Source organism: Notolabrus celidotus, chromosome 5 (assembly GCF_009762535.1).
Source record: "Notolabrus celidotus isolate fNotCel1 chromosome 5, fNotCel1.pri, whole genome shotgun sequence".
In the NCBI taxonomy this organism is placed as follows: Eukaryota; Metazoa; Chordata; class Actinopteri; order Labriformes; family Labridae; genus Notolabrus; species Notolabrus celidotus.
This window is the reverse complement of record NC_048276.1, coordinates 30,374,018-30,662,375: the sequence shown is the minus strand read 5'-3', so window position 1 is coordinate 30,662,375 and position 288,358 is coordinate 30,374,018. Positions and strand designations below refer to the sequence as shown.

The 288,358-nt window shown below is 41.2% G+C and overlaps 6 protein-coding genes and 2 long non-coding RNA genes across 13 annotated transcripts; 4 read left to right on the top strand and 4 right to left on the bottom strand.

Annotated features, from left to right (window-relative positions):
* The first annotated feature begins 45,174 nt into the window (after positions 1-45,174).
* On the top strand, positions 45,175-57,630 carry sap30l (sap30-like). Its single transcript, XM_034683169.1, has 4 exons — positions 45,175-45,925; positions 48,158-48,280; positions 48,637-48,735; positions 55,505-57,630. The coding sequence occupies exons 1-4, from the start codon at positions 45,740-45,742 to the stop codon at positions 55,634-55,636; spliced, it is 540 nt and encodes a 179-aa protein (XP_034539060.1). The 5' UTR covers positions 45,175-45,739; the 3' UTR covers positions 55,637-57,630.
* Positions 57,631-59,217: 1,587 nt separating this feature from the next.
* Positions 59,218-63,805, bottom strand: LOC117812422 (heart- and neural crest derivatives-expressed protein 1-like). Of its 2 annotated transcripts, none has more exons than XM_034683166.1 (2): positions 61,742-63,805; positions 59,218-60,602 (listed from the first exon to the last, which is right to left on the bottom strand). In XM_034683166.1, the coding sequence occupies exons 1-2, from the start codon at positions 62,234-62,236 to the stop codon at positions 60,507-60,509; spliced, it is 591 nt and encodes a 196-aa protein (XP_034539057.1). In that variant the 5' UTR covers positions 62,237-63,805; the 3' UTR covers positions 59,218-60,506. The 2 variants fall into 2 exon arrangements, with proteins under 2 accessions (XP_034539057.1, XP_034539058.1); XM_034683167.1 differs by having other exon boundaries at positions 61,757-63,805.
* Positions 63,806-129,805: 66,000 nt separating this feature from the next.
* Positions 129,806-135,025, bottom strand: ponzr2 (plac8 onzin related protein 2). Its single transcript, XM_034683171.1, has 4 exons — positions 134,905-135,025; positions 131,834-131,950; positions 130,818-130,975; positions 129,806-130,691 (listed from the first exon to the last, which is right to left on the bottom strand). Exons 2-4 carry the CDS (start codon positions 131,940-131,942, stop codon positions 130,569-130,571), a joined length of 390 nt encoding a protein of 129 aa, XP_034539062.1. The 5' UTR covers positions 131,943-131,950; positions 134,905-135,025; the 3' UTR covers positions 129,806-130,568.
* A 9,590-nt stretch (positions 135,026-144,615) lies between these two features.
* On the top strand, positions 144,616-146,954 carry LOC117812441. The gene is made up of 4 exons (XR_004631215.1): positions 144,616-144,722; positions 144,818-144,900; positions 145,740-145,857; positions 146,222-146,954. It is a non-coding gene; the product is annotated as an uncharacterized LOC117812441 (long non-coding RNA).
* Positions 146,955-148,659: 1,705 nt separating this feature from the next.
* Positions 148,660-156,568, bottom strand: rbm41 (RNA binding motif protein 41). Its single transcript, XM_034683147.1, has 7 exons — positions 156,458-156,568; positions 154,590-154,706; positions 153,226-153,427; positions 152,363-152,567; positions 151,240-151,736; positions 149,911-150,058; positions 148,660-148,917 (listed from the first exon to the last, which is right to left on the bottom strand). The coding sequence occupies exons 1-7, from the start codon at positions 156,463-156,465 to the stop codon at positions 148,799-148,801; spliced, it is 1,296 nt and encodes a 431-aa protein (XP_034539038.1). The 5' UTR covers positions 156,466-156,568; the 3' UTR covers positions 148,660-148,798.
* Positions 156,569-157,164: 596 nt separating this feature from the next.
* Positions 157,165-244,631, top strand: klf8 (Kruppel-like factor 8). 2 transcript variants are annotated; one of them, XM_034683142.1, is made up of 7 exons: positions 157,165-157,665; positions 198,168-198,509; positions 222,986-223,261; positions 223,352-223,586; positions 233,274-233,385; positions 237,761-237,900; positions 238,463-244,631. In XM_034683142.1, the coding sequence occupies exons 1-7, from the start codon at positions 157,639-157,641 to the stop codon at positions 238,642-238,644; spliced, it is 1,314 nt and encodes a 437-aa protein (XP_034539033.1). In that variant the 5' UTR covers positions 157,165-157,638; the 3' UTR covers positions 238,645-244,631. The 2 variants fall into 2 exon arrangements, with proteins under 2 accessions (XP_034539033.1, XP_034539034.1); XM_034683143.1 differs by having other exon boundaries at positions 157,297-157,665; positions 222,989-223,261.
* Positions 244,632-251,623: 6,992 nt separating this feature from the next.
* LOC117812436 lies at positions 251,624-253,713 on the top strand. 3 transcript variants are annotated; one of them, XR_004631209.1, is made up of 5 exons: positions 251,624-252,226; positions 253,013-253,071; positions 253,143-253,208; positions 253,332-253,610; positions 253,691-253,713. It is a non-coding gene; the product is annotated as an uncharacterized LOC117812436 (long non-coding RNA). The 3 variants fall into 3 exon arrangements; XR_004631207.1 differs by having other exon boundaries at positions 253,332-253,713; XR_004631208.1 differs by lacking the exon at positions 251,624-252,226 and adding an exon at positions 252,908-252,921 and having other exon boundaries at positions 253,332-253,713.
* A 2,575-nt stretch (positions 253,714-256,288) lies between these two features.
* klf5l (Kruppel-like factor 5 like) lies at positions 256,289-285,333 on the bottom strand. 2 transcript variants are annotated; one of them, XM_034683144.1, is made up of 5 exons: positions 285,262-285,333; positions 285,001-285,163; positions 271,215-272,142; positions 270,233-270,292; positions 256,289-259,391 (listed from the first exon to the last, which is right to left on the bottom strand). In XM_034683144.1, the coding sequence occupies exons 2-5, from the start codon at positions 285,139-285,141 to the stop codon at positions 259,213-259,215; spliced, it is 1,308 nt and encodes a 435-aa protein (XP_034539035.1). In that variant the 5' UTR covers positions 285,142-285,163; positions 285,262-285,333; the 3' UTR covers positions 256,289-259,212. The 2 variants fall into 2 exon arrangements, with proteins under 2 accessions (XP_034539035.1, XP_034539036.1); XM_034683145.1 differs by lacking the exons at positions 285,001-285,163; positions 285,262-285,333 and adding an exon at positions 284,727-284,992.
* Positions 285,334-288,358: the final 3,025 nt, after the last annotated feature.

Here is a 288,358-nt window from a genome sequence, read left to right as displayed (position 1 = left end):
TACAGTGTCAGGACTGAACAGAAATAACAACTCTGCAGTCATTACTGTGTTTGCAGGATCATCTTTTGCATTTGGCACTTAAGCTTATCTCAAACTGAGATGCAGAAACATCTTAATTCACACTGTGTCAGTGACTCATACATTGTACAATCGATTGTGCTGAAAATCAGTGTGCTGCTGGGGAAGGAACATGTACGTGCTCCGTCTGAGAATAGTCCAAAAAACAAAAGTGCTTTCTGAGAGAAAAATAGAGCGCTGACAACCTTCTATATAGAGTGCAGAACTTATGGCCAATTTCCACCAGTTTCGTGTCTGGTCCCTCTCCGATCCGTCACAGCACAGGACTTGATAGGTTTCTATTCTAGTTAATTTGTTAACTTCCACTGGATCCACTCAGTTGCATTCTGGCTGCGTCTCTGATTCAGCAGGTTGGAGCCCTCTGGAGACCGGATCAGATACAAAAGACTTCAATTTTTGCTGGATAAGGGAGCATGACGCATCAATCTCAGGCACCAAAACAATATTAAAACATCTGGTCAAGAGGCCAGAGGTTTTCAGAGGAAGATAAAGACAACATGGATGAGGAGAGGAATCGGATATTGATTACTGCAGTAATTACCGCGGGAAAACCTTGATCACATGAGTCCAGCAATCCGGCTGTCCTTTTCTGTGCTGCATTCTGAAAACACAACTGGTGGGTGTTGACAGATAACCGAGAGCATGGAGCCGGACTGCAGCGGACCGGACACGGATCTGGTAGAAGTCCCATGTTAGATGCACTATTCTACGCAGATGCAGATGCAGATGCAGATGCAGATGCAGATGCAGATGCAGATGCAGATGCAGATGCAGATGCAGTTGCAGTTGCAGTTGCAGTTGCAGTATAGTGCTTTGGTTTCTTCAGAGAAACTAAATTACATGGTAGATCTGACCCTATCTGCAGAGGTTGATAGCTTTGCTTCTGTTTTGGCACCTCACTGTAGATCCCCACCCTTCAAAAGTTTGTCTTTCTGTTTGTTGCATTAAGAAATCTGTGTCAATAACCACTGAATTGTTGAGGTGTCTTGATTGGTTTCATGAGTCTCTATTAGCTTCACCTTTTTAATCAAACAAAACAATGAAAATCAATATTGTTTTGTTACATTATGTAAAAGTTTCTTGTGCAACATTCAATAAACATTTCTTCTCATTCTACCGTTCTAAAAAAGGACTGATGCAGACAAAAGCAAATGTATTCCCTCTCATTATCCGTCATAATTTTGCTGTATTGATTGATATGAGCCTGCTTCTTGTGCAAATGGATCTCCATGCTGTGTAGCTAAATGAGCCCCCTGAATTTTTCATTAATAATTTCCGCCTTGATTATTTCTGCACAGGAGGCAGAAAAAGCATGTGGAAGACACTAATGAAAATCATAGATTCACACAGGACCGTATCCTCAGATGAGCTCAGTGTTTGATGGTACTTCAGGTAACTTTGTGTGGAGGCATTTCTTTATAGGGTCAGAGTCGGGTTAGCCTGCTCCTCCTGATCCACCCACGGACCAAACATATGCAGAGAAGGTGAGCGAGTGAGTCAAACACAGCCGTGTGTTACAAACCTGGAGGCGTGGAGGTTAAAGCTGCAGGCGTTCACCGGGCAGGGAGGGTTTAATGAGAGATGTCTTCACTTTACATTATAGAAAAGGCAGGATTATTGGTGCATGGTATTGGTGCATGGACCAGCCTAGTCTGCATAATTTATAGCTCCCTTCTTTACGATATCCATGGTTAAATCATCAAAGTACAGATAGATGCAGTGAGCATGGATGTTATTTATGTTCAATGCTATGTTACAACTAGTCTGTTGCACTCAGCATGTTATTATTTAGTCAGAGTTGAATTTGTCTAATAAGAAATTAGACCTGATGTTAAAGAGATTTGCATTGCCTCTCTCTGAGTTCAAAGGTTTTATGCTGCCTTTAGTAGAGACTTGTGAAGTTATAAAGTCGTGTGCATGATACAGATATCAGGCAACATGGACGCCAAAAGATCAGTTGTCCTCCTTGCTGTAAATGTGGAAATGCTAAGTTTATTATTTTCTCTTTGTGCTGAAATTCTGCATGGAGGAACAAAAGAAGAAACAACAAAGTTAACACTCTAGATTATCTGTTGTCGAAGCTCCTTTCAGTCCTGTACGTGGCTAACGTTAATCAAACTACGTTCTACAAGCTGCCCTCTCTGTATTCACTGTAACATTAGCAAACTTAGCTCCTCTAACTACAGACCCTATCAGTTACATAATAATATAACATATTTATGTGAAACTGGATTCCAGGGGCTCCATCATTCCTGGCTACATCACCAGACACGTCACAGCTCGTGAACTTGATGCCTTCCCAAAAATGTGGCTTACACCCAAGCGGCAACCTCCGGTCTCAAACTATGAAGCCCATACGGAAGTGTTATAAACTGCAGTTCTTCGAGAATCCGCTTGAGGCTGGCTGCAGAAACACCAGAAACCACATACACACCAATTCAAAAAAGATGATCCTTGCAGCAGAAATAAACATGAAATCTACATAGCTAATCTCTCTATCGGCACACACTGTACAGGGGTGAATTTTTTTCTAACGCGACAGTTCCGAAGATATTAAGATTACCAGTTTTTGCCCAAATAAGTGCAAAATAAATGACTGACTTGACTCCTGGTCAGGAACACATATCTGTTGGCTAAGAGGCTCAAACTCCGCCCCTGTATGTCACACTCTGCCTGGTTGAGTTCCCCATTTCCAATATGGCCGCCGATTGGCTTCAAAACAGCGCTTCAGAAACAGATGGGTGACATCACGGATACTACGTCCATATTTTATACAGTCTATGCTTACACCTGACTTCTTCCAAGCCACTTTCATCAGTCAAAATAGAATTTAAACCTATCAGCTCCGGTGCTGTGACGGACCAGGGCGGACTGGACACGGACCTGCTGGAATTTGGCCGTTACAATGTCGTCAACAAATGAGAAGAGGCCAAGGCCTTCAAAATGGAGAAAAAGCTAAATCTTTGAGCTTTTAAGAGTCATTTCAGAATGTACTGGGCAGCAGAATTGTCAGATTTTATTTTCTTAATGATCCACTCACTGGTACCTGAAGCAGCAGTCTTAAGCGTGGTTAAATAGCTACCTTTAGTCTCCACAGTGTCTAAAAGTAAAGACATCCTCTATAGTTTTTAAGAATCACACGAGGACAGGAGGATTCTCTCTGAATGCCCTCCCACGTAAATTGTCCATTACCTTTTCACCTCATGTTTCAGTCATTCAGACCAAATATTATCCGCTGTGCCGATGACACTGCTCATCCATCATACTCTGAAAAACATATTAGCTTATGTTTTTGACTTGTGCCCCGGTATGAATTATTCAATGAGCTATTCATTATCGTGACGGGACCTGCACGCAGAGGACGAGTCCCATCTGAGATGCAGCCTTCTCTTCCTTCCTCTGAGCAGTTTGGAAAGCTTTCAGAATAATTACATTGTGGTTTTAGGGAGCTGTGGTTCTCTTTCTACCTCACTGTATGAAGCAACAAGAGAACTGCCATGATTGATCCAGACACAGGTTGTCTCAGTTTGCTGCCAAGACTGGATCGGACCACAAAGGAGGGAATAAATAAGCTGAATATTAGAAACTGAACTGTTTGATCTGAAACTGATTGTCCAGTTTGTCATAAAGCTTCTGGACATTAAGATCTGTTAGAGTTTGATATAAGCACCTGGCAGACAGGTTTATGTCATTCTTGAGGACAGTGAAGCTTCACTGTGGGCAGTGTGGGGATCACACTCAGGTATTGAGAGCTACCAACTAAGACAGATGACAGACCTTATTTAGATCTGGCCCTCGTATACTTACACCACTGCCATGATCACAACAGATCATTAATCTCAGTCCTTTTTCCCAGAGCCAGTGTCCAGCAGCGTACAGATAAACTGCACCAGCATGCATTTCTCAGCGTCTTCAAGCTCTGGAACAACAAAACTAAGGATTATAATTTCAGTTATCATAGTTCATCTCAGAGCTGGTAGGACATGTGATCGACAGGTTACAGAGAAGCAGGTGTGTTAATGTGATGTCACGAAAGGACCTGACTACTCCACGAGGCATGTGATTATGCAGCCTTGAAAGTTAAGCTGTAAAAGTTAACAAGTATGTTAAGATTATCAAAGGCTGGAGTGTCCAACAAAAGATTCAGTGGTTTTGTCTCTTGCATCCAACACACAGCAACCGTAAGTCCTTCTATGTCTTTGATAGAAGGAAGAAGACCTTGTGTTTTTTCCCTCCTGACTTTAAAGACTAAGATTGTATCCATGAGACCAGGGTTTATGTCCTACATGAAACAGATTCAACCTTGTGCTATAGATTCTATATTTTGTAGGTGACGCTACCTAGCCTTATACTTATAATTTTCTCAACCAAAACTTAAAAGGACAGTGTGTAGAAACAGATATTTAGTGATATCTAGCAGCCAGATTCCAGATTGGAATGCTCTCTTGCTCAATCCTCCTATTGGTGAAGCAATGGCGGCCTTGGAGGACAGGAAGCTCCTATGATACATGATAAGTATGATCCTCCATTAGTCAAGTTTCAACATTAAAAACCATCTCTTATTCATCTTCCAACAGGTGCATTTCGTGCAGCTACTCACTAAATACAAAAACTCTCATGTTACTTGTTTGTCCGTTCTGTGCTGCTGCAGAAACTTGACGGTGCAAGAAAGCAGACTCCATGGAAGGAGACCTGCTCCTATGTAGATCAAGCGCCAAACTCCAGCCGCGAGAATTGAAGCCAGAAGTGTTATGCAGAAGTGTTAAAAACTGCAGTTCTTCGAGTGTCCACTTGAGGCTGGCTCCGGAAGTACTGGAAACCACATACACACAAATTCAAAAGAGCCAAACTTAACAGCAGAAATAAGCATGCTGCATGCAGCAGCTCATGTTAAAGTCCTAGTGCATGCATGCTTCATTTGTCATATACACTTAGGTAGCAGGATTATAAAAGTGAAAACCTTTTCGTAAACAAGGTGTAATATAAACATTTTCTGTCTTTTAAATGCTATTCCTGCACCATTAAACACAGATGCGTGCAAGAATCCAGTCCACTGTTTTCAACAGTTTTGATCTCTGCAAATAATATTTTTAGAGTCCTTTTTTACAGCAAAACTCTGAAACACACTTGTTTAAAATTAATATTTGTAAGCAATGCTCAGAATGGTGCAGATGACTTTTCTTGTTCTAAATCTCTTTTGTGTGTTTCCCTGTGTTGTTAAGAATGAGGCTCAAAGAAATCACACATATATCAAAGTAGGTGTTAATCTGTCAATACTTTCTCTCTGCATACATCAGCCCTGTCCCTGTCTGTCATCATTAACCTCTACAATGATGACATCCCATGATTCAGGATACTATGCTACAAGAATCCAGATTGCATTTAACGAAGAAGAAGGAACATTTGGAGACAGACAGTTCCACTCCACGCTCTGAGAGCAGAAAGTCAGGACACACAAATCGAAAAAAATCGACACTACGTAGTGTCTCATTGTGTTCCCCGTCCCCCTCACTCACCCTCTCCACTGTAACAATGTCAGTCACTCAGAGTAAAATGAAAATCTTTGCGACTGAAATTGGATTTGCAATGATGAAGGTCATTTTGCCGGGAACAAAGAGCAGACTAATTCACAAAATAAGGATTGATTCTGATTGTTCTGCAGCTCTTTTCTTCAGCCTCCTGCTCGGCACTACAGCCAGAAGACTGCGTCATCCAAACATGTAGAATTACTGTCAGATATTGCTCTGAGTAATAAAGTACAGTATGTCATTGATTTCCCCTTCAAGGAGCATAAACTGGCTTCAAACTTAGATCCACAAAATAACTCTTAGCTCTCTACATTATGCATAGTTCACAAGCCTTCATGAGTCCATATTCAATAAGATTTCTCTAATGACACTTCAGTTTGATGGCTTCATTTTCCAATGCTTCTGTTGTATTCACTCGATACAGAGTGGAAAGTTAATCATGCTGTTTTCTTCAGGAGGGCCTTCAGCTTCTGGGTCTGAAGGTTCTGCTTTTACAGTTCAGCTTTATAAAGTGTCAGTGCACAGCCAGAGGGTATGAACATGTATTATCTGTACTGTTAATGACACTTAAGAGTACATTCACATGATAATATACTTCCCCAGCAAGGAACCCGTCCTCCAGAGCTCCCAGGAATGACAAATAAATGGATAAGAGGGCAGAAAGACATAATGAGAAAAGGGTTGGATGAAGAGCTGCAGCATGCAAGAATAAAAAGGGAGAAGAAGGATATGTTTGAGCGCGGTTGAGACCTGGTCCTACACCTGAAACTGTAACCACATACAAACCAATTAAAAAAAGCTGATTTTTACAGCAGAAATAAACATGTTTACAGCCTGGTTCAAAAAACGAGTGTATACTGGATAGCTGATTTCTCGATCGGCACACACTGTACCGGGGGTGGATTTTTCCATAACGGGGCAATTTCAAAGATATTAAGATTACGAGTTCTCCATAATGAGAGGCACAGCTGACTTGATTGACAGGCGGGAACACTGTAGCTGTTGGCTAGGAAACTCAAAGCCCGCCTCTTTACATCACACTAGCTTGACAGCAGTTATGTTGAGTTCAACATTTCCAATATGGCTGCCGCCAATGATTGGCCTCAAAACAGCGCTTCAGAAACAGATGGGTGACCTCACGAACACTACGTCCATTATTTATACAGTCTATGACATTAACTCATATATGTTTGCTATTCCTGTGCAAAAGTATATCCATTGAAACGTCTGTCCATGCATGAGGTGATAAGCAATCACACCAGCATGTGAAATTACCAGGCATAGACCAAATGTGCCATTTGTATCAACTCCTTTGCAATTATGTGCCATGCACACTTTAACACTCAACACTTAAACTCCAATTGTCACTTTAACCTGGTTTGACAAAGTTCTACAGCCACCTTCTGTTGTGTTATACCTTATGTTATACATGGTGTATGTGGTCTCTACTTGGGTCTGGTTTCATGTACATGCTTTCATTACATTCATATATATTTATAGATGTATTAATCACAAGTTGTGAAGGACAGGCTTGCTGGGAATTGTTCATGTGTAGAGCCAGTGATTATCTGCATGAATTTTAGCAAGCTGATATAAAAGCAGCGCCGAAAGGGAAGGAGAAGAGACAACGGGATGAAAGTTCAGACTCAAACTCAATACTCAAACAGTATTGTCACACACTTTGATGAGTGCAGGATAAACTTCTAACATGTGAGTACAGCTTTCTTTTGTATGGGATGGAGTTTAAATCTACAGCAGTTTAGTTGTTATGTTGCATGTTTGGAAACGTGCACCTGCTGTATTTCTGATCATATTTGCATGCCATGCTATTTATGACAATAGTTAAGGGTTGTGCATGTAACTGTATCATGGGTTGTCATCCATAATGTGTGTGCATAAAGCTCCTGTGCTTTTCTTTTGGCTGCGTTTTGTGCTTTTAACACACAGTGTAAGCTACTCTTTGACCCCCTTGTTTCAGATGTTTGGAGATCAGGCTATGGTGGTTTAAAGCAGGCTGTAACCCTCGAAAGATCAGTGTGTCGCTACCATAGCACGAAAAAATGAACGTGGTGTCCATGACTTCATCCATCTTTTCCTGAGCGCTGTTTTGAAGTCAATCATCAGCAGGTGTCTAATTGGAAATGCTGAACACAACCTAACTTCTTCCGAGCTAGTGAGTCAAGTAAGCCATGTCCTTATTTGGGCAAAACTTGTAAGTTTAATATCTTCAGAAATAATTAGTTATAATAAATTCAACCCCGTACAGTGTGTGCTGACCATTTTTTGAACCAGATTGTAAACATGTTTATTTTTGCTGTAATCGTCTTTTTTAAATGTGTGTGTATGTGGGTTTAGGGTGTTTCTCAACCAGCCTCAAGTGGACGCTTGACGAACTGCAGTTTTTAGCGCTTCCACATTACCTTCATTTTTTAAGACCGGAGGTTGCCACTTGGTTGCAAACGGCTGCTATCCGTGGTTCTGATCATTGGCCGGTTTGAATGAGAGTTGTGATTGAGTCTGCACCGTAGCAAACATTGTGTGCTTCAAAGATGTTTGGAGTGGTTGTGTGTCCCTGCTAGATGTGCACACAATTGTGTTCTTCTTGTTACCCTACTGCTCCATACCCATAAAGACAGAAACATTTTCCCTTTGTTATTAATCCTGACTTAATGTGCTATAAAATTAAATTTACTTTACAGAGAGCTTTCCTCTGATAGTCTATTGTGAATTATGTAATTTCTAATGAATCAATCCTCTGCTGGTGCAACCAAACATTTATTATAATTGAATTAGCACTAAATTACTCCAAGTGGTAATCTAATGTTGAACATCTATGTTTTCTCTTTACGTTATACCTTCTTTCCTTGAGCTGACTGATGTTTTCTTCAAAGATTAAAGCCTGCTGCTTTTATAAACTCCATTACTGACCCTCTTCTTCCCCCCAGGCCACCCTGTGATGATTTGCAGCTGCTTTCTTTCTTCCTAAATGTCATTAAAGAAGGGCAGTGGTGGGAGCAACCAGGAGAATGATACAGACTGGTCCCGGAGGGTTTTTTAAAAAGGCCTCTCTTTTCTTCCTCCTACGTCTGTCTTTCAGCCTCTGGGATTTAGCTCACCCAGCCCGGCACTGGCACCGAATACTCAAAACAGAGCACAGCTCACAGGGTAAATAGTTACTGAGGCAGCGATAAGGAATATTACGGATCTGCTCTGGGCCTTGCAGCCACAGTGGAAAGTGATACAGCCAGGCAGCATTAGATGTTTGGCTTTAAAACTGGAATATACTCAAACAATGGTAAAGGGAGGAGCTAGGAGACGGATAAAGAAGTGGAGAGAGGCAGGAGATGAAAATGTGAGATGAAAAAAGAAGGAGGGTGTGGAAGAATATAGCAAGAACAGGCTCGAGAGGTAGGAGAGGAGAAGACAGTTGTTTTGTTTAAGATATTTAAGACGGCTGCCAGAGCATGAAATGCAAAACAAGTTCCCCTGCATGCCGACAGTAAATGTGAAGAGTAAAAGGAGTACAGGTGGTTAAGCGAGGGAGTTTTTCTGCCTGAACTCACACCCCCAACACAACCAGCATCTTCACAAATACACAACAGCTTTATTTATTAATGCTTAGCTGCCTGTGAGCCAGCAGAAAACTTCAACAAGGCCATATAGGTCTGACAACAACTATAATAAACTGAATAAACTTTCAATTTGACTCACTGCGTCACTACTAAATGACTCCATGCAGTGGCACTAATGGCATTATTGAGGGGAACAGCTGGTTATTGACCACAGAAGAAGTTGACAAAGGCTAAATACCAGAAGAAGACAGCGGGATGTCAGACAGAGGAGAAAGGGAGCTAGAAATGCGCTAACCGCTCTTAAAACAAAAAAAGAGAACAAGCTGTTGCAGCTCTGAGACCGGCTGAGATGAGAGGAAAGATGGCAGAAGTCTGCAGAGAGAGTTTTTTCACAGCGTCGAGACTTACAGCGGAGCTCAAATGGAAGAAGTTTTACTGAAGACTACAGAGGAATGGATGCTGACTTCCCGGTGAATAAGATTACCTGTTACAGGTACAGTCACACAGGTTAACATAAAATACATAAATGTTTTAAAGATTGAACATGTGAAGTGAATTTACAGACCAAAAACATGAACATTGTTTATCTCAGTGAAACCAAACCCGAGTGCAGTGAATAAATACATTAACCCCGCACTTTACCTTTAAATGAACAGTATTTATTCTCTGGTTAATTAGATATGGTGATTTTTTTTGCAATATATTGATTATTGCAGTATCACGATATTATCATTATCATTGTCCAAGTGTCACGTAGCGTTGATCACCTAGCAATTTCCACCACTAGTTGGGAACGCACATTTTATTTTAGTTGAATTAAATTGTTTCCTTGGAAAGAAACTCGCCAGGCGTGCATGGCAGTGCAGTCCAAAAACGATGCTTTCTTGCACACTGTTAATGTGCGCAGGTGGTTATTGTAATTTATTTGATATTATTCTAAGGTTAGAAATGTGTGACCGAGCATAGTTAATAGGTGGTTTAAATATTTGACCACAGCTCTGACCTTAATGCTCCCTAGAATATTTTAAAATGAAGCTTCGTAGCAGTTCTCCGGCTGATCACGAGTAAAACCAAACTGTACATAAATAGAAAACGTCCTACAACAAATAAACAAGCAGACAATATTAGGCTGCAACAAAATGAATAACAAACATGAGCATGAAGCATACAAATCAAGAAGAGGAAGTCTGTGTAAAAGACAGAAAATAGGGGGGAAATATTCAATATTCTCTGTTTTCAGAAAAAACTATTTTCCCTTTTTATTAAATGGCAAGGACAGCATGTCACAGACATTGGCTCACCCCCATACACTCCCCTGCAGGCGTGTGGTCTCTAAATAAAAAGTTTTAGAGCTCTACTTAGGAGTTCCGTTTGGATAATCAAATCCCTTTTGTTTATTCATTTTCCAAATATAATTTTCTGCTAAAAGAGGCGTATATCCATGAAATATGCATGATCCCTCTGAAGGAAGACAGGGGCTGAGAAAGAAAATAAACACAAGCACAGTCAACACAACATCCCTGATTCTGTCGGTAACCTTGGAAATTAACAATTGAATAAAGGTTGTTAATTAGATGAGTAAATGATCTAATTTTACCAGAGAAATCTTCCTTTTCTTTCCTTATTTAAGCTGCCTACCCTTACAATTCCTTCCCTCTCTACTCAAAAGATTTATTCTCTCTTCACAAGAGCTCAAAACGTATTCAGGTGTCCGTCCAGTACCCATTCTTCAGTGCTACCTTGAACTGGATGTGACTCGGTACTTCACCACAAGCTGATAGAAACCTGCTCAGGAGGTGCACACAACAGAAGGAAAGTCTGAAATAAAACCATAGAATGCTATTTCTGTGGACTTTGTGGGGATACTGCCGGCTTCTGAAAAGCTGACACTGACCCATATAGCCTGATGCACAGCTGGGAGTGAAACTGCATTGTTGGCTTAACTTTGTATGAAGAAGCAGCTGAAGGAGTATTAAAAGCTGGAGGAGTAGGAGAGAGATAAAGAGGGCAAATTTAGAGTCAGAATGAAAGGTGCTGAAATTAGAGTTCTAGTTGGAGGACTTGAATAAGCTAAAGGGATTAGGGAGGAGGAGTTGGGCTTTCAAAGTAATAATGATACTATTAAGACCATGACGCTAATAACTTTATGACATTATCTGCAGCCTTATGAGCACTTGTGTACCTGAAGGTTTTATGAGGGAGTTTTTTCTGGCATGTTACCTTCACTGCCAGTTACCTTTTGGTACTTTGATTTTAAAAGGAACCCCGACTGTGGGGACTAATAGGCATAAATCTGCTTTAATGTTTGTCTCATACTAGTTGTCTCATGCTGCTAGTTATAAATGGAGACTGAAGCCAAATGCTGTGCCGTCAGTTTTCGTTCATAAACAGACAAAATGCCCTCGGGAAAAGAGGGAAGTCTACTCGAGGAAACGCCATAGGCAGGAGACGCTAGATGTGCTCCTGCGGGGATGTCAACATCCCGCACCTGCAGATGTAGCCTCTGATGGCGAACCATCGGGTACGACCACGACCACGACCACTACCACGACCACTACCACGATCACACGACGTCAGCTACATGCGTAGGCTCCTGCGTAGGTACGGGAGCTGCCCGGACCCCCGGCGCAGGCTACGGCTTTGATTCGACGCAGAAGTATAAATCAGCCTTTACTCTTGTCTGAGTTAAAGAAAAAAAACTAGGCTGTAAACAGGTTATCTTCTGCTGTAAAATCGGACACTTTAGTACGGGTTTTAACTGAGTTCAATTGGTTTTTGGAACCAGCCTCAAGGGGACGCTTGGGAAATTGCAGTTTTTGCACTTCCTTTTCACATTTTCAACACCACAAGATGCAGCTTGGATTAAACACATACTTTTAAGGCCAACAATGTAACGTTCCTGAATCATGCAATCCTAGACACGCATGTTTGTCCTGTAGGATGCTCACTACATGTCGACATGTGGTAAAGAAATTGGCATTACATGGTTTGAAATTTATATTGATTTTGCAAAAAGATCACATTTACAGATCACGATAAGATGAGTTCCGGGCAGAATGAGCTGAAAAACAGGCCTCACCACCAGTGATGGGAAAGAGTCAACAAGTGACCGACACAAATGGGTAGGGCTCTTGTGAATGGTAGAAACTCAATTTTAGTAATGACATATCAGGCCATGAATCAGGATTATATATAGATTATATCTTCTGACTCCAAGAATAACTTCAGATCAAATTTTGAGGAGCGTAATATATTACTACTTCATCCAGATGTACAGATAAAGAGTGAAATGCACGTTCAAGGGTTACTGAAATCATTGCCCCTGGCATAGTAGCCCTGATACTGTCTGTTCCTAAGCAGGACACCAATAATGGGACAACATGCAATATTGATCTTGTTAGAATGAATTATGTCCTCATCTTTGGGACATCTAGCTCCACTGAGCTATTGACCGCAGAGTGCCTGACCAGGTCGACCTCAATTTGTGAAACGATTGTTAAAACATAACTTTTATATGCCTGATTAAAATCACAAGAACCTCTGGTTGTCAGGACAAGTTGGTATCACTCAATTACAAGGTGATAGGCGAAGATTCCACTCTGGAACCCATTTTCAAAAGTGCGTTTTCAGTCTCCCAAAATGCAGTTTCCATGTTTATAACGCCTAAACACAACAATATGTAACCATTTTCTACTGGAAAAAATTCTGTTAACTGGGCCTGTGTTTCACGATCTTCTCACAACTGCTGTAGTCAATTTGTACAACTATGAGTGACATCCTTTACACCTGGGTCTATCAAAAGGTGGGGTTCTTTGTGTGTGTTTACTGCACTTATTCAACCCTCTTCTTGTCTCACATTTATTCAACTTCCTTACACTTGGACAGTTTACCAATCCACCTAAATGTTCACTGCCAATCTGCCAATCAGGAGCTAGCTGGGCCACTCCAGCTTTGAACTGAAGGAGCACGGGACTGAACTGCAGATCTTTTGATTCACTGAAAAAGTGATCTATCTACTGTTTTCTAGTCTTCTGACCACTCAAAGCGCTTACTTATGGACACAATCAGAAATAAGCTCGGGTCAGTTAAAAAATCGGAAGTCCTTATGAGAGGAGGATCTCTTCCGATATAATCCATATTTTGTTGTGGGTATCGCTGTCATATTTCGGTGTATCTAGCTGCTCAGTACGGGCTTTTCTTAGCTGCGTCCATTCTGAAATGTACTTCCTGACCCCCATTTGAATTCCACACGCCACTGGCATCACGTGATTGCAAACAACCAATTTGCACAGGCGTTGCTGTCTCCCTCAATATGGCTATCTGACTGGTAACATAACAACAGAGATGTGTTTGTGCTGTAGACTCTGCTGAGTTTGTCAAAGCTTCTCCAGTCCAGGTTATCAGTTTTCAAGCGGAGTCTTAGGTTTCTTTTTAGACCTATCGCTCTGGTGAAGAACACTTGCACAGGCGTGTAGTGTTCTACAAAGTTATATCACCATCTACTGGCATGTGTAGTCGTTTTTTTGCACTCTGATCATTTCCAAAGCAATGTCAGGAAGATTATTTCTTTCCAGTCCCCTGACTTTCACTCCTCTGTGCACCTGGCCGGTGTGAAAAACTACAACTTGTTCAAAATGCTGCTGCCAGAGTTTGAAAACTAAAAGAAAAAATACATCATAACTCCTCTTTTTAAAACCCTGCACTGGTTACCTGTCTCTTTTAGAATTGATTTTAAAGTACTTTTAATTGTTTTTAAAGCTCTTAAAGCTGGGGTTGGTAATCAGATTTAGATACACTTTTTGTTATACTGGTTAAAATGATCTTTATGTCCTGATGGCAATCAATACATAATGTGTTCTTAAAAAAGAGCGAAGAAAAGCTGCTATCTACAGCCAGCGTAAACCTGTGAAAACACCAACCAATCAGCCTTTTTTGGGTGCCAAAATTTTAAACCATTCAAATCCTGTCTTGCCGTTCTGCCCACCTCCTGCGCGTACATTTCCCCGGCGTGCACTCCATGTCCCCGTCTCCTGCCGCTGCTTCCCCTGACTCTATTTTACTGCCCCTCTCGCTCGACCTCGGACCTTCTCCCCTCTGACCCGATGAGGTGCTTTGCTCAGGACTGTAGTCCGGATCAGTCCGTCCGGACGCTGTAGTGATGACGAGCCGATTCGTGAACATTCGTTTAGTTTTAATAACCGGTCACTGTCAGCCGTGATCACGCCAACCAACAAAGCAACAATCAATGTTTGAATGAATGAAGAACTTCTCCTCTTGTCTCTCCTCACTCCACCTCGCACTCTCTACACCTCTCCTGATGCCTTCACTAACCGTCAACACTGTAGGAATTAAGAGCATCTACACTGAACACGTTTAACAAACAGTAGAGTTGTTACAGTATTATATGTGTTATAACTTTTCTCCTGATATCGTGTCACTGGTACAACTGGATAATGCTAGAATGACAGTTGTAAGTACTAACAGCAGCCATGTTTGTTTGTGTTTTTAACTTTCACTATGATAATGTTTTGGTGAGGACCGGTTTTGAATCAGTCACCATCATATGGTCGCAAGTCAGCGGCGCTCGTGCATGTGAGCGGGGGGGCGTTGTTTTGGAGGAGCTCTGAGGGAGGAGGGGAGGGGTTAGACGGAGTCCTGAGGAAATGCTACATTCAAATTCATGCTAGTTTTCCGAGACTGCCAACCCCAGCTTTAACATCCTTGCTCCTCCATACATCACTGATCTTCATTTTATGTTCCACCATGATCACTGAGGTCCTGGAATGCTTCCCTTTTAAATGTTCCTCATTTGTCCTTCACAAGCGCTGGCCAGAGAGCTTTCTGTTTTTATGTACCAAAACTATGAAACTCTCAGCCTCTGGACATTAAGACGGCGAGATCTCTAGATCTTTTTAAAGGTTAACTAAAGACTTACCTTTAAATCTGGCTTTTAATTTCCTTTTAGCTCTGGACTGCATTATTACTATTGTGACCAATGTTTTAACATCATTTTTATTTATTTTATTTTATTCTATCTTATTATATAATATTTTATTTTAGATTTATTTTTCTGATATTCATCTGATTTGCTGTTGTTTTCTGTCTCTGTTCTTTAGTGAAGCATCCTTGAATGTATGAAAGGTGCTATATAAATAAAAATGAGTTGAGTTGAGTTGAGTTGAGTTGAGTTGAGTTGAGTTGAGTTGAGTTGAGTTGAGTTGAGTTGGCCAATTATTGCTGAAAGTTGATTGGTCTGATGGTGGATTGTTCTGGAAATGTACAACTCTTCATCATAAAATGCTGCAAATAACCCAGCATTAATAAGTAAAGAGGAATGTGGTTTCCTAAGGTGTACAGCAGTCTAACTAACTCAGAGAATACCGACTCATTAATACAATAACTTCAAACTGCAGAAACATCAGCCAAAGGCAGCATTAAGAGTGTTTTAATTCAGCCTGCTCAACCTTCAAGACAGAACAAGTGTTGCAGATCTATCAGTCAGCTCAGCAAAAGCGAAGCGAGGGTGACGTGTTCCTGACATCCAGGTGTTAACCATGTCACATCAGTCTTAACCCGGTGGCACTGATTCACCCTCTGTCATTCAGTGATGGACAATATAGCGAGTGTGTCACTCCCAGGCAGACAGACTGGCAAGAGAGGAAGATAATCACCATCCATAGTTTTTCCTCTTTGTCCTCCAGAGAGACAGACGGAGACTAAGAGAAAGAGACAGGGGTGAATTGAAATAGTTAAAGGAATTAATAATGAGGGAAGTGAAGGGGAATAACTGAGGAGGACAGGGAGGAGACGCCAGTGCTAAGTGCAGAGGTGGTAAGTTTCATCACCAGTTATTAAAAGAGCCACATATTATCCAGGTCAGGGCAGCAGAGAGCTCCACACAGATAGGCTGGGAGTCCTGTGGGCCCTTTTAGATTTAAATGTGCTGCTCACAGGTGGAAGGAGACAAAGAGGGAAAGGAATCAGAGGTGATGTGGGAGAGGGCATGCCAGACCTCGATAGCTAATGTCAGGAGACGATGGAGAAGATTGAAGGCTGAGGTCAGGAGAGAGAAGGAGACTGACAGCTGCTAATGCTGTTTGTTTGCTGGGAGGTACGCCTAGGGGGAAACTTGACGCAAGCTGGAGCTGCAGATTGCTTTAGAAAGTTTGATTAGCAGCTGCTGTAGTGGCAGTGTGATGATTGGCTTGGAAGGAGTTGGAGGTCAAGTTTGGAGTTGAAAGGTTGATTTAAACTTTGGGAAGATCCCAAACTAGTCTTGGTAATCTAAAAAATAATCTATGCACCTTATAGGCGACTGTATTTGGTCCTGGGGAGGCTGAAGAAGCCTTGCTCTACTTCCTGTCACCTTGGTGGCCAAACATCCATAGGTTACTCTTTATCTCTAAACAGTGTGTCAGAGGAAGGCCTGTCTCTTCCTCCCTGCATCTGAGTAGGACCATGTCTTTTTCCACTGATATTTTAAGTGCCTCTTTTCCTTCACTAGTTAGAATCTAAAAGATAACTCACACTGGTATGTAAGAAGGACTACAGTGTTTTAGGGTATCCAAAAGAGAAAGTGATAAAGATGTGAAGACTTCAATTGCTTTCAAGAAAGTCCATAGGTTGCAGTGTCCTCATGTTAGGTAGTTGAGCTCAGCAGAGGTAGAGGTAGCATGGACAAACTCCCCAAAACCAACTGCCAAGACTCACATCACTCCCCCCGCTGGTCATTTATCGTTTCTGATTGAGGAGTATTTTTAATCAAAGCACCAAACCACAAGATATCTACTAAACAGTACACCTCTGTTTTCTTTAAATGCATTACGGATGCATAATGAGGGATAATGACTATTATTAAGTGGTGCTGCTAGATCTTCCTTACTGTGTATCCAGCATGCTTCAGCAGCAAAGTGGTCTCTTGCTTCTTCAAGCACCATCATCTGGGTGATGTACCATAATGCGATGAAATGCCTCTCAGCATTCCTACAGGTGTAGTAGTTGCACTGGTGTGTAGGATGCAGCTTACTTTTAAGATGACAAAACAGGCATTAAAAGTGCGTCACACTGAATTTTATTGTATGGATATGTAGTCCGCTGCAGGACTTTAGCTAACTGAGTAGCTTTCATCCTGGCCAAACCTCTGGGTCGGGTGCCCCATAAGGTCTGTCTACCAAAATGGAGTGATAGTCAGGACATGAGGAAGCAGCTCTACTGCTAAACTTAAGCGGCCCTGGTGCTTTCAGAGAGCATGACTAGCTCTCTGCAGTGGTCTAAAGCCTGGTTTATACTTTGATGAATCGACGGCGTAGCATATAGCCCCTGTACCTACGCAGAGGCCTATGCATGTATCTAACACGCACCTCCTTCAAAATGTAACTACGCGTTGAATCGTTGCAGACCACAAGCCCTGTGATTGGTCTGGTCGACAGCATTGTATTTCCTGCATTTACAGCACTTTCGGAATCACTTAACATCAGCAGTGCATTGCATCTCCTCCAACGTCTGGACCCATTGCTGTATGATAAACAGCAACATGTACTGTATCAGCTCTAAATTAACATAATACTTCCAGAATTGCTGTGAAAAAGTAATCAGAGAACGAAGCAGGGCTGAAAATAGGCGACCCGACTATCAGAAAGACCACACTGACCTCTAGCGTTTCGGCAGAGTATTGCTGCGTCACATGTACGCACAAGTATTTGGTGCTCATGTCTGTGTCAGCCACTGCTGGGTAGGATCATTTCAGAAGAATAAACCAGGCTTAAAGCAGACGGGGTAATGTGGTTTTAAGCGGCTACCTGTCCTATGGAGGTGCAGAAAGCTCCTGCTGTTTATGAATTTTAAATTCATAGAGAATCTTTAGCTATGAGAGCTGATTTATCCATAGTTGGGTGAGACCACGTTCTTCCGAGAAAGTCCCCCCCCCCCCCCATCTTCAGTGTTCCCATCATCTGACGTCATTGTGACAGCTGTTGAATGGAGACTTGCAGCTCTACATGTGGTCACTGGTCAAGCCCATTGCTGTATCCTTGAGTCACTGGCTCCAGTGATTTGATATTCGATCACATGTTGTTGCTCTGGTTCCGTGAATAGATTCCTGCAACAGGACATAAAATAGGACATTTACTCCTGCACATTGCTTTGCCTTTCAAAGTGCATCCCCTGACAGCTCTGCAGTGTATGGGCAAAATCACAGCAGACTGTGATGGAAATATTAAAGCAGAACTGTTTCATAGCCATTAATCTGCAGAGAGAGAGAAGGAAGGAAGTCTACAGAGCAAAGAGGAGAAAAAAGAAAGGTTGATAGTGTGCAGTATACTACGGAAAAGCAGACACCCTCCTTCCAGGTAGCGGGCTCATGGACTGAAGAGGAAAATATTGTTTTGGTTCAGACTGTGTGATTGAGGTTTGCCAGCTCTCAGAGCCTAACATACAAACTGGACTGCTTATTTCAACACACAAGCCCAGAGCTGAATGGATGCTATTTACCCAAGTGCCAAACAGGAGAGTCAAAGTAAACAAGCCTCCAGTGAACAGACAGACTAAGCCAGACCATTTTCCTCCCTCTGGAGTAAGAGCTGAAGCACCAGCTCCAAAAGCTTTTTGGTTAGGATTAATGCTTACAAATTATTGTTTCATCTTTTCAGTGTGTGAAATTTGTTTTGAGATTTTTCTTTTTACTCATGGGATGTCATTGTCACAGTTTCATGATGTTTCAGCTTTCATGTGTTTTTTTGTGTGTTTTGTTAAGAGAGGAAGGTACAGAGGGGAGAAAATAACCCAAAATAAATATCAAGATCTTTCAACATTCACACTACTTTCCCTAAATATGTTTTTTTTTTTTTCATGAACAGTCTTGGATTGTTGATTCAACGAAACCTACTTTCTATTCTGAGGTCAGAGGCACCTTAAAATGCCTTGTTTAGTCTGTCGGTTAGAAAAGCAGGTTTGTTACAGAGGTTGAAACACCCTCATGCTCTTTGAAGTTACATTTTCACTCCTGCACTTTAACCCATGTTCAAAGAATAAATACATTTCAAATTGTAGCTGCAGCCATAGATTTTGACCCACGTTGGAGTGAGGTTTGGGGGACAAGGAAACCAAATTCTGGCTCCATGTGTCTTGGCTCTCTGACAACCCTGCTGCTGTCCAAGATGCTGGAGTCTGCAGCCATCTGCTCAAGCAGCGAAGTGACCTGCACCCAGTGGATGCTGGATCACAACCAATACAATACACAGATCAAACTGATGGGCTTTCAGAGGCAGAACAGGCATTCAACAAGATGGCAGAGGTTTATTTCCTGTTCATTTCATCATGCAAGAATAGTCTAATAAATCTTCACTTCTTTTAAATAAAAGGAGGAATAAGCTTTTAAATTGGCAAATCCTCAAAGAAAAGAAAAGTCTAAATATTTGAGAAAAATCTCTTCCTTCCTCAGTCGCTTTTCTCAAAAATACTGAAAGAAAAACATGTCAATAAAATAAATTAGTCTAACCTCATTATCTGCTGAACCACACACAAGAAAAGGTTTTGTTCCGTTGACCTAACCTGGCGTGACACACCAAAATTAGATACACCGGACCAATCATCCTTTTTTGGAAATAGGGTGAGTTCAGATGACAACACAGGAGCACCTCTTCAGCCTTTTCATAAACAACCAAGATGGAAGCTTTCGCCGACGGAGGTCCAATAAATTCGCTATTTTGGCCATTTTAAATGAACCGGAGTATTTGTTTTTAAGTGCACACTTCTGCATGTGATTGTTGCTTGTTTTATTTAACTTGGTTCTGGTTTCTTCTTTATTATCATTACTTTTAATTTGACCCCTTATATATTTCTGTACTTATTCAGGAGTTTAGAAAGACAAGTGTATTCGTCCCATCACGTTTTGGAAACCTGATTGCTGCTGGGTCGGCAGGTTTCTGTTTTTAGTACTTATTTTTTTTTACAGTTGGTAGACCTTTAAAATGTTCAGTTGACCCAGTTTAACCTACAGGACTTTCTGACAGCTCAGAGCATGCTGCCAGAGAGAAAATAAATTCCTCTAGTGAAAAAAGGGGTCAAGTGTCTCCTGACATAGATACAGAAGAAAAGAAACAGTGAGAAACATCTGTCAGGCAGCCAAGAATCAGAGTCTGTCATGGGGAGGATGAAAGAAATCATTCTGTGTGCTTTCAAGAGTTTGACAGAAGTGAGTATGACTTATGACAAGCTACACACTTATTATGTGTTTACATTAAGATACGCTGCTATGGGCAGCTTTTGTTAGTGACTTCCGAAAGTCAGCACATGAAAAAAAAAATCTGAGCTGTGACTGGGAAACATTCAGTTGAGTTCATCATCTACAGTACATAATATTTTTAAAAGATTCAGAGAGTCTGGAAACATCTCTTTACAAAAGAGATAAGGACCAAAACCAAGACTGGATGAACCAGACCCTCAATCCCTCAGGCAGCACTGCATTAAAAACAGACATGACTCTGTAGTGGAAGTCATTGCATAAAAACAGATAAGACTCACCACAAAGTTCAAAATTCAGCATCCCTAATGGTACGGGGATGCATAAGTGTCCATGGCATGGATAGCTTACACATCTTAGAAAGCACCATTAATGCTGAATACAGGTTTTGGAGTAATGTATGCTGCCATCCAGACAATGTCTTTTCAGGGAAGACCTTTGATAATACAACCTGTGATGTGACAAACTGACAGGAAAAAAAAAAAGCATGACAAACATAAATACCATTTCTTCTTGCATTACAGCGTTGCATAAAATCCGCTCTGGTGGAGACTTCTTCAACTTGCTTGAAATAGAGACTTTTAAACAAATGAAATATTAACAATTCCTTGCAGCATTAAAGTATAACATTTTAAAAGCATTGCTCTGTTATGCATTAAAGGGTGAAACACAGCTGCTGTTAGCTAACTTAAAATAATAATCCCAACATTAGGCAGCTTTGTCTTCTTTTAAATGTAAATTGTAACGAGGCTCAGCATTTCGTCAAACACTTAACAATGGCAGTTACCTGCAGGAGTACCTGTTTGCCAAAAATAACTGACCTGTCACTTTTACATTTCTGTGCTCCCTTTTTCACAAGATGAGGCTGCTAACATTTACACTCTAATTGCTTCATAGTGAAGATGGCGCCTTACTTAAAAATGTGATATTTGAACATGGTAATGTTGCTAAAAGATGTGAAATGTACTCAAAATTGCTCATGGCATCTAATTTGCCCCCTTTAAATTCTCTCTCGCAAGCCATGTGTGTATACTCCTGGGTTTAAGATAAAAGCAGTCAAGATAAGAAAAGAGAGTGAAAAGAAAATTAGGATAAAGCTTAATGACACAAAGGATAAAGGAAGAGCTCTCTCTGTGTGAAGGTTTTTTCTCGCAGCAGCCGAGAACAAACAGCAGTGGGAATTTAACTCCCAGGAAAGCTGTCGTAATCACTCAACACTAATAACCAGGAAATGAAAGTGGACACTACATTAACCCAGCGCTGCAGTGGAACGCTCAGTTGCTCTCTGTCAAATTACCACATTAGTCCTAATGGTCACGGAGCGTTCAGCTCGGACTCAGACATCGAACTACAGGAGGAGGAGTCAATATCACCTGTGTGGTCCAATCCAATACGTCAGCTCACCTGTGGCTGCATCTGAGAAACTGAAAACCCCCTCTCGTCAGAAACCTGCTTTTGTCACGGATGATTTAGCTTCTCTGTGCAGCATGATGTTCATGTAGCGTTTCATTTGCTGAGGGATGAATGTTTCTGGCAGAGTTGCATGAGAAGATTAATAACTCTACTTTCAGGACATTACATAAATGACTACATGCACCAGCAGGTCGGTATATCTTGGCACTACGAGTGGAATCAGGGGGAATCAGCCGGCCTGGTTCAATCAAACAAAATCTTCCCACCACAACCTCTGAAGCTTCTTTATTGATACATGGTGTTTCTTCTTCTAAATCTCTTTGGGGATTGACTGACTGGTGAACTGATCCATTGTTTGATGAGGAGCTGATAATGTGCCAATAACTTCCTGTAGTCCCAAATGTAATTTTATACCAACAAGATCAACAGCATTTTTAATTGACAAATAAATAAAAAATAATATACATGATGTTAAAGAGCGTACTTTATCTTAAAAAAGGATATTTGTAAAAATGAATTGCATGAATGGATACACTTAAAATTTGTACCAGCCTATTAACAATTACACTTTATTTTATCTTGAAAAATCTAGATGAACAGCAAACACACTGAGCAATTAACCAGAGCTTGTTTTTTCTTACCTAAAAACAATGTCTTTATTTGAATTTTGGAAGTTGCATAAAATGGAACGTTTGGGTAAGAATGATGCTTTAAATTGTGCTTGAACTTTATCAATCAATCAATCTTTATTTATATGGTGCTAATTCACAACAAATGACCTCTGAAGACTCTTTACAAACAGAGCAGGTCTAGACTGTACTCTATGTTCTATTATTAACAAAGACCCTACGTCAAGACAGGATAAGATCCAGTTTCATCTTACAGACAGGACTCAGTCTGATCTCATCTTAATCCAGCACTTTGCAGCATTTAGCAAGTTACAGTGGCAAGGACAAACTTCCTATAACAAGCAGAAACCACCAGCAGAACCAGACTCATGTTAGGCACACATCAGCTGAGGCTGTGATAGCCGCTACAGAGCAATAAGACCCCTGTGAATACTGTAAGATCAGGAGTATGAGTCGTACCGCTGTAAATAAGATGCAGTCTGTTTTGGTTCACAATGTGAAGTTTCTCTGCAGCTCTATCTAGAACCATCTATATTTGCGATCCTGCTACCCATACAGTAGTTGAGTTCAACAGTAGTAGCTTTGGTATTTGTTAGTTGTACAGACAAACCTGCTGCAAAGACTGACTCTACCTCCCTCTGCTGGTCACTTATTGTAATAAATTAAGGAGTCTTTAAAGTCAAACCAGCCCTGCACAAAGTGTATCTCCTTAACAACATACCATGCTTTCTTAAATGCATGATGATGACCTAGTTAGGGAAAAAGGTGTTAAAAGTGATACTGCTGGACTCATCCACCTTTCTATACATCCAGCATGCTTTGTGTCATGAAGTGGTCGCTTGCTGCTTGTTGTAACGCAGTGAAATACCTCTCTCTGCATGTTATTTGCTCCATACAGGGACTTAAACCAGCAACCTTCTGGCTCCCAAGTCAAGTCCCTATAAAGAGAGAGATACTGGCAACCCCACTAAAAGTCAATATCCAAGTAAGAGTCATCATTGGTGTATTGTAACCAACAGTTATTTTAACCTTACTAAGCAGGTTTATTTTTTTATACTCAGTCTAAAAATTCCCTTTGGGGTCTTCTTAAAACAGCCTCTATTGAAAGTAACAAACATATGACCTATTGTAATCCTCTGGACCTACTCCATCTTTGACCTGAACAGATCATTGATAGGCAGACAGAGTGGCTTCAGCAGACTCTCAGTCAGAGCTGCAGCTTGTGTGAAGAAACCCAGGAGGAAAAAAATCTCCAACAAACTGAATTTTTCTTCTGTTTCTCTCCTGAGGTGTTTTATCTTGCCTCGCTTTCTCTCCAGTGATCAAATGAAATATTTATCTTTTATGACTGACTGAGCTCCTTATTGTAACTGACTTTCACACTTTGAGACTGAACCACCAGAAACTTCATCTAATTTTTTCATTCTGCAGACGTAGCAGAGCTGTGCACACACAGGTGCCTTTATACTTTTTATTTATCTGATGAAACTCAGCTGAACACAGCAAAAGCAAAAACATTGACAGAACGGTCGTCTGTTCTGAAGTTTTTGGATCAAATTGGTGTCATTTAGGACTTTCCTTCTTTAACAAGACACAGGAGATGTGTTGGAGAATGGTTGAATTTACCAGTTGATATGGGGAAATGTGAAATCTGTCTTTTTGTTGCACTTGTATAGTCTTGTCGGTTTTGGCCTTGATCTATTCGACCTGTCAGAAAATCTAGGGGTTCAGTGTTGCAAGCCCAAATCTATCTGGATGGGACCCGGTGAAAACTTTTACAGTGATGTCTGCAGACTATTTCTGGATTCCTCTGTTGAATTTTTCAAACTAGGACATTTGGTGCTGTCAAACACTCAATGGCTTCTCTTACCTGCTATGCTGATGACACCACGCTGGTCTTCTCATTTCCCTTAAATGACACCCAGGTGAATGCATTGCTGCTTGCCTGACAGATATCTTAGAGAGGATGTCAAGGCACCAGAGATATCAGAACAACTATGAGTTTGTCTTCCCTCAGGGGGAAAGATCCAAGATCCAGAGATATGACATTGTTGACACTAGGATGATAATACCCAAAGGCAGAAAGATAACTGTGTGTTATTCTGCAAACTGTGCTTTTTGAATTACATAAGGATCACTCTGGATGGAGGCTGGCCAAGTTAAGGGCTTCAAACTGTCAGGTGAGAAGACTTTCCAACCACTTGCATTGTCTGTTGAATCTCTAGACTTTTCAATGTTCATCAATCACAGGATTACTTCTGAAAGCTGTGGTAGGTCTCCTCTGCTTAACAGTAAACAGACCTGCTTCTTTAAAGTGAGCGCTGTGTTGTAGAACCTTGAAACTGACCATGAAAACCACAGACTCACTGGGTAAATGTTTGCTGAGATAATAAATAAACTGAGAGGTTAGGCTCAATTTCTTATCAGCTTTTGGACAAACAAACTATTTTTTTTTACAAATGTTATAATAACAATAATTAAAATAATAATAATAATAATAATAATAATAATAATAATAATAATAATAATAAAACATTTCCATCACACCTTTAAAGAAGTGTAGAAAATTCTACCAAGGCAAAATAAACTTAAAAAAAATACAACACAAAAGTTTAACAACAATGAATTAAAATTAAAAATAATACAGTGATGAAACAGTAGACCAATAATTTTTTTTTTGAGGTTTTAAAGGACAATAAAAATGTATTAATAAAAAGATGACATCACATCAGAGAAAATAGAAAAAGGTAGATTAAGAACATTGAAATAATAATGAAAAATGTAATAATAAAACAATAATTAATCAAATCAATCAAATCTAATTAATTAGTTAAATAAAATAAAATAAATTAAAAAGGTGAAGTCACATAAAAGCAAGTCTTTAAAAGTGAGTCTTAAACAGATAAAAGATGTCACTGACTCTGAAGCCTTATCTTCTCAGGGAGGTTATTTTATGATATTCCTCCTACTGGCCCAAAAAATGATGAGGGTACTTTAGTCAAATGATCCTAATATAATTTATTTAAATTGTGCTTTCTTGTTATTAGACAGTGGTTACAACTGCAGCCTGATTGCATAATGGAAAAGACTAGCTTGCTAATAGGGCATGTTATGCACAAGCAGGGGAAGAGCCAGGACATTAAGACCAGGGCGACCAAACTGAGGCACTGACTTTTGCAGGAGTGGCATGAAGTATAAGTGCATGCATCAATTAATTAGATTTTCCCCCCTTTTTATCTGACCATAAACACCTTAACTTCTTACATCTAAATATCAAACGGATGTTTTATTCCTGTGTGTATTTAAAACTTCTAAAAGTAAAACACAAAGAAAAGGGGGGCATTAAAGTCTTCTTAGCTCAAATCTTCAAGGACTCAAAAAGGTGCAAAAAAAGAGTTTCATTGATCACCAATGAAAAACACAATTGACAGGTCGCAACATTAATAATATTCATATTTCTCTTCTGATGACTATTCTAGTTCTCTGTGTGTTTGGTGATGTTAAGTGGAGTGTCCACTCGCATGCTGTAGGAATCTTCATAAAGTTAAGGCTGTGCAAAGTTGAAGTTTGCTTCATCTTTCTAATGTCCTCTAATTAAATCATTTTCTCAAGTAGAGTAACATACAAAGTTATGGTAAAAGTACAGACTTGTTAAGGTCTTCGGATGCTTTGCGTTCAGATGTCGTGGAGAGATGTCACAGCAGTAACGGCTTGCCGCATTCATCCATACCGACTATGCAGATACATTTGGTATTCTCTCATCAAATTTCTGTAAAAAGATGCTACACTTGAATAAATTCTAATTTTTGCGCTTCTCCTTTTTTTTTTTTTTTTTTTTTTTAAAAGAAAAAGCTTCTTCGAAGAACTTTTGGTTTGTGTTGATTTTGGCGCCCTTTGTGAACAAAACCATAGCTCTTATTTCCTTTCTGATACCGTTTTTACACTTAGTGGTGTTTCAACAAAAAAACAACCTGCTATATTTGACAGTTAAATCTGTACGACCCATGAAGAAGCTCTGCAGAGTGGCTGTTTCAGCAGCATGCAGTTAATCATTGTAGCTGACACCTGCCATACAACTAGCAGTTTCAGACCTTGTAAACAGTCCGTCGTTGTGCTGATGGTCTTGTTTGCTCTTGTTGTTCAAAAAGAGACTGTAATATTAATTTCAGTCTGTTTCATAAGCAGCTTACAACTTCTCACAGGAGCTTTAACATCCTGCATGTTTACCTTTAAGCTTCTAAAAATAGAAGTGATTGAATATCAGAGGAGCAAACAGTGACATTGTTAAGTTCCTGACTCGACTGTCCCCATAGCTCAATGACAGTCACAGACCCTGAGCCAATATTCCTTCTTTCATACATAAATGTCAGCCAGGAAAAATGAGACTTTCTTAGACTGAAGGATGAACTTATTCAACCTTATTGTTTATCTAAATACCATCAAGGCAAAGAGCGAGGAGAATAAGAAGAGAGCAGGGGTTCAAAGTTTGAGGAAAGCATTCCCAGACAAACTCTGGTGCAAACTTTGTGTGACTTTTGCTGTCTGTCTGGTCAGGATTTAGATCTGACACTTTATAGCTAATCACTACCCTGACAGACATGTCAGACACAAGATAAAACTCTGTCTTCTTAACACAGGGATTAACACAGTGGGATCATTGATTTTTGTGGCTCTTTGAATGATTTCAAGTTGTTAAAACACTCAACCCTTCAGGCTTCATGAGGCAGCTGAAGGGATTTTCATGCCCGAGAGGATGTTCACACTGCTGGCTGAAGGTCATGTTTCTCCTCCAATTTCATTTCAAGTTTTGAAGATTTGTAAATAGACTCTAAGTCATCTTAGATTGAAAGAAATCAGAATATAGCTAATGAGGTGATTCTCTACGAGTTAATGGTAAATCAACTCTTTCCGATTTCAAACTAACCGTACAATTTGGTCTAAAAAACAAACTTTTAATAACAGAGGGAGGTATTCAATTGTGTTACGGTATTTTACCCAGAAGAAGCAAGAGACTGCTTCAATGCACAAAGCATGTACAGTAGGCTGGGCTTAACTACTGTTCTGGTAGCTGGCAGGAAGGTAAGTTGGTACTAGAAAGAGCTTCACATCTGCAAAGAAACCACAGAATGCAATGGAAGTCTCCACCCAGGAACCAAGCAACCTCTGGCTTTGAGAAAGGAAAACAGATTCAGGAGTGCAGTTCCATAGTGTCCACTTGAGGCCGGCTCCAGAAGTACCGTAAGCCACATACACACCCATTCAAAAAAGCTGATGTTTACAGCAAACATAAACATGTTTACAGCCTGGTTTAAAAACCTGTTTTGGCCTGAATAGCTAAATAAAACCAGCACACACTGTACGGGGTTGAATTTTTATATCATTTGTTATTTTTTAAGATATTAAGGTGACACGTTTTGCATAATTAGGGGCATGACTGACTTGATTGTTGGCAGGAGCACTGTAGCTGTTTGTGTGGAGGCTAAAGGCCCACCTCAACTCCACTTCTTTGCCTTTTGTTATGTTTACCAAAAGTTAGGTTGAGTCAGCATTTCCAACAACGATGGACTTCAAAACTCTGCTTCAGAACCCAATATGTGACGTCACTGAGTGTATCCATGTATGTCCATGTATTTTTCAGTCTATGCCAGGAAAACAGTTTAAACCTTTTTCCCTCTCTGAGCCCTCCAAGAACAGACAGCAGATTACAAGACCATGCAACATGATTTTATGGAAATTCAATTTGGAAAAATCTGACTGAGGGCATGATGATGTAAGGTTGTCTCTACTTTTCATGAACTGAAACAGAGGTAGCAGTTATGAAGCACAGAGCGGCTGCACCAAGGTAAATCCCCCCCACATTTAGAGGTTGCAGGGTTCATCCATAATTCATGCTCAAGGATGCTGAACAGATTGAATTGTCACAACTCAGGCTGGTACAGACGAGGAGAACGAGAGAGGAACGAGCTGCTCTTCCTGTCTGTCTGTCTGTCTGTCTGTCTGTCTGTCTGTCTGTCTGTAAGTCTGTCTGTCTGTCTGTCTGGCTTAGCATTCAGAGCAGGAACAGTGTGTGGAGAAATGAGAGGAAGAGATGCTGGTATGTGATATGACCATGTTTGGGCAGACGTGAGATTGGTAAGACAGCTTCAAATCTCTGAGTCAAAAGATAGTCGACCAGCGTAAACCTGTTGGGCAGTTTCATCAGGGTTGAGCTGAGGCCGACCTTTCTCCTCCCTGTGAAGAGGGCCCGATGATAGAATAAGCTGCAGTGACATACATCTTTAACCCAGCAGGTTGCATCTGAGACTCACTTCAAAAAGTACTTGAAACTTTCACCTTCCAAGAGTACCCACTTAATAGCTTGCTCTTTTGCTCTGTTTGTATCTCTCCATTCTTCTGTAACTCTTCACAATGCACCTGTAGCTACTTCTAATGATCCATTAGCCTTGGACATGCAGCTGAGTGTTGAAGTACTTCTTCTGGAGGGTTTTCCCCTAATACTGATGTTTTGACTGTATTGTATTTGTACATCCTTCAGAAGAAAAGCACCTACAGTACAGTGATTTCATTCACTACTTGCTGGCCCCAAATCTAAAAATAAAATAAAGTAGTTCTTCTAACCGAAATACTCAACATTTTAGAATCTTAGAATGGGAGTAACCTGCTCCATACAGAAAACATTGGTTGTATTTGGATGCTTAGAACTAAATATAGGTCTCTTTGTGGAAAGCAACTAATGACACAGGCCTTGTTCAATGATACAAATGATGAATGAGCCAAAATATGTTCTACAGAGATTACAAAGTTGTAGTTTCCAATGAGCAATTACATTGTTTCTGTGTAAGACCATGTGAAAGGGGGGTGTAATGGGGTGATTCAAATCAGAGAGATGAAAAATTGACTGTGATACCTTTTTTAAACAGAAGAGGGCACTCTCTTTCTTTTCTCTCGACGCCCTTTTTCAACGCCCTTTTTTGTTTATTTCATTACATAAAACAGGGCAAAATCATAATAATATGGGGGGGCTGTGGCTCAGTGGGTAGAGTCGGTGCTGCTCTGGCAGTCACATGCCGAAGTGTCTTTGAGCAAGACACTGAACCCCAAATTGCTCCTGCTGTTGTTCAGTGGTGTATGAATGTTTATGAATGAGATTAACTAATACTGATGGTCCCTTACTATAGCAGCCTCTGCCATCAGTGAGTGAATGGGTGAATATGACAACGAGTAATGTAAAAGAGCTTTGAGTGGTCAGAAAGACTAGAAAAGCACTATATAAGTACAAGTCTATTTACCAATAAGTGAGTAAGCAGAGTTGTACTCATATAGCACTTTTGAAACACTGGGCTTCACAAGCAAAGAAATTAAAACAAATTCCAAACCAATACAAAAAGCTCAGCCCTCGATCTTCCTGCTGTTTGTTGGTTGTCGTACAAAGGAGGATGACAAACCTAATTTACCTACCGGTAAAAAAACAAAGTAACCTTGAAACCTCGGTTCAAAAAACACTTCCTGGTTTGCAGCTTATTTATTTTTTTGTACACAATGTACAAGAGTTGAGTTGTTTTATAAGGCTTCATTTGTGTAAGTAGGGGCATGGCTGAGTTGACAGACAGATGCTTCATCTGTTGAGTGAGCATTTCCAACATCCATAGACTGTATAAAATAATGGACGTAGTATCCGTGACGTCACCCATCTGTTCCTGAGAGCTGTTTTGAAGCCAATCGTAGTCTGGAGCCATATTGGAAATGCTGAACTCAACCAAACTGCTAGTGTGAGGTAAAGAGGCGGGTTTTGAGCCTCCTCACTAACAGCTACAGTGTTCCCGCCTGTCAATGAAGTCAGATGTGCCTCTCATAATGGAAAACTCATGATTTTAATATTTTTGAAATTGCTGCATTCTGAAAAAAATCACGCCCTGTACAGCGTGTGCCGATCGAGAAATGAGCTATCCAGACTACACTCGGGGTCACATCCTAGACTTGGTTATCTCCAAGGGTCTAAACATTTCCAAGGTTCTGGTATCTGATGTTGCTCTCTCTGATCACTGCTGTGTTTTCTTTAAAAGTGATTTATCTGTGAACACTAATGTTCAAACTGAGGTAATCTCAAAACATTACTTTACTGAAAGCACCAGGCTTTTTATTTATTCAGGCTTTCTCTTCCACAAACCCCCCTCTCCATGTTCTCTGCAAATGACCTTGTAGAAGATTTCACTTTTAAAATTACAAATATTATTGATTTCATTGCACCAACTAAAGTAAAAGTGGTCTCCAATAAGAAAAAATCTCCTTGGAGGAATACCATGCAAGTCAAACTGGAAAAAAAGGAATGTCGGAAAGCTGAGCGCAGGTGGCGAAAAACAAAGCTTCAGGTTCATTATGACATTTATAAAGAAAGACTTCACATCTTTAATCTACAGCTGAAAAAGTCAAGGCAGATCTTCTCAGACATTACCTCAGGGATCCATTCTTGGGCCTCTGCTATTCAACATCTACATGCTTTCTTGAGGTCAGATAATAAAAAACAACAAAATTAAATATCACAGCTGTGCAGACCACACATTTACATCACCATATCACCAGGGGATTATAGTCCCATACAAACGCTGAGTAGATGCATCGAACAAATCAATGACTGGGCGTGCCAGAATTTTCTTCAGTTAAACAAATAAAAAACTGAATTTGGAGCCAAGGAAGAAAGGTTAAAGGTTACTGCTCAGCTTAAATCTGCAATGATGAAATGTTCAAACCAAGCCAGAAACCTTGGTGTAATCATAGACTCAGACCTTAATTTCAGCAGCCACATTAAGACAATTACAAAGTCAGCCTACTATCACCTTAAGAATATATCAAGGATTAAAGGACTTATGTCTCAGCAGGATGCAGAAAAACTTGTCCATGCATTTATCATTAGCAGACTAGACTACTGTAACGGTGTCTTTACAGGACTCCCTAAAAAGTCCATCAGATGGCTGCAGCTCATACAGAATGCTGCTGCTCGAGTCCTAACAAGGACCAAGAAAGTAGACAACCTCACTCCAGTTCTTAGATCCCTACACTGGCTTCCTGTCTGTCAGAGAATAGACTTTAAAATCCTGCTGATGGTTTATAAAGCACTGAATGGTTTAGGCCCAAAATACATTGCTGATCTGCTGCTACTGTGTGAACCATCTTGACCTCTGAGGTCATCAGGTGCTGGTTTGCTTTCAGTCCCGAGAGTCAGAACGAAACATGGTGAAGCAGCATTTAGACATTATGCTCAACATATCTGGAACACACTCCCTGAAAGCTGTAGGTCTGCTCCAGCTCTCACCTCTTTTAAATCAAAGACTAAGTCGTTTTTATTTGCCACTGCCTTCTTAGCTTATTTTAACTCACTTTAAAAGCTCATTTTAAATTTACTTTTAATATATATTTCTAATTTTCCTTTTCTTTTCTGTTTTATTATATTTGTCATTTTAATTGTGTTCTTTTATGCTTGTCTGAATGCTTCCAATGCTTTTAATGTTTTAATGTAAAGCACATTGAGTTGCCCTCGTGTATGAAATGTGTTATACAAAGAAAGTTGCCTTGATGAGCTGAACTGGCCTTGAAGACCTTTTACTTTCTGATTATTCACAGTAAAGGTTTCATCCAGCCTGTCTACATATGGGGGTCATTTTGGAACCCACGCAGGCTGTGTTCATCTTTCTACTTGTTCAAGAAAAGTGTTAGCGCAGGTCAAAGGTTATGCTGAGTGAAATAAGCATTCATTCAATGTGAAGAAAAGTACCTTTAGATCTGAGATGTATTTGGACTGGTGAAGAATAGCTAATAAAAGCAGAGTCAGAGGCCAAGTTGATTATCATTTTAAAAATCAACAAGTCTTCTTTTCTCTCTTAAGGGTTCATTCAGTCTGACATTTCTGTATCTTCTCTCTCCATGCTGATAGAGTTTGGATGGTAAAGCCTCTTCATGCATGTTTTATTTTGGATATAGAGCTTTAATAATGCAGTTGACTTGATTGCGTTTCAAAGAGTTATGCAGAAACTTGTGCAAAAAGTAATGTGTGTGTGTTTTAGCGACATGAAAATGCGCCCATAACTCAGATATATTTGTGGAAACTGTGTCCTGGAGAGGCATTATCAAGCTGCAGAGCAAATAATCTGAATCACTGATACCGCACACTGCTGCCATCGCCTTGCATTATCCATCTGCATATGTGTATGCACCATCTGTCTGCACAGTTACCCTTTCCAAATGCCACAAAAGGTCAGGAAGCAATAAGTCAAAGTGCCGCCATGCCTGGCGAGAGCGCCTGATTTTACACTCTTTCTTATGCATCATTGGTGCATTAGGCAGAAAACAGTAAACATAACACAGAAATTGATCTGGAATTAATCATTAAGTTGTTTGCTGTTTTCTTGTCACTGGTTTGATTTAAGAGGCCGGCTGCTGCACTCCTCGACATTTTAATGTACAGCACTTTGAGCTGCAGAGAGGTCTTTGGGGCTCGAGTGGGTACCAGACTGTTATTGATGGTCTCTGTTTGTTTTTTATATTTCAATCGATACAGGGCCGGTGTTTCTCGATGAGTGATGAAGCCTGTGGTCGGGGCATTATCGCTTCCTGCTGATGCACTACAACTCAAACAGAGGGCCTGACTGGTCAAAAAAACAAAAGTGTTTTGATAAAATACACCGAATAATTCCTCTTAAGTGACTCAAAATGCCCAAAATGACTCATATTTATGCTCTGTGATTACATTTGTCTTCTTTTTGATCTCCTTAAAATGTTGTTGCTTGCAGCTGCAGCGATAATCAGAAGGGTCTTGGTGATTGAATCAGTACTATAGCTTCACCAACCTGGTTCCATCTACCTTCAGTTTGAAGAGGACTTTGTCTGTGTCCTTGAAACCTGGAAATGTTTGACTCTATTGGTTTGAGCAGGTAAGCAGTATGAGTTGTTGACATTGCACTGACTCCTAATTCTCAAGCCTGTCACTATGATACATGATCCATTATAATGGTCCAACCTGCTTAAAGATGTGTTGTAATAGAAGACTCACTCACCTTCAGCCCAAGAGGATGAATGAAGCGGGATGAGGCGGTGACTCCTGGTCAAAGGAGCAATCGTAAATGCCTGAAACATGCACAGACAGAAGCCATCTATGATATTTTTTACATGTCATGAAATAACTTTGTTCAGTAGTTTCTTTTTTTGCATTTGATTTAATATTTTTATCTTTTGTGAGTTGATTTTGTTTGTTTTATTGGTTGATTTCATAGAATACTTCTACAGTGAGTAACATTAAAGCTGGGGTTGGTAGTCAGATTTAGGTACACTTTTTGTATACTGGTTAAAATGATCTTTATGTCCCGATGGTAATCAATACATAATGTGTTCTTAAAAAAGAGCGAAAAAAAGCTGCTATCTACAGCCGGAGTAAACTAGGGAAAACACCAACCAATCCCTGCTATAAGAAGCCAAATTAAGACACCAATCAAATCCCGTCCTGCCGTTCTGCCCGCCTCCTGCGCGTATATTTCCCCGGCGTGCACTCCGAGTCGTCCCCTGCCTCTGCTTCCCCTGACTCCACTGACTGCCCCACCTCGCTCAACCTGTAGGGCTGCACTGTAGGAATTAAGAACATCTACACTGAACACGTTTAACAAACAGTAGAGCTGTTACAGTATTATATGTGTTATAACTTTTCTCCTGATATCGTGTCACCAGTACAACTGGATAATGCTAGCATGACAGTTGTGAGTGCTAACAGCAGCCATGTTTGTTTGTGTTTTTAACTTTCACTCTGATAATGTTTTGGTGAGGACCGGTTTTGAATCAGTCACGATCATATGGTTGTGAATCAGTGGCGCTCGTGCATGTGAGCGGGGGCGTCGTTTTGGAGGAGCTCCGAGGGGAGGGGGGGAGGGGTTAGACGGAGTCCTGAAGACATGCTACATTCAAATTCATGCTAGTTTTCCGAGACTACCAACCCCAGCTTTAAGCTAACCTAAGTTAAAGGGTTACATGACATATTTTTTATGTTCTATAAATTGATTTGACTTTGTGTAAAATATTTTATAGCCTGAATTTTTTTTTTGGTTTGATTAAATATTTGTAGTGTTTCGTGAAATGTTTTTGGCACTCAGTGAAAATTTTCTGCAGTTGACCTTCAGGGCCACCGTAAGATTGAAGAAGGATGTTTTCCCTGTGAGTGCAGACATGCTGTCAGACTTGGCCTTGAAAAAATCTTCAGGATAAGTTTCCTTTTTTCTTCTGCAGGTTTTTAATCAACATAATTCTACAAAGCATCACATAAGGTGTAATAATAGGCAATTGCCAAATGATTCCAGTTGAAATGCTCTAAATAATCCGTCTTGCTCTTTAAATGATGTGTGTCTGGTTTTGGATCTTATTTAGGCGCACAGGTTTATGCAGCACATTTGCAGAATAAATCTCCATTATTCAGCTTTGCTTTTCTCACAAATACTGTGTACTTTTTCCAGTTTCGAAAATTAATTTTGACAGCTTTATCTCTGCCCTGGCTGTCTGCTGTCTTTGCTGGGAGAAGATTTATACTTTATTGTTTCTCAGTCTGTTTGTCTTCCTCCGAGCAGATCTGTCTTCATCACCGGATGAGTAGCTGAGGTAATGGATTAGACCTGGAGAGACGAAATTGGTTTCTTTCTGTAATGTTGGCAGTGTCCTCTCCGCTCTTCATGCAACTCTTCATATTTCTCTGTGTTTTTCATTTGTCGAGGTTCATTTTCCACAACCTTTGTGACAAACACAGAACAGAGCTGATGCACAATGATGTTTATCTTGATCTCAGGGTCTACATTGAACATACCGATCAGTGAATCAGTTTGTTTTTCTACGTCTTATCTCTCAGTATGTTCGGCACTCCCCTGTTTTTTTCAGTCAGTGTAAAATTAAGGACAGTGTCCTAAACAGTAACTGTTGTCCTCAATATTTGACCGTGTTTAAAATCTCCTTTTCACATAGGTGCTACATATTAGGATGGTGCAACCTTATTCTTCTTCTTTTAAATCCTAAACCTAATTTTTCTATGGACTTAATTTGTACTAAAGTATGTGGTCTTTTACTTGCTTTTTTAAAAAGCTATGAAAAGTAGAATTTCTGTAGTTAAACTGGATTAATTGTATTTTTAATCAAAAGTTTAAAATCCCATTAAATTGGATTTCAAATCAGTTTTTAGGTCCGTTTAACAATGTAAGCAATACAAGAAAACCTTTTCCATGCAGCACTCATGTCTGCAATGTAAAAGCCGTCTTTTTTGGTGTATGAAATACCCAAAAGAAGTGCCTGTTTTCCTTCAGTGTCATTTCTTCAGTACACAGTACTGCATAGTACATTACACTGAGGGCCTGTTTCACAAAGGATTGTCGCTTTTGAGCACGCGATTCTTTGTGAATCTCTGCATCTGAGCCGAAAAAAGACTAATACACGATTGTGCAATGGGATAAATACTCCACAAACTGTCATGAGTTGCTTTTGTTTTTGTGTTGTATTTTCCTTGTTGTTCTCTTTCTTAGATTTCCAGTTTATTTTGTAAGTGGTTAATTTTACTTCCTGTGTATTCCCTCCTTTTTGATTGTCTTCGCCTGTGCCTTGTTGGTCTCACCTGTGTCCCCTTACACACTACTCTGTGTGTATTTAGTCTCTGGCTGTTTTCGAAACCATCTACTATACTAGTAGTACTTACTGATTTGGCCAAAATTCAGAATGTAGTATGTGAACAAGAGCAAAATCTGCAGTACGCCAAAACTACCCGGATGTCGTACTGATCAGTGAATATTTCTCAGTACGGATCGGACCAGTCCCCCTCACGTAGTGTTTCCCACAATGCACAACGCTAATGTTCTGACACTCAGTTTTTAGGTGCTGTGAAAATATTTCAATTCCATATAAACCACTTCTTAACTTTTTAAATTATAAGTGGATGCTAAAGAAGCAGTTTTGTTATCAGCTTGGCCGTTGTTCACGTCCACTTTCTGAAACCAGAAATTCGGCGACGCCTGATCCAGCATACTGCAGAACAGATCCAACAGAACAGTGATACAACATACTACCTACAAATAGACTTTGTAGTATGCAGTAGGTACTGCATACTACATTCATAGGTATGTAGTAGACCGTTTCCAAAACAGCCTCTGTGTTTCCTCCCTTCTGTGTCAGTTCATTGGGATGTGTCATGTCAAGTCTCACACTGTCTTCTTGTGTTCCTGTTTCCAGTGTTTTTTGTTTGAAGTACGTTTAGTTTAATCTCAGTTTTGGTTGATTGAATCCTTTATATTTTTGTATCTGCAATTTGGGTCTTCCTTTTTTTCCCCCTAATCCACACAAACTGTACTGCAGAGCAGACTTCACAGTGGAGCTCTGTGCTGTAGAGGGTGGAGATGCTTACAGCTCATCTCTGTCACAATAAAACACAATCTGTCAAACTTTGCAGACCTGTGCTCAGAAATAAAGCAGATTCAAACTGTGCTCCAGTCTTTTTGTGAAGACCAGGTATGGATCTTGATGTTGAGACAGCTCATCAGACCCCCTCCTGTAAATGTTCCCCACACAGAGCAGACCCATGGGTCCGTTCATGTCCCACACAGTGTCAGAAAATAAGACAGTGGTGGAAGTTTTCAATTCCCCATGTGACAGGCAGGATAATTGGCTTTCAGTCAGATTCACCCGTCCGGAGGAGCTGTGTCACATCTGCTGAAGAGGACGCAGAAAAGTGGGCAAAACTCATACAAGGAAGACGAGGATGGGTTGACATTTTTTGAGGCCTGAAGAATTATTTTAAAACTTTGGAGTCCTGAAAGTGGTGGTCAGCAGCACAGGGGGAAAGTAATTATATCGCAGGAGAAAATTACCTTTCACTCATTCTAATCCAAAATATCTTTATTGGTTGTTTTTTTTGCACAGACAAGGACAATGTTGGTTCTGTGAAGAATAAAAGTAGAAACAGAGTTCTGTGACTGATGTTACAAAACAAATTAACAACAGTAGCATTGAAATCCCACCCATCCCAGAACATTGATCACTCCACTCACACCCCATATTCACACCAACATTAATTGAGGGTAGACAAACAAAGAAACAAGCAGTACCAAGTGAATTGGAAATCAAGATCATACAAATATAGGTAATCATTACCTGATAGCAGGCTAGTGCATTGGGCAAGTCACTTTAGGCTTTAGAGGCAGAGACAGAGTGCATAGACACAAGAGTGACACAGAGGAATTATGTTTTTTAATAAATAGAAAAATAGGTAAATAAATGAAATATAAAAGCAAAATAAATAGATCAATAAAATGCAATGATTTTTTGGATGGGTTTAGGCATATTTTCTGTGGTAGAGATTCCAAAGAGGGCAGTAGGGGGCTCATAGTCCCTTCTACTCATTCTTACATTTGAATAAAGTCTCAGACTTCTATCATGACAGTAAGATAAGACTGCAATGACTTCAACAGACAACTTGAAGCTGATCCTGCAAAATATTTATTCTCTTTAAGGGTGACACAGTTTAGCATAAGGTTGTTTCTTTTTTTCTAAATAAAAATGTATATTTGTGGGTCTTATCCAGCTTGCCATAAGGAGTTGGCATACATCTGAATGTCTTCCTAACCTCTTTGACTACCTGGTGGGTTTTGCTTTGTCCAGTTAAAGCATCAGTCACTTCAGTCAGAAACAACTGCAACACGATGCATACATAAACAGAAACATCTCTCAAAGTGCTTGGACAAATCCTGTTTGAATGATTCTTTGCATCTCATCCTGTAGAGGGCTTTTTCCCTACCAAGCCTTCAGGAGTAACCATAAAGAAACACTCTTATAAACCTTCAAACAGGTCACACACTCCTTTATTTTCACCACTTCACTTTGAGCATTCGCAGTCTTCAGTCTGAGAGCAGCAGTCTTCTCTGTGTGACATTTACAGCAGATAAATCACACAGAAAGCTGAGGCCTTCATCTCAAATCCAAACCATCCTCTCCTTAAAGCAGTTTGACATTTTGACTCCACAAGGGGTCACAGATAAGGCTTCACAAAAATGACAAGTGCAAACCTTTTCTTATTTAAAGTGCCCAATGGTTTCAGAAGAGCTAGGCTTTTCATCTCTCTGCTCTCTTCTCCTCCTGTTGCTGCTTTTGTTGTTTTTTAATGCAAGTTTTATCTCATTTAAACAGAAGACGTCAGTCGTCTGTGTTTGTGTTTTCTTCTGTGTTTGTGTTTTTATGATGGTTTGGTGAGATAAGAATTGATCCTTGCCCTGTTGGAGATTTGAACTAAATGAAGGTTTTTTGACAAATAACCTTTTTGAGACCACTTTACTGAGGAATGAGTCGAGGATAGGGGGCAGTTTATGGTAAACTTGCATACAAATGTACTTAGACTTTGCAACCAGTTGAGGTTCCCTCTGGTGGTCACTGGGTAGAATGCATGGTTTAATATTGTGGGCCTGAAGAGCAAAACACAACAACATTACAGAAAACATAACAATATTTCCGAAAACACAACAACGTTTCACAAAAGTCGACAACATTACAGAAAACACAACATCTTTTTACAAAACATAACAACATGTTGCCTATCCTCAACACCATGGGGCTTCTTCTGGAAGTCTTTACATTCCACCATTTGGATATATTACTTCAAAAGCACAGTTCAAACTCAAGTGTGAAGAAAGTGTTTCATTTCCATCTCCCATGGACAGTCCTCGCTCCAGGATTCAAACCCAGGACCCTTACATTGAAAGGCAGCAGCCCTGACCACCACACCCCAGGGCAACTTTGCAGTGCTTGCCTCTTTAGGTCTCTTTTTAATATTATTTTTTGTGCTCTAGTTTAAAAGCACAGCTCATGGACATGTGAGGAAAGTGTTTTATTTCCATCTCCCATTTGCAACACATAGTTGGTTTTGAACCCACAACCATCAGATTGAAAGCTACTGTAGCTGGTCTATCCTCAACACCACAGCGCTTGGATGAACTTCATTTTGTAGGTCTTTTCTTTCCATTGTATATATTGTACTTCAAAAGAACATTTCTTATTACAGGGTGAGGAAACTGTTTTAATTCCATATCCCATGGGCAGTGCATTCAATGGGAACAAGTGATGGGGAATGCTTGAAGGAAACGACGCCTGGTCACAGGAGGAGGAGGCCTCAGTGCTGACTGTCTTTGCTATGAGAGTCACTGTAACGACACATCACAAGGTCACATTGGGCTCACCAACCTGATGATAAAACTTCTTCTGACTCTTTAGCTCACTGTTTACTGTAGTCTTCATCTGGTTTGCACGCCGCTCATAAAGAATCTCGCTAATTCACTTGTAAACCACTGAATGTCGTGCTGTTGACTGCTACTGGCAAACAATATTGATCTCCCAGAAGCTCCCTTTATCTCTTCAATGTGCAAACATCTTCTCTGTTATTGTGTAAGTTGTTTCTTCTACAATTTCAGACATTTTTATATTCGTGTTGCTCTTGTAGTTTCACATCAGTCACATAACACACATCATCACTCCACTCACTAGCAGCGAATGCTCCTGACTTCAACCTGCTGCGTTCTCACTCTGCCTCACCAGACTTCTTCAGAAGTTCCGATCAGAAGCCTTTATTGTCATTGTAGCTACAACAAAATTAATGTTTACACTCAAATCCGATGATGCACTAACTCACTCAAGGACAAAAACAGTACACAAATTCAATCATTCAATACCGACAAGACATTCCATAAAACCATTTTAAGAAGTAAAGTGTTGCAGTGTAATAAATAAGTAAAATGTAAGGTGTCTATGTGCAGCATAGTGCGTAGTGTGTACTAGCAGCGATAGTCCTTGTTTGTTTTTTCTTTGTTCAGTGTGCTGATGGTTGTTTGGAAAGAAACTGTCTCTGTGTCTGGTGGTACGGAATTTGGCAGTTCTGAGGCATCTGCCAGATGGTAAAAGTTCAAAGAAGGGGAGACCAGGGTGGGAGGGGTCTGCAATGATCTTTTTTGCTCTGTTGGTGTAGCGTGCAGTGGCAAGTTCGTCCAGAGGGGGCAGGGGGGCATCCAGTGATCTTTTCTGCGGACCTAATGATTCTTTGCAGAGCCTTCTTGTCCGCAGCGGTGCAGCCTGCATAACACACTGTGATACAGTAGGTTATGACACTTTCTTGCTAAAATTTCCCTAGGATGTTAGCCAGGATGCATGAACAAGTTTGAGCATCTTCAGCCTGAAAGTGAAGTCTTTTAGTCATCACAATTTCCTTTCTCTTGAACGTCCCTCCAGGAAGCAGTTACTCGTAAAATAACCTGGATGGATGTGATGGGTGCCCTCATTTTGATTTCCTTTGCACAGTTTGTGTCTTTCTTCATAATCCCTCCTTCATATCTCAGATCCCGGGGGGGCTGCTCATCCAAGCTCATAATCATTTCCTCTCTAGATAAACTCCTTGGGAACTTTTCGTGCCCATCCAGACGTCTCCCAGAACCTCCTGTGGATACTTTCCTTTCTTTTTATGGCTTTAATAATTTCGGTGAAAATTGCACTAAAACACTCTATTTTACTAAATGTTAATCTCATAATCACTTCACCTGACAAAACACAAGCTTTGGATGGCTTTAACAAGCAGTGATTTATTCACGGCTGAGGAAATATTGCTTTTCAGCGTGGCCCATTTCCCTCAGTCCCATGGGGTGTCATATAATGCTCAAGTTGTCGCACCGGGTCTGAGCGAGAGAGAGAGAGAGATAAAGAGAGGGAGAGAGAGAGGTGCATGGACAACTTTGAATACATTCAGAGACCACTTTACATCTTATTGCCTCTTAGAGACGTTTCCCTGATGACATAAACCTCCAAATTGCAAAGTGAAAAACCTGTTAATGTTTCTGCGCTCCATCATCCGCCACTTTTAAAGTCAATCAGTCAGCACACAATCAGTATTCCCTCACGCTCAGGAGTCATACATGGGTGAGAAGAGACACCAGGCTATTACGCTCCCTCTGTCTCCTGTCAAAGAGATCCATTAAAGAGTCTTTATTGGGCCTGGGACCATTACCAACAAAGAAGGTAATCCAATCGTCTTTAATATTTTTATAGTGTCCTCTACTGCACGGCTGTATTACATCCTCATCCTCTCTCAGCTATTAGGTGAGCATGATGAGGCAGAGAGTTTGCACATGAGAGCAAACACCACATTAGACAAATGACAACAAACAAAGAGCATCATTAGTAAACCCACATAACACAGACTACTCTTCGTAAAGCTTGCTCTCTCTCTCTCTCTCTCTCTCTCTCTCTCTCTCTCTCTCTCTCTCTCTCTCTCTCTCTCTCTCTCTCTCTCTCTCTCTGTCTGTCTGGCTCGCTGAAATTGCTCACTGGCTGTTCCCCAAATTAACTCGAACAACTCAACATGTGGTCATTGAGGTCTGCAGAAACAGCCTCCACTTCTGGTTTTAGGCTTTCCACATAATGTTAGGTCCATGCTCCAGAGATTTGCTCCCATGCTGCTACAGGAGTGAGTGTGAGGCTGGACAGATTCAGGTTCATTTAGATTCAAGATTCTGATTCACCAACTGACTTGAATCTTGTCCAACATTCATGCTCCTTAAATATTCCTAGACCACAGATTGGGGAGCTGTTTCCAGTTCAAGCGTTGAGATTCAAACTGCTATGCTAACACATTGCCTGTTTGCAAAACATGACACTATAAAGTTCTGCACTACAACCACAATACTTTGAAACTTCTCACTAAAAATGAAATTGAAAATAATATATCAGGCTTGTTCCTTTAAGTTCATAGTTGTTCTTATAGAAAAGGAAATGGAGTGTGACTCTTCAAAATAAAATATTGCAACATATACTTTGGTTAAGGGTCAGATACCAGCAAGGGGTGCCCCTCAGAGACTTTGGGCCCCATTATAAGATAGCAGATTTGGCCAACAACTCTGCTACTGCAGATACTCCATGCTCATGCTCTCTTTAAATTGTTCTAACTTTTCTCCTATACGACCTACCTGGATACCAGAACCATCAGACCATGAATTGTGTCAAGCCCATTTCTGAAAGAATACTTTCAGTGTTCATATATCACATGCTTTTTTATACCCTCCACCAAGGAAAAAAGGCACTTGTTATGGAGAGCTCTAATCTGCCTGTAAGAAGTAATCTCTTGAGGTAGCTTTCTATTAGAAAAACACACAGACAACGAAGCCCCCACAGGCAAATTGTGTTTTTAGTCTGCAGGAACACAAAATAGTCTTGAATTGAATATAATTACCCTGAGGCTTGAATTCTTTGACAGAAAACCTGAAAAACGAACTTGGGTGTGTAATGAAAGACTCTACTTAAATGGATTAAGATAATTATGTGTCACTCTTCTCTTCATACGCACATCTTAAGACGCCCTACTTTGCAGGAACACAATGCCAAACTGCCACCCAAAGGTATTACTTCACATGTCACCAAAACTGTGGAAACACAGATAATTTTAGAAACTGTATAAAAGGTACAGTGTGTGAAGCGAGGGCCGGCTCGTGGCATAGGCAGTATAGGCAAATGCTATGGGCGCTGGCCATCCATAGGGGGCGCTGCTAAATGAGTGGGGAAGAAAATATGATGGTAATGGGAAAAACAATATTGTTTTATCTAATTTAATTTTGGATTAAATTGCAGAATGATGCCAGTAAACATTTAGAAGCTTGTGATTCAATTTTGGTTTTAAAAATAATGGTATTCAAATCAGTTTTTGAAGTATTTAAGTGTTAATGATTTATTTCTTTTTGTTTTGTTGTTGTTGTTTTCCTTACACTTTGGAAGCTGTTAGCTTAATTACATAAAAAATGTAGGCGCGGCTTAAATAAGCATTTTACCTCTGCTTTTTCAGTCATCCCTTAATACATTACTGTTGCTTTGTTGCAAGTGTCTGGACTGTGAAAATGATTGTGTTATATAATGACTGAATACATTCTACTACTATTACATTATGCATTTTGAAATTGTATAATTATTTTCCTACTAAATAGCAGTGTTATTACCACTTTATCAATGTTCGTTTAGAGGTCATTTTATTTTAAAAAAAGGAAACCTGTAACACATAAAGCTGGATGTCAGTTGTCTTTCAGTGTATGTGATGTGATTGTTGGAGTTGGTTATAATACAAGGGGCACCAGTTAAAATATTGCCTAGGGCACCAAGTCGGTTAGGGCCAGTGGTGGACAAAGTACACAGCTTCATTACTTAAGTCAAAGTATCGATACTCCAGGTCAAATATTACTCCAATACAAGTGTACTGGAGCGCTTGCTTTTAAAAACACTTAAGTATTCAAAGTACTTCATAAAAAATCTCAAAAATTTGTATTTTCACAAAGCATGAGTGCAGTCAAGAATACATAGAAGTACATTATGTTACATTATGTTGATCTACTTGAATTACTTGAAATCTCTAAAAACTATACCATGGAATAAAAACAGCAACTAAGTTACTCCAAGCACAGACAACTTAGTTTGAAATGTTCATCTGGAATGAAACAAATGTTACACAGCTCAACACGCTTTCTCAGGTTGGACAGTGAATGTTTGTATGTTTGGGCAGAGTGGGAAACAGGGAGAACATTTCAAACGATACGTATCATCCTTCATTTCAAAAAACTCTAACATGGGCTGAAGATATGGCCGTGGGTGCTCAGGTGGAGAATTATAGTCATCATTACCACCTCGAAATGAACTGCCTGATCTGAGTGAAACTTGCTCTGTGTTTGCTCCACGTTCAACCGTGGAGATGCACGATATACAGGTACGACTAAACCACTGAGACAAACAGAACTACACAAACACATTTAACTGTCTTAGGGATCAGATTTCAGAAAAGAGAAGGAAATTCATGAGCTGGCCTCAGAGCAAAAGTAGTGAGTATCTAGAGCATTGATAGAAATGTAGTGGAGTAAGAAATACATTTAATGTCTTTAGAATGTAGTGGAGTCAAAAGTACAATAATTGTCTTCTGATTGTAGTGGAGTAAAAGTACCCCCAAAAAATAATACTCAAGTAAAGTACAGATACTCAAAAAAATGTACTTATAAGCACTGTACTCAAGTAAATTTACTTTGTTACTGTCCACAACTGGTTAGGGCCGACTACGTGTGAAGGAATTTTAAGGTCATCTCACTAGTTTTAAATCATTTGTGAAGCCTTGTCTCCCCCATGTGGTTAAAAAAGGAGCATAAAAAAGGAGCAGATATGCTGCAGTGTCAACAGATCAGTGCTCATTCATAGGGACTCCTCTTTGTTAACATCAGGCTGGAGGAAACAAAAACAAAACAAGTGTATTATGTAAATTACATTTAAAAGGCTGGTTGGTAAATGAATGGATGAGGTCTCATTAAAACAGTGTCTTTTCAGTCATAAGCTTGGCCCATGTGTCGAGGTTTTAGTTTGGTGTCAAGACTGGTTGAAGGTGGGTTTCCCGTGCAGCATTCATTGAACAGGTGGTCAAGCTAATGTGATTATTTATGAGTTATATATCTTGAAAGCTACTTCAAATCGCTCATCCACTATGGCTAAGTTTCTAATGTATGTTTAAACGCCCTTTTAACCAGCGACGAGGCCACCTTTTTAACTGCTATTCATCGTGCAAAACATGACACTGTGATACCGGAAGTGCCACGAGAAAAAAATAGTTTTTTTTTTACAGCCAATGAAATGAACCTATATGAACGCTAAGCCCGCCTTCGCATCAAATTGGCCAATCGGAGTGCGGTACGGGAACTTCCGCCTGGGAGACTGAGCATGTCCATTGTACGAGGTGTTCTGAAAGAGTACCGCGATTGTTGAGGGTCCAAGCCGTGAAATACGTGATTTTTACAAAGTAGTGTGAACACCTGAAGCCGGTTTCTGCGTTTCTAGCACGGGGACGTAACCGTTATTGTTATATGACGAAGTAACCAGGAGGTATCGGTTTGTTCGGGGGACAAACAGCGACGGTGCACCAAAGGAATTCGTTCATTAGCGGTGTTGCTAACACTGGACGAAGCGTAGGTTAGCAGCATCTGTTTGTCTGTTGTGAACTGGATATCAGACGGAGAATGAACTCAGTTGGTGGCCTATGAGTTTGGAAGAAGGTCGCAGAAGTGAGGAGACAACATCACGACCTAGCTAGTCGCTTAGCCTAGCTAGCTTGCCAGCCGTTGTCTTTCACAGCGCAGCGCCTGAACAACAGACTTTAAAAGCCAACCTAACATCGCTTTGTTGGTGTTTTTGTTTTTTGCTACTGCGCAAGAAGACTCAGGCTTCGCCGGGATGAATGGGTTCAGCACCGAGGAGGACAGCCACGACGGACCGCCTGCCCCTCCGTTCTACGGGCAGAGCTGCTGTCTGATCGAGGACGGGGAGCGATGCGGCCGCTCGGCTGGTAACGCCTCCTTCAGCAAGAGGATCCAGAAGAGCATATCGCAGAAGAAGCTCAAACTGGACATCGACAAGAGTGTAAGTGAAATTAAAACGTTTTTAGTCTGTTTGAGTGCTTTATGGTGACTGAAAGTTGGCTTCAGGGGGGAAAGTTCAGAAGCTGTCAGCTGTAATGGCGTTGACTAGATAGCTCGGTAGTTAGTAACAGGACATAATCACACTTTAATGCAGCTTCAAAATGTTGTTACTCTTGTGCCAATCTTGGTTCAGTTGTACTGTTTAAAACCAAAATGTGTCCTGAGCCGGAGTGTTCAGTCGAAACGTGCTACCTATGCCAAGCGGCTCGTTTCATGATTGCGCATGCGCGGGACCAAAATCCGGAGAGCCACAGTTCAATCCAATGCAACCTACTTCAAACCATAGACTGAAAACTCTCATTTTCATTGCGTATTTTAACTTATAAACATGTAGATATTTGCATACACTCTTTAATGTGTTACTGTACTTCTAAAGCTCACCTTTAACACACAGTTTAAATAAAACGGGATGAAAAACAAACCTCATGCTCTGTGCTATCTTAGCCAATGTTAACTCTGCTTTTCTACTCGATATATTACCCTCCAGAGAGACCATTCTCCAAACATTTCAGACACCTGTCTCACAAAGTACCCCGGTTTGAGATTTAGAAACGCAAGTAAATGTTTCACGTTAGATTGGGCAGCATTTATCGACAGAACACCGGTGGTTTAAATGTCAGGCTATTGCTGTCTGTGTGAACTACCATGGCGACGTGCAAGACAACAGAGTCCCTCCCAAACCAGTGCTGCGTTCATGTGCTCCTCGGACGGTCCACTGACTCGAGTTGGGGGAGTCGTAGTACGGAAACGGCATGGACAGAGAAGATAAAATGATTAGTGCATTGATGCTAGAAGTAAATCAAGTTACATCTGTTACATCTCGACATCATATCAAATTAATAATAACTAGATTTTTAATGTAAAGTCAAATGTAGCCAGCTTTCACCTTCATCCACCATGTGTCAGCATAAAACCACCCTCTAGGTATTATTCGAACTTTTGGAATCTTTCTATGAACTTTATGAAGAAGGAACTTGCTTTCTCCGATGTTTTTGAACACCACTTGAATGAGGGGCAGCTCTCATTTCAACAGTTTCCTTAAACAGGCCTCCGCTATTCTTCGTAAGATGGCTGTTGCCAGGGAAGCTGACTGTGTTGCCCAACCACAGTCATGCTAACTTGATCCGCCTCATTCCAAGTAAAATGCAGCTGAACGTTGAATAAAAAGATCCTGATCCTCATGCTGGATCTTTATGTACTTTTCCTGTGTGTAAACCTGTGTTTTCAGAGCCTTCGTTTTTACACCACGCTAACACAATGACAAAGTGTTACACTCTGAGTCAAATCCAGCTTGGTGATCTGTCCATAAGTCACTGTAAATGATGTTGTGTTCAGGTTTCTTCCTGCTAAACCATGATTCTTCTTAACCGTGCCTCCAGCCTGGGGGAGGGAGACACTCCTGCTGTGTGCCTTGTACCTGATGAGTACTTAGCACAATAGTTTGCATACACAATGCACAAAGCCTCAGAGGAACCAGGGGGTCTTTATGGTCCTACAGCTCATCGTCCCCTGGGGCCTTCATGCAAACAGCAGTGTCACCCACAAGAGTCTTCTTACACGCTGAAACCAGAGCTTTTAATCTGCTCTGAGATTCCCAGAAAACATGTTTGGCTTCTTGGTAAACTGCAGCGTGCGTTTGTTTTCTGTGTTTGTTTTGTGGTTTGGCCTTTAGTTTTCCAAGTATGTTAGGCGTGGGACTCCTGATAGGTCACATGTTGTATGTTTTGCCCAGAGGAGCTAATGCACATGAGGTCACATGAGGACAGGACGCCTTCAACTGTAGCAGAACATGTACACCAAAGAGCGTTAGATGTTTAAGTTAATGCAGAAAACCTGCGCTCAGAACTTTATCAAATCTGATTCTATTTAAAGTGCTACAAACATATTTATGGGAAGTATGGAGGTCTTCACTGGACTGATTGTCTTGTGTTATTGATGCCTGCTCAAGTCATAGCCTTTCTTGTTTTATAACATCTGATCTTGGCAAAGGCTGCAGCTTTGAAGACATCAATTAAAAACTGAGTTAGAATTTAAACTCTGTTGAAGTTTGGTCATACTGGAGCAAAGGAAACGTGCTTGGGAAGGATTTCATTCATACAACTATTCACAACATAGTCGTAATTTTGTTGACAGACGGTCTAATGATGCTTTTTGACGTCTTCTGTCTCTATAGGTGCGACACCTCTACATCTGTGACTTCCACAAGAACTTCATCCAGAGCGTCCGCAACAAGAGAAAGAGGAAGACCAGTGATGACGGAGGAGAGTCCCCGGATCATGATGTGGAGGTGCCCGAGGTAATACAGCCTGACATGTTACTCATTTTACAACACAGAGGTCAACGTAGATGCACGGTTTATAAAGGTGTAGAAAGTTATTTCACAGAGGAACGAAAGAAACTGGATGAAAACAATATTGAAGTTTATCATTCTCCCTCCTTTTGAGATAGTTTGATTTAACCTTATTGAGCTGTGCTTGTTTGTGTAGTTTATTCCTTCAGTGACCCATTTTCTAAGTTTAATCTCCTTTAAAAGCTGAGTAGAGTCCAAAGTAAATCATTGACATGTCTCCAAAATAGAGGCGATATGGCGGCACGTTATCATTCTCTCTTGGTTGACTTACTCACTGATTGTTACCTCTGTTGATCTTTCAGGTCGACCTTTTCCAGCTGCAAGTGAACACATTGAGACGCTACAAGCGACACTACAAGCTGCAGACCAGACCAGGACTCAACAAGGCCCAGCTTGCAGAGGTAAAAGCACACAGAGAAGTGATTGCGTGAGGAACTGTTGTGCATGTAGTCCAAACTATGAAGACCAAGGTCCTAGTTTTGTCTTTGGTAGAGTCCCTTGTCCCTAAAGGCTGGTTTATACTTCTGCGTCGCCCCTACGCAGCAGAGGCTGACGCGGGCGGGAGCTCTACATACTGGTGCGTCGATGTGTCCGTGTCACGGAGCAACACTCCACTGAAACGCTTGAGGGCAGTGTGGTCTCTCTGATAGTCAGGTCGTCTGTTTCCGGGCCCACTACGATCTGTTTACTTTTTCACAAAGGTTCCGACGTGTTACGTTGATTTACAGCTGACACATGTTGCTGTTTATTATACAGACATGATAACATGGAAGAACAGAGAAGAGACATAGGAGGAGATGAAATACACGGCCGATATGCGGGTAACTCGGAAGTGCTGTAAAGCGGGAAATACAATGCCACCGAGTGGACCAATCACAGGGCTTGCATTCTGCGTCGATTCAGCGCATAGTTACATTTTGGAGGAGGTGCTGGTCAGCTACGTGCGTAGGCCTCTGCGTAGGCACAGGAGCTACGTGGACCTAAGGCTCCTGCTCTGGAGTCTAACATGTTAGATAAGTTGGAAAAGGTCAGAACAGGGTTTGCTGAATGACCCTGATTAGTGAAGCCTAAACTTTAGGGGCTACCACATAGCTTGAACCACCAAAAGAGCATGAGATAAAAAAAAAGAAGAAGACAGAGACGGAGCTTCATTTCAAACTTAAACTTTAATCCAATAGAAAGAAAGATTCATTATAAACCTACTTGTTGCTGCAGGCAGTGACAAACCACTGCCCAGGTTTGATCCCTCCGTCCTGTACCTCTGACAGACACTGATTAAAAGGTCTCTGACAGACATCAGACACCTTTTATACCTAAAGTTTTTAGACTTTCTACGAAATGAAGGCGACAGTATTCATCCTCTTTGTGACTTATCTAGAAGAGAAGTTTGTCCTGATTAGGGATGCAAATGACTTATTCTCCGTGATCGATCTTTGAAAACGTTAACGATCAATTATTGATTTACCTTTAAAGAAAACTTTGATGTTTCCTGTGACAAAAACAACACCAAATGCATTTTTATTTCCACAGCAACACATTGCATTGAAGAGCTACGAATCATATAAATGCGTGCAAAAAGTTAACATGCTAAATATCAACGTGTGGAGCAGGCTCATAAAAATGATCTCAGCTGACAAACAGTCATATAAGGTGAAGGCTCAGACTACAGCATGTGGATTTACTGCAACAAGAGAACTGAACAGAAACACGTTTCAGACTCGTAGTGTCCAGGAGCACAACCGGGTCAGGGCAGCAGAAATTCACATCAGCTGAAAGTTATTTTATGTTGTGCATGTAGAGCAACGTTTTGCTGCTCGCCTCAGTTGTTTTCTAGTGTTGTATTTGTGGAAGCTTCCTTTTGTTGTCCTGACATTAACTCAGAATTGGTCATCTGTGCTGAAGACGAATCCCTCTGCTGTCCACTCTCTTACTGAGACTGAAACAAGTGTTTCACATTCCTAGGAGTGACACTGAAAACCTCCCAGTGTGGAGAACATCAGGACCTGAATGTCCTGAAGAAGTTTGATTTGTGAAAGGTTTTTTTGGAGTTCAGTGCATGGGGGATTTGAGTATCACCTGCACACAACCTGGCTAGTTTGAAACATAAACAAGGTGTGGACCAATGCAGGAGCAAATACATCTTCAAATCTGTCCTCTAGCGTGGATTATGTGAGTCAGCAGTCGGTGCGGGAGGGAAGGCAACTGACTTAAAAGATCTCACAGACTCTGAAAACAAACACACAGATCTGTCTGTGCATTGTGCCAACATGCAAATACATCTGTGTTTGACTTCTGCCCCCTGAGGCCTGTTTACCTTCTACCATGCAGATAAAAACATTCTTCATTGTTCAGTTGATGTTTACATGTAGGTAACTGTTCACAACACACATGATCATTAATGTAGTTCATTTAGAAGCAGCCCTCCTTTCTTATCTCTGCTTCTGTCAGCGTCTCTGCAGAAATGTCCCGTACGTGTTCTGATCACAGTGTGCATCACAAAAACAAACACAGACACCACAGTGACTTCTTCTTCCAGGCTCATGCAGCCCTGGTTGTCGAGGAAGACACGCATGTGGTGCTGAAGACACTTCTCTAGCTTCATCTCCTCTGAGACTGAGCATGGAGCTTTTTGATCCGTCTCATCATGGTGTCTGCGCTCTTTGATCTTTCATCCATGGTGCAAATTGCTGGAAGTATGGAGGGAGTTCTGCCTCTCTGTTCGTTCAGTTTTTACCCCTGATATAGATCCACTTCAGGTCAGACTACATCACATGTATCTCAAACTCCCGCCAGTAGATGGTGCAAGTTAACCTACTTTGTGTCAGGTCAACTTAACTTTCACTGCAAACTGTAAGAAGTCACTGACTCTTGAAGTTCCATGCGTACCAAAATCAATCAGCCACAAAGCACTTCTTAACTTTTTGGGGCAAAAATCCCCAAAAGTGTGAGGATGAAGATGACGAACAGCCGGCACCACCAGAACTCACACAGGTGGAAGCTGCTGCATTACGTCTGCTGCCCTCTTCATCCTCTCTCCCTGGCTTGGTTGGAGTTTGGAGGCCACTTTGAAAGATAGAAAGAGGAACTTGAATGGCTGGGTTCATTGAAAGGATGATGACCAACACTCTGTGAACTAGGGATGTCAATTTTAAGTATTCTACAGTCTTATAAAGTGAAGGCCTAGGCTACTATTTGTGGTTTTGCTGTAACAAGAGAACTGTACAGAAACATACCTCAGTGTCACAGTTCTAGTTTTCTGTCTCCTCGTTCTTATTGAGAAGAATAAACATGTGCACTCAGTCAGGTGTCAGCCAAGAGCACAACCGGGTCATAATCAGTCCAGCGGCAGAGAAGCCCAGATTGATCTGATGTTGCTGTTCTGCAAACGTAGCATACCACCAATTCCCACCAGTCTTCTTCCAAAGGTAGGGAAATGTCCTGTTTAAAGTTGTAAACCTTCGTGTCCGTGTCGTTGTAGGCAGCAGTTGCGTATTGATCTTCTTTAAAAAGAGACCTGACGCACAGTCGCGGCCGCCAGCTGGAGTGTCTCAGCTGATTCACATCGAACGAAACGTGCTTTAAACTTAAAACACCTTCCTGATAGCTGAATGTTATATGAGACCACATGATGTTTGTTCCACGTGAAATTGAAAATTGAAAACAAAAATGCCTGTGTCGATGAAGTTCTTGACATACAGTTAATTGATACTCGATTAATTGTGTGAACATTAAATGACAGAATCAGTAAACATGGAAAGTGTGGGACGCATTTCAAATGAAGAAGTGTTAAAAAGAGGACGAGACATTATTGAACAGGGCACAGAAAACACTGCAGCACAGAGCCAGTGAGTGAAGAGCAAAGATGAGCTGTGCATGCAGTGTCGACACCGTCTGCAAGAATGACTCGATTCAAACTCCTGCAGATATAAATAATAGTCTGACATCCATCAGTAAAAAAGACTGCGAGGTGAAAACATGAACCAAGCGGGAGAATAGACACGTAGATTCAGCTTTACTGTGTTAAAGATGGTTGTATTCTTGTTCTCAGACAGAATCAGTGGTCATTTTGTCCATCACGGTTTCAAGGAGGAAAAAAAAGAGCTTGATGGAGCAGTTTTTATTCCTTAAGGATCTTTTGAATTCGCCCTCTGTCGTTCTTATTGCCTCACACTGAGCTGCTCTCATTGCCTGCCTCTCTTTCCTCTCTGCCCCTGGCCCCGTGTTCCTCATTTACTGTGATATACGCAGTGTCACAGCTCCTACTCCTCACTAATTGGTGGAGGGGAGATTGTTAGGCTAATTTGCTAAATGGACAGGTGGACCCGGTGCAGCTGGCTGGACCTTAGTCCTTACAAATCCCTCCTGTGTGCAGAGGTCTCAGTCAGCGGGGGGAGGACCGGGGCCAGGTCGGATGTGACTCGGCTGTAAGTTGAATGTTTCCCCAGGCTGTTAGTCAGGTTCAGGCCCTCGTATTAATGAGCCTCCCACGTCATTAATAAAGAACCAGTCAACAGCCCGCAACCAGTTACAGCTGTCCCAGCACGTTCAGGAGGAACGGGCTGCAGAGCGGCTGCACGCTGAACTCAACACAGAGAGTCTTTCTCTGAATCTTTTCCATTTCCATGTCTTCAAAGTCAAACTTCCTCCTTTAGAAACACAGTGATGTTTTTAAAAACCTTTCAGCTGCGTGTCCTCCATCAAACACTTCAGAACACTCTCAAAGTTTCTCTCTCGGGTGTTCTGTGAGACTCTTTGGGTGTAAATGTGAGAATGAGTTAGTGTAGAGACAAATCTAGTATGGTTATACTTTCCAGCAGACTTTAGCAGAGCTATGCTGCATGGTTCAACAGGACATTTACTAACAGCTCACAGGGTTACACAGACACGGTGTGGAAGAGTCTCTCTCTCTCTCTCTCTCTCTCTCTCTCTCTCTCTCTCTCTCTCTCTCTCTCTCTCTCTCTCTCTCTCTCTTTTTTATGCTCTCTCTCTTTTTATGCTCTCTGTTGAGGAAATGTCTTAAAACTTCTGAACTTGGACTCATGGTTACCAGAGCCAAGACCTTGGTCAAAAGAAAACTCACATCGTTGTTAACGTGTTGTTGTTGAGGATAAATTGCAGGGCTAGTTTATTTATAAAGCACCATTCATACAAAGAGCAGTTCAAAGTGCTTTACAGAGTTAAAAACAAAACAATAACATAGTAAACAGTGTTGGGTTTTATAATTTATTTAAGTGAGGAGGGAATATTAGAAATGATCAACCCTTCACTGCTCTGAAGTCCGTTGCTTGCAGAATCTTACCCGCAATTTACACATGATGCGTTGCGTTGTGGCTGCGCCGCGAGTTTGCTCCGTCTGACGGCTTGCGCCCTGCTACACAGGACGCATGTTTGGAGCGTAGCGCCAGCTCAGAGCAGGCAGGATCAGCAGGGTTCAGTATACAGAGAACCATATACAACAACAGGTCACAGAGCCTTTCTGTGGTTGAATTTCTGCTCATTTTGGACAGTATTCCATTACTTTTGTGCTTCTATCATCACTGAGTATGCTGCAGAACTATAATCTTTTGTTTGTGCGCTGCGCATCCGTAACGTGACGCTGCGCATCCTGATCTCGTCTTAACCTAAATTAACTCTTTAATCGTTGGATTCATCTCAGAACTTCTTCCCAAGGATTAAGACTCACACATCGAATCTTTTCTGTTTCGAGTCGCTTCCTGATGCTGGCCCAGACCTCTTGACAGCCCCGCAGGGTGCCCGTATGCCCAACAGCTTCATTCCAAAAAGGCTGTACCTTATCAGAAAACCACCAAATTACCAAAAAGGTGACAGATGTTGACTCAGGACTCACAGTCAGCTTACGAGCCACTACCTCTCTGTGGCCACCCGTCATTAGACTGCTGTCAGATTCAGGATTAGAGAAGAGAGTCATAGGATAAGGGACATGAGACTGCTGTCAGGTCTGTCTGCTGTCAGGTGTAGGGCTGGGCGATATTGAAAATTATGTTGTCACGATAAAATATGTCATATCAGTCGATATTGATAATTATCACAATAAATATCAAATATTTCTCTTTCTCTTTCTCTTTCTCTTTCTCTTTCTCTTTCTCTTTCTCTTTCTCTTTCTCTGCCCTGCCCTGCCCTGCCCTGCCCTGCCTGAGGAACCCTCCAAAATATGTCATAAGGAGCCATCTTGGCCGTGTTATGATTCCTCAATTATTCCAACAATAATAATAAAAATAATTATAATTTCATTTTATCTTTTACAGATGACTACAGATTATTTACAGAAATATAAAATACAAATATGAAGATTTAAAGAGGAAAGATGTTCAGCTCTATGATGTGTGTATGTACAGTACAGGTCTGATGTGTGTATGTACAGGTCTGTGATGTATGTACGTACAGGTCTGTGATGTGTGTACGTACAGCTCTGTGGTGTGTGTATATATAGGTCTGTGCTGTGTGTAGGTCTAATTAGATGATGGTGGAGGGATGTTCACGGGGTTTGGAGCTGTTGGGCGCTCTCTTCCGCTCGCAGCAGCTGTAGCATGCTGCAGTGTTTGCACATTGTGGTACCTCACCCAGCAGATACTTCATTTGACAAACAACACAAACTGATGTAAATTCTTTGTGCGTGTCTGTGATTAGTGGGAAGAATGTGTCTCTGATGTCCTGGTATAGAGGACAGGTGGTTAAAAAGTAGAGCATGAGTCCACCTCATGCTGGGTGCAGTGGGTACAGACTCTGTCTTCTTTGGGGAGCCAGGTCTGTCGGTGGCATCCTCTCTCAATGGCGAGGTTGTGTTCACTGAGTCTGTGCATGGTCAAAGATTTCCTCAGCTTTGGATCCGTCACAGTGCTCAGATATTCTGCCACACGGTTGATTTTGTCCAATGTGTTAAATAGTTTTCTTTTTGTTTTTGAATCATTTGGTTGATTCTGATTGGGTTTCTGTCTGAGGGCTCTGCTTGGGAGTATAGTCCTAGAACCAGGTGTCTGAGGGGGCAGCTCTCTGACAACTCTCTTGAGGTCAGGGCTTTGTAATGGAGTGTGTCAGGGTCACTATTCTTTAAATGGTTGTAAAATTTAAAAGCTCTCTTTTGAATTTTGATGATTAAAGGGTATCGTCCTAATTCTGCTCTCTCTCTCTCTCTCTCTCTCTCCTCCGCAGACTGTGAGTCGTCACTTCAGGAACATCCCAGTGAACGAGAAGGAGACGCTGACTTACTTTATCTACATGGTGAAGAGCAGCAAGAGCCGCTTGGACCAGAAGGGCGACGGCGGCAGCAAACCGCTGGACTAACCCACCAAACAACAACAGCAACAACAACCACAACCACAGCAGCAGTAGCTCCAAAACAAACCAACAGAGTCAACAAAAACAGAGACAAAAACAACAACAGCAGCTCACCAAACCTGGACTCCACTCAATGCAACCAAAACCAGCTCCTCCTGCGTCCCCATCACTGTCCTGTGACTCACGATGTCCTCAGAGGACGCTTCCCCCGGCTGGAGGAAGTTCAGGGTTGAAACTCTGATACGCCTCCACAGAAACAACGCAGGTCCCTATAGACTGCAGAGGACCAGGACTCTCTCTGCGGGGTTCTGCATCCTCATGCTGTAATGTTACTGTCGATATGTACAATAAGAAAGTGTCTGATCTGAGGTTGAATGCAATGTTCAATATGGCTGCCTTAAGAGTGAAGAAGACGAGTGGAGGTGTTCTGCCGATATGACTGTTAACACTTTGAGCCCGAGGGATGCTTGTGCCAAACGGAAAGCGTTTTGGAGCCGAATGATCCGGACTGTTTTTGTTATTTTTATAGTGAGTGAATGAGTTCTTGGAAGGGGGGGGGGGGGGGGGGGTTGCCTTTGCTGAAGTTTAGCACATCAGGAGTCAAAACCTTTATTCTCAATGATTCAAACACAAATGCAATCCAGTCCCAGTCGCCCAATCCTACCTGGGCGTGATGCGTTCAAAGACTGATGCTGGTGAATGATGTAGCTTTTGGACATGACCCACTGTTTTCTGTGCGTGTGAACACACATTTTTTTATTTTTCTTGTAGCTCATTTTCTTTTCATCTCCATCCCTTCTTTCTTTAGTGCAGCCTTAGGTTGTACAAAGTCCCGTCTCTGTTGTTTTCCTGGCTGAAGAGGAGCGTGTGTGTGTGTGTGTGTGTGTGTGTGTGTGTGTGTGTGTGTGTGTGTGTGTGTGTGTGTGTGTGTGTGTGTGTGTGTGTGTGTGTGTGTGTGTGTGTGTGTGTGTGTGTGTGTGTGTGTGTGTGTGTGTGTGTGTGGTGGGGGGGGGGGGGGGTTAAGAGTAATAGCTGGTGTCATTTTTATATTTAAGAGCAGCATCCATATCTTAACTTTTAATTTGATGTTGCCATACCTGGATGTATTTAAAGATGCTGCGTTCACACACGGCCCTGTCGACTGTGCTGTCGTTTCTTTTGAATGTGTGATCAGTTAGGAAGTTGCCCTCGATGCCTTGTTCTCATCATGGCTCATAAAATTCATTTTATTGGAAGTTTTCTAAAGAGGTCTTAGAAATAGATTCAGATGTTTAAGCCTGATTTCACGCTGGTCTGAGTTTCTTTGAAGAAAGTTGCAACAAGAATCTAATTTGGTGCCAAAAGAGGCAATGTGTCGACCTTCTTCTCTCCTTTTTCAAACTGAATGCAATGTCCCTTCTTTTATTTATTATTCTATTTGTAAGAAATGAGTCAATTTCTCCGAGTCCAAACCTCCACAGTTCTCAGTTTGTGAAGCAGACAAACAGGGCTTACTGTTCTTTATCATTTGTTGGATTGTCCCTTTTTTTTCAAAGTCATAAGCCCCGATGAGAAACAGCCAATGATGATATGAATCATGCAATATGAAGACTCAGATCAACAACGCGCTCCTGAAACCTGCTGGAGACTTATAATGGCTTTGCATCACTTTGAATTCCTCCTCGTGTTCTCTTTTAAATGACATCACGGTTTCACACTCTGCGGGGGCTATGTGTCGTTGTTAGCTCTGCCTCCTCCTCCTCCTCCTCTTCCTCAGTCACACAGTATTTCAGTTTGTCGACTTTTAACAGGGTTATTGTTTTCTTTTGTAGTCGGTTATATTTCAGTTGTGCTTGTAGGTTTTGTTAGCATCATGTAGATAACACCCAATTTTATTAACAGATAGGCCACGCCACATTAACCTTACTGTTGTATTAGAATAACAAAACATATTTAAAGATGGCTGCTTATTGCTCATAATGAAAATTATAATAATAAATGTATTGTACAGAAGGAAGAAACTGTTGTTGTCCTTGTGCTTGATTATTTTTTTCTGCAGTTTTTAACACAAGAAGTAGAAACATATTTATTCTTAATTTATATAATAATAATAATTAAATTTTTAGGTTGTTAAACTTTAAATATAAGGAAAAAGAAAAAGGGAAATTGAAGCTTTGCTCTTTTTATGCTGTGCTTTTTTCAGTACCAGTGTTTGTCCACTAGGCGTCACTGCCTAATTGTATTATTTGCCTCCTGCACTCGGCAGAGCAGCACAGATCGGCGCTTGGAAACATGGAAAACAAACCAGCGTAAATGAGGCAAGTTGCGTTTGGTTTATCTCTTTACGTACTGAAAACCTTCTCTTTCAGGCAGAATATAATTAGTCTTACTCAACCGCTCTCTATCATTTCTCAAACACCTTTCTCTAATGAGTTAGGTGTAAAAAAAAAAATGCAACAAGACGAGTCCTCTGTATGTCCTTTAATGCAGGGGTTCCCAAACTTTTCATCCCCTGACCCCCAAAATACAAGTGCTAAAGACTTACGACCCCCACTGTCCCTCAAAGTGTTTTAATGTGGCTTCATTTAGCTGGTCTGCAGAAAATTAACCTACTTGTATGAGAATGTCACATAGTCATCTGGCAAAAAGAATGGCAGCAAACTCATCACATTTTCTATTTTCAAGGTTTTATTTCAAAGTAAGCTGCTATTTTTTTCGATATTTTTTTACTATAATGAGTTAAATTTATTATTTGAGATAACTTAAAAAAAACACATTCTAGAAGACAGATTTGTGATTTGCGACCCCCACTTTAGGAACCCCTGCTTTAATGCAATTTGACTTTAAATTTGTTAAAGATTAATCTAATATAACAATGACATGTTACATTTGGTAAAGGAAATTTGATTGTTTTAATGGTGTCCTACAGCTTATGATTAATAAATTAAAGTGGCGTTTACTGAACGTTAGGACTTTTCTGATTTCGAATACGAGTAATAATCAAATGACTCCTTCATGAAGACTTCACTTTCAATTAAAGGTAAGATAGAATATGTTTGGAATATCAGCCAAAAATAAATACAAATGTATTTCTTGCTTATTATCGCTTACAATTTAAATTATATAGGCCAATTAAATCCGTACAATATCACACATTCAATCGAAATAAATCCGAGGAAGCGATCCAAAAATTAATTTTGGTCGTGGTTGTTTGTCTAGTTGAGTCGAGGTAAAGTAAAAATTGCGGTAACAGAATGTGCCCCCAAGATTGGGTTCAGCATAGAAATATTACCACAGGCCTACATGAATGATCAATGCGGTGTTTTATGTTTCTCATATCACTGATTGTTTTATTTTAGAGTTGAGAGTCCTCTCTCTGACTGTTACCGTTACATTCCCCCCAAAGAAAACAAGTATATATTGAGGGACAGCAATAGTAATAATAATAATGATTAGAATTAGAATTAGGCTATGCTAATGAGTATAATATTTGTTATTATTATGATAAGCCTAATTTATATTTAAAAATAATAATAAAGGAGAATAAAACCAAACACTTTCACGACAGCTGGAGTGTTTAAAATAATTCATTTATTTACTGAACTATATATAACTTCACATCCAATGTACACTTTCACCCACACTCCGCACAGAAACAATAACGCACACTTTAATCCTTCTTTACTTTCTCGACATGTCCGTGTGAAAGCTGCTGCTGTGCGTAAACTTAACATTCATGTCTCAGTCTGTGTTCGTCTCCTCAGAGCGGACAGTGACTTCAGTTTGAGGTAGATTCAAAGAATTCAATAATATCCCACAAGAAACATCAACAACAGACGGGGCAGGCGCACTGCATGGCGCAGGGACCCTCACGAGCCGGACTGTGCCACAACCAGCGGGATGAGACTTTGACTAAAACAAGTGTCCCTGCAGAGAAAAAAAAAGTCTGTCCTCTGTTCTTATTTATTTATTAAATCTAATATTCCAATATTTATTATTAGAGCTTATGACATCCCAGTACTATAAACAGCCTTTGTATTTTTGTTTTTTGTACATTTTGTAATACAATCTCTTGATCAGGTAGCCTATGAAATGAGAATTATTAGAATTATTAGAATTAAAGCACGCGAGACTGAGTCAGAAAAATAAAATAAAACATCTCAGTTGAGGGAAAACTAAGTCTTTATGATTGTTCCGTGTCTTATATCTTCTAAACCCGTGCGCTTTAAACGTAAACACACGGCCATCTGTTTAAAGTTAATTTAAAATGATTCAAATTCCCTGATTTGACACACACATGTCAATAAAACACGTGATCAGGTACCTCACACTGGATATCAACAGATACGTTGTTTCCTCTGTGGCTTCTGCTGCTGCTGATTGTGGTAATGCAACATTTAGTAAATAATCCCGCGCCTGAAGAAACAACAGAGCTTAAATCAAGTCAGTGACTCCTCCCTGCCCCACACTTTCAGCACTTTGCAGTTACTCTAATTTTTCAATTTTCTACTCCATCAAATGTGGAAAACAAGACCTCTCGACGCCAGAGAAAACACATTTTTAGAGGAGACAGATGTTCGCTGCTCCGTGGCAACATCTGGACTACAGTACCGAGGGGCGCAGAAATACCACAAATATCAAAACACATACAGGCAGATATGCGCGCAATGTTTGAAGCCTCACGAGGACAAAGAAGACCAACCAAGGGGCCACGATGATGTCGTCCTTCTCCGCTCACCTTGTCTTCATGTTGTCCTTTCATTCTCTCCTTTTTGCGCATCGTTGCACGTGCACAGCAGTGTGTTTGGGTTCAGTCACTCAGTGGTTTTTTATCTGATTTGAGTCTCGGAGAAAGAGGAGGACGAGGAGGAGGGAGAGGAGGAGGAGGAGAGGGGGGTCACTGGTTGAGCTCCAGAGCCCAGACCTGCTGCGGCCACCCGGTCCGGCCCTTCACCTTCTTCTCGGCTCCTATAGACTCCTGAAGGCCGTCAGTCTATGACACCAAACACACATCATCATCAGCATCATCATCATCATCATCATCACCATCATCATCATGAACAACAACATAAACAGTATCAGCAGCAGCACGGGGGCTAAATTACAGAATCCTCTAACTCAAAGTTAGGCTCAATCACAGACTGAATATTTCACAATTTCCCGTGAAACACACTGATTATTGGTTCTCCTCTCGCGCTCCGATAACGCTGAATTTCTTATGAAATCTGGCTCAGGCTTTCGCAGAGTGAGTTATCCTAAACTTTACCAAAATAATCACAACACGCCATGTTTTCCAAAAGGCAGACTGGCCTTTGTTATAGCCTGTGTAAAATTAAATAAGTACATAAATAAAGTATCGTCAAATACATTTTGCCTATATAAATAATGTTTAGTTAATTTGGTTACATATGACTTTTTGTGTCATTTATAGGCTGGGTCAAATCAGCCAAGTGTGTCAGCTTTGGTTTTTTAACGTATTTACCGTTTTACACTTCTACAAGAGAGGGAAATTGTATACTTTAAAAAAAATAATACAAATGCGCATTGATAAATGTACAACAAGTTGCCATAATAAAGTCAAAATTTGGGACCTTGAAAATATAAAGTGTATGTAGAATAAAAACATATTATAAATAGCCTACACCAAAAAGCTAACCCCATTACCTTTAAATATAGGCCTATGGCTTTTTATTTAATTATTATAAACAACATTTTTTAAAGGGGATATTTATGTATTTATTTGGAGTATATAGCTCCGGTGGTATTGATATAGCCACATGAACAACGAACGATGAAACACCATTTAATGGCAGAGACGGTACTTTAACAACAGTGACATTTGGATGTATTGTGCAAAATACAATACATCTGTATTTAACTTTCTAGTTAAGTTGCATTTGGCTGATATTAAAGCAACATTTAAAAAATCTAACAAATAAAAAGAAATCATATTCTGACGTTACAAATAAAGTAAAGTTATAAAATGTTCTTATATCCTCCTCCACGCTGACATATTGTCCTTCAATTCAAACCCCTCACTTTAAAATAATAATAATAATTTCAACACGAGCTACCTCCCTGTGTCTGAGTTGAAGTTGAAGTTATTGTGAAAAGACATAAAGAGTTCTCTACCGTCAGGTCACCTACCGGCTCCCGTTTCCTCTTCAGATCCCTGTTTTCGAATTTCTTAATCTCGGCCTTGAAGCCCTCCGTCTCTCCGGAGTCTTTGGCCAGCACGTCCATCAGGTAGGCGATGTAACTGGTCGCCAGGCGTAAAGTTTTAATTTTAGACAGTTTTGTGTCCGCGGGGACGTTGGGGATACACTCCCTCAGCTCTGCGAAGGCTGTGTTTATGCTCTCCGTCCTCCGGCGCTCCTTCTTCGGCCCCGACGTCCTCCTCTTCCCCATCCCGGCCTGCAGACCCTCCAGCCGGGCGTCATGAGTCGCTCCGGGCGGTCCGAGCTCCGCGGCGGGGTAGGGCGCCTGGATCTGAAAGTCCGGGGGCATCTCGCCGTGGTTCACCACCCAGCTCTGGAAGTAGGGTGCATCCTGGTGACACCGCTGGACGAACGGGAAGGGCTCGTGCATCAGGTGGTGGTGATGCTGGTAGCCCCCGATCAGGTTCATGATGAGCTGGAGAACTGAAGAGTTCGTTTCCGGGATGTCCTTCGCCCTTTCGTTTTCTCCGCTGCTGCTGCTCCAAAAAGGTCTCTGCGCGTGAATGTGCAGCCAACAGAACTCATTCAAGACTGTAATATGTATCCACTCACACGCATTAACGAGTCAAACGGAACAAAGCTATAGACATTTACATCGTCGTTATTCTGACAGCGACTTCTGCCGAGGCGAAACAGGCCGCAAAAACTCAATAATCCCAGAGAAGAGATCTCGGCGATGTTTGATGCTCCACTTGTGTTTCTTTCTGCGATCGTTTCCCGGAGAAGGTGCTCTGATTCGCCAGAGAAATTTGACCCCACAGTAGGTGTGAGGCCCCCAGGTTTATATGGTTTGGATGTCAGCGTGGAAAGAAGGCAGCCAATAGAGGAGAGCGGCCGAGATGGGAGGAGTGTCCGGAGAGGTTTGCAATAACATGCGCCATGGTGCCATACGCTCACAGCACTGCATAAGGAGAAAATATCTTACTGTATGAGCTGGTTGCTTGCTACTCAGACATGCACACAGGAAAAAAACCGTTTTTAACTGTCAGAGGTTTGCTGCAAAAATTAGCTCAATAAGTAAGTTTGTTTGGCCTCTTTATTTCATGGAGAGGTTTTACGCATAGAATTTACGCACCCGTACATGGCCATGGCTATTTTTATGTATGATTTTCAAAATGCAGCAAGACAATTCTTATCTTGTTTAATTTAATTTCCAGCTCGTGGGCGATAATGCAAAAAAAAAGAAAAAAGAATAGGCTATATAAACACACAGCAGCAGGGCTTACAATTAACAACTGTGTCTATTTTATTAAAGTTGCGCAAATTTTAAAAAGGTAAACCTTTTGATACAATTATACCTTTCTCTATATGGTTATTCAAAGACATTTTAATTGTCCCACTGTATGCAGGAGTTAATACAAAAGATTAAGAACAAGAACCCTTAAAAAGTAGTCATTTTAACGGATTGAAAGTCTCTTGGTATAAGACGAACACGAAATCAAGGAATTCACAAAACGTTCAAATCAGTAACATTACAAAACATCTAAAATCTGATATCAGTGTTAGTGTTCTTAATTCTCAACATCTGACGCAGTTTGTTAGTTTTCCTGCTCCATGCTTTTTGCTTGTTTGAAGATTTAAGACGAATTTTATAAATATTTTCCTGAACGCGTAATGCTCGTTTTGTGCGCATTTTATCAGATTCCTTTCTTTTCCAATAAAAACAGAAGGGATGTGTCAGTGTGCTCTGCGAAGTGTAAATTAACAGATTGATGAATTATTTGGTATGTTTGGGACGGACACAGACTGCGGCCTGTTGGCATTAAAGCCTCAGCAGTATACTTTTAAGAAAGGGGGGCCGTTATCAGCGCATTAATTCCCCACAGCTCCTCATACTAAACACGTCATCTTATCTCCATCGCCTAAAAACATTATCCCATTACATTACATGACCTTGACGCGATTTAGAAACCATTTACGGCGGGGTCTTATCTAAATACAGCCATAAATCAGGAGGTGTCACCCTGCTGCATGCAGGCTTACATGTATTCCATAAAAGCTCTCCTGCTCTGCTCTGTGTTTACAGCTCGGCCCTGCGCTGCATATTTCACCGTCAGCCCGAGTTACAATAAATAATCATCAGTCACAACTTTATGTCCCTGATTTTACACGCATGTACAGACTCTGCACGGAAATATTCCCAATATAGTCCTACAGAGTGGACATGCAGAGTGCGTCATGCTCCAACATGTTACCTATACCTCTCCCTCTTTAAAACCCTGTATGTTCCTTCTTTCAGGTTCCAGTGACAGTACTTTAATTTTTTGATTCTCATAATTTTACCACCAGTTAATCGCACTCTTATCTTTACTTTACACATATCTCTGTTATTGTTTGACCAGATGATGTCTGAAATATGTTTTTATTTAATATGGAGACGACGCATTGAACTATACTGACTGTGTAATATTTGTCGCGCTGTTTTGTGCACGCTGGTTAACGTTTTAACACCAGCTATGAGTTTCTTTTTTCACATTAGGTTCAGATTTTTACAGTAAAACATATGATTGAGTCATAAAATGCACCACTAAAAAGGTTACACCACATGCGGCTGCTACAGCACGTGAAGCAGCTTTCACTTTAATGCATCATTAATTTCACACTCTGAAGGGAGCAGCTCATGATAATGAGACATTTTTTTTTGATGCTGAAATACCCTGCATGAGTTTTGGACTTCACCCTGCGAGCAGGGCCGGAGTATTTTATAACGGATTAATAATCATCTGTAATTAAAGCTCGTAATGTACAGCAAAATAATGAAATGACAGAAATTATATTTAAAAATCAACGTTTAAAGAAAACACAAAAATGACCCAAATGAGTGTTTTAATTGAATTTTATCAAATGAAATATAGTTATTGTGCAGCTGCATAGGTTTCAAAAAGCTTTTAGCCAGTAATATTTGACTATTGTGTTGTTAATGTTACTGAGAAGGTGCCTGATGTTGTTGTAGTGCTTATGTATTGTTGTGGAGCTGCTTTTTTGATGCACTGTTTGTTAACAGAGCTGTGGTCTCTGTCTCCTGCCCGGGCACTACAGAGGTAAATTAGCTCACAGCTAACTCTGGTAGAGCTACATGGCTGTACTCTGTCCCTATCAGAATAAACAATTAGAATAAAACTGATAAAATAAACAGATTAGAGACAAAACACACAAGAAAACAGATCTGTAATAAAATATGTTTGGATAATGCAAAGAAGATATCCATAAAGATGACACAGAGTTAAAAGAGGCAACATGCAGAGAGAGTAACTAATGCAGAAATATAAAGAAGTTTATTGCACATTCTTAAATTGATATCCTAATAATTAATAATCACCTTTCTTCTATTATGTTTTTAAATATGCATGGCTACTCCCTGTTTGCTGTAAGCTTTGCTGCTTTGCTGCTTTGCTGCAGGCTGTCATGGTGAGGACACTTTTTGAACCTTGATGAGTTTCTCTTGGTGAATAAATAACAAGAAATGACATCAATCTACAAACCCTGAGCTACGCACACTGTTTGTGTTTGTATCCGCTGTTATATCTTTCTTTTTCTTACATTCAAAGAGAGCTTTTGCACTTTTTTGGTTCAACTGATATCATAATATCTCCATGTCCTTCAGCTCTGCTATAACTTCCTTGTAACTATCCACATGATGCATTATAAAAGCCTGACACTCAAAACTCCTGATCTTAAACTCTGGATTGAAATCATTTCAATATGCAGAATTCAGCAAGTTAATAAAAAAGCATGTGAGCTGCTGGACTGGAGTTCTAACTTTTGTTTAGTGTGCAGGAGGAGGGGGATGGGGGCACAAACCCTTCTGCATCTTCCAGAATAATCAAACTTCATTCATGTGTTTTGCAAAATTAAACGTAAAGTGCTTCATGAGCAGCTGAGAGGTTGATAATGAGACACAGCACAGATGCACGTGTTCAATCCAGCAGTCATATTTCTTTTTACATATTTTCATGAGAAGCTGGTGCTGCCTCTGAGCAGAGCCGAGTCACATCCTCCTCTCTGCCACTCGGCTGTCAGCATGAAAAACACCATGCAGCCTCCTGAAAGAAAACCTGACACTGTTGATTAAGACGTCCACTACACAGAGATGAAATACAATACTGCTCATACTCCTCCCATCCCCCTCTCTCTCTTTCTGCCCCTCTATCACTTTCTCCTCTTCTTTATTCTTTCTCTCTGTGCATCACTTTGCACCAAACCTTTAACCAGGACCTTTCCTCTTTTTGATCTTTCCTCTTGTCTTGCTATCGCTGAGGTGCTGAGAGACCTGGGCAGCACTAATAGTCTCTTCATATTTGCTTTTAAACCCCAATAACCTGCAGTCATATCTCTCTCTCTCTCTCTCTCTCTCTCTCTCTCTCTCTCTCTCTCTCTCTCTCTCTCTCTCTCTCTCTCTCTCTCTGTTTCCCTGCCCTGCCAGAGGAAACCTCCAAAATAGGTCATAAGGAGCCATCTTGGCCGTGTTATGATTCCTCCTCATAATTGTTTGTGTCATCACGTAGATTTTTCAATAGACACTGCTTCCCTCCTCTTCAGAGTGCTTACCCTCAACTCCACATTTCCAAACAAATATCCAGGCTGATTCAAAGGCGAGCTCGATCAGCACGCTGCAGAGCACACTCAGCCTGCGGTGCTGCCATACATACACTCTCACAGTATATATAGAAACATACATCCACCTCTGGCTTTGCATGCATCCACACACACACGCAATGTTAATCAAACCCATTGGGAACAATTAGACATGGTGGCTACAATGTATTCTGGGAAATGTGGGCAGACTGGGTTGTGCTGTGGCTGTCCAGGAGTTTTTTATGCAGAGACCAAGTGTGCATGGTGGGAGAAAAAAAAAATCCACTCAGACTCGTCTGAGAGTGCAGTTCATGATGCAATAGAAAAATACCTTTTTTATTTGATGCAGGTTGATGCTAAGAAGTTATATGCACAAGAAATTTGAGTTTGTGCTGCAGAGAAGAAGACTTTAATAGAAAAGTAAAAAAAAGATGGAAAAAATAAAACATGTAATGTGTACAAAAGATGTAGAGAAAAGCTGCAGGGTGGTGCAGAAATCTTGCAGTATACAATCTTTAAAAAGTTGTTCCGTATAATAAATCTCTAAGTTTATGTCAGGGTCATATTCCTCTTAGAAGTGTCTGATTTTCTTCAACTTCTTCCCATTCATCTCAAAAAGTTCTGAATCTTAAATCTTTCTGGGCTTGAATCATGCTGGTGGTCATTTTTAGTATTCTCCATAATCTACTGGATCTCTCAATGAAGAATGGTCTCTCAGACTAACAGGGCATTGCTTCTGGAAAAGGATGCTGCCTTCGAGTCAGTTTCCACCTCTAGGGATATGTTTTAGATGTTCATATTTATACTTCAAAACCTGAACAATAATGACTCAAGAACAGTCGCCCTCATGTCTGAAAGAAATCATGCTAGAGTGCCCTCTTGGATTGTATAAAACATTATAAAACAAAATGCCCCCCAGAGCCCCTCAAATGTATAAAACATGTTTTAAAGTACCCTCTGGATGCAATTCTATTGAACTTAATGTAGAAAAAAGCTCAGGGATACCTTACAGTCAAATAATCGTTGAAAAAGTGCTCTCTAGGTTACTCTTTGTTGAATTGAATACACAAATGTACCCTCTGGATGCCCCTCTGCTGAATTAAATGTAAAAATGTACCCTCTGGATGCCCATGTAGTTTATTATGATATGTTATGTTATTTTTTTAATATAGTCAATGATATTTAAATATATAAATAGTATTGTGTTTTCCTTTTCCATAATTCAATTTCCACCACAATTGGTGACAAAGATACTCACCCTCTTGTTACTGCTGCATCAATAAATTTCAGTTCACCCTAAGTTAGGGGTTTGAAAGGAGGTGCCCTTTTTCAACAGCCTGAGTATGCCCCTGCTCCAGAATGAGAAAGAAATGTAGTCTTTTTGTGCGATTTAGACAAACAATAAAGCTTTAAATTGAATCTGTCCTGTCAGCTTTATATAATTAATTTCACTGCACCACATTTGGCACCATGTTTATCATTGAGCTGCTCCTGTTTGTATCAGAGGTTCCTCTAAGCGAGGTTTGCATGCATCAGTCGTTTTATGGAGGTCCTAGCTAATTTATTTTTAATATAAAGTATCATCATGGTTGTTTGGCTGCTGTGTTTTTGCATGTGTGCGGCTGTGCATGATGTTTAACCATGTAGAGGGACGGTGAAGGTCTATGGTTGTTTTGGGTCTGTGGGCTGAGCTAGCACACATCATTTGATCTGAGTAACAGGCCAAGTGTTCTTTCCTCCTTTGTGAATCTGAAGAGAACTGTTTTCGAGGTAAATCTTTTCATTTAATGAAGTTTAGTCAAATGTGATAAAGTTCTGGGCCTGAGTGGACGTCTGTCAGGCTGCTGCTCAAACAGAGACTTGAGAGGAGACAGTTTATGTTTGTCATTTGGGAGCTTTACCAGACCATTTACTTTTACTACAGCCACTCCACTCCAATTTTCTCCTTCAGCTATCTCTCACTTTCTACTCCGTCTCACTATCTGCACACACAGAGTCCTGAAGCTGCTTTCTTCTTCTCTTATATAACGGTTTATGGTGTCATCCTCTCTCTGCTCTCCGTGGTCGTCTGTGTGTCAGGGCTCCGCAGACTGTCCTACAGCTGCAGTGATTCTGCCGTCCTCAGCCCATAAAGATAAGAGCAGGACGGCTGGAATGTGGAGCGGAGAGGTGACGGAGACGCGATGAAGGGACGTAAACGGACATAAACTCAGACACTTTCTTTAACAACCTTTTAGCTTCTTCTGTTTATCTCAACGGTCATTTGGACACCGTGTTGAACTGTAATCATCAGAGTCTTTTTATACTGTTTAATGTCACTTATATAACTCCAGCTGTTAGAAAGCTGCACTGATTCACCTGGTGTTTGTTTGGAAGAAACCCAAATGTCCTGTGAGGAGTTTAAAATGAACTGATACCTCTTTATGAGCTACAAAGCAAACCAGAACATCAGCATGAAGACTGATTGATTTATTATGAATGCCCGAAGGTGCTGCTGCAGAAACAATGTTTCTACATTTTCCTCTGCACAGATTTTTCACATTTGACTGTTAAAAGAAAGCAGAGCGCAGGTTTAGCCTCACGCACCACCCAAAGGCCCAAAGATCACATCCATCCAGTCTTGGTTTTGGTCCTTGTCCCTTTTGTATAGAGGTGTCTCCAGACTCTCTGAATCATTTAATGATATTATGAACTGTAGATGATGAAGTCCACTAATTCTTTGTCATTTTACTCTGAGGAACATTATTCTGAAACTGCTGAACTATTTGCTCATGCAGTGTCTCACAAAGGGGTGAACCTCTTACCATCTTTCCTACTGAGAGACTCAGCCTCTCTGTAGTGTCCTTGTTATACCCAGTCATGTGACTAACCTGTTGATCATTAACCTCATTAGTTGGACGATGTTCCTCCAGGTGTTTTTTTTTTTAATTTTAGCATTTCACAACTATTTATCTGTTTTGTTTGTCTCAACTTTTTTTAAATGTGTCCCTGTCATCAAAATTGAAGTAAACATACTTTAGCATTAACATTAAACATTAACATTTTTCAGTTACTTTGAATGTTTTCACTAAAGGGTTTAACACTAGAAGGGCCAGAATTCCATTTCTACTAGAAAGGCCACGAGAGGTCATTTTGACTGCCAGATTGCAAATTGTATTATTTGTTATGATAAGTAACCAATATAGAGAATGATGTGTTTATTGTTTAAGGATATATACAATACCAGTGAAAAGTTTCGACACACCTTCTCATTCAATGTTTTTATCTATTCTAATTATTTTCGACATTGTAGAATAATACTGAAGACATCAAAACTATGAAATAATCTGGTTTTGCCATAATCTGGATTACAACAGTAGTCAAATAGGGCTATCCATTGTGTACTAACCTTACCTCTGAACAACACAACTGATGGTCTCAAACACATTAAGAAGGCAAGTCATTCTACAAATGAACTCTTGACAAGGCTCATGTTAATTAGAAACCATTCCAGGAGACCACTTCATGAAGCAGACTGAGAGAATACCAAGAGTGTGCAAAGCTGTCATGAAGGAAAAAGGGGTCTACTTTAAAGAATCTAAAATCTAAAACATATTCTGCTTTGTTTAACACTTTTTTGTTAATTAAATAATTCCATATATATGTTCTTTCATAGTGGTGATGTCTTCAGTATTAATCTACATTTTTTTAAATAATTAAAATAAATACAATGAGACTGGAATGAGACGTTTTTTTTCCAAACTTTTGACTGGTAGTGAATATTTATATGAAACTTTCCTCTGCTGAGTCACTTTTATTTGTTTCTTATTCAGAAAGATCGTCGGGCTGCACTGTCCAATTCCTGGAACATCTGTCAGGCTTCCTCAGCAGTCGTCTCTCTCTTTGAGCTTCTCTTTGCCATAATTGCCAAAATAGAGTCGTCTACTCTTCTCAGTTTCAATCCAAACCTTTCAAATGCTCTGTACACTAACTCATGGCTGGTCTCTCAGTTTTATAGAGACAATGATAATTGCAAAGCAACCAAGAGGCATATACCCAGGGTGAAAATACATAAATCTAATCGCAACAGTCATTATGACTGCCTGGGGCCGAAGTAGGTAAAAATAATCATATAATTGTTGTCTTTTGTGCAATTTGTATAAATTACATTTTAAATACGTAAACACACAACTTTAGGAAAAGTCAGGAAGCGTCAGCACTGTAATCTTTATTCTAACAAAGTTACATGATATACAAATGTGAAAACAGTCAAAATGACCCCCATGACAGTTCTAGAGAGTTAAATGAGTCAGTTCTTATTTCTAGTTTAGAGTCCTCCTTTTGTTTTCCTTATTTGTTGTTCTGAGCAGCACTCACTAATGTGTTTCAGTCTCCTCTCTCTGTTACCGGCATGACTTTTACTTATTCTGTAATAAATAGCTTTAATTACCTAAAACAGCTAGTTTTATGCTACTTTCCTTCCCCTTGACGAGCTGGGTTGACACACTTCCAACCAAAAATATCTGTTTTCCTCACCATCTTGCAGTGTCCTAGTTTCTTTTGCATTTGGGGTTGTACTTTTCTGAGCACAATTTAAAAGAAATATTATTCATCATGTAAAATTGAGCAGTAGGATTTTTTTAAATATTAGTGTAGACCTTTTTAAGTCATAAGATAGAGTGGTTTTTGCAGACCCCAAAAATTGAGCAGAAAAATACAATTCAGGCATCAAGAGTGTCTAACAAGCTCTGTTTATCCATGATCATCCTCACTTTATATACTTACACAGGTCAGAAGCATTAGACCAAGCCTTCCCCTCCACACACACACACACACACACACACACACACACACACACACTCACAGCCAGGTCCTGTGGCCTGCTGGACCACCGGCAGGTCGGCTCTAATGATTTCACAGCAGCAGATTTAACAGAGGGAGGCTGCTCTGTGTCAGACGAGCCCAGAGGGTTTAGAGAGGCTGACAGTCAAAACACGGACATAAAGGTTTGACCCCGAGAAACGCCGAGGTGGAGACGGTTCAGGGACTCACTCCTCTAAAAGCACTTTAACACCAACAGAGGCTGAAACGTTGAGCCGAATGTTCCACTGAGAGGGACTGAGGTTTAATAACGTCATTTCATCAACATCCTCTCTGACTTACTGAACAGTGAAACGCACAAAATGCATGATGGCATTAGCTGTTATTTCTTTTAAAGCTAACGTTTTTGTCTCTCCTAATATTATTATCATTACTACTATATTGTACTATATTTCATATTCAAACATGTCCATGCACTGAATGTTTCTTATTCATTTATGAGCTCCACGTTTGCACGGCTGATTCTATCATCTCTGCAGCTCTGTAATATTCTGCTGCTTGTCCTGATCTCCCCTTCAAAGCAGCCTGTAATCCCGAAGGATGTTGTGGTTAAACAGAGTTTAATTATAGAAACAGAAATACAAATTTCATTCACAGTTATTGTTTTATAACAAAACATTACTTGTGTTGAATATTTTTTTCCATGTTAGGAATTGTTGATTGGTTTTTATTGAATAATGCCGGACTGTAAGTAAACTTAGTCAAGAGGAGGAATCAGAACTAATCCTTGAATGAAAGACAACAGCAAGAGGCTGAAATAAAAGTGCTGATCAAAATAACAACTACACACTTTCTTTCTTCCTGCAGAGATTTAGTTTTACCTTTCATCTGTTTTGTCTGTAAGTGTGCATGCGCTCATTTAAAAACTGCTTTCCAGCTGCAGGGAACACAACGTCTAATAAAGACTTCAGCCTGCAGTTCTCATTATGTGGTTTCCTTTCCAATCCAGTCCAGTCCAAATGTATTTATAAATCATTTAAAAACAACGTAAGCTGACCAAAGTGATGTACAGTTAGAGCATTAAAAAACAACAAAAGAAAAACACATCAGACTGATTTTTGAAGATGATAAAAAAAATTTAAATGTTAAAACAAGCATGCTGGGATGCTCTGATTTTGGAACCACTGTAACTGTAATTACTGCAATGCAAACAAAACTAAAGGATCTCTAAAAAAGTCATCTTTAATATAAGCTGTGATCTCATAGGTTACAAAAATACCACATTTTAAAACTAGACCAACCATGTCTGTATCTGGTGTAATATGATTGTAGATAATAAAAGCATGGTGCCTGAGCTGGAGTCGTAGTGTACTGTAATCATGACGCAGTTTAATCAGAGTTAAAAAGTGAACAAAATATAAGATGACATGATGTTAAATTATTTTCTGTCTTAATCTGAATACAGTGGCTCATTTCACTTCATTGTTTTACCACTAATATTTTACTATTGAGGTGTTATTGTTCACTTAAAAAGGAGATTCTATATATAAAGTCAGAGGATCAGAGGATGGTCTTGGGGAAGAAGTCTTAGTCTATGTCAGTGTTTTTTGCATTAAACAATTTGTGAAGGACAATAAAAAAAGAGAGAAAGAAAAATTAATAAATAACTGTTGTGCAGGCCCAAGTGTTACCGCTCAGTCTGTCAGTGTTAACAGTCCTCTCTGCAGTCACGCAGAGCTGAGTGTCTTTAAAAGTACAGCATGTAGAGATGGGAATATTCAGCAATGTGTAGCAGTCAGATTCTAGATTGAAACGCTCCCTTGCTCACTCCTCTTGTCGGTGAAGAGACGGTGGCCTTAGAGGGAAAGCAGCTCCAGTATATCGTGATAAGTACGATCCGCAATTAATCAAAAAATGTCTATCAGTACAAATTATTTTGCACACAACAACCACTCTCTTCTTCTTCTAAGTGGTGCATTACACGCAGTCGCTCACAAAATACAAAAACACATATTGTACTAGTTTTCCTTTCTGTGCTGCTGTAGAAACATGGTGAGCAAGATGGCGGACCTGATATGTAGATATAAACGGGTCATTCTAAGTAATCAAAAACAAAATGATTTTAAATGCAGATGATTATATATCCATTTAAACATACTTATGAATATTATATTCCATTTCTACCAAGTCTTTTCGGATGAATGTCGTTAAATACTCCACTCTGTACCTTCAGCTTACACTGCACTGTAAGTTTTATGCATATATTATAATATCATCTAATCTTATTTGAACTTGTGTGTTTTTTATCTTCTCTGTTTTTGATGATGTCTCATGATGTGCTGATCCGCCTTCTGTGCTGAAAAGTGCTGTATGAAAATAAATAAAGCTGCCTTGCCTTTTTAGCCTAAATTATAGCCATTATTTGTTATTACTTACTGTCATCTATTAGATCTTATTACAGTAAAAGTACAAATCCTTGCAATAAATTAAAAAAATAAATCTGTAAATGCAAAATTTGAAAAGTTGAATTAAATCGTCAGAACGAGCCCTTTAGAAACGATTAAAGGCGATATTTAAGGCAGGCGTCCCTGTAAATAAATGCATCTTTCATTTTATCATATGTAAAGAAATGCACGTGTGTGTGATTGCTGTTGTGTGTAAACACTGTGTTGGTGTTGGGGTCATTGTGCCCGCTAACATAATTGCCCCACAGGCTCTTAATAGCGGAGGCAGCTAGTTAAAGTCCCCGCTTGTCCATTCATACTCAGCTCTCTCTCCGGCTCTCTCTCCTGCTCATTAAAACAATGAATGGGCCACAGATGTGGAGTCGCCCATTAGTCCTCTACCTGGAAGGAGCTTTGGGAGAGGTGAAGGTGGAAGAGAAGTTAAACACCAGGGTGAGCGCTTCGTTTCCCCATCAAGGCCACCCAGGCTTCAAGTGTTCTCATTCGCAGTGCTGCAAGAAGACGTGTTCAGGCTCCGACAGATGTTACCTGCTGTGTGGAGGGAGAGGAACTTTGGACGTCCTTAAAGATGGACTGATAGGTATTTTATGACACACTGAAATACTCACAGGAATCTGATTGTTCTGCTTCCAAAGTCCTGCATCAATCTTTGGCTGACTAAAAGATCCTTCACACCTGGTTCTGCTCACGGATCGATGTATAGAGCACTGACTTGGTGTGTTATTTAACCACAAGCGCAGGGCGGCTGAGTTCTGTTAAATCCACAGGGTTTCCTCTGTATCCGCAGACAGGTATGAGGCCCTTCACATCCATTGTTTGATCTTGGTATGTTTCTTTCTCGGTTGGAATAAAGGCAACGCTGAACAACTAAGGGGAATTTTAAAGTTACAACCAACAGTCATATTTTATTGTTGCAACATTTTGGAATTTCCTTTTTCTGTGTACATATGTCACCCCCCATGGACAAAGACCTCCATCTAGATAGACTCTTAGCTTCTGCCTCTGTGTTGCTTTATAGCTTCAGTGAAGTTAGTTTAAAGAACAGTGGCTGTGGTTGTGGTCAGGAGCCAATGACAGAAATCAACAAACTTTCACCAAAATCACCAAATGATGCAATCCTCAATCAGCCACATGTGTGATGTCGGGTGTTCGAGACATTACTTAAGGCATGTATGAAAGGTAATGCATTCAAGGGAAGTAACCAAACTAAGACCAAAGTGCTGACGTTTGAAATACAAGTCATGTGGTGAAAAGGAGGCTGCATGGTGGTGAGGTGGTTAGGGCTGTTGCGTCACAGCCTAAAAGGTTCCTGGTTCCAATCTCAAACTGAGCAGGAACCTTTCTGTGTGCAGTGTGCTTAATAACCCTTTTCTTGTTAGGTTAAATTTGGCTGGCAACCTGTCCAAGGTGTTATCCCTTCAGCCCCTGTGATTCCAAATGGAATAGCTGTAGGGATAACACACTTGTGCCAAATGAGACATCAGGAGCTAAAGACCTGTGTCTCTGTGCGAGTTGGTGAACTTGCACAAAGACGTCCTCTCGCCTCCGTTAGGAAGACACGGATTGGCCTGCACGGAGGCTGAATTTCAACCTGATCCAACACCTTTCTGATGGACTGAAACACTGCCAGCTTCATGTTCCAACATTTTGTTGGATCTCATTAATGTCTCTGGGCTGAATGGGATGAAATCCCTAAAGTCATTAAAACATCTGCTGGAAAGTCTCTAATCAGATGATACGAAGCTGAAATAGCAGAAGTCTGTCATATGTGGCTGAAGGGAGTGACTGAATACTTTCAGCCATGAATGGTTTGAACTAATACTTTACCTCCAGACTCTTGAATCATCTCCTCTACAGAGTCGACACATCTGTATGGCACCATGATATTACATGGCAGCTACTCTGGTCAAAGACCAACTGATCCAATCTGCACCATCACCTGCACCATGGTCACTGTAGTTCTTTAGTCCGCTAGCTTTGTGACTACGTGACCAAAGACACTTATTTAACATGTCTCCTCAGACATATTGCTTAATTTCAATTACCCTCTGGCCTTTTTTGGAAACCTCAGAAAACCCAGTACTGAGGCATGGCTACTCATCAGTGTCAGCCCTGGTAAGAGTCTGCTTCCTGAGGAGGAGCTATGAAGCTCAACAAAAGCGGTCGCCATGTTGGAAATGTTGACTCAACTTGACATTCAATCTAGAATAAGCTGAGGCAAGCTTTCCACCTCAAGAGATGTCAGCCCAGCTACTAGCTGTGTGCCGTTTAAGAACAATTCTCAGCCTTACATTGGACTTCCACCAGATACGTGTCCGGTCCGTTTCCGATCCACTGCAGTCTCGCTCCGTTCTCTCTTGTCCATCAACACCCACCGGCTGCGTTTTCAGAACGGAGAGCACGGAGCAGGACCGTCGGACAGCTGGAGTCATGTGACCAAAGTTACTGAATCAACGATTATGCGACTCCTCTCCTCAGCCTTATTGCCTTTATCGTCCTCTGAAAACCTCTGACCTGTTGACTCCAGGTCTGGCTCCGCTCATTATGACGGTTTGTTGTTGAACAGAGTTTTTTATTCTAAAAATTATTATTAATTATTATTATTCATGCTCCTGTCGTGCTCGATCTGCTCTGTTGAGATTGATGCGTTGTGTTCTGGCATCCAGCAAAAATAGAAGTCTTGCAATCTTGCGAGTCTGAACGCAACAGAACGGATCCAGTGGAAGTTAAAACACTGACTAGAATAGTAACCTATCAGATCAGGTGCTGTGACGGATTGGAGATGGACCGGACAACAATTTGGTGGAATTTAGTCATTAATATAACCAAAACAGATGCAAAACTAAAAAGTCATCCCCAAACTGTTTTTACATATAAAGAAATGAGGCATATTAATAATATTTTTTCATTTTATGCCATATTTTGCAACTTGGTTTTTAGAGTGTCATCATTTCGAAAGTAATGTAAACATCAAGAATCTGATATTTGAAATTCAAAGAGACGTTGAGGCATCAATGCAAAGGAAACACGAATGGATCAAGACGCTGAAATGATTGTGGACAATCATAAACATATCTCCTCCAAACTTCAGAACATTTTAAATCAAAGTTCAAAAGTTCAGAACAGCCCAGAGTAGAACCCAGCTCAATTTAACCTCATTCTTATGCCAGTTTAATGATGTGAAATAAAGTTCTGATGTGCAAACCGAAGACATTTTGTGGTAGCATCAACAATAAGAAATATCTCTCTCACTAAAACAGGACTGAAGTGTTGTCTCCTTGTGCGAGTCCAGCAGCAGAGTGTCTCAGCTGTGTTGAAACTGCCTCCTATCTACAAAGAGCCTAAAATAGCCCCTCAGCTCTGTGTCCCAGCTACATCAGGCCTCATGATAGTGTCAGATCAGCCCGAGGAATGCAGCGACAAGCTCTCACACTCAGATTGGATGCTTATCACAGCAACGTGAGCTCTGATTGGATGCTTATCATAACCATATCCTGTTGTCAGCTGACGGAATGACCTTTACACTATCAGCGCGGGATGCCATCGCAGGGCGAGGCTGGACTTTCCCTCATTCTATTTTCACACCTTTTCCAGACCTTCGAGCCAAAACGTATTATTAGATCTGCAGCTGCATCATACAACAGGCCTTCAGAGTAACCTTAATGGAACCTGGAGACATGATTACACGCTCAGCTGTAGTTTCACGGCATTACAGATAAAAGTCTGTGAGTTTGTCTAAAACCTAAAATATAGGAGGTGCAAAATCCAAATCCAAATCCAGTGACGGAAGACTGTAGATAAAACACGGGATGGAAAACTCAAAATATGGAAATGGGCTGCACATGTTGCAAAGTCAAAGACACACAAATCTAAAATATAACCATGACAGAAACACGCTGCAGTTCCAGCAGGGTCATTTTCCCAGCTGTTTTAATCTTAAGACAAAAATGCCTTTTTGTATTAGTCCCTTTGTAGGCTTTTTGTCCTTTATAGTTTTAGTGTAGTTTAAGTCAACTTAAACTCAAAACATTAAAGTCTAGATTAGTGATAAACTGTTGTTTCGATCATTACCCTCAGTCAAAACACTATCTCTCTTTAAAATCATTCATGTTACCCATCAGGAGTTGGTGTCAGGGTTCTATGAAGTGTTTAAATCTGCAACATTTAACCCTCTTAACACCTTTACTTGTGTAATACCTGGATTTCTCATTTCTTTATTTATGTTTTATTTTTAGTGACATATACAGTATACATAGACACGCTGAGAACATCCATCCAATGCAAGTATAGTGTTTAGCTGATTCTAATTTGCAACATCTGTCCCTAGAAAGGCTCTGAGAGTAAAATATTAAAATAGCAATTAAAAAGAAAATGTAGAAGTACAGCTAGATACAATGAAACACACATTGGTAATTACAAAAGATACAGAAAAACAGACATGAGTGCCGGTTTGATGCTGAATTAACTGCAATTAAAGTTTGCAGTGAGTTTCAAATGATCAGGAAGAGTTTCAGGATTTTATTCCTTAAACAAAGAGGGCTGCCTGAACTTAAGATGTTCTACAGAATGCAACTTTACAGTCACCACTGAAAGCTGCTCTGGTGGATCTGCTGCAGCTCTGTAGTCTCTGTATGTGTCCGCAGAAAGGTTGGATCATTTAGTTTTGGACTCTCCCACAATGCAACGCTGCTGTGCTGTCCCTGCTGAGGTAGGCAACGTGTTACTCAGATAAAAGTGGAAGAGAAATGATCCTTTCCTTCTGTGGACACTGTGGCTATGTTTATCTTCTTCACTTGAAGTGTGATGAGTATGTATGTGTATCCGTGATGATGTATTGCATTGTGCATCACAAAGGTCCCCTAATGTGCCAGGGACAGGTGTGCTCAACAGACTTTCAGTTCACTGATGACTCAGTTGATCAAACCTGTTAAACTTCCTACTAAATATGCTTTCTAACATCTCTCCAAACTAGGATAACTGGAGGCTCTGACACTGAGATGTTAACAGTGTAAAAGTGCAAACATCAAATATCAAACTAACGTCACCCTGGCAGCTGGTTGTGTCTTCGTCACGGACATGCATCCTCAGAAAACCATCCATGTAGACGAGAAAGATGCATAGCAGCAGTGTGAGTTTGTTAGTGCAGCACACGTGTTGCAGATACGTGATGAAGCTAACACTGCAGCCCTCAACTCACCCAGCCTGTTGCAGGAGTGCATCACTTGTGTTTTGAAGATGCACAGTGGGGAAAGTATCATGTTTTTTTATGTCCACCTCTAACATTGTGTCCCATCTCGTCTCATTAGCAAAAACTAAACATGTATTCAACACAGTTTTCGTCATGAAAAACAAGGCTGTTGGCAATGTAGCAGAGTAGCTTCAACGTCCAGGAAATAAATCCTTTACCCACACAAATATGAACACGAGAGCTGAGCATTCGGCGGAACGTCTAAAGTGAATGTTTTCACTTTTTTAAAGTCACAAAAGATGTTTCTTCTTTGAAATACTGGACAGATAATGATTCTGCTCTAAATTACACCTCTGACAGAGAAGGCCAGAGAATCGTCAGTGTAATTCTGCTGCTGGGACATAAATCTGAGCATGAGTGCTTTGTGGCCGCTCAGGTCAGTCCTCCTGTGGGAAAAGAGAGATGAGAGGCTCAGGGTCAATCTGGGCTAAGCCCTGCTGGTGCCAGTGGACCCCCCGGTTCCCCCGACAGAGCCGCACCAGCGCTGACATCAGACCAGGTCAAATACTGTCGAAGAAACGGAGCTGGTGATCGTTTCAGCGAGTCACGACGAGGTAGTGACATCAGGTATGTTGTTAAACCCTGCACAGTGGGAGAAGACAGTTTGATATTTAGAGGTGGAGGAAAGAGCGATGAGCACCTAAACCTCAGAGGAAATGAATCTTAACATAAAGGTCTGTACCTGATATTTAAACTTTAGTGGAAAACTTTATTTGAAATTATTTATTTTTGACAGACACACAGTATAATAGAGTATCCTGTTTTGATACGACATAGGCTAAATGTTTTGTTTGTTTATTTGCAGATTATCTCAGAGTAAAATATTCTGTAGATCTGAAACCTCAGATTATATCTTCACATTTGGTATGAAGTTGTCCCTCTAAATCAAACAGGAAAAAGAAACACGGATCACTGCAGAAGTGAAACAACATATTCATAAATCAGCAAATATTTTAATAATTGATCAATCTTTTGAATCCTTTTCTTGCAAAAATGCCAAAAATGAAGCACCTCCAGCTTCTGTAATTCAAAAGGTTTGATATTCATTCTTATGTTAGAGAAGCTGCTGGATGTAGGCAAATTAATTTCACTATGCCTGGACTTTAACAAAACGTGACAAAAAGAACTTTGAAAAAACATGGAGGAATATGTGAACCTTTTTTTGCACTTTCATTAAGAAGTGATCAATTAACAAATAATGACTGCTGACGACTCAGTAAGAAATATATAAATCTTAGTTGCAGCTTTATCAATACGCACACCTCGATTACCACAATGCATTGCAGCCGTGAGGTGACTCCAGCTTGATACTAATTGGACAAACTTGTGGCTGTTTGCTCTGGACAGTTAAAGCTATGTAATCACATGCTACATCCATCAGTGACTTGTGATCTGTTCCATCCTGCAGCTTACTTGCAGAGCACACAGTATGACTGTGGCCTTTTAATGACTTTGTTTTGATCGTAGTCTTCATTTATGCCATCTTAAACTATTCAAATGCTTTCTTCTGGACGTCTGCACAGGCATGACAGACCCTTTGACAGATCTCTTCAGCTCTTGAAATTTTGACAAACCTGTTCCAAACACAACGGCTGAAAGGGTCAACCAATACACTAACGCAGCAGAGGCGACCTAACAGAGCGGAGTCTAGTAAAACTGAGTGCAGAGTTTTGGCTCGATCCCGCCGCTCTCTCGCTCTCGGCACCATTTTCCCATTCCCCGGCTTTTCCATGTCGACTTCGCTCTGCGGCCTCGCTCCTGAGGAAAAACAGACGCCTCCTCTGCCTCCGCACTCCTCCTCCTCCCCCACTGCCGGCTTTCTTCTCTTCCCCCCTGTTGCCCCTTGGGCTTTTCTTTATGGCAGGGCTTCTAACACATGACCTCTGCCATGCATTAGACTGCATGTACACGTCCATATGCCACAAAATAAAACAGGAACAGTATGTGATAAACTACGAGAACGGGCTTTTCAATGTGCATTTTGTTGCTGAAATCTCTCTGTGAGGTGAGTCCAGCTCCCCAAACCCTCGGCTCTGCCAGTTTCCAGCAGCGATAAAAGCATTTTGATTTATCCCCTGCGAAACACATTTGTAGTGTAATCCAATCAAACAGCAGCCTCAGAGAGCAAGAAATCATCTCTACCTTGTGGACATTTTCATTCAGTTCTTTCTCTGACTCCACCAGCACTGCCTCGTCTGGACCATCACCTCTGTGAGTCGTCCTGCTGGCCACCGCCTTATGCAGTGTGACAAGCTGTAATTTGGTGTACACATTTACCTCATTTGCATGAGAAGCACTTACGCAGCCTGCCACCGAGCTGAACGAATTACTCCAGCGGTTATTCTCAGTCTAAATAACGGAGGCTAAATAATGAGCGATGCTGGGAAGTGAGGGAGTTGTTCATTACAACAGAGCAGCTTTTAGTTAAATGTGGGCCTCCGCCGTCACTCCGACCATGACTTGCACGTGAGCGGCGTCGGTGTTTAGATGATGCTGTCATTTTGACTTTTTCCTAGCGTCACTATTGTTTAAGAAATAGCCACAAATACATGAAGTCTATCAGATATATAGTCACATATTACCCGTCTCATACACGTCAGCATAGACTGCAAACTAAAATGTTGTTTACGTCATGCCTGCAACATGCCTGAAGTTGAACATACAGTCACATGTTCTGCTTGGGTGGTGGTCGGGTGATGGATACATCAAACAAAGACTTTAATCACGGAGACCAAATATGAGTCCTGTAGGAGACCCCAAAACTTCACTGACGTCAAGTATGAAACAGGGCGAGACGTCCTTATTCTACGGTTTACTTGATGTTCCATCTTTTAAACACAGACCATAAACTTTTTTCCTTTACCTAACTAAATAACATTTTCGCTGGCATCAAAACTTCCTCGGTTTGGTGAGGAAAAGATCCTGGTTTGGGCTAAAATAATGCCCTAATGTTAATTTCTGGTTTCACATGAGCAGCGGTTTCTTTGGTACAAGAGAAGCAGCTTTCAGGCAGAAAGCCTTGAAGGCTGTGTCGAGCACGATATCCGTGCCTCCATCACGCAATGCGGTCAGCTGACTGAAGGAGAAGGTTTGTGTGACAGTGACAAGCGACCAAATCGCCCAAAGATGGTGCCCTCCTCCGCTGTTTCACTTGTAGGCTCAGATTGAGGAGTCTTTTTGATAAAACCGGCACTCCACAAGGTTTATTTACTTTATCATCTATCACTGTTTCCTTCAAACACAGGATTCTAAAATAATGAGGGATCAAAAATGTACAAGCACTGCATGATAGCACCTTTGTCCATTTGGACCATAGACTGTATAAATAATAGACGTAGTATCTGTGACGTCACCCATCTGTTTCTGAAGCGTTGTTTTGAAGCCAATCGTCAGCGGGAACCATATTGGATATGTTGAACTCAACTTAACTTCTGTCGAGCTAGTGTGAGGTAATGAGGCAGGCTTTGAGCCTCCTAGCCAACAGCTACAGTGTTCCCGCCTATTAATCAAGTCAGCTGTGCCTCTCATAATGGAAAAATCGTAATCTTAATATCTTTGAAACTGCTGCATTAGAAAAAAGTTCACCCCCCATACAGTGGGTGCCAATAGAGAAATGAGCTATCCAGACTACACTCGTTTTTTGAACCAGGCTGTAAACATGTTTATTTTTGCTGTCAAGATCGGCCTATTTGAATTGGTGTGTATGTGGTTTCTGGTACTTCCAGAGACAGCCTTAAGTGGATGGTCGATGAACTGCAGTTTTTAGCACTTCTGCTTGGGCTTCATATTTTAAGACCGGAGGTTGCCGCTTGTTGATAACTTCGAACACTTCCGCATTCTCACGGTCGGAGGTTGCCACTTGGATTAGACTTGAAGCAGTTTGTGGCACTTCTTCATGTTGTGTCCTCTTGTCTAGATCCTTGCTTGTGTTGTACATACTCTCAGGTGTACACTGCTTTGGGAGAAAGCGTCTGATAAATGAAATTGTAACATTATAAAAGTTGTCATAAAGCGGCGCTGCAGGCCAGATCTGCACTGCTAGGCATCCCAGGATGCATTGCACAGGGAAGCAGAAAGTTAATTTTCAGCCATCCCGCACTGAGGTAGGACAAATATATACTTTCAATTTGAAAACATCGATTTGAAGTTTGTGCTGATTGACCTGGATAAAAAGGGAATGTGCATCCATGTAAACACATATTAGTTACTTTCATTAGTTTTATATAAAAAGCCTTGGCATGCATCATCAATACTTTGCACAAACGAAACCTTTTTCGGTAACACTTTACAATAAGGGTCCCTTAATTAGCGTTAGTTAATGCATTATTAAGCATTAATTAACAGTTTAATAATAGTTTAATAATAGTTATAATGTATTACCTAACATTAACTAACACATTAGTTAATGCATTAATAAGCAGTTTATTAATGTCCACTGCTCAGAGTTAATTAAAACATTATTAAGCATTAATAAAAGTTACAAAACTTAATTAGTTAACCATTAGTGAATGCTTTCTGGACCCTTATTGTAAAGTGTAACACATGCATCACTTAAGTAACACATTATAAATGCTAAACTGCCTCATAAGCATTACTTAACCATAATTAAGCATTAGTGAATGCTTTTTGGACCCTTATTGTAAAGTGTAACACATGTATCCCTTAGGTAACACATACGCTGAAGCAAAATTAGTTGAAATGTAGTTGAAGCAACACATATACAGAATTCAACACATTTTATTTAGAATAAAACAGATAATCACAGATAACATCTCAACTGGCACAGAGAAGTACGGTGGCCCTGAGAGCTCACAGCACTGCAACTTAAGAAAACACATGCAAAAAGACAAAACACAAGCAAATTAAGAAAACATCTTCATCAATTTGACAACACATGCGCAGCATTTAGAAAACGCGATGCAAAGACCACAACACAATACATTAGAAAAACGTGCTGCAAATAGACAGCAACACAACAGAAGTGTTTCCAGAGGACACTTAAAAGTGATGCACACGCTTATGCTTATGCTGATGCTTATGAGGCAGTTTAGCATTAATAATGTGTTACTTAAGTGATGCATGTGTTACACTTTACAATAAGGGTCCAGAAAGCATTCACTAATGGTTAACTAATTAAGTTTTGTAACTTTTATTAATGCTTAATAATGTATTAATTAACTCTGAGCAGTGGACATTAATTAACTGCTTATTAATACACTAACTACTGTGTTAGTTAATGTTAGGTAATACATTATAACGATTATTAAACTATTATTAAACTGTTAATTAATGCTTAATAATGCATTAACTAATGCTAATTAAGGGACCCTTATTGTAAAGTGTTACCCCTTTTTCTTACCTAATTGAAAGAACTGTAACTGAAAGTATCACACCTCTCTGACCTTTACAATATCTCTGAAAAACACATCAAGACAAAGACAGTGAAACCTTATTTTGGCTGAAACCAAATACCAATCATTTCCTGTGAAGGACTTTATTATCTAAGTCAAAGTCTTAACATGAAGTGGATACATCTAAACTTTAATACACGCCTGCTCTGTTTGTAGATGATCTCCTGGTGTATCTAACACATTTTGGAAAGTCTTGAGAATTTCTTGCCCACCATGGGATTACCTCCAGTTCTTTTTTAATTCTTAAGTGTTCACAATGTGTCAGTGAGCACAGACTAAAATCCCTCTGGACGCTACAACCAGTCACAGCAACATCATCCCCCTTCCCTTCTTCTTGCTTATTCATACATCTTTCTATCAAGACAGGATCTTACAAAAATAAAAGAAACATGATAAAAGGAATACTTTACTTCTGTTTGCCTTTTATCCCACTAACACAACATCTCTGGGGCATCATTTGATTGTTTGCCATTATAACAACCGTCTGCTCCAGCTCCATTTCTAACCAAATTTATCACTTGAATTTCTCCAGACCTTCTCAGAGCGTGACGTGAAAGAGGACTGCAGTGCACGCAAAATTTCATCCATCCTTCCTCCATCCTGACACAGTGGTTACAACCAGCTACACAGCGTGTGACAGGTGGTTTATTTGGTGGAGTGCGCTTTGAACACAAAAGCAGTGTCAGGCATCTTCTGTCACTTATTTGAGTGCTGAGGAAGTCTGAGTCGGTCTCATGGCATGGCGACATCATATTAAAGAATCATAAATCTTCTGAGATGTGTTACGTCTGTGCAGCTGGATTTTTATTTTCTTGGAGATAAGTGAGACTGCTTCCACTAGGACTGTCACGATATCAGGATTTCAACTTGAGATTATCACGGCCACAAAAAAAAATCATGATAATGATATCATCACAATATTCATGGAAAATTAGTTAAGGTAAGACAACGGTGGAGCAACACATAACTCATAAACTTTACTAATAAACGTAAATGACATGCATGTCATCTTTGTAAAGTTTCTTGGGACTTTTGTTATGAATTGGCCCTGTATAAATAAAGATTGATTGGCTGATTTATAGTTTGATAAATAGATTGATAATATATTTTTTAATTATATTCAAAGTTATGCATTGTTAGCATCACCAGCCCTGTGACAGAGACTTCTGATTAAACAAACATGCGCTGTAGAATCAATTTTAATCATGTTTCATTGGAGGATTTTGATCCTCTGGTAAATAGAAATAAGATATATAGTTTAGATCATTAGAAGTGCAAATATAATTTCTGGAATATATTCAATTTAAAGGAAGAGAGGGATTGTTTTCAAATTGTTTGATTCATGTATCTGTTCATATATTTGGAGTTTGATTAAAGCGTATTTTGAGTTCTTTTCGTGGATTATAAGTTTGGATACCAACACGGAAATTGTGGAAATTTTCAACTGTGAAATAAACAGAGCATGGACTCCATATGTAATACGAAATATTTGTGGATGACAGTGTACATGCGCCTTACATACGCAACGGATATTTCACTCAACGTCGTCTTCTACGTCTCAAGTTGTCCACAAATGCCCCGCCTTTTTAAAGAAGACCAAAAACACTTTTGGGGGCAGGTAGAGTCCCTCACTTTCATCTGTCATCTCCTCTAACACAAGCTGCAATAGAAGCCTCACACTGCAGTAAAGTCTAGCTAGCTGTTTTTTTAGTCTTCTTCTGCTGCTGCTTCTTTTCTCTCTCCATTTATGTGCCAGGTTGCAACAAGTGTAAAGAACAATTACAGACCCCTACAATGAACCAATTTGTTATGCTATACTAGTTAAATTAGTTTATGTTGTTAAAGGAGAAAGAACATGTAATCAATCTCAATCAGTGTGCAAAACATGGGATGTCCCGTGTCAGAGTGCAGACTCTGATATTCATGTTTGAGAATATTGTTTAACAAACGAAACTCACGAAATACAACAAGGTGATAAATGTCTTGACTTTTCTGAACCTCGGACATGCGAGTGCCTGGTACACTCAGAAACCCAAACTCAACTCTGCCCCTGTCAGTTTGTCAAGTTCAGCTTCATTCCTGAGAGTCACTCTGTCTGTCTGAGTTTCTGTGAGGAATAAATCCAGTCTGGAGCTCGTTTCATGAGGTCTCATTCACCCTTTATATTTTTGTACTTTTTGAAGTTCTAATAATGGACATAGATCCAAGCACTGATTTATTTAATAATTTTATAAATAGCTGTGGTTGAAGAGACCGTGCCATTGCACCCTATAACTTCAAAACTACACAAATAAATGTAATGAAGGCGTGTGTTTCTTAACTGTCGATTGAGGACAGACGTGATGTCCTGCTGTGTTGTAATATTTCTGGGATTTTCTGGGATTTAATATAACTGAGAGGAGTTTACATCCCATGATTACACAAGGCTGGACCTCGTATAACTTTAGATTTACAATCTGAGATATTTCTGTGATTACAAAGTTGGCAGTCTAAAGAAGACTTTATTTATGATGATAAATGATGACGGTGATAATATGTGCAGAAAATAAAGCAAAATACTGAAAACAATCTTTAAATACAGAATTAACAGCTTGTGTGTTATCTTACTTTAGTTAGTTAGTCGTTGATTTCCTTGGTTGGACACCTGACTTTCCTGCGCAGTCGAAATCTCATAAATTACAACGAGCTGATTATTTGATCTTATAGAAAGCAGTTTGTACTCTTTGGATTGAGAAAGATAACTCTGTCACTTCACAAATCCTGTGTTTTGAGGTAATGTGAGGATGATTTCTCTCTCCTGACTTCCATCTTTGCTCCAACCAAACGTCCACTCATATTTTACTTTCTTTCCAATTTTCCAGAGTCCTCTTTCTCTGCTCTGAACACGAGGGAGAAAACTATCAAAGACAGATTTTTTTGCTGCTTAAACGTAAAAGAAGGCCAAAGTTTGCTTTGGGTTTGTTTGGTTTAGGATTAAGGTTAAGTCAGTGTTTCTTAAACAATCTAAAGCAGACATCACTGTGATCTGAAGTCTGCTCGTGTGCTTCTTTACTGTCTGTCAGACACAATGCCCCACCGTACATTATTCCTTTGATTCCAACTTTCTCCTAATCTTTTATTTGATGTTTGTAGCATTACCAAATCTGTGTTTTTTTCCACAATTTGTGCAGTGCAGCAGATTAAGGAAATGCAGATTATTATAAGAAACTCTTCCTGTGTTGAGCTCATCCCTCTTTTCTCCTTTAGACATGTCTGTAAATTAGTTTTTCTGGCTCTTGTGTGCTTTAATGTGTGGTTAACTGTGGTTTCAGGCTGCTGATGGATGTGGAAGCAGTAAGCTGTGCTGCTGCCTCGCATCACGCTGTCAATATTTCTCTGCAGGCTGTCACAAAGGTTTCTGTGCAGTGTTTCACTCTGGATCATGATTTAGCCTCTCAGGTAGCAGGTAGTGTTTTTCTCCTGCCTCTGATTTAGTGCTCTGGTGTCTTCTTCTGCTCTTTCTGAGATATGTGCATGTATGTGTGTGTGTGTGTATGTGTGTGTGTGAGCATTAAAGTGAGCATACGTAACAGTGAGTCCTCCCCAAGCCCCCTCGTGAGAGTCGTACGTTATGTATCGTTTATTTGTGAGGAGGATTACGGCGTTTTGGAGCCTGTAATCCATTCTCAGTTTCAAACACACCCTTCTACTCCTCAAATCTACAGCCTGTCGCAGAGGTCCGAACTCTGAACCTGTGGGCTTCCATGCGTTTGTGAGATCTTAAAAAATTGACCCACTCCTCCTCCTCCCTAAAACAACTAACGTTGACCGCCCCTGCCACGCTGCAGGAGAGATGGGGCGCGTTGTTTTACAGCTCGATCTGTCTTCTATGTCTCAGGCCAAATCCTATTTTTACTGCTTGCTTATACATTCCTGCTGCAAATGGTTTACATACCGAGGCAGGGAGCCGTCCTAAATCAGCTGGCAGCTCCGTGCAGCTGGGACAAGGTGGAAACCTTGTCATCAGCCTGCTACACCGGCGATTAATGAGCCCCAAATTAAGATAATAACATTTCGGTCTGACCCCGGGCCACGGGATTACATCACTTCCACGGAAATTCAATTTCGACTCTTGTCACTTTCAGTCAAACCCGCAGAAGGCGATGGTATTCACTCACCTTGTTTATTCTGTCAGATATATTTCGCGAGGGGTCCGGTGCCCATTCATGAAATTGGCGGCGTGTTTTCTGATTCTCGTGGGGTCCTTCAGTGTTGCTCGAGCACGGCTGAGTGAAGGTGGAGAGGTTGTATAATGAGCAGAGGAGTTAGAGGGTGTTGACTCCACCATTCAGAGCGAGAACACAATCCCAGCCAGTGTTTCAGGCGAAGGCCCTTGAGAGCAGCCACACAAATCCTCTGTTACCCACTCTGTTTTAAAACCTTGTTTCATTCATGTTAGCAGCTCATAAATGGCCGCCCACTGCCTCAGCAAACACAAGCTGGGACCCTTCAGTTTCATAAGATGCAATCTGCTGCAGGCCCTAATCACCCCTACAGATTTTTTAATGGTGGGGGACAGAGTTTGGTAGGAGGTGATACTTAGGGCACGGATGTGTTCATTTAGCATCCACTGAAAAACTGAATATGACTGTAAGAGCATTTTACCAAACGTCCTTTAGCTGCTATCTTTCCTTTTAATATCAAGTGACAGTGCGCCTCTTGTTTTCGGGGTTGGGCTATATAAATGTGCTGGAGCAGCAACTCAGTGTGCTTCACTGGTCCCCCACCCAGGGGCCGGAGCCCAAAAGCCCTGTAATTGATGGTTTGATCCCAGCGCCTGCAGTCCACATGCCGAAGTGTCCTTGGGAAAGACACTCAACCCGAAATTGCTCCTGCTTGCATAACCAGTTGTGTGTGAATACATATGAAAGGGATTGGTTAATTCTGAATGGCACTTTGAACAGCATCCTCTGTCCTCTGTGTACGACTGTGTGAATGCAACATGTAGTAAATAAACTGGACAAGTCATTCATCTTAAAATCTGTGGGAGTAATGATTCAAAACTAGGGTTGCCAATGTTACAGCATCAATCACGGTTGGATTAAGGTACAAATGTATCACTTTCTATGGATCCGTTTTGTCACTGAAGTCAGGCCGCTGAAGCATCCTCCTGCTCTTGCTTGCTGTGATCTAATTAATAACACCGCTGTGCTCTTGAATGGCACATTTCACCTTAAATAGCTCTGAAAACACTCAGTGGACCAGACAAAAGTCACCTGCACCTTGAGTCAAACAGAATTAAAATATCACTGAAGTACTCTTAGTTAGAGCTCAGCACACAGAGGCAGCTAATCAGAGTGTTTTCAGCTGGCAACCGTATCACAAAAGTCAACAGAACGCTATTTAAGAGTGCGCTGAGGAAGACCCAGATTTGAAGGATGTCCTTAATTTGTTGTGAGTGAACTGTCTGTAGACTTTGAAGCTGTGTCCTACCTCTGCGTCAAAGTTACAGATCACACCGGTGTAGCTGCGCAGCTTTTGTTTTTAAGATAATTGTTGGGCTTCTTCAAAGTCAAAGTCTCTTTTATTGTCAATACTGCAATTTGTACCGGACATTCAGAGGATTGAAAGTCTGTTACTCTCAGGCTCTTGTTGCAACAATAAACATTAAAATAAACACTATTTCTGAAGCTCTGTTTTGAAGCCAATTGGGGGTGGTAGCCATTTTGGAAATGCTGAACTCAACCTAACTTCGTCCAACTAGTGTGAGGTAAAGAGGCTGGCTTTGAGCCTCCTCGCCAACTGCTACAGTATTCCCATCTGTCAGTCATGTCCTTAAATGGGCGAAACTTGCAACCTTAATATCTTCTGAACTGTATTAGAAAAAAATCACCCACATACAGTGTGTGCCGATAGAGAAATTGGCTATTCAGACCGAAGGCGTTTTTGGAACCTGTCTGTAAACATGTTTATTATTGCTGCAAAGATTTTTTTTTTTTTTAATTGGTGTGCATGTGATTTCCAGTGTTTCTGCAACACTTCTGCATGGCCTTCATATATTGAGACCGGAGGTTGCAGCTTGGTCAGACCTCAGTGTAGATGAGGGGGTCAGAGTCCAGGTTTAGTCTGTACAGGGGGCACTATGAGGACTATGTTTTGCCTTTGTTTGTTAGGACAGCTTGAGAGAGACAGGAAACATATGATCCACCAAATCATGCTGGAACTGGGAATAAATCCTACAAGAGGTACAACTAGGACGGTAGTCTCTGTGCTTTGAGATCATGCTCCAACAACCGAGCTGAACTGTTGCCCTACGGTGGCATTTATTTGATTAATAATTCTAAAAGTCAAGATACATAAATACATTCCATTGCATTCATTTTATATCTTGAAGGAATTGCTTTGTTAATATGGACTTCAAAATGTTTTTGAAATGCAACATAAAGGAATTCAAAACATGGGACTCAAAATGTGATTAATTATTGAAATTCAGTGATTAATCACGGTACAGATAATCAACTGTTTGAGTGCCTTACTCACAATTTATCTTAAGTTAGAATTTTGGTCCTTTATTATGATTTAAGTATTCTAAATGTTAAGTCTTAGGATAGACTTCAAAATGATCCATGAAGGTTTGATTAGATTAGTTCCTGCTGCGTGACACCAGCTGACTCACTTCTTCAGCCTTTCTGCTTGATGTCCTCTCAACTTCGTTTGATTCAGGCTCAGACTGAGGAGGAACATCTGATTATTGCTTTTCAAATCTGAGTTTCAGATGTGCTTTGGCAAGAACGGTTTAGAGACAGAGGACGTGTGCAAACATAATAACATAGGAATTTTTTTTCTCCGTACAACACTTGTCTAAGTTTCTTCCAAAGCAATGCTTGTCTGTATTTTTGTGATTTTCCCACCAACATTAAAAGTGCACATCACTCCCCTCACATCAGAGTAAAGGCACTGTAAATCACAACCTGCTGTCTATACTGCTGTTAAAGTATAAGTCAGCTTTTATATCCTCCCCCTCACTCCCCTCACTCCCTCCTGCAGGCGTGATGACGCAAAAAGAAAAATAAGTTGAATTTCTAAATCTGTGACTCAGACTCCTTCTCTCCTACATCCTTGCCTTTCTTCAGGAGGAATTACCTTTTTCTTGCATGTGGTAGAAGAAAAAAAAAGCTTCTTAAAAGTCTTATGAGTGAAAAGGATGTTACCTCATTAAAGAAGAGGTCATAAATCTGTCTCCCTCCTCAGCAGCACCGCTCCACATCTGGCTGTTTGCTGCAGCCGCTCATAGTTGCTCGTTCTCGCTGAGCCTGGACGGGATTTATGGTTCCTCCTGCTCGTGTCACATGTTGTTTAGTCCTGCTTCCCTATCAGCCATCTCATGCCGGTACCTTCCAGCCTCATGTTTGGGATTTTTGCCAAAGTTTAATGCTCTCTGTGTAAAGATAGTGTGAGTCTGTCACTTGTTGAATGTTCTTAGTTTAGCTCTCAGAGTGTTAACTGCTGCTGTCCTGGAGGATCATACGGCTGAAATAACCAGGAGGAAATATGGATGAACGACTCTGTGATGAAGAGGAGAAGATGCACATGATATTCCTGACTTTGCTTTAAAAAATCACACTGTAACATAAAACAGACGCTGACTAAAATTTTGTTTTTAATGTCCATAACACACTGTAATTGGATTTTAAAATACACTTAAATGATTTTATATCAGTTGAAAGCATGCATGGGGCTAAACCAACTTTTACTTTCATGTAGGCTACTTAGTATGTAAACCATATTTACTGAAGTCTCAAAGTGCTTTCGCATGAACAAAAAAATACATAAATATGATATCAAAGATAATACAGACTCACAAGCTGCAGATAAAATAATGCAAACATGCTCAACACAACCCCACACAGTGTAATGCATAATGCTTTAATAATATGACACATCATTTACACACACACACACACACACACACACACACACACACACACACATACAGTTTTCTGATAACATCCCTTGCAAAATACAAAGTCACTGCATATTCAGCAACATTCCTAGTGACTTAAGTTTAAACTTGTTAGCGTTAAGACAAAGTCATTTTTATCTTTCTCCAAACATAAGTGTCTGGATTTGGTCTTTCTTAAAAGGCACTATGAAGCATTGATTTAATTGTACAGCTTGACCTTTGCATGCTTAAAACTATGGTAAGTATGCATGTGAACAACAAAAGGAATCTGGGAGGACCTTTGAATCACCAAATCAGATTGAAAAATTAATTCCTGTAACATCTTTGATGACTCAGACGTCAATGGCCGTGCTCCTCCTGGTTCAGCTTTGCTCCTCTAAGATGGGTGATGATGGGTGTGTGCAGACAGGCCTGCTCTCCCCTCTCCCACGGTCTCTCACAGTCCATACATCAGTGTAAGAGCAAAGCTGTGACGTCGAGGTCGTGATATACTGTGACTTGACTTTAAGTGTGTGTACAGGTTGGAATCTCTCTGTATGTGTAGACAGAAGCACTGAGGTTGTAGACCGACACACAATGCCAGACGCTTCCAATTACACGAGTGTATCTGTCAGGGGCCTCTGAGCTTTGCCCTTTATGAAAACAACGAGCGGCATAAGAGCACGCAAGGCTGGTGCTGCGTGGACACAACATGCAGCAGCTTTTCCTGCACTTCAAGTGGTCCCTCTGTCCTGAAATTAAATTTTTCTTGAATATCGTTTCTTGGGGTTGTATGGCTTGTGCAATTGTTCCATGGTGTTCTGATTTTCTTCTCTTATTCTTCCTTTTTTTTGTGTGCAGATCTTGTGCAATATGTGTAATGTGCAAAATATTCCTCTGTGGTTTCTCTGAATGGCATTTGTTATTAGTTTCTCTGTGGGTTGTTTTTGGTTTATCAGTGTTTTTATTCATCTGTACCAATGTGGGGGAAGTTCACCGTACGCAGCACTGGCAACTGAGACACATTTCCCAAAGGGGAGGTGAATCATATCGTACTGTAATAGTTATTAAGAATTATATTGCAACGAATTGATTCGTATAGTACCGTGTCTTTTCTAATGTCTTATTATGCTGCATAGTATTGTTTCGTGTTGTTTCGTGCCGTGTCTTAACTTAAGATATCTTATGGTATCGTGTCTTTTCTTGTATTTTTACTCCTCCTATCACATAGTAATAAAAGGTATTGTGTTGTGCAGTGTCTTTTCGTATTGTTTTGTGCCGTGTCTTACCTTAAGATGTCTTATCATATCGTGTCTTATCGTATGTTCCTACTCCTCCTGTCACATAGTATTGCAACGTTTTGTTTCCTGTCGTGTCCTGTCATGTTGTTTCATGTCGTTTCGTGCCGTGTCATAATGTATCTTATTGTATTGAACACCACTCCTTGACATCCTGGTATTTCGTGGTGCGCTTTCACTGAAATTCACTCCTCTAAATTGCACCACAGGAAGTAATTTTAACTCCCTCCTCTAAGTCTCAGACACTCTGTCTGACCTGTGGACTCGTCTCTTTGCCTGTAGCTTCAGACCTCCTTCATTATTTGTTTTTATGTAGTTGTTGATGCAGATATCTGTTCACATTAATATTTGGATGCAGATACTGGAACACATTCCTTTTTATATTGCAGTATCTATATTTAAACTACTGTGGTACTGGCATCATGATTATGGCCATTTTTCTAATTTATTCTTTCTTTCTTTATATTGTGTTTATTTGTATTATTTGTAAATCTGACATAGTTCATCCCAACACCCATGTCCTCACTTTATATATTTTATATAAATATAATAAAGTATTTCTGATTCTGTATTTTATTGTATCTTATTATTAAATAAAGACTTGTTATGAAGCAGTACGGGGAAATGATAACGTTTTTGTTTTTGATTTTTGTTTAACTGTAGGAAGATCTATTACCTGATGACACTATCATGTCTGCAAGCATTCCTGCTAGTTTATCCCTGATTTGTAAGTCATCCAAAGTTTACTAATAATTCATTTATATCACTGTAAGGTTTAATAAACTGGGCCCAGAAACTATTGAGGACACAGCGGTCAAGGCTCCCAGTGATGACTCAAACTAAACTAATGTTTAACTCTAGGTGCTGACCCTCCTCTGAAGCTATTATCTGTTCATTTGTTCATTGACATTTTTAGTCTAACTCTTTCTCAGTGATGATATTTTAAGCTGTTTGTAAAGCTGAAATTGCACATTGTCTACTTTGAATGGACTTGGGCCGTCTCTGGGGGATTTTAAAGACATTGGAAAGATTTCTCTGGCCGGTCAAAATCAAAACTTCAGTTTGATGAGATTACATTTAAAAGTGATTGTCATGTTTCTTTACTTTTCATTTCTAACTGTGAAAGCCTTCAGAGAGAAAGAAAGTTTACGCAACACTGTGATTTATAATTTAAGTAAATGCAAGAAAGTGTGGGAGGAAAATCTACTCAACAGATGTTTTGAGATACTCACTCTGGGAATTTGGTCCATTACACAGTTGGAATACTTAAAGATGTATATAAAAAAGTTCAAGAAGAAGCTATAAAAAAAATTAAATCTCATCAAGTGTAATTATCTTATTTCTGGTCAATAATGTTACATGATAATTCAAGACACATTCACGCCGAAAGTCCAGATAAACTCATGTTTCTATTATCAGAAGTGAAGGCCTGAATTTCTTGTTATAAGCAAATTAGAAGTAATTCAGTCCTTAGGGTTTTACCTGTGATATAAGGAAATGAGATTTATCTCTGGACTTATCAGTTGGATGTGACTTATATTAGATCTAATGAGACATCTTAACTAAATAAGAAAAATACACTTGATATTTGAGTTTTGCAGTGTATCCGGCTCACTATAAGCTGCTTCCTGTGTGTTTGGTGCTTTTTTTGCTCTTATGTGTAACTGTATTATGTGTCCTGATGATTTGATTTCATGACATTTATATAGTATTTTCTTTTCCCATTCATCATGGAACGACAAAAATAAAATCATGTTTATTTGGATTATATCCAATCTAAATCTAGTCCCCTACTTAAAGATACTTTGGCTGAGAGGCACAGAGCATCATCCAAAATAAACCATCCGTTGTGTTAAGGTTCAAACAGTGCAACTGTGGGTTACATTTGTATGTCATGAAGGAAGCATCTTCTTTATGAGTTTAATTATCATGCATGGTCATATTTCTCCTCTGTGTCGTCTCTGCAGTCTCGAGTTCTTCCAGCAAGTGGTTTTGCAAGTAAAATGAACTTTGAAATACAGAGACCACGTACAGACGGCAGAACAGTAACAAAATAAAAAGAGCATAAAGATGAGTTCTGGTTTCTTAATCAACTCAAGTTATTGTTCGAAGCCGAGGAAGCTGCCTCAGGTTGTATCTTCATGACATTAAAAAGCTTCTCGTCTCCTCGGCGTTCAGCAAGCTGCTTTGTTTTTTTATAGTTATTAGAAATGAGTTTACATGATGGAGGTTTTAAAGTCAGGATTAGCTAAGGATAAGATTGCTTTTTAGATGACAGCAGCTGAAACATGGACAGAGATAAGGATGAGTCTTTAGCCAAGTGGCTTCCTTCCCAGCTCAGTGGATGAAGCAGAATAATTTCTTCATGAGGTTTAGCGTGTGAAAGTCCAGGCAGGAAGAAGCCAACTAGGGTCTTCAGTGATCCAGATACTGGGATGCACAGACGCTGCAAACTGGTTTAATTTGATTCACGGCTGCAAGGTGCAGCTAGCTGATCACTAACAGCAGCTGTCATTTCTTCTATGCTGAAGCTTTTGGAAAATTTAAAAAAAATTCACTCCTTAACAAACCTTAACAGTCTTCATCCACACTCTTTGAAATTTTGTCAATGAGCAGGATAAGCTCTGTGATCGCAAAGATTTTATATCCATTTTTCTTGAAATTGCATTTCCATTTATTTCACAAAGCTGGCTAGAAGATATAAACACACTTAGCGATGTCAAACATTGTTCTGTAGTTGGAAAATGTAACGCAACATGTCTTATCCTGCTGTTTGTGTTGCTATTTTTAGTCATTCTGTTGGCTGGATGCATACAGATGTGCTTTTTATGGTTCCTGATGGAAAAATCCAAACGAGTCTGCACAGAGATCATGCTCTTGTGAAGGCAAAATACACTTTGATTAAGTGTTGAATAAACTGATGGCTGTTGTGATTTAAGGAGAACTTCTGCGAGTGCAACAAAAAGTGAGCTCAAAGTGTCACATAGCTGTAACTGAGCTGTGCTACTATGGCTTGTTAAATATCTTGAAGTGTGCTTAGCTCATCATTGCCCTGTGTCTCTCTCCTGTTCTAATTTAACCTAATCTTATACTGCTAAATCCAGATAAATCAAAATAAAGAATGCAAAAGATGTTGCTTTAACACAAGCAAAAGAAAAGCATGCTGACCATTCATGTTATAACATATTAACATCTAAAAGCCGTTTTTTTTTATCATGTGAAAATGAGATATCCATACACGTGCTGTACAAAATTAGAGCTGTTATATTTAGCATATGTTAAAATGCATAATCTTTTAGCATTTCAAAACAGTCTTTAAGTCCACATTAACAATGTACAGCATTCTTACCACTGTTTTGATTTAGGAATCAAATTGCTGCAACGAAATGTCCTTTATTATCTTGACTTTTGGATTTGTTATTCTGATCAATTCTGCACTGCTGCACTTATACACTGATGTCGAGTTATCCCTGGTTAATGCAACATACAGTAACTGACACTTTTCAGGAGTTCCAGTTTGGTTGCTGTCTCTGTGTCATATTTTATCTTGGTCCTGTCTGCGTAAAACCATTTCCTACATCGGTATACTACAGAGGTGGAAAACAATTTTCGGACACCCTTAAAATTTGACACAATCTCAAATATTGTCATGAAATATTGGTGGGAAAATCTTTTTTTGTGTTTCAAGCATTAGACGGACACAAACAAATACAAATGATTTTTTTTTTTGCTTATTGTTTTCAAGAAAAACTAACAAAACTACATTTTTGACTGTTTCAATATGTCAGTTCTCAACATTGTTGGTATCAAAGTCAAAATAAAAGAGAATGTGTTCAAAACTGAACAAGAAATTAACCTGGCTGTAACTGTACTAAAAGAAATTGCACTTGAAGACCTAAGAATTATTCTCAATGCAATATTTCACAAATGCATGGGGTGTCCGAAAACTTTTTTCCACCACTGTATATGTGAATGACGTTTAGGTAGACAGTGATGGTGGTGATGGAAATAATAATTATAGTTGCTGTTATTATTGATATTATCAGTGTTAATGTTCGTACTTCATTGTTTTGGTCACTTTATGAAAAAGCATAGAATTTTTTAAAGCTTTGTCATATGCTGTATTTTATTTATAGGATGATTGTGCTGTCGGCACATCAGAGATTACATCAATGATTTATAATACGTTAATTGTGATCTTCTTGGTGTTATTTCTTTCTTGGTTTGTATCTTGCCTTTTCTTGTGTTATTGTTGTGATTATTATTATTATTTATTTTTTTTACTTGGATTTTTAATCATGTAAATTGTGTGCAGATTTTACATTTTTGCATGATTGGACCCCAGGAAGAGTAGTTGCTACCTTGGTTAACAAATATACAAATAAGGCGCACGACAGGTCAAAACATGGCAACCCTTACTCTTAACCAACGTCTTCCACAAATCAAATTAAAAAACTTAATTTGCTGAGAGATCCAACTAACTAGTTAACAGAGCAGTATGGAAGTGAACTGATGTTGTATGACCTGGGTCTGTGGTGACTCCCCCACTCCTAAACAGTGCTCTGCAGGCTTTAGAGATGCACTTGTCTGCTGACATCAGTCTGATTATCTGTATCTTGGAGGTGGTAGCTCATACTTGAAGTACTTCAGTGATATTTACATTTTATTTGACACAGTGCATGTTACTTCTGACTTGCAAACTGACCCATCTGGGATTTTCAAAAGTGCTGTGGTGTTGTTATGGGTCATTAGGCTGGATCAGCTGAAGTGCAGTGTGGAAGGGACAAAACAGCACACAATTTAAGGAAAATAACACATCAATTTCCAATCTTAATCTTGTTGCAATTGATGGGTTAACACTCAGCACTCACAACATGTAAAACATGGCGTTGAAGGAAAGGAAAACAAGATACAGGTTATACAGAGAGAATCAAAGCAGAGATCAAACAAACAGACAAAAAAACGAGAGTGAAAAAAACCTTTGTGAGTTGTCAGATCTCCTGAAAACGGCAATTCAAGCATTTCTTTTACAGCCATCTCTGACTAGACTAAATCTAACTTTCTTCCTTCTCTTGAGGCTCCTATGATGACTGCAGATTTTGAACCATTTGTAAATAAATCCCTGAAACCTGAGGAAGTTTGTCTGCAGCTTCAATGACCTGTAACAGAGGAACAATCTTCTCTCTAGATTTAGCTGTAATTACATCACACAGCAAGCAGCACCTCCACCTCACACAGCACACACACTCGTCCTGTCACCATCATCAGCTGAGCGCTAGGCCCGCTGCGACTCTGCAGCTTCAAAGCTTCAAAGCTGCTGCTCGTCTGGCTCACGCCAAAAGCAGTTACAGTGTTGGAGAACAGACCGCCGCTGCACAAAGGAAGCTTTACTTAATGTTATCAGAGACTGATCCACGTCTGTGCAGAGCTGTAATGATGCTGTATTTCCCCCCTGCCTGACACGGGCCTTATGGTTTTTATAAGCAGTCACTAATACAACTATACACCATTAGAGAGCAGCTTTTATTACGTTTGCAGCCTGCAGGAGTCCATTCATCTGCACAGCGATGGATCACTCAGGGTTTTTGTGACAATCAAGATGAATGAGTTTATGTTTCCCTCTGGTCATGGAGGCGAGGGGTTAAGATGATCTCTGTGCAGAATCTGGAGGGCACAAAACACAAACATATTATACTGTTGTTGTTTTAAAATGAGAATAAAAACCTCTTCAACTCATTTCCAGAAGGATGCTTGATTTGTATCTGTTTTTGGTGGTTTTAATTGTTTCTGCTGCTGTTTCTGAGGAGCTAGAAGAGTTTAATATGGCATAAAGCTTTTATTATAAACATAAAAACTTGTAACTCCCTTCCATGTACATATTTTGGCAGTGCAACTGTTTCACATTAAATTAACTGCACTGCAAAAACAAAGTATGCTTTGTGACATTTTCTTTTGTTAATCTAGCAGTTTAACTAAATTCAGATTTGCACTGTGTTCAAGTTTTTTAGTGTTTTAATGTTTAGCTGTGGAGTGCTAACTTAAAAGATTATTTTTAGGTCTATTCATTGTCCGATGTATTTGCAGCAAGTGCAAGTACATTGAGATGAGAGGACAAGGACATACATAACAGGATATAAACCTAAGAGCTTGAAGAAATGTTAAATGCATGATTTAAAATTGTTTTAAAGTGTATCAGGAATAGAAATGGCTTGAGGGAAAGAGCCCCGTCTCATCCTCTCAGTCCTTGCCCTAAAGCAGGGTAACTGTCGTCCTGAAGGAAGCCACAGGAACAGGACGTGATCTTTGTGATTTATTTTGGACTACTCAGTGCTTGGAGAAAATTATTTATCTATTTGTTTAAAAGTGTGTGTAAAAAAATCCCAAAGCCAGTGTGAATGACCGCTGTCATTTTCTTTGATGTAAGATTTAACTGATTTCTCCATTGTTTTTCTTTTTTGTTTTTTTTTAAAGATATATTTTTGGGCTTTTTTGCCTTTATTGGTTAGGACAGCTGATGACAGGCAGGAAACATGGGGGGGAGAGTGCGGGGGAAGACATGCAGAGAATGGTCGACCGACCGGGAGTCGAAACAGCGACCTCTGCAACGAGGACTTTTGCCTCTCTATGTCGGACGTTTAGACTGCTAGGCCACCAGGGCCCCTCTCCTTTGTTTTTTGTTGTGAGCTAGTTTTGGGCTTTTATTTTGAAGGCGTGTTTGCTGCTTACCTTCTGCAAACTGGATACAGATAACACACACGGTAGGTAGCCACTGCATAGCATGGCATCCAGCTAATCAGGGAACATTTTATGGATTTTTCTTCTATGGTATTAGAGTTGGTACTTTAATGTGAGTTATGTGATGGTGCTTTATGTGACCATGTGGCTGCGCTAGCTGTTAACCTAGCCAGGTTCAGCCTGTAACACCTGGAGTTATGTTCATTTTGCATGTGGAGGGCCTTCAGTTAATTTAGCAATTTTCTCCATGTTGAGGGCCTTCTGTTCTTTATTTACTGAGCCAAGCACCGACTAAAGGTTAAGTGTTTAAGAGTCTGATGGAAGTTGGCATATAAGTGTTGATTATTGCCTTTTTAAACGAGAGCTGCTCAACCAGTCCATCAATTGAAGTCCATCTGTCTTATCTGCAGTGCAAGTGTGTTACTTCAGAGAAGAAGGGCAATATGGATCAGCATTTAAAGACAGTGTACAGGAGACTGAGTTCCCTGCTGAAACAGCTCCAGGAACACATAACATGTGAGCGCAGGAGTCAGTTATCACCAAGTGGCTACCTCCAATCTTAAAATATGAAGCCCATGTGGAAGTGCTAAAAACTGCAGTTCATGGAGCGTCCACTTGAGGCTGGCTGCAGAAACACCAGAAACCACATACACACCCATTCCAAAAAGACAATCTTTGCAGCAGAAATAAACATATTTACAGCCTGGTACAAAAAAAGGCTTAAGTCTGAATAGCTGATTTCTCTCGCGGCACACACTGTACAGAGGGTGAATTTTTTTTATTACTCGTTATTTTCGAAGATACTAAACTTATGAGTTTTGCCTGAATAGACATGGCTGACTTGATCGAAATACAGGCACCCTGTTACAAAAAAGGCTAAAGGCCCATTTCTTTACCTCACATTAGCTTGGACTAAGTTTGGTTGTGCCAGTGTTTCCAATATGGCACCCACCCTGGTTTGGCGTCAAAGCAGCGCTTCAGAAACAGATGGGAGACTCCATAGATATTACGTCCATTAATTATAGAGTCTATGGTTTTCACCAGGCCTAACACAGGAAATAGTTAAGATAGTATTTAATTGCGTCAGTCACATTGTCGTGTGACTAACGCTGACTAACGTTGTAGTCACATTCTCACTAAACACAAAACTGCCTTGAAAGGTGGCCTTGAGTATTCTGAAAGGTACCTGTAAATAAGATAACTAACTTTCTCTCCTTCAATGAAGCTTAAACAAGACTGCAAACACTTGAATCGTATTGCTCGTTTTATAAAAACAGTTCTGAAGTCCAGACTGTGGAGTCAATTATTTTTATCACTCTTGATGCTATCATTTCATTCAGAGCTTGTTATCCATTTCCAAATTTTCTGATTCATCTGAAAACATCTTCTGTTATTTCCGTCCTCTACATAATTTGTAACCCCTCCAGTTTTAAGTTATTGATGATACTCTTCCTCCCTTTGAGGGTGAAAGTGTGTCCGGTCAGTGTAACGCTCCCTCAGACATCTGAGGCCGCCCTGACAGTTCTGGCGTTCAGCTCTTTATCCTCCACGGTGAGTAACCACTCCGTCTGCTGCGACCGTAAAACTCTTTATCAGCGGTTTGGACATTCTTCTTCTCCGTCCGTGTGTTGTTCGCTGAGTTTTGTTTATTTGACGCAGAGCTGTAAAAGATGTTCTGAGCAGTCCTGGTGCAGGGTCAGACTGCTAAACAGGCTTTGATGAGACACTGTAACTGCAGGCATAGACCCCCGTCCAGGCCTGACCCCCCAAACCCAGCTGAAACCCCAAATCTAAATGGGGGGCTTTGATGTGGCTGCATGGTGCCTGTTGTTTTTGTTTGTATCAGGGCTTATCACTACGACTCTACCCCCCACACCCACCTCCATGTTCACCTTACCCCATCCTGACTACTGACCACAACCACACACTCATTAAAAAGGTGGAAATACCCATGGAGTTTCGTGCTCCTTTTCTTGATATTTCATCCTAACTTCTTTTTCTTCATCATCCCTTTCTTCTTCTCCTCCTCCTCCTCCTCCTCCTCTCCCTAGTGCAGCCAGTCTCTCCCTGATAAGGATGATGGATGGGGCAGAACTCTGGCTCCAGCCAAGCCCAGCAGCTTCCTGGGAGCTGAGAGATACAGAGGGGGAGGAGGGGGGAGGCGGTGAGGGAGGGGGGTATTGATGGAGGGTGGGCTTTGCCTGCCAGCGGTCTGTGCAGGCCACCATATTGCCAAATACTGTACAAGTTACAACACTCAGTCCAGATGAGTGCTGCAGCGGGGTTAATGGGAGATGTAACCTTCAAGTAGACAATGACCATCAGTTCAGTTTTCTCTCAGGTGGACACACAAGAACACCTCCAAAGCAGCCAATGTTTGCGGACCCATAAATGATTGTGTAAAACTTAGTCCTGATGCTGATTTTGTCTTCTTCGTAAGCATCAGGAGCAGAAATCATACACTGCTTCCTTCTAACAATCAAACCACTCACCCGGTTTGTAGTCCCTGAAGTTGGTTACCTGGGAATACTTCAGACTTGTGGTTCTTTGCTGCATGTCATCCTCTACTCTACTCTCTCTTCCCAGTTTCCTACTTCATCCTATCCTTCAGGTATCAAGAATCCCCTCAAAAAGCTAAAAAAAAAAATCTACCACTCATCAAAAAATGACCTTATGGCAGGTAATCCATACTTTCACTCGTCTCTTGTTTGCTTAAGTCGGTCATAAAAAGGCGTCATTATTAATATTAGTCTCTGTCATGACTGGTAAAAAAACTCCTCCCTGGAGCTTTAAGAGACACAGAAGTCACAGGATGTTGAGCAAACATGATCAGGAGTACAGAGTTCTTTAATTAGTCTTCATACAAGTTAAAGTTAAAACATGTCAGAAATCCTTGATGGATGCAGATTTGAGTTTGGCTGCTTTGAAGAGCAGGAGCATGACGTTTTGGAGAGCAGAATAGAGCCCTGGACTCCTCGTGGCAGCCAATACGTCTCCCGCCTTTCAAAATCAAAAATAGTCACAAACATGATAATCTCAGAGCAGATTCTTGGTCTTTCTTCCGGAGCTTCCACCCAAATGTCACAGTCTTCAGATCAAAATTTGAGCTCATTTTGTACAAAAATATGTAATCCAAACCATGGCAAGATCAAAGAGTAATTGTCTCCTCTGGATAAAGCCATACACAAAAACCTGTTACCGTTTGTCAGGTCAAGTAAGTAACTTCTCCATCTTGGTGAGGCCACAAAAAATATGGTTGATTACCACTGCAGTGGAGGTTTCAAGAATACAACTAATAAACTGTAGATGATGTTATTCCTAGGGGAAACTAGAGTGCAACACAAAAATAGCCCTCTCCCTCCTCACTCCCAAGGGCGAACAACTCTGCAGTCCACAAAGAAGTGGAAATTTATTGTAAAACACAAGATAACCTAACAAAACTTTGGGAGAGTAAAGGCCAACACAACAAACCAAACACCTCCTTTTTTGTCACACTACCTTACCTCAGAATATTGATCAGAAGAAAAGACAAAAACCTTACCTACCTCCCGAACTGAAAACAGGAGAAAACAAATACACAAACAAAAAGGCAACTCTCCCCTACCTCTGTGCTCGGACTGCTTAAGGTAACATGGGCATATCCAAAACTACTAAACAGATCTCCATTCACAAAACAATACCACTCACATCAACTACACTGGCACATTGGCATGAGTAAGGCAGGGGCCAAGAGTTGCGGACAAATTCCAACAGATTCGTGTCCGGTGGATTTCCAATCTCTCACGGCACCGGATCTGATGGGATTCTATTCTAGTCAATGAGTTAACTTCGACTGGATCGGCTCCGTTGCGTTCTCGCTGCACCTCTGATCAGGCAGGCCGGAGCCCTCCAGATCAGATACGCAACACTTATATTTTTGCCGGAAGACATCATGGATAAGGAGAGGAGTCGGATAATCGTTGATTCAGTAATTACCATGGGAAATCCATGGTCACATGACTCCCATGTGTCTGGCGGTCCTGCTCTGGCCTGCGCTTTGAAAACGCAGCCAGTGGGTTGTGACGATTGAGAGAACAAGAAGCCAGCCCGCAGCAGATCGGAAACGGACCGGACACAGATCTGGTGGGATGTCTTGTGTTGTTCCGTGTTCCACCCTTTAAACCGAGCGCTATCATCCTTCGGTCCAATCCGCGGTGGTCAACTGCAGCACATGATGGGGAAGTAAAACAAGAGAGCACACACACAAAGGAGGACAGCACCACACCAGGAAGGGAGGCAAGTTAACCAGATTAGTTACCAATATATGACCCACGGTCGTAACATGTGCTTTTGTCACGTTTACCATGACTCAGAGTGTCTTAGAGTAAAGGTGTGCAAAGTAAGGTGTAATGCCAGAGATCTACTCACTGAGTGAGTTTACATATGGACTGAACAGTTTTGATCGGGGTTGTTAGCATCCTTTTTGTGTTCTTATGCATGTATACATCATATCCTGATTTTAGAAGCCTGGATAAACCATAAACTGACTACCTGCTCAGGCGCAGACTGAATCTGATACATCGCTGAGTTACGCCATGACAAGTATGCACACTTCCTATACAGTCTATAGGGACAACAACTGTCTTCTGTTAGTCTGATAGTGTAGTTCGAAGTGTAAATCCACACAGGCAGTACATGATGAGTAAGTTGTAATGTTTGATTTACAGAGGACACTTGTGTTCCCAAGACAGAAAAAATGCAGAGGTGATACCCTCCACCAAAACCCCTCCCTTATGACTCTCAATAAATAAACATTAAAATGTTTTGCATTCTCAAATGTTCCTCATGTTATCTCAGCTTTCCCTCGGAGTCATTAATTGGGCCCCAACATGTGCAGATAAACCTTTAGTTATTTCTGCCACCAACATATAAAAAATGTCTTAAGTTCTGTTTACATTGTCCGACAGAAGCCTCGTCAGGTCACAGCTCTCTATCTCTTACTGTAAGTGAGGCGTGTAACCGCCCGGCCACACAGTGCTCGGGACGTTCAGATTACTTTAATGAATTGTTTGGGTTTCAGGAAGACGGAGAGGGGAAAACTGAGCAGACATATTGTTGAATAAAACCTCTAATCTGTGTTTACATCCCAGGAAAAGAAAGGCATGTGCTTTCATTATGAATCAGAGCAGATAGTGTTTCCCACACAGAGCCACGTCACTGCCGACAGAATTTAGGGTGCAAAGTCTATGAGCTGAAGGATGCATATACTTACTGTCTCTCAGCACATCAGCAGAGATCACTGTCTGGAGGCTGGCAACTGCGACCTTGTTCGTTTATAACCATGAATACAGACCAAGCAGCAGCTGTTTGGGGGTAGTTGTGTGCATAATCTTCATGGCGAGAGCCTTCATTTTTACAGCTGAATGCTCTGCATGCTCTCTGTGTTTGATTTCCTCCCATTAGAAATTCTCCCCTTATGTTTCAGATGAAGTTATTTTCGGTTTAAAACAGTATGATAGATGTATTGTGGTTAGAACTGACTGCAATGCCTCTACTTTGCAAAAATCCTTCTGTAAGGAATCTTAAAATATAAACTAAAGCATCTACAAGCTTCATCTTTTTACATTTAAATCTCCATTATGTATTTGAATATATTATTCCTTTTTTCAATTATGTCACTGTTCTGTATTACCTGCTGTTTAATATGTGATGACATTGCACACGTGGCGTTGGGTAGCTACTGTTGTTTGTATGATCATAAAAGAAACAGTACATGGGCAAAACTTTAATAACCAAAACATAAACTCAGATTTTAGGGTTTAAAAACATATTAAAATGGGGCGTTGATGGCCTAGTGGTCTAAGCACGCCCCATATACATCAGCTATAGCAATCGTTGCAGAGGTTGCAGGTTCAATTCCAGCCTTGACCATTTACTGCATGTCCTCCCCCACCCTCCACTCCCCGCATTTACTCTCTCTTCAGCTGTCCTATCCATTAAAGGCAAAAATGATCCGCAAAATATATATAACTTTCAAAAACATTTAAAAGGCAATGAACAATATCACACAGGCAGAAATGAAATGTATAGGCATTTTATTTGATTATTTCTCTTTAGCTGTAATGCACTGAAATGATCAAAATGTTTCTTTCCGCTCCTCGAAAGAATCTCAGAAAAATAATGGCTGTCAAACGATTAATTTTAAAAATTGCATCTTTAATCTTGTGTTCAGAATTCAATTATTTGGCATATCAAACTGTTTTTAAGTCCATATCAATAATGTAAATTAATTCATACTAGTGTGTTGATTTGTGAATCATGTAATGTAATAAAATGCATTTGATAATATTTTATTTTATGTTAATAAATGCTACACTGCTACTTCAGAGTGCTGATGTTGTAAACTACAATACAAATATATATTTCTTATTTTGAATGTCCACTATGTGTTCCACAATGAGAAATATGCAGCAGTGTAAAAAATATCCAATCAGTGTTTATACGGTGTGCATTTATCCTGAGATCTTTGTTATTACTCACTGAAGTCCAGGGATTCCTTGTTAATGCAACAACATTTGCACTTTTCAGGAGTTCCAATTTGCTTGCTTTCTGTATTTCATACAGGTTATTGTATGTGTGACACTATTGCTCCTCGTGACTGGCCTGCAGTCAGATGCCACTCATTAGAGAGCACTATAGTTTACTACTTTGAGTTAGATTAAATGCTGACAGCCCTAAAACAATCAAAAAAAGAATAATAAACAAAAAATAAACATAACTTTAAAAAAAAACATGTTTTGGGGGGAATTTCAACACTTTCTTTAACAATAATTGTTTGTTAGCTTACGCAACCTTTTAGTTTAGATTGGACAGATTCTAGAGAAAGACTGCATTTTTTTTTTTTTATCCAAGAAACAACATCACAATAAGCAAAATTATTGGACCATTGCGTTCTCACAGGTCTGAGGGGTCAAAGATTGTGTGTCCTTTGTTTTGAATTCCCTCCGTACAAACCTGTCACACTCCTGATGCTCCAGGAGACACAGCCAAGGGACAACTTTTATTTCCCAGAATTCCTCCATAAGGTGAACGCTCACGGCTCACGAAGATGATTTAGGTCTGTTTATCCCCGCTCGCTTAAACATTTACTTTTCAGCACAAGGTGAAGCTGGGGAGAGAAATGTCTCTGTGGGGCTCAACCTCTGCAGGATTTAACACCATCTTTCTCCAAACTACACCACTGACGTTTACAAGACAGAGGAGTTATGATGACACCTGAGGAATCATGGGATACAGATGTGGGTGCGTGTATATTTAGTAAGGTCACACACGGAAGTTCATCGTGTTTGGGTTGAATCGCTGCATCGTGTCTGGGTGGCGTCTCCATTTTTCATAACAACACTTTGTTTTGATCCGGTTCCTCTTTTTAATGACCCATAATCCTTTACTGTAAAACCACTGGAAGGAGATCCAAAGACCCCTGCAGAGTGACTAATTATCAGTGTACAGTTCAGGCTGGAGATTAAACAAAGGAACATCTCTCTACACGCCTTGAACCTTCACCGCCACGTGTTCCTCTTTCATTCCTTCGTGTCCGTTTTATTGCTCCTCTATTTTAAATTTCGCACTCAGCTCCCCCTCTTGGTGTGTTAAGCCTCGATAATATGCAACACCTTGAGCTGCTTAAGAGGTGGAGAAATTACTCCACAGACAGTGCTTGGGACACTAGGCTTCCGTGGACTCCATTTAAGGATCAGGACACAGGGTCGCTGTGAGGGATGGGGTTTAAAGAAGGGTCAGAGCTCTAATTGAGTCTCTGCAACCGTTTTAACGTACTTAAAGAATCTGATGGTTTAATGGAGGGAAAAGAGAAGTTTGATACATTTTCAGCTACAAATCCTAAAATAACTTCCAGGTTCTAATTCATGGATGGGGGAGGTAGTGTGTGTGTGTTTGTATGTGTGTTCATGGGGGAGGGGGTCCCACTAATGGCGGGTGTAGTTAAGACAGATTAAGACGTGAGGAGGAAAAAGGTCGAGCATGATTAGTGACCGCCAGAACGGTATGACTTCACCTCTACTTCTGTGTTCAGGAGAAAGGATGTTAAGAAACATATGGAGTCACATTTCTGTTCATGCAGCTCGGTGGTGCATCGTAAAATAGTGGAAGTCATGCTCCAGTAAATGAGGGTACAGTTTGAGATGCAATGCCAGAACTAACAACATATTTGAACTTGCTAAAGTTTAGATGTTTGGCATATTTGGCAGACAAATTGTTAAACTTCTTACTGATAATTCACAAAATACATCCAAGATTGATGGGAATGTCTTTAATGCCGGTGTTATCGAGTTATGACCGATGAAGGCTTCTGAAGAAAAGCCAGGATATCACCAAAAAAACTATTCATGAGTGCCATCAAAGCGCATGTTTATTCAATCACTGTTTATTACTCCTGTCTGATGTCTTTAAACAAGGTTGAGCTCGACTACATTGATTGGTGAAGCCAGTTATGCTAAAGAGGGCAGTGACAGACAAAGGCTTTACAATTTACCAGATAGTTCGACCTTCGCACTCACTTTCCTCACAGGGAGATCCTGTTTATTCCTGATCCCATAAAAAGTGTGACAAAATACGGGGAAACCACACAGAGATATAAAAAATGTGTCCTATATCTTCCACATGAATAATCCTCTGAAGGTCCGTACGTCACATTTTACGTCACCGGAGGATCTGCACACTATTTGGCTTTTGCAGTCCATATGATTCGTTGGAGTTGAGATTTTTCAACTCTCCTGAATGAAGCAAATTGGCTTCATTTGCACGAATAAATTGCGCCACCCCTTCAGACCCGAATTTTCCACTTTTGTTGCCTCCTGGCATCAGTCTGAGAAGCTGTATCTGTATGCTTAGCTCAAAGGTGATAGCTCAAACTCAAAGTACATATCACGTTTGACTTATTAACCGAACCCAGTCTGGGAGAAGTAAAATGTGCCGTTCAAAGTACAGTGGTGCCGTTTTCTATAACAGGGGCAGCAAAAAGCAGGAAGATGCTGCAGCAGCTTAACTACGGTGCACCGAAAGGGACAAAATAGAATGAAATTTGAAATGATTGTGTGGTAATTTAAGACCTTAACTGCCTCGTTGTTAATGTGTTAATGTTAACAGCAATGATCATATAAAATTATCGTGATGAAGCATACGAGACACATGTAAGAACAATATGCACAACAATCCATCCGATTTCAACCAGACTTATGTCACATACCCTCATTTCTTTTTAATATATATTTTAAAATATGATTACAAATAAACATATATACCATTTTTCTGATGGACGCTTAGTTTGGCTAATCAGACTTTGGTGAAGTGATCATCCCAGAGCAGTCAGGTGTGTATGTGCCTGGTGGTCTCTGATTTGCAGCAGGTGTAGGAAGCTTATATAAACTCTTGGCCTCGATTTCTCTCTGCTGACTCATTAGCTCGCTGTCTGAGGTAGTGAGAGGTTGCTGTTGCATTTGCAGCATAACATCTTGAGTACCAGATTCTTCAGCAGTGGTTTTGTTTCTCCTTTTCTGAGCTTTGTTTTGCTTAGGGAGCCCGTTTGTCTTGGCTCAATATTATCATGTCTTTTCCCCCTCCCCTTGTAGTTGTTTGCAATTTTGAGGGTTTTTCCATTTAAATAACTTTTCGAGCCTCTTGGTCTGCAATCCATTCACACTTTCTCCCAACCCTGATGTTTAAAAAAAAAAAAAAAAAAAAAAAAACAATTGCATGTTTTTATTGAGCAATTGTGTTCCATACATTCAGGTCTCATTTATGACTTTTGATTGAATGGTTTCTTTGATTTTACAAATGTGATTATACATCATTAAGAATCAGTTACTGATAAAAGTAGGAGTGTTACATTATATCATATTATAGAACAATAACAAAAGGAAAATGATTATGAATGGAGTCGAGAGATGTTATGTAATATAAGGGGCACTGACAATACAATAATGTCATGTATTGTGTTAATAAGATAATTTATTTTTTTAAATACTTCTTATTTCCAATCACCATGAAGATAAATAAGAGCAAAATAAATATAAAACGAGACAAATAAATTAATCAATAAAAAAAAACAAAACATAACTAATAAATTATTAGTAAATGTCTTTATTGCTGACATTTATCTGAAAATGTCAGCAATTCATATGTGATGTGAAATATATAATAACCAATTTTTTTGTGTTGCTGTTGTGATGTAATAAAATAAGCTGCAGGATATGCTACAAAACAAAACTGGCTGTCTTCTTGATTCTGCACCCTAAACCCAGTTCAGTCACAAACATGGCTGTAGAGATTTGTACTATATCACTGCAGTCCTTTTTAAATGCATCTTGAGGGCAAATTCAGCCATGTTGGGGAAATAAAACTGATTACATCCCAATCACAAAGACAATATTAGACACATATTGAGATTAACTGATACATACCATCCCACTTCCTCCTCATCTGTGAGTGCATTTGTGTTTGCATGTGTGTGTTGACAGTGACAGACATGGCGTCCCCTCACAGCCTGACTCGGTGTTATCTGCTCTGCAGGAGTGACGTTAGAACCAGGAGGCAAGAGTGTGTTTTTCTTTTCAACACACACTTGTTACACAAAATCATCTCCAAGTCTGACTCGATTTAACAGCAGCTGGTCGACTAAAGACTCTGAAATTAGGTTAGCAAAGTGATCATTAGACAGCTGGAGGCTTCTGGCTCAACATTTTGACCAATGTCTCTCGCCTCTTTGCTCTCAGTGCGTACCATGTTCCTTCAGAAAACCAGAACTTGCACAAACCTGATTGATGGATATGATGCAGACAACGAGCAGAAACCAGAACACTTCTTTTACATAACCTTTCTGCTCTGAAGAAAACAGAAAGATTTGTACCATAGGCTTGAGTCTTGGTCTCAGTAGTCACGGCATGTGCATCTTTCATAAAAATAAAGCCTTTTGTTACAATCCATGTAAACAAGATCCTAACACAAAAATAATACAAACCTAAAATGCCCCTGTGTAACACTGTGGCCCTCCCATCACTGAAGCACAGTCCTTCAATGAAAACAAACACACACAGAGGTGCTCTGTTGAGAAGTCCAGGGGTATACTACGAAGCCGGATGTGCGGTTATCGAGGTAACTTCAGGGTTAACTCTGGATTTTCAGTACTACGAAGGTGGTTCCCGTCTTACCTGGGTAGATCACCATAGTTACTCCTGCTGAACTCCTAACCTGCTCCGGGGCAGGTTATGCTCAGGATCAGAGATCAGTTTGTTGAAAACTCCGCCCACTGACCAATCAGCTCCCTCGATCACGGAGCTGTGTGAGCTGATCACAAGGGGAGGGAGACTTTGGCGTTTTTCAAAACAGCCTGCTACATACTACCTACTGCATTAAATTTAGTATGTAGTATGTCTGTTCTGTTTGATCTGTGTAGCAGGACGCTGGGCCAGACGTCACTGAGTTTCCAGTTTCGGAAAGCAGAAGTAAACAACGGCCAAGCTGATGGCGAAACTGCTTCGTCAGCATCCACTTATAATTGAAAAAGTTAAGAAGTGTTTATATGGAATTGAATTATTTTCACAGTGCCTAAAAGCTGAGTTCCCCCCGTCAAAAAAATAAGAGAAAAGAAAAAGCAGAACAAGCGCTGTGCATTGTGGGAAACAGTACGCGAGGCAGACTGGTCCGATCCATGCTGAGAAATTTTCCTGTATCAGTAGACATCCGGGGAGTTTTGGCATAATGCAGATTTTGCTCTTGTTCACATACTACTTACTACATACTGAATTTTAGCCAAATCAGTATGTACTGCTAGTATAGTAGGCAGTTTCAAAAACAGTCTACCTGTATGATTTTACATCTAAAATACTGATGACAGTTATTTATTATCTTTCCAAACATCAGACTTAAACAGAGTCTAAAACAGGTGAGTCAGGTGAAGTTATTGTCCCGCATTAAATATAAAACTGCACATGCTTTACTTTGAATCATGTTTTCATTCTTATTTGTCCTAAAGGCTAACCGCAGCGCTCAGTTTGATACCATCAGGACTGCAGCTGAAATATTTAGTATAAAACTGTCACACACGACACAAGATTAAATCAGAGAGAGAGATCACTGTCAGGGAATAAACGTTTATCATAATCAGTTACTTTGCACTAATGATGAGAAATAAGACGTGATTTGTGCATTCAAACAGTGTTTGTCTTATCTCTCAGTTCTTCCTTCATGTTTCAAACAGAGACGGCAGACTGTGATTGGTCATAAATTGCCTCCTCTGCACTGTTCATGTGAGCGCACTCAGGGTAATTCTAGATTGACTCAACATGTTGATAATCAGCTTCGTGTGACAGTTTAGCGTGATCTTCTTTGTTAGGTTCAGTGAAGCCGGATCAGGAGAAGATATCTGGGATATGTTGAACTCGCTTCGTAGTATACCCCTCAGGATAGAGAGGAGATGTTTGAGAGGCTGAATGGGGCGAGGGTGAGAGGAGGTGATTTGAGACGGAGAGATGACAGAACGAACGAGGAGGAGGAGGAGGGGAGGGCACAGAGTTGAGAGAAGATGAGGTAAGAGAGCCGTGGGAAATAGAGGAAGAGAGAGTGATGAGAGAGGACGAGAAACTATGAATCCGTGACCTCTTTGAACCTCTGCAGGTGACCAGGTGGATTTCCAAAAGCAGTGTCTCACTCGGCACTTGCACTGGTTGCGTGTGCTGCGATTTGGCTCCATGCTCCTTGGTCTGTCGACGCCAACCAGCTGCATTTTCAGAGCAGCGGCGTCAGACAACTGGAGTGGCAAGACCGAGGATTTCTTGAGATAATTAAAAAATCAATGGTTTCCCACCTGCATGATGACCTGTAGACCCCAGGCCTGGCTCTTGCGTATCTGCTGCAGAGAGCACTGGATTGCGGTGGAGGAGATATGCAACGCAGCAGAGCCAGAACAAAGATCATTAACCGTTCTAACACATGCTGGACCACAGGTATTCTCTTAATGACAGACATACAGTTCACAGCACAGACATGACGCATCATATGCATCCAAGAGTTTCCACTTTCAAACCAGATGCTCATCTCAAACTTCATGTGCTTTCAGAGATGTATGCAAAGACGCCTTTGACACACCCGAGGACAACTTCTATGATCCTGCAAAACCCCAGGTGATATGAAATGACAACGTTTGAACTCACATACTGTATATCTGCAAACAACAATGGATCTGCACCATCCAGAGACTGGCACTGAATGACGCCAGTCAACATAAAATAGGATTAAACCTCTGATACTTCAAAACTGTCTTTTAAACAGCGTCTTCAGGTCAAAGTTCAAAATGCTCTGTGTTTGGGTTTAAGATCAAATGATGTTCTCATGAGTCACAGCTGTGTATTGTTTTATGATATAAGTTAGGATAATGGAGCACATGGTGAACATTACACACCAGCACAATAGTATTTAGCTTACAGCATTACTGCTAGTATGTACAGTCTCACAGAGCATGTAGCATGACTGGAGCTCTTAATCTTGTTTGACTCATCCATGTTTCTCTGTGCGTCTCAGATCTGTTTGTGTGAATATATGATGGCCTAGATGTGTTGATGAGGCTTAATGTGCTCAGTACAGGTTCTTCAATGTATTAATGTAGCCTGTTGGAACACCTTCAGTCCACGTTTGCCGTCCGAATGATAAGTGTATTTGAAGCCTGTGTGAATTCTTCTGGGTTACCAGTTTGGGCTCGGATACCGACCTATTTGAGAGCTTGTGCATGCCCTGATGAAGGCATCTAATTCCCCTAAATTTGTTGCTGTCCCAAATTCCCCAACATTCACGGACTGGATCTGTTTTCATGCTGTGTACTTGTTAAGATGAATGAATAAAGGTGGGCTACAATATTAGAAAAAAAGAGAGAAGTGGAAGAATAAGGAAACAATGGGTAGAAGAAAGACAACAAGAAACAGCTTCTGCCACAGCACAGGGCCAGCTTCTAAGGAACCTCTTAAGTCCTGTATTTCAGAGTAATTTTGATTTTGTGCACGTTGTAGTTATTTTTTGCACATACAGTAAGTCATAACTTTTGCAAATGCAGCAGTGGTAATATATATGTTGTCATTTAGAGTTTAGGGATGTGCTCTGTGTTGTATAGGCACTTGGCTAAAAGTCTGTCTTGGTGACAGTGCTATTTATCCATTTATGATACACATACCCCTGAGTTTATTATCAAACATCTGTATGATTTATTTTACAGGTCCCAGGAATGGCACCACAGTAACAAAATTAATCCTGTAAAATACAGGTTACAATCAGGAACAATAAACGCAGAGCACACTGTTTGTCATCCAGGAAGCATCTCTTATTAAAAATAAATAATATAACATACAGTATATGTTCATTTACATCCATCTCATTTTAAGTGCAGTCTTTCATCTTCCCACAGTGGTTACAGAAAATTACATCATTTTATAAACATCTTACAATTTAACAGCTTCTAACAGTGTAAAAGTACACAGTATGTGCTTACTGGCACTTACGGGCTACTAGATCTCTATAGTGCAACTTACAGGACATTTACTGTACTTAAAACAAGCAACATTTAGCTCTATACTTTAACAACTGTGGACAAAGGCACTTATTCTGAAAAATACATTTCTGTTCAATAAACACATCTGCACTTACTCTCAATATGAAACAATCTCTCAACTTAGAAACAGTGTTTTCACATTTGACATTAACATTCTGTAAAACGAACTATTGACATGCCAATGAGTCAACACTCGTTGATACAAAACCTATCTCCGCCTCGAGACGGCAACCTAGCTAAATTTGTATTTGTGGCGGGAAAATGCCGCGACCTTCAAAACTTTCAGTTTCGATATATATATATACACTTGAAACAACACTCTAACTTCCACATTTGTAATATAAATACATCCCAGTATTTCAGGGGTTAAACATTTGTGATTTTTGAACAGAATGCTAACATGTATAATACAGTTTACAATCAGGAACAATAAACGCAGAGCACTCAGTTTGCCATCCAGGAAGCATCTGAGAAGTGGGCGGAAGTGTTCCACTCAAACAATCCCTCTGGTGTCAAACATTCCACCTGTAGTTCTGCTCTGATCATAAAGTGATGACAGTAAATCATTTAGGAATCATTTAAACATGTAAATAAAAACAGAAATGGCCACTCATTTTTTGCATGTGCCACATTTATATAGATTTATTGTAGAGTAATTTTGGCTCACCATATGATGCTTCGCAAGCTGGATCTTAGTTTCAGCTTTAATCTCTGTGGTGCAGAATTGCAATCCCAAAGTCAGCCAAATGATTATTTTCTGTGTTCTTTAGCTTATTGCAAAAACAAAAGTGTCCGTGACAGACCTGATATGCTTCTGCTGTTATCAGAATCAACAACGTTGGAGCCAGAAGTGAATGTTTATGCCTGGTTCATCCCACAAGGCGAGATAGAGCACACTCTACCGCTTCACAAACAACTTGTTATCTTGCGTGCACAAGTCAATAACTTAATAACTTGTGAGCATGAGGTAATTTACATGCAGATACAATAAGAATGATCACCTTTGTGGGACTCCCTGATTCTCTAATGAGGCTTTTTGTCAAATGAGAGGAAGTGCAGATGTTTCTCTGATTGTTTTTATCTTTTTGGAATGAATAAGTGTGAGGAGGCAATCACTGAAAGTGAGCTGGAACACAAATTCAACGAGATACAAACAATCAGACAGGTAGAAAGAGCTGTACACTTCAGACTAGTTTTAGTCCATTAAAGACTGACGCCAAATTAATCCATGTTCATGTTTTCATGGGCTTGTCAGAGCATGAAGAGGAGCTGAACCACAGCAGAGCAGCAGCCGCCACTTGTTTCTGTTTATTTCAGTTTCCTCGTGTTTGTCTGATGGGACAAAACATCAAAGAGCGGACGGACGTCTGAGACAGATTGTTTAGCTTCTTCTACATTTTCTTTCCTTCCTTCATTTTTTCTCCTCTCTATCTTTGTAACTCGGGGAACATGGAAGCCGTGTGACCCTGGATGATTTATCAGGACATTTCTCTTCTTCTGCTCCCTCTCTCTCTCCAGTTTAAGTAAATGACTGGTATGTGGAGAGACTCTGGAGCCCCCCTCACGGGCTATTAGGCCTCCCTCCGCCTCCCCCTGTGGAGAGGGGGAGATAAGGGAAAATTGAAAATGAAGAGGAAGGAGAGAGAGAGAGATGACTGCATCCACAGGCAGACCTCTTGTTCTCCCCCACTATCTCTCCCCCTCTCCCTCCTTTGAGCTTGATTAGCCGCCAAGCTTAAGAGGCTTGTTATCAACCTTGGAGACGATGGAAGTTCATCGGCCACAGGACTTGACTGATGGAGACGGGGATTGAGGCTTTTTCTGCGTGTGTGTGTGTGAGTGTGTGTGTGTAGGAAGTGGCGTATATCTTTTTGACTGATGTGGAGTCACGGTAGTATGCGGTCAGTTCATTCGTATCCAGGCCGCAGGGACTCCAACATGTCTGCTGGCTGATTCTCACTCTGCCTCATGACTCCACTAAGTGCTGCAAAAAATGTTCTTCTCTGAGGGTCAGCTCGGGCAAAACATCTTCTCTTTGAGGCGGAGGGATAAAAAAACTGGAGGGTGAGCGACTCAGGAGGTCTACCATGAGTACTTGGAAAGTAGAAACTCTCTATGCCACATCTAAGTGTTATATTATCTTCTCTCATCCATAAGACGGCAGGAAGAACATTCATTCTAAAGCCAGAGGCCCAAAACAAGGTTAATTATCTATATTTAAGAATCAATGCTGCTTTCTAGATGAGCCACCTTATAGAGATCAGTGCAGAAGCAGCAGCAGACTGTCCAAGCTGTAAACTTACTGTCCTCAAATGTCTCCACTTCTCGTAGAACTACAGTTTCTCTGACACTCTTTCGAAAAGGTGTTTTGCACCCTTTGCAGAAGTGCTGCTTCTTTCGATGAGCTTGTTTCTCTGACAGCTTCAGGTCCAAGCTCCTGATGATTCAAACTCTTCTCTGGTTATGATATACACTACCAGTCAAAAGTTTGGACACACCTTCTCATTCAATGGTTTTTATTTATTTTAATTATTTTCAACATTGTACATTCATACTGAAGACATCAAAACTATGAAATAATCTGGTTTGGCCATAATATGGATTACAACAGTAGTCATATAGGGCTATCCATTGTGTACTAACCCTACCTCTGAACAACACAACTGATGGTCTCAAACACATTAAGAAGGCAAGTCATTCTACAAATGAACTCTTGACAAGGCTCATGTTAATTAGAAACCATTCCAGGAGACCACTTCAGGAAGCAGACTGAGAGAATACCAAGAGTGTGCAAAGCTGTCATGAAGGAAAAAGGGGGCTACTTTACAGAATCTAAAATATAAAACATATATGAACATATATAATTCCATATATGTTCTTTCATAGTTTTGATGTCTTTGGTGTTAATCTACAGTGTTTCAAATAATTAAAATAAATACAAACCCTTGAATGAGAAGGTGTTTCCAAACTTTTGGCTGGTAGTGTAGTTGAAAATAAAACTTTGGTATGACCTGAGACACGTATAAATTACTCAACTGGGTTTGTTTCATGTTAGACCTGTGGAAGTAGTGTGGACAACTTCCATAAATGTGTGTTACCATCAAACCTGAGCACCATGTTGGCTTATAAGGAGTATTCATGAATTAAAACAAGTTTCTGATGGACTTCAATTATGAATGATGTGCCTCAATCTCCTCCAACTTTGGAAAAATGAAGCCAAAATCCCACCCATACAGCAGCTCAAAGTTTGTATTATTCTTTTATTTGGAGCCATGCATGCACAGAGGTGATCTGACTGGTGACGTGATATCAAGCCACATCCACTAACCTGTCTCCCAGGTCTCCCTCCTCCCTCTGACACCCACACTGAGCAGCACACATCACATGGAGGGGAGTGGTTTTGCTTTCCCTCCTTTGGATTGTTGGGTTTTGTTGTGTTATAGCTTGGGCTGGAAACTACCAATAGTCTAGTTTTCAGTGCTCTAGTTTCTGGTTCTTAGTTTAGGGGAGATGTTTGAAGCGAGTGTCCATTATGCATCTGGCCCAGCATCTTTTTTTTTTTTTGCATGGGGATTTCTTTTGTTTCTTCTGTCTTGATCTTTGAGCATTTTGGGGGCTTTTCTGTAAATAGAACTCAGGTTTTGAACCTGTATATCTTCTGTGGCATCCTTTTTTTAGTTCCACTTTTGATCCCTGGTTTCTTTGTATTGGGAGGCCGTAGCACTTACAGATAAAACTTTATAGATCCCTCTGGTTATGGAAAGTTCAACGACTCTCGTGTTAATGTTTCATTTTTTTTCTCTCATAGCTCCTCAAATCTTCTAATCTGGCAAAGAACGGTGCAGGAGCCTGTATTTGTCAGCAGAGCATCAATCATGACATCACATCGGCTCTTTTTAGCATCAAATGACAAATTAAAAAAGGAACTCCTCCAAAAAATGAACAATAATCTGTAGTAATTGAACAAATTAAACTAACATACATCATGTTTGAGGAAAAAGAAGTTTGATATGTATTCAAATATTGCAGTTGAACCCATTTGTTAACATCAGCGAGTCGGGTTTACGGCCGACCCTGCCGCCGGTCAGCAGGGGAGCTACATATATTTTGGCTTCACTTTCATGTTGGTTGTGCTGGCCCTCTTTTTTTATACAATCTGAGTTAAAATTCATGCTTTCTCATAATTTCTCAAAGCTCTCTCATGTTTTCATACGTGTGTGACAAGAGGCATGAAATGACATGTGTTATGGTTGCCACTGAGACAGCAATGAGCTCCTCCCTGCGGTCTTATCAGCTGCAGTATCAGCTGCACTTCATGACTTGATGAACATTGTCTCTCAGTGTCTCTGTCTGAGTCCTTGTCGGCTCTGGATGAGGCCTCGGAGGGCGACAGCGCGGTGTAAACATTCCCAGCCCTCTGAATCCGTCTGTCTGCCCGGGTGATGCATCTCTCCGGCCTGATTGTTTACCGGCTGAAGAATGTTAAGAATATATAGGCTTCACTGCGGTGTGTGTTTGTAATTTCATGTCCATGTGACCGTGTGCTTAAAATAGAGTGTGTGGAGGCCACATGGCCGGGGCGGGGTCACAGGTTTTCTTTCGCTTTGTTTCATCCTAATGTTTGTAATGATCCAGCAGGCTGTGGATCTGGTGAATATTGCTCGGTGTTTAGTCTACCAATCACTATGGTGACAAAGAGTCTGGCTGAGGGGGGATGGAGGTGGAGGTGGAGGTGGAGGCAGGGGGTGGGGGTCAGAGTAGTTAGTGATGTTGTGGGTCAGGGGGGCTGCACTGCAAGGCAAAAGTCTACATATACAAAATTACATCCACCCAGCTCCAGCAGAGACGTGTTCTCTGAGAATAGTCTCACTGTGGGTTCTGCATGATGACGTCAGCGCCCACAGGAAGTGAGGAATTTCAAATTAAGTAGAAAACATCAACAAACTGTTTCTTAAATAGCTGTGACCGAGCACTTCATGCTAGAAGGGCGTCCAAGTGTTACAGACAGGCGGCATGTGAAGCCGCAGAGTTACTTACAAAGTCTTATTTTGTATCTAATAAGTGCAAACACTGCAAACGTGCTGACATTGATGCACGACCTCTGGCGTAGAAGAAATTAAGCTAAAAGAAGCTGAAGGTGTAAAAAAAAACAAAGAAACATGGTTCACAGGAGCTAAACCATCTTTAAAAACATGAGTGTATCCCTGTACAAATTAATATCAGTGCCTGACAGCAACTCTAGAAGATAGATAATAAATTAGAACATTAGAGCAATCAATAGCAGTGCAGAAAACGCAAGTCAATGACAATGAGGAACTCTAACCCTCCTACCAGAGGGCAGAAGCTTACACTCTGTGTGCAGAACATGAGACATACAGTATCTCAGATGATCTTATTGGTTAATAGCCAGTTTCTAAAAACTCTGTATGAATGAGTGCTCTCTAACTCCAATGATTTTCTATAAACAGTTTGTTTTTTAACTGCACAGAGAGGTTATCAACCCAAGCTGTGATACTGAACCTGATTCAGCTCTCTAGAGCTGCCTGACAGGAGAGCAACACACATTCTTACCAACACCACTGACTCTAAGAGGCTATCAACATATGTGCTCCAGGTTAGTGAGTACTGAAGAAGTTAGGTGTTGATGAGTGGGTCAATCTTAAGCAGGATTTTCTGACTAGTTTAAACTCTGTAAAACTAGAAATGTAAGATGTTTTAATGGGACCAAACTGCAACACTTTTAATGGTAACACAGGACACGTTGGAAGCATAAACATGCATGCAGAAATAGCAGAAATAATATTACTTTTACAAACATGGATCGTTCTTCATGATGAGGAAATTAATTTTCATGACTTCTTGGATTCGTATAATATTCTTTGGTGAATAAGTGGATGTTAAGAAAATCGGAAAACAGAAACACTGCAGAGCACCTCGAAGTCAGACTGACTCACAAACAACTCCAAACAGAAATGACCTACAGCGTGAAGGCCAAAAGTGTCGTTTTCAACAGGGTCTTTGCAATACACACACACACACACACCTACACACACACACACACACACACACACACACACACACACACACACACACACACACACACACATACATGCAAACAACACACACACACACACACACTCAGCTGTCTTTAAAAATTGTAGCTAATGCGGGATGTAACTCAAGGTAATTATTTTGGGACGTTTTACACTTTTTAACTTGTTTTCATTGGCTCTTAAAGATTATTTCATGTTTACGTCACAGCTTACTGAGAATAATGAGAAGACAAAACCTATCTCGTGCTAAAAACTGCTAAAGTAACATTAAAGTTGATCTATTTTCTGTATTTGATTGAATAACAATGATTGCATATACTTTTTAAGATATTTAGGGGGACATTTTGTTCAGTAGGATTTAACCTACTGAGAAAAATCCCAAAGATTTCAGAATTTCCCCCCCAAAACATCTGTTCATTTGTTTTAAAAACAATAATGACATAATGGTCCTTGAATATTAAAAATGTAAAGACATCAATAAAGAAAAGGCTTGTTTTTATTATGAACCATGCCACTTAAATTAAAAATAAGAGTGTGTAATCTGTCTTAGGACAAATAACAACCCTAAGCGGTCTGCAGGGTCTCTGTGTGACACGACAGAGGACTCAAACCACATCCACTCAAGAGTTACAGATCCTCCTCACCCTTTCAATGAACCTTGAGATGCACTTAGAGGGTGTTTGCAGCAGCCGTATATCAAAGCTAACAACAGAAGAGATCCTCAGAGAGGAGCACTCCAGGAGTTCCACTCTGAGTACTGCCCCCTAGTGGAAGATGGGTTGAATAACAAGACATGAGAGGCCAACAGAGTCCTCCATCTGCAACTCTTCTTTATTATAACTAACTTCAACCTATTACAGTAGCATCCTGGCCTTAAATAATCATTGTTTAATTAATGCATATATTATTTAATATGAATATACAACTCAGTATATATATAAAGTTGTAGGTATGGGACTAAACTATGTAAAATTACAAAATATGGATATATACGGATGCAGTATGAACATCCAATAAAGATAAAATGCCGGGAATTGGGATCTGAAGGTGATTTACATTTTTAAGATTCAATAAAGACCTGACATGGAGAGTAGAAAGGCAGTTTTAATGCAGAGTCTCATACAGTTGAGTCATTGCATGTACAGAACATATACAAAATCTGTCCCAAGAGCTCGAGTTGATCTCTTAAAAACTCACAATAGTCCAAAAATCAAGAGTAGGTGCATTTAAATCAACAAAACTGCATTTCCTCTCACTTGTAAAGCTACACCCTTTAAATGTTGGAAACTAAATGATTAAAAAGTTAATTAGTGTTAGTAACCTTTAAGAGACTGCACTATAAGAGATTTAAAAAGCATGTAGTCTCTGGGTGAGAGAGTCCTCTGTGTCGTGACGTCCGCTGTTTGCATGTGTTGGAGCCCTGCGCTATCTGAATGACAGGGTTCACTAATCAAAGAATTTGTTGACCCTGCCTCCTCCTCACTCACCTCTCTGCTGCAGCTTCACCTCCCGTCTCCTCCCTCAGCTTCCTCATTTGTCTGAATGTGTCGCACACACAGCTGCACACAGCTGCACACAGCTGCACGTAGCTGCACACAGGCCACGTCTACAGATGCATGCTGACTGTTTCTGCAGAAGTCATCACCTGTGCAGTAAATCAGGGTTTTGAAGATATGAAAGTCAAGTATTAGCTGCACCTTTATACACACATCTGTTTATAGATATCACTTAAAGCTAAATGGTTGTTGCATGACTGCAAATACAGACTCTTCTGCTCCCCACACGGACTGTTTTCATGTGAAAAGCATATGCCCACTGAAACACTGGTAGAAGACTTACTTCCCCTACCAAAAATCCCACCCTGTGAATTTCTGACTTGATTAAGGTTCAGCTGCATGATGGTGCAGTCAGTGGGTAGAGCTGTTGCCTCGCAGCAAGACGGTTCCAGGTTCAAACGCTTCCTGCCTTTCTGTGTGGAGTTTGCATGCATGGGTTCTCTCCAGGTACTCAGGCTTCCTCCTACAGTCCAAAACATGCTTGCCAGGTTAATCAGTCACTCTAAATTGCCCATAGGTGTGAGTGTGTGTGTGAATGGTTGTCTGTCTTTCCATGTTTGCCCTGTGATAGGTTGGCGACTTGTTTAGGGTGTACACTGTCTTCCGTCCAAAGTCAGCTGGGATGGGCTCCAGCCCCCCGCGGCCCTGAATGGGAAAAGCAGTCAGGATAATGGATGGATGGATGGATTAAGGTCAGAGAAAGGTGGTCGATTCAGCTCAGTGATATAAGATACCGATTGTTGCTCTCGAAACGACTCTGAGTGTTATCCTAACAACAGTTTAAGTGCAGGCTGCGTTGATGAAGTCCTTAACAAAAGATTCAAGACACACAGAGCACCCAGGACTTACATTTCTTAATGGAAAAGAACGTCTGTGTTTCTGAAAATTACTTAAACGTAATGCAGATTGTCACAGGGATGCAGAAGAAGCCATACAAAGGTGTGCAAAACAAGCGCTCCCCCTCTGTCACCTGTGCGCCTGACCAGGAAGTGCCATCTTAGGAACAGTCAAGAAAAAGGGATGATCGGATGCTGCATAAGCATGCTGACAAAACTGTATCACAACATTAAGTACGCAGTATGGGTACTAGTTTGATGAATTAAAGGGCTGTTACACACAATATTGGCTGTAGGCTATGTTCAGTACACTCTTTGATGAGCACAGTGCAAACCTTGAATGGTAGTTTAGTTACTCAGAGGTGAGAGGTTCCAAATTTGTATGTGTTGTTATTCTCTCATTGGTTGGGGTGCAATTGAACTGAGTGATTCCTGCTTGATGAGGGATTTTAGGGATTTCAAGAGCTTGTAAGAGCTACTTTTTTATTTGGTTTGATGTAGAGATCTGTAGTCTCATTAAGTAAGCTGTGGTAGCGACAAGTCTCCCATCTGTGTAGTTGAGACACCTATGTGGATTGATGGCTAAGGTAGCATATAGACAGTAATATAACAACAAGTGTTTCCACAGTCTTAGCTTGGATGATAAATTGTGAAGATGTAAAACATGTGGATTTGAGCTCCCCACAGAGGAACTTCTGGAGCCCTGTGGGACATAAAAAACTCACCACTGAAACCAGAGTGTGGATTATTTTGGGATCTCAAAATTATAGCCACTCTCTGAATGTAATGAATTCCCGTACTCCCTCAAACACTCACACAGAATCACAACCTTCTTATTCTTACAGACAGTGAGACACTGAGATCATGGCGGGATCAGATAATTCTTGCCCTGGGTGCCTCTTTGCCCCTACTACACACACACAAACACACACACACACACACACACACACACACACACACACACACACACACACACACACACGTCACCTATCCGTCTCTCCCTATCAGCTGCTCCCTGCTGCCGTTGTTTGGAGAGGTCAGAGCTGTTTGTTTGCTCGGAGGCCCGTCGTCTGATAGCGTGTGTCGGACTCCCTCCTCATCTTAACCTGAACTGTTATCAGCCCGCTCCCCAGCAACCCCAGCCTCGTCTCTTAAAGGGAACACTTCCCCTGGAAATCACGGAGAGACTAGGGCAGATAGACGCGGTCTCTATCTTGTGGAGGTGGAAACAGACAGACAGGATGACGCTCAGCAGCATCAGGGCGATGCAACCTGCTCCAGGTTCAAATGCATCACATGACCTCTGAGCTACATCTAAGGCTCTGAGCAAACTGCTCTCACTCTTCAATGGGTTTTACTGAAACATGGGTTTTATGTCCCTACATCTTGAAGTTGTCCTACTAGAGGACAGAGTGTAGCTCATGAGGAACAAGCCCTGTGACCAGAACAGACCTTTAAAAAAAATCCAATAGAAAGAAAAAACAAAAGATGAAGGGAAACTCAAACCAGCTGCTTTCAAACATCAGTCCCTCAGCTGAGAGCGAACAAAGCTTCATCAGCATTTATTAAGACCTGAAGCTAGAACAAGATGTTCAGTGCCATTTTAGAAAATACCTTATTAACTACGAACAAATTTAAGGACTGTAATCATGACATTTACAATTATTGAAACCTTTATCACTTTTTAAATTCAGTTTTCTTTATGGCGTAATTTTCTCATTACCTGACCGAACTGCAGGAATTCTGTCTGTACATAGTGAGATTGATCACAGACAACTTGAGCAAGAGCATACAAGTTTGTAGATTTGAAGTCATCTGTGCATCTTTTTGGATGTTTGGATGTTTGGTTTACATGTGTTACTGGACATGGATGGTGGGGACCCTTTACGCTGCAGCAGGAAGGTGGACAGACAAATTTTCATCAGGTTATAATTGCACCGTTGATTGTTATCGAAGTTAACGTCTTTGTTAACAGATTAACGGTTAAATTATCTGATTAACTCTGCCGACCTCTGCTTGTGAATAAAAATTAAACACATTATGAAACACATGGCAAGCTTGTAGAAATGCAACATGTCATCAGCTCATCTGCATCTCTTTACTTACGTCTAAACTAAGCTGTGTTTTGCTAGCTCGCTCTAGGAAGTAAGCTTGATATCAACTGTAAAAATTGTGCCTCATCTGTCATGAATCCACAATAAATGTAGCTCATCGATAGAGTTTAGCGCGGTCCGGATGAGTGAGCACAGTGCAGCTCTGGAGATGCTGACAGCTCATTTCAGTCACAATAAGACGCAAAACAAGAGCAAACTGCACAGAGCGACAGAACTTTGAGGGTATTTGAGCACTTTAATGTCATCAGCACTGGGTTGAACCAGCTGTGTGTAAGTTCAAATGTAGCCTAATTTGAATGTAGTTTACACTCTACTTATGTTTTGGGCGTAAGTAGAGATAGTTCCAACGTAGGCATAAGTTACATGTAATATTTTACACCTAGCTCTTAGTCGGTGTAAAGTCCTCCGTACAAGACCCGTTGTCATGGGTTTCAAAGATGGGATAATTTGAAGAATGAGGAGAAGCAGAGAGTTCAACCAGCTGTGATGTGTCAACAACACGCTCTCCGTGTTAGATTACATGAATAATAAACATATGATGACTCCGATCTTGACTCTACTTTGGTTTCCACGAGGGATGATAATTATTGTACATCTGCACAATATCAATGAACCATTACATTAACGTACAGTATGTTGAAGTTGACGATTTCACCACTTGATGTCACTGTTATTTTACACTATTAACTATCACCATATCAACATGATATGTCATATTTGACCTCAATGTTGCTGTTTGTTGATTAATAGGAGTTACGGCAGTTATGATTAGCCATTAGCTTGTTTAGTGGCCATGAGGCTAACGGGAGTTAGCACTTAAACAAACTCCCCAAAAAAGCTGCTCACTGATTGGCCGAGTGGAAACGTCGTTATGCGACAATATGTAGATTAGTTTGGATGTTACGGTCCACTTGTTAAGATGAACCTTACGTCTCTGTGGTGAAACCAAACAGTGACACAAGTTACAAACTAACTTGTTTCAATGTCTGGTTTAGTGTGGACTTTACACCCTAACTTAAGACTCATCTGAGCTGGTGCAACAAGTCACAGGTTAATTTGACCTTGAGAAGAAGCAGAAAGTGGGGGCATATGATGCATAATTCTTGGTGTTATTAGCGGCCGCAATCAATTATTAGTGAATTCCTCCTTTACTTCTGAGCAGCCGCTCACATTTAGTGAGCTATTACAGGAGAAATAAATTAATATTGAAGACAAATCCTTACAAAGTTATATTTAAAGTTAAAATGAAAGATTGATAGCAGCCAAAACACCTAAAACAACTGTTCCTTGTTGTGTTTGATGCAGGTTTGTTCTATAAGAGACACAAACACCCTCTCTCTTCAGCTCAGCGCTGATTCATTTGGCTCGTGCTCGCCGGACGTGTGCAGAGATCGTGTGACCACCAGTCAAAAAAGCTGTGATGAAATTACTCCCCACACACTGGATCAAACCTGGTGGGGAGGAGGGCGGAGGAGGGGGGGGGGGGGCTGACCACCTGATTAAGCAACACGGAGGAAATGAGGGGAAGCAAAGGGTCCGTTTCTTCAGGAGTGGGGAGGAAAAGAAGAAGAAGAAAGAATGGAAGGGGATGAAAGTGGGGTGGGGGTTGTAGGTGGGATAAGTCGTGTTCATATGTGTTGGGGAGTGTTTGGGGTGTTGGGGGGTTCGAGTCACAGATTTTAAATCAGTTCTTTGGCCTTTAACGGGCGCAACAGAAGCCCACTATGAGCGTGCAGAACAAAGAGGGCAGCAGTGGCCTCGACCAATTAACATTCCTGCAGCCTTTATGAGCCGCCTGGACCCGCCCCTTCACTCACACCTCGTAAAAGTCACAAACATCAATTCTTGCAAACCATAACTGTCATTATAATCCCATTAAAAACAACCCACTGAGCAATTTACAGTGAACACCAGGGCCAAGTGTGCCAGCTGAGGAGGAGGGACCGGCCCTGCTAGAACGCCAAGCGGGCAAAACAAATGGGAACGTTTATTAGGAGGGATTTAACAAAATATGACATGATATGATTGCGTGAGTCGATATAACAAATACAACAGAAGGGGAGGTCAAATATCCTCTTCGACATCCATGTTTAAACAACGAACCTTACAAGGCTTACCACACTGTTCAGATGTCATTTAAAGCTGCTGTCATCTTTTTTGGCCACCAGGGGGCAGAAAAACATCAAAACAAGCTTGCAAATAAGCCGCAAAATGTTTCTACTTTTAGATAGATAGTTCCTTAATTTGTTGGTTTGCAGTTCTGAGATGAGAAGATTTTTACACACATCTTTGCTCTCTGATACTCCCCGTACCTCCTATAAAAATAGCATTCAGCTCAAAGCAGGTGCGTTTGAAGAACTGCCTAACCCTGAGAGTGAGGGGGGGGACAACTCACTGATGCCGACTCTGACATGTTTACAGGATAAATGAGCCAAAAGTAGAAAGTTAGTTCACATTAAATTCACTATTTGTGGTGGACAGTAATCTGTTGTGCAATAATTCAATACTTTTATTTAAAGCTGCATTGAGTAACTTATCGCGTTGACTTTGGCAACCTCTTTGCACCACACAGGATTAATAATCTCTTTTTTGATTTTTCCTTGGAGGTCAGTGTCCTGCTTTTTTTTAACTTCATATAGTTTATCATTTTAATGTCACTTTATTTTTATTTTAATATTCTATTGTTTTATTTAATTTTTACTCTTAAATTTTTCATCTTAGTGCTTTTACTTATCTTAGAGTTTAATCTTTACCTTTTTTATTGTCTTAATGTTATGTTTTATTTTTTTAATTTATGTACTATATCCCTTTGTTGTTTTTTTATATACTTCTTACTCCAATTGGTGTGCATTAGTCTCTACTTCTTATCCATTTCTGTTTAATGTTTAGTCATTATATATTTGATTTAAAAAATGTAATCGCTGTAGAGAACTTTGAATTGCATTTGATTTGTATGAAAGGTGCTCTATAAATAAAGTAAATCTTTGGCTCAGAAATACTGCACATTTAAAAATGCTTTTTTGTCAGTGTGCTGTTAATGACACCCATCCTCCAGCTGAACTCTCAGTTACACTGGATTTCCACCAGATCCGTGTCAAGTCCATCTCTGCCCCGTAGCAGTTTACATCCGTGCTCCCACGTACGTTAAAATCAAGCCGTGGCTGTTTGGATGGAGTGGCTCCTCCTCTGTTTGCAGAGCTAAGATGAGCTTCTCCTGGGTCACCTGTATTTTCAGCACTGGGCTCTCTGGTAGCTAGTTTAACTGTTTGTTTAGGTGCTTGGTGAGATTAGAGTTACAAGTCTTGGTTGCAGGCAAAGTTTCCCTCCAGCACATAGACTAAAGCTCACCTCTAAATTCTTGTCCTTCACCTCAAGCAAGGAAAGTAATGGTTGCATTCACAGACAGAAAGCTCACACCTGAATGATCTTCACCCATTGTGTGTGCGTGTTCACTGCATGAGATATTCTTCCTCCCTGGCTATAGACGTAACCTCGCCAGCCAGGTCGGACAACTTATCTCGGCTGTCGGCTATTTGACATCAAGAAACAAGTCTTTTTAGATTTCTGCAATGTGTGTACCTCTCTCAACACTGTTAATTTCCCGCTAATTTCAAGTCAGTATTTTGAAATGGCAGTTCAAGCATCCTTACTTTGCACAATTATGACTTACTTATGTTTTAAGTTAGTACTTATTCAATTCTTTGAATTTCTTTCAATCAGTGAAAGCTGACTGCATGTGTACCATTTCAGTGATTCTATATGGCTCCACATCTCACTGAGCTTTCAGGAAATAGTGTTTTCACCGAATCAAACTAAATCATAGTTAAGAAGTTGTTGAGCTATGTTTTCTTCAGTTGATTTTTAAAGTTACACCAGGGAGAGACATTTTTACTGCTCTCGTCCTTTTTGACCCAACTTGACCTCGAATACATCTGCCTATTGCGAGGTGTGTGGCTCCCTCTAGTGGAACAGATAGGTGTTGCATCAGGATTTATCCAAGTCAAAAGGGTACCCTGTATATTCAGACATCTTATCAAATTAACATTTGTGCCCTCTATTTGTTTGTATGTTAAATCAATAGGATCAACATGTCTCAGTACGCAGCGTTCCCTTTGAACAGAGTTTTCTCTGCAGTATGTACGTTTTGAGTTGTAGTTCCTCCCTGACAGTTTTCTGTTTGATTAAACAAAGACACAACGTCCGACTTTAGTCCTTTAATCATTTTTATTTACATTTCAATCATAGCTAAAGAGAGTTAATATATTACAGGCAACATTAGCAATCTGAAGTAAAAGAGCAACATACGGGCATTCATGAGGAATGGAAAATATACATTTCTGTACCCTCTAGTTTTCTCCATGGTGGATTTAGATTACTTTTGAAGTACCTTAATGTTAGTGTACTGATTGTAACATGGACAGATTTCATAAAAGTGCATTATAATGCATGCATGGGTTGGAAAATGAAAAATGATGGGAAGTTCTTTTCAAGGATAAGGGACGGAGGTCAAATTACAGAATGACGGGTTAGCTGAAAAGTTCATGGTGAAAACTAGCATCCTAAACTGAAAAAATGAGGCACTCTGAGGCAGGATAAAAACCCTTTATTTAACAGGCATGTCCTTATCAAGACTCATTTGAGTCTAAACATATAAAGGATTTTTATATTTGCAAAGGCGGCTTCAATTATTCAGTTCAGGCTGCTTTTTTACAATGAACTATGTAAGTAAACAATCTAGACAGTCATTTATTTATTTTATATATCATGATAAAAATTTTAACAACATTTACAAAGCAGATTCCCTGAGTATTGATGTTATTATTGTCTCTTACAAGTACTAAAAACTGACCTTTAAAAGTATTAAACTTTAAGACTGTTGACTAAATCCCTCCCAGGCAGTCTAATTATCTTTTTTACTGCTTCTTAGGAGAAGTCGTCTATAAGTCTACTAAATACAGCAAGAGTCAGATATATACCCCAGAAAGACAGAGTTTTAAAGGGACAGATGAAAATAATTTAGGCAGACATGTTTGGCTCTTCAGTCAGCTGAGCTTCAGTCGTTGGCCTTGTGGTTAAAAGAAGAAGAAGGTTTGGGGTTCATTGAAATCATTTTGGTGGTAATGGAGGAGAGGAGAGAGGTCATGTCTGTTTGGCGCTGACGAGGACCACTTGAAACTTCCTCCTCTTCATCTCTCTGGACATCTGACACCAGGTGCAGGAGGTGCAGAAGGTGGCGTACACACAGTCCCTGCACATAGTGCCCTGCAGACAGGAAACGCAGAGATGTCAGGTCAACATGCAGACTTAAAATGATTGATTCTGGTTCAAAATAAAGTCTTGTTGGACTTTAGAACAACCAGGGATCAAAAAAGAGAACTGTGGCCTTACTTTGATGCCGTAGCGCTCTCGCATTTGGACCCTCATGGACATGGTGATGGGTGGGACTAGGCCGCCAAAGATCTCCAGCAGGGGGAGACAGAGGGGCTGACCGTAATCTCTGGAGGTTTTACAGGCAAAGCAGGGGCAGCACCAGAAAGCAAAACAACCTGAAGCAGGAAAAAAAAAACGATTAAGAACAGATGAACAGAAAGATACTGAATAAAAACACACCTCCACACGATCAGGGACAAAGAGTAACGGGGCTTTTTAAAGGAAGTAAAGAAAACTGGTTTTTCCTCTCTGCTTTTCTCACGAATTTATCCTTAAAAATGTTGTGAGTTATGCAACAGTTTGGGACAGGGTTTCATGATCATCTCTCTTAGTTTGGATTTATCTAACCGACTGATTGGCTATTGTAAAGCTGTACATTGTTTCATTGTTCAATTTCAAATCCAAGATGTTTTGTTGTGAGTTGGTAAACAAACTAGATGACCCTGAGCTCTTATTTCCGGTATTTTTATGCAGCTTGAATGATAAAATATCATTATCTTAGCGTTATCGGACACTTTCAGAGAAACAAGGAACAAAGAGCAGCACAGAGAGTGAGCACACAAAGTCCCTTTGTCACAGCTGCAGGCCATGACTGAAAACAACTCATAAATCTGCTCCTGAGATGTCCATGCAATAACCATTTCTCGTTTCTTATTTGATCATCTGTCTCTATTCTTTTAGGCATGTTTCTCTTGCATTAAACCCTTGCACACTTGGTATTTGCTGGGGGGGGGGGTGGGTGTTGCCTTAATTCCACAGGACAGTCGTAGAGTCATGAAATGTGGAGATCAGAGACAGGGGGGATGACATGCAGTAAAGGGTCATGGCAGGGAGTCAAACCAGTGACCGCTGCAACAAAGATTATATAGCCTCTGTGCTTAAAGGCCAACCTGTGCCCCGGATGTCTCGCCCAGATGACCCAAGGATAAGACATTTAGATCTCAAGGGGCTTTGGAACAAGTTGAAGAACTTACACTCTGGTACGTCATCACAGCAGTCACATATTCCTGAGTGCCAGTCGTTTGAGACTTGGGAGATCATCTGAGGCTGAGGCTGCCGGATGACCACTTTGGAAGAGGCCATGATGACTTCTGAAGGAGGAGCAAGGAGATTCATTAGACACGTGTTTTAACAATGTGTATATAATTCAAGCACACACAAAGTGCCAACGATCGGGCCTTTTGTGATACTAGAAATGTTAGAAATGTTCTAGTTTTAGGGAATCTTACAACTGAAAAGTAACTTAATCTTAGAGATTCTAAAATATATGAAGGAAATAATCAGTAACATTGTATATTTCAAAGAGTGTTAGTTAAAAGAATTGGTTGTTATTTATCTGCCAACAGCAGGGGGCGCTGTCAGAGATCTTTGGCACCATGACAGAATCTCATGTTTCTTAATGACCTTAAAATAGTGATACTTTTGAGAGCCCCTGTCAGTCACAGGCCCTTACAATCCGACTTTTCTGTGCCGTTTGGCGCCCCCTGTCTACATCTGCTGACACTGAAACCTGAATGTGCACCAAATGATCATGTAAAGCCTGATTTATACTTCTGTGTAGAATCAACAGCATAGCTTTTGATAGCTCTGCGTAGCTACCGTACCTACGGAGAGGCCTATGCACGTAGCTGACGCACACCTTCTCCAAAATGTAACTACACGTCAAATCGACGGGGACTGCAAGTAGTTGCCATAGACTGTATAAAATATGGACGTAGTATCCGTGACGTCACCCATCTATTTCTGAAGAGCTGTTTTGAGGCCAATTGTCGGCAGCAGCCATATTGCTTCTGTGGAGCCAGTGTGACATAAAGAGGCGGGCTTTGAGCCTCCTAGCCAACAGCTACAGTGTTCCCGCAGTCAGCTGTGCCTCTCATTTTAAGACTCGCAATCTCAATATCTTCGAAAATTGACGTGTTAGAAAAAAATTCATCCTCCTCACAGTGAGACCACATCGAGAAATGAGCTATCCAGACTACACTCGTCTTTTGTACCAGGCTGTAAACATGTTTATTTCTGCTGTAAAGATCGTCTTTTTCCCATTAATTTGTATGTGACTTCTGGTACTTCCGGAGCCAGCCTCAAGCGGATTCTCGATGAACTGCAGCTTTTAGCACTTCCGCATTGGACTCATATTTCTAGACCGGAGGTTGCCACTTGGTCGTTGCACATGGTGCTCTGCAGAATTGCTGCGCGTCACGGACACATCGACGCACGAGTATGTGGTGCTCATGTCTGCGTCAGCCCCTGTTGCGTAGGGGTGACAGAAGTATAAACTAACCTTAAGCAGCATGCATTCAGTTCTAAAAAAAAACCTTCATTTAACTGTAAATGTGTAAATATGTCTGCCTGTCTGGATGTATAAATGCAGTGCAGCTCTTTAACTATCTCTGCAACCTTTCATTTAATGCATGCTTGGTAAGAGTTTTGCTGATGACCCAAAGACGTGTATTGTTGTATTAGATGCATCTTGACGGAGATGCAACCAGATTGAGATCACCATAGTTACTTTTTAAAAACAGCATTTAGTCTGAGAGTTTGAAACAGAAGCTTGGAGAAATAAGTCGAGCCATCAGCCCATTGGAGCATCCTTTGCACCTCTGTGTCTGTGGGTCATTTTTTTATTTATTTTACTTTATTTGTGGCCAACTTTCTGTTTATGTTAGACAAAAGTTGCAGGTGTACGTTATCTAATAGTTTGTCAGTAACAGTTCATACAGCCAAGCCATTACACCTATGACAGTGAGAAAAAGGAAGTCGCAACATAAACCTGCAAACGTGTAGTTTGCTTAAATCCCATCCTACCCTTCCCCACATGTCTGAAATAAACATTATAGCAAGACATTTACAGTGAGCCAGGAAAATGAATAAATAGGTTGCTTAATACATAATCAAATATTAAAAGTATAAAACAAATACAACAGTATATTAGAAATGGCTGCCATCTTACTGACAATATTGTTTTGGCAGCAGTGCATGATGATAACAGTGTTTGGGTTTGGTTCATTTTCTACCTGCAGTCGTCATTTAAAATCACAGATTATATTCAAACAGGCTATAAGCGCACTTTGTGCGTATTTAAACATGTCGTCATTGTTTACTGCTGTATGTCTTTAATAGTTGCAGTATCTTAAACTTTCACTCTGTCATTTCTGTTTCAATCAGGGACGGCCTAACCAGGGACGGCCTAACCAGGGACGGCCTTGGCTTGACATCTGTACGCACGTCATTAACATTGTTTCGTGAATTTGTCCCTGTCAAATAAACAAATAAATAAATCAAAAGCATAAGATCAGGAGAGCTAATTATTTTCACACCAAGTTCTGTTATATGTACCCTCAAACTTTGGACACACCCTCATGATATCTAGGGTCTCCACTTGGTTTAACTCTGAAGTGTTTTCACTTTGATGAATTGAATCACATTTTTAGATTCAGTTCATAATTTAACAAACACGGATGGACAAAGATATGATTGTAAGTTCATTGTATGATAATCCGAGCAGTTTGCAACATGTAAAATCTTTTAAACAACATATTATGGAGCCTGAAAAGAATATAAAGTCTTTTGTATTTCACTCAAAAGTGAAGATAATGAGTGCCGGTTTGTCCAGGTAACCTAGATATGAATCTGCCCTGTGGCTCTCCCTGCATGCCTCTCTCTCAATTTCTGACAATCCTCTTTACATAAATTTATAAAAGCACCAAAATGAATACATTAAAGAAGATATTATCTCTACTCATTTGGTTAATTATTTAAATAAAAATTATGAATGAAGATTTTGCTAAATATTGACCTTGGAGATGGCATGTTAGACAAATAGGAAAAGTTCTAAAACCATGAACAGCACAACAGACTGACTTTCATTCTTATTATATATTTGTATATAGCCCTCATAGAGAAGTTTCCAAAGAAGAGTTATAAAACTAAAATACAGTTGAATAGAATAAGAGATAAATGTGAAGAACACAGTGTAATAATATGATAATACAATTGAATAATGATAATACAATAATTATATTTTAATCCTGAATTAAGGTCTCACCTGTGTGTTGTGTGATGTGAAAGCTCGGGTTGACCGTCCTGTCACAGCTGATGTCTGTTCTGAGGAGCTGTGATTTCTCCTTCACTTCAGAAATACCTGCAGACAAACCAGACGAACTGGTCCTCCCCGTCCACCTCTAACGTCACGCTCTGCTATTATTTATTTTAACCAGCAGATGATCAAAAAGAGGGTGAGGCAGTGACACCATTGCCACCAAACCTCAGTCGTTAAAAATTACCTGCCACTGTGGCACAAAGATTTGGATACAAACTGGGAGTTACTTCAATTTCACAACTCATTCATAAAACAGTCAAGGAAATACTATAAATAGAATCGTACACGCAAGATGTATTCCCCTTTTTTCATGATAGGAAGCAAACTTTAACTTTTCTTGGCCTAAAATCCAAAATATTTTCACATTTTTGACCGAGTGATTACTAGCCTCTCATCTGACCTTTGACTTTTACTCCAGAGAACCTTGTTGGTGCAAAATCAGAAGGAAGTGTTGAACTATCACCTTTTATAAACCTACTGTAGTTTCCTGGCCTTGACTCCATATAAAAGAGTCTCAGTTCTCACAAAGACAAGGATCATGGTTTCATTTAAATCCATTAAACTATAAAAGAAGAAAGCAACGTCACTATAATTCCACAATTTAACTCATGTGAGTTGAAAATAAATGTAACTTGGTTGTGCCCTTGGACTCATATTTTGTTTTTCCACCCCTCCATTATCGCTGACCGCCAACCCAGTGGACCCTTTCGGCTCTGTGTACAAAACGTGTCACCAATCTTTCATCAAGGGTTCTTAATGCAGACTCAAAACACATGAATGGGACTTATTTTCAAGATGTTTGTGTCTATTTCAAGAACTGCCTTGAAAATGTGTTGACATGCATCCAGTTAAGTCATGTGGTTAAAGATGTCATGGCGTAAATAATGATGTCATCATTAATAATGCTACTGCAGTCAAATTCCTGAAACATTCAGTCATCTGTGGCTGTCGTTCTTCAGCTTTAACCATCTCTGAGGACAAACAAAACCTCACATTTAATTCATAGATGCTTTGTTGTCTCAGTGACATCACCCATTGGTTCCTGATGAGGGGTCATGAGGCCTAGATATAGCAGGCACCATATTAGTAATGCTGATTGATCCACCTTGAAACAGAAGTGGGGCGGAGTTTGACCTGAAGCCTCCTGACGAACAGCACACTCACCTGCCAGTAAACATGCTTCGATCCTAATTTAACGCACAACTATTGTACAATCTTTAATCTCAATAAAAGCAAAAAAGATGAGTTATAAAATTAAAGCAATGAGCACTTAAGACCAAAACTGCTTTATGTTTTAATGGGTTTCCATTGCTGTTGGAACCAGCCTCAAGTGAACACTTGGAATTGCAGCTTTTTTGTACTCCTGCGTTGGCCTCATTTTTCAACACCAGAGGTTGCAGCTTCATTTGATTAATAATTAAATCCTTTTCACATCGTCAGTCCTGCTTAAATGCTGAGGTATAGCTTGAGACCAGCAGCAGGAACTCAGTCACTTGACTAGAAAAGGTTCCTTGAGGCAGTCTGAAGGGGCCGTTTTACATCTGGTGTTACCTCATGATCTTTATCCGTGTGTATTATCTGCATATTGACATTTGATCTATGAGCTTTGGCTTTGGAGCTGGTTTTAATGTCACAAGTGGAAACTTGATACAGCCTGTAGCTACACGGGCTTGGTGACAGGTCTGTACTCTATGTTCTAGTCAAAAGACTAGCTGACGACCTGAACAGCTTCTACTGCAGGTTTTCACACCCCACACCCGAACACTCTGATTTACCTGGCCCCCCCACAAGCCCCTCCCCACCCCCCTCTGACCCCCCACCTGCGCTGACGATCTGTGAAGATGAGGTAATCCAGCTCTTCCAGAGACAAAAGACCAAGAAGGCTCCAGGACCAGACGGCGTGTCCCCCTCCTGCCTGAGAGTCTGTGCTGAGCAGCTGGCCCCCATCTTCACAAAGATCTTCAACACATCGCTGGAGCTGTGTGAAGTGCCCTCATGCTTCAAAAGCTCCACCATCATCCCAGTCCCAAAGAAACCCACCATCACAGGACTCAATGACTACAGGCCCGTCGCCCTGACGTCTGTGGTCATGAAGTCCTTCGAGAGACTAGTGTTGAGCCACCTGAAAGACATCACAGGCCCCCTGCTGGACCCCCTGCAGTTTGCCTATCGGGCAAACAGGTCGGTGGAGGATGCAGTCAATATGGGTCTGAACTACATCCTGCATCACCTGGACTCCCCCAGGACCTACGCTAGGATCCTGTTTGTGGACTTCAGCTCTGCGTTCAATACCATCATACCAGACATCCTGCACCAGAAACTCACCCAGCTCACAGTGCCGGCCTCCATCTGTCAGTGGATCACCAACTTCCTGACGGACAGGAGACAGCAGGTGAGGCTGGGGAGCATCAAATCCAGCACCCGGACCATCAGCACTGGCGCCCCACAGGGATGTGTTCTCTCCCCACTGCTCTTCTCCCTCTACACCAATGACTGCACCTCAGGAGACCCCTCGGTGAAACTCCTGAAGTTTGCAGACGACACCACCGTCATCGGTCTCATCCAGGACGGAGACGAGTCTGCTTACAGACAGGAGGTGGAACAGCTGGCCCTCTGGTGTAGTCAGAACCATCTGGAGCTGAACCCGCTCAAGACGGTAGAGATGACAGTGGACTTCAGGAGAAGCCCCCCCCCCACTCCCCCCCCTCACCATCCTGAACAGCACTGTGTCTACTGTGGACTCTTTCAGGTTCCTGGGATCCACTATTTCCCGGGACCTGAGGTGGACCTCCCACATAGACACAATCAGAAAAAAGGCCCAGCAGAGGATGTACTTCCTGCGTCAGCTCAGGAAGTTCAACCTGCCTCAGGAGCTGCTGATCATGTTCTACACCTCCATCATCCAGTCTGTTCTGTGTACCTCCATCACTGTCTGGTTTGGCTCTGCAACCAAACTAGACAAACACAGACTGCAGCGGACTATAAGGACTGCAGAGAAAATCATCGGTGTCGACCTGCCCCCCATCCAGGACTTGTACCGGTCCCGGGCCAGGAAACGGGCAGGGAGCATTACCGCTGACCCCTCACACCCTGGACACAAATTCTTCAAACTCCTCCCCTCCGGCAGGCGCTACAGATCACTGTGCGCCAAAACAACCCGCCATAAGAACAGTTTCTTCCCCCAGGCTGTCACTCTGATGAACACTAAACCATAACAGTGTCATACCTGTCAGATAAATACTCTCTGTAAATATACATGTAGATATACAATGCAACAATTCTCAAGCAGAATTCCATATTTCTATTTTTTGTATTATTTAACTTCTATTTTATAATGTAAAACTACCTCTGCAACTCACCACTGCACTTTATCATATTATTTTAGCCTGTACATATTAGTCAAGCTATTTGTTGTTTCTTTGTATTTATAGCTAAGGTTATTGTTATTATATTTTCATTTTATTTTTTATTGTAGTTCTTATTCTTATTCCTATTCTTATGCCTTGTACAAAGAGAGCACAGTTTACCAAAGTCAAATTCCTTGTGTGTTCAAGCATACTTGGCGAATAAAGCTGATTCTATGTTTCTAAAAAAAAAAATTAATTAACAAAGACCCAACATCAAGACAGGATAAGATCCAGTCCCATTTTATGGACAGGACTCAGTCTGATCTCATCTTAATCCACCATGAGCAGAGCATTTTGCAGTATTTAGCAAGTTACAGTGGCAAGGACAAACTTCCTTTAACAGGCAGAAACCTCCAGCAGGACCAGACTCATGTTAGACAAACATCTGCTGAGACCATGTTAGAGAGAGGGAGATTAAGAGAGAGAGAGAGAGATGATAGTGCTGAGACTGATCGTAGTAGTTGTATCCATTGGAGTCTGACACATCTACAGCAGCAGGCCGTCTACAGCAGAGATCAAGAGGAACCTACGAGACAAGGGAGCTCAGGGACTCCAGGAAGATCAATGGTTAGTAACTTTTATGGGACAGGAAGAGTTAAAGTAAGTGACAGGCAGACAGAGGAGAGAGGGAAAGACAGGATCCCAGTGTACCTGTTCCCCCAGTAAACCTAAAGCAGCATCACTAAAAGCTAGTCCAAGCCTGAGCCAGCTGTAACTATAAGCTTTATCAAAAAGGAAAGTTTGAAGCCTATTCTCAAAAGTAGAGAGGGGGTCTGCCTCCTGGATCCTGACTGGTAGATGATTCCAAAGGAGAGGTGTCTGATAACTGAAGGCTCGACCTCCCATACTACTTTTAGAGACCTTAGGTACGACGAGCTGGCCTGCATGCTGGGAGCGTGATGTTCTAGAGGGGTAATAGGGTACTATGAGCTCTTTAAGGTATGGCTGGAAAACTAAGGATCCCAATTTAGGAGCTGCAGACTGTGAGGAGAAGTATGGCTGTCAGACATGTTTTGCAGTTTCTAAATAACGGCAGTTCCGTGTCTGAGTTTGACTTTCTGAATTTAACAGCAACATTTTGAGCCTGTATTTTCCAAAATGACAAAAACGAAATTGCTGAAAATGAGTATTTGATTGAGGCTTCACTTGGTAACTTGCTTCACTAGGACTCTGCGTTCTTTCTGGAAGGGTTCTGGTCTGCTTCCACTTTGAAAAGATTTCCATCCAGTGTAATCTCCAGTCTAGGCAATTCAGAATGGTTTATCTTATCTTTAATGTGTTTGTTTAATATGTTTACTACAAAATTAACTTTTTTAGGTGTTTTTGTATGAGCAAAGATGTCTGCTACTGCTTGAGTACTGAATTTGTTGTCCCTTCGGCATTAAAGAAACTGGATGGTCATTGGTTGATCAGAGTTGTCTACTCAAGTATATCATACCAGATATATACAATGAATGTTGGAATTTTCTACCTCAACTAGCAACTTAAAACAAAATCATGTGCATACTGATCTAATTGGTTCACCATCCAGAGAAACTTCAGCGTTGGAAATAGAAAAAGGACATGAAGGTGTATGACCAATATTCAGCCTAGTTCAGACTTTATTCAGTCTGGTTAGAAGAAAATCAAGGCTGTGGCTGACACCTCTCTTAGAAACTCAAAGCTCTTTGGTGAACTTTGGTACGAATTATTTATTTTAAATAACAGAAAATCCACTTCCGCAACCAAGTTGCTAGAATATAAAATCAGCAACCTCTTTTAATCTAAATGATCAGTGTGAACCCATGGATCAAACATTGGAAATCCATCTTACGTAATAAATGAGTTGTCCTCAAAGAATTGAATGACTGAACAGGTAGAGGTGACGTAGCTGGTGGGGCTTTGGCATCACAAGGTTTGTCCAGTTCAATGTCCTTTACAATCTGGACATAATAGTGAATAGAGAAACCTCTCCCATCCTGAAACGACTACCTTTAAAGAACTTTTAAACATAGGACAACAGCATCAGCAAACCACACACCCCAGTGAGGTGGCGGGTTTTCTGTGAATGAAGGCCGTTCCAGCTGAATTCACAGCAGTTATGCTTATGAAGTTCTTTCTCCATGTTCAAAGAACCCGCAAAGTAAAGTTAAAGATATTTCCTGCAATGCTTCGAGTGCGTAACATAAAAGAAAGAAGGAAATGGAAAACAAGAAAGGGATATACACTGACAACAAAAACCCAAACTGCTCTCTGAAGTGCCCAACCCTGCATTCCTGCTTCTGTAACAATTATAACTGAATGCCACAGTGACGACTTTGAATAAATGAAATGACACAGTCATATGTTAAGTCGTAGTAACTCACCTTAGAAAACTTATAAATGTCTGAAAGTCAGATGTGATTCAGTGGAACTTTATGCCTCAGGAAGCTTGCTTAGGCAGATCGTTCCTAAAGCTCAGCGGTGAATAAGTCAGCTGCTCTCATCCATCTTTGTTGCATTAACATTAGTTTAAACATTAACCAATTTTTTAACCTACTTTTTAAGAGTCGGATGTGTCACTTGTGATTTGGCCGTGAAAGGTTTGCAGGGCTTTCCTCATCATGAGGTGACCTTTTGAACTGCAAACTGCTCCTTATCAGTGTCCTGCTGCATGACATATAACATAGAGGGTGCGTGAGGACGTAATCCTGTTTGAAACTGGTTCAACCCAAAAAACTTGTGTGTTCTTCTGTGGAAATCTGCCTAATGTGTGTCACTGAAGAATCCGAAGTAGATCAGAGGTGCTTTGATTCTTCTGTTTCCCACCTTGATTTGGGTCGTGGTGATTTCTAGTAATACTTTTTTATCTTCCTCAATTATTTTCTTTTTTCAACAGATACCTAAACATTTCACTTCTATCAAAAACTTTCTCTATTGATAGTTAACTCTTTCTCCTTTTTTTAAATTCAGATTACAGTGAGGGCTGGTACAAGCCGTCTTGTTCAGCAACAGTTCCTGCAGAGAAAAAAAGACGCTATGAATTGTGCGTTTTGCATTCAAAGATTTTACAATAATTGCCTCAAGAGCAGTGCAACATGTTTGGTATGCAAAATAAACATGATGTAAACTCAAACTTTAACAGACATCTGTGCAGGATGAACCCAGAGAAGCCAGTGAGATGCTCAAGTTACTTGAGACTGATTATGTTAATGTGTTAGCATCCAAATGGTAATGTTTGAAACTAAAGTGACTCATCTGTTGGGTCCAAGATGTTTGGTTGGGTAAAACCCTGATTGATATTGGTTAGGCTGCAGGTATATTTGAGTTTATTGGACTCCTGCAGTGATCCTGCTGCAGCAGAATCTGAGTGCATCCCCTTGAAGTGCAGTGAGCATTTATGCACGACACACAGCGCTGTAGCTTCACTGATAATTTAGAGCCAAAGACACACCATCAGGATCAGAATCTGATGTCAGTAAAAGAAAAGTGTTTTCTACACAGGTTCCAAGGTCTTCCAGTCAAACAGCCGCCCTCCTTGGTACTAATAATGAGGACTCAACTCGGACTTGGCCTCAGGTAATGGGGATTCAACTCAGACTTGATGTTTGGTGACTGGACTACAACACTGGAAGAAATAAGAAACAACATATTTTCAAAGGATTTGTTGACAATAAGAAAATATGGACCCTTCTCAGCCTTAAATTTAACATGACAGAAGACTCTACTGTAAGTTATGTCAGGACAGACGGTGGCTCCATTTCAACAGCTAACACTATCTTTGACCCAGATTGATGGCCACCATGAGCCAGCACACGCTGAGCAAACTGACCCCTCTACTCTGTGATGCAGCTCTTTCAGTGAACTCTGATCCGGAGACTTCTGTGAGAGGAGGGAGATCTCCGAGTCAACACGTGAGCTGCTCATTTTGAAGATCACATGATTCAGTGAAATCCCTGAATAGTTGGAATAGTTTGGAACGGTTAGGATTAAAACAGCTTCATGTTGTTGACTTGTATCTTAATGCTTAGTCATTCTTATGAAAGTGTTGAAAACATGTTGTCTTGATGCTGCGTGAGATATTTTGAAATCATAAGGCTGTATCGAGTCAGAATGAACCTATTCCTTACTGAAGACAGTAGGACGGGCTCTCTGCAGCTAAACTGTATCATGATGGTCGATGTTGTGTCCTCCTGGTGCCAAGGCTTTTTGGCTGATCCTGTCCTGTAAACTAGGTCACCAAACTGAGCACTGGTCGGCCTTAAGTCGCTGAAAGCTGAAGGAAACTTAGTTCAGACACAGTTCCTGGAGAAGGAGGTGAACAGAACTCAACAACAACATTTTCTTTGTATTGAATGCTGTTTCTGAAAGAGAGATTAAGCACAGGTTTTATTAAAAACTCAAAGAAATACAAACAACTTCATAGTCAAGACTCCAGCAAGAAACATGAGACCACAACTCTCTTTACTCTCTTTTAACACCTGAAGTGTACTCTTTGAAAATGCTGATTTGGACCAAATGAAAACAGCAAGATGATGATGTTTTACTCAACTATTTAAAATAGTTTGGAAGACATACATTACCGGTCAAAAGTTTGGACACACCTTCTCATTCAATGGTTTTTATTTATTCTAATTATTTTCGATATTGTAGATTAATACTGAAGACATCAAAACTATGAAGTAATCTGGTTTTACCATAATCTGGATTACAACAGTAGTCAAATAGGGCTGTCCATTGTTTACTAACGCTACCTCTGAACAACACAACTGATGGTCTCAAACACATTAAGAAGGCAAGTCATTCTACAAATTAACTCTTGACAAGGCTCATGTTAATTAGAAACCATTCCAGGAGACCACTTCCTGAAGCGGACTGAGAGGATACCAAGTGTGCAAAGCTGTCATGAAGGAAAAAGGGGGCTACTTTACAGAATCTAAAATATAAAACATATTCTGCTTTGTTTAACACTTTTTTGTTCGTTAAATAATTCTATATATGTTCTTTCATAGTTTTGATGTCTTTGGTATTAATCTACAGTGTTTCAAATAATTAACATAAATACAAACCCTTGAATGAGAAGGTGTTTCCAAAATTTTGACTGGTAGTGCACGTAAAGACTCGCTGGTGAGCATCTGGTGCAAGGATCAAACCCAGACATTCGAACACGAAATCAACCACACGCCCCCACATGAGAACTTTTGTGTCTTTACACTCTTTAAAAAAAAAACGTTTAAAAGTCCTGCAGACAGTCATGAAAATGGAAAAAGCGTGGCTTCATACACCAACCTCATACACCATCACATTTGAGCCATGTTTCATGAGACCTGGTTGCATGTCACGGGCCTGAACGCTGCCAGAAAACGTTAGAACAGCCAACAGAAATGCCAATGCTGTACAGAAGATACGTTCAAATTAACCTGTATTTACGTGATATAGTTTATGTTGTGTCTACACCGAGTATTAACAAATGAAGGCATCATAATTCTTAAGTAAACAAGTGTCTTTGCCCATGTGGCGACATGCAGACTCGGTCCAAGATGTTCAGAGCAAAACGTGACTCTGTTGTTGAAAATGTGCTGACTTGACTGTCGTTCCCCTGGTTTAATATCAGTAGATAAACCGGCTGAACTCAGGAGCTTGAGCCAAAGACCACAGGTCCGACCAGAGCAAACAGACAGCAGAGCAGCTTCAACCTGCAGGCTAAGGTAAACCTCCATCTACAGTCAATATGATCCAGAGCTTCAGTGCAAAACTCACAAGAAATGTATTCTAAGAAATTAAATTCACCAATGAAATGAGTTCAGAGAAAGATTAGGATTAAATGTAATGCATGTTTTATCTATTACTTTCCAAAAACATGCCACCTAGATTTTAACAGAACTGTTCGCCACTCAAAAGTTGTGCTCATCCCTCTAGATTTCACAAAACCTGCAAAGTCAATATCATGGTGTAATAAAGCTGTTCTGTCAGTGTTTCCTAACACTCAGTGCTCTTTTTTCCCATAATTAATCACTGCTCTGTATATTCTGAATTGCACTTTGCACTACTTTAACGGGGGCTGACCCGGTGAGGGGTGAGAGGGAGAGAGGTAGAGAGGGAGAGGAAGAGAGAGAGACAGAGAGAAAGAGAGAGAGAGAGAGAGAGAGAGAGAGAGAGAGAGAGAGAGAGAGAGAGACAGAGAGAGAGAGAGAGAGAGAGAGGAGAGAGAGAGAGAGAGAGAGAGAGAGAGAGAGAGAGAGAGAGAGAGAGAGAGAGAGAGACAGAGAGAGAGAGAGAGAGAGAGAGAGAGAGAGAGAGGTACAAAAGAGGCCGGGGGTCAGACAGACTGAACACTTGGTGAAGCAGTCAGAAATCAAGCTCTCACACTGAAGTCTGCTCTCACATCTAAAGCTGCAGGTTAGTGGAACTTATTGTGCAGATCTGTAGATTTCAAATGTGCAGATTTGCTGATTGATGGCTGTTAATGTTAACACGTGTATGCCGTTGTGCAGATAAGGTGGAGACCCAAGGATGCCTCTGGTGCTGTAAGGTGGAGAAAGAACAGTCAGAGTTGGTTTGCCGAACATTTGTACCGGTGAGTATTTATGTAAGCCATCCTCTGTCGTCTTCTTTAATTCTTCTTACTTCCTGTCATATTTGCAATGTTTTACTTAAATTTCTTGTTTCAGACTATTTGAAATCAATTGAATATAAATTAAATTGACTAACTGATACCTGTTAATGGATAATGAAGTGAGGTGAGATGAGATGAGGTAAGGTGAAATGATGAGAAGTAAAGAGAAGAGAAGAAAAGAGAAGTGAAGAGTTGATGAGGTGAGTTGAGAAGAGATGAGATTGAATTGAGTATCGTTATTAGAATGAGAAGTAAAGGAACGATAAGGGGTGAGACAAGATGAGATGAGATTGGAAGAGAAGAGATGACATGAGATGACATGAGATGGGAAGAGAAGAGTTGAGATTAGATTAAAGTGAGAAGTAAAGGGAAGACAGGAGATGAGGTGAGAAGAGAGATGAGAAAGGATGACATGATATGAGAAGAGATGAGATGCGATGAGGTGAGATGAAAATGAGAAGTAAAGAGAGGAAAAGATGAGTTGAGATGAGATTGAGAATGGGAATGAGAAGTGAAGAGAAAAGAGCAGAAGAGAAGAGAATGGATGGGAAACGTGTAAACTTTTGTTTTACATGCACCTGGTGGACACCCTAAGCATCAGCTCGCTTTAAAGCATTTAATTATATTTTCAGAATCATTGTGGTTAATTTATGTTAGTTTGAACATTAAGAACAACATACAACTTTTTGACATTGAACTTTAACCAAAAATATATGTTTTTATGTGTGACTGTAACAAAACTACCGTGTCCTTCTTGGTTTTATGCACTCATAATTGATCTTCTTCATCTCATCCTCCAGTACCTCTGCAGTCAGATGCCAAAGATACTCATCTTCAGAGTCCTGACTCATCCTGCTCTTCGTAAGCCTGGACTCTGAGTCTCATCTCTTCTTTCTGCAACACCAGTTTCAACAGCAGGTTAGTTTATCTGAACATTGAAACATCCCTATATTGCAAAAAACAAGATCATGATTCTGGAAAGCTATTGTTTTAATGTTTTTGTTAATCATAACTTTCGAATGTTAAGAAGTCTCTTTTTTTGCTATGACTTGAAATTAGTTAAATAAGTTGACAAAAAATATTCTAAGTCGTTCTGTGTTTAGGTCTTGCTCTGAGTAGTCTTTTTCATGATCTCTGTCTCCCTCTGGTGGAGACTTGAGGGAAACAGAGCACATAATGAAACACTGACAGGATAAATAGCTTTTTGATCATCTTTCCTTCCTGCAGTTATATATCACTCCACCATGAATCTAAGTTTGTGCTCTCAAACTTTGACGTACAGGTGCTCAAACCAGCTGAGGAACCACAGACTCAAAATAAGAACAACGGCAGGATGGAGAGCTTGAGGAACACATCTGGGCCTCTCCTCTCAGATGGGACTGACTCTGTCCTCACCGCAGCTCGGCTGGCCCGCAGAGGATGGACGGAGGACATGAAGAAGACAGGATGGCAATTTTCCCACGCTAACAACTCATCCCGTCAACCCTCCGTCTCCAGGTCGGATGGAAATCAGGTTCAAATACTCGTTGAAGTTTCTTTGAAGGACCCGAGGCGCAGGCAGGCTCCTATGTCACACAGCAGGACAACATCTGAGGACAGAGAGATATGCTCTGAAAAAAGGGCAGAAGAAGAAAAACAAAGAAGTGCATTTCTACCAAACAGACAGAATAATAGAAATGCACTGACAGACAAATATAAGACTCTCTGTGGTCAGGCTGGTGTTGTTTACGTCTGGGTGTCCGGGTGTCGCACCAAGAGCAGACCGTCCAGGAGGTTCAAGCCCCCGATGCTACCTGTCATCGCTGAGATATGCGCTGACGGCTATTAGCTGCTCAAAGAATGAATGACAAGAGACAGACAAATATGAACAATTGTTCCTGTTACTGTTAGGCTACTGTTGATTATTGTAAAGACAATCATTATAACATACTATTTACAAAAAGAAACATACAATGAAACTACACCTGAGAGTTCAGGTTTTGATTGCTCACTTTGAAAATGTGTATTCAAATTTAAAAAATGTGGTGATTTTTTTTAAGCATATAATTGTTATTATGACTTTTATCCTGATAAATTCTTCAGACAAAATAATCTGTTTTTGTTTTTTCTGCATCCTAATGCTACAAGCCTTGATTTCTTGCTTGGCCTTTTTGGCACTCAGAGTTTCAGTGCATGAGGGATATTTGTTTGAGGATGCATGATAATAATATTAATAATAATATATACTTTATTTCAGACTCAAAGTTCCATATCATCTTAAAAGGGAAAAATACTAAAGAAATAACAGATACGATACAGCGTCAGCAATACCTACCGCTTACATGTTCATCATGATTAAAACATAAACAGACTTTTGTTCCAGTGTTTCCAGAAACAGGAAAAATACCTTGTGTCACTTAATGTGGGCTGAGTGAGTTCCCTTAAAATGTCATTATCTGAATCAGCAAGGGGACACACAAATTTATACATAACATTTCTCAGCACAGCATGAAATGTAGGGACATTATTAGAAACAAACATAAGGCTTACACTTGTCCATCTTGGCACTTTGAGAAAGATTCTGTATGCATCGTTATCTGCAACCTGAAGCTTTCTCATTTTAGCTCTACTGTAACTGCACCACAACTGAGCAGTAAAAAGAGGAGTACAGTAAGCTCTAAAAAGCTCTGTTTTAACATTATCTGTGCACGTTGGAAATTTACGGCCAGCATATTGGCCTGTGCATACAGTTTACAGCACTGTAGTTTCAGATCATCATCAACATCACTCAAGTCATTTCTGATAAAGTGCCCCAAATATTTAACTTTGTCCACTACACTAAGCACTTGATCAGAGATAGGAAATAATACAAGAGGATATTTTTTAAACATGTTAGTCTATAACTACTCTGGCTTTAAGGATGCTGCTTCATGTCTCTTCTTAGCTGTATGACTCCATCTAGTGTGGAAAACAAGAACAGCAGTGTATTTGAACAAGTGGGCTTTTCAACTGGTTTCATTTTATACTGCAGCACCAACATGTGGACTGATTACAAATGATCTATCGGTTCAGATAGAAACTGCACCTGAAGTTCACTTTGGAACAAAACAAGTGATATGAACACGTCCCTTCATCACGTCATGTGTGTAATCTCTCTGATTGGAAATTTGTATGAATGCATTTATTGATTACAGTGAGGTCAGGGGTGTGTTCACTGTCTTCGGGAGATTTGTGGACTGCATAGACAGTGGTAATAATTATTCCTTATTTTATTCTCGCTTGTTGTTATGAAGAAGTTTGGGTGTGATCAAGCATTTTTTTTCACTTTTATTTTGAAAGGGAATCATTATTTATTTGGAAAATGACCACCATTTCATCTAAATATGATGAACGTGTACTGAAGAATTAATTTAATTTGTCTTATTTCTCAAACTGATCCGAGATAATGATTTATGTCAACAAAGCTCAAGTTCTTCATTAAAAATTGGAGATTATATTTAGAGGGCAAAAATGAAGAGCAGCTAAATGTTACTTGAAACACTACTGATGCTAATCCTGCAATCATAACAGCCACTACATAAATAAGCACAAGTTGCACATCCTTTAGTTTGTTTGAATTTATATTTCTTCACTTTTGGCATCAACTTTCATTTATCTGACTAGTTTCTTTTATTGGTTTGTTCTCAGATTGTAACGTGTCATGTCTTTTAATGTTGTTAAATAAAGAAGATAAGAACAAAGTTTATGTAAAACAGAGGCATTTATTAAAGTCAAACGCTTCCTCTTGAAAATTAAATAATATGCATCTTCTTCCTTTTAACCCTGTGATTACAGTGTGTGGGGGTTAACGTTGTTTTCAGGAATAAATATTTGTCAAGTCTTAATTGTTCTTCTGTTTCTCCTCTTCCTGACGCTCACGGCCAAACTCAACCACCAAAGGTTTCCACAGCAACCGATATCCGTGAACCAACTGCAAGGCTCTCTGGGCCGTTTCAGCGTCTGCCAGAAAAGAACAAATAAACCCGTTGAGAGATCTGATGTTTGATGTACACAGCTTCATTTATCTAAACACTGAAACATGCATTAACTCTGCAGAACTGGCATCACGACACCAAAGATGGAGATATTAGACTATCCACAGACTAGAGTTTCCACCCGTCCTGTTTTTCCCAGAATTGTTCTCTTTTTTCACCAGCTGTCCCGGGAAAATAAAAATCTCTGCTGGGACACAATTTGTCCTATTTTTTGGGGGATGCAAAAACCTCTTTTGATTTCCTTTGTTCTGTAGTCTAGAAAGGTCCCCCGTGCTTCTGCGGCTACTTAAAATTGTCTCTGTTTTCTTCCCATCTATGCGAACGTTACACACGCGTGCCCTAGCGCTCAAAGTGGCTCAAGCAGGGAGGGAAACTTGACCGAAGAGAGACAGCAAGCTGAATTGACCGACGTATTCCGCGCTGAGGTCTTCTTTTCACCAACTGTTGGCGTCTCCTTTTGAAATGGGAGGAGAGACGACTGACGAGGAAGGAGATGGACCAAATACATGCAAGCCACCAGCACGAAAAAACCCCCGATATACTAGTTATAATCCTGACTGGGCGACACTGTCAGAGTTTGAATGGGTAAGGCCGACCCAGGGAGACAATTTTTCCGCCACATGCATTTTGTGTCCGGTGAAAATCTCCGTAAAGTATGAAGGGAAAAACACATTGGAAATCCAAGCAAAAACAAAAAAGCATCAAGCTGTGGAATCAAACAAACAAAAACAGGCAGCCATGGCAACTTTTATGACCAGACAAGGTTCACCAGAAGAAGACAAGATTGCAGCGCAGAGCTTACCAGTGTCCTATGCCCGAATTTTATGTTCATTTGGTCAGTCTGAACTGGTAATAGTGGCAGAGCCCTCCGCCCAAACCAATTGGTAGAGTGTCCCTTTTTTTCAGAAATCCAAGGTGGCAACCCTAGCACTGACGGACTGTGACGTGAAACTCTTACCTGGCAGCGTGATGAAAGCCTGACCCTTCATCCTTCCTGTCAGCAGGCGGTAAATGACTGAGGGGCCGGTCTCCTGCTCAAACCTGGAGAACAGCGCCACCAGCTGGGCCACTGACGCCTGAGGACTCAGGTTCTTTACACACAGCACCTGTAGTGACACACAAAAACAACAACACCGCTCTTTGAGTCTCTGCTTATCAGAGTCGGTCATGTGTTGGATACTCACTGATTTGTCTAAGCACCTTTTACCACCAATCACTGTGTGACTACAGACCATTATCAGGTGGTAGTACGGCATCATTATCTAAATGTATGTTCACTTTGAACTCCCTGTGAAGCTGAAGTCAGGAGGTTATTAAGATGAAAGTCTTGGTTGATGTCCTGATAGTTGTAGAATAAAATAAGGAAAAGGAATGAAGTGGTTTATAATAATTAAAAGAGCTTCTACTGCTTCATGACACCTCCACTCTTATTGTGACAGCCTATCTGATTAACAAACAGATATAAAACACACTGCTGTATTTCTTAGCTTGGTGGAATGACTGAAGTAGAGGCTGCTAACAGGTTCTTACTTCAACTCTTGGTGCTGTTCAGGATGACGATCGTTGATATAAACGATAAAATCTGTTCTAAAATGTTCATACCTAAAGTTGTATTTTTTGGGGCATTTTTGCATTTAATGGACAGGGCAGCTGAAGAGAGACAGGAAATGTGGGGAGCAGAGAGTGGGGGAGGACATGAAGCAAATGGCTGAGGCTGGAATAGAACCTGCAACATCTGCGACGAGGACTATAGCCTGTGTACATGGGGGCGTGCACTTAGACCACGAGGTCAACAGCGCACCAAGAAAATTTTCATATCTGCTGAAATCTGTACTTAACTTTTTAATCTTTATCTGCAGGTACTGATATCATGTGGACAAGATCATGCATCCCTCCTTCAGTTTATCAGACATCATGATTTATCCTTATGTGATTGTCTTACAATATATTGACTATTGCAGAATCGCTTTGTCTTTGTATTACTGTTATCATCGTGTATCTTTTGTATTGAATCAGGAGTCACTTTGCGATTTCTGCGCTCAATGTTAAGGTTAATCATTGACATCAAATAAGCACTTCTGCCCCTCCCTGTAAATGTAATCAGTTTCTCTGGTTTGTTTAGAACTTCTCGTTTTGTTTCTCACTCATGCAATCTGTGTTTCTGGTCGGACACTCTATTTGTTTTGTGTGCTTGAAAACCATCAGCGTTTTATCTTTCCTTGATTTCCATCAGTCTGACCTGGTTCGCATCGTGACACTTTTTCTCTCCTGAAGTTTACGTCAGTACCTTTGAGGGTTTCCCCGGCTGGTAGTTTCTGAACCTCTGGATGCTCCGGATCCCGTCTTCAGACTCTCGATTGTTCAGGATTTCTTCATCAGAGATCGTTTCTATCTCCCCTCTGACGGTCAGCGGTCCCCCTGACCTCCCGGTCCCCGCTCCGCACAGACTGCCGATCGGCTGCTTTAAACTAATCCGGGTCGGAGCAGCCGGTCTGTTCTGAGCGAGCTGCTGCTGCTCTGAGGCGTCTGAACTCGACTCTGACGGCTCTTCGGCTTGTAGCTCTGGCTGATGATCAGGAGCTTCTTGTGATTGGTTGTTGTCTTGCTCTGAGTCCTGTAATTGGTCAGATTCAGTTCTGTGTGTAGCTGTGTGTGTTGCTGCAGTTGTTTCTCTCTGAGAGTCGTTTTGTGAGGCTTGTCTCTTCTTGCTGAGGACATCTCTGTAGAGGGAGTCCATTGGATCAGAGGAGGACTCCCCCTGCTGGACGTCTTGGTTTTCTTCATCTGTGAAGGAAAACAGAAGAATAACATCCAGAGAGGTCTGCAGACACGGGCCTAATTTTACTGACGTTCTTTTGTTTGAGCTTTTCTTTTCAACCTCTTTTGTTTATGCACCAAGTCTCATATCTTGGGTGGTAGTTTCTCTCTCTATATGTACTGAAACTTGTGAAATTATTCAATCTATTGCATGACAAAACCTGATCAATAGCATCTTAATTCCAAGAACATACAGCAAAAAATCAAAATAGGAGCCAACAGCTTCAGAACCATCATATTTAAGATGTTTCAACCTGAACTGAAACTGTTTAAGGGTCATTGTTACAGGTTTGTAGATAACTATCTTACAATAACTCTGCTCTAGCTCATGAGAACTTGTGGACTGCTCTGAGAAAAACAACCTGCTTTCAGAATGTGTCTCTGACAGCCGTTATTTTCTTTGCTGCGTTTGTCTGTCGTATGCTTCTTGGGTTTAACCAGTCAAGCATGCACAACCCTCTCTCTGAGTTCTCTTCAATTATTTCACCTCCCTGACTTATGATTAAGTAAATAAATAAGTTCATCATGTTCCTCATACTAGTCTGCAGGTGCATACTCGCTATTTTCTTTCGGATGACCTGATGACTCCGTACCTCTGTGGTAAAGTGCCGTGAGAAAACCCAGGCGATCATTTCCCTGGAAGAGCGCCTGCTCGATCTCCATCTCCCGTCGTGACAGCGGCCGACTCGAGGCGAAGCGTTGTGGGCGGGACAGGAGCTCTGCCCGCGCCTCAATCTTGTCTCTGATCACCTGCAGGCGCTGGTGCTTCACACCTGGAGCTGCATACACACCGTGGGACTGCGTGGGCACAGAGGAGGGGGGACAGACAGGGATGAGGTTTATATAAAACACCAACAGGAGTGTTCCCTCAAAGAATGAGAAGGTCGACTTTTTCCCATAGGTGGTCCATTACACAACTATATATCAGACTTACACAAACGGACGTTCGTCAATGTTTCCTACACTTTTCTATCTAAAAAACTAAATTAAACTAAACACAAATCTTGCAGAACAATGTTTCACAGATAGGAGGACTTTTGAGAATTGCCTGGCCCAAATTTAATGTGCAATAATAAACTGTCAACTGGTGCAACATTTGTGGTTGTGCAAAGCCAGTTTTGACAAGAAAATATATGTATAATTATGGTTTGATTGTAGCATAAACATGCATAGATATGTAAAGAAAGAAATGCAAAACAAAGTGAAAAACACTGCCTACTGTATCAGGAAATATGCTTCAATAACATATTATCTATTCCATTTTAAAACCCTCAAAGACTGTGCTTTTTAACGAGGGAAATTAGCTAACAGGACTTTTTTAAATTAACTTTGAGTTGTAAATCAGACTGAGGTAGTCTTCATTTAAGTTTCTAAATTCAAAGTTTTCAGATCTTGAGAAAAAAAGAAACCATGAAAGAGGAGAACCTGTCACCTCTGTGTCTCCTCCATGTTTTACCTTTTCTGCTCCCTCTGAAGCGTCTCGGCTCTGCCACAGCTGGATCTCGGCTTCAGTCAGGCCCAGTTCCCGTAGGCTGGCCAGCTCCCTCTCACCGTCCTGCAGGGCCTGAAACTGGGAGAGACTCCTCACCCCGGCTGCCTGTTCCCCAAACGGCCGATAGAGCGCTGCGGGGGCGAAGCATTTCTTCTTTGCTACACATCTGTAGGACAGAATGTAAAATGAGGACCAAAGCAGCTGCAGACATTCTTAAAGTCACATAAGGTATTTGAAAATACAATATGACTGATACTGAGTCAGTCGATGTAGCCCTGAGGGGTCTGTATGAAGCCTCCTCCAGGCTGCTCTGCTGGACACTCCAGAGGCAACATAACAGAGCATTTTTTATATCCATACAGACCTGCTGGGAATAAAGCTGAAGACTTTCTGCTCCAGCTGAGCTACACTGAAACTCTCAGACAGGTTTTATCAGCTCTACGTCATGTTGTTTTCTTTTCTTTCAATCATCGCTGTGCCAGAATTTATTAATCCAGTAAGAGGTTCACTGTGATTTGGATTTGAGAGCAGTTCTGGATCTAAAAGCAGATTCATTTCTTGACCAAGACCACATTTTTCTTATCGTTCTGTATCGTAATGTATGTCCCCTGCAGGTCTCCCTGCTGGGGACCACAGATGTTATTTGTTATTTGCTATATAGCAAATTCCAACTTAACTAACCAAGGAAAACAACTTTTTGACACTTTATTGATATAAGCTCCAAACGGAGATAAATTCAAAGACAGATAACTTCACCTCAGTCTGCATTACCAATCATTTTTCCTACGGTCACATCAGGTCAACCTTTATGTTGTTGTCATGATCTATTATCAAAATACTGTTTCTATTTTGATTGAAAATTTCTAAGTTTACTATGCAATATTTTTCTGTAAGCAGTGGTGATTTTTTTAATATTTATTAGTTATTATATTCTATAGTTTGTATACTGATATTGGAGTTGTGTTATTATTATTAATCATATATAATAAATAATAACAATAATAATAATAAAGTATTATTATAATTGTAATTATCATTATTATTGTTTTTATTAATTTTTTTATTTATCATTATGAAAATAAAAATGAAGGGTGACTTTCAAGACACTCAAGGTCACTGTACAAATGCAACAACAATAAAACAGACATTATATATCTATAACTATAACAAAGATGTAGTTGGTTTAAAGTGCACAACACACTGCTTTATCTAGCTGCAAAGTAAAAATGTTCCATATTAAATTTTTTATCTATGTATCAGTGGAGGTTTGGATTAACATTTTAAATCCAACACTTTTATGTTTATCTTCTCTTCACACCGTTTCTGACCTGTCAATATCCACGTCAGTGTGGAGCTGCTGCAGCAGGAGGCTGTGGAGCTGCCGCTGGCCCTCCGTCTCCTGCTCTTCCAGCAGCGGGCCATCCTCACAGGGCCGCCGGCTCACTCTGGAAACCACAACACAGAGACATGAGGTCGACATCTCAGTGGGTGCTTATATAACCGAAGGACACATCCACTGTCATCAGGAGAGGGTTACTTTCAGGCATATAGCAGTAGTTTAACTCATGTAGTACCAGGGCTGCTGCTGAAATACTTATTTCCACTACTTATTCATGTAAAAATGTTTTCCCTGCAAGAAAACATTTGTTTGGTTTATATATGCCAGCAAATTACAAATTTTACTCCAAATTATATCAAAACTTCTTTCCCAGTTTTACTACAAGTCAGAAAACAAATAATATTAGATTTTAAAATACGTAGGGTGATAGACTACACACTGGAAAAAATGCCCCTCCAAAAACAAGAAAAAAAAACCTTGTTTCAAGGTAGTTTTACTTTGAAATAAGCAAACAATCTGCCAATAGAACAAGTGAAAATTTGCTTGGTAAGATTTCTTAAAATAAGACGTAAGATTCAGAAAACTGTGATTAGCAGGGAAAACTTATTTTTTATCAATATTTTACCTGTTTTTTTTTTTAAAGCTAAGTGTCTCAGAATAGGCCAGGAATACAAACAATAAGTATTTGTTCACTCAAAAAAAGATTAATATATTCCATGTCAACTTCTTAATTTGCGATATATTCACCTTAATTTGCGTTCTATTATAGCGGCACTTCAGGTTTAAGACCAGCTTGTACTTGAAATAAGATTACAAAGTTTAAATTGAGCATTTTGAGATATAATGTCTTCTCATATCCAGCTGGATATACAAATATTTAGTCAGGTTGTTTTTAGGATAAGCCAGCTATGCTCAAAAGTAGGTTTTTCATTGTGTGCATGTAGTTTAAGGATGTATATTTTGATCTGATTTAGAAGAAACTACCTGAAAACTGTAACCCACCCTTAAATAAACAACTTTTCTGTCTTTCTTTCTTTCTTTCTTTCTTTCTTTTATCAGTGGAGCTGTTATCTGATAGATTCTCCAATAAAATGCATTTACTTAAATCAAGCAAAAGGTTTGTCTTAAATCAAGATTATCCGCCTTCTACAAATAAGGTCTCAGCTTGAAAATGTATGAAATGTAAAATAAACCTTGTTTCTTCTAAATTACAACTCAAAACAAGATCATTTCAAGATTGTTTGACTTAACAAGATATTTAAGATGCATTGGCTTAAAACAAGTCCCTCTATCAAGTGTGATAAGACCAACTGACTAAAAATGAGACAATTTAACTTGGGAAGAATTTGAGTTTTCGCAGTGCACAAGGAAAAAGAAGGCATCCTTGAATAAATAAACAAATATTTGTAGATTGATTTTATGTTCATGTTCTGGTTAAATAATTGATCATATAACGATGTAGCAATAACACGGGAGGTAGACTTGGTCATAGAAGGATTTTTACACTTAATACCGAGTGTGCGAGGTCTTTACTTCTATTGGACATGTAGAAATAAGATATGGATTATATTATAAAGCTACAGGTTGTCTGTGTTGTTCACAGAGTCGAGTTGACCGTGTTTTTAATATCAAAACAAACCGAGACAGCAGCGTGGCTCAAGCTAGCCGAGCTGGTTGTTGCTATCTCCATGACAACAGCGCTGTAAGAGCGAGTGATCCGTATCGAATTAAAACTCTCATTTTATCTTAATAAACCCGAAACACTTTATTCCGAAATATCGGAAATTAGTCTGTTTAAAATGCCACAATTCGTATTAAATTAATCGTCTGTGATGCTGATAACTCAGTTGTTTTTACCTTCGCATACTTCCGCCTTCTACTTCCACTTCCGCTATGTGGCATCATGGGAAATGTAGTAGAGTCCCCCCCATGAACAAAAATGAATTTAAAATCTGTGATTCATGTTGCAGGGAAATAATTCGAGGAAAATAATGTCATGGCTTTCGTTAGATATATTTTTTTATATATAAAAACAGAGCCACATGTACTGTACTCAGTGCCGAAATCACAACACATTAAATAAAAGCTCACATGATTACAATATTTTTTTATCTTCTTGGTGCTATGGTAATGATCCATGTGACTCTAAACCAGACCTAACATGCAACATGTATTTTTCCTATTGTGAAATATCTAGTAAAGAAAGGCACATAAAGCATTCCATTTGCCACACCCTGCTTCATTAGAAGAGGTGTGGTTCCAACCCAATGTCTATCATCAGACCTAGTTGGCTTTTATTCATCCATGTGCGCAGTTTTATCAGGCGTAATGCTGCAAAGCCTTACTGAATATATACTGTAAACCGCTCCCACCCTCCCCACCCAGATGGAGTGTCCTCAATTAGCCTGCTGGCTGACGTCAGTAAGGTGACATGGGTGCTTCTCTTCACCATCTCTGCTGCAGCTCCGCAATAATAGATGGGGTGCATTGATGGGAGCAGCAGAGCCGTGCTGGCTGCATGCAATTCAAAGTTCCCATGCATTAGTGCGCGCTTGTGCAGCAGCAGCTCTTCTCTTTCTGCCTTCAGCCGGTGTTGGGTCGCCGGCAGCTCGGCTCCTCTGCAGGGCTGCAGGGCTGCGCAGCTCCTGACTGACAGAGAGATGAGGGGTGGGGACGCAGGGTGGGGTCACAAGCAGGGAGAGGCGGAGGAGGAAAAGGCAGAGAGAGAGAGCCCAGCCCTTGAATACACGGCAACAACACGCCGTCAGAGAGAGGGAGAGACTCAGAGAGACTGGCTGATTTTTGGGGGGAGCAAAGGGAGTCTTCGACGCTGCGGATATGAACTGAAAAGAAACACTGGAAGAGGCAGGGATCGTGAACCTATATCCCGAAATTTTACTGTAAAGGTGGCAAACCAGCCCCCCTAAATCCTCCTCTCTTCATAACAGTTCTTATTCTGATAGAGCTACACCCAAAGCCCCGACCGACCCCCTCCTGCTACTCCACCCCTCCGCCGCTGCACCGCTCCGGTAACCGAGATGCACACGGAGACCCGTAACAAGAAAGTAAGTGCACCTTATTGACTTTGCCCAGGTCAATGGAAATATAAACATCTATGTGTGAGGATAATCTGCCTGTACACAAGCAGAGCTGACACTGTCATGCGCCAAATATGACTGTCAATGAGACTAAATGTCCAGAACAGCCAATTGCAAGTGTATCCTTGCAGGCAGGCAGTTTATTTTGCAATTACTGGAGGAGTTTTGTAACAACGACCTTATTGCATCGCACGAACATCATGCTGAAGGCACTGTCTTGTCCATGTTTCATACAGAAACCTCTCTGTCTCATCTGTCTCGGGCTTTCTCTCTCTGTGCGAGGTTAGCTCAGGTCCAATTTTAAATGCTCTGTGATCTCTGAGAGGCAGGAAGGAAACGGAAGGCAGAAACTGCAGCTTGTAGGACACCATCTTAGCTTTTAAAGGGCCAGCAGCCTCTCCTGAAACACAAACACAGAGCCCTGGGAAGCAGCCAGGTGCACTGCCTCCAGATACACCATGCACAGGCACTGCTGAAGACTTGTGCCTTTAAATGAGTCTTGCCTCATCAGTGTGTGTTTTTATGTCAGTTGGGCTGGCAGGATATTCAAAAGTAAATGAAATCTAGTTTGAGATCCGACTAGTACAGAGACACAGATGCTGAAAGAGAGGGACAGTGTCCTCTTTTGCTGCAGCTCCAGATCTGAGCTTGATGGCTGATGATGGAGACAAGTTGCAGTTTGGTAAACAACTTCCAGGCTCCTCCGTAAAGACGTAAACCTTTGACCTGCAGATTAGCATCGCTCCTCTGAGAGCCTATTGAAGTGTCTTGAGTTTAACATAAATTGTTTGCTTGATATATTTTAGCCTTGCACTGTAAACAACAATGACGCCACACTCTGTTTTTACTTATTTAGGCTCTTGAAAATGTTTTGTTATCACCTGCAGTGGAGCAACAATGACATCACACCCTGTCTGAGTATTTCAGTGCACTCTGTGGAGCTTGCTTATATAGTCCAATGTAATTTGACCAATATTGGCCAAACAAGGTACTTTGATATTAGATGTATGTATTATATTTACTGATATGAGGGCTGTTTTCTAGGTCATATAATGTAGAATGTAAACACTGCTCAGGGTGATCTAGAATGATGACATCATGTAGTTTGTCCCACTGTGCTTCTGATTGTACAACACCCTCTGCACTGTTTGCAGCACTTCTAGCACCACTTCTGGCTTTAGCTTAGCACATGATGTTCTGTATGAGTTCTGCAGCCTTATGAAAGCACACACCTCCATGGAAATGGTCTAATATTCCAGCTCAAATGTCACCATACCTGCAATCAGTTATATTTTTTTACCCTCTTTAATTTGCATTGGTCTGAAAAAAATGTGGTCAGGCTCTAAAAGTCATGGCTGTTGATCACAAGGTAGCCATGCCCAAAATTCACTGCCACTATGTGGTCCAATTTATTCTAATGGGACTTTGGTATACAAAAGGAACAATGCCCTGCATTTTTACTAATGTGATGAACTAAGTGAACAGTAGGCACATTTTCTCGTACACTTCAGCGTATTTGGACCTCTCTGTGAAACAGATTCAGTCTCCCCGGCAGGCCGTTAAACAGACTGCAGGTTTAAGGCACTTTTGCATTAGCATAACTTTTCAAACCTTGAGGCTGTCCACCTTTACAGCCTATAGTTTCTAACTTGATGTTAGAGAACCATTTTTTAGGTTGTCATTAAGTACAGAAGTTCCCAAAATGGGGGTCAGGACCCCTTGGGGGTCGCGTTATGCATTCCAAAACATAATCTAAATTTAGAATGATCTAAAATTGCATGTTTTAACCATCGTTGTAAACATACAAACAAATATTGATAAATTTGAGATATAACCATGCAAAGAAAAATATTTTCTTCTTTACTTTGTTGCCAAATGACCCCTGAGGAAATTATGCTTCCTTTAGCATTTATTCAATGAAAAAGAAATATGTTGGGTCTGCAGTCTCTGGCACTGTTATTTTCAGGGTCATGGGCTAAAAAGTTTGGGAACCCCTTATAAAGAACATTACTTTTCCCAAGATCATATTTCCAGCTCACATAGATGTCCCCGTCTTCCACTGAGCATTCCCAGAGTAGCCCCGCCTCACGGTGGAGGTGCAATAGTTAAGTTATGGAGTGAATCCTTTGCTGAATGACTGAAACTAATGTATCTGTTTATAGCCATGTGGCTGTAGAAGACCTATTTTGCAAAACTCTGCTGTTTAAAAGTATAACCGCATTAAGCTGCTTTCAGCCTGTAATAATGTTGATAGGTGTTATCATGACTCCTGTGCACGATTATAATTAGCCTCCATGAATCTATTAGATACAACAGGGGTATTTATGACTTATGCAGTGCGTCAGTTATCCAGTCTATGCACATGAACATCAGCATCTGAGTCACGAGCACTATATTTGCCAAATACAGTAAATCTGCAGGAATTTGCAGCCAGCATCACCCTGCAACAGCAACTCTAAATCTGCAGTAATTTCCAAACACGGTGAACCAGCGTGTACAGAACACTGGAATAATAGTTATTGTTGCATTTTGGTGTTTTTATTCCATATTATATTGGATATTCATGCTACTTGCTGACATTTGAGGCTAGAACACCTTTAAAACTAGAGTCAAATCTGCATGATTAGGGTAAAAGTCCTGCTTTAGTCATAGAACATTTGAAGAAAGCCATGTTGTGTTTTCTGTTGCAAACAGCTGCTCAACTTTAATCGACCCTGCAGTTCAAAGTTGTGTGTCAAGTGTGTTAAATTCAGAAAAAAACAGTTAAAGACCTACTTTGTTTGGAGTGCTTTTTATCTCCACATGCTGTTTTTATGCTGCAAGGTTATTTCTATGCTTTTTCAGGCACTTCAGCACATGAGCTGGGATTTCAGAGGTCTTCTCTGGTAACGTCAGCCATTTTTATTTGAGCTAACAAACAGAACACGAGTTGAGCCATACCCTAAACAGTTGTTCATTAATAAAATATTTGCCTTAACTACAGAATTAAACTGACAGACCTCACACCTCATTGCAACTTTCAAAGGTTACTTCTCCAATTTTGCATCCTGTAACTGATGATGATGTGAAAAAGGCATGACGAGATTCACCACACATTTTCTTATAACTCAATCTGACCAACTTAACGTCATACAGGAAAGTATGCTTTATAATACTAAATGTAGTGACATTCAGAACAGAAATCTACTCGAACATGGAGTCTGCGATCTATTACAGTTACTGAACGTTGGCATTATTCCACTGATTGTGTTTAAAAGACAAAGTTTGTTTAAGGTGAAGGCTCCAACATTTAGTCCAGATGGTGATTTTCATTGTCTCCTTATCTCTTGCTCTACTTATGTTTAGAAACAAACAACAAGTTGTTTGTCTTTCTTTTCTTTCTCTCTATCTATCTCTCCGTCCACCTTTGACCCAGATGACTGTTTTTTGACTCTGTGAGAGCGGAAATCAATTTCCTCCCGTCACAGTTAAGGCTGTGCATTAATGGAAGTGTAGTTAACTGAGCACTCCTTCTGTAACACCGGGGCTCAACTGAGCATGCTCCATACTTAGAGAGTGTGTGTGTGTGGTTTGTGTGTGAGTTGAGGATCAGCTGGGCTGTGGACGTGAGAGCAGGGTCAGCTGTACATTCCTGGGCAGGGCATCAGCAGCAAAGGGCCCTTGAATACAAAGTCTGCCTGTGTGTGTGAGAGATGGAGTGTGTGTGAGTGTGTCTGACAGAGAGAGAGAGAGAGAGGAGAGAGAGAGAGAGAGAGAGAGAGAGAGGAGAGAGAGAGAGAGAGAGAGAGAGGAGAGAGAGAGAGAGAGAGAGAGAGAGAGAGGAGAGAGAGAGGAGAGAGAGAGAGAGAGAGAGAGAGAGAGAGAGGAGAGAGAGAGAGAGAGAGAGAGAGAGAGAGCTGATGCTCCTCAGTGTTCAATGATTAACTTAGCTGAACAAAGTTTGATTAAACCACAGGGATAGTGTCTTGTTGGATGTATATTGTCGCTCATGCTGAGCTACACGTCAGACTCAGTTGAACGGGTGGGGGTTCAGAAGCAGTCAGCTGTTGCCAGTGTGTCACCTCAGCCTTTACAACTCAGTTAAAGGAGCTTATTAAACCAGCTGCAGTTTGCTGCTCATGATGATACTCCTCTTTATTCAACTTTAATGCCCCTTCTTTCAACTTAAAGCGTTTAACTCCACATGTAACCTGTTGTTATCACAGTGGTTCTGCTGATTCTGCAGCTCATTATGTTGGGGGAGTTGATGTTTACATGTGCATTGATATTTTTGAGGATGAGTAACTTGTCATTTTCGGTACTTTCTGAAACTTCTTGCATTATGTAAAAAAAACAGATTTCTAAAGCAGCAGTGGTCAAATATAAATCACGCTGAGCTTCCCAGCATGCAACTGTTGCTTTTCTTAGCTTGAAAAATAGATTCCCGTGTTGCTATTGTTGCTCCCTCCACCCACACACATGTTTTTTTTTCCAGTCTCCTGAATGAAACCAGCGCACAGCATTTCATTGTTAAATTTTGTGGCAATGGTTTGCAATGTTTCTTTACTGGATATCATTTTTAAATCATATTTAAAAAAAAAAAAAAACTTCCTTGGCTGACTTCCAGTCATGTCCATGAACAATGTGCCCATCAGCTGTATCTGCACCACAGAGTAAATTCTGCACCATCACTTCCAGTATTTGGACAATCACTTGTGCAGACTACAGTGTTGCTGAGGATCAAGCATCAACGGTTGGCATCAAGGTGTTGAATACATCATTGTACCTCTAACAGCAGTGATGGTGATTGAGGCTGAGGTAACTGGGCGTACATTTTTAGAAATGTAGATGAAACAGGTGGAAAATAGGGAGGTGCGCCTGATCAGGGAGAAGTTTGCATGTGTTGGATGTCGTAAACGGCTTATTTGTATTGATATAGCAGCACCCAGAGGTGCAGTGATAATTTAATGGCACTTGTGACCTGGAGATCAGGAGTCTCATGCCTCAGCGCCTGAGCTCAGGGCGCTCTTTTAAAGGCACTGTAAGTGTTTCCCAGGTGGTGAGGAGGAGTCACAGCTCACCGGCTCAATGCACTTTTCCATTTTCCCTTTTATGTGATGCTCTTATTCGTAGTAATTTACAGCGCGTGCAGCAGTACAATAAGCTCCAGATCCTTGATCACCGACATTAAAAGCGGGGTCAGGGATGAGGGGAAGGAGCAGGATGACAGCAGGCTGACAGAAATGCACCTTTGAGTACCAGCGGAGCAGGAGAGGCACCATCACGTAAAGATGTGGATGTGTTCTCTTGCAGAAGCTTGTATGATCAATGTCAGAGTTTTTTGATTGTGTATCAGGTGTGGACTTATCCAGCTGAGTGGGTGACTGTGTTGTAGGCCAGCTGGCTGCCTGGCTGTCTGTGAGAGTGTGTGTGTGTGTGTGTGTGTGTGTGTGTGTGTGTGTGTGTGTGTGTGTGTGTGTGTGTGTGTGTGTGTGTGTGTGTGTATGTGACAGAAGAGATAAATGAGAGGTGGTACCAGGACACGGTGTGAGGAATGGTAGGGGTGCGTTAGGGCCGACACCAGGGTCATTGCTGGCAGGTGGTGTTATGGTGGGGTCATTTAGTGAGCTGAATCACTGACAATTAACAGGAAGCAGGTTGTCTGTGGATCAGAGGAGAGGGAACTGTCAGATCTGTCTGTGTACATATTAGTCTTCATACCCTTACAGAAGCGGACAGAGCTGCACGATGATGACAAGCTTTTACATCGTCACATCTTCAAATCAAAAACAGCCTGAGATGAAGTATCGTAAAAGGACTGAGGCTCTGTGAATTCGCCCTCTGAGCCACCTGACCTCTCAAAGTGCTCTGCACTGCATGTCAACATTCACCCATTCATACTGACATGCATCCACTCGTCTGCACACACACAAACACACACTCATAGAAATTCCTTCAGGAGCAGTCGGGCGGTCTAGCATTGCCCAAGGACACTTCATCATGCAGACTGGAGCTTGAATGAGCCCCAGTCTTCCATTTGAGGACCTTAACCGGCTCTTAACTCTGCTCCACAGCTGCAATGCTGGTTGATGTTAAATTTGTTGCAAAATTAGCTGTCATTGGGTGTGGCATGAGCAGAGAAACTTGGAGTTAATTGGTGAAACAATCTCCTCAGTTAGGTTTAGGCACTAAACAGGGCACGGCTGTGACTCAGCTATGGTGCATGAACAACTGGACTTGATTTTAAGGATCCAGACAAAGCTGCAACCTCTGCCCATGCGGAATTGTTATAAACTTCAGTTCATCGAGCATCCGCTTTAGGCTGGCTGCAGAAACACCGGGAACCACAGGCATTCAAAAAAGAGGATCCTTACAGCATAAATAAACATGTTTACTGCTTGATTAAAAAAACAGCTTTGGTCTGACGAGCTAATCTCTCGATTGGCACACTGTACGGGGAGTGAAGCTGATTGCTTCCTTTGCCCCAATCATACTCCTGTCTCTACAGCCAGTCAAGGTCACTGCCTCTCAATACAGAAGGAACATGAAGATTGCTGAAAATAAAGATGTAAAGATTGGTTCCAAATGCTGCGGACAGGTTAGAAGGTGTGAAAGCCAGGAACCCAGTGAAATGGGGGCAGTAATAGTAGAAGAGTTAATGGAGTAATGCTCATTGTTTGACATGAGATGCTGGACCAGTGAAGTGAGTTTGAGTATCCAAAGTTTTTCTTTGTTAAAGTTTAGTGTAGGTGAGAATGAGTCTGCAGTTTCAGCCTGATTAAGCTAAAATGTGGGGGTATGATGCGTCTTGATAAGCCTGTTCCACATGGTGTGTTCACTTGTTGCTGCATGGTTTGCTGCAGTAAATTTTGCAGCATCTGTAGCAAGGTTAACAGACTTTGTTGCTCTGAAAAGGGGTTAAGGTGTTGGTGGAAGGGGGTTGGATTTGCGGTGTCTCTCGTTCTTTTTTTTTTCTTTCTGTGTTTGCTGGGCGGCCTTGCTCGGGCTGGCCTGCCCCAGGGCTCAGGGGCTATTTATAGAGACACAGCACCGTTTATAAGGCCGAGACAGAGCAGAGCAGAGCTTGCTCAATCTCATGTACCAAATCCAACTCTGAACACAATTACTGAGACGTTACTGAGATTATTTATCACAAATATTACACTGAACAAGAGTAAGCATCAAGCAATGCACGTCCATGATGGAGCCATCTTCCCACAGTGCTTACAACCATGATTTGATTCCTCTGTAAGGATCCACCAGTGTGTAGATAACTCAGACCTGGGCTGAAGAGTGTTTGCTATTGATTGTACTTGAAAAGAAGTATCATTGCATCATTGTGCCACCAACAACAGTAACACAAATCAGAGCCAGCACAGAGACTGGCATGGACTGCATTTCATCAGAACAATACAGAAGCAATAATGCCCAACTAGGTGACCATTTTCAGGAACTTATGGACGATGCAGAGGACAGCTGCCTTATGCTGAGTACATCAGTTCCTTATTATGGACACCTTGAAGGGCATGTTTCTGCTTTTGCTTTGAAACTTGCCAAAAAAAACCCCAGATAACTTATAACTACTTGCTTTTTTTTCAGTTTTCACAAGCATAACTCCGTTCCGATTAGACCTAAGGGTTTGGGTAACAGTCGTTTGTCCGTATGCAATGATAACAAAGCTCTACAAGTAGAAAAGAGCTTTAATAGAACTTGACAATGGCAGATGTTCCCTGTTCAGCTCCTGTGTTCACTCAGCTCATTCAACAGCTAGCTAATGTTGTGCTCGAGGGTCAAAGTCAAAAGTAATCCTATTTGGTGAAAAAAAAGAACTGTAGATATAATTCAAAGTATGTTAACCACAACAAGGCAAAGTCATTTTCCAGAGTGTCTGTTGTCAGAAATTAACGCACATCATGCAGCCAAACAGAAACGAGCAATAACCCAAACCACGGTTGAAGAAACAGCACTAAAGATCTCTGGTGCATTGATTTAAAGTGATTGTTCGAGAGAAACACTGAGGACCAGAGTGTTGCTGACGCAAACCAGTATTTGTCAGATCTGTAAACAGAACTGTTTGCAGATTGGCTCCTGGCACCAGCTCTGTCAACCAGTTTTGGTGGTACTGGGATCCAGTTCAAGTCGTGATGGGCCGTTTGAATGTGTCACAAGACGCACTGCTGCAGTGCATGGATATCAGGCATAGTGCAACTCTGTTTACAAGCTCCCTCTACTCCTTGTTATTCACAACAGCCTACAGTTTATAGTTTGTAGTCAGAATTCATTAAATCTTTGCCTCTAGATCACAGTTTTCATAAAAATCTTTTTAAAGTTCATGTTCATGCATCTCAGCCCAAATGAAACTGTGTTTGTCAGACGTGTCTCTGTTTATTAGCCGGTCATACTGACTACCTCATACATGGATGCCATACAAAAAGCCCTTTTTAAGCCATTACAATCACAGATGTAATTCCGTGTCACTGCTGATATTAATTTTTGTGTTCCCTGCACTTTGATGCTCAATAACAGTGATGTTTTGGCATGATTGTTCCTCAAACTTTCATGCCAGTTAAAGGAGCAGTGCGTGAAAACCGATGTCAGATTAGAGATTGAAAAGCTCCCTTGCTCACCCTTGAATCAATGGTGGCATTCGAGGTCAAGAAGCTCCTGTGATACATGATAAAAATCCTCAATTAGTCAAGTTTTTACATCAAAACGGTCAATTCAAATTATTTTCTATATAACATCCACTCTCTTCACCTTTGTATCCCAACAGGTGTATTTCAGGCAGCAACTCACTAAATACAAAAATGAGAAGTAGACTGAAAAATCAGTCCTCCAATTAGTCAGGCTATATAATGGCACTCATGAGGCTGTTTAAAAAACAAACAAATAATGCCTGCAGACACTGCATTAGCCTAATGGACTAGCCTAATGGTTAAGTTGTGCACCCATGTAGTGGGCGGCCGGGTTTGATTCCAGCCTGTGAATCCTTTCCCGCAGGTCGTTTCCCCACTCTCTACCAGTTTCCTACGCTATCCACTGTCTCCTCTATAGATAAAGGTGTAAAAGCCCCAAAATTATGACTTAAAAAAAGAAAAAAAAGAAATACTGATATCGAATGACCAACATAAGCGTGTATGCTCCTCAGTAGTTTGTCGAATGACCAACATAAGCGTGTATGCTCCTCAGTAGTTTGTCCGTTTTGTGCTACTCCAGAAATATGGTGGTGCAAGAAGGTGGAAGGGGACCCAAACCAATTTGTCTGGGACCCAGACATATTTTTATATTCCATTTCTACCAAGTCAGATCTGGTAAATGTTGCTAGCTGCTACCCACTGCACCTTTAAACCTCTGCATTTGACTGATTTCACCAAACAAAAGCTTGAATATCTGAAGCATAATCAAACTTCAAAACTCAAACGTCCAAAACATACATTTAACAACGACTCAAAAATGATTAAAGCCATCCATTATTAGATGAACAGTTGGAGGCTAAGAAACGTAACCCTTTATTATAGCCTGAGGATTGTTGTTATGGAAAGCAGTAATTTGGGCTCAATAAATAACCTAAACGTTTGTGCAGATAGTTTTGGTTCAACAGGATTGGTGCGTCCTTTCAGCTCCCTGACCGACGTGAATGATGAAATATTCTGGAAGTCAGTAAAGGCACAAGACCTCATGACACTGTTGAGGTGTTGCAAAGTTCAATCAGAGAGATTTGAATTTGCTGCCAATGCAAACTACAGTTTTTGCGGTTGGACCATGGTTCCCATTGTTGTGCTGAGTGTAATTTGGTTGAAGCTTCTGCATATTTAATCCAAGTGTATACGGCTGGATGAAAGCTGTTTCTTGAACTGGATTCTGTTTGTGGATACTCCTCACCCAGACTGTATGCATCTCTTTTTCTTTCCATCTGTAGCTCTCCTGTCAATCACTGAGAGTTTGGTGGACACATCAAGATTGAGAAGAGTTTGTGAGGACAGAAAAAAACCATCCTGTTTGCACACACACACATCCAAACACAGTCCGTTCCTTGGAACAGCTTGATCGGACTGCTGCCATCTGTGTTGACTATACATTGAAGTGACAGTTTAACTCTGTCTGTCTTAATGTGCTAATCTGTCATCCATGTATGTTTCATCAGTCTGGCAACACCATAGCTAGTTTTCTGTCTGCTCAGTCTGAATTCACTGGAAACCTGAAAAACATCAAATCATGCTGCAGAAGCTCATTTTTATAAATTGCTCAGCCAAACGTATAGTTTTCTGATCTCACTGCCCTCAACCTCTCCAAACTCAACACCACGAGGCAAATAAATCTGCAGCTTATTAAATAGATTTGCACTTTTCTTCGCTGGTTGGTTTGTGTCCAGAGGAACAGAATAATATTTTACTGAAACATTTTGCTTGTAGCAGTGCATCAGTGTTTTTCTGACTCTACAATTCAGCTTCTAACGCTTTATTTCAGCTTCTAACGCTTTATTTCAGCTTTGTTCTTGCTCATTCTTAGGTCAAAGTTTCTCATTCTTAGGTCTTCATTTCCCCATCCCAGTGTCACTCCCATTGCTTTGCTGATAACCAGCTGACTGGTTCCTCATGGAGTAAAGGGTATTAGATCAGGTTGGCTGGATGTGATGGTCCATTCTTCAGTTAACTTTTTTTTCCAAGCAGTCATATTCTGCTTTGTACGATTGTGTATCAGGGCCATTGTAGAATAAAAAGATAATAAAACTGAGCGTAGAGAGAGTAATATTCATCAATATTAAATATCAGACTCTGCTGCCACGCATCATTCCTGCCATGCTCGACTGCATTAAATAGTCAACTTTGTTCATCCATCGTGAATGAATCACAAACTAACTTCCTCATTAATTTCACTTTAAGCAAACTTACCTTATGAAGCCATGTTTCCTCTTACACCTCTTCACTTGGTGCTTGTTGCATCCCTCGTTTACTGGCTGCGTTTGTGGCGTAACCAGGAAGTTGCAAAGTGAAGCAACATAGTTTCTATAAATACTATTTTACAGGTTTGTGTTTCTTACAAATGAATGATCTTAGTCTCAGATTGTTACTCTTCATGTCCTCAATTTTTCATCTACAATTGCTAAAATACACCTTTGTGGTTTTTGTAAGCTGACTTGAGAGATTAGTTTGTCACTCGTACACTCAGTGACTGATAAACTAGTTCACTGGTTAAGTAAGTGACTGGCTGCACTCTAATACAGACATGTCTTGTATGACAGAGAGTGAGGACCTCTCTAACATGTGTTTGACCCTTCATACCAGACTGTTGGTCACAGTATTTACCTGTGACCACAAGTGTAGCCACTGATCTCCATACAAGCCCAAAGTCCACTTATGTTGTTGTTTTATTAAACTGAAGATTTATTCTGTTTGTGACTTGCTGAAGTTTTGACATATCTGTCCCTTAGGATGGTTTCAGACCATGAACCGTGCAGATTTTTGCCATGTTTTTCCCCCAGACAGACAGTCAGGTAGCCCAACTAAGGTTGTCAAATGTTCAATACTTAAAAATGTTTTGCTACCAAGTCCTTTAAAACCTTACAATATTTGGTATTTTTATGCGCAGAAGTATCAAAAAGTACCAAAACTCTTGAAAAAAAACATCACACCACGAAACACTTCTTCAGAGGAATCAGGTCGGCACTGTTTGCAGAAAGAAAATTCACCAAATTTTGGCACCCAGGAGTTTTTTTGTTGTTGTAGTATCAAAACAGGTGTCAAAATCATGACAACCCTAAGCCCAACACAAAGTCATGTCTATGCTTTGACTTTTTGAGTTGTCTTGGTCTGGCCACACCTTAATTTTTCTTACCACATTGCAAGTAAGGTCAAGTTTGTGCTGCTAATTCTGGAAAACAACATTAATGGAGAAAAATATATAATGAATAGACTTTAATTAGGTCTATATTTTAAGTGATTTAAGTAACTTGTTTTATGTGATTTTTATAATTTTATCTGACACCTGAATTTCCCTTCGGGGATTAATAAAGTACATTCTATTCTATTCTATTCTATTCTATTCTATTCTAATTATAAATTCCAGGTAACCATGAGATTGTGTACATGATTGGCTCAGACGTGTTTTGTGTTTTAGTGCTAATTAGCAAGCATTAGCATGCTGAAACACAAAGCTACAATTGTAAACATATACATTTTACCCTCTAACCATCAGCATATAAGGTGTGAGATCCAAATATGAAATTCCATTCACCTAAAAAATGGAAAAATCTAACAGGTGAGCCTGTTTACCAGCTTATTGACTGCTCCACTGCTGACAGGCCAAAGTGTTTATCACTCTGGGTGTTTGCCTGTGTCAGGACTGTTAATGGAGCCAGGCGTGGCTGCTGTCACTGGAGTTAACATAAAGAGCCCTCTGCAGAAAACAATACCAGCTCTAATAGAGGGAAAGGAGTTTAAGTTTATCTGAAGGTCATAAAGCTGCTGGGAGTTTGTCATGTGAGCTGCTGCTTCAGAAAGAACAGCTTTGTTAAGACTGTGGCTTTTAATACCTCAGGACTCATCTCTCTCCATGTCACATCCATTTTCATGGTGCTTCTTCCTCTTTAAAAGGTCTCCTTCATCATCAGAATCTGCTTCATTTACCTCAGACTGTTATTAAGAAAATACAGATTTCAGTGATATTTTAATGCAGGCAAAAGAAGATTTCACAGTAAATAGTTTTGTATGTTTAAGCTTCTGAATATTATCCCCTTTTCTTTTTGATATTGGCAGCTCTGTTTGGCTGTTTGCAGCAGAAGCATCTCTGCCCATGAAACCACAACAAGAAAAGGAACGTGAAACCCTGGCTCAGACGTGCTGCTTACAAGCTTTGTAAATCATTCAGAGCAGGAATGTGTGAAGGGTGTGAATTCCATGGTAGAAAGAAAAGTTTCCTGCCAGCGTACAGTTTATCCAGAGAAACCAACAGGTGATTATGTACATAAACATAAACACACATCCGGGGTTTGGAGATGGTAACAAGCGGAAGCATAACTTTGACGTAATTCTGCAGAACTGGAACTGTGTGTGCGCACATGAAAGGCTTAAAGTGTTATACAACAGGGAAGCTGTGACTGTAAAATCATTATTTCTTAATTCTGGAAATAGTCCTGCATCTAAGCAAAGAGTGTGTTGCTGCTGTTTAAAACACCAAGTTCAGCATCTTTTTTTGGTCAACATCAGAGATTTTTCAGGTCAGAATTAACAGCAGAGGGTAAATAACAAGCAGTAACCTTTGGTGTTGAAAAATCAAGCTATTGCGGAAGTGCAAAAAAAACTGCAGTTCCTTGACTCTCCACTTTAGGCTGGTCTTAATAGCTAAGGAAACATTGGTACAGCCCACATTAAAACATATATTTTTTTAAAGGAAATTTTAAATATGTCAACATGGTGTGAAAACTATGTTATCTTTATACCTAATTTCTTTGGTCTTTGTGGCCTATTTGACTGATAGTTTTGTGCAACAAAGGAGTTTCCAAGGAGCTTGAGGTCTGTCTGTTCTCTACCTATTCACTAATTTCTAGATTAGCTGGAAGCACGATGGAGTTAGCTTTTCCTAAATGAATGGCGACAGTATCTTTGGGCTTCAAAGCCCTCTTTTTATAACCAAAAGTGTGACGTCACTGAGGCCTTGTTTGAACGAGAAGGGCTTCATTAAAAATGGAAAAATATTTCCTTTACATTTTCAAAAAAGTCTGCATTTGTATGATGCTTCCAATTCCATCCGTTTGCACATGAATCCGCAAAAATGACTGAAAACCCTGCAGTATGCATACCAGGCCCGAGTTTGGTGGGAAAACTTGAATGTAATGTAGAGTGACCTTGCATAAAGATGGTTTTATGCAAAGCCCCACAGCTAATGGGGCTGTGGCATCACTGTTTCCACACATGTTTACAAAAGATTGTAGCTCTATCTATGGTCCTTTTAAAGCTGGGGTTGGTAGTCAGATTTAGATACACTTTTTGTTATACTGGTTAAAATGATCTGTATGTCCCGATGGCAATCAATGAATAATGTGTTCTTAAAAAAGAGCAAAAAAAAGCTGCGATCTACAGCTGGAGTAAATCTGGGAAAACACCAACCAATCACCGCCTTTAGGGTCCAATTTTTTAAACAAATCAAATCCCGTCCTGCAATTCTGCCCGCCTCCCCTGAATCCCATGGCACCTTAGTAGGTGGTTGGATAGATTTCTGGTGTTGCCGTGGTACTTTACTTGACCTTTACATATCCTAAAAACAGTGAGAGACTTATTTAGAACATCTCCATCTTTGCAAAAGCCAAAGTGTTTCCTCACACTGGACCGCAATGGTGGCTTGATCATTTCTTGCTCAATGGCTTCTCCTCTGCCATCCGCCATGCAATGTTGTGTTGTCTGCTGGCGCGTGGTAATGACGTCGCAGACAGGTAGCCTGAATCCAATGTGTAATTTTCTAGTATTGATACAATCTATGTATTACTTTTTAAAACGATCTTAGATCGATATATGTCATCCAGAAGGCCAACTTGCCAAGCACAGATCGATGTAGTCAGATTGTAGGAATATAAATCGATACATTAGTGGATGAATCGTTACACCCCTAGTTTCAAGTTGTGAGAACGAGCTTTACTGATAAAGTCCCTGGAAATATCAGGGCATGAATGCTCTGAAATAATCTGGAAAAATATCCAAAGTTCATGTTTCGAAGGGTCTTTCTGCTGCTGATTCATTGGATAGGATTTTGTGTCCAAAATATTCCAAAGCACTGTTGGCGTAACTTTTAGTTGAAGCTGGTTTGTTTCTGGACGTAGCAGCTACTGAGCCTCTCCTGTTTACTTTAAACTAAGACTTAGGAGTGAGACTTAGTGCACTTTAAGTTCAGACCTCAGAGAAAGTGATCAAATGTGTATGCTAGAAGTTATAACCCCTCATCTGTCTACTAACATGGTTGTTCCTCTTGTTGGCAGAGGGAGCAGTGGAAGAGAGAACTCAGTGCTGGATGTCTTAAGGGGAAGAAGTGTGCGTGTTTGTGTGTGTTTGTGTGTATCAGTGTGTGAGTGAAGGAACTGAGTGTGTGCTTCTGGTGGGAATGTGACTGAGAATTATGTGAATGAGTGTGTGTGCTGTGATTGGAGGGAGGCGAGGGGTGGGGCCTGTTAAACATGTATGTGTATGTGTGTGTATGTGCATGCACTTTTGTACACACATTCTTCTCATTAGGCACTGGTGAGTGTGTGCATGTGTGTGTGTGTGTGTGTGTGTGTGTGTGTGTGTGTGTGTGTGTGTGTGTGAGAATATTGGCTGTGTCACCTCAGATTAGGCCTTGATGCGGTGGCGGCGGTGGTCGGGGGTGGTGGTGGAGAGTGACCCCCTACCAACCACGCCACAGTCATTAACGGAGGGGGAAAAGAATCTCGTCACTATGGCAACCACGGCAGCGCTGCCAAAACGTCCACAATGAAAAGAAAAGGGGGGAGAGGAGGGGAGGAGGGAAAGGGAAGGAGGAAGGAGAGAAGGAGGAGAGAAGGAGGAGAGAGGTGGCGAAGGGGGGGTTGGGTGGAGATTGAGGTGGGGAGGGTGTGTGTGTGTGTGTGTGTGTGTGTGTGTGTGTGTGTGTGTGTGTGTGTGTGTGTGTGTGTGTGTGTGTGTGTGTGTGTGATGATACAGACAGTGATGATGATAAGGAGAGGAAGGGAGATGATGCGATAATCAGGTCACAGTTTCTCAGATAAATGGACACACACACTCATGTGCAGGATTTCTCGCGACATAATATTGATTTTAATCTCGATGCCCGTGAAGTCTTTCATCTTGTGTTATCGCGTGTTATCGTCACACCAGCGAAGAAGCCACTTGAGATTAAACAGGAAGTGGAAACAGGGTAAAAGGTGATGAGGTAGTCTAATCGGGCTCACATGACCGCAGCAGCTTCCTGTTCAACAAAAACCAAAACCTCTTTACCTCTGAGTGACCTTACGACGTCGAGGTGCTGCTTTCACCTGCAGCTGTGTCTGTGTTTGACTTTAATGTGTTACCTTGAGACTTAATACATCTTCAAATCTAAGAGTCATGGAAAAGCTTAGAATCCCAGAGACAGACGCAGCTCAGGGTGGTGTGTTTAAATCTGTGACTCACTCGTGAGGACATTTGTTTGGAGGAAGAAAAGTGAAATCATTGCATCCCTAAAGTTAAAACTTCTGTGTTTGTATCTAAGGCATTACTCTGCTTTGTGTCATCACAGCACTCACAGACATTAGCTGCTTTTCTTGAATAACGATGAGACGTCATGCATCTTCGAAATTAATTAGACAAACATATGACAGCATGTTGCAAGGTTCCAGACTTTAAAAGCACATGAGAGATTTGTGGTTCTCTACAGGACAGCTGCTGTATTTTACCTCATTGCAAGAGTCCTGATTTTGCATCTTGGCTGAGTTCACACCTGAACTTCTGGCTGTCCTTTTTGATTGTATCTCCTAAGACGCATGTTTGCAGCAGGTGTAAATACAACCTGAGTGAAAAATATGTCAGGTGTCATGCATCTTAAGCTCGTGGTATAAACACAGAGTCATTGTGCTCCTCTGCGTTATGAGTGAAAGTGACTTCTGAAACTACGACCCTTGAACAGTGACGCTCTGACAGTCAGATTCACAGGCAGGTTTCCTTTTAGGGCAGAAAGAGCAGACTGGGAGAGAAGGTGCTTACTGTAAAGCTTTGTGGAGGAGGGATGATGTATCTGGACAGTTTTTCAGGCCCATGAGTTACCAAGGAGTGCATTCTTAATTCTTCACGACACAAAGATTCAAGCCAACTTTTTCACAATAGTTTGGAGAGAAACCAGAGCTGTCTGAGCGTTACTCTGTGACTGTGAGGTCCGTATAGACATGGTTATGAGTATTTTTTTGTGCCTGAAGTGATGAGAAAAGATGCACATGCCTCCTTTTCCCTGCTGTGCATTGTCTGTGAAGAAAGTACCTGTCGTTTGAACCCAATAGAGGTTCCCCAATAGAGTACTCTAATTATTCTCCAAAGCTAATAAAATAGTGACATGACATCAAATACAGTGCATGCACATTAGTCGACATCTCTGCACTGGACATCCTTGGTCTGAAATATTTTTAAAAGTTTTTCCAAATGAGCAACAAACACTGAAACAATCCAAGGAATGAGCTCTGCTGTTAGAAGCTAACTTAAGCCGGATTTATACTTCTGAGTCGAATCGACGGCGTAGCCTACACGCGTAGGTCGGCGTAACTCCCGTACCTACGAAGAGGCCTACACATGTATCTGTCAACACCTCCTCCAAATTGTAACTACGCGTCAAATCGAAGCGGACCGCAAGCTCTGTGATTGTTCCACTCGGCAACATTGTATTTCCAGCATTTAAAGCACTTCTGGGATCCCTGCGCATCGGCTGCTCATCTCCATCTCCGACCTGTACTCTCTATTCTTCCCTGTTATCATTGCTGTATGATAAACAGCAACATGTATCAGCTATAAATTAACATGTACACGTTCTGAATCGCTTGTGAAAATACAAGCAGAAAACGTAGCATAATACTATGCTATATAATAGACTATCGGAGAGACCACACTGCCCTCAAGCGTTTTGGCGGCATATTGCTGCGCAGCACAGACACAATGCAGAAGTATGTTGTGTTCACATCCGTGTTGACCACAAGTATAAACCAGCCTTAAGCCAATGTTAGTGGTAGCTCAGCTTGCAGCTCCCCACTCTCTCTATGCTCATATGGCTGCATGTGTGAATTATAGACTGTATAAAATATGGACGTAGTATCCGTGACGTCACCCATCTGTTTCTGAAGAGCTGTTTTGAGACCAACCGTCTGCGGCAGCCATATTGCTTCTGTCGAGCCAGTGTGAGGTAAAGAGGCGGAGTTTGAGCCTCCTAGCCAACAGCTGCAGTGTTCCCACAGGCAGCTGTGCATCTCATTGGAAGACTAGTAATCTCAATATCTTCCAAATTGCTGTGTTAGAAAAAAATTCACCCCCTCACAGTGAGAGCACATCCAGAAATGAGCTATCCAGCCTACACTCATCTTTTGAACCAGGCTGTAAACATGTTTATTTCTGCTGTAAAGATCGTCTTTTTCCCATTCATGTGTATGTGACTTCTGGTACTTCCGGAGCCAGCCTCAAGCGGATCCTCGATGAACTGCAGCTTTTAACACTTCCGCATTGGACTCATATTTTTAGAGGTTGCCGCTTGGTATGAATGCAAACAACCACATTTCACACAGACTAGCCCCTCCCCCTTTAATAACATTTCTGAAGAAGTCAGGAAGAGTCACAATGAGCGAGTGGGAAGGGGGTGAGGATGTTTGTATCATGCAACCTGTGCTCACAGATCAATCCTTGTGCTTCACACTCTTCCTTCTCACCTGTATGCTCCTTTCCACTCCTTTGGTGATTCTGTGAATGCATGCCTTTACTGTCGTTGTCATCTCCTTCACTCGCCATCTTGGATATCTTTTATATACATTAACTACTGCAGCGACTTTGTCACATCATGCCTTGCTTTATGACAGTCCCAGCTCCGACAAGGGAAATATTTCACCTTGAGGGACGTGTGTGAATAACTTATTTTTAAATCTCTTGGGTCAGACTGCCCTAAAATTTTCTGGACCTTTTCAGGATGAATGGATCCATGTACAAGACAACGCGTGTCCTCTACGAAGCTTTTGTTTTAATGTTAGTTGTTTTTGAACGGGTTGTCTTGCACGCTCATGTTGGTGTAGTTTAAGGTGAGTTAGTCCTGTAGTGGTTTCATAGAGACTTTGAACCACAACATTTGTTGACGTTCCCGTTTCTTACCCACAAGAGCATCTCTTCTCTTCCTTTTAGTAATAGTATTTTAATAGTATTCTCAAAACTAGCTACCTTTATTATGTCACATGTTTTGTGTCAACAGCCCTACAGTGGTTTTTTAAGAGTCTGAACGACTACAGATCTCTTCTTAATATGTCCGTTCTGTCAGAAATGTTTTACGACTCTCTCATAAAGCACATCTTGAGTGTTTGTTGGTGTGTGTGTGTGTGTATCTGCACACACTTGCTCATGTTTGAGGTTACTTCTGGCCTGTAAGTGCTTTAAGTTGAGCGTTAGCTTTAGAGAAGTGCTGTAACCTCAGCTTTGTGGTTAAAGCACACACTCTCATGCATATGTGTGTGTGTGTGTGTGCGTGTGCGTGTGCGTCTGCGTGTGTGTGTGTGTATGTGTGAGTGTGTGTGTGTGCGTGTGCGTGTGTGTGTGTATGTGTGAGTGTGTGTGTGTGTGTTTGCATGCACTGTATGCTTGGGTTGGAGTAGTATGTGTTTAACTTGGTGAAGAGTACACCAACTTTGTCATGTGTGTGTGTTTGTGTGGATAAGAGGGTGTGTAGGGAAGTGGCGGCTGACTTTACGTCAGCAGGGTGTGGTGTGATAACAGCCAGGCGTGTCTCTCTCTCTCTCTCTCTCTCTCTCTCTCTCTCTCTCTCTCTCTCTCTCTCTCTCTCTCTCTCTCTCTCTCTCTCTCTTTCTAGGTCTCTTTCTCTCTCCCCCTTGCATTCACTCTTGTGAGCCAGATGGAGACACACCCAGTTCTTCGCTGCACTTTTGTGCAGATTTACAGTGCACAGAAGAGGGTTTTTCTTACCAGCATTTTAATAGAACTCAAGACGATAGCATGTCACTGTGTGTTTGCATTAAAATCTAGAGAAATGTTAAAATGTAAAGTCACCACAGAAGAGGTCTGAAGTCACTAAATTGTTCAAGATTATAAAACCACTCCCAGAGAGATGGGTCATGTTTGGCCTGATGCCAGCCCAAAGCATCTGTTGGCCATAAAAGAGCCAATCAGCAACAACATGAGTCAACTAACAGAGCTTCAGGAGAAGCCAAATAATCCAAGTCTAAACAGCAAGAGCAAAAAAAAATCCCGTTTCAACCTGAGAAGGGTTTGGAAAATCAGGGTAACATCTGGAAAACAAACACAACATGCAGCAACAAGGAGCAGCAGTGGTCAGAGGCTGAGGCTGAACAACACGGACGGATCACAAACATGGGTCAGGAAGTTTTTATTAAAAGCCCAGGTCACTATATGGTAGAGACAAGCACAGCCACTGACCTGATACTGATATAACTAATGATAAAGATAATTTATTTCTATTAAAACAAGGAGTTATTTTAAGAGTTTAGGATGTCCAGCTCCACATTTAAGGCAGTTATTTCTTTCTGACATAAAAGGATGACGTCTCAGTACTACTCAATGATGGAAAGTGGACCAACATATTCAGGGATAATTAATGCAGTGGGGAACCTTAACTAACCCATCTCAGATGATGTGTTTACTGCTGTTATTCTATCATTTTTTATGCAAGGTGCCTGTTACTTTTCTGTTGAAGTTTGACCCTGACTGTGAACCAGCATTGCAGGATTCCTCAGTGATTCCCGCCTGTTTTCGGTCAGATCCCCCCTGCAGCGTTTTTCTCACAGACGTCAAACAAAAGACATAAATCATTTGGTACAGGAGAGTCAAACGTGAATTATGTCTGAGCTGAGTGAAAGTGGAGTGAATGAAAAATGATGCTGAGATCTCTTTAAAGGCTATCTGATCTCTGATACCTGATGGTGTGTTTGGGTGTCTGCAGTGATGGAGCCGTTGATTAAAATCATAATAGCATCACAGAAAGAACAGAAGTATAGAGGACTCCATGAAACCAGTGCTGTGAAAAAAAAGGGATATTGTTTGATATGGAGAATTCAAGTTTGAATTCAGGTGCTTAGGAGATGAAAAAAACAACAACACAAGAGTTGATAATTGTTGACATAAAATAAGTTCAGTCAGACATCTAATGTTTGAATTGTTTATTTTTACAGCAAATATATATTACATGTTTGCGCCAAGGCTCCGGCCTCATCACTCCCTGCAGATAAGTTTACATGGAGACATTGAAGACTGATGAGCAAAACATACTGAACACCCCCGGAGCCTGTAGGTGGATGCTGGGGTGGCGGTGGGGATGAAAGTATATGCAAGAATAGGAATGCAGGGCAGCAGAGGCGTTGACAGGCAGAGGGAGAGATGGGAGATTTTCCTGGTTTAAATAGACCGCCAAATTGAGAGGCAGAGGGCGTGATTGGATGATGGTTATGAGAGGTGGACATGTGACATGTGTATAGCAGTGCAGCTCGAGTTGTCTGCCTGAACTAGGTCCCAGGCGTCGCTCCATTTATATTTGGTGGTTTGGCTCTGTTCTGGGAGCTCCCTGTCCTTCCACGTGCCTACACGAGCATCAGTGAGGATACTTATGACACTGGTAAAATCAGACACAGCAGAAGGAGGAGCTTAGGTGGAGGAGGGTTGCGAAACAGGAAGCAGGAAGAGAAGGCAGGCAGTTTAAATAGAACAAACATTTTGCTATTTGCTGATTGGATGGCTAGATGTGATCAGCTAATTGTATTTGCTAGATATCTCACACAATTTAACATGACAAGTCAAGGGTCGCAACAGAAAATGACTTTTGGCTACATTTTGAATGACCGTTGTGTTATATTTTCAACCTTTTGAATCATCACTGTACTCCTAAAAATTACAAATACACCTGAAAAATTATGTTTCCATAACCGCTCTGCTCTATTGTTACCATTTGTTGTAGAGGTGTAATTTTAAATGAATAGGGTAGGATATTTTTGCATTAATGTTGTCTCTTTCACCTCCAGAAAATCTGCAACAAATGGGTGCATCAACACTGAAATACAGGGTGAAAAATGGAGCTATGTTTTGGCAATAAACTGGCAATATGATACAGAACGATACAGATCATGTTCTAAGGACTAACAGGAGAACTTTAGATAGATTATAATGCTGCTTTGCACTTGTAGGACATTTAAAAACATTACAAATTAAACCAATGCTAAGAGTTACTTTTTAAACCGAAAGCACTTATGCTACAATAAAAGGTGTATCGATCATTTCTTCCAGTCTGACGTAAAGTGTGAGGAAAAACTGGTCAACAGTAGAGGAGTTGTTCTAATAATGACAACGAGAACAAACACAGGAAAGTCTTCAATGGAGACAAACAAAGAGAGAAGAAAGAGGAGGCAGCTGAATGAAAAATCAATAGAAGTTGTTGGAAATAATTCATCATAATGTTTCTCGTTTCAGGTTTGATTTTGACAACATGAATAAAAGAATCTGAATCAAGCAGAGTGTCATTTTACATAACTGCTGACTTCTTACCCTCCTTCTCCTCCTCCTCCTCCTCCTCGTCTCTCTCTCTCTCTCTCTCTCTCTCTCTGTGCATGTAACTTTTCACTCATGTCCCCTGGGAGACAGCCAATATTGTGCAACAGCAGTGACCTTTGACCCCATGGCTGTAAACACCTCTGGTTGGACATTGTTGACTCTTCCCTCCTGTTGTTGTCAGAGCTGACAGACAGCCGTCAGCTGCTGTTTTGACTTTCACCGCACTTCGATCTGAGCCCTGAGGTTAGATTAGGAGTGTGTGTGTGTGTGTGTGTGTGTGTGTGTGTGTGTGTGTGTGTGTGTGTGTGTGTGTGTGTGTGTGTGTGTGTGTGTGTGTGTGTGTGTGTGTGTGTGTGTGTGTGTGTGTGTGTGTGTGGGAGAGAGAGAACTACTGAGTGTGTTTAAGCTTTAGTGCATGTATGTAAGTGTAAATGCAGTATTAGAGATCTTCCTTTTTATTTCACAGTCATATATTTTTTATATATATTATACGAGCATTTCAGCTTCCTCCAAAGCAAAATACAGCTCATTTTTAAGCATGACTCCTGTTTCTTAGCTTCTAGAAAACTGGACTTTTGCAGCTAGTTTTGTCTTGTAAGTGCATAGCGATGTATTTTTTCCTGATTCAAAATCCTGGAATCGATTAGTTTCATTATAATGAAGCCCCATTCCTGTGGGGGCGCTGTGGGTGCCGCCATACTCTGATTTGCATCATACCGGTCTTGACCAATCTGGATTTATATATAAAACTGAAACAGAAGAAGTCTATTGAAGTCATTCATGTGGTGTGTAAGCCTGTGAGTCTGTGGGGCCATATTAAAATGCTACAGCTTTACGACGAAGCCTACAGAACCGCTCGAGTCCACAACACGCTGACTGTAGTCTGGACAGCTCATGTCTCGATCGGCACAAACTGTACGGGGGTGAATTTTTTTCTAACACGGCAATTTCAAAGATAGTGAGATTACAAGTCTTCCAATGAGAGGCACAGCTGACTTTATTGACAGTGTAGCTGTTGGCTAGGAGGCTCAAAGCCCGCCTCTTTACCTCACAATCGCTCGACAGTAGCAATATGGCTGCAGCCAAAACAGCGCTTCAGAAACAGATGGGTGACTTCACGTATACTACGTCCGTATTTTATGCAGTCTATGGTAAGAACCTACCTCTACGGCTTTAAGAATATAGTGCACACTCTGAACCATGCTACATTATACCAAGACGAAGATGCGTGGCAGACGTCGCCGTCGTAGCCAAAGCTAGACGTGGAGACAAAGGAAGCTGCTGCTGAGTCGTTAAAGTCAGAAGATTGTTGGACCTCCAGAGCAACAGACCCCTGTGTAACTGTGTGCTTCAGAGCAGACTGTACTTTACTGTTTTATTCTGTGTCTGTTAAAGAATAATATAACGGTAAAATTTATTTCAGAGTCCCTTTTTTCTAAACTAGTACAAATAACGCACACATTGCTATCTAGTAAGTACCACAGGAATATTCTGTAATGAATGTTCTGAGTGTTTCTATCGTCTGCTAATTTTTGAATCAATATTGAAGCATATTGAACAGTAACAAATCAAACTGATATTGAATCTAATAAAATCGTGACCCAAAGAATTCAAATCTTCGTAAATGATAAAATATATCTTTTTTTTAGGACATATCGCCATATTGTGATACATTTCTCCAATATCTTTTTAGATTAAGATGCAATGAAACATTAGAAATAGCTTTCTGAAATGTTTATTTGGGGGCTTGTGTCATTTTAAAAAGGGTTATATACTTTGTCCTCCTCTTCTCGTAACCTGGCCATGATATTTGAAAACCAGAGAGTCCACGCTGACCTGAGCTGACGGTCACTCAGTAGGTGTCATCTCTCTGACTGTTCGATGGGTTCAAAGGGTTCACATGTCCTGTTCCTGCAGTGAGCGTTTCCCCTGCTCTTGTGCGCAGCTCCACAGAGAGGCCCCTCTCAGGAGGACCCTATCCCTTTAAGAGGCGGTGGTCTCTGCTCAGTGGAGGAGGGTGGAGGCAGAAGAACTGTCAGGGAGTGGCTGTGCACAGAGATAACTTTGTCTTCTAGGTCAGAGAGCAGAGGGGAAGTAGACATGCATGTGATGATGTCACGTTACAGCATCATGTGATCAGGCTTGATTAATTTTACTTTTACTTCAGATATTTTATGATTACCATTGTATATTTCAAATTTATATCTGTAAGTATCATGTTTCAGTCATGAGGAAAACTCAGAGATAGGACATGAGACTTTCTGAGGGATGAGGGTCAGAAAAATGTTCTCCACTCAGCTTGGTCTCCCCAAAAACTTTGAAGGGAGCACACAAAACGCCATCCTTTCTGTCGCAGTGCAAACTGGCTACACCTGAGCCTGTATAAACTGTGAGGTCACAGCCCCATTTCAAACAGGAGAGACACAGTTTGAAGATGAAATGTTATTTATAACAACTGAATGAATAATGAAACTTTACAGAAATCTTTGGCGTAAGGACTCTATGGGGATAATTTTGTGAGCATAGAATGTGTGAATTTGGCAGCAGAAGAAATCCCCCTAGAGTCCAGACACTGGTGGTGGTGGTTGATGAATCCTAGGAATTGATGACTTGCGGAGACCAGGGGGAGATGGGAAGGTAGAGGGGTACGCACCATCAATGCAAGAAGGAACTAGCAGGGGAGAGAGACACATTTAAAAAGACAGCAGAAAGTTGATAGGCTGACGATAAGGACGTGCCTCTGAGCTATTGGATGACAGCGCCGCTGATTAACCAATGACAGCTCCGAAGCATGCAGCTGGAGTGGGTGAGCTATTGAAAGAGGGAGAGGAGAGTTAAACAACTGCTGTGATTGCTTTATAGTCTTCCTGTCTGAACTTTTGCTAGAGGTACATTTACATATGTGACCTGTTAAAGAACACCTCATCTCAGAGGACGCATTGTTCTTCTTTGATGTTTCATTACAAAGTTACATCGCCAACTAGTGGCCTGGCATGCATACTGCAGTGTTTTGTTTAAGCTGCCTTAGACATCCTCCTGCTGTGGACGTTCCAGACTCCTGCGGCAACAGCTACTACTACTACTACTTGTCTAATCACTATCACTGCTCCCTCTCTCTCTTATTCTCCTCTATCCCTCTTTCCAACCCCAACTCAGTCGAGACAGATGGCTGTTTAACATGACTCTGGTTCTGCTTGAGGTTTCTGCCTGTTAAAAGGAAGTTTTTCCTCACCGTTGTAACTAGCTAAATACTGCGAGGTGCAATGCTCATAGTGGATTAAGGCGGGGTAAGACTGAGTCTTACCCTGTCTTGGTGTTGGGTCTCTGTTAACAATTTAACATAGATTATGGTCTAGACCTGCTCTGTTTGTAAAAGCGTCTTTAGATAACGTTTGTTGTGATTTGGCGCTATACAAATATAGATTGATTTTCAGTCGTTTTTGCACACAGATCATTTTTATGCGACACTGTTGAAACATTTTCTTTGCATCTAAAGAGTGGCCGGTGAAGTATCGAGAGGGGTTTTGCCTAGAAGATGGCGCTATAAAATCCCAATGTCACAAATATTTACGAATTTGACTGATAGTGTCAGTGTGTATTGAAGCGCCTCTTTTGCTGCACAAAACTTGGATACCTATGATGCTTACCAGGCTAGGTCCCCTCAACAGGTCATAATCATCCATTCAAAGAAAATGGAGGTAAACCATTTTTGTAAGACAACCTTGTTGAAAGTGGGTTTGGTCGCAATGACTCCTCCATAAGAGAACAGGTGACAAGCAGAAGGGGGCGATGCAAGTCAAGGCAAATCAGTCGCCCCATGAATATGAACTCTACCAGAGGCTCTTTAGCAGGATTGCAAACTCCACACAGCAAAAACAGGTGGCACTAGAAAGAGCTCCTCAGCTGCACGTGCACAAACTGCGCGCTGTGGACTTTGCTGAACACAATGTGAATTGTCACACAAGAGGACTGTTTAGACCTTTTTTCTCTCTGGGACCTATATTAAATGTATTACAATAATCGCTCCTCCCTACCTTGCCTCTTTATTCCACCTCTCTCTTTCTTCTGCATGTCCTCTTTGCTCCTCGTCTCCTTCATGACTCAGTGGTTGGTTCCTATAGTAGTTGTGCTCCCTCCTTGCAGGACAGTATGGAGATGACACTGCTTGGTACACTGAGCCTCAGGCCACAGCAACATGGCTGCAGTTGCATGCAACATATGCATATGAGGAGAAGAGGAATGTATTACTCTCTGAGAGACTGTACATGTGTGTACAATGCTCTGATCTTTAGTATGAGGCATCGCTGTGACATTTTACAAAACAGCTGCATCATTAACTTGAATGAGGACACTCTGTGGTTCAAGGGACGTCTATTGCAAAATACACTGGGTCATTTTTTTCCTCTCGAGCACCAAACTGGCCTCCACCCTCACACCCAACTGCCCATCTCATCTCAGTCACTTATTAACCCAGCCCCACCCTAACACACACACACACACACACACACACACACACACACACACACACACACACACACACACACACACACACACACACACACACACACACACACACACACACACACAAACAGAAACAGAAAGTCAGGGAGGTGAGGACGAGGAGGAAGAAAAATGAGAGAGGGAGGGAAGAGTGAGCAGAGAGAAGGGTGTGTGTGTGTGTTAATGCATATGTGAGTTAGATAGATAGGAAGCACAGGCCAACAGCTTCTGACCTTAGAGACTCATACACCATAAGAATATGCACACTCGTACACACACACACACACACACACACACACACACACACACACACACACACACACACACACACACACACACACACACACACACACACACACTCACACACACTGAGTTTTCCTTGGTTTCCCTTCGGAGCCTCCCTCCCTCCCTCAGAGGGGGTCCTCCTGCTTCTCAGTGCTGAGGCTCTAAGAGGTGGGGTGTGTGGGTGTGTGTGTGTGTGTGTGTCAGGGACTCTTGTTACATGAGTTGTGCAATGTTTGGACCCTCGACTGGAAGCCAATGGGAACTGACCCCTCTGCCCTCTCCCAAGTGATCTGCTCCACCTTCCCTTCACTTATTTTCTTCTTTTGCAGACAAGCTTTTACATGAACTGACTTTTTTCTAGATAACTACAGGACATGCAGGACCCAATGTTTTCTGAAATCACCCTGTCACATTGTCAATGTTGTGAATAATGTCATCAACACACAAACTTATTTATCCACACTAAATGTTCCATCCAGACTATTATGTCCTGTGTTCCCACATCAACTCACCCTGACTTGTTGAGGACTTTATCGGGGGGCTGACGGGAAAAAGTTAGCATGAAGTCTGAGTGAACAAATTCAGCCTGACAGACAATGTCAGGCCTTTTTTTGGAATGCGGTGCATGTATGAAGGGGGCCCCTGACAAAAAGCTAATTCAGTTAAAGGTTAAGTTTGTACACACAGCTGTGCAAGATAATGGATGTTGGAACTTGCAGAACAAACTAAAAACAGGTCAGGGACTGTTATGCCCGAGCACGAAAGAAAGCGTTGGAGAAACTGAGCTAGGGCGTTGCAGATGGCGTGTCCATCCACCTGTCATCAATCGCCTGTGCTGTCAGCTGTCACTCACCAGACCACTGAAACCCAGATCTAACATCTCAGTGACTTCTGTGATTCCTCACATGTCTCTTGTTGACACCCCACACAAATATGGTAGCTGCATACATCCTGAGTTCTCTGGTGCGCCCTCTCGAGGCGACCTCCAGTAAGACGCTTGGTGCATAGTCAGGGATGTTTACATGAATGCATGCAACAGCAATTATATTTAACTTTCTTTTACTGCAGCGCTTTGATACCAGATAAATCAACGAGAGCAGCAGTTAAGCTGTGAGTTTCTGACATGTCACTGTCTAATTTAATGACCGAACAAGGTCTCTACATTATTAACAGTGTGTGATGTCAGTTTTAACTCTTAAAACCAATCTTAAAACCATTAAAACGATGCAGTGCGTGCACTGCATCGTTGTGACCTGCACTTGAACTAGTGTTCTGTGTAAATAGAAAACTGCGCTCCTGTGTGTGGAGTATTTATATTATTCCTGTAATAACTGCATGTGATGTCATATCCCAAAATATTACAGGCAGCCTCAGGAGAGCTACTTTCAGATAGTCAGTTTACTGACACTTCCTCCATTGTGTCACATGTAAATACAGAAGCTCAGCTTTTACAGTCTGAGTTGATGAGGGTGTTAAAGTTATTAAAAAACAAAATAGGTTGTAAGGGTGGAATAAAGGGGATGGAAATAGGGTGAAAAGTCATGACACCTTAGCGCAGGTTGTATTTTTCTTAACACTGTAAGCATCTTTGCTCACACACTTCTCAGTCAGTCTGTAACTGGACCCCTGCTGCAACTCTCCTTTGTCATTTTATTCTCTCTTTCCCCTGAAATGTGTCCAAATAATAATTAAGGTGCCATAAAATCCATAAAGTTGCACAACCTCCTGGTCTGCCTGAACCTGAGCTTTTACTGCTCCGGCTTACAAATGACAGTTTAATATCTAAATGCTATCAACGTTGTGTCGTTGGCTGGATGTTAGACATCGCTATGAACTGAGAATGAACCCAGTATGAGAAAGCAGCCATTATGAGAGGGGAAACTTTCTGCTTCTCTTTTGATTTAGGCTATTTCTCTTCCTCTTCTCACGTGACTGAAATCATATTTACATCCAGTGACAGTCAGCCCCGCACTGAAGCTTTACCTCTGCTGCTGTGTATCATTAAATAACACGTTTCTTAAAGGAAACTCTGCATCCATCCAACAAGGAAGGATCAGATGCAGAAAACTGGAGCCAAATGGAGGCAAATTATCTTCATCTGCACTTCTGATGAAAAAGGGCTCAGTGTCGTGTGTGCGCAAGTGTGTGTGTGTGCAGTTGGGTTCTTTAGAACTGCTTGGGGAAATTGCTGTGTGTGCGTCCATGGGTGTGGGCATAACCAGACTTGAAATGTGCACGTGTGCATATGTCTGTGTGTGTGTGTGTGTGTGTGTGTGTGGACCCTGTGAGGACATGAAGAGAGTGCAGCTGACTGGGGCAATCCCCCTACCCCCACCCAAAATACACACTCGTGCGCACACACACACACACACACACACTCACGCACACTCACGCACACTCATGCACGGAAGGCCAGGGGGTTTGGGAGAGGCAGCAGTGACAGGGAGGAGAGCGCTGACCCAGATAGTGTCTGTCCCACCCTCTCTCTCTCACACACTGTAAGAAATAAGATTAGCAGGAGTTTTTATTTTATGGGGAGTCGTCATGGAATGATTCATCCAAACAGGGCTGCATCTTAGAGTTTTATTTTTATGAAGTAATCGGCTGGCTTTGTTTATTTTTATTTCTTTACTTTAGTTTTTCCTGCAGCTTCTGACTCGCTTACAATCTGAACTTTGTGAAATCCTCCACCGTCTAAGAATGCTGGTTTTAGAGCGTACAGAGAAAGAGAACATTTGAGGACCACAGAGTTTATCTCAATGCCGCATATTGAAGATTAAGTTAACCTCAATAATCATTTAGTCCATGATGTTGGAAAGCTGTATTCACACATGCTCAAAACTCCAGAAAACTTCCCTGAAGTCTTCAGGGAGGACTGCATGTGTGAATGTAAAAAGCCAAAGTTTTCATCGCTCGTCTCTTGGACTTTGTCCTGCCAGCCACCTGGAAAATTTTGACGATCATGCAAACACAGAAGATTGGGATGAAATAAACACATCTGAGGTTAAAGATGGAGAGATTCTGGAAGATATTTTTTATTTTTAAGTGATATTTTTCACTTTTCAATGGATAGGACAGCTGAAGAGAGACAGGAAATGTGGGGGATAGAAGTCCGGAATCAAACCTGCGACCTCTGCGACAAAGGATATGGCCTCTGTATGGGGCCCACACTTAGACCGCTAGGGCGCCTAGACTCTGGGAATTTTTGAGGGAAGTTTTCAGGAGATCTGCCCTCCAAATTTGCACGTGCACAGGTGAAAAGAGCCAAAAGAGACCAAAAACAAAAAACGCTTCAAGAACTTGGCTTTTTAAAGAGCCTTAGGTAGAACTTCTTTCTCTGTCTAACAGGCTGATGTAAATTATTTTGGATTTGCAGAATCCCAAAATGGATAAGGGCTGCAGATAGACGGCATCTCTCATTTAAAGATGACTTTAATGAATAATCATTTATTGGTTAACAGCTATGTTTCATCGTCTAGCTTCTCTGTGCTAGTTGTGAACTTGAATGAGGAGTAGAATTGAAGCAGTGGGTGAGAGCTCGTCAGCTTTTAGATTTACCTGACATCCTAAGATTAGATCAGAACGACTGATCATAGACAAGGCGAATTACTGTAAATCTTTGAATAGAAGCCTGTCAAAATTAAAGGCAGGGTCTCTTTTAGTAGCAGGGGGTGGCTGTAGAAATGTAAGCTAATTACTATCTGGTTGTCTGTGCGATGAAGCACCTGATTGTTTTTACTTTTACTGATACGCAGTGGATCAGTTTTTACTGATATCTCAAGTTTGTGCAACAAAAGCAGAAAAGCACTTCTCCACCAATTTTTAAGACGATGAGACAAGGCCAAGCGGCAACCTCTGGTGGTGAGAATTGAAGCCAATGCGGATGTGTTCAAAACTGCAGTAACTCAAGTGTCCGCTTGAGGCTGGCTCTGGATGTACTGGAAACCACAAACACAAATTCAAAAAAGCCGATCTTTACAGCAGAAATAAACATGTTTACTGCCTGGTACAAAAATGTGTTTGTTTTACTTTTTTCATAAGCGGCACTTCTGAAGATTTAAGATTCTGAGTTTTCCGTTATGAAAGACTCAGCTGACTTGATTGACAGGCGGGCACACTGTAGCTGTTGGCGAGGAGGCTCAAAGCCTGTCTCTTTACCTCACACTAGTTCGTCAGAAGTTAGGTTCAGCATTTCCAATATGACTCCCACCGATGATCAACTTCAACTTTACCTTTACCTTTAACTTCCATCTATGGAGTAGCAGGAGGGAGAGTATTCATTATCTGCTAGAGCTAATGCACGAGTTAATCCGTAGCGTGCAATTCCGCCATCAACGAACATTACTTACAAGTTTATCAGGACGAAGGCTGAAGACACATAAACGCTAGAAGTGACTTGACAGACAGGGAAGACTTTCGTGCTGGCCTTCAATATGGAGAGAAGACTGAAATATCAACGAAAACTCAGTCTTTGCTGAGCAAAAGTTTTGTTCCAAATGACAAATGAAAATCTTGTCCCCTGTTGATGCCTGTCCCTAATAAAGGCAGGGTTAGTTCAGAGACTGAAACAATTAAAAACCTGGTCCACTGATTGAAACACTTTTATCACTGAAATTGTGTTTCGGTATGAAGTTGATGGCATGATGCCGATTTTGTTATTAGAAGCTCACATATTTAAAAGCTGCACAGATGAAAGCATCAGTGACAGAGACACAGGTGAATCAAAGACAGGACCACTCAAAACCTGTGGTTGCTCTCCACCTTCACTTCTTACAGTGCGGTCCTTTATGTCTTAATGCATGCAGATATATTTAGGAAGCGTCACTCTTTGCAGGAAGTTTTGAAAAGCCTCCCTCTTGTCTCCATCAGATCTCTGCGACTATCAACTTTTATAGTTCTCATTTTAACACTTCAGGTATCCTCGTCTAGTTCCTCTCATTGGGGTGGAAACAAGGTTCAATTAAAAGACCAGGACATAAGAAGAGAGTGAAAATCCCTCCTCAGCTCCATCAGCTCGGCAGTAACAGACAGGTTGTTCTGAGCTGGTGTGAATGTGTGGGACCGTATGAGGATAAAGCAGAGTCCAGCTCACTCTCAGTCAGCCATCAGCAGATAAAAATAGATTTTTAAGAATGTCAAGATCGGCCTTTTTCATCCAAGAGACAGACCCTAACGAGTGATTGAAAAACTACTTGAATCAAAAGCAAGTCAGTGAGTTTTGGGCCTTCATAAAGCTCATGTGAGGCATGAAGTTTTATCTCTGTCTGTCTGTCCTCACTCTACCCCCATACTGGCTTCCTGTGGTGGGATCAGAGGCTGAGGGTCACACCCACCCCACCCTCTTTATTCCTGGAACTCCACAGTGGGACCCCTCCTCTCAGGGAGGCACACACATGCACACACTCACACACACATACTCTTGTCACTCCTAATTTACACACATGCAACATGCGTACTCACTCCCTATCACTCCTTGTTAGTGCTGCTTTCTCTACACACACACACATATACACACACACATACAAACACACACACACACACACACACACACACACACACACACACACACACACACACACACACACACACACACACACTCACGCACAAAAGCACACACACACGCCTGACCCCTTCACTGTACTCCTTCCTCTTCACTGCCTTGTCTGCCAGCAGATGTGGATCAACTCGGATTTGCAAGAGATTCTCAGTGTTTGCCTCAGTCTGCTCCACATTTGTAGGATGGGTGTGGTTTGTGTGCCGTGGCAGAACTACAGAAAGTTCAGACAATTTCAAATTCAATTTGTAGTGTTTTTCTTCTGTGATGTACTGCTTACGTGGCTCTGTCTGAACTCCACCTAGCTGTAGCTGCAGATTAGGTCAAAACAAACGCTGAGGAATTATTTGCAAATCCTGTTCAATCCAAGTCTGGCTGCAGAACTTTACCCCCACAACCTGAAATGTTCTGGGCAGAATGAAAGGAAGCTTGAGGAGAATTCAGGGCATGCAAGTATCAGATATTCTGCTTGAACTTTGAGATTTTGCAGCATATAAAAGAGCACAGCTTTGATTAGCAATTGTTTAAATAAACCACCTCCGGCAGCATGGCTCTTTCTGTTGTTTCTCATTCCACGCAGGACGCAAGGTAGAAACAGTTGATTTCAACACAAAAAAGCTCCCGAAAATAAGTAAATGAAAGATCAAATGCCTCCTTAAAGCCTGATTTATACGTATCAAATATACACTGTGACATTTGCCCAATGCATCATTTCTCGCTGAAGCAGTTCGTACCAGGGATGGGACATGATTTTTGAATGCTAGAATATTAAGAATCAGAGGAATCAAGAAGAATCAAGAAAGCTTTATTGCCAAGTGAGCTTGCACACAAGGAATTTCATGTGGTGTTTGGAACACTGGTACTTAACAACAAGACAGTAAGGACAATAAATATAGAAACCTAAAATCTAATCTAAAAATTCTAAATAAGAATGAAAATAAAAATACGATCTGTACAAAGAAAAATATAAAAGTACTTCTAAAGACATGAATAAGTTAAATTAGTCTAAACCAGAGTGCACATTTTAGCAGATGTCTATAATAATTATGGATTAAATTACAATATTGCACATGGTTATTGAGGTATTGCACCGGAAATCAGAGTATTGCACATGTATGTGATGTATCAGGAGTCTTCAGTGGTTTACAGTGTGATTGTTCATGAGGGATACGGCCTGAGGGAAGAAGCTGCTCCGTTGCCGGGATGTTCTGGTGCTCAGAGTTCTGAAGTGTCGGCCGGAGGGCAGCATGTCAAAGAGGTGGTGACCCGGGTGAGAGGGGTCTGTGAGCGAATATCCTGCCATTTTCCTCATCCTGGAGGATATTCGCTCACTTGTTAAAAATTGATTAGTTAATGCCAATATTGTCTCATTTTAAAAGTACAATTTTTCTATCATTTTCACCGGTGCCTTGTTACAATACAGAATTCCCCGTCAGACGGTGGCTATAGAGCGTGTTAAAGCTGATTGCTAACCGCTTTAGCAAGAAGATAAAAACATTAGCAACAGGCGCTTGAAATACGTGAGAGGTGGTGTAATGGAGAAAACAGCAGAGAGTGAGCATGACTGTAAAACGTTAAGATACCGGCTGCGTGACAGAAACACCGACGTTGAGACGGATGCTACAATGCTCGCTACTAGCAGCACCTTGATTACGAATAATCGCTGATTTAATTCCAGTGATTATTGATTTGTGTTTTTTCTTGAAATGCCCATCCCTAGTTCAGACCGATCAAGGTAGTCATATGAAATATATGTCAACATTCAACCAGGTCCACAATTCAAACTCTGAAGTCAGCTTGCTCTGTTAACTATTTTAATTTTTAGGCTGACATCCCCAACGTTTTATTCTCCGAAAGTTTAAACCCCTCAAAACGATGAAAAGTTTTGAACAGCAGGAACAATCTTATGGAAACTTGTAAATTTCAGCAAATAGCTGCCATTGAGGGAGAGTGTTTGACTTAAAGCCGGCGGTGGAGTTCCACCTTCCAGCTGTGCCGTCTGCAGCCTTCAGCTCTTTCCAGCAGACAAAAACAAATCCTCCCTGTTCAGAAGTGTCTCACACTCACCTAAAAATGTCAACAATGGTGCTTTCATAACTAAATGACTAAAGGCTTTGTATCATGTCTGACTGTCGAGCACCAAATCTGGTTTATGAGGAAATTCTGTTTTTCATTTACTGAAGAAAAGAAACACGTCTGACAAATTTCCTCAATCTAGAGATAAATCAGAAGCAGAGCGATATGTGGTTTCTTCAAGCTCTTGAGTTTCCATTAGGTAACAGACAGTAATTGTTTATCTTGTTGACACCGTCTGCTGAATTTAAACCATGATAGGACTGCAGACCAATATCTGAGTTCAATCAGAATCAAATGGTTGTAGATGGAAAGCGATATTTAGTCATGCTGTCCATGTGCAGAGTTAAATGGATTGATCTAGATCAAGTTTAAATCATCATGCTGGAATACACTTTAAATACTTAGCTTGATTTTTTTATTTTCAAGATGGTTAACTCCATCATTTTCAGCCCTGATAAAAGAGGAGGAGGATTGTTTGTGTTGATGAAGTCAAACTCATGTGGATAAAGATGATAAAGTTGTAATATCAAAAATGAAATATTAGGATGAAACAGTGAAAGTAAAGTTAGACATGATTCCCGTGTGGTCACATTTGTAGTCTGGAGAAGAACCTGCACTGTAGCATCATATGATCTTCACACTTCTTTAAAACTATATAAAGACACCATGCATTGATCATTCCAACTCCAGCGCTTCTCACCCATGCACTCATAATAAAGTGTTTTCAATCCTCTGGGTGAGCTACGTGTGTGAACGCCAACACATTTTTCACCCAAACTTTAACATTCATTGTAACATTTCACAGGAAGTCAGGATGGGCGGATGTGTAGGCAATAATCTTGTAAATATTAAACAGTGACAACAACAGCATCCTTTTTATGTTGTCATTTGCTATCTCCTACGACGCCATTGACCACCACCCCAGGCCCTCCGTCCAACAAACTTCACATCATGAGGGATGTGTGAATTACAAACTCTGTGAAGTTTCAGGTGTAGGCAGAGCTTCTGTTTCACTCTGCGAACCTGAAGCTGCAGAACTCTGTGCTATCTTCAAGGTTTTAGCTCCTCTTAAACTGTGAACTAATGATGTAAGAGGCGTGTCTCAGACTGCTCTGTTTCTGAAACATAAAACATACAGTTCAGAGACCTTTAGAAGGTCAGTGACGGTATGATTGTAATATTTGATGTAAGCTGTTTGTTGTAACTTCAGAGCCTGGTTGTGTGTGCTGTTGGTTGGGGGGAAGGTGTGACATCAAGCTGCCTTTACCTTTGTTTAGAGACACAGAGGGGGCTCTGTCCCCTCACAATAGGACTAACAGTCCACTCACTGTGTCCTCTGTATGTGTGTGAGGGGGAGGGGTGGTGCATGCAGCCACACCCTGGCTGATTGGCTGAGGCCACACCTCGCTGTGGAATCCACTGGAGCCGGGTCACATGTCGGCCTGTAACTCCCCACCACTGCTCCCAGTCTGTTTGCAGAGACAGGCGAAGGAAGAGGACCAATAAAACACTGGTTACGTACAGTGTACGAAAGTCCAGTGATTATGTCATCTTTGGACTGGACCTGTGTGCATCTTTATGGCTCCTCTCATCACTGGATTCTGGATTAAGCAGGAAAGAAAACAGCTCTAAAGTAATGCACATTTTTCACCTTTAGTGTTTGTTCAGATGTTTTTAAAGCTAAAAACTTTTATTGTTATTATGACTACAAGACAGCCTTCTCCGTTAGTTATATATTTATGTATAAGTTAAAATGTAAAACCTAGTGGATGGAGATGAAGTGAAGTGAAAGACAGGCCGACATGCTTCCATTATGAATTTGTCCTCCTCCTTTGTATCTGTCACTTTGAATACTGTCCTTTAATGTGACCTGAAGGGGAACACACAGACAACACTCACATTAAGTCAGTACTTGATTATCAGAAAATTTTCTGGCTATGTTATGTGGTGCTCTACACTATTTATAATAATAATCTTTATTTCATAATCTGCATTTTTAAAGTGTTTTAAAGGGATCATCCAGTTAGTGCATCAACCATTACTAAAAGAGAAAAGGGCAAAAATAAATGAAAGAAAACAAAGTAATTAAATCTTTCAAAGAATAAATACAATACACAAAATAATAACTATAAATAAATAACAACTATGAAATAAAATAAATTCTATACTGCTTTGACCCATGATCAGGTCTGCAGACAGTCAAGCACTTCCGAGGAAAAACAGGAGGTTAGCATATGCACTCGGAAAGTAGAGATGTAGTTTATTGAAATGTTTTTTGAGCTTCTTTGTCACCGTGGGAAAGATAGAAGATGTGTAGTGTGGTTTCACTATCACTTCCTATTTAAAGTATCACCAGATGACACGATAAGTACTCAACCACGCTGCACCATCTCCTACATCAGTGTCCTGTGCACAGGTTGAATATGTTTCTCTTTTTGTATGAATTCTGGACATTCTCCTTAAAATTAAAGGCCTGTAATGTTAAAGAAACACAGCTGAAATGTGGACGTGCAGATTTCAGACTTCTTCTTAAAACCACAACTTTGAAATTCACTGAAACGTCAGCTGCGGCTGCGTTCGCATCAGCAACAACTGAGCTCAAAGGGGAAGAAAAAGAGAGAACGAGAAGAGAAGTCGTCGTTTCTTACAACTTCCCCTTATGCAGATCAGCAGAGTTCAAACTGGGGGTGACGGCGTGGAGACAGAGAGTTCATCAGTCTGAGGAAAAAAAGTCTCGATTTGATTAGCAATGGTGCAAATAAACAACCTCCTTCTTTTTGAAAGCAGCATTAAGTCTTGAAGCTGATAAACCAAGAATGTCTGATTTATCTTTCAATAATTTCAGAACCAAAAGAGGTCCAAGCTGCTCCAGCGTGATGATCTTTCCACTTTTCGCCCTCTTTTCTTTTTTGTGTAATTGTAAACTATATCTCTTTGAGTCATTGACAAGGTCCTGGGGATGATTGCATTTTACTTCTCAGGGTTTCCAGACAGAAAGATTGAGATAAATTGTTCAGAGATTTGAAATGATGCACTTAGATTTTCTTGCTGTAAATCCATGCAAACATTTAATATTCTAGTGATACTGATTTCACTATTATTTTACTTCAGTCTTACATAAAGTGCACAGAAATCCCCAGTTATAAGGAAACATTTGTGAAGTTTCATAATGTGTGTTATGATCATAAATGATGTAAGTAGTATCCGTGACGTCACCCATCTGTTCCTGAGCGCTGTTTTGAAGCCAATCAACGGCAGGAGCCATATTGGGTATGCCAAACTCAACCCAACTGCTGGTGAGCTAGTGTGAGGTAAAGAGGTGGACTTTGAGCCTCCTAGCCAACAGCTACAGTGTTCTTGCCTGTTAATCAAGTCAGCTGTGTCTCTCATAATGGAAAACTCGTAATCTTAATATCTTCAAAATTGCCACGTTATGAAGAAATTCACCCCCTGTACAGTGTGTGTGATCGAGAAATTAGCTATCCAGACTACACTTGTCTTTTGTACCAGGCTGTAAACATGTTTATTTCTGCTGTAAAGATAGTCTTTTTTGAATTTGTGTGTATGTGGTTTCTGGTACTTCCGGAGCCAGCCTCAAGCAGACTCTCAAGAAACTGCAGTTTTTCACACTTCCGCATGGGCTTCAATTTTCGTGGCTGGAGTTTGCCGCTTGGTTTTAACATTTTCATTTTTGGGTGGATTACTTTTTTCTGAACAAACTTTGTGTCATAACTGCGGTCTGTATTTTTGGTTGTTAAGTGCTGACTGAGTGAAATCAGCAGTGATGAATGACAGAGGACATTTTCATGAATCATGAGTCGCATCTTATTGTGTCTACTAGCACCGAATATTTAAGCTGTACGTGTTCCTCATACTGACCAAGCTATGTGCATCGTTTTGAAGTAGTCCAGGGTTCAGTGCTCAGTTTGTTACATTATGTAGAAGCCTTTTCTCTTTTCTTTATAGTTCCAGCCTTCTCTGATGCACCTGTCACATATTCAGGTGTGCTGAGATTTATTACCAATGCTAGTAATTTAAAGCAAAACTTCAATTCTGACTAACAGACTCCTGACTGCAGAAAATCAAACAAAGTTTATTAGACATTTCTGAACACAGGATCACAGAGTCGTTAGGTAATGCAACCCTACAACAGACCCAGAACAAAGCTGTGCCACCTCTACTTACATATATGTTAACGGGGTAATAATGGTGTACCAGTCCCAGTCGTCACGGCTTATTAACACACAGTGAGAACACCACATTCACAGACATGCACACCTGCTCCGCCCTGCCTGCTCCCACACCACACATCTTCACCACCTTCTTCCCCCCATTCAGTCTTTGTTAGCACCTCTGAGGAAGTAGAACTGGAACGACTTCAGACTGCAGACGAGGCGTTAATATCCTGGCTTTAAGACGTATTTTTACATTCTACAGATGTATTGTCACGTATTTACGCTGCTGTGTTAAGTTGTTAAAACACTCAGTCAACGAACAACTGATGCTCGAAGACATGTGTAGCCTTTTCTAGATATATTACCTGTTCTATCTCAGTTAAAATCCTCATTGTGACTTTTTTAACACATGGTTCTTGTTCACTCCAGAACCACAGCTCTCAAAATGTTCTTATTCCTTAAAAGAAAGTCCTGAGCAGAGTGTTGTTTTGGTATCAGCACAGAAAATGGGTGTTGTCTGCACATACTCTGTATCTGTGACGCTCTCTGAGATAACTGCTGTTATATCTCTCTAACTATTCAGACCAGCTTCTCTTCAGCGGAGCCTTTAAGTTGACTTCCACAAGACAGATCAGTCTTTTTAAAAACACTCGTCACAAAAGTAGAAGTGCATTTTAACATGTGAGAGAGGAAGAACATGGGTAGAGGATAGAGACAGAGAAGAAGCAAAGGGGTGTGTTCGTTACTAGAAGAGTGTGTGTTGAGTCGCTCAGCCTGTACACTCCCCACACCTCTCTCTCTCTCTCTCTCTCTCTCTCTCTCTCTGCTTCCAGAAAAGGGTGTGTCCGCCTGCCTGCCGCTGAAAGGGAGGGAGGGGTCATTTCACGGCTACTCCTCCCTGCTCTCTCGCTCTCCCTCTGTTATTTCTCTTTCGCTCTCATTCCCTCACTGGCAGCCTCAGGATTAGGCCTTTTGTTTCTCTGCCTCTCTCTTTAGCTTTAATTTCTATCTTTTTTAGCCACAGTGTGTGTGTGTGTCTCTCTCTATGTGTGTGTGGGTGTGTGTGTTTACTCCCCCTTCTGGCTGATTTCAGAGAAGGTTTTTTTTAGCCAGCTTTCAGAGCAGAGGTAACGCTTGTTGTCATGTTTCTTCCCTCCTAACTCTAGTCTGCCATTTCCTGTCTTGCTTCCTCTCCTACCTGTCTTCCTCCCCCTTCTTCCTCCTCCCCCCCTCCTGGCTGCTTCCTTCTCTATCTCCCCTGCCCCCTTACTCCTCATTCCTTCTTCAAATCCTTTCACAAATCCCTTCTTTTCACCTTCTTTCCTGCCCAGGAAGTTTCTTTTTTTCTACATTGTTTTCACTCTTTCTTCCTCTGTTTTTTCCCCCTGCCATCTCCCACCCCCTTTTCTGTTTTCTCCTCAACTACCCCCTTTTTACCACCTCTCTTCTTCTTCTCCTTCTTCTTCTATTCTTAGGAGATCTCTTCTTCCACCTTTAATCTTTTTCTCTCTTCGGTCTTGATCTTGCTATTCGTTCTTCTCTTCCTCATCTTCTATTCTGCTTCTTCTCCTGGTTTTTCTTCTCAGTTGTTAAAGCTCTCTTTCCTTCATTTGTTCCTAACCTTCTTCTTCCTCTTCTCCTCCTCCTCAGTGCCAGTCAACTCCTAAGCAGAAGAAGAGTGCCGCTGGCGGCCAGAAGAAGAAGAGGAGAGGCCCGGCCAAGCAGAGCGCCCTGACCCAGCAACCGCCGCCACCTTCATCATCATCACCGCCACCAGGAGAGGAGGAGGAGGAGGAGAAAAAGGAGGAGCCAGCGACCAGGCCTCGGCCGCCGCAGAAAGAAGAGGAAGAGGAAGCGGGCGAGGAGGAGCGAGAGGAAGTGGCGTCACAGTCTGTGAAGAAGAAGGAGGAAGAGGAGGAAGAGGAGGAGGAGGGAGGGACAGAGATGCCTTCTGTACAGATCAAACCCGAGCCTGAGGAGATGGAGTGCACGGTGAGTAGGGGGAGGGGCAGTGGATGGTTGGTTGGTGTGTGGGTGGACAGAGGGAGGATGGATGAGAGAGTGGAGGAGGGTGTGGTTAGGTGTGGTTGATGACTCGCATCACCTCACATCAGACATGTTGGATCAGGTTGGGTTCATGTCGTGGATTAAAATCAGATCAGGTGCTGAGGGAAGGATTTATGTGGATATTTATCTCTAAAAGGTTTCATAACGACTCCAATTACCTGAGTGTAAGGAGTCCAGTGATCTGTACTCTCTTATACTCACAGCACAGGAAGCTGGAAGGCTTTGGAAAGACACTCAAACTTCCAAAGGCTGTAAGACTAGGTTGTGTGTTCGGATGTTTTGCTGATGTTAACTATCGCCAGGCTTACTTCATTTTTTAGTAGAAAGCTTGCGTCCAACCGTAGCATCACATTGAGTTAGTACACTGTGACAGTGGCCCCCTGCAGAGCAACCTTCATGTTGACTACGGCCTTCTTTACACAAGAACAGCCCCTTTAAAAACAGAAAGATCTTTATTGTGTTCCGTTGATGAGTAAAAACGCTGCAGTGTGCATGCCAGACCTGTAGTTGGTGATATAACTTTGTATTGAAACACCACGTGCATCTGCCTAAAGCTGTTCCTCATTGGGTTGATTAGTATGAACAAACATGAAGACGATGGCAAACGCACCCTGGAAGACCACAAATGTTAATAACTTCAGCAGAGTCAACAGCACAAACAAAGTTCTGTAGTCTGCAATTGTTCTGATTCTCCTCCATCTCGTTCACGTCTGTTTGACCTGGAACTGAACATGCATGTGTGAATGACGTTGTGATGCCACAGTGTTCAGAGGATCCACGTATCTCTTATTGACATCCTGTTTCCGTGTAAATGAGCAACCAAAATGCAACAGTAGTGAACAGTTTTCTGTTGAACATGTTTCAGTGTAAACCATAGACTGTATAAATAATGGACGTAGTATCCTGGACATCACCCGTCTGTTTCTGAAGAGCTGTTTTGAAGCCAATTTGGCGGGAGCCATATTGGTAATGCTGAACTTCAACCTAACTTCTGTCAAGCTGTGAGGTAAAGATACAGGCTTTGCGCCTCCTAGCCAACAGCTAGTGTTCTCGCCTGTCAGTCAAGTTGGTCATTTCCTTATTTGTGAAATCTCGTAATCTTAATATCTTCTGAACTCTCGCGCTATAAAGAAATTCATCCCCCTTACCGTGTTTGCTGATAGAGAAATGAGCTATTCAGACCGAAGCCGTTTTTGAACCAGGCTGTAAACATGTTTATTTCTGCTGTAAAGATTGTCTTGTTTGAATGGGTGTGTATGTGGTTTCCGATGTTTCTGCAGCCAGCCTCAAGCGAACACTTAATAAACTGCAGTTTATAACACTTGCCACATGGGCTTCATATTTTGAGACCTGAGGTTGACGCTTTGTGTAAACACTGACCGTCGACTTCAAACCTGAATTAATGTGATACTCTTTTTATTTCATCGTGATGCTAAGTGAGAGAAAGGCTGGTTTGAGACAGCTCAGGATAAGTTTTGTGACCATTTTCCATCAACGGTGAAAGTATTTACAAAGTGTGAACTTGATCTTGTAGTTGTTGTTCAATGCTCGGATAGAACAGCAGACGTGACTTCAGTTCCTATTCTGGTTGTCTTTTCTTTCTAATAACTGTTTCATGTTCAAGTCATTATAAGAGAAAGCAAGAGATGAGGTTTTTGGTGATATTAGACGGAGGAATATTCCTCTGAAATGAAAGTACAGTGGGAGGAGGGACTGAAGGACAGGCCTGAGCCTACTGTGGGAAGAGCACGGGTGGGAGGAGCGCAGAGCGAGGGATGAATGAATGGAGATCTGTAAATGGAGGGAAGGAAGGGCGAGAGCAGGATTGATGGTGGACAGATGTATGGAGGAGGAGGAGGAGACGGAAGGATGGATGGAGCAGAAAGTGATTGCATGGCGAGTTCGAGAGGAAGAGGAGGAGTTAAGTGACGGCTGTGATGAAGTTTGTTTTCTTGAGTTGACTTCCTGATGCAGTTTGGTCATCTGTCGCTGAAGCAGGTTCTTTAGTTGAACTCTATCGCCTTCTTATACCTCATATCACCGTCTTCTGTCAACAACCATCAATCAAATTCCCTCACAATGTTTGCGTTCAGGATGATGCAGCAGGTCCACAAAGAAACCTCTGGACATGGAAAGTGAAAGAGACTCACAGCCATTGTGCTGAGTGAGTGCTGCAGCAGGGGAGCCTTTGAGCAAAGCATTTAACCCCCTCTGACTCCAGCAGCAGTGAAAACATGAATAGATCTACCAGGCTTCTCTTTACAGATGCTGTAAGCTGTATTCACACATGCTCAAAACTCCTGGAAACTTCCTGAAATTCCAGAGCGGGCTGCATGCCTGAGCACACCCCGGCTTTACCTGCACATTTTCCTGCCATGACCCGAGTAAAATTTCTGCATTAAGCTAAAATCTGTGGCAAGGCCGTGCGAACGTTAAAGAGGCCAGAGATGTAAAGAAAGCCGGAGAGCAGGATGACCTGATGGTGCCGCTTTCGACTAACAAATTGATAAAAAAACAAACATTACAAACAAACACTCCATCGTCTTCGAAGCGTGTCGGCGTTTGCGTATTTTGCATCGCAAACAGCCGCATTGACCTTTTGTTTGTTTTAATCCTGAGTGACTTTCAGGCAGAGCATCAGCGGAACGAGCTCAATGAAACAAACAGCAGAGAGGTCAGAGGTCAGAGCAGAGCCACAGCACCCTGACAAGAGAGGGTGAATCGTTTGGAGGAGAGAGGCTGAAAGGTTCACCCTGCTTGTCTCCTAATTACCCCGCTGGTATTGTTCCTCAGGATCAGACTGATTTGGTGTGCTCATAAACTTAGACATTTGGATGGGAGAGCAGCACTTTCTCCTCTGTGCTGGACTTCTTCTGGGAAGGGGAGCGCTGATATGAATCAATCAACTCCTCTTTTTAAGCATCAAACATGCAGGTGAACCTTTCACCTTAAAAAACGAGGAGATGGAAAGAATTAAAAAACAAGTCGTGCAAAAAATCTTTTGGAACATCACAATGTGAATACTTTCATCCAAACATTACGATTGATCACTTATACATGGATCAGCCAAACACTATGACCACCTGTGCATTCTGATGTAACACAATGCAACAGCTCTACTGTCAATTCTACTCTGAGGAAGCGTCTGCATTTCAGTTTTTGTTGACACATAAGAGAGGTGATAGCTGTTCTTCATATTTACTCCTGCAGTCATACTGTTAGTGTGAATGCATTATTTAAAAGCGCTCCCAATATTTAGTCCTGGAACAAAATATTAGAAACACGTTTCAATTTCATGAACTCCACCAACCACTAGCTTCCTGAAAGTAGGATTTATGGTTAAGCTATTGTATTGGATTGCATCAGATTGCAAAGATGGTCAAAGTTTAATGGCTACATTGTGATTAATACTTTGACCCTTGAGAGCATGCATATTCTACTTGTATATCCTACTACTCACTCTCTCTCTCTTATTCTCCTCTATCCCTCTTTCCAACCCCAACTCAGTCGAGGCAGATGTCTGTCTAACATGAGTCTGGTCCTGCTCAAGGTTAATGCCTGTTAAAAGGAAGTTTTTCCTCGCCGCTTTAACCAGCTAAATGCTGCAAAGTGCTCCGCTTATGGTGGATTAAGATAGGATAAGACTGAGTCTTACCCTGTCTTGAAGTTGGGTCTCTGTTGATAATTTAACAGAGTATGGTCTAAACTTGTTTGTAAAAGCGTCTTGAGATAACGTTTGTTGCGATTTGGCCTTGTACAAATAAAGATTGATTGATTGATTCTAGGGATATAAAGCAAAATTCTTCAGTATCTGTCGTCACAATAAGTACTAAATACATTGATTGTAAATGCCAAACCATTTCTATTTGAGAGTTTTGGGGGATTTATTATAAAACATCAGCATTTTGTTTTTGTGAACTTGTCACAGTAGGAAATAAAAGCCCTTTTCCAAACTTTAGCAGCACGAGAAAATGTCTTTAACTGAACTGCTGTTCGTGTTTGAGCGGTCATTGGTGTGATAATGGCGGGAGATTCCAGAGCTGTGTTTTTTTCTATTATTATTAACGCCTTTGATGGCTTTTTAATTTGGATTACACCTTTTGGAATTTTATATCTTAACAATTATTTTATTTCTGTCTCTGAAAGGTGACATTATGTTCCTCAAATGTTCTCTATTATACTCTGTTTCCTGGCTAATAGAGGAAACCAAACCCTCTCATCAGCGCTCATATTCAGAGTCTGCGTGTTGATTAAGGACTCAATGGTGGCTAGACTTTATGAATGATAATTAAGTGTAATCATAAATAATACGTGGCTGAGCTGGCGTGTTGCTACACCTTTGACATTTCTCGCTCCGGTGTGAGGTTGATAGGTAGGTCTGTGTTCCCTGGTATAATGGGAGACAGGAGAGGCCATAGAATAAAGGGTGTGAACGGTAATGATAAGGTGAGGCCTGTCGCCATAGCAACCATTAACCTAGTAAACAGTCTGAGCGAGGAACGAGAACACGGTTGGTGTCGGCTAGATGTGGGAGGATGGGTAAGGAGGAGAGTGACGAACAGAGAGGGAGGAGGAAATATAGACAGAAAAACTGATTTGGTGGTGAGGAGACAAACAAGGCCGCAGGAGATATTGGAGGGAGGGTGAAGTGGGTGTGGACAGATAAGGGAAAGTGGCACTGCAGGATTGTGTCAGCTAGCACCAAGGAGCTGGGCACTCTGGCTCGCTGTTACCTCTGCTTCTTATCCATCAGGCTAACTATGGTAACAGAAAACAAAACTGCAAATAGGAGATCTCTCTAAATGTGTAGCCGAGTATCTGGAAGATTGGCATGGCATCTTGGAACTGGTTCCATCTGAGTTCTCAGTGACATCACCCATTTGTCTCTGAAGAGGTGTTATGAAGCCCAAAGAGGGTGGAAATACTGGTCACACACAGAGAAAGGTGCTAGAGAGCAGGAGTCGACCGATATTGGTCTTTCAGGGCCGATACTGATGCCAGTTATTAGTAGTTTATGAGACCAATATTTGAAAAAAGATTCACACTTTCAGTCAAAATTAAAAAGAAATCTGTCAAAATTTAGAACTGGAACTTAAACTCCAACACAAGACTTTGTTTAAATGCATTTATCAAGATTGTAATCAAAACTGAAACTTTCATCATCCTTTTTAAGTTACAGTTACAGAGTCATGCAACGTGTGGCCAATCAGATAGTATTGTGGGTGGGACATCAGGTGAGACAAAGTGGCGAATGAAAACAGACCCAGAAGGAAAAACACACTGGCAGAGCAGCCAAAGTAGATCACTAACATACAGAATCAAACCAGAACATTGTCCAGATGGTGTGCTAGTAGCTGAGGCTGAATTTTGAAGTATTTTCATCCATCTTCACCCTCTGCAGAAAAAACACTAGTCATACACTAGTCTACATTTAAAAGTCCTTGAGCAAACAGATTCTGATATAAAGGATCTCAGGGTAAAATGAAGAACATTTTGGTCCATCTTGTAAAGATTTTTCTCTAGAAGCTGTGATAAATGTTGAGTTTTGGTCACTATATATTGAGTACTCGTGAGATTGCAGTCCTGTTTGCAGCCTGATCCCACACAAAGTGTTCTCACTGCCATCATGTCTCAGACTGATGTGGCCTTTTACTAATACAGGACAGCAGACTTCAATTTGTGTCCAACAGCCTGACCAACTAGACTTTGCATTCTTATTTTTCATGACAAGTAGATCTCTGTGCTTTGAGCAAGTTTTGTGACACCCATTGAGCCCAAATCCCAGGAATCCCTTAAATCCATACTTATCCATAGAGCAGAGTGCAGAGTTGATCTTGCAGTTGTGATGGTATGTGAGAATGTGGGATAGGCAGGCGTGGCTCTATTAGGAGGGTGTGGTGAGTCTGGGAGAGGAGATGGATGGAAAAGTTAAGAAGGGAAGTTGTATGCAGGACAGGAAACCAGCTGCTCTCCATCCCCAGCTGATACAGACGGCAGTCCTGTTCCTACCAATGTGGGTAAATGTCAGAATTCAGTAGCATCACGTCTAAATTGTGGCTCCAGGTCACATAATCAGGTCAAGTCAGATTTGCTTAGATGCCAGGTTTGAGTAACAGGGCTGACACAGAGGCGGCTGCAGAGAAGCGATCAGAGAAATCCAGAGAACAAGAAAGACAGAAGTCAAGGCAGGCGAACAGAAACGAGTGTTTGGTGTTACTGAATGTCTCACAGATAGAAAGTCAATGGCATTGTTTTGGGTTTAGGATTTGATCTGCGTTGATTATTATTATTAAGGTCCCCTCTGTGTTACCTTTGCAGAAGACAATAAGTCAGAGTCCCTGCTCTCACTTACCCCTTTTCCACTTGGACAGTTTCAGGGCCGGTTCGGAGGTACTCAATTGCGAACCAGTTTCTTTGTGTTTCGACTGCAAGAGAACCGGCTCCAGGCCAGGAAAAAAGGTTCTAGAGCTGCAGCAACTCGTTGCTGGTCTAGAACCGTGAACCACTTACGTCAAAGGGCGAGGGGTGAAGTCGCCGTCCATGTAAAGCATGACGAGTAGCCCAGAAGTGTTGGTAAAGTTGGATGAGTTCTCTTCCGGACCTCATGTGAATGCGAAAAACCAGGAGCAACACCAGCAGGCATGCTACGTTGTCCGCCATTGTTGTTGTGAGGGAACGTGGCTCTTCGAAAGGCTTCAGTGGATGAAAAAACAAACTGGTGCCGAGTTTGTTCACAAGCTCAACCAGCTCCGGACCAACTCTGGACCAGCACAAGCACCAGCCCGGAACTACAACCAGGTTCACGTTGGTCGAAGAGGGGTAACTGAGACTCATTCTCCCCAGTGAATTGAGATGCTTTTTGCTGTCTGACATGTTTAGGAACAAGATAAGAGTTTTTATTGTAAGGGGCCGCCCTTCCAGTGAAATCTTTGTCTGCTTTTTTCCTCAATTGTCTAAAATTTGATCCAGTCATTAAAAGATTCAGAGGACAAGCAGCCACATTTGAGAAGTTCAGGACATTTACAAATAGCCTTAACAAGTTTCAACATTTAGAGATGTTTTCAGATTTCCATCGACACACATCTCATCCATGTATCAACCCTTTTGCTGATGCTCCCGTCTTTATTCTTCATACTGTGCAAGTTGCTAAAATACTAACATGTTCAAAGCTTGTTAGAACCAAAGTTGCACCAAACCTGCCTTGTAACGTGCAGAAGGTCAGACATGTTTTTCCAGAATTCAAAACAAACCTTTCTATGTATTTTGAAGACGTGCCTTTCTGACAAAGTCATAAATCTGCTCTCAGTTGAGAAGAAGCCAAAGACATGTCGCCTCTTGTGGTGGTGATGCTGGATTTGATTCAGTGTAACTGATCACTTAATACGAGCCGTGTCTATTTTGGTTTCCCATCTAGGGAAACATTTTGAAGGCTTTGAAAACAACACAAGGTATTAATTGTCACTGTGATGAAACATTAGTGCAAATTATCACAGAGCTTTCTTACAGATCACTCTGTCACCTGTCTGCCTAACATGAGCAGCGCCATGTCAAAACAATCCGCAGAAAGAAGTTTCAGCACACTTTACTCCTGCTCAAATCTGGAGCTCCCCTAGGCTCACTTTTTGGACCCCTTTAGCCAAACTATGTAAAACAATAATTGAGTTTACAACACCTAACTCCATAGATTATATCCACAAGTACATTTTCTAATCTTGCCATCTGCAATCAAACATCTTCATAAAACATAAGCTGGATTCAGGTAGGCTCAAGAACTCTTGAAACTTCTTTACTCTGACGTTTTCCTGCCAGTAAAATTCCGTAAAATTCCGGACAGCTCGAGTCATGTGACCAAGGTTATTCGTGGTAATCACTGAATCAACAATTATCCGATTCCTCTCCTCGTCCATGTTGTCTATATCAGCCTCTGAGAACCTCTGACCTGTTGACTCCAGGCCTGACTCCACTTAAAATGACAATTTGTTGTCATAGTTAAATTAAAAACGATCTAGCAATAACACAGAGTGTTTTATTCTGAAATAAAAATTCTGAAATAAAAATAAAAAATTTTGTTTTGGTGCCTGACTTCCTGTCCTGCTCAATCTGCTCTGTTGAGATTAATGCGTCGGGCTCCGGCAAAAACGGAAGTCTTGTGTATCTGATCCAGAAGGCTCCGACCTGCCGGATCATATGCGTAGCCGGAACACAACGGAGTGGATCCAGTGGAAGTTAACACATTGACTAGAATAGAAACCTATCAGGTGCCATGACGGATCGGGGATGGACTGGACACAGATCGGGTGGAATTTGTCCGTTAGTCGTCTCCTCTCTGTAATGCCTCTGTTACCACCTCTGCAACCTCACCACAACATCTCTGAGACATTCATACTGAAGGAGACGTCACTGAGGCGTAAATATCCAGCCTTAACCAGCAGTATGAAAAGGGCAACTTTGGAAAATCTTAGGGCAGAGCTCCCGAAAATATCTGAAATTTTTCAAGAGTGCATGTGTGAAAGAGTTTTAATTTAATTTGGAAAAAATCGGTTAATATTTTGCATAATCATACCGTTCTCTCACTGTTGTCTAATTCTTCTCTATATATCCCGTATATGCCGGTGCTTGAATATTGTAAATGCATCATGAACAACACTTTGACTTCAAACATTTGAACTGACCCTGATCTTTAAAGTGACCTTCAAACACCAAAAACGTTCCACCTGCTGATAGAAAGAAGCTTATTACCGGCTGGTTTAAAACATGCTGTACTTCAGAGAAAGGCAGAGTTTATGTGAGTGTGTTTAAAAAGGCTGTGAGGGGACGAAGAGATGGGGGAGGGGTCCTGTGGAGCCCCATGTATGTGTGTGAGTGTGTGTGCGTGTGTTGTGTTGTGGCATGGTTTGGGTTAGTGAAGGGTGGGGGCTGGGTGGAGTAGTATTGCGTAAGGGATCATTAAGCAGAGGGTGTGTGTGAGTGTGTGTGTGTGCATGTATGTGTGTGTTGACCACACCTCTGTGGCTGCCTCAAACAGAGGGGAGTGGAGTTTCCTGTCCAAAGATAAAGTCTGAAGGAAGCAGATCCTCTCGCTCTCCTCTCCTCTGGGATCTCTGAAAAACTTCGACTTATCAAATCATTTTTTACTTTTACTTTCATTTAACCTTCTTTGAATCGACACTGGGATCAGACAGAAACTCCCACTAGGAAATGTCTCTACCTGCTCGTACATAACACCTTCGTTTGATCTGATTACATTCGATGATTATTGTTGGAAAAACATCAAACCACAAAGACGGAGCAAAGGAGGATCCTTTAACTAACATGACAGCTGACATGAGGAACATTAGGGCTGCACCTGCACAGATTGTAGGCCGCTCCTCGCTGCTGATTGGCTAGTCGGCTGTGTGACTACTAACAGATGATATCAGCTGGTTGCGGCACAGAACAATGATCTTTTGTCCAGATTGTGATATTGCTGTATTTACAGTGGGGGACAGTTTGAATATCTGCCTGAGGTAATGCTTAAACAAACATGGAGATGTTTGCAGGTATTGGATGGAGTCTGGTTGTGAGTTACCATACAAGAAGCCTAAATGTCGAATAAAGACGATCCAGAGTTGAATAGAATATTCTCACAGTTTGAAGTCTACGGCTCTTATTCTTACATGCTGCCACTTAGGTGAGATATTTACACTCCTGTTGTTCTGAGTTGTGCGTTGTTGACATTTGTGCTTGTTTTGATAAATCAAGACTTTGGAGAGTTGTTTATTAGGGATGCTCATACTGAAAGCAAGAAATCATGCAGTTTATTGTGCAAACATTTAGTCTATCACACTTTTCTTTCTACAAGATTATAAAATCACAACTGAAAATCTCCTCAGACAATCCAGACAGTAATCTTTTTTTTTGTTGGACTTTTTTGTTAGACTTAACACAAAACAACAATGTAGCCATTAGACTCAGAGGCTGATATGAACAAAAATTTAATAAAATACAGCCCATAGTGCGAATGAGAAAAGTTAATGAATGAATTAAAAAATGTTTAGTTTTTTTAAATAATATCATTGTAATCATATATTGAATCCCTTTACATATTTATTTATTATGATCATTTATTAGGTTTGTGTTTTCATTTTGTTTTGTTTTTTGCACTGTCATAATTACAATTTTAATTACAATGGCATGTTTATAGACGCGTTAACCTCTCCTCTTACCTGACCTAAAAAAAGGCAGAAAAATGACAGATGTTTTTTCTGTTGATCGCCTGATTTGTGAACCTTTCCTGCTCTAGATCTAGTTCACACAGCCATGTTGGCATCTTATGTGTCTGTAAAGTAACCTCATCAGTGAAGAATGAGCATCAATGGTTACAGACTGAGTGGACAGCCTGAGAGCATGCTGAATTAGTTACTTCGATATTTATATCTTATTGTACCATATATGGTGAAGTGTCTTGATCAGGAGGTTGTTATTGATGTTTGTTCACCCACATATTTTCCAAAGACTGAGCTTGAATACTCTGCAGAAACTTTATATTAGGTGACATTGGAGGAGTCTGATATCCTGATAATTGTTTAACAGACGCATAATGATCTCCATGCAGAGAGCGACTGAATGCCTTGCTCAGCAGCAGTTTGGCAGCTCGTCATGAGTGGAGGAGAGGAAGAGAAGAGGTGACAAGAAAAGACGGAGGAGACAGTGTCAGAATGAGGGCAAACTATATTTTTGAGATCTTGTTAAGGCAAATGTTAGCAGCAGACTGAGACGCTTTTTTAACATCACACACACACACACACACACACACACACACACACACACACACACACACACACACACACACACACACACACACACACACACACAAACTTCACGTGCACACACACACCTTTTTCTCCTCCCATCTCAGCTCTTTCTCCTGCCATCTTTCTTCTTCTACTTTATTTTTCAAACTTTCTCTCTCTCTCTAGCTCACTCTCTCTCTATCGCTTTCACCCTAATAGGATATGTCGAGGGAGGCTCTGCTTCCGCTCGTCCCGTCGCCATGGTAACCCTGGCTCTGGCGGGAGTTGCCGAAAAGGCTGTGTGTAGCCTGACCCCTCCCCCCCCCTCACTCCACCTCCTCCTCCAGCTCTTCCTCCTCCACCTTTACAGACCAGCCTCTCTCTCTCTCTCCTTCTCTCTCTCTCTCTAACTCAGCCAAAGGCGTGTACACACACACACACACACACACACACACACACAAACAGACAAACACACGTACATACACACACACACACACACACACACACACACACAAACATCATGAATACCTGCCAGCACAGCACAGTGAATAGCTTCATAATCTCCCAATGTCTCTCGTTCTCTCCCTCTCTCTCTCTCTCTCTCTCTCTCTCTCTCTCTCTCTCTCTCTCTCTCTCTCTCTCTCTCTCTCTCTCTCTCTCTCTCTCTCTCTCTCTCTCACATATACACACAAATACACAATGAGGCCCTCTGTGCATGTGTGTATATGTGTGTGTGTCTGTGTGTGTCACTGATGTATGCACATAAACAAGTCAGTTGTCCTCCAGCAAACAGGAGCACTCATGCACAAAGACAGGCCACGACACAAACACACACAAACACATGCACACAGTCACACATATGTACACACACTCTATTACTCCCCCTCTGTAAGTGTGTGTGTATGTGTTTGTGTGCATGGATGTGTGTCTGTGTGTGAGAGAGCATGAGACACAAGAGGTTAGAGGCCTGTTTGCTGTGCTTTTGCCAGAAGCGCTTTGCTACCGTGAGTGTTCGTCAGTTTGTGTGTGTTTATTGTGTTTTAGATTTTGTGTGTGTGTGTGTGTGTGTGTGTGTGTGTGTGTGTGTGTGTGTGTGTGTGTGTGTGTGTGTGTGTGTGTGTGTGTGTGTGTGTGTGTGTGTGTGTGTGTGTGTGTGTGTGTGTGTGCTTGAGCATTCAGTCCATTCAAAGGACAGCACATTGAAATATTTTGGATGTAGGGAGAGGGAGAGCGAGATGATGTGGGGTGAAAAAAGGACGATTACAGTGCAGATAGTGGATTGATGCAGCTCCCTCTGCTGGTGCAGGATGATGATGTCATTGTTGGCAGCCCACTTCCCTCAGAGTGAGGCTTCAAGGAAGTCCAAAACAGCAGCTGTCTGAGAGGGACAGGATGCAGAGGAGACTCTCTCTGTGTGTGTTTTCATACCATGAACTGATCTGATACCTTTGATGGTGAAGCTTCTCTCTTTTACATCTCAGCTCAGTGAAGTTTGTCTTTTTAGTTTATTTTATATACCTCTGAGTCATTTTGTGACGCTGCTCATTTTGCTCTTTAGTCTCATCTTTTGGCAAATAACTCCATGCCTAAAGTATAAATGTTAAACTGCTGCTGAGAGGTACAGTGAAACCAGACTGTAGGAAAAGTTGCAGGTCTTCTGCATCCTCCAAGGTTGCAAAGAGTGCAAAACAAAGACACAGCAAAGCTTCTCTCTGAGCTGCACAATACGATAAAGACACAGGATAAACTTTGGATTTGGTATCAAAGGAAATGTCAACTCTATATTTGATTGAGAAATACATTAAAAAATATATATTTTATTATATTGTCACATGTCAAGTCATCTCATCGTTGTGCAGGCATCAGAGGTACTAACGGTGGTGTTACAGAGACGAGACAGGACCACATGTTGTGCTTCCATAGTGCTGTAATGCAAGGTGAAATCATGCACTGGGCCACCAATGACACACTGTTGTTGGATCAATAAAAAAGTAAGAAGGCACAAAATAGATGGCGGACCTTCACGACGACACTGTTGCAAACTGCAAATTGAAAATGGCTGCAGTCGCTCCTGGAAGAAGGTCAAAGTTTATTAACTTAATCTGAGTTCTTCTGTGGGTCAGGCCTCACTCATCACTATCCACAAACTCAAAATTATAACTTTATACACTGATTGTGGGGAAACTGGGTCATAAATCTAATGCATAAAGTACTGCACTGTGAATGTATCCTGTAGACTGTTTACGTTCCTTTTAATTATTTTTTATGGCCAGGAAGGCAACTGGTGTACAAGGAAGATATGGAAACTTAAATAACCTTACTTCCTGGTTAGTTTACAGATGAATCCCTGTACATATGCATGGCCAGATTTGGGGACAGGAATGTTCTCAGTTTGTAGTCACAGTTATGTCCAGATTTCACAAGTATAGGGTGTTGTGAGCATAAAGGCTCTATTGCAATCCTGGATCATATCGGCGGTCATCTGGCAACATTTTAGCTTCAATGAATCTCCCTCTTAATGCACATCTGCAAAGAAGTGCAGCTAACATCCACTCAAGAGCTGTTTTCACCTCCAGCTTCATTCCCCTCTTAGCGAGGCTTCCTTAATCACTTTCCAATGGAGCTCAGAAAATGTGGATGTAGTTCCCAGAGGCTACATCTCCATCAGACATACAGTGCTGATGGTTCCAATATTGTAGTTTCAGACACTCATTTTTCTTCAATGCAGCCATCTTGGAAAGTATGGTCCCATGTAGCGTTACACAGACATTTATGCAGTCCTCTAGGGCTTGGCTGTGATGCTATAAAGTATAAAGATGTCAGCACTCACAGTGAAGTGTATCATTTTGAATGCTAAAGATTGCAGCTCAGCTGATTACATATATGCATCCAATTGTCAAATATCAAAACAATGTTCTATATAAACTTCTGTGGTCTGCCTTCTCTTGCTGCAAACTGCTTTGCATCCCTCCTCCACCCCAGCTCCTACTTTCTGCTGTATCTGATGTTATCAGTGTCATATGTACTATCCCTGATGCTCGCTCTGTTCTTTAACCGGGGGGTCTTTGCTGCTGCTCTCCCTGCCCTGGCTTTTCATGTACACACATGAAAGAGGGGAGGTGTGCTCTCCCCACCTCAAGCTTTAGCATTCCATATACGCACATGGAAGGGCAGGGAGCTCCCAGAACAGAGCCATACCACCAAATATAACTTATTCCATTCAAATAACTAATCATTTTGACAAGAGTGGTCCTGATTGAACTTTATGTATCCTACATCTTATCCAACTATGGCTACGCCTGGCTCCAAAAACCAGGGCGACAACTTTTTGAAATCCCGCACCATCATTGAAAAGTGAACATATTGCAGAAGAGCAGTTTGTTGTCATAGTTGTGCATCAAGCCAGTATATTCACCTAAAGACAGTCAGAAGTACCGGCCTGGGGATGGACTTTTAAAACTCATTCTTGCATGTAAAACGGACGTCTGTAACAAGTTTTACCGGATGCTGACTGTGCAGTGAACAGTCTTCACTCTTATCACTGCTCCTCTTCTCTGAACTGTTAAACTCAGCTTAATTCAGCAGCAACAGTTTCCTTGTAAACCAGTTTTTCTGCCCATTCAGCTGTAAAATCCTGCTATTATTGAGCCATGTTAATAAAAAAAAACACATAATGTGAGTGCTGATATGAATGCACCTGCTGCCAGCACAAACAGACTGTTTCCTGAGTTAAGCCGAGGTGTCGCGGCTGCAGACGTTTTTCTGTATGGAGCGCTGCCGCTGCTGAAAGTCTGTGGTTTTTCCATTTATAAAAGGTGATGTTTTACAAATATGGACGGGTCAATAGGCGTTTCAACACTGGTTTTTGTTCTATGAGTGAATAGACTACTTAATACTACTTAATGCTTCTCCACCCTCTACAGTTTTGTGGTTTAGAAGTACAAAGAGTGGAATTACAGTTTGGCTTTTAATTTTTAAAGTCTTTTCAGGATGTCAGAGAAAAACTCTGGGCTTTACTCAGTCCTTTAAAAAGTTGTCATTCTGGAGAGCGATAATGATTTATTCACAAAGCAGTCAAAGCTTGCCTCCAGTGTGAGATATATCGTCTGAAAAGAAATGAAAGAAAACTGATGTGCACGCTTTTCAACTGAGGAAAAACAGGCTATGCATCGATTGCTGCAGATTTAAGAGATGCTCTGCAGGAATTTCCTCCGTCATTGTTTATGAGTGATTCAGAGGAATCATCTGAGGACAGGACGAGCCAGGAGCTTTGTTTAACACATCTGACCCATGAACTACTGCCAGGCTCTCTTTCTTTACGCCCACACTGTCTGTGCTGTATATTTAAGAGCTGGATGTGACAAGCTCAGGCGCATTCTTACAGGGTCACAGCAAAATTAATATGACCCGTACAGCAGGTTGAGATGAAAGTGAATTGTTTTACTGCATCATCCTTTAACTACACAAAAGATTAAAAACTGTTACTTAAATACAATCTTCATCTGGTTTGCCACACCTCCTATTTATTTATATTTTCTTTGTGAAGACACGAGGAGAGGAGACAATGACAGGTTTTTCTTTGTGTATGAGTGGATGGGGAGTTGCAGCACAAACAATCAGACAGGTTTTTAAAGAAGTCCTGAACAGCCCAGTTATGTCAGCTATTTTATTTGGAAGTGAAAACAAACAGTTAAAACATCCATGTTTGTTTGACAGACATTTTGCTCTGTATATCCTCATCGCATCAATACGTTTTCTCTGAGATAAGATAGAGCTCTCACTTGAAATGTTCTGCAGGCACTTGTTGCTGAAAGTATGCTAGATGTTGTCTTACAGCTAACTCGTGTTTTCACCTTTCACACGCCCACTCAGACTCCAAATGTGTCTGGTGGTTTGGTTAGGCAGGAAATGCTGTAAACTTTCATGCTCCAAGCGTCCTTTAGCATAATTTTAAGTTGAGTTCGGGGGCAAACCATAACCATAGACCTTTCTGGAGTCCCTGAGGTCCCTTGTCTCGTAGGATCTCTGCCGTAGACGGACAGCTGCTCTATCCCTCTTTCCAGCCCCAACACGGTCCCAGCAGATGTGTGTCTAACATGAGTCTGGTCCTGCTGGAGGTTTCTGCCTGTTAAAGGAAGTTTGTCCTTGCCACTGTAACTTGCTAAATGCTGCAAAGTGCTCTGTTCATGGTGGACTAAGATGAGATCAGACTGAGTCCAGTCTGTAAGATGGGACTGGATCTCATCCTGTCTTGATGTTGGGTCTTTGTCAATAATAGAACATAGAGTACGGTCTAGACCTGCTCTGTTTGGAATGAGTCTTCAGATAACTTTTGTAGGGATTTGGCGCTTTGTAAATAAAGATTGATTGATTGATTGGTTGTCTTGATTCTGGAGCCCTGCATGTTCAGAACTGATGGCCGGACAGTAGTTAATGCTTCAAAGTTTGAAGCATAGCTGCTGTATTAGAGGAGTTTGGCCCCATTGTAAGGATATTTTGCAAGTTTGTGGTAATATTGCATGAAAAGCTGGAGTACATTGATATTTGTACTTAATATGAATGTTCTTTCTTATTGGTGCTGTCAAGGTTTCTTATTTCACCTCCTGTGTAATAAGTACAGGTGTTTTGTCTTTAACCTTCTTAGGTTATCTTATTTTTTCATTTGCAATTAGTTCTTGGATAGACCTCAGATCAGAGATACCTTTTTGAACGGATGTGGATTTGTCTTGTATTTATGAAACGTTGATGTTGAGCTGCACAGCTGTTGTTAACAGTCAGGTAGAGTTTGCTGCGAGGTCAAGTAAAGGCCGTCCGAGTGGGCATGCGGAAAGAGCAAGTTACCGAACACCCAGGAAATCAGCTCTGGCATGTGTGTGTGTGTGTGTGTGTGTGTGCTGGGCGGAGCAGGGCAGGGCTGCATGCTTCGTTGTTAATATCTCCCCCAGCTGTTGTTTTTGCACTGTCTTTATTTTATCATCCATATCTATTTGCACCTCTGCAGACAGACAGACACACACAAACACACACACACACACACACACACACACACATGCCCGCATCATATAATTACATACAAAACAATCACATACTAGTCCATCACACTCCCCCCCTCCCATTAGATTTAAATAGTGTTTATCACTGAAGACACTGGTGCATACACACTCCCAGAAAATCAATACCAAAGCTGCCTCTCCCTTCGTCTCCCTCCTATCCTCTCTCTATCCCTCCCTTCTCCTCCCTCCCCTCACCTTTAGCAGTCAGTGTATTGTTTGTCTCACCTCTGGACCTATTGATTTCTTCCTGTTGAAAAAAACAACATCAGTGACAAGCACTGGCAGCCCATTAGGCGTTAGTGCCATTCAGTTTTCTTTCTATGTGCACAATCCCTTCCTCTCCGTGTGATCCGCTGTGCAGAGCTGACTTCATTTTCTCCAAACATGATCACACTCTCGTACAGAGGCTGGAGTAGTTGCAGTAAGCGTACTGCGTCTGTTGTCAGTCCCCTGTGGCGTTGTCAGTGCAGAAACTTTTGGCGTTTTTCCAATAAGGAACTGAAAGTCTGTTTTGCATGTGCAAGTTTGCATGTACACTGCATCTGAAGAGCTGTCAAGATAAATATTAGAATGACTGTTAAGTTTGCACGTGCAGTTCTTCATCTGTTCAGACGGAAAAACAACGCCACTGAGTTGTGATTTGCATGACTGTGTTATGTTTGAAAGAGCTTTTTAAGGAGATGTGCAAAGATAGACCGAGTATTAGTGGAAAGATTCCACCAAAGTGATGTTTTTTGAGTTAATATTCTGCGTAATTTGTTGCCACATGCTGTAGAAACTTACAGGAGGTGGGAAGTATCAACGGCACAGTATGACACCAAGAGTTGAAGGCTAACAAACCACCTGTAGTAGACTAAAACACTGGATTCCAGCATGTCATGGGACTCTCAGTGCCCAGAATCTACTAGAAAACAACACCTAAAATTTTCCGTCTGTTTCTCTATTTCTCCTCCTTACCTTGCTTTTCCTGAAGATCACATCACCTGGTGTTATCTTCATTAAAACAAAGAGCAAAACCAGACCCGGCTCATCTCGGCCAGACAGATCACTGAGTGTCTGAATCCTGCAGTCTTCACATGACGCCTCACATCTGATCACCTGTTTCCATTTTCATCCTCTAAAGGGGGAACTTCTCCTCAGATGCAAGTGAACACTTAGTTCTGGTTTCTTTACCCTCTTGGTGGTAGACCTTCCTCTCGCAGAACTTCAGTCTGATTTAGTTGGCAAACATGTATGATGATGATCTTGTCTTTTGATCAGCAGCTGTATTAAGCACTGCATCCTCCCTCTAATAGTTAACAAGTCTTTCAGAGGTCCTGTTGTATCGTTGGAGGCAGCACAAAGCCATAAACTGACCCTGAACTCGGTCCCTGTGGTTTTAAAGTAAGAGTAAAATTTAAATTCAACCAGTAGCTGGGCATGTAACAAAGGGCCTGTACATTCATTATTGACCATGTTAATTAAGCTGTATTCGCACATGCACAAAACCTGAAACATTTTCTTGGAGGGCAGCATGTGTCACTGCAAACAGCCCAGACTTCCACCCAGACTTTTACTCCGACGTTTTCCTGCCCACCCCGTAGCAAAGTTTGTGCAAGAAAGTTGTGCAGCTCGTGCAAACCTGGAAGAGAAACATGTTAAAAGACAGATAAAAACATTCAAGTTTGAAGAAGAATCATTTTCATTAAATGAACGCAGGAACTGACCTCATAGCACATGGCTCTGTTGCTTTGTACACTGTCATATTGTAAACATGACACTGTGGCTCCAGTGGCATGCTTTTGATGTCATGTCCTGCTTCCTGGGATTCATCTCCCCTTCTTCCCCAATACTCATGACCAACAGGGTTGACTTCACGTTGAGAGAATAAGCAACTTTGGAAAAATTCAGGGCAGAGCTCTTGAAAACTGTCAGAAATTTTCAGGAGTGCATGTGAAAGGGCTTTTCTAAGGTGCTCTTTCAAAACACGAGTGGACTTTGGAAATGTTGTGTCACCTGTCATGAAAATGGCTTCCAATAAATGAATGTTGATTGGCCCCTTCAGTGTTAAGTATGAACTCTTTGTGAAATCAGGACAGCTGTAAGATTAAAAAACACCCAACATTGTCGGGTTACATCTTCTAAGGAAGATGCTCCTCTCACTGATGAAAAATTTAAGCTCCAGCTTCCCTCATATGTCATATCCTCTCACACTAAACCAAATGTGGAGCCCTCCGCGGGCACATAAGGTAACTGATACCAACCTGAACTCCCCTCCATACTTTGTCTGTGTGAGAGTCCAACGTGATTAAAGTCTTCTGGACAGATTACGTCTTTCTTTCTGCCCGGCTCTCTCTCACCGCTGCAGTCACAGCTGCTCCCAGCTCCCATTCAGCTCAGAGATCACATGAATTAACTGCAAGGTGAAGACTGGGTGACCCATTTTATGGAGGAGCAGTTGAACTGAGAAGTGAAGGGGAGAAACGGAGAAGTCTGGTGAGCTCCACTGCAGCAGCTCGGAGCGGGTTTTCTTCTTCTGCTGCGTTCAGACGGGTTCAGGTTTGGAGGAGGATTGTTGGTGTCATTGTTCATAAACAATGCAAATGAAGTTCACAGAGTTGAGGATGAGTGAAATGAAATGAAAGTGTGTAACTCTGAAAACTGCACAGTGGCTGCAGAAGATCAACGTTTGCACTCACTTTATGATATTGATCTTAAATAAAAAATCCCATAGGCAAAGCTTTCATTCTTCATGCAACTGAAAGCTAAGACGTTGTCGGTCATCGATGGCGTCCTCGCGTCACGTATGGTGTGAAACATTCTAAGCATGAGCTGCTGGCTGCAGACCGGCCTTGGGAGATTGTTGTTTGCATAATCCTGTTTGAGTTGGTCTATAATAAGAACCATAAAATCTCAGGCGTTTCTTACAAAAACATGAATACATCTCTGATGCGCAGAAATTAGAATCTAGGATATAAAGCATTCAAAGATTCTTAATCTAGTCTGAGTTGTATTGACCAATCAAGTATCAGCAGACTTTAGTCTGTGTGGAGAGCAAACAGACACTTTGATGACATCCAAACTCCTATCTGCAGTAATCTGAGGATGATTTATTTATCTCTGGAAACAGATACCTGCATGCAAGTGCAGCAAACAGACCTCTCTAGATCATAAATTCAACTTAAATGACAAATCTGTTTGATGCTGTGCAGGAGAAGCTCTTCAGCGGTTAGATCCCTGACTACAGGGGAATGCATCAGAAATGTTCGAAGACCTCCGTGCAACAAACAAACATTTGAAGAGTTGACTCTTCTCCTTTTGAGGGCAGATGTATTTATAATTTAACTAATCCTATCATGATTTTATTTCAGCAAACTTCAGCCCCATAAACTGTATGCAAGCCACAAGAGAATAAGTTTCATTTTCTGTCACAATATCAGATTTTCACCTCACAATTATCAGGATTATTTTGATATTTATGGAAAACTGGAAGACTTAAACACAACTGACTTACTTACATGTCATCATCACAAATTTTCTAATGAAGTTCAAAGTTGTGTTTTATCCGCCTCACCAGCCCCCTGACAGAAACTTCTAGTCAAACTAAAACTCTCCATCGTCTTCTGGGTGTTATTCTTACACGTTGTTTGCAGTGACGGCGAGCTAGATAGCTGGATAACTGAGTCTTCCTCTTCTTCGTCTTCTCTTATTTTTATTACGGGTTGCAACCAGTGTTAACTCAACTCAATTTTATTTATATAGCACCTTTCATACATACAAGCATGCAGCCCATGTACTTCCAAAAATAACAGAGACAGAAAACAACAGAAATGAGTAAAATAATAAAATACATAATCTTAAAAAAAATACTTCAAATTAAAATAAAATCATTACAGTAAAATGAATCAAATAAATAAGGGAAGAAATAAAAATTAAAAAACAGTAAAAGGTAGAAATATCAAATAAATACAATAAATAAATAGAAAAATAGATAAGAAGAATAAATACATATTGTTGTTATTACAATGATAATGCAAAGCACGGCTAAAAATAAATTATTCCAAATTAAAAGCCATATTTAAAAGAGAAGCCTTCATTTTTCTTTTACACACCCAGAGAGCTTACTGTTTCAATGTCCAGAGGCAGAGAGTTCCACAAATTTGTGTGAGACACATGAGGAACATTTAAAAAGGAAGGGTAAAGAACCAATACTGCCCCCCTACTAAGAACCGATTATTTACAGGGTGTTAGCATGCTTATTTTCTATATTAGATTTTTTGTTACAACAGCCTTATTGATTCGGTACTCTTGTAATGGCCAGTTGATGGCTGCAGCTTTAAACTTGAAGGTGAAACTCGGGGTGGCTGCGTCTAACATCGAGACAAAGGCTCCATCATTCTGTGTCTGAAGTGAGCAAACGTGTTTTGTTCAATCCTAACTTTTCTTTCAAACATTCATTTAAAAGTCTTAAATCATCTGAGTGTCGAATGAAGAGACGTCAGTCTGTGTGTTTCTGTAGCACAGGGTAATGAGCTGCTATACATCCTCCTTTTGAAGCTTATCACTTCGTCCTCATATCAGAAAGTTTCTCTTCTTTCCCTCATTTCTCCTCTTCACTCAGTCTCTCAGATCACAGAGCTCACACAAGTCCAGCGAGGGCTTCTTTTCTATTTTTTACCGTGGAGTTCAGACTCCTAGCATCCTCTTCTGGGTGGATTTCATACACACACAAACCCTCACACACACACGCACATACACTTACACACACACAAAGTGGGTTTAATCTGAGCTACTGTGAAAAGAGGAGAACCAGAGGAGGATAATGGAGGAAAAGGAGAGCAAGTGGGTGGATAATGCGAGCCAGCAAGGGATGAGGGGTGAGGTGGGTGTGGTTGATGTGAAAGGGCGAGGGATGCAGGAGAGAGAGAGAAAGGTGAAAGGGGGTGTGGTCACGACAGACAGAGAGAAAATGAAGGGTGGAAGAGGTGAGGCGATGGAAAGATGAACAGACATGGGAGGAGAAAGGAAAGGAAGGGAGTTGGGTGGTGGTGGTGGAGGTGGGTGGGGAACGAGCGGAAAACATGGAGTCAGCTGATAGCTCCCAGTTTCCATGGCAACGCCGGGCCTTTCCCACCCACTCCCTTTCACTCTCTTTCTCTTTCTGTCTCCTCTGCCTCACTTCTTTCACACTTCATCATTTTCTTTTCAGGTTTTATATCTTATTTTTTCTGTTTCAGTCTCTCTCTTTAATCACGTTACGGCCCCGCTCCTCTTCTCTCCTCAACCCATCCTTTCTCCCCCCCCCCCCCCCCCTCTTTCTTCTCCTACTTTCTTGTTATAGAGCTGCTGAAATCCCTCTTTACCTCCGCCAGGTTTGGTGCAGGTTTTGTTTGTTTGTTGGCTACTTTCCTTCCTTATCCTACTTCCTTTGGAGATCTCCTTAGACACCTCTTAACTTCAGCCAAGATCTGCAAACCTTCCGTTTATTTTTTATATTCATCACAAAGTCTGTATGTTCTTAAGAAAAATAAATCATTACGTCAAACGGTCAACCAAGGGTTCGTTACAGTCTTGGTTCCTTACCAGGATCCCCAAAAAGGTCAAAGCCTTTTTTTGAGCACCGGGCGAGAATAGAAGCCTCTGTTAAGTTACCCAGTCGACCTATCATATCACGTTACAATAGCTTTGTCTCGTTTACGTCTTCTTCTTCTTCTTTTGAGGTTTTAATACCTACCCTGCTTCCTTCTACACATTTATGCTGTTCTACGTCCGAGTCGAAGCCCGGCATACAAACTATGGATCATGCTCAGAAGCCCTTGAGCTTGGGTCGGGTTGTGAAGAGGAAATCAAGCCCTGGGTCTGTTAGTCCAACTTAAAGAAATTTGACTGAGTGCTTCATGCAAGCGTACCGAAAACTGTAGAGTCAGATGGTGATATTGGCTTGTTGTTAAGTGCTAACTGTAGCTGTTGTCTTGTCTGACTTTCAACATTTGTTGTCTTTAGTTCATGAACAATCAGACAGAGGTTTTTCAGAATCCGTCTCTCGAAACCTTGAACCCAGCAGGAAGACGTGAAAGCATCAACTTTCTGAGTTAAACTGGAGTAAATGTTACCTGTGCAGCACTAAACATGGTGGTTATTTGCATATGTGTTAGCAGCGGAGTGCAGGAGGTTGTTTATCAGTCTCTCTGGTGGTGCCTCGGCCCTCCGTCACACAGCCCAGCCTCTAGCTGAACTGTGTGAACCGATAAAAGGGCGTAGCAGAGTCTCCACCCAACTCCTCCTCATCCAGAGCCAAGCTACGCTCAGCTCGGCTGGAAGGAGGCCAAGATCTGCTCCCTCTCTTTCACTCCAATTCGTCTTCCTCCTCTCTCCCTCTCTCTCTCTCCCTCTCTCTCTCCCTCTCTCTCTCTCCCTCTCTCTCTCTCCCCCCCCCCCTCTCTCTCTCTCTCTCTCTCTCTCTCTCTCTCTCTCTCTCTCTCTCTCTCTCTCTCTCAGTCCCACACAGCAGCCATTGTTCCCTGTGCTTCTGAGCTACATGCCAGCTGAGCCCTGGGTGGCTGTAGAGGCGAACAGGGTGCTGAGGAGGAAGAGAAAAACTAGGGCGTAACACGAAGAGGCCTGATGCAAGTTAAATGGAAGTGTGGATCCAGGATGAAGCAGTTCCTCCGAGCAAACATAGTCGGTTTAGTACTTACAGGCTTGTGTGACCGTTAGCAGTGTGTGCAGCAGGACTGTGAGCTTTGTGAATGAATGTTTGGGACCAAAACCTCAAGAATAAAGAAAAACTTTCTTAGATTTTTTAAAATTAAATTACCGTTTTTTACAAGAGTCAAAGTTTACCCTTTCATTTCACACCTCTTTTTGGATACGTTGGCGTTAAATCCACATCTAGAAGACTTACTACCCTGCAAAAACTCAAATCGTAAGCCGTGTTTGTGTCTGATTTCTGCACAAAATATTTTTTCACGTAATTTTAAAAAACAGAAATAGATGTAACTTCAAGAATCATCACAGTCAATTCAAGCCTTATTTTTGGCAATCATTATCTTGAAATTTGCAGATTTATTTCCAAACTTGCTCATGCAAAGTTCTGTGAGATGATTTGACCAGAACATACTCGCTGAAGTTGAGGATTTTTGCTGTTCAGAAAACTGAACCATCAATCCGGACCCTTGCTGTGGGGTTTCTCTTATCGCTCATTGTCACTGCACGAGAGAAGGCAAAAAATCCATTCCTCTTCTGTGTGATATAACTAGTATATTAGTTTGACAGTAAAATGAAGCCTGTGCTGTTCGTTATGATTTGAAAAATCATGTTTAAATGAATGCATTAGGTTGGAAAGGTTTAGAATGTGAGAGATTGATTAAAAAATATGATGATCCACCAATCAGAGAAGGAGTTTTATCACAATGTCTTTCAGGGTATCATATGACATAACCACTCTCACAGGGTCTCTCTTTTCTGAAATATTTGTTTCTTTGTGCAAATGTTTTCTTATTTTGTTTATTTTCTGCCATGAAACCACATGAATCCATAAACGTGTCACAATCAGCTCTCTAAGCTCATATTGTTTCTTCTGTTCCCCTCTCTCCAGCAGGCAGACATAGGAGATGACTGCTCACAGCCGACAGACCTGGTTAAGGTGAAGACGGAGCCTTCAGTCTGCAAGACAGAGCCCCCCTCGCCTCAGCCGAGCCCCGCAGAAGACCAGACCGAACCCGTCGACCTGTCGCTCAACAAGCCCCGCTCTTCAACACTACCTGCTTCTACGATGAGCATCACGGTCAACCCAGCACCCAGTGGGGCCATGACCCAGCCCGGCCTGTCTGCTACACCCATCCCCACTGCGGTACAATCCATAGGCTCCATGGTAACCACAGACTCCTGCATTAAAAGTATGTAACAGTTCACTTTGGAGAGTTAGAGTAAGCAGTTATACCTCCTCCTTGTTCTCTTTTAGGTCCTCTCTCCGGGCTCCATCTTGGCCACTCAGGGGGCCGGGGGCCAGCAGATCCTCCACGTCATCCACACAATCCCCTCCGTCAGCATGCCCAGCAAGGTGGGCCAGCTGCAGACCATCCCTGTGGTGGTTCAGTCTCTGCCGGTCGTCTACACCACCATGCCGACCGATGGTGTCGCCACTGCAGCCATTACAGTGCCTCTCATAGGCAGCGATGGGCGCTCAGAAGGATCTGGTGAGTGCTGCAAACCTCCATCGACAGACAGTGTTCATGTTACTAGCTCTGTTTAAATGAACTTCTTAGGAATGTTTTATTGAATCATCTCTGTCCTGTTTATTAGTAGAAGTTCAGTCAGGACCACTCTTGTCAAATTATTTGATTATTTCCATGCAATAAGTTATATATGACTGTATGGTAAGGCTCTGTTCTGGGAGCTCCCTGCCCTTACCCGAGTGCATGTGGAATGCCAAGAGAGGACACCTCCCTTCTCTTTTATGTGCATACATGCAAAGCCAAGGAAGGGAGAGCGTCAGCAAATTCTCCTGGCGTACAGAACCGAGCGAGCATCAGTGACAATCATAGACTGTATAAAATATGGACGTAGTATCTGTGACGTCACCCATCTGTTCCTGAGAGCTGTTTTGAAGCCAATCGACAGCGGCAGCCATATTGGAAATGCGGAACTCAACCAGGCAGAGTGTGACGTAGTGTGAGCCTCTTAGCCAACAGCTATGTGTTCCCGACCAGGAGTCACGTCAGTCATGTCCTTATTTTGGCAAAAACTCTGAATCTTAATATCTTCTGAACCGTCACGTTAGAAAAAAATTCACCCCCCGTACAGTGTGTGCCATTAGAGAGATTAGCTTCGTAGGGCCAAGCCATTCTTTGAACCAGGCTGTAAACATGTTTATTAATGCTGCAAAGATCGCCTTTTTCCCATTCATGTCTATGTGGTTTCCGGTGTTTCTGCAGCCAGCTTTAAGCGGATTCTTGATGTATTGCAGTTTATAACACTTCCGCATTGGCTTCATCGTTTGAGACCGGAGGTTGCCACTTGGTGACAATACATATGACACTGGTAAAATCAGACACAGCAGAAAGGTGGAGCTGGGGAGGAGGAGAGTAAAGTAGTTTGCAGGTGAAGGCAGGCTGAAGCAGTATAGATAGAACGCACATATTTTTATTCGCCAATTGGATTTGTAGATGTAATCAGCTGAGCTGTCAGCTGATAGGGGCTGGCATTAAGATCAGCTGATGTTCTGAGGGCCAAGCTTGACTTTGTGGCCTACCTGAACTAATGCTATGCTCAACTTGTAGTTCATTAAGTCTCAGATAAACAATAACCATGTCATTTCACTCATTTCATTCATTTTTTAACTATAGTTTGAAACCTATGAAATAATGACAATACAGGTTGGATCATGAAGAATACAAGTAGAAAGTGTCCTGTCCCATCAAATTCAGGACTACTTTTTTCTATTTTTGGTTCCAGAGTAACATATACAAGAGTTATAACATCTAGTTTACCTAAAAGGAAAAGATTACACACTTGAGCAGTATGATACAAATGTGCTTTATGCTTCTCTCTTCACTAGCTGTAGATGATGTTTGACTTTAAAGCTTTAAAGTTCTGCTTCAGTCCACTATAGATAATGTGAAACACTAACTGGTTCTAAATCTGAGTTTGAGTGGAGTTGTGTGACAGTTATCATCCTAGGAAAGTGAAGTCACTTGCCTTAAAAGGGAAGAGTCTACTGGGGAAATTGGCCATCATTCTTCGTGTGTTACAACCGTCCAATTTGCTGCACAAAGCATGCTGGGATACCAAGTGTCGTGAACTGAGCGGGCTGCTTTTGTCCCTCATTATGTCTCAATCATCCGTAAAAAGAGAATGATGACACTCTTGACAAAATAAACCTTGTGGGGAGATGTTTTATTTGAAAAACTCCAACTTTAAGATGACAAGTAACCAGCAGCAGGCGGATCGGTCGCTCTCAGTGGACGCACACAATCAGGGATCTCAACAGGCTTCGATTTCTCAAGCTGATACCAAAGAGGAAAACTCTGAGATGTTTGATGGATCACTAAAAACTGTCTCTCTGTCTTTGACCGTCACGCCCACCATTGTTCTTCCATGTTTGTGTCTCTGTCGCCTGCTCTGTCATTTCAGAGGAGCTCTCTGTTAGAGGAGGACAGCATGTTTCCCAAGAGACATGCTTTGAGTTTGTGGTTGGTGCTATGTTAGACTTGCCCTCTGCTTCACTCCCCATCTATATTTATCATTTGAAGAGCTCCCCATGCCAGAAGATTAACACTCCCAACTGGATGAGGAAACTTGTTAAATGCAATGTCATTTAAATGTTTGGTGTCAGTGTTTCAGCAACCGTTTCATCCTCTAGAGCTTCTGATATCTGTGGCGTGTGAGTCAGTGAGAGTTGGACATTGTATAAAAATGGGGAATGAGAAATGGGACACTCTCATGACATCACAAGTCGCTTTGAAGCAAGATGTCATTTAAAAATAACAAAAATGCCGATCCCCAGCCCGCATGTCTCACACTATATACACATTAGCAAACTAACAAAGGTGAATTCAAACATTGTTGACTGATTCTTTAGCACACTAACAATTGTTTACAGTACAGTCTCATCATGCACGTCACTAAGTTTGCATTGAACTCTGGCACATATGCCAACTCATGCAAAGTCTGCATCAGATAGCTGACACACTTGTTGCTGTGACAGTGACACAACTTTCACACTAGGAACGTGCCTCAAAGCCTGTGAGTGCATGAGTGAGGAGTTTCAGATTATGCTGTCCTGTCGTGATTTTTAGGTCTAGACTCGACTGGTTGGACTTGTGATTCTGTTACCGACACTGATTTTCAAGGCAAGAATTAAGAGATCATTGATATGACATTTTTGCTCTGAAGGTCATGCTTCAATGTTGCATGAATACAAAGTCACTTCAGGGCTGCTTTTGTTGACCAATTCTAGTTTGGACCAACGTCTGCTCAGCTGTGACGCTCTGCTACATATGCTGCAGACACAGCTGGGATTATTGTGATGATGCCTGTTTTATATTACTCCAATGATAGTGATGTTTCTGTATTGTCCGCATGTAGTTGGCATACTGTGTCGTAGGCTTGATGTTTTTGTGTTGTTGGTATGTTATTTCTGTCGTTAGCATGATGTTTCTTGTCATAAGTGTGATGTTTCTGTATCGTTTGCATGTTATTTCTTTGTTGATAGCGTTTCATTAGCATGATGATTCTGTGTCGTTGGCCAGTTATTTCTGTCGTCACAGTGAAGTTATGATGTTGTTTGCGTGTTGTTGGCATGTTATTTCTGTGCCGTTGGCATGACATTTCTGTCATTGTCATGATGTTCTGTGTCATTGGTGTGATGTTTCAGTGTTGTTGGCATGACGTTGGCATGTCATTAGCATAATGTTCCTGTGTTGTTGGCGTGATGTTCCGGTGTCTTTGGCATGATGTTCCTGCGTCATTTGCGTGATGTTTCAGTGTCGTTGCCGTGAGATTTCTGTCGTTTGCATTGTGTTTCTGTGTTGTCAGCATGTCATTAGCATGATGTTCCTGTGTTTTTAGCGTGATATTCCTGTGTCTTTGACATGATGTTCCTGTGTCGTTGGCGTGTTGTTTCAGTGACGTAAGCGTGATATTTCTGTGTTGTTGGCTTGTTGTTGGCATAATGTTTCCATGTCATTGGCTTGTTACTTCTATGCCGTTAGCCTGATGTTTCTTTGTCATTGGCATTATATTCCTGTGTCGTCAGCATGTCATTAGCATCATGTTCCTGTGTTGTTAGTGGGATGTTTTTTCGTCGTTGGCCTGATGTTTCACTGTTGTTGGCGTGTTGTAAGCGTGATATTTCTGTGATGTTGGCGTGTCGTTGGCATGTGTTTCTGTGTCATTGGTGTGTTATTTCTGTGTTGTTAGCATGATGATTCTTTGTTGTTAGCATGATGTTTGTTTGTCGTTAGCCTGCTATTTCTGTCATTTGTGTGTTGTTTCCATGTTGTTAGCAGGATGTTTCTGTGTTGTTCCTGTGTTGTTTCTGTCATTATCAGGATTTTTCTGTGTTGTTCAGGTGACGTTTCTGTTGGCATTTCGTTGGCATGATGTTTCATGTGCATCTGATCTGTAAAAAAAGTTTTCATATTGAGCTAACACCTTCATGTTTCATTCATAAATCATTGCCAGTGTATCAAGGAAGGAGGATGTGTCTTTGTGTTATTCATAATCTGTTAATTCTTAACTTGTACATGAAAGCGATGTACTGAACATGTTCTTCTCTTCCTGACCTCGTCCTGACACAAAGGTTAATCATTGTTGGAGGATTTGATCTGCACTGCATCAGAATGATCTTTATATTTAACAAACCTCATGAAGGTCCAGCTCTTGTCAGGATACTTCTCCCACTGATCGATTTGTGTTAAGGAACCATGAGTAGAGAGGTTGGAGGGGGCGTGATCCATCCTTGAGTTGACACGGGGGGGAAGCGGGCTGGTGAAACTCCTCCGCCTCTTTGACAAACTGCAGTGAAGTCCCTCTGTGCAGCTCACCTCTGCGTCTCATCCTAACCAGCACAGCTTTGACTCAGGAATGTAAACCAGGGAGGCGGTGAGATGTTCAGCACACAGACCTCCCCGAGGATGCTCTCAGGCTGTTTGACCTCAGCAGCGTGTGACGTTCACAACATGCCAGGAGTTCCTGTGTCACAGAGTGCTATAATTTACATTGCTCACTTTCTCCATTTTGTCTCAGAGTGCCTCCCCTTCTTTACTTCATTTCCCATAAATCATTTCAAAAACCTCTGAAGATGAGGATTATTCAGCACTTTCTTTCCATCTGTAGTGACCCAATCATAAAGTGTCTGAATACAGGGTCATGATTCTTTGTAAGCTGTGCTGGGTAGCTTTGCTGCTTCAGTGGCTCTAAATGTAATCATGTGGTGTTGTTATTGAAAAGCCACATGCAGTAAATCCAGTAGCTCGTTCACAACAGATACACCCACAGCCACACCTGACCATGATGCCACAGAGTCCTAACACACCCTGGACTGTGACAGTTTTTATCTAGTGTTGTTATGTTGCTCCTTGATGGCTTTGTGTGGCTTGAATTATTCCTCTTTTTACATGTGCTCCACAGATTGTACATTAGAAGTTTATGTACCCTCAAGGTCTGAAGAGAAGCTGATGCAGATGTGCGTTAGTCTGGATTTCTTCTCATGGCCTGTTGAGGGGGCATCCACTGGTTTCGATGAGACCCTCATTAAATACAGGAACTAGGATACGCGTCATTTGCGTCGCCCAAGTCGCGCGATTCACGCCGCCAGACCACTATTCCCGTCTATTCGTGCCTATTCGCGCCTATTCGCATTTGCTCCTCTAGATAGACTTTAGATGTGATTCATTTGCGCGAATTATTTAATTCACGTTTGGTGTGAACACCCCATTAGAGGCTTATATTTTCTAGCTCTTCGCTAGTCTGGTCAGAACTGAAGAAGCCTTTTGGAGGAAAGGTGAAATGTCTTCAAGAATTTCTACCACTCCAGTTGCCTTACAGATCAAGCTTTGAATTACCATGACCTGGATGACTGAGAACCTTCACAGACATGCTCCTCAAATACTTTTCCAAGTATTTATCAGCAGAGCTCGATGTTCATTTGATGTCTCTCAGAACGTCACCGGGCCTCTGTGCTTACACACTGAACCCAACAACAGTGCAACACAATGGTGTCCCAGTGAGTGATTTCACAACGCATCACTGTGTCGCCGTAGTTGCGAGAAGCACAGCACGTAAACACACAGCAGGAGCTCCACAAACACACACGCTCAGCTGTTACACATCCTGTAAGTCTTCCCCCATTTTGCAGACGAGGCCTGACAGGGGCGTAAACTTCCCGCCTTTAAATGTTTGTGAGAATAGAGCTGTAGAAGAGCCAGGGGGTTGTATGAGGGGAGGAAAGTCCGGACCCCTGACTAACAGGGGCCCTTGAAATATTTTGTGGAAGGTGAAGTGATGGGGCCTGATGTGATATTTCTAAAAAGGGGCCACAAACATCCCGGCAGCGCCCCTGTGACCTGTTGAATGGCTCTCTTGTTAGGCTGTGCTACAACACAGACTAGGATGCTCAAAACAGGCATCCTAGGATTATCTTGATTACCATGCTTGCGGTCTCTCACCTGTCGGCCTCTGTTAACAGCATTTTACAAGTGTCTATCTTGTTTTATATTCATTAATTATGAATCTGTATTGATCTATAATACTTCCTGCAAAGTGATGCAGGTGTGTTGCAAAGTGTCACACAGGATGGGCTGTATTTGAGAGGATTGAACAGGCTGAAAGTCGCCAGCCAGTCCCTCAGTCCACTCCTGCTCCACCCACCCCCTGGTCCAAATATTGCTCCAAAACTTGAGTCTCTTCATCTTGGTGAGTAAACCACAGCTAAAGTCACGATGGCTGTGTCCACTTGCAGCTTATGGTGCACTTGTCCTTTTTTAAGATGTGTGCTGGAATGATCAGATCATTTTTAAAACAGCCGAGAATTTAACAAGATTATCTGAACCATATCGTTGAGGTAAATCTGGAGTCAGTGCACCACATTTTATATTTGAATTCCTCTTATTTACCTTTTTTTTCTTCCAAATCTGTCCGCCTTAAGACTCTCCCCCACCCATCCTACCTGCTGACATCTTTTGTAATGGTAAAGCACAAATGAAAGGAGTAATGCTCCTTAAAGAGGTCATGACATGGAGTTATCTTTTGAAGCCAGTGTCAGTGACATATTTACCAGATGGCTGGAGAACATGATCTCTTGTGTGGCAGCTTTCTGTCAGCACAGTCATCGTTTCAAGTGTCCCGTTTATCGAATGTAATCTAATATCATTTAATCTTTTAAGCGGGGGCCTGGAGGTTCAGTTGTCAGCGGTGGGGTTGCCTTATCTTGTAGTCTAAACTGGAGTTCTGTTTAGTTGAGGGAGTGCTGCACAACTTCAGTATTCTCTGTTTCTACTTGTACCTGCGATTTCAACAAGCAGGAGGAGGCTGATTTCACTGCTGGTGTGCTGTGGTGTCTTGTGGGAGGGAGGGAAAAGAAAGAGGAGGGCTGCAAAGGTAGACACAGATGGAGGAAGAGAAGGGAAGGGAGTGAGAGGTGAGGTAAGGGTGTGGGGGAGGGGTGTGGGGGTGTGGCTGAGCATGCTGCAGGGGTGAGGAAGGATGAGGAGGAGAGGGTGCAGGGGTCGAGAGGAGAGGAGATGGGTTTTGGGAAAGAAAGGCTGCCATGGCGGATGGGGTGGGGGATTAATTGTCTGCAGAGACAAAGAACACTTCTTTTTGGAGTGTGACCCTCTCTACCTCACACACTCACACAAACACACATGCACAGCCACTCCTCCCAAATTCCTTGCGTCACCCTTCCAACTACCCCACCCCTCCCCTCCAATCGCTCTCGCTAGGCTGGAAGGACTTTGACCAATATGGCTGCCACATTCCTGCAGATAGAGGAGGAAGAGGAGGAGGAGGACGAGGACGAGGGAGGGGTCCTGGTTATTCTGATGTTCTTATTTTGACATGTTTCAACTTCTTTGTTTGCTTAGGTTGTTTTTTCCGCTTTGGTGAAATTTTCCTGATGAGCAGCAGAGCGTGAAGTCAGGAAACTGAGTTTGAGAGGGGAGAGAAAGAGGGAGTGAAGAAGGAGTGAGAGACACTGACATACACTGGGAGAGGAGAGAGAGAGGGGGAGAGAGAGAGAGAGAGAGCGCTAGGGTCAAATGTGCTAATAGAGCAGTAATACGAGTACTGCTGAGTGATGTGATCACAGATTTATGACATAAAAAACTTCAGAGCTGGCTGATGAATATCTGTGGGTTTGTCGTCATGAGTGATTCATAGACATTTGGACATCTGAGTTTGGAAACATCTGACTGAAGACTCTTTGATGTAAGAGCCGTGTTGGTGCAAGACTCATATTGAGCGATATAAATCATGACACAGGGGTTGTGGTTATTAATCACCCGGCTGCGTTAAACACTTCATTCTTGTTGGTCAAAACACCCTGACAAGAGAGATCAAGAAGCCAACAGACAAGACAAGAGACCCTTAAGCACGACAATAGATCCACAAATATCTTAGCTAATCAATTGAATAGATTGTGATATATTGAAAGCTTGATAAAGAGTTAAAAACAAAAATTTAACACACTGAAAAAATTTGACTTTATGACTTTAATGTTCAATATTTGTGAACCATGATGTCCGAGCGAGGACTGACCTTGGTGTAGTCAAAGATTAAACAATGATGGACCAGGATTGCCGATCTCAAACTACTTCTGCCTCATACTCTTCCCTACATCATATCAAATCATACATTTTTGAAAATAATCTATCTTTATTCAGGTCAAAGTTTTGTCACTATATCAGAACAATTGTCTGACTGTAGTGCTAACATGCTCTGTACAAGATGGCGATGCTTGAGGACGCAGCCGATCACAGTTCTCACATTTTGATTCTAATGTTGTCTAATGACAGTAAAGTGCTTTCTGTTCTGCATCTATTCTAAAAACACATCGTATTTCATGATAATGTATGATCATTCAAGAGCAATCGACTTGTTTGATCAGGTTAATTTTGCAAATAAAAACAAAGCATGTTCTGGCCTTGAGAATGGACAGCATTGTAGTTTGTTTTCTGCATATACAGGCAGAAGCAAGCTTTAAAGAGAGCAGAATTTAATTGCACAACTTAAGCTAGCATAGAAAAATAGGCTAACATCATCGTGTTGTCCTTTTTAGAGAGAGCAGGGGAAGGTGTAGCAATGAGACCTTGTTCGCTGCTGACTGTAGCCTCTGTACATGGGGTGCATGCTTTTACCTAGCCGGAGCCCAATCCCCTTGCAAGTTAACCTATTCAATTGATTGCTAATGTCATTTACAGGAAAGCAGAAGTAGTGTTAGCATGTGATATCAGGAAAGAAGGTTTGTGATCATTTCGACACAATCACTGAGCTGACGTGGGTTTTTTTTTTTTTCATGTACTCAAAAAATGCAAAAGCTCTGTTCTGTTTGAGAGCACAAAATAGCACGTGTGTATGCAGACTCATGAAACACAGCTGGTTGTGTTGCTTCCATGTAAAGCCTAAGTGGAAATCTCAAAATGCCCAGCATGCCACCAAAAAACATTGTGCAAGAAAGTACTCTCAGCTCTGAAATATTTAACAGTAAGCCCTCAACTTAAAGGATCGTCCTCCGTGGTGAAGACACAAAACGTGTCTCCAACCAGCAGAGGCCTCTCATCGCCTCCAGAGATCTGTCGTCTGTTAATTACTAATTAGCAATATCTGAGGATATTTTTCATTAACATCTGTTCACGTTCATCGTTCCAGTGCTGACTTTGTTGAAGGTTGTTGAAAGAAAAAGAGAGACCGTTTGGAGGAGATGCTTTCAGGGAACATTTTAGCCTTAAGAACTCGATGTAAAGATGAGGGAACGAGGGGATGTGCAGGGAGATAGAGACCACACCTTACCACACGCACGCACGCACGCACGCACGCACGCACGCACGCACGCACGCACGCACGCAAGTCCACACACACGCACACACACACGCACACACACACGCACACACACACACACACACACACACACACACACGCTTAAAGGAAAGCTTTTGTCTTGCTAAGTTGCAGGAATCCAGGCATGACTATCAGGAAGTCGTTAACCCCCTGCTGTGTTCTTCTGTTTCATCCACTCCTCCCCTCCCTCTCTCTTTTCTCTGCTCTGTTTCTTCATTTTCTTTATTCATTCTTTGATTTATCTCTTTCTTTTGGCCCTGATTGCTCTCCATCAACCCTTTTGGCTCTGTGACTTATGTCCCTCTCTTTCTCTCTGTCATCTGCAGTTCGTATCAAGCCGGGATCGACGTCTCCGGTGGAGTATCAGAGCGATAGCGATGCAGAGAGTGGCACCGAGTCCGGATCAGCCTCCCTCAGTGCCCAGAGCATCGACGCAGGGTGAGTCCAGCAGGAAAAAAACAACAAACACATCAGAATTTATCCAGACATGAACACGGCACAGCATAAAACAAGAGCACTAAAGGCCCTCTGTCATAGCCTGACAGTCATTGATGGCACCACGAGGCCTCGTTTTCATGACCAGGTCTTTGTTTTGTTTGGGTCCAGTTCTATATACTGCTGTGTGAATCATCATGCAGGTGAGGATTTCAGAATCCTGCAGTTACCTGCTGAAACAGTGACAGCTAGGATGACCTGAGGTTGACTTTGGAAAGTATGGATCCCTCTTTAGTTCACTTCTCCTGCATTCAGGGTAAGAGTCAGAAACTCAGCCACAGGAAAAGAATCAGGTCAAGTACACCTGCAATTAAAACACTTTATTTTTTCAGATTGTTCATACAAATGTAGAATCAGTAGACGCGTAACTTTATCTTGTTGCTGGAAGTGTTCCTACTTTGTTTGCCATGCATTGTTAATCTGCGTGGTATTGACGATATCTGGTAAAAGGTAAATGGTACTTATATATCTCTTTTCTAGTCTTTCTTACCACTCAAAGTGCTTTACACTACTCGTCACATTCACCCGTTCACACACTGATGGTAGAGGCTGCTTTATAGCAAGTATTATCTAATCTCATTCGTACACATTCACACACCGCTGAACAACAGCAGGAGCAATTTGGGGTTCAATATCTTGCTCAAGGACACCGTGGCATGTGACTGCTGGAGATCAGATCGAACCGCCAACCTTATGATTGATAGACGACCAACTCTACTCACTGAGCCACAGCCCCCATATTTGCTTTGCTGTCAGACAGCAGCCCTCCGACGTCAGTAGTAGCCGATGTTAATCTGCTGTGTTGCATCAATGAATGTGAGACATGAGACATGTTCCAGTGACATTTTTAGAGGAGTGACTACAGGCAACAATTTACGTACATTGAGTTTCATAGATCATTTTAAAAAACAGACGCAGAGAATAACTAAGTAGAAATGCAAAATGCAAATGTTAGTGTTGCGAAAAGTTAACGGCTAAATTGTTGTTTTAAACATCAGTATCCGCCCTGATTTTCCCAATCAGTGCATCTCTGGTATTGATTAGAGATGCATGTATGAGACAGCTTTGGATGCATGCAGCTAGACAGATCACGTGAGGAGTGAAAATGGAGAACACACTGCTGTTATGATTCTTTTTTCCCTTTAATGAATGTCTATAAACAAAAATCTGATGTGCATACTGTAAGAGTGCATGTTAAAAATCTGCTCTAGGGTTGACCGGGCTTTTCTCAAGTCGTTCTTTGACTGTGAATAATGGCACCAGGAAAGGACGCCTTGTGAACATGACGTCTCTATGAAGCCCTTACATTTGGCTCGTGCTACCAGAGGCTATATGATTGTCACATGATGGAAGATGCATTCAAAGATTGGTTGAATGCCACTCTGCAGCCGTCTAAAAGTAGTGAATGGCTTTAAATAAGGTAAATGCATCTTAGTATTGATGCTGTCCACTGTGTTTGTTTGTTATGCCCCACATCTATAAGACTTATCCGAAGTGAAACTGAATGACTCTAACATTAGAAAGTACGCCCTGAGCATGATGTCATAAATGGAGAAGAAAACATCTGCGGTGTGATTATGGCGACTATCTTGTTCTTAAGAAACCACAGTCTGGATATCCTGTGCGGTTCATTGTTGTGCAGAAATAGTTTCCTCTGTTGTTAATCTAATGTGTTTGAAACTGATGTCAGGAGCACGTAAATACCATAAACCATGCGTGGTGTTTTGTGAGAGTGGAGTCCACGGTAGGAGTCAGAGGGAGACACTAATGCACAGCAGGGTTTCTGGGAAATGCAGTCTCTGTGTGGATCACCTCCCTCCCATGCAGCCTCTTGACTAATTACATTACTGCAGCGCTGCCTTGACTGGACACTTATATAACCCAGTACAGAGCAGAACACACTGGAGACGCCCCGGCACTATCACAGGGAGACAAGTGTGCGTGTGTGTGTGTGTGTGTGTGTGTGTGTGTGTGTGTGTGTGTGTGTGTGTGTGTGTGTGTGTGTGTGTGCATGTTTGTGTTTGTGTGAGTTGATCAGGACACCCTTCAACACAAGCTAATTCCATCCTCTCAGGTAAAAATGTGTACATCTGACATGTCTGGACTTGTCTGGCTGCAGAGTAAAGGTTACTGTGACTCTTTAAAGGCTCTTTAAATTTAAGTAGGTGTGTGTTGTGTAAGTGTATGTTAGAGAGCGTGTGTGTTGAGTGCTTTTGAGGAAATCAGGTCAGAGCTGCTGCCACACCCAGTAGGCGCGGCTGCCTGACTGTAACTGAAATTCAGGGTGTGGACTTGACAGTCAGCTTAGCACTGTAATCTGCAGTGTGTGTGTGTGTGTGTTTGTGTGTGTGTGTGTGTGTGTGTGTGTGTGTGTGTGTGTGTGTGTGTGTGTGTGTGTGTGTGTGTGTGTGTGTGTGTGTGATGTAAATGTGTGTGAGCATCTGAGCATGAGTGTGTGGGACAAACACAAAGAGAGAGAGACAATGTGCAATACAAAGTCAACAAGTGTTTTTGTGTTGTTTTGTGAGAAAGATTTCTGATTCGCTGCTTCTTCATGTGTGTGCGTGCATGCTCCTGCAAGTGTTTGTGTGTGTGTGTGTGTGTGTTGCTGGGCAGGGCTGTCTCAGTACTGGGTGGTAAACATGGTTTCGTAATGCAGTTTGCAGTCACACCTCCTTGTAAAACGACCAACAGAGCAACAGAGAGGCTTTTAACATTCTTATAAATGAACTTTATTTAAAGCCTGATGAGACAGGATTTTAAAAAGATGGTAAAAAATGAAAAATGTTATATCAGGAGACAAATGTGCAAAAAAGTTTAATATTAGTTGACATCTGAAGAAGGAAAGGAAGAGGAGAAGATAAATCAAATATAGTTATTTTCTTTTTTTAATATGAGAGAATATGGTTATAAAATGAAAAAAAATATGGAAAATAGAGAAAGAGTCAGAGTATTATTGAAGTGCAAGCAGATACACAGCTGTGTTTAAAAGAGTGTTACTCTCTAACACCCCCTAGTGTTCATAACACCACCCTCACATAATCCTGAGGCTACAGAAGAGAAGAGGCTTGATCTGTTGCGCAAACATTAAACAAATCATTGCACCACTGATGCACGTTAGCTAGCTCCAGAAACACACTCAGGTAGATTTAGTCTGTGGTTTTCAAATGGAGAGTATAACAAATAGACTAGTTGAACTGCAGGTCACGAAAATGAAATACGGTTTATGTTTTAATAAATCAATCATGAAAAAAACTACATAGATGTAAAATTAATTCAAACATGTTTTTAAATACTCCTGATCAGCATGTTAATTAATTAACTTAAGCATGGATCAAACGTTTTTAGTTTGCACTTGTTCAGTGTTTTGTTCTCTTTTTGAAAACTGCTGCTGGCGTTAAATTTAAAATGAACACGTTTTTCATATAACAATATTTTTTTTTTCTGTTTATCATCTAATTAATTGTCTTTGCACTATTTTCAGTTAAATACAGGGATTCAATGATTTGCAAACCATTAAAAAATTTGTATGTATCAACATTTTGCACAGCATCCAGTCAGCAAAATCAGTAAAATTGTGAATTTCAAAGGCTGCGCAGATTAAAAAAAAAAAGATAATGTGGAAAAAGTTAGATTTTCTTTATCAGTTTTTTAAGAAAGGGAAAATTATAAATATTTTCCGCTCATTACACGTGATATTCAATGTTTAATTTAGATAAAAAGCATATTTAAAATTACTCATATTTATTTTTAAATTATTGCAAATTTTGAGTTATTACAAAATTAAAAAATAACTGGGTAAAGTGTGGGTAAAGTCAATGAATAAAGCAGTTTTTAAAAAAAGTGGTCAAGAAGGACTAAGAGCTGAGCTGTGTCTAATACGAGCTCAGTGTTAAAGTTCAGAGTTGGGAAGCTTATACTGTTCACAAGGTGAATAATCTGAGGAAATCTTCTCCAAATACACCAGACTGTGATTATACCTGTGAACTCCTGAATAAAATGTGTTATGAATCTGTTATTCTCAGAAGCTATTCGTTGAACATGTCAGGAGGGACTGTGAGCTGCAAATAACAACATCAACTCAATTTTAGGTTGGGACTCCTTCAGTGTACGTTATTAATGAGGAATGTAACGTGAGTCAGATTATCCACAGGGGTATCCTAGGACACACTGATTGATGTCCGATATCTGAAATCCTTCTTCGGGTTAACTTGTGTTGGTCCTTATCACCAGATTTTGCATAAAAGAAACTTAGCGTGATGTATGTTCAGGTATTCCTTCTGGAAGACTCACCAACTCCCTCCTCTCCCTCTCCCAGGTCTGTCATGGACTTGGAGCCTGTTGATCCAGACTCGCCAGACATCAAGAGGAGGCGGATCCACATGTGTGACTATGAAGGCTGTAAAAAAGTTTACACCAAGAGCTCCCACCTCAAAGCTCACAGGAGGATACACACAGGTGAGATGACAACACCCCACCACGGACAGATTATATCTGTCAAATATTGAACATGTTCAGATCCGATCTTACACAACTGGTCAAATGCTTTTATTATACTTTCATGTAGATGACATTTTCCACATGAAAGAAAAAGTACAGCTGCATATATGGTATTTCTAGGGTTCTTGATTAAACCAAGAAGGGTTAATTTCCTCATTACTGCACAGCTTACTACCAAAGAAATCAATCACCTCACACAAATATTAGCAGATGTTTGTAAATATGACACTTAACCAAAGACTCCTCTAGAGAATGTGATCATATCTGCGTCTGTAGGTCTGTTATTGGTAGCAGAGGTCTGTTATTCAGAAATATTAAACTGTCAATAATGGAACTGACCAATCAGGATCAAATATTCAACCAAGCAGTGTAATAATAACATCTTATAATCAAAAAAGTTAAAGACACTAATTTAACTAAGCTGGGTTGAGAATTATGGGTAATGTAGCGTGATTTCATGTTACAGTTTCCCCTCCTTTCCTCTCTCCTAACTCTTCTCCTTGTCCCCTCCCTCCTCCAGGAGAAAAGCCCTACCACTGTACCTGGGAGGGCTGCACTTGGCGCTTCGCCCGCTCCGATGAGCTCACCCGACACTTCCGCAAGCACACGGGGATCAAACCTTTCCGCTGCACTGAGTGCGACCGCTCCTTCTCTCGGTCCGACCATCTGTCTCTGCACCGCCGCCGCCATGTCATGATGTGAACTCTGACCTTCCCTGTCAACCTCCCCCTAAAAACCTAAACCCCCTTCCCTCCTCCCACAGCACATATTGTACCAGAGACCCCCACCCCCCAAATAAACCTCCGCTACTTCACGTTTCATCTGCAGATGAAAAAGACACGCACCTCCTCCTCCTTTTTCTTCCCTTCATCTTGAAATGACAGGAATATCAGGATTGTGTCTCTGAGTTTGTGCGAGCAACAAAGAAGAGCGCTTTCTGTGTGTGTGTGTTTCAACACATAATCATCACCATCACCGTCCACCCAACCCGTGACACTTCCCACTCTACCATCCCACAACTCAAGCCCACCCATCACACCAGACTTCAAGACAAGGTGGAGTGATGGACAGGGGGGTTCATGCATTCATCACTTTCATCCATCCATCCATCTAAGTGGAAAGGAGGAGGAGGAAGGGACACAAGGAGGAGTGATGTGTTGTTTGAAAATATTAAATATTTGAACTCTGGCCAGAAGGAGAATATTGAGTAAGACGTTACTTCAGCTGCTCTTTTCTTATTTTTTCATTTTGCACATATCAAAAGTTGGAGAGTTCAAAACTTCATGTTTTTATGGATTTTTGGAAGCGTAGGTGACTCCCAAAAAAAAGCCTCAAACAGCCGCGCTGCTGTAGGAACTATTCAGGGAGCCTTTAAAGATTTCACCACCTTAACTTTCTGTTTTTTAATTTCACTACTTTTTCAGAATGCAGGGTTAGTTTTCTGACTCTGGTTGTTTTCCTCTGATGTCATGCAGATGTGGGGGCAAAAATGCTGTAATGATGTCATCTGCAAACAATAGAAGCATAGTGAAGCTGACGAATGCAACCATTTGAAAGCTTCTCGAATGATCAGTTAAAGCAAAGACCACGGATGCAGAAAGTGTGGTGAGACTTTGGGCGACATTTCAAAGTTAAACTACGACTGATAGTTATTTAGTTGCTGTAAGACTACAGCTACCGTGAGCATTGAGTCCTAACGGGTCGTAGTTACTGCACCTGAAAAAAATTCATGGTCTGGATGATTGAATTTCCTGGGTGCAGAAGCTCTAAATATACTTGAAACATATTAATTTTGTTGTGCATAAAGCACTGGGGCTGAAAAGGGTCGAAAAGCACCAATAAGTGATTTGGATTATCATTTTTAGCAACAATCTGTAGGAGGAAGTAAAATGAACAGTGATCAAAAGGCGTCATAGTGTGCTTATCTGTGTGTGTGTGTGTGTGTGTGTGTGTGTTTGTGTGTGTGTGAGTGTGTGTGTGTGAGTGTGCATGCAGTGAGGTTTTCACAGCAGCTGGAGTAACGTCAAACTCATATTTCCTTTTTGGCATTTCTGTCAGAGGCTTTGATCCGACACAAGTTCCTTTTATCCTGACTCCCCCCTGCAGCTCCTAACACCTCCCCGCTCCCCTCCCCGTCACCTTCCTGGTACACGGAGCTACAAGACTGTGAACTTTCTACAGATTTATTTGTTTTCAGTGTATCAGTTATGTCACTCTCCCCCTGCACACACCTTCCCTGATTCTTCTTCAGTAACAGTATTTGCTTTTAATGCGTTTTTGTCATTGTTGTTGTTGTTGTTGTTGTTGTTGTTGTTGTTGTTTTACAAAATAAGGCCTTCAGTTCTTTGTGTTTTTTTTTTCTTTGCCAGGTTTGGCGCTCTTAACAGACAGCGTTTTTTTTTTAGATTTCATTTGCTTTAGTTGTGTTCTGAGGCTGTGAATAAGACGGAGGAGACACAAATGGTTTGAGATTACAAGTTAAACTCTCAAGCAGGGACTAGGGGAGCTTTTACAAGTGTGTGTTTTTTGCGCGTGTTGAGCGTGTGTGTGTGTGTGTGTGTCTGTGGATGAGTGTGCATGTTTTGAGACAAACACATAATCAAAATTTAAGATTTTTACGAGTGTGTGTTCCGGGCACTTGTTGTTCTTTTACCTCTTGCCCGTTGAGCCTTAATAACTGAAGTCAATCTGTAAGGGCGAAACTGGAACCACTGACAGACGTCGTCTGGCCACAGATCAAATCTGGTTCTTTGTTTTCAATGCATAAAGTTAGTATTTTTCATTTTGAGCCACATGCACAGCTCTGCTTCACTGCTTTTTGGGCATAAAACATGAAAAGTGCACTCGAGAGCGAGCAGGTTTTTTAAGTTTGATATTAGCGGCAAAGAGAAAAACATTGTGCAGAGTTTTAGCAGCTTCACACATTTGTTTACAAAAATTTCCACAATTTTGAAGCTGCACTCCACAGAATTTTAAAGGTAGTGAATATCTCCTGTCACGCCTTTTACACTGGTGTAAAATATGCATACAGCTGCAAGACAAAGAGCCAAAATGGCCGTCCCTGAAAACCACAGGCGGCCGGACCGTCTGTTGGTGGTTCTGGGAGAAAACCAGGCACTGTGTCGGGCCATCAGGGTCCGGAGTGCCTGCAGAGTAAACAACGGGGAAAGTATGTGCTCTCCTCACTAGCATTTCTTCCAGGGTTGGGGGTCAGTTCTCCGACAATTGTTTTCATTGTTACGTAGTTCAAAGCCTCAAAGAAACTAAATTTCAACACATTACAACAGAAAATCTTCTTTCATCCACGTAAGTTGTGTTGTCTAATATCTGAACGAGTCTAACCTGCACATTCAGTAACAGTTGGAACAGAACTGAGCCCCTCACCCTGCCCTCTGACCCATGGTGTCCATGTCTTAAGCGGGCTGTTTTTCAGCTCCTGTTCTGGACTGAACTTGATTATGCAACATATAACGCAGACCTCGCTCCAAGCGCTGTTCTGGACTCTGTAGTCGAGCACTAGCTGATTGTTTGTTTTAACAAGAACCTTTAAAAGGGAGGTCAGGATGCGTGGGAGCCTGTTGATCACTGAAAAAACTCGCCTCTTGAGCTTAAATGTGTGAAATCTAAAGAGGCTGATTTTGTGATCTCTGCAGCACGCTTCACGATCCTTTGTGACCCTTTACAAACACAACGCAGCACGTTTTGCTGTAGCGGCGCTGATCTCGTTAGCAGTTCGGAGTCACTGTTGCTGTTGTCATTTCAAACGCTAGTAAGCAAGCGCAAAATGTCAAACCCCTGACTTTTCACAGAACAGAGGGATCACTGAGACGGACGTGCAGGCTTCCAGTGAGCTGAGTGCATGCCGTGAAGAGAGCAGAGTGTCATTTGATCTGCACGGTGAAAAAAAAAAATCGGTCTACGCAAGACGGCAAAAAAGAGGTGCAACTTTTTGAATCATCTTGTTGAATGAAAATTAAATCATGAATATAGTTCAACTTTCTCTGCTGAAACAAAGAGTCTAGACTGAATTCAGTCTCTTGTTTGGACAGATTTTGCTCTTTTTTTTGCAGTGCAGATCAACTTAATGTTCCCATTTCTCCTAACACCCCGTCTGCTTCAACTTAAAAAAAAACATAGTTACTAAGCACATCTTTCTAGAAGAGTATATGCATTTGATTGCAATTTTCTTTCTTTTGTAAACTGTTGATAAAGACATTAAGGAAAATGACAAATAATTAAGATAAATCCATGTACATACATGTATATAATCAAAAAGTGCAGAGTAAATGTAACGGGTGAATTTCTATTTTTAACACTGACTAGATAATGTGAAAAATCTTTGTTTTTTTTTTCTTCTTCCTCTGTTGGTTTGATGAACCGTGTTTCATCATGTGTTGTTTCTTCAGTTCAGATCTAATATGACATTTGTTTCGTAGTTTCTTAAAAAAAAGTTGGTCCCACTTGTGTTGTGCACTTGTTGCATGGAGAGTAGCCTTCTTGTTTTCTTATAGTGACGTTGGTGAGCATGTCTTGTCCGTGTGTGAGACTGTGGGTTTCCCTTAACATTGATGACCCGAGGAAAAAAACCCACCTTGAAAATTAGTAATTAGGAATCCATATCACTGAAAAAAAGACACAAACACAGAGTGAAGTGTGACGTTTAGCTGACGTGAGTCAGAAAATATTTTTACACTTCCGTTTCAGGTGTGTTGAGAATTCTTCAGGTCAGACAGGGCTAAGAAAATAAATGTTTTTTAATATTTTGGTGTGCAGGCGTAGATTTGATGGCTGGTTTTATACTCTTGAGGCTCACATCAGGCTACGTTGTGTTTTTCAAAGTAACGAGAGTAGTTTCTACAAAAGTATCCAACGTTGTTTTAGTAAAAGAAACCTGTAACCACCCATAGAAATTCAGACTGCAATTAACTGCTATTGCTGCAAAGTTTCCCTCATACAAAAGTAAAATCCCCGGCTCTACTTCTGTGGCTAAACATAGGCTTTGATTTTCAAGCTAACAAAGGTCCAGACCTCCTTGAACAAGACCAACTACAAGTAGCAGAGGCGTGTCCAGACTTTTCTGTCGGAGGGGCCCAACTAAAGCTGGAGTGGCATGAGGTATTACTGCTCTCACATATGAATGTATCACCCCATTAATCATATCTACTGACATTGAAGTATTATATTTCTGACTGTGAAAATGTACCTAATTGAGAGGCATTTAAATCTTCCTCACGTGATGAAACGTGTGTTTAAAGTCACATTTTTAAGTGCTACATTGAAATGCCGAGAAAGCTACTCTCAGCCTGTTGCAGCCTCACATGAATTCTCGATTTTAACACAAGCCCTGCCTCTAACAAAGCCAGTAGCCAATCCAGGTAAAGGATTTCGTGGTGGGGAGTAAAAGTTCAAGGGGGCCACCTCTGGACACGCTCCCCTGCGGACCAGTTGCAAAATCTTATAGCTGTTAATAGCTAACAAAGTAAATCGTGAAATCATTGGTTATAAAATGCAAAATGACTTAAAACAGTTGTTGGTGCAGCATTTGGTGAGACCAGGCTGATGTTGTACATCCATTGCTGTAGCACACACTCATTTATCTCCAACCAAGGACATGTCTCATATATTTTCATAGAAAGAATTCTTCTCTGAGAAACCAGGAAAGGATTTAAAAATACGAAGCAACAACCTTGGTCTCTTTTCCCTCCGAAAAAACTTACTTCAGGGAGTTTCGATAAGACATTTAGTTAGATTGCAGCTGGTGTGTAGCAGTCGGCTTCTCTTGTCCTGGTTTTGACATTTCAAGGGTCTAAAATTAAATTATGAGCCCATTTTAAAGTCAGCAACATCTTTTGATAAAGCAGTCTATCTAGGGTTTTGTTCCTGTTGAGATATATCTAACATCAAAACACAACAATAGGCTTTCCTTTGACCTACATTGTGCTGCGATAGAGAGAGACTAAAACCCCCTCCGGATACTTTAATCTAATCATAAAGATCGGATGCCCTGTTCATTTCTAACAACATGTATGTCTTTATCCCTTTATAAGCACACTGATCTGCTCTGAGGTCTGTTGTAGCAGCAACATTGATCATTTAAACCCATCAAACCTCAGAGCCTGATGACGATGACCCAGACTAAGTCTTACCGCTGGTGTTGGAGTTCTTCTGCAGGGAGACCGATGCATGTGTTTGTGTTTTTCCTGCTTCCTGTTGGTTTTTTGCAGTTTGTGCGAGCTTGTTTTCCCTTGGTATTCTTCTGAATCTTCTGTTCTTTACTAAAGCAGGATTGTTCATCTGTGAACAGGCAGTGAAACATGTTGAATTTTATCCCCTGTGAGATCTCTTCAGGATAGAGTTCGTGTCTGAGGGTGCCTCGACTCACCACAGGTCACTTCCTCTGCAAACCACAAAGTTTAGGTATTTTCTATTGAATGCAGTAACTTATGGGCCAGTACTATATTTACTCAGTGCAATGCAGTTATCATTATAATAATTCAATTATTAATAATATTTTTTTTTTTTTGTATTTGTACAGAACAAATGTGTAAAGATCAGTGAGGAAAACGTGAGCTTTTTGATACTGTGACTCATGGTGTTTAAAAGTCAGTTTCTCCCTGTACAGTTGTGATTATTTCCCCGTTCCTCCCTTCTTCTTTTATAGAATAAAAAATGTTTTTGGTGCAATTTAATCCCTGCTGTGTCTGAGTTCTTTCTTCTATCTTGGTTCATTTGTGTCGTGGAAAGGGGTAAAATGTGATCATGATTAAACAAAATCTTAGGAAGAGTTGTCTTCACAAATTAATTGCAGAAATTCTCCTTTAAAGCTCCATAAAACGGACAACTAGGGCAGCAGACTTTGCATTTATGAAGTAAAGAGTGCTGCAGGGATGATCTTATTGGCCACATGAGAATTTTTCAACCAAAAAAAATGGGTCTTAAAGAGATAGTAACAAAAAAGGCTTCTGGAATGCTTGGGGGCCTTAAAGAGACAGTTGCTGAAAAGGGTTCTAGAAGGCTAGGGGGTCCTTAAAGAGACTGCTACATAAATTGGTTGAAGAATGCTGGAGGGCCTTAATGAGACAGGAGTTGAAAGTAAGTGTTTCAGAAAGAGGCTAAAATGAGGGGTTTAAAAGACACCAGCCTGAAATAAATTGAGATTTTTTTGGGCTTCAAATCATGTAAAGCTCCCTAAAAATGGGCATAACATCCTCTGTGTAAGTGTGAGGGGAAGCCTGTGAGCATGTAAGGGTAAACAAACAATGTAACATGAAATAAAAAAGGCGGTAAATGAGAAGCAGAAAGGTAAAGGTTGCCTGTAAGTATAATTGTTGAAAACAACCTTAATCAGCCTTAATCTATTCATCTTCACATAACGTGTATATACAGTATAATCTACAGTATATATTTATATTTGTATATTTCACATTTTGTTGTTAAGCAGTCTATAAGGTAAGAGCCTGGATCACATGGCAATCAGTCTGTCTGTCACTTAAGCACCTTGAATTTGGGGGAGGTAAAGTTAGTGCAATAAAAATTCCTAATGCCGCAAAGGTTAGCTCCATGACGTCATACAGGTACGTGAGAAGCCACAAAGTGCTGTTCCATTCCAGTTCTACAGTTTTGAGCCCTTATAGCCTCCTGCCCTCAATCACTTTCCGGGTGAAGTCAATTAAGTCAAAAATGGCTCAGGGCTCAGGGTTCAGGGAGGACTTTGAGATTGTGTCGATGAGTTTAGTGAAGGAATCATCACAGAGCATAGTCAGGTGTGTGTGTGCCTGACCGCCACTGATTTGGAGCGGGTGTGGGGAGCTTATATAAATTATTGGACTCCAGGAGCCCCATGCTGAGTCATTAGTTCACCTTCAGAGTTAGTGAGAGGAGCTCCTCTACAAACAATATCACATTTATTCTACTAGTTGAACATGCAGATCTCAATGTAAACACTGATAGAGCTTCTTCATGCTGAATCAATACAAGCTGGAGTACATACAGTATGTCGTCCACAAGAGGGCGCACTGGATCAGAGGCTGAGACAACAACTGATGGAATCCAACCAGAGCAAAACAGAGCAATATCAAACTCAAGCAGATCCAGGTCTAAAAACAAGGAAGAGTCCAAGGAGTTACAAACTAAATTAAATTGATGATAACTCTAAAAGTGAATAACATAATGTAACCAATAAAGTCAACACAGGATCTTTAGTTTGAGGGTCAAACAGAGGAGAACACCAAGCTCTAAGCAGGTTAATAGATAAGAAACACACAGAATAAAGTGCACGAACACAGTCATAAAAACGTCTTATTGTTGTGTGTGTGTGTGTGTGTGTGTGTGTGTGTGTGTGTGTGTGTGTGTGTGTGTGTGTGTGTGTGTGTGTGTGTGTGTGCGTACATGCGTGTGTGTGTGTGTGTGTGTGTGCCGGCTCTGAATGAACCTCTGTGCCGTTTGCTCTGGATGGCTTTATTGTCCTCCTGCAGCCATGATGCTGACAATCATTAACACACACAGCGTCAGTCGGTGGATTCATACAGACTGAGACAGACACACCCTCAAAACCATAAAGGGCAAAACTGGTGTTTTGTAATTCATCCATGGGTAGTGTTCGATCACTTTTATGAATCATTACCACTTCCTGGCATCAAAACTGTTCGATGCCTCTTCACCAGTCTAGAGGTTCCAGCCCAAGCAGCAACATCCGGCCGCGAGAATTGAAGCCAATGCGGAAGGTTTAAAAACTGCAGTTCATTGGGCGTCCACTAGAGGCTGGTTGCAGAAACACAAGAAACCACATACACACCCATTCAAAAAACACGCTCTTTGCAGCAGAAATGAACATGTTTACAGCCTGGTTAAAAAAATGAGTGTAGTCTGGATAGCTCATTTCTCCATCAGCGCACACACAGTACGGGGTGGTGATTTTGTTTCTAACGCTGCAATTTCAAAGATATTAAGATTTCGAGTTTTCCATTATGAGAGGCACAGCTGACTTGATTGACAGGTGGGAACACTGTAGCTGTTGGCTAGGAGGCTCAAAGTCTGCCTCTTTACCTCACACTACCTTGACAGCAGTTATGTTGACTTTGGCATATCCAATATGGTTCCGGCCAACGATTGGCTTCAAAACAGCGCTCAGGAACAGACAACCCCCCCACACGTAGCACAAACTGACTTCTTTTGTTGTAACTGTTTCTTAAGTTCAGTGCAGGATTTAGGAACACCTCTGTGCGAGTAGGCTCAGATGAAATGTTTTGAATTGTGCAAATGACACAAATTTGCATGTTTTCAGGTCAAATACATCTTTGAAGTGACTTTGTATTGCATAGTGGTATAAACCTGTTTCCCTTTTAGTCCATCTACCTGATCCCACTCCCTGTATCAATACATATAAAACCCACAGCATCTGTCTGTAGGCTCACTGACTTACAAAAAGCTGAAACCCTGGATAACAGGGTTTCTTTAAGGTCACATACACTAAATAAACACGTCTGATTGCCTGTTAAGCACAGCCAGTGTTAGACAGACAGGACTGTTATTGAGACGCCTGTACAATAAAAACACTACAGTCAGGTTGTTTTGACATTCATAAACATTATATAATTTGTGGGTCTTGTCACTGTAGAGCTCAGTGAACAATACCGCTGATCCCTGCATGTCTCGATGGAAAGTCAGAGTTTATAGTTGCTCTGTTGTTTTGACATATCTCAATTGCTTTTCTTTTTCCTCCCTCTCAATTGTCACCTGGGCACGGCATCGAGTAAAAGCATGCTACACAATGTCATTAATGTACGCAGTTAAAACAACGCCTATACACAGCCGTACCGGTCCAGCAGCGTTGAAAAGAGATGTTAGAGCGGCTCACGTGGCAATTTGGGATGAAAGGGATCCTCACCTTGAAGGTGTGTGACCTCGGTGTGATTGGTGCTTCTGAAGTTGTTGTCATGCACCTTCACCTTTGCACGAGAGTTTAGGAAAAAGACAATCACGAGAAGTCCTGAAGCAGACAGCTGATGAAGTAATCCAGAGAATTCAGTCCCAAACATGTCCAACGCTGTTCTCTGGCTTTTGTTGGAACAAGTCAGTCATTACTGTACTTCCTGGGGGTTTGGTTCAGACCGATGCAAGAACACGTCCCCTATCCAAAGATGTGCTCTCATAGTCCACTAGAGCTTCATTCACACATGCACAAAACTCCTGAAAGGTTCATAAAGTTTTTGCAGTGAGCAGAACTGGGTTCAAGAATACTGGGGGACTTTAAAGAGACATGAACAGAGATGGGTACTAGAATGCTGGGGGGCCTTAAAGAGACGGTGACAGAAATTGGTTCTAGAATAATGGAAGTATCTTAAAGAGACAGTAAGAGAAATTGCTGGGGGCCTTGAGAAGATGGGGACGACGACGACACAGTAACAGAAAAGGGTTCTAGAATTTGAGGGGGATCTTTAAGGGACGGTAACATAAATGGGTTCTAGAATACTAGGGAGCCTTAAAGAGACAGTCACAGAAAAGAGTTCTAGCATTTGAGGGGGATCTTTAAGAGACAGTCACAGAAATGGATTCTACAATGCTTTGGGGCCTTAAAGAGACAGTTACAGAAATAGGTTCCAGAATCTCTGGGGCCTTACAGAAATGGTAATAGAAATTGGTTCTAGAATGCTGAGGGACGTGAACTGACTCTTGAAGTCCATGAATGAATGCAGAATGTGAGTCAGCAGAGCAACAGGATGAGTTATATACAAGCAGAAGAAGGAGGTTTTTATTCATCCACGTCTAAAAGGGAAGACTTCAAATGGTGAAAGGTGTGTGTGTGTGTGTGTGTGTGTGTGTGTGTGTGTGTGTGTGTGTGTGTGCGCGTGCGCGCGTGTGTGTGTGTGTGTGTGTGTGTGTGTGTGTTGTCTGTGTGAAGCAACTTTAGAAATTTTTCGGTGGCAGAACTACTGGACAGACGTGCATATTATTTCTCAATATACAGCGGAAATACGTACATCCAGTGTACAATGTTACAATATGTTACAATGTCATTTAGCAGACGCTTTTATCCAAAGCGACGTACATACAAGAACAAGAACAACACAAGCAAAGACCTAGACAACAGGAAACAAGATCAGTACGGGTAACAAAGTGCTTCAAGTCAATTTGGGTGCAGGTACTGCCAAGCAGTGTAAAGGCAATGCACAAAGTAAATAAGGAATTATTATTTTATTTATTTTGTAAAATAAGGAACATCTACAATGAAGCAACCAAACCATTTAAGACTTTCCGTTATCATCATCAAGAATTAACATCACCTAAATAATGACCAAAGTACCAAGTGCTGGGTCACTCCAGAGCTGAACACAGATTCCCAGAGTAGAGCAGGACAGTGTGAGCCAACTGTAGCTGGGCGACATGGTCTGCACTGGGGACAACAGTGGAGAACAGTCTAGCTAAATGCATAGTGGGTTATAGTGTAGACATACAAACGGCAAGATTAGAGTGGTTTATCACCTAAAATATGCTTCTGTGGTCCCTGGGCATAGTCATCCATCTAATATAGATTTATGAGCACACTATGATATACTTTTTTAAAATAGATAAATGATGCTTTGTGATGGTGAACAACAGTCATGTATAAATATTTCATTTTGTAAGGTTAAATCAAGTGTCCTGTGTTTGAGTTCACACTGAACGAATGCAGCGATGTATTGTCATTTGGGTCCCCTACTTCTAGAAATGTTCAGGTGCTCTGCCTCTGGAGTCCTTTAAAGGTGCATGATCACAGATGACACTCACAGCGTAAAGTCTCCCCTGTTGGAAAAGGTGGAAAGGAGGAGGCATTAGTCTTGGGAGGCAGGACATGTCGTCAAACATGCTTGCATAAGTCAAAGTGAAATATTTATGACATGATGGAGGACAAAACAACAGAGAGCCGAGCTGTGATGATAGTTTTTGCATATATTTCACTGATGTGAGTGTGAGGTCATCTTCTCTGTTCTTGTCCTGAAAGTGATTTTCCTTCTTCGACCATGGATGTTTGTATTCATCCTGTTACGTGTTGCTCATCACGGTTCACACAGGTGGAATGATATAAATGTCATCAGACATTTCATGCTCATGCTGCATTTACCCAAATATTTCCGGCTGCGTTCTTACGCCAGCTCACCTGACTTCTTGCTGACATTTTTGCTCTGAGGATGGCAGGAAAAGTTCCAGATAAACTTGGGATGAAAACTTTGGTTGTTTGCGTCCTCTAGCGTTGCTAACTTTTTCAGTACCAAATAGGGGACATATATATTTTTGGGAGCTCAGTGTCACAGTGTGATGTGAAACCTCTCTTTTTCCCTAAAAGAACTCCAAAACGGACACATCAGACCTCAGCTGAGATCAAATAGTGTTTGAATGATCAGAAAACAAAGTCGAAATAAATTTACATGTAGTTCAACCTATGAAGATATCCATCATGTATCAATTAGGAGGTGACAGTGGACGGAGGTTTCAAGCAGGTGATGATCTGTTTACGTGTCCGTCAGTTAGCTGGTGCAAGCTTTATTGGCTCTTGGAGACAAACCCATTTGCAGGTCCATATTTAACAATGTAGTCACTACCTGATTAATGGAAACTCAGTGTTTTCCTGTTTATCTAGACCTTCTTATCAGCTTTAAATGACAAAATCTCCACCAAAGTCCCTGTGTTCTTCAGTGCCTGCTCTGCACTCAGACACTTTTAATTGAGAGAGGGTTGCAGACCTTGCAGCAGACAAGTTTTAACAGGATTGTATTGCTGCGACTTACTTGGAATGAGCTGCAGCTCCAGCAGGCCCTCAGGTGAAAGATTAGGAGACCAAGGCCAAAGAAAATGTACCTACACAGCAAAATGAAAGCTAACCAGGTTGTGGATAAACAGTGAGTCATTGGCATACCTGCAGGGAACAGCTTGTTGTCCTGCTGCTGCCAACTTAGTGCTGGGAAACATCTGGAAACATCAGGATAGGTTGCAAATATGCAAATCAGTGACCTAATTAGCTTTTGTTATATTGTGTTCTCAGTGAATACTTGATTCTGATTGGCTGCAGGGTGGGAACTTATACCAGCGATTGCATCCTCAGAGTAATCGTGATGAAAATATCCTGTCAATGTTTTAAATCAAAGCACTGGCTGCGTATTAGCCTACAAATCCGCCAATAAGTTAAAGTTTATTAGGAGCAAAGAGGGACTGCAGTTCCATTCATCCTATTTGGAGATTATGAAAACTTTGGTATTTGGCCAAAGAGGGAGAAACTGACTAAAAGATGTTTTTCTAACACTGAGTGCAATCCGTCAGTACCTCTGCACACCACAGGAGGGCAACTGTAACACACTAGGGGTATATGATTGGCACATAATCTATATATCTCAATCCATTGAATGCATGATTTACTGAGTCTTGTACACAAAATCGTAACGCTCCAAGGCCCGTTCAGCGATGAAAGCTGTGTACACCTCTTGCTTACACACAGAGAGAACATTACGTGATAACATGCAGGGCGTTGTCTCAGATGATGAGGCAAATCTCTGAGGCTCCTTGCTGAAAGCATCTTGGCACAAACATAATGATTACTTTCCCCGGCAGAAATATAGAGCGGGTGACTCCACCCTCTCTGCCTTTATACCTTTATACTGCCACTTATTCTTCTTGCTTAACTGTTGGTTCTCTTCCCCCAGCAGCAAACCGGCTCCGTCTTTTGTGTCACGCAGAGCTGGATGCTGGTGGGGTTACCCTTTAACCCACACATCACGCCAAGACCATCAGGTATCTCAACCATCTGAGCCAAACCAGAACGGAGACGTCCATGCAGGGGGAGTATCAACCTTTTCCTCAGATGGCTTTGTCAAAACATGTAGAAGTACTACTGTTATAAGTATTACACTCAACGTTTAAGAAATAGAACGTTAAGAAAGGCATACAAAAATAACATGCCAAGACTTGTGACCCAAATAACACACATGATTAAACTCTGATCCCAAGTAAAGCAGTATCAGGAATGAAGCATAAAACTGACAATGACAGAGTGTGTGGTTTGTCTAAATCCAAGCAAACCATGAATTCCCTGCAAACCATGCAAACCTTAAATACAAGTGTGGTTAACTGATAAAAAAAGACGCTAAACTTTTATGTTTCACTTGATGTGGATGGTACAAACATGCTCCCACACAGTAGAAATCAATGCATCAGCCAGTGCTGCAGTTTTAGCTACTTTCTAACATTACCTTTAACGCCTGGTTGTTCTGATTAAATCACCAGAGGAAGGAACGCCCTGAAGAGACCTAAAGAGGTAAGCACTGCAAAGTTGCCCCGTGGTGTGGTGGACAGGGCTGCTGCCTTACAATGCAAGGGTTTTGGGTTTGAATCCTGGCGGGGACATTCCATGGGAGATGGAAATTAAACACATTCCTCACACTGGAGTTTAAACTGTGCTTTTGAAGTAATATATCCAAATGGTGGAATGTAAAGACTTCCAGAAGAGAGCTCATCGAAGAAGCCCTGTGGTGTTGAGGATAGGCAACATGATGTGTTTTCTGTAATGTCGTTGTGTTTTCTGAAGGGCCACCATACAGAGACCCTTGCATATGACTGAACTACACCCAAGACTGAACCAACTTCAGCAGCAGCTACTCTGCTGTAGCCTCTCTTGATATTTCTGCAGAAGAGAAACTTGCAAAAAGCTCAGAGTGAGGGTACCAACCACAGGGGAGAAAATTTAAGGGAGAACTTTATAATCCGAATGTCTCTTAAATTAGTATGGGAGGTAGAGCCTTCAGTTATCAGGCACCTCTCCTTTGGAATCATCAACCAGTCAGACACCCTCTCTACTTTTCAGATTAGGCTCTCTCTCTCTCTCTCTCTCTCTCTCTCTCTCTCTCTCTCTCTCTCTCTCCCTCTCTCTCTCTCTCTCTCTCTCTCTCCCTCTGACAATCTCTTCTATCCAAAGAATGAGCAGAGCAAAGTGCTCAAGTGCCTTTATAACATGTAATATTCCTAGACCTATATATCTTTTTTTAAGCCTATTCATACAAATATTTATTTCCCTTTTCATTTTTTTTTTTTTTTCTCCCAACAGATTCTGATGGTGCTATCTGCCTGGTGGAGCCCCCTCACGCCACAACAGACCTTGTAATTGTAAGTAGGCAATACTCCAAAGATTTTGCCAAATGGTGGTTTAAGTATACTGAGACATATCACTCATCTAGGATGAAGAGTGCGAGGAGACTTTGTCTGCTGCCTTCACAGAGGGGGAACCAGAAAGGCCTGTAGAGGTAACATTTGATATGTTATTGCTAGTTCTCTTCCCATTCACATTTCTTAACATTATGGTGTAAAATAGAGTGTGACATTTAGCCTACACTGAAGTATTAACACATTCTCATCCTTTTTAACAGGGCATGGCTGGGCAGCAGCAGGAGGGTCCCTCAACTTCAACTGCACAGATTGACACAGTGAGATGGATGTTCAGTAAACACCAGAGGTTCATTCTGTGGAATTCATGTGCAACTGTATAATTTAATGTCCTCCTTATGTATTCCCAGTTACCAGTTAAAGATATCTACAAAATATTTCTTCTGAAAAAAATTGAAAAAAACAACAAAGAAATGCAGTTCTTGGACCGCCAGATGAGAAGGGCAGATCTCGAAATTGAATTACTAGAGCACAAGTTAGAGGTGGGTGCATGGTCACAGGTGAATTATGTTAATTATGTTAACTACAGGAACATTAACTAAACTATCTCTTGTATTTGTAGGAAATAAAGAAGACCAAATGAAATCTGTATTATGTTTTTATTTGACTGCTGCTGTGTTGGTGGTGGTAGTGGTGATGATATTGTCTTAATCTCTGAAGTGGATGCGGGATATGGTGTCTCTGACTGCTCTGCCGTCCTGCATACAGTGGCCTTACGTAAGTGCCCTGCATCTCCAACATTATACAAAAAACTCCCATTTGCAAAAAAAACGCAGAGCAACACACAATATCTGCTGGGATGTAAGAGCACGACTACGGTGGGTAATGTTGCAAATGTACGGACGGATTAGGTTGTGCATGTAGATGACCGACTGTGAAGTGAAACGGTACCGCTCAAAAAGATAATTGTCCAGAAATGCTAAAACATCTATGCGCGGTCTGATTATCATCTCCCGACGAATATTTAATTCTCTGCGCAATAATGCTGCACCTTCATCCACGGGATCATTAACAAAAGGACATGCCATTTTAGTGAAAAAAGTTGGCACCTAATATAGGCCTACTGATTGATTTTTGAATTATTATTTAAATAACAGACGGCAGTAATACGCTACGCCAACACTCGCCTGCCGACTGAATGAATGAGGAAATCAAATACCGTGTGTGGCTGAAAGGGGGCGGAGACTGAGGCTGTTTCCGAAACGGTCTGCTACATAAGGCTGATTTATACTTCTGCGTCGAACTGACGGCGTAGCCTACGCCGTAGGTCTGCGTAGCTCCCGTACCTACGCAGAGGCCTACGCACGTAGCTGACGTGCACCTCCTCCAAAATGTAACTCCGCGTAGAGCCGACGCGGACCGCAAGCCCTGTGATTGGTCCGCTCGGCGGCTTTGTCTTTCCCGCATTCACAGCACTTCCGGGATCCCGGACATTGGCCACACATCGGCCGTGTATTTCATGTCCTCCTCTCTATTCTTCATGTAATCATGTCTGTACGATAAACAGTAACATGTATCAGCTGTAGATTAGCATAACACGCTCTGAATCGATGTGGAAAAGTAAACAGAGATCGTAGCGGGCCGGAAGTAGGAGACCGGCTATCAGAGAGAGCACACTGCCCTCAGGCGTTTCGGCGGAGAATTACTGCGCGACACGGACACATCGACGCAGAAGTATGTGGGGCTCATGTCCGCATCAGCCCCTGCTGCGTAGGGGCGACGCAGAAGTATAAATCAGCCTATACTACTTACTAATGTAGTAGGCAGTTGGTATTGCCTACTACATACTGCTTTTGAATTTAGTATGTAGTATGACTGTTCTGTCCGATCTGTCATGCAGCATGCTGAGCCAGACTTCGCTGGATATCCGGTTTCGGAAAGCGGAAGTAAACAACGGCGAAGATGATAAATAAAATGCTTATTTAGCATCCATTTATGATTTAAAATGTTAGGAAGTGATTTATATGTAATTTGATAACTTTCACAGCACCCAAAAACAGATTTCCTCCCGTCAAAAAATGAGGAAAAAGAAAAAGCAGAACAAGCGCTGTGCATTATGGGAAACAGTACGCGAGGCAGACTGGTCCGATGCACACTGAGATATTTTCCCGAATCAGTAGACATCCAGGAAGTTTTGGCATACTCCAGATTTTGCTCTTGTTCACATACTACTTACTACATACTGAATTTTGGACATATCAGTACGTACTGCTAGTATAGTAGGCGATTTCGGAAACAGCCTGCAAGAAACTTGAGGTTCATTGAGAAAAACCTGGTCCCGACCAGATTAGGTTCATAGAGTCTGTTACTACAGTAACTGACCAAGAGTTTGAGTTACCTCCCTCTGTGAAACAGGCTAGAGTTACCCCTCTTTCTCTGGTTTGAGTTACCTCCCTTTGTGAAACGGAAAACACAGAGTTTCCCTCATTTCAGGGTTAACAAACTCAGAGTATTCACTAAACCTATTTTGTGAAACGGACCCCTGCTCTGTTTGTAAAAGCATCTTGAGATAATGTTTGTTATGATTTGGTTTTATACAAATAAAGATAGTTTGATAATAAATCGATTGATTTATTGAATACACTGTAGTCTGTTTGGGTTCATCTCAAGCGGCAACATCTGGTCTCAAACTATGAAGCCAATGCGGAAGTGTAATAAACTGCAATACATCGAGAATCCGCTTGAGGCTGGCTGCAGAAACACCGGAAACCACAGTCATGAATGGGAAAAAGACAATCTTTGCAGCATTAATAAACATGTTTACAGCCTGGTTCAAAAAACGGCTTGGCCCTACGAAGCTAACCTCACTAATGGCACACACTGTACGGGGGGTGAATTTTTTCTAACGTGACAGTTCAGAAGATATCAAGATTTCGAGTTTTTGCCTAAATAAGGACATGACTGACGTGACTCCCGGTCGGGAACACATAGCTGTTGGCTGAGAGGCTCAAACGCTGTCACACTCTGCCTGGTTGAGTTCCGCATTTCCAATATGGCTGCTGCCGTCGATTGGCTTCAAAACAGCTCTCAGGAACAGATGGGTGATGTCACAGATACTACGTCCATATTTTATACAAACTCATAACTGACACATTTATTAAAAACAGCACGTTGACTTATTGTGAAAACTTCAGGAGCAAAGAAACTAGAAAACAATCAGTTATTTATGAATGCTTTTATTGTTTCATTGCAGCTTTTTGCACAAACAGAAAAACATACACCATCGTTGTTCTTGTGAATTTGCACATAAAATCTCTCACACTCATGAAGTATCAAAACAAAATTAACACGCATTCATATGCAACCGATCTAAAATCCCATCAGTTAAAAAAAGAAAAAAATATTAATATTATAATAGGAAATAAAACAAACAAATATTTACAAAGTCTTCTGTTAAACTACACGTATGTACACGGTGGGAGCTCAGCGCTCCCTCCTCAGGAGACAGAACTCGTCTCTTTAGGGAAACGTTTTTAAAGGAGAAAAAAGGTTTGAAATAAAGATGTGTTTCCTCTACATGGACAAATGTTGGACACACGTAGGTCGATCAGTGATCGTCATTTCAACCTAAATAAAGATATATGTTCTGACATCTCAAACATGTGACAGTGGAAGAAATGTAAAGCCTCAATATCTGCTTGTTCAGTTTGTTGATTTAAAAGAAATTAGAAAAGCAGTGAAGAAAGAACAGCTGGGATCATCCAGAAATTTAAGATCTACGATTACTGTCTGACATGCCACCTTCAGGTGAAAACAGTAACAGCTGGAGAACATGAGGAAGTGCTCAACAGTGCCATCTACAAGTGATCATAGTCTGTGCATCAATCTAAACACTCTGGAGTGCCACCTGGAGGAAATGAGCGGTGTTAAAATATTTTATTCTAACTTGTTTTGTAGTTTTAGTTCGTGGAGATGCAGTTTGCTTGTTTCAAAATTTCATTTGAATTATTTGGTGGAAATTTGATGTTGCAGAGCCACAAGCTGAACTTACTGTATTCACATTAAAATAGAGAGTACACACCTCCAAGTTCTAGAAGTGAATTCATTGCTAAGTGTATGGAAATCCCCTGCTAATGAATATTGAACCGTACCATGACTGTCCTGCAGGTGGCATTAATGTAGTTGCAGAGACATCTCTTCGTACCTGTAGGGGGCGATGTTAACATCTCATCTACAGGTTTAAAGTTCTGCTGCTGTTACATGTCTTTACATAAGATGGCAGATTGTAGAGTCCGTCCAACAACGACCAAACAGCTCCCCCTTTGGAGAACAAGTCGCAGACCAGTTTCACGAGTTTCTTTCTCACGTTAAAGATAAAACCATATTTTTTTGCTCTTGTGTTTGAGGAGTTTAGTTGTTGTAAAATGGCCAAACCAGTTTTCTGGTTTTCTCTAGCTCTGAGGTAAATGTGAGATTGATCAGTACTAGCTCTGATGGAAGACATTTAACTTCTAGTTAATCACCTAAACTAACGTTTGTGTTTACCACCCTGTCCTCAAACTTTCCCAACGTTAGTTTTAAGTTTATCTAAAGTTTACCGTTAAAAAAAGTCGGCCAAGGAGGGGGACAAATCTCTGAAAATTAATATCATTCAGTCAGTCAAATATTTATAAATATTTTCTTCAATTTCTAAATCCTTTCCTTAAAGTTTCTGAATGATTTCAGCTCATAGAATTCAACTCAACATTTGTAGGGTGCAGAGTTTTTCTTCTCTTGTCATCCCTGCTGCTGCTGAAAAGCATACGCCTTCAGAGCTCATAGAACAAACAGCTGACATCTCAGGTCACGCAATTAAGTTGGCGTTTACCTGCCTGCACCCAGAGCATCAAAACAATCATGAGTGATTACGCAACACATCTATCCACCCTCGCCTGTCTCTCTGAAGTCGGAGTGTAGAACAAATACAGGAGAGAAAAATGGCGCTGTATTGAAACTACAAGCAAACCACAAACTGTCGTCAGAGCTTGGTCGCTGTGGAAACAGGTAATGTCATGAATACAAACATTGGCAAATGGCTGTGAGCTCGACAGGTAGTACCTGTGCTGAAACAAGCAGAACCAGGTGATTATTAACTTTTCCACGGAGGGTTTTCAGATTGTGTCGGGTGATTATTCCTCTACTTTTTTTCTCCTCAAGGCTCTTAAAGGGAGATTATATCGCAAGGACGTTTGACATTGCTCAACATATTAACATTTGATGGGTTAATAATAAAAAAAATGTCAAGTATAAATCTCAATACATTCGTTGTATTCTCAGACACACGATCACACACATTATAAACAAATATTTACAAAGGCAGGGCGGAGGAAAGAGAACTCGCCTCCTTAGAGTTCATACCTCAAAAATAAAAGAGACGACAGTGATGATGAGGAGGAGGAGGAGGAAGAAGGGGAGGAGGAAGTTGGCAGCAGATTTGTAGATGAACAAATAGTTCATGTTGGTGAGAGTGAGTCCAGGATGTATCAAAAGAAGTCCTGAATGCTTGGTAGGAGCCTGACACCACAGTTCTATGCAGGACGTGTGTGTGTGTTTGTGAGTCTGTGTGTGTGTGTGTTGTGTGAGTCGGATCAGTGCACGCTATAAATCAACATCTGTTCAGGGATGATAGCAGACACCCAAATCATCTGAGTTCAAGGTAGATCATTAGCTCTGGTGCTAAGTTTTCTGCAAACACAGCGCTGAGAGATAGCAGACGCACAGTTTTAACTGAGGAAGAAGAAGAACATGTTCGAGCTTGCTATGCCGGTTCTTGTTGTAACTTCTTCACCTGATTTCTAAAAACCCTCGCCAGAGAGGGAGATGAGGGATCTGTCAATGTGGTGCAACTTCTACTGTGCAGGGGATTATGTCGCCTTAATGTCAGGGGCGTGTCCAGAGGGGCGGCGTGGGCCTGCTTGCAATCTGATTGGCCACCCCAGAATCCCAAACTAAGATTGGCAATCCGCCTTGTCAGACGCTGGATTTGGGATGATTTTGGTTCTGTATCTCTCCCTGAATGAAGCGCAGGTGTTCGTCATGCATAGGTACCGTTTTGTGTGTGGTTGTGTGTGTTTGTATGTACAGGTGTGTGTGTGTGAGTGTGGGTTAGTTCTGGTGGCGCTTCATGTGCAGGGCCAGGTGATCGGAGCGGGAGAAGCAGCGGCTGCAGGCGATGCACTTGAAGGGTTTGGCTCCGGTGTGTTTCCTGTAGTGTCGGGTGAGCTCGTCAGATCGGGCGAAGCGCCAGTCGCAGCTCTCCCATGTACAGCGGTACGGCTTCTCACCTGGAACAGAGAGAGGGACACAGGAGTTAGAGCAGTCACGTAAATTGTCTTACAAATAAGATGGACGCTAATTGTTTGTAAACTCTTAAAGCTCCAGTGAGGAACTGATGACTTGTGTTGAATTCGTTGCCCCCTGTCAGCAAAGTGGTCTCTACAGATATTATCTTGTACATGTGTTAGCAATATTTTTTGTCAAAAAATGTCATCCTGGCATTTTTAAACGGTCATATGTATCCCTCGCTTAGAATCCTTGCTGTCGGAAATGTCAACTAACACTGATTCAGCTACATTCTGCCAATCCCTTCGTCGTACACCCACCTAGAGCTGAGGGATATTAAAGATGTTGAAGTTGAAGAATCCAGACAGTTTGTTAGTTTGTATCTGGATTTAGTTTCTGTAAGCTTCTTGAATCCATCATTTTTGACGTTGCTAACAGGAAGCAGGTCTTTTGTGTAAGAAGAGATTTTTGTGAAGTTCAAATTTGTAGATACTTTTTTTCTCAGGTTCAGATAATTTGCACAATTTGATTTAGATTTACAACAAAGAAATATCAAATTGTACTCTGTGTATCAGTTTAGTAGAGTACTAGTGTTTCCCACAGTGCCGTGATTGCTTCACGGTTATTCAGTTGTACTGTTTAGATTTCCCTCCAAATGACTTTAAGCCTGCCTACCTCTCACCCTGTGACATGACTGGCTGTTCAGTGCCCTCTTCCTCTTCCGTCTAATGTTGGCAACTAGTGGTAAAGGCAAATTAGCTGCCCCCACTTTCAAGTGGTTGGAGGGTGTAATTACAGGTTTATTTATATCACATTTTTATCAAAAATGTTTTATATTTATTTGAGAAAAATTATATCCCGATAATTATCGTTATTGACTTATCGCCCAGCCCTACACCCACCCTGACACCTCTCTTTTGTGCACCCAATCAGAGCATGCATATAACTTGATGCATATATAAAACCCTACATGTTGTTTCTGTCTCACATCCTCGGTCCTATTTCTGTATATTTTTTCCAACAGTTATCATTTATCACAAATTAATCCCAGTGTCGAATGCTGATGTCTGTCGGCTCTTGCCCCACAGAAGCAGTTATGTCAGCCCCAGATGCCTTCAGCAACACTGGTGAGAAAAATGTTTCTTATAGTGAGAGCAAATGAAGACACCAACTCTGGAAACAATTCTGTGGTTCTCTGACTGCTGTTAAACCTGAAAGTGCGAGTTGACAGTGGGTCAACATCAACAACCTGTGTAGCTGTTTCTAAACTTAGATAATCAGTATTTAAGAATCTTTAAATAGTTCACAGCGTGGGTGAGAGAGTGCATGCTCAGGGTTTTCCTGTCACTCATTTTCATGACGCTGAAGAGTCAGAACAGATCTCACTGTGCAGTGTGTCAGACAACTATTGTGTGAAGTCAACAGTGAGGTTGCAATCAAATTCACAGAGTGATAGTCCTCCATTGGAGATAAAAGAGAGGGTAAGAGAGAGGGGCCGACTCTGCGCCCCTACTCCTAAAGAATCAGGTATCCTGTCGCCATAAATGGGTGAGCAAAATCAAAGGAATCACAAAGGCATGAGGTATTTAGAGATTCATCTGACATCTGTGAATGTCTAGTTTTCCTACTTTCTGTAAATTTCCTTTGTTCCCAGCAAATGTTTCACTCTTCAAACTCTGAGAACCACACAGAAATCTTATCAGGACTTTAAGAAATTGCAAGCTATATTTGTAACTCTTGCATGTGCTAATGTTCAGCCTCTTGGAGCTGCATCACCCGAATGTTTCCTTACACTGCTCTAGATAAAACATTTAAAAAGAGATGGAACAGGAACTCAAACTGTTGACGAATAAGAAGCCCATTAAATCAAATGTGACACTTCTCCTGCTCCACCCAAACGTTTCTGTGCTGTGCCAAAACAGTGAGCTTATCATCAATCCTTTGGTATGCACATGACAACAACCAAAAGTGAAAAACAATGTCTGAGAATCAAAGTAGGTATAAGCACAAAGTGAAAGGGGTCCTCTTTTTGATTCAGTTAAGATGGCATCTCTTTTGGTGACATATCGTCACCTGAAAGTTCATCATTTAAAGATGTTTTCAAGGAAATTTAACTTTCTTCAGCATCATTTTGATCCCGTAATGGCAGTCCAAGCATTTTGAGATGACTGTTTTTGTGCAAGAAGCAACCTCCGTTCTCAAAATATGAAGCTCATGCGGAAGTGTTATAAACTGCAGTTCATTGAGCGTCCACTAGAGGCTGGCTGCAGAAACACAGGAAACCACATACAAACCAATTCAAAGAAAACGATCTTTACAGCAGAAATAAACATGTTTACAGCCTGGTACAAAAAACTGCTTCAGTTTGTATAGCTCATTTTTCTATTGACACACACTTTCCAGGGGGGGAATTTTTTTATAACGCGACAGTTCAGAAGATATTAAGATGACGAGATTTTCCCCAAAAAGGACATGACTGACTTGACTGACAGGCGGGAGGCTCAAAGCCCAGCTCTTTACCTCATACTAAGTTAGGTTGACTTCAGCATTTCCAATACGGCTCCCACTGACGATTGGCTTCAAAACAGTGCTTCAGAACAGATGGGTGACGTCACAGATACTACGTCCATTATTTATACAGTCTGTGTTTCTGTGTAGCTGAGTGTCACATGACAAATAGTAATAGAAAGGTGTTTCCTAAGTTGCCTGAGAGTCCTGCTCTGTGCTCTGTTATCAGCCCATGATGGGAGTGAGACAGCCTTTTAGTGCTTGGATCATCAAGCGCTCATTAGCAATGTAAGCCCTGATAATGCTTTTATGATGCTGCCTAATCAATACCAGGAGCTATCTGCTATCGACCATCAATCACCCAGAGACAGCCGTTAGCAGGGTGAGGGGTCCAAAGAGCATAGGGGGGTACATGGTGACAAGACAATAAAAGGGGCCGACGAGTAAGGCTTCATTGAGATGTTTCAAGCAATGATTTATCTAAAGAATGCTCTTTAATACAAACAGCTGTTGTTTTAATCCCTGTGTGGATGATAATAGTCTTTAAACACAATCGTGGTATATGGATCTGCTTTTCTTGCCAAACGATTGAACCTGAAAGACTTCTTTAATCCTGAATCCCACATCAGAGCCTGACAATATCCTGTTTCTGGAGTTAACCGCTCTTTATATGTGTGTGTGTGTGTGTGTGTGTGTGTGTGTGTGTGTGCATGTGTTGTGGTGGAGTACAAATGTCTCCATATGAAAAGGTTGAAGCTCTCGACCCGCAGGTGTGTTTGGTTTTGCTCTATAGCCACACCGTTGGGGTCAAAGCACAGCCGCTTTTCTCAGACTATTATCCCCGAGGGCTCGCAAACAAGCGGGTGAAATATGACACACACACACACGCACACAGAACAAACACTTGACTGGGGTATACTCCTAAATGAGCTGCCAAAAGGTCAGGTGCAAACCTGCAAACCATCCATCTCTACAATGCTTCACTTTCCTTCAGGAGAGACGAGGGTTCGAGATGATCAGTTATTGATCAGTTTTAATCCTTGTTAAGTCGATATTCTTGATGAACCAAAACCAAGACTTTCCAAACACATTGTCCACAATAAGAGCTCAGATGCTGCTGGATATTTAAGATTGATTCTGTAACAGATTTTAGAGAAAGTACATCAGATATGAAGACAAACTTAAGGTGCATTTCAACCAAGAGTTTTGTAACTAAAAGGTTCCTGTGCCCCCATTGTTGTCTGTGTTTGAACCGCGGGCTAAAGTCCCGGGTAGACTGTGCAAATCAGGTCAGTGACGTATGGAGAAAAAATAAAATAATTGCACTGCACTACCAGACCAGTAGAAATGAACTACCCCTGAACTAAATTTAGACACTGGTTGCTCCGGTCGAAAGGCACATAGTTCAGGGGTAAAGTCCTCTAGGGAGTTTTTCAATCGTTTTGAAACGATTGTGGATGTTTGCACTGATTGAACTATTATTAAGCAGTTTTGTCTCTTAGTGATTCACTGTATTCAAAAGATATTACAGTCTGTAGCCATCATGAAGATATGTGTTACTGTTGTATTCTAAAAAGCTCTGATAATACCAGCCAATCCACACATTAGTCAGGCTTAGATAGAGCCGAGCTTTTGTTAACCTGCCTTTTTAACCTCCTGAAAAAGCTCAATCATTTTTGCATCTTCTTCCAGAAAAAGGAACAACAGTCTTTTGCATTGCAAAGCTTGTAAACAAACACATGAATGGATCTGTATTTTTCCTTGCAGGGCTTCTCTCTCTGAAAACATGAATGTCTCCATTAAACCTAAAAGGCACCTGCACTCAAAAGCCTTTACAGAGGTTTGCTCACAACAACTGTTTGATCAGGTGGCTAATCAGAAACCGACGATCTATTATGTATGTTTCTTAAATACACAGAAACATTCACTAATGAGTGTGTGTAGAACTACCTCATAGACCATATGGACACACACACACAAACAAACACAACAGAACACACACTTATGTAGCAGCAGTCGGAGTGCTTCATCAATCACTCAGAGACAAAAAGCTTTTGTTGCAGGTTGACAGAACTTATATGTTTACTCTCCATAAGGGGCTTCAGATACCTCTTACACCCCGAGAACACTGCAGGAACACTTACACAATCTGTCCTCTGGGATTATAACATGATATTCTTAAATATTAAACCAATATTTAGCACAAAACATCACTTGACAATGCTGCAAGTTTGCATTTTGTAAAAGACTGCAGCTTTGCGAAACCGCAGTGCTCATTATTATAATGTATGAACATGTGATGATATTGTCTCTCACATTTTGAAGGCTGGACTATGATAACAAACTAAATGAAGCCAATTCACAAAAACGGCATCTCTAATGCTCTTTCAAGGAAAGATGTGAGGAGGGGCTGCAAGCTGAGCTGCTGCAAATGATTGCAGCTCATGTTCCAAGTTATCATATTTTACAAGGTTTCAGGGAATTGAATCATCAAAGGTTTTCTTCTTGCATAAATATGCAGTGATCAAAACTACTAAAACACTGACAGACAGTTTCACATTGAATATCGGAGTATCTCTGAGGCTCTTTTTGGGGTTTTGGGGGCTGCTAGCTGAGCTCCCACTTACATTAGCTCAGGTGTAGAGAGTAACCCTGATGTGTCTTGCAGAGTAGGAAAAGAAGTCTGTTGGGAAGCAATCTCAAAGTAGTAGGCTAACTAGCTGTTGTAGCACTTATTTCTGCTGTGAAATTTTTTTTCACTCGATACTGATAAATCTTACAAATATCATCTGCAGCCAGCTCTAGACGTCTCAAAAGCTTCAACCACTATTCCAAAGAAATAAGAAATTGCAGGCAGCAACTCAGAACAGGAGCATATCTACGAATACATACTTTTGAACAATAAGAATTGTGTTGTAGGATTTTTTATTTAAAACAAATTGATATATTCAATTTCCATGCTGTCAAAAAAGTTTGAAAATGCATTGCTGTTTGTTGTGCACAGCATCACAACCTCTTTGGGATTATGTTTGCATGAAATAAAGACAAATATTGGTTTAAAATAAAGTCACTGTTGAGATAACAACCAATCTAAAGTCTCTTACATGGTACAATGTTGTATGGTCCAATAACTAGTAATGCTTTTGGAACCTTAACGTGTGGTTATTGCTTACAGTCACCCATTCCTGCTCCACAACACTTTACATAGTGTACTGTAACCCATCAGGTGCATCACAACAACATGTTAAACCACCTGAGCCCGCTTTTACGGAGTCAAAGAGCAAACACTCAAGCTCTTTCAGGACGCCTATAAATGCTTTGTGGACCTCTTAGTTTTATCAGCTCAGTTAGTGTTTGAGAAGAGGGCTGGAGGGTTCCCTAATCATGCTGATAGTACTCTACACACACATAGCTGATCTAATACATTCACAAAAGTTGCACATTGACTTTAACGGAGTTCAAACGGCGGCTGAGGCCATGGTCAAGCTTGTCCGTGAGCAGGTGTGGGAGGAGGATATGATAGCAGAGTTATGAATGAAGGTAGATTGATGCACCACAACAACATGCTCATCGACAGCCCTCAGGTGCTTCAGACTTTGATTGATAAGCTCCTCTGATAACATTGAAGTTAACACAGAGATTTGAGTCTGCTGTCAGTTGTTTTTAAGGAAGATAGTGAAATTTTGAATTATATTTCTTAGTTTTCTAAATTTTACGGACAGAATTTGTTGATATAAGACACTGCTCCGTCTGAAGGTCGGATTCACAGGGCAAATTGTGCAAATTATATTCAAGTGCAAAAAGGCCCTCAAAGTTCTGCAGCGCTGTGCAGTTTGCTCTTGTTTTGTGTCATTATTGTGACTGACAAGCTGTTAGCATCGCCACTCTCTCCTGCACAGAGCTGCACTGTGTGCTCTTATTCTGATGGCGCTAAATTATACCCACATACAGTATGTATTGAACTGTATTCAGAAGGGAAGTCTTACCAGCTTGTAATGCGTGAATTTCACAGGTTATATCCAGCTTACTGACTGGAGAGAGTTAGCAAAGCGCAGCTCATTTAGGCTGTATATATACTGCAGCACAATTACCACCACCTGTCAGAGCTATTGCACATTTAAATTCAAGTTAAGTTATCTCACCCCGAACAAGATAAATAAACAACATCAGGTCACCCACTCCATGTTGGTGAATCTTGGAGTCATACAGTCAGCCTGAGTTCTCAGAAATGACGATGGCTCTATAGGTGGATATTAACCTTGACACAATGTTCCCTATTGTGTGTAAAATAAAAAAATAGCATAGCATTCTTAATCGTGCTGATTCACCCTCACCACTTCCTGATACTATCGCCTAAGGAGGAAAGACATATCTCCCGATCAGTGGACTGAAACAGACATAAATCATACGAAACGATGTGTCACCACATTAAAAGAAACCCACAAAGTGCTGATGTAACATGTTGATAGATGTTATGCAACTGTTACCATTTTTCAATAGATAAGAAATTGGCTATGCAGCCAACCTCTACATGTGCAGACACAAATTCAGCAGAAACTGTTGGGTTAACTGGGCTCAGCAAAAATGTGAGATCTTAGAAAGAGCATGGATACTTCAATAACTGAGCTTCGAACTAAACATTTTTTCAAATTCAGAGATACACAGGTATACTGCACTGTGAGTTGTCTGCAGCTGCAGGTGTGAAAAACTAAGGTCAAACTACTAAAAACGGAGGATGTCCTGGGAGAAGTATAGTTTAAATGTAAAAAGAGGACCCAGGAAGGAGCCTTGAGGCACTCCAAGGAATGAAGCGGATATAGAAAAACATTCATCAGTCTGTTTTAGTGGTTCAACGAATCCTCTCCGCGGTTCGGCACGGAAGTGGTCCGCGGATGGTTGATGAAAAAACAAAAAGTTGCGCTTGTTCACGTGATGGCCGCATGTTCAATCCACACTGGTTCGTCAAGCACAGCTGTAGTCATGGCAAGTGGAGGAGCAGAGGAACTTGAAAAACCTCCTGCATCTTTTAAGTCACATGTATGGGAGCAGTTTGGTTTCCCTGTGTAATACAGTGAGTGCTGAATGTGCTTGAGCCACGTTATGAAATTCCGTCGCGCACCCACTTCAGCGAGACGATTGTGCCAAGTCTGTATGACCAGGAGAAGATACAAAATAAATGGAGGACAAAGTTATATTTGTCTTGTCTTCTTTCTTTTTTGCTGACCTGAAAAATGATCCGATCCGTGACTCAAAACTGTAATACCATCCGCGAGTTTTTTGATCCGTTGCAGCCCTAGTCTGTTTGAATGGTTACTTTAAGTATAAGCGATGATAAATCCGTTTTAGTACATATCACAATAGTTATTCAGCATTTTAAAGGAAAATCCTGAAGATGATAATGGGAGGGAAGTGGAATGGACACCTTTGTCTCCTCTCTGTTAAGGCCTTTGCTCGTTTGGTTTGGTTTGCCCGGATCATTTCCTGCAGTTTACGACACTCAACGTTTCTAACTTATGAGTCATCATCAACTGCATGCAAAACAAGAGGAGGCAAGCCTGGTTTTGCCAGATCACAAGCCCATTTGTGAGATTCAAAGCGTATCCAACATAAGTAAACAGAACCAATGTAACACAGCAAGCAGGAAGAAGTGCTCTTGTTCACAGCAGAGTGTCGATCGATTCTTAACAAGGTTCATTTTTTCATTAGGGATCTTTCGTATGGTTATTTAAAGAGATATAGTTGGTAAGTTTGCAAAAAAGGAGTTATCATAAATGTAACTCTTTGCAGCTTCTGCTGACTGGAGAATCAGGGCCAACAGAGTCAACAGTTGCTAATAAAATAGAAGAGAGAGACATATTTAATGTTTCTGCTAGACTGAGTGACATATTTTTAGATTTTCTTTTACTGTTGGACATCTTTTTCTTGTGCAAAACTAAACATTTGTATGATTTGGCCTCTCTCAGAAAACTGCTGAAAACGAACCAGAAAACTCTTAAACAATGCCTCCGAGTGAGCTTTGTTCTACTTAATGAAATGTTTAAATGACGACTATAGTAACCGCTGAAGAGACGTTCAAAACAGGTTCAAAAGTGATGGCTCAGACATTAATCAAATGTCCATGTTAGAGCACATTTCCAGGGGGTATCTATTCTGTTGGACCATTCTTCCTACATTTAAGCCTGCACATATCAATGTTAATTTGCAAGGCATTCTTGTATTTATTGCGGTCAAAATGATGGTATTACAGAGCATTACAGTCACTGACAAACCAAAAGAGGGCAGTGGGATTTCAATTTCCTGCACGCGAGTCCAAACACCATCACCACTGTCAAGTATCGACAAACTACATCTCGGGGTCTTCCTTGAACTCTTTCTGTAGGGGATGTTAAAACCTTCTCCCATTGGTGCTCCATTGGCCAAGAGGTTAAAGCATGCACCCCATGTATAGAGGATATAGTCTCCATCAACTCCTAGACACAACCGTTTGCTGCATGTCTTTCCTCGTTCTCTTCTCCACACATTTCCTGTCTCTCTTCAGTTGTGCTATCAGTACAATTTTGCATAATGACTGCTGAACAATTACCCCGAAGAGATGCCCTCAAAATAATCATTTCTGTCCTTCTTTCTCTCCTCAGATAATGTGAAAAAGAAACATTTTTCTTGACACATTGATGTCCTAACTGTTTTTTGAAGTGGTTGAAAACCAGGTGTAATTAGGTCCTCGATGCTCTGGTCCAATTTCAACTCTGAAATCCTGCATCACTGGGCAACAGGAAGCAGAGGAGTTTGGAAGCCTGACTTTTTTCTTGATATCATGGTGGCAACAAACCCTCTTCCAGCTGCCAAACTATTAATGACCATGCCTGTTAGGTCACCAATTATGATAAAGCTATAACCAAGTGGTACACACGCCAAAGACAAACATGATATCAATTTGTTTGTTCATCTTATGATTGGTTGAAATCGTGACAGCCAGTTTGTGTTCAATTCATAATTTATTAATTCTTCTCTTATACAGTTTATAGAAGTATCAACAGCATCTATATCTAAAATTCCTCTGCTCTCTCACTGCGTTATCTTTCTCTCTTGTTTGCTTTTCTCCCTTCATATTTTATGGTCTCTTTGTCCTATGCACTGCTGCATCCTGTTGCTCCAACAACCAAACTTCCCCATAGGGATCTATAAAGTTTCAACCCATCTATTTATGATCTGTGTCTATTTACACATTTCATTCACGTGTCCCCTCTGTCTCTCACTCCATCACTGTTTTCACACCAGAAGGGGTTTAGCGGCTTTTATCGCATGAGTAAATCTCCAAAATCCAGGTCTGCTGCTGGGAATCCACAGGTTTCATCTTACAGAAGGGAAACACATCGAAACCAGCCTTCCCCCATTCTTAAACAACCCCCACCGTCCTCCCTCCACCATCCTCTGAAAGGAGACTGAAAAGCAGGAGTAACTGGTTTGGCCTCGGTTTAAACAGCGTGTCTTCCCTCTTCTTTTCCTCTTTCCTCTTTCCTCCCCTCCTCCATTCATTCTTTGTTCTGTCTCTCTCTGGGGAAGCTCAGCGGACAGGTATGAGCACGTTTGGACACGATGAAGAAAAAACCAAAACTCCAGAGAAAATTAAGGTTGCTTATAGGCTGACTTTAGTTCTTCATTGTGTTTTTCATCACTATTATAGATACTGGGTGTGTCGAAACTGGCAAAGGGACAAAATATGCAACATAAAAACAAATAAGCGAAGGCTATCTGAACACAATGACTGCAGCGGGGGAATTATGGCTGGATAGACGCCAGTTGAATCTTGGGATTAGTTTGGATCTGGAGCACCTGAGAATTAATACATGTGTTTTTCCATATACCAGGCAGTATTGACAAATTTAAGACCCCAACATAGAAGATTTCGGGGCTGTACTGTAACTACAGAGTGCACAAACTTTGGCCCAAGCTGAACTTCTTATTAATGTTTTCTTTTCATATGTCATTGTGTTGTATTGCGCCTAAGATGAGGGATTTAGGACATACATTTACATATATTTTCCTTTTTTTTAATCTGGCAACAATCAGTGTGGGCATCAACTAGAAATTCCAGCCACCATGTGCACCTGTACAAGAAAGTAGATAACATCTGAATTCTGCCAGATCATCCTCTAGTGTGCATCAACGTATCAGATACCAACCAACCTTTGGCACTGATGTCATGATATGTTTAGCAAATCTGCACTGAATTAAGAAAAACCCTAGTAGAAAAAATAAAGGGAGCTCCAGAAAGAAAGACAAATGAGTGCAGTTCCTTTCACATCTGCATCTATTCAAAGTGACTGTGTCTCACCTGTGTGCGTCCTTTGGTGCGCCTTCAGATGAGAGCTCTTTGTGTAAACTTTGGTGCAGCCTGAAATTAAACACAGAGAGAGATCGTTAGCTCAGCTGAAAGCAGAAACGTCCTCACCTGACAGAGTTAACCTCGGCCATAAAGCTGTTTATCCAAGGAGAAGATGGGCCGCTGCTCAGGTTGTTTTTCACCTGTGACCCAGTGAGAGCGTGGCGTACCAGCAGACAAAAACAAAGACATCGACTTCATGTGTGTGGTTGTCAATATGAAGATCCAACACACTTCAAATGTACTCTTTTAGAAATGCAGTTAGATTCATTTGGAGCAGTAAACTTACAAATGTGTTTATGTGTTTTAAAACAATTGAAAAATATCCCAAATTACCAAGATTGTATTCTATAAAATGTTATTTATAAGGTTAAAGGTGAAAACACAACAATGAGACGAGATTATGTCCTGGCTGTGAGGCAAAACTGGGTTAAAAAGAAACAACAGTCCGTTACAAAGACACATTGCATGCATCTTTAAGAGACGCCGAGATTACTTTTCAAAATCTTCGTGTTGGCCGACCTGTGAACGAGAAGAGTTAGAGGTGTACAGGCTGTGACAGAGGGCAGAGCAGAGAGACACTCAGAAGCCAGGAAGAAGCGTGACTTCCAAACAAATGAAATCTGACACCTTCACACACGTTTGTGCAGAGGTGTAGATGTGTTTACAAGATCTTTGGAGTGTAGCAGTGGCCTGGCTTCTGGATCCGGTCAATTAATTTCCTTTTTCCAGGGGCATTATCAACGGAAGTGGAAGTTTTCAACAACTGCCACTGAATAATAAAATAATAAGTGGCAAGAAGTGACATGTTGTCAAGCTTTAACTCGAGAAAAAAACTTCACTGAATCACAGAATTTACTTTCCAACTTTCCTCTGACATGAATAGAAACATGTTTTCTGTCACATTTGTAGTTAAATTCAACATCCCACACACCTTGGTAGTCACAGAAGTGGATCCTCCTCTTCTCCAGCTCTGGGTTGTTCCGTCTGTTGTACTTGGGACCTGTTAGGACACCCTGGCCATGAGTCATCAGCATGGCATGATGGGACAACCCTGTCACCTTAAGGCCGCGCTGCAGGTATGGAGGCGGAGCATGTGGGGCTAAGGTTAGCAGCTCTGCCTGTCCGTCTGGGCTCCCTGGCTGAGAGTTTGGGGGTGAGGGGGGCAGGCTGTGGGGGGCTGTGTGCTGGGTTGAGTTGCTCGGAGAGACCTGGTAGTAACCATGGTGCTGCTGTAGTTGATGCTCCGCCATCAGGTAGTTGCCGTTGGATGTCGGCAATGCAACGCCGCCGCAACCCAGGTTCATGATGGTCCTGCCGCTGGTGGAGACCTGTGGGCTGTTGTGGGACAGAGTCATGGTGAGGTCACCACAGCTGGTGATGGGCATGTGGTAGACCTGCGGCTGGGGGGGCTGCGGTCCAATGTGAAGCTCTGTGTCCAAGTTTGACTGCTGCTGCTGGGCGCTTGCACCCACACTCACCACACCTCCAGCGCCCACTTCAGGTTTGATGAAGACGTTGTTGACGACAGGTGGGACACTGAACACAGATGTGAAGTCTGGAAGGGCCTGAGTGTTGGAGGTGGTGATGGAACAGGGCACCTCCAGCCCAGGCTCTGTCTTGATCTGATGCGGCGTCAGGGTCTTGGTGTTTGGCCGGTAGAGGCCTGTGCGGAGGTGGGTGGTGCTGGGGAGGATGACGTTGATGTTGAGGCTGTAAGGCACGTTAGGTTTGTCCTCTGAGAAGTACTCGTCCACCACTGAGGCACTATCTCTTCTGTATTTCTTGTCTGTGATGTCGGTTGGGATGGTCAGGAGAGGAACATTAAGCTGGGGGAAGTATTTGTCCAGCTCCAATCGAGTCTGAGAGGAGACAAAGGACAGAGGAGGTTAAAGACAACATCTCTGACATCCTAGATTACATTTACATTACAACAACCTGATTCCTGGTTTTTACTCTGGCATTAAGTCTTCACAATCAAAGAGCCAGTGAATTAACATTTACTCTTCAGGAACCAAAGAGTACTCCTGTGGTTCTATCATGTTCTACAGCAGCAGCTGTGGATGTTGCTAGCTGTAATTATTTTCAAGATAAGTTGGCTGCAATATAACAAGGTGGCTGTGACATGGCTCTGCTCCATCCTATCAAATAAAGCTAAATATAAATATGTATGGGGAAAGAGAGAGACAGCATACTAATTAAAGTTTTTTGAGTAGCTTGTGCCAAGAATTCATCCTTCATCATCCTCCCCTCCATCATATCTCACATTCCTGTTCCTAAGAGGAGCTCACCGCCCTGACAAACAGCCAGCAGCAGCAGGGTCACTGAGAGTCAGCAGGATGGGTTCTACCTACTCCTTTGGCTTCACAGCTACAACATGGAGTTTCACTTTTAGCAGCTGAATGAACTTCATAAAACACAATCTGCACACCATCAAGTCATGTAAGGATGACAAACGCAACAATCGTTCTGGACTTCTTCATGTAATGTACTTTGTTAAGCTCCCATTGAACGGCACTTCAGGGAGGGATGTGTTCTACGTATCCGTTTAATATGGGATGGAGGAGAGGATGCGAAGAAGCCACAAGAAACACAAAAGAACAACACAATGTAAAGAAAATAATCAAATATCTTGAAGGCAAAGTCACCGGAGCGTGTTCACAAGACATCAAGCTCGTACAAACAATGGTTTCTAATTCTGGAGCCTTTCTCCGGTTATCAGTCATCGCCACTCAACAGCTTTCAACTGGTTGCAAACTGTTTATAATGTCTTATATTGATGTGTATTAATAATCTGATAATGTCACACAGATTGTTTTCTAACAACATAATCCAGAATACAACTCTATAAATACCCTAATTTGATGACAGTTATTGGAGCTTGCGCAAGTTCCCTGTGACATGCAACTGTCAGTCACATGTGTGGTCACATCTATGTGAGGGTGTGGAAATGTACCTTTGTTATAAATAAAGAGAAATGTTTTGAAGCAACAAGTGTGGGCAGGTGCAGGAGAGCAGAACATAATAAGTTGCAGGTATTTTCTCTTTTGTTTAAGTGGACAGCGTCCTCTGATGCTAATCCTGATTAACTGCCGTGTGTGTCGTGTTTTTGTGTGTGTGTCATACAGAGTCATTGATGCAGACAGTTGCTCCTATAGACGTGCAGAAGCCGTTACCTTAAGAATCTGTGTAACAAAGACCACACACACACACACATGCACACACATGTATAGATGTTGAGGGAAATGCATAAATGTTAAGTATGCATATACTTATATATGTACGCAAACAAGCATGTGAATCTATTTGCTGGCTTACCGACTCCCACAGCTGCACACAAGCAGCACACAAGCAGCAGACACACAAACAGAGGGTGCCCTCCATGGGGTGTGCCCGATGAAAGGATATGATGCGTGAAGACGAACAGTCAAACCAAAACAAAGGCAGAGGCACGAGAAAGACGCAGCGAAACTTAAACACTGTCAGGTAAAAATAGACCTGCCAGACAAAGAGTGATCCCCTCAGTGACAACACAAACACACCACGATGAAGACAGGGTGACAGTGCTGTCTGTGTAAACAGAATAATGCACAGGTTACAGAGGGATGTTTCATGTTTGAGATGACAAAATATTCAACTCAAAGGGAAGCAAATGACTTTATAACTTTACGAGTTTGTGCATTCAAATCAAAAGAGTCAGCCTCTTGTTATGTGTTCAACAGGTCTCAAGAGCCGTCTCCTTTTTGCTCTTGGAAATTTGCACAACTTTATTTAGTTCCCTTGGAGAAATTAAAGGCCCAGTTAAACGTCATGTAGCTAGGGCTGGGCGATAATTCGATAACGATAATTATCGTGATATAATTTTTCTCAATATAAATATGACAAATGTTTGATTACAATTTGATATAAATAAACATGTAATTACACCCCCCAACCACTGGAAAGGGATGGGGCGCTAATGAGCCTTAAAAAATAACCTACATTAGACAGAAGAAGAAGACGGCATTGAACAGCCAATCATATCGCAGAGTGAGAGGTAGGCGGGGCTTAAAGACTTTTAAGCGGAATGTAAACTCAGCTGAAAGGAGCGACAATGACAGAAGAAAACTCAAAACCTACCAGCTGAAAGCAGAGTCGTTAGTCTGGCACTGTGCTGACTCTGCTTTGACTTTTATCTTAATACACTTCATTAAATAAACTTTCAGGATGTGGGTAAAGGAAGAGCACAGAGACAACTGCTGTGCATTTCAAACACGTTTAATGTCTGCCGCAACTGTAGTACAACTGAACACTGAACAACCATGATGCATTCACTGCACTGTGGGAAACAATACCACTCTGCCTGTAACCCTTAGTAATCTTAAAGGGGAGTGCACAACTCAAAACAGAACTCTACTAAACTGATACACAGTACACAACGTGATATATATTTGTTGTAAATTTAAACCAAATTATGCAAATGATCTCAACCTGAGAAAAATAAGAATCTACAAACTAAAACTTCACAAAAATCTCATCTTACATTAAAGACCTGCTTCCTGTTGGCAGCGTCAGAAATGATGGATTCAAGAAGTTCACCAGAAAACTAAATCCAGATACAAACTAACAAACTGTCTGGTTTCTTCAACTCTCACTCAGGAGCAAATATCTGCCTTTAAATTGAAATGAAATAATGATTTGACATTATATTTTAAATCATCGATCTCGACTGATATAAAAAATGTTGTCGTGATAACATAATTTTCAATATCGCCCAGCTCTACATGTGACTGAGAGATACAGCTGGCCTTTCCAGGCTGATTTCAGTCTAGCTCCTGTGTGCTCTAAATTTGTGGTCTCTTTTCCGAGGCAGACATTCCCGTTAGAGATCAAAGAGAACACAAAGAGAGGAGATTTCAATCTTAAGGACTTCTTGGTAGAAAAAAAAAAGGTGAGCTGGAGCAAAGCTGTATGACTTCAACCCGAGAGTGCACACAGGAGTCCTGGACTGAACCGAATCATTCATGGACAAATGACCTAACAAGGTGCTGACATGGTCTGGAGGTTGTGTTCCGAAGACACAAAGCAGCAGAGAAAGTTTGTCTCAACACTCTTATTCTGCAGGACTGCCTCCAGTGCCAGCACAGTCAGAACAAAACCTCCCTCATCCACTCGATAATAATCTGCTGACAGATTTCCACACACAAACCTCGGAGGCTCTTCAGCCTGGGGTCAAATCTTTCTGTACATATTTCTTTGTAGGAGCCTAAATGAAGTGAAGATGTTCACTTCCATGTGCAAGATATGTATGTTGTTGCTCAACCAGGATTTTCTCAGGCTGCAGGTCAGATATATTCATGTGCTTGCAGGGCTGATAGATGCTCATCACTGGTTGCAGGTGAACTCAAACCTCCTTGTCATCAGGGCAATCTGAGCATCTGGTGAAATTAAAGTCTTGGCTATTTACAGAGAGAAAAAAAAACAAAAACAGCCCCACTGTTTTCTTCTCACTGAGAGCTCCTGTGTGCCTTTCAGGACGGGACACAAACAGACCCTGTGCTGCTGGGACGCTGGCAGCGCTAACCCTTGGGCGCCCTTGGTCTTGTCCCCTGCTGCTGTGCTGTTAATCCGTCTATCTTTCACCTCAACTTTTCTCGCTATTTAGATTTCTCTCTTTATTTTATTTTCTATGCTGCACTTTCAACAGAGGATGCAGGCTGCAGCTCTTCAAAGGAAACCAATGAACTGTTTTGTAAATACAGTTTAAATCAAAAAAAACCAATGATTAATTTAATTTGTGGCTGCATGCACTTTGAGACGATGCTGGCAGATATTTAGAAAGACGCCTTTAAAAATTCTCCAAAGAATGATCCTCTAACTCCACCGCACTTTATAATTTATGTATTTGGAAGTCACTAACTTATATGCTGAGCAACCTTTCCCTGAGTACAAACAATGCTTTAAAAAAGACAACAACCTTTAAAATCATAAATCATTTACATTTGTTCCACCCCAAAGAAATGCTTCTACCTCCCTGCACAGAGAGAAAACCGCTTGACTTCATTATTTCGTCCCTAAAAGCTTTAAAGAAAACATCTGTCATGTCAACGGGTGATGAAGATGACTGATGCTTCATCGAACTCGCGGTCAGGAGGGGCTGCGAGCTGAGCTGCCTTGACGTTCGCTCTCTTTTTAGGTCAGGGTAGTTTTAAAGGTTCAAGCAGAACCAATAAAATTCTGAATATGCCCCCCTCTCCTCAACAAACTGACTCAGGGATTTAAACACCACATGAGACTGTGTCATGTTTAGAAAACAGAGTTTCTCTAACACTGTTTTGGGGCTCTGCAGAGGCTGTGAGCTGAGCTACAGCTTGATTAAGCTCAGCGTGCTTCTGCTTATATTTTATCGTGATATCATAATTTTCAATATCGCCGGGCTCTACTTCGCAGTTTAAAATAGAGCAAGATCCAACATTTTATTGCACAGTCAAAAAGGAGTAGTTGTACAAATTTACAGAGAAAAAAGTACCAAAGTTTGGACATAAACTTGATAAAGATGGAGTACGAAAACTGTTTTGTCACTGCAGCCTATTCACAACTTAACTGGCCTTTAAAGTGAAAAGATGTGTTTGACTTTATTTGGGGTTCTTGTTCTGCAGTTATGTTATTCATAAGACCATATCAGTCATATTGACAATCCTCCACATTCTAAAAAAGAGGAAACACTCTGAGCAAAGTGTGCGTCTGATTTTGATGGAGGTAAGTAAGCGGGATATCTTTGGTTGGAGACTCAGTCAGTTAATAATTGGAGAACATGTATAACTGCTTCACTATGAATCCCTCAGCCTGATAACAAACATCTCTTATCAGCTCAGTTCTGCTTTATGGGGCAGAGTGGGAGTTTCCACTTGTTCTGACATCCATCCTTAAAGGATCTTCGTATGTTTTAGCACCATCTACACTGCACCATCATAGCAGTGTTTTCCCACAATCCTGTTTGCATTGAGTGCAATGGCAATGTGAGACAGCAGAGAAGCCTGCATGAGACAGTAATGCACCAAACTTTGAAAGATGAGCCACTCAGTCACATGGCTCTTTACAGTTTAAGCTTTTCTGATCTGAAGTCCAATGACATTTTAAAAACAGATTGCTTCAATCTCTGGTTTACATTTCTGAGGTGTGTGAGATCCTCAGACGGTGCTCACAGCAAATACAAGTGGCAAACTAGCAATCTGTAGAGTCTTTAGAGGTGAAACAATTTATCAAGTTATTCATCAAGATACCATTAATAAAAAATTATTTCAATTATTTATGCATTTTTCAAATTTTTATGATAATTTTTTCATCTTTCTGTCATTTTACTGACTGAATGATTAATTTATCACCCTAATAATCAGAAACCTTAATAGAATATTCAATCTGAATAACGTTTATAAATTCAGCGATGCACCTTTATGAAACATAAAGAATAACAACAATCAAAGCCTCCCTTCGACCCCTCTCTCCCTCCACAGACCTAAAAGCCTGCAGGCCACATCGTCTCCACTTCCTCACTCTGTTCCCTTGCCGCTAATTGCAAAACAAATGTCTGTGTCAGCGCACCGCTTCGTTTTTATGACTCTGAGGAATGCAGAGTAACAGTGGCCGTTCGCCTTTGGATCTCCATAAAAAAACGAACTGATAGTGTCGGAGGCCTCTTGCTCCGCCTGCCGCGCTGGCTGTGGATCAACAGAGCAGGAATCATGATGGGGTCATTGGAGCAAAAAAAACAAAACCTTTGAGACGGAGCTGCTTTATGGCTGCTGATGGAGGAGGAGGAGATAGGACGGCTTGTTTTGGCTTCAGATGAATACATACAGGACTTTACTGCCGGGTGGCCAAAATCCACTCTGATATAAATCCATGTGTTGCATGTTGCATCATTATATGCCCCTAAATTGAGAAATGAACCAATAAGTGTTATTTATCTATGCATTAAGATACTATATATAATACTTGAAACTACTTTTAGTGTTCTTAACTGGCTACGGAAAAGTTCCAGCTTATACTTGTACTTTTTGTATGACACACACGTCCATACTGCTCCATAAATTAGATAAAAGAGATTCAACAATGGGAAAACTGGTGGGTGAAAAAAGCTGAAATACGGTGAAATGAGAGGACGTTTTCTGAAATTGTAGCATTTAAAGGATTTAAAATCAATTCTACTGTCCTCCTCTTCTTTAGACAGACTTTGATGTGTGTTCTTTGTATTTAATAGATGAGTACAGTCCTTTGAGATCACAGTTGACAATACTGTAAAACAACTCATATATAACTTAACAGTCATGTTATTGTTGTTTGAAAGCTGCCGTAAAGTCTGGAATAAAGTTGCACAAGAGAAGCCGCAATCTGTGTTAAGGGAGCTCTGAGAGGTAAAACTGTGTCCCTGTGTGAAGACTTCCATTGTGGTCAGAAAAGTGCAGTTTCTATGCAGATGTGTAGCTCTTTGCACCATTTATTCTTGACTTCCTGCCAGCTACCTGCATGATAGTCAAGCAAAGCTGACTGTAGCCCTGATAGTTGTCAGGTATGGACGAACCCTGCAACCCTGCCTGCAACCAACTAGAGCTGGGCGATATTGAAAATGATTATAAAATATTTTAGTTTTTAGTTTTTTTCTATCCAACATTTGTAACATCTGTATTGACATAAATAATATCATGATAATTATCGTTATAAAATCATCGCCCAGCCCTAAAACCAGCTGAGAGTTGCAGAACCTTCCTCCGCTCGTCACTAGCTTTCCAATTGAAGAGTCTTTTCAGATGCTACATATCAGGTTCGGTCTGCCTTGTTACGTAACCACCCGCACTGAGATGGCCACTTGCTTCTTAAAGCGCCCTCTTCTGAATAAAATACCATAGCACAACAGAAAACCTCTCTCTATGTTGTATACAGCTACTTTGGCAGTAATAGTGTATAAGATGCAGGCAGCTGTTCAGATAACAAGATATTAAAAGTTTGTCTTTTATAGAAAATTTTCAGGCAAAAATCCACCATGTTAAGGTAATAATAAAAAGAAAAATGTATGATCCATGAATCCCAAGGAGATGTTTAGTTTTGTGACTCTGCAATTGAACATTCTTCATGTCCAAAATGTTGTGCGTACTGGGATTTGAACCAGCCACCCTCTGGTTCCTAAGCCAAGTTCTGACGTAACAACACATATCATTTTCCAGGAATCAAGTTATTCAATAAATTTCCACAGACAGAGGAATAACCTCTGCATCCTTCCACTCATGCTGACAATCCTTCCACACAATCACGTCACGAGCCGTCCTCTTTCAGTCTCGTGTTTCTTGTTACTCTTTGTTCTTCATTTTACCACAGAAGAGAAAAAGTCCTTCTCACGTTCAGCTCGCAGTAAGTGGGGCGTGGGGTGTCTGGAGGCAGAATCAGACCTAGATCTTGTGTTCTCCTCTCACCACAACATGATCTCACCTTCTGTTTTCATTCACGTGAACCATTTCTTACTGTTTTTCCAGACAAACGAGCGGACAGAGATAGTCATCTGGGAGATTAACCAGTAGATGAGCTTAGAGACCACAGGTATTAAGAAACGGTAGTCTGTCTGCTGGCGGCACATGTAGTCTGGTACAGAGGCACGGCCAGGCATGACGGGTGATTATGACATCAGGAGACCAAACAATCTGAGAGGCGTGAGTCAGATGATGAATCTTTGCCCCGGGTTTTGGGTTGATGCTAGAAAACTGAGATTATGCAGGAGGATCAGAATGATTTATGGATCTGCATCAACATGAAGCAGATTTATGAAATACCTGTTTATCAGACAGTGAGTTTTTTTCTGCTAGTACAATACAGGGTAACCACCACTGAAAGAAACATCTCAGAAAAGCTGCAAATACATCAACTTCAGGATGGTTTACCAGTACAAAAATAATTAACACATCTGATATGATATGAAATAATCGAAGTCCCAAAACTGGTGGAAATTTTCATTATTTTGTTGATATTTTCAATATTTTGTTGTTTTAAGGGCTTGATTCTGTAAAAATCTGGTGTTGTGTTGATGGCACTACTCAAATTTTCCATATAAGTTCAGTTCTTACCCCCGTGGTGGACATTTGAAACTATAAAAGTAAACTTCAGAGTGTTTCCACGCCAAAGAGTAATTTAAAGTCATTTTTGGGGGGCTTTTCTGGCTTTAATGGACACGGCAGCTGAAGAGAGACAGGAAATGTGGGGAGCAGAGAGTGGGCGAGGACATGCAGCAAATGGTCTGGGCTGGAATCGAACCGACGACCTCTGCAACGAGGGCTACAGCCTCTGTATATGAGGGACACGCTTTGACCACCAGGCCAAAGGCACCCTGCCAAAGAGTAATTTAAAGCACGGACAAGATATTCAGTTTATTCAGTCAAGTTATGCCAATAGGTTAAAAAAAAGGTGTTAACAGCTGTTATCTAAGCATTACTTCGCTTTGACCGTATCTGAATTTTTTGCAGACATTTCCCGATGAAAACAAATAAAACAGTATGCATTTAGGGTCAAAAATGTTTCCTAACCACTGAAGGCCTCACATCCAAACTGACAACAAATAACAGCTGTGAGAGCTCGAGGATTACAGCTCTGACAGACAGACATCTGTGCACAACGACAAAGCGGATGTTTGAGACAGAAGTCAATCAATGCAGGAGGATCAGCTGAAGTTTTCAACATCAGTAAAATTACACAAGCAGCGACGAACACGACAAAGTCTCTAAATTCAATGCTCGGTATAACCTTTTGCAGCTAACTCCATCTCCATTTTGAAAGGCAGTATATTCTTAACTACGTAAATAAAGACAAAATCGTCAATCTTAGCTGTCTGCAAGAAGGAACACAACAATGTGAATCATGTTTTTTCCCATCAGTAATCTGCAAACGAGCATAGACTCGTCAGCGAACGCTTGCTCACATGCAAATCCACAGCTCTTGTTGTCCTGGAAGTCAAATCATTAGTCAAACCAAAGAAAAAAAGCCAGGCTTCAGCAGCATGGTCAATGTACATACACAGCAACACATGTATAATCAATCAATCAACTAATGATGGAAAACTGGAGTCAGACATAAGACGCTTAAACTCAAACACAGTGACGCTCCAGCACAATACCAAGATGTGAAAAATCGACTCAACAGAACTTCAAACTATATCTAAGTATTGATCTTCAGGAATCATTAGGCCGGACTGGCGACACACTCTCCATCTGTACACCAAGAAGTTACTCTGTAACTTGGCCTGGCGTCTACACTCAGCCTTACAGGAACCCTGCCTATGATATAACATCAGGACAATCTGGAAATAGACCTTATATTAGTGACTCATTCTGTCATTAATGCTGATGTGCTGGAGCAGATTCATTACAGAATACAACATGCTCTGTTTAGATCAAAGTGAAGACAAACACAAAATTTAAACAGACTGAGCTGCCACAATGTACCTACAAGCAGTCCGGTTTGGGACTTTAGCAATATACGGGCACATGGAAGGTTGTTTGATATATGATGATGCAATGAATGAATCCATCTGTATTGCGCAATGCCGAACCCTTGTTTCTTGGCAATGGATGCAGAATTTCACCATCAAGTCCAATCCATCTGATGCCTGGTCAGTGCTGAAACACCACAGACCAAACAGACTGGGATGGGCATTTCAAGCCAAAATACTATTCCATAATCATTGGCATCTATTAGACGATTATTCCAATAATCACCCCCAAACACACACATACACACACACACCTGTCCCATTAACGGCCCATTTCTGTGGCAGTCCCTTTAACCAGCAGCAGGACGAGGTGCTGCTAAGTAGCGGGCACTGTCAGCGTCTGTCTCAATCTTTAAGTCGGTGTTTCTGTGACGGGGCGTGTGTGTTTACATTTTACAGCCATACTCAGTCTCTGGAAATACATGTGCAGTAGTGTGAGATTCACAAACGGAGAAAATCACTGTGACTGTCGCTAATGTTTTCTTCTTCTTTTGCTATTTAATGCAGTTATCATTCTTCTTCTTCTGTTACTTAACCCTCTATAGCCACCATATGGCGGGAAAGAGTTGGCATCAAAATAGTTAACATTAGGTATTTGTTTCAGGGGTTGGTGGAGACCATAATGGAGCAAAAAGTGGAGCCAACACCAAACATAACTTAGCTTTTCTACAGAAGCGACTGCAGAAAAGTTTAGAGACAAAGACGAGAGACAGCGTCTTCAGAGGACAGGCTGGGCAGAAACAGACACATGCTCACGTACACAACTTCACCAAAACATACAAAGAAAACAATATTTGAGTGAAGCAAAGACCTACATGTGTTGGGTGTCTGAAGGCCTTGTCAGCCTTTCACCACTGCACACTTTCTCATGAGGTCAGCTTTTATCATCCTCCTCATGCCTCGAGGCCGCCTGTCGAGATGCGGGCCCTGCTCAGACAGGTCGGGCAACATACTGCTGTCACGACAGAGTCTCAGTTAAACACTCTTAAAAGAGACAACACAATGACATAGAGACATGTCTGAGGTGGGGAGAGGGGGGGGTGAAAAAAAAAAAAAGTGAAAAAAAAAAAGACACGAAGAGGACTGATTCAGCCAGAACTTTGACGGACTAAATTAAACTAGGAGAGGAGAAGAAAGAAGCCGACAGAGCGACCTGTGATCTCTAAGGAATGCAGCTGACAAACATGCCTCATGCACATTCATGGTGAATCAAGAGCACATAAGGTAAACCGCTCAGGCTGTGGTTGGCATTGATTTGCCTGAGGGGTAACTATTTCACTTAACCTGACTCTTTTGTTCTTGACAAAGCCATTTTGCATAACATCCTTCAGTGAATGTTCCAGCACAGAGAAAGAGGAGTAAACAAATATGAGTATGGGACGTTTTGCCAGCAAAATCTGTCGTCCAATGTTTTATGAGTCTGTGTTTTGTAATTGTGCTTCAGGTGGAGAAATAAAGCTAATGAGTAGAAGTTTCTTCATACACGTAGAGACAAATCTCATGATCCTCAGGTGAACAGTGAACATCTAAACCTGAGCTGCTGAATTCAGATAGTCATGGAATCCAACAGGTGGGCAAACCACTTCATTTAGGCTGTAAAATCGGTCTTCTCTGTTTTATGACAAGACAACCTGGCCTACATACAGTATGCAGTATGTGCTGCAAGACATGCAGAGACAGCATACAGTATTTGCAACGTCACAGAGAAGAAGACGGGGTGAAAGTTTGAGTCCAATTCATCCTCAAACAAGCTGAATTGTGTGTAGATTGCAGGTTTTTCCAGCACCTATTAGACCTGTTTCATTATTTTTCATCCTGTCAAACTCTGAGAGTACACACTGCACCTTAGCTAGAAGACCTTAACTTAAATTTGCGGTAACACGCCAACAATGTGATTTTCAAGTCCTAGGATCTACTGGTAAACTCCTACAATTGCACCTGTCCTGTCAGTAATGTCAGTTCAAAGCAGCTCCAGCATGTGACTGAATCCCTAGCATGTTTGCATAAAAATCAACAGGAGGAACCTGGCATCCCCCATGCATGACAAAGACTGCACCATGCCCATTATACCCTCATATAAAACGCACCAAGAGCCAAGTAAACAAACATCCACGGAGGCCTCAGGTGTCGGGGTCCATCACCTGTTTATCAAACACCTGGAAAGAGGCCAAAGTCAGCACCGCACGGAAGGCGTCCGGTTTCTGTTTGTGCTCTGTTGTGATCACGAAGGGGCCGACGCACAATTCACAGCCATGTATCTTTAATGCGGCTGTCATGTCTCTGCAGTGATCAGTTCTCCACAGGTGACAGAGGAGGCGACGGGCTGGTCAGGGGTAAGATGCAGTTTATTGATCCATATTACTCATTCTCGAAGATTACAACACGAGTCACTTCCTGAAACGTTCACGTGTGCATTTTGGGCCTCAGGATGAAGAGCATACACTGACTGTCTCTCAGAGGGAGACTTGTCTATCTGTAAACCCTGCTTCTCTATCATGTGAGTTGATCCTGTGCCTGAAGACAGAAGCTTTTTATTCATAACAGAACAACTGGGAAATGGCGCATGATTTCACCCTTATTCGCATTATTGGGATCCTGACTTCTTAAAACCATCTCATAGATTAGTGACAAACTCCCACAATTATCACCTTCAGTGAGAATATTGATGCTTTGAAATGTGGGAATAAATAATTACAGTCTATGTAAGTGGATAGGGTGTGAAAGCCATTTTTATCATGTGCCAAGAATCTTTAAAACAGCATAAATCAATGTTACCTTGGGGTTAAAACATATTAAATCCTCTTCCTTAGGTCAAAGAACTGCCAGTAAAGTTTGAGTTGAGTTATTTGTGCTGCAAAACTACCTCCAAAAGGCTTCCAGGTGAACTTTACCTGAGCTTTCTTACAGGTCAGGTGTCTGTGTAGGACTTTAACCTACCTGCCTAACTGCCAGTACAGGGAAGCTGCTGCTGATGGAACAGACGCACCACATGCTGCTGCAGGGTAATAAAAAAGGATCTTAGCAGCTTTGTTTACCCTGAAAAACGAACCTTTCCTGTTCACTGAAGCACCACCTGCGACCATACTTTGTGTCTGGACATGAAAGTGAAATAAAGGATGAGAGAAAGTTATGAAAACACAGAGAGAGAGAGGCCGGACCTCCGCTTTCACGGAAGCCCGGCAGGTCCCAGCGGGTCTGCGGAGACTCTCACCCCGGGTTTGACGTCCTCGAACACGGACGCTTCCTCTCCCCCTTCCGCTCCAGACATCCTCACCGGCTTCAGCTGCGTGAAAACCGCCCTCTCTTCTGTCGTGTGAGGCGGATTCATGGCCAGTCCTACACTCGTTGCCATTGTAAATACGTTTTCGATATATCTTTAAGAAAATCTGTGTTATAATAGGTACATAAAGCGTTATTGCTACGTGGTAAGTCCACAGCCCTCCCCTCTCTTCTGTCGCACAGGTAAGTTTACCTGAGCTCATGTACGGACCTGCTACCTGGATGGGAGGATGGACACGTGGCACAGCCAATGACAACAGAACATGGTTCCTCTCTTCCAATCAGGCGTGTGGAGGGGGCGGGGTTCACCTGAGAGACTTCAGGAAAGTGAGGAAAAACAACCTGAGGGAAGGAACTATCCCCCCTTTACACACACATTAAACTGCATTATTTATTTATAAACTAATACTATGCTTTTTGATTTTTGATGTGATTTTTAGTCTTTCAGAAGTAGGCCCTACCTTGGTTTCTATTGAAAGCCGAAAAGTACGTTTTTTTTTAATAATAATAATAATAATAATAATAATAATAATAATATATTTATTTATTTATATAGCACCTTTCAGAAGAGTTCATTTTCAAAAACAGTTAGCTTACTTTAAAAAAAATTTAATACTAAAAACTTTTAGTATTATCAATCAACTGAGGTTGGGTGGCTTTAACTAAGTCAAAATAACTTAACTTATCAGAGGTGTCTTGAAAATTTAACTTTATAAGGAATCTATATTAAAAAAAATTGTTTTTTGAAAATGTCTAAAAACTGAGTTATAAGTGCTTCACACCAAGGGTACAAATATACAGGGATATTAAACTAGCATTAAAAGCAAGGAAAAACATTGTGTAGGACCTGAGCTGTTAACAGTGCGTGAAAAATACAGTGAGGTTGTGCTGAAATTACAGTGAATAAAATAATTGAACCACTAAAACAGTAAAACTGGACACAGAATAAAACAAATTAAAAACAAAAAAAACATTAAAATCAGCTAATTTATTCTAAAAATGCCTTTCTATAAAAGTACATTTTTAAGAGTGATTTTAAAGCAGGTACTGTTTGAGCTGACCTCACTTCCCCAGGTAGGGCATTCCATAGTTGTGGGGCCCTGACCGGAAACGCCCTCTTTTATTAGAACAATCTAGCTGCAAGCGATATGAAGAATAAATCCTCTCTGATCACACATTTCCTTGTTTGTGGTTTTGCAATAATGGTCAACCCGTCACACAAAGAGAAATAAATGAGTCACGCTGATACAGTTCACGTGTGGCTCTGGACACAGCTAATACCTACAACAGTCTGCTGTAACAGTGGAATTAGAAGGTTAAATTTACCAAGCAGCGGGCGGTAATCCACTACAAACAATTGCACTAACTTTATACATTCTGCTGGAATAATGTGTTCAGTCGTTGCTGCTGGTCTTTGTAAGAACATTTAATGCACTGGATCATATGCGCAAAGTTGCTGTGACAGTGCATTTTATCACGTGTTACAGCAGGTTCAGAAGATAATGCAGCTTTAGTCATGGTGAGTATAACAGCAACCCTAAATATTTAACACAACATGAACAGAAACAAACAGATATACAGATAAGAGGTCACTAATACGTTAAGTCTTATAAACATACAACCAAGGCTATTGTTCTTTCTGCTAATCTGCATTGCTGCTTATTGTAACTCTTTTTTTCCCACTATGCATCGACTGTGTGAAAGAAGCGAACACAACCTTTACATCTGAAAACCTACGATTGTCTTCAGCAACAGAGGGTGAGTGTGCAAAAGAAGGCAGATGTTATAAAGATATAAAGGTTTTCCACATTAATTATCACTCTCAATTGTTACTTTTAAATTTTCTTTTATAGCATGATGTTTGTTTCATAAATTATGGCTCCGTTTAGAGAATCAAAGATGAAAAGACTGAATAACATCGTACAAATATTAAGTGATAACCCAGGCACTTGATGACCACTCACTTCTTCCCAGGCCAAGTTTGTACATTTTGGTATCTAAAAGTCCAATATGGCAACAGCTAAAACGCCAAACACCACCGAAGACATAAGGTTCTTATCTGATATTTACATGCCACAGTCTTTCCTTCTTCTCACATGTTTTCAATTCCATTTTTTTCAAGCTTGTTACGTAACCGTTAATTAAATTCTTCTGCCCAGTCGTTAAGTTTTCTTAGAGAGGTTTGGCTCTAAGAGAAAATTACAACAGGATCAACATTAAGAAGATGACCACATTGCACTTCTGCCTTTCATTGTCCCTTTAACAAAGTACATGCTTATTTATTTCAAAAGCCAAGCAATGAAAGCTGCTCTTAAAAAATGTTTTTATAATTGTTTTGATGACAACGGAAACACCCTTATCTGGGAAATAAAAATAGACTACTCTCTTGCAAACAAATGAAGAGAAGTCTGGAGCGATGAGACTGTTAATGCTAGCTGCAAGCGTCAGATCGAGTCACAATGCACCTTTCTTCATCAGCTTCGCTAGAAGGCATGCAACTCATTTTGGCACATGCTGCTCCTGACCTCCTTCATGCATATGTTATTAGAAGAAATTCTTGATGTGGTTCTGGTCCAAAATGAGTCCGGGTGATTTTATTCTGAGGTGCAGGTATGGTCTGCTACAACGTGCTTCATGCTGTTCTCTTTTTTAAATGAGCTGCATCTTACTATTCAAAGATGTTTTTATGCAAGGCTCAGCTCTTTACATCTCAGAGGGTGTGGTGCATAAATTGGCGCCATGGTGACCCCACCAAAAAGTGACTGGCCTGTAAATAGACGACTCAGTGACTTGTTCAGACAGATACCTTCATGCTATTTTAAGGGCGTTTGTCTTAAATATTCGTGAGGCATAAAACGGTTACTGAGTCATGACTAAAGGTGCCACTAGAGAAGTGGAGAAGGTGGGGCTTATTAAATGTAATTAGCTGTCTATGTAACAATCATGCTAGACATCATAAACTTTCATTGGAGCCAATCATACATATGGTCACATCAAATTACAAGTTCCATTTACAGGTGACTTTCAAAATGATTTTTCATGGAATTTAAAGTCTGACTGCAGGAACGTTTTCTACTTCACGCTCTCGCTCTTCAAAGGTTAGTTTTTCTATCATGCTGTCCTCAAAATGAGTGAGTCTGGCAGTCAGATGTAACAGGTGGTGGTGCACTAGTCAGACCAGCTTGGAACATCTTGTTCAACATGAGTAAAAAAAAACCACACATGGGCGTTATTGTCTGATCACATCAGTTTACTGCTGTCAAAGCTGAGGACGATGTACTGTATGAGTG

Excerpts from the sequence above, each read along its gene's own strand:
- sap30l (XM_034683169.1), top strand. The coding sequence starts at position 45,740 with ATGAATGGGTTCAGCACCGAGGAGGACAGCCACGACGGACCGCCTGCC. Across the intron at positions 45,926-48,157 it reads AACTGGACATCGACAAGAGT|GTGCGACACCTCTACATCTG; the intron begins GTAAGTGAAATT and ends CTGTCTCTATAG. Across the intron at positions 48,281-48,636 it reads ATGATGTGGAGGTGCCCGAG|GTCGACCTTTTCCAGCTGCA; the intron begins GTAATACAGCCT and ends TTGATCTTTCAG.
- LOC117812422 (XM_034683166.1), bottom strand. The coding sequence starts at position 62,236 with ATGAACCTGATCGGGGGCTACCAGCATCACCACCACCTGATGCACGAG. Across the intron at positions 60,603-61,741 it reads AGCCGGTAGGTGACCTGACG|ACTGACGGCCTTCAGGAGTC; the intron begins GTAGAGAACTCT and ends TTGGTGTCATAG.
- ponzr2 (XM_034683171.1), bottom strand. The coding sequence starts at position 131,942 with ATGGCCTCTTCCAAAGTGGTCATCCGGCAGCCTCAGCCTCAGATGATC. Across the intron at positions 130,976-131,833 it reads CTGTGATGACGTACCAGAGT|GTTGTTTTGCTTTCTGGTGC; the intron begins GTAAGTTCTTCA and ends TTCCTGCTTCAG. Across the intron at positions 130,692-130,817 it reads GAGAGCGCTACGGCATCAAA|GGCACTATGTGCAGGGACTG; the intron begins GTAAGGCCACAG and ends TCCTGTCTGCAG.
- rbm41 (XM_034683147.1), bottom strand. Across the intron at positions 151,737-152,362 it reads CACGGCACTTTACCACAGAG|ATGAAGAAAACCAAGACGTC; the intron begins GTACGGAGTCAT and ends TTTCCTTCACAG. Across the intron at positions 150,059-151,239 it reads AGCCGGGGAAACCCTCAAAG|GTGCTGTGTGTAAAGAACCT; the intron begins GTACTGACGTAA and ends GTGTCACTACAG.
- klf8 (XM_034683142.1), top strand. The coding sequence starts at position 157,639 with ATGCACACGGAGACCCGTAACAAGAAA. Across the intron at positions 223,587-233,273 it reads TGGGCGCTCAGAAGGATCTG|TTCGTATCAAGCCGGGATCG; the intron begins GTGAGTGCTGCA and ends TGTCATCTGCAG. Across the intron at positions 237,901-238,462 it reads TCACAGGAGGATACACACAG|GAGAAAAGCCCTACCACTGT; the intron begins GTGAGATGACAA and ends TCCCTCCTCCAG.
- klf5l (XM_034683144.1), bottom strand. The coding sequence starts at position 285,141 with ATGGCAACGAGTGTAGGACTGGCCATGAATCCGCCTCACACGACAGAA. Across the intron at positions 272,143-285,000 it reads TCGAGGACGTCAAACCCGGG|ACTCGATTGGAGCTGGACAA; the intron begins GTGAGAGTCTCC and ends GTCTCCTCTCAG. Across the intron at positions 270,293-271,214 it reads CCACTTCTGTGACTACCAAG|GCTGCACCAAAGTTTACACA; the intron begins GTGTGTGGGATG and ends GTTTAATTTCAG.